This window comes from Narcine bancroftii, chromosome 3 (assembly GCF_036971445.1).
Source record: "Narcine bancroftii isolate sNarBan1 chromosome 3, sNarBan1.hap1, whole genome shotgun sequence".
In the NCBI taxonomy this organism is placed as follows: Eukaryota; Metazoa; Chordata; class Chondrichthyes; order Torpediniformes; family Narcinidae; genus Narcine; species Narcine bancroftii.
Genome location: NC_091471.1, coordinates 369,794,166 through 370,082,523, shown reverse-complemented (window position 1 = coordinate 370,082,523; position 288,358 = coordinate 369,794,166). Strand labels below are relative to the sequence as shown.

At 40.3% G+C, this 288,358-nt stretch overlaps 1 protein-coding gene and 2 long non-coding RNA genes across 12 annotated transcripts in view; 1 reads left to right on the top strand and 2 right to left on the bottom strand.

The window, feature by feature from the left end:
• The first annotated feature begins 112,589 nt into the window (after positions 1–112,589).
• Positions 112,590–254,783, top strand: tnrc6c1 (trinucleotide repeat containing adaptor 6C1). 8 transcript variants are annotated; one of them, XM_069930290.1, is made up of 23 exons: positions 112,590–112,849; positions 144,177–144,276; positions 144,382–144,403; positions 165,564–165,911; positions 180,133–182,772; positions 195,958–196,164; positions 197,809–197,987; positions 198,107–198,187; positions 199,116–199,173; positions 200,291–200,436; positions 203,824–203,973; positions 208,916–209,047; positions 211,805–211,924; positions 215,866–215,949; positions 219,158–219,380; positions 228,535–228,696; positions 229,366–229,557; positions 234,298–234,447; positions 237,283–237,396; positions 242,757–242,957; positions 247,876–247,946; positions 249,123–249,262; positions 251,308–254,783. In XM_069930290.1, exons 2-23 carry the CDS (start codon positions 144,214–144,216, stop codon positions 251,666–251,668), a joined length of 5,844 nt encoding a protein of 1,947 aa, XP_069786391.1. In that variant the 5' UTR covers positions 112,590–112,849; positions 144,177–144,213; the 3' UTR covers positions 251,669–254,783. The 8 variants fall into 8 exon arrangements, with proteins under 8 accessions (XP_069786391.1, XP_069786390.1, XP_069786387.1 ...); XM_069930289.1 differs by having other exon boundaries at positions 200,270–200,436; XM_069930286.1 differs by lacking the exon at positions 237,283–237,396 and having other exon boundaries at positions 112,766–112,849.
• Positions 254,784–255,939: 1,156 nt separating this feature from the next.
• On the bottom strand, positions 255,940–271,930 carry LOC138759599 (uncharacterized). Its single transcript, XR_011354989.1, has 2 exons — positions 271,548–271,930; positions 255,940–256,110 (listed from the first exon to the last, which is right to left on the bottom strand). It is a non-coding gene; the product is annotated as an uncharacterized lncRNA (long non-coding RNA).
• Positions 271,931–282,047: 10,117 nt separating this feature from the next.
• The window catches only part of LOC138759597 (uncharacterized), a 114,090-nt gene continuing 107,779 nt past the window's right edge, over positions 282,048–288,358 (bottom strand). For all 3 annotated transcript variants that reach the window (XR_011354987.1, XR_011354985.1, XR_011354986.1), the window contains one exon: positions 282,048–282,357. This is a non-coding gene — a long non-coding RNA (uncharacterized lncRNA). The remainder of the gene's footprint in view (positions 282,358–288,358) is intronic.

Below are 288,358 nucleotides of genomic sequence, written 5' to 3'. Positions count from 1 at the left end.
CCATAACCCTTGATGACCTGACAAATCAAATAGCTGTAAATCTCTCCTTTAAATACACCCAACAACCTGGCTTCCACAGCTGCCTGTGGCAACAAGTTCCACAGACTCACGACCCTCTGACTAAAGAAGTATCTCCTCATCTATGTTTTAAATTGATGCCCTTTTATCATGAAGTTTGTGCCTTCTTGTCCTAGACCCCCCCCCCCCGACCCCGCCATGGGAAAAGCATTGTCACATCTATTCAGTCCAGGCTTTTCAGCATTCAAAATATCTCTGAGGTTTGCCCCTCAACCTTCTGAACTCCAACGAGAAAGGACCAAGAGCCTAGAGAGTGGTCACCTATGGATACAAATGTTGATGTTGGATGTTGAGCCTTTAGTATCTTTTTCTCATCTGCAGCTTGTTTCCTTCTGAAATCCTGGCTATCAGTTCAAGAATGCTCTCATGGAATACGTTCTATCAGATTTCCATCATCTCTCCAGTGCAGAAACAAATCCAATCCAAAACACAAAAATAAATCCTATCTGATGGACAAATATAGACTACCTCCACTGGAACCAGATGGAACCTTTGCTTCACCTTCTCTAATGCATTCCCAGCAGTTCATTCTTATCTTGCAATTGTTTGGTAATAAATTCACCTACAATGGCTTCCCTTCTTATCGCTGGACCATTAGGTCATCCATCCAACTATGTAACATTGCCTTTCTCTAGGTTTTCATTTTAATGCTGCTCCTTAGCAGTATAACCCAGGAGTGTAGCACCATGTCCCTGTAGCAGCTCTGTCTTCCCACCGCTTTCTCTCAACCCCTCCACAGGTCAGGCTACTTCTCCAACATCAAGAATTGGGTGAGTGGAAGTTTCTTAATATCCTTCTATTAATGGGAAGCTCAAGTCATTTGCTATGATTCTGTTTCTTGATGCCTGACCATCTCTCACCCCAGCAACTTTATGAACCAGAATAAGACTCTCTAAATCAGGGCTTCCCAAAGTTTTAGCTCATGGAACCTTTTTTGGGAGAATTTGGAAATCACAGAACCTCATAGTTACAAACCGGAAGTCGACCGGAGTGGTGTCAACTTCCAGTTCGAGTGTGGTTGAATTAAATCATTATCTGAGGCAGTGTTTGCAAAATCGCATTTCTTCAAAATTTGATTATTTTGTTTCAACTGAATATTGACCAAATTGCAAATACGAATATCTCTGACCTCTCAGACCCCAAATTCTCACCATCCCTGCCAGGTTTCCAACCCATCCCCAGCTGCCTACAGGCCAGCTCTCCCAATGACTCCGATGAAGGTATCCACCTTGGCCTCGGATGTCCGCAGGTGGAGGTCCTAATGCCTCTAATGTGGGTTTGCTGCTCAGACCCTGCTGTCCACAGGACCGAACTTCCACCACCTCCATCACTAACCCCCGTCCCCACTGACTAGGTGCTGAAGTCACTGTCGCCTCCACCGGTGACCCCGACTGCAAACATAACGTAGCCCCCAATGTCCTCTATCGATGCAGGTCCTGGTCCGACCAACACCATTCCGGCATCCACACCAATTCCATCACCAGTTCCTACACCAACCTCAATTGGAGTGAGCGAGGTGGAGGGAGGGAGTAGGACGGAACCCAAAAACCATGGAGAATCAGCAAAAGCCATTCCTGCCTGCACTGCACATGTGGAACCTCTTTCAGTTTAAATGTTAACAATGTGGCCAGCCTTGCACGAAAAGAAATCCAAGTCCCATTGGTTGAAAATGGCGTCTTGAGGCCTGATGTCTGTGCTGATGACATCAAGTCTTGACACCATCTTGTTTTGTTAGGGTCAAGACAACTGTTTGCTCCCGTCGCAGAAACACTGAGATTTAAAGATACAGGTAAAAAATAATTTAAAGAAAAAGAGTTATTGCTAGTTAGAGAGTTCTTCTGCAAAATCGCTACGCCTTTCCATGAAACCCTTGCTCTACATGCTTGATGCTTTTCCTGACCTCATTCCAGACCTCTTCTATTTAAAAAATTACATCTAATTCCACCTCCAGAAACACAGCCCAACCCTGCCCCTGCATCAGCTCATCCCGTCCTTTTCTATGTCTCCTCTAGGCTTGGGCTATTCCAATAGCTTTACTCTGTTACCCTGATGTTATTCAAAGCTTGGCTAATCCTGTCATCATTTAAGCCAAGTCACTGGCTCCCAGTTAAATAATTTCTTGATTTTTGTTTTCAAATCTCAGTGACCTTATCCCTCCAGGTCCCTGTCATCTCCATTGGCCAAATAAGATTCTGGTTTCTCCTATAAATCTATCCTTTAGATCATCTCTGAACTCCACTGGTGGCTGTGTCTTTAACTGCCAAAGCCTTGAACTCGAGAATTCGATCTCACTCCCTCTGTTTTTTCAAGTCCTTGAAACCATCTGTTGTAATATTTGTTGTCTAGCCTGCTATCAAATTTGTTTGATCACATCCCTGTGAACTGTCAGGGGATATTTTGCTATTCTGTGTTGGTTTCCAGTCATTTTAACCATTTTTCTTTGTATTCCGCCCACCACACTAATATACTCAGCAATCAATACTTGATGTGATAACCAAAATTTCCAATGTCCCCATGAGGAGGGTTGTTTATGCATGTTAATTTGTTTGATTCATCTTACCATGTATAATGAAAGAATTACACAGACATAATAGCAGGATGTCTTAAAGCAGCTTACGGCCAACATTGTTGCGATGTAGAAAATGCTGTTGTCAGTTTGCACAACATGTTCCCACAAACAGGAAAGTCATACAGACCAGATACTCTCATTTTGGTGACAATGAACAGTATGGCTCACTATAATCCCGTACTGCTCTTCACTGCATACTAGTAGATGGTTATTATCCACTTGTGAGAGGAGATAATGGGGTGGCATAGTCAGCGTAGCGGTTAGCACAACGCTGTTAATGCACCTGGAGTTCGATCAGGGTTTTAATCCCTCACTGTCTGTAAGGAGTTTGTAAGTTCTCCCCATGTCTGTATGGATTTCCTCCCACCATTCGAAACATACCGGGGCAGTCGGTTAATTGGAGGGCACAACAACTGGCAAAAAAAAATTGCAGAAATAAATAGATGAAAAATAAAAAAGTTTAAAACGGGTGCCCCTTAGCGGTCAGTTCGCCATCATGCAACACGCAATCTCAAGCATCCAGAAAATTCACTTATCCGTCATATACTGATTCCAGAAGTGCCGAATACCAAGGGTTTTACTATAATTGGTCATTCCAAATATAATTGCTGCAGAAGACATAATCCAATATGTAAACTTAAAAAAAAACAGAGATACTGGAAAAAGATGCAATTCCAGAACTCAACAATGAAGAATTTAAATCATGAATCCACAGCCAAAGTCAGAGGGCAGAGAAGATTTACTAGGATGTTGCCCAGTTTTCAGGAACGGAGTTACAGGGAAAGGTTAAACAGATTAGGTTTTTTTCATGGAACGTAGAATAATGATGGGAGATTTGATAGAGGCATTTAAAATTATGAGGAGCATGGATAGAGTAAATGTAGATAGGCTTTTTCCACTGAGGGTGGGTAAGGAACAAACCAGAGGATATGGGTTAAGAGTGAAAGGGGAAACGTTTAGGGGAACATGAGAGGGAGCTTCTTCACTTAGAGAGTGGTGGGAGTGTGGAACGAGCTGCCAGCTGAAGTGGTGAATGTGGGCTCAATTTTAACATTTAAGAAGAATTTGGACAGTTACATGGATGGGAAAGGTATAGAGGGCTATGCACTGGGTGTAGGACAGGGGATCTAGGCAAAAAAAAATGGTTTGGCACAGACTAGAAGGGCCGAAGGGGCCCATTTCTGTGCTGTATTGTTCTGATGGTTCATGGCCATCTCCAAGAATGGGGATGGATCTGATTTTGGTAATTACAAAGAGGGGTCTCCCAGATCTCTGCCACATGGGAAGTCGTCACCAGCGTCCTCCAGGGCTGAACCGCTGTTCCTTGAATCACAATGTGAATTCTGCCCATCTAGAGGCACAATGTGGATTATTTTTACAGTGCAACAATGTTAAGGATAAATGCAGATAACAGCTCCAACCCTTGTGCAGGGTCACTTTCAATCTAATCATAGCCTCAATTTCAACAAACAACCATCAACTTCAGTTGGCAAGTTATGATCCTAACTAGTGGGTTTACAACAGAGCCAATCTCAACGAAGACATTGCCCTGACATTTACTTCAATCTTTCTCACTGTGTTGTATTTCACTACTAAACTTTCCCATTGGGTGGACCTTGCGATCAACATCCACAAGACAAAGATCTGCGACCATCTACCCTGCTGAATAACATTCCCCTACAATGAGATAGATTCATAGTAAAACTCTGGAAAACATAACCCACTTTGCAATTCATCGTAGTCAATATCAACGATGAAATTCATCACGATCCTCAAAGTTCTAGACGAGCATTTAATGGATTGAAAGATCAAGTCCTCAGAGCTGATTTAAAAAATCATAAGTTGCTGGGCAGCAGTGATCCCTTCTCTCCTACATACTGCTACAACTTGGATTACTTATTGCAGTCACCAAAGGCATTGGGAACACACAAGTAAACCATTCTCTACAAAATTCTACAAATCCATTAGAATGATTAGCAAATCTATGTCAGTGCCCTCTCCCAGGCCAATATAGGTCCACGATTTTTGGGCTACATATCTGACACCTCCTAAAACAGGCACTCTATTCCAGGCCCTGTCCTGGGAAGAAATTATAGGTGGACTAATTAAAAGATTCAAGGATGTTCTCAAAGCATGCTTGAAAAAAATTGCAACTACCCCACAGGGAATACCTTACTTATGGAGAAACATTCAAGATGAGAGTCTGTGCATCAGAATTGCAGAAGCCCAGGTTAAGTGGCAAAAATGGTCAGCCATCCGTGGCAGAACCGAAGACCCACATTGGCCTCATCTATCCCTTCCAAAGCAACAAAACCAGAGTGGGAGCAGGTTATACCCGAGGGACTACCTCAAAAAAAGAGAACCGCCATCCCATTTTATTTTGTATCTTGGGGCTTTCTATATATTTATCACTAATTGACCCTCAGAAGTTGAAAAGTTACTGTTCAGCGAATGCTGCAAAGAAAAACTGTTTTGCCATCTGTGTCTTTTCAGCACAGCACAAGCTTACTTTCAGTTACTCCCAGTTAAGATTATTTTGCATTTATCCATTCCAAAAATTGCTTCACCAGCTTTAATTCAATTTTCAATTTATTGTCATGCACAGAAGATACATCCTTCACTTGCCCTGCAGCCAAAGAGTCACCAAGTAATATGGTGCCATTATTAAAACAAGTAAGAGAACCAATGATATTGCTGCCGCCCGGGGGGCCCGAGGACCTGTTGCTGCCGCCGCCGGAGGCCCGAGGTCCTGCTGCTGCCCGGGGGGCCCGAGGACCCGCTGCCGTCCGGGGGGGCCCGAGGTCCTGCCTGAGTCCTCCTGAGGTAACGGCCGCATCATGGGGAGAGACAGCCAGCCGAGACCGGGCCTGCCCGCACCGCTGCCCGAGCACCGAACACGGGCCGCCGTCGCCAGGCAAACCCCAGCAGCCCGCACAGCCCGACCGTTGGCAGCCGAGCCCCGGGCTGGGAGCGGTCAATGAGAACTATTTAGTATATTTCAGAGTTTAATACACACCTCAAAAACCAATAGTCTAAACGCTAACAACTGTTTGCAGAGATCTCCCCAGTCTTTAAAAAAAAATTTCTCCTAGAACTTTGTCTCTCCCTATACTCTAGAGCACTGTTCACCAAAGGAAAATTAAACCTTGGAGAGGTTTCACTTGCGCATGCAGCTGCAGGGAGGGAGCTTTGATACTTTTTTAACGGACTTGAAATTAAAAGCAAGAACATGCAATTTTGGATCGCTCCAAAATTCAGTGATCTCTGATCAAATTGGTGATTAGATCACCAGTAAAACCCCATCTGCATGGGTTTGAAAACAGAGTTTTTCCTTCTTTTAGGCTGCCTGCTAACTATGGCTAACAAGCCCAGCCCACCCGTCCAGTATTATCCCTTATTAATCACAGAGCACTGATGGCATAGGGATTACTTCAAATGGTATGTGAGTGGAAAGAAAAAGTTTGAAAACAACTGTGCACAATCGTATCAGGTAATAAATTGTCAAATTGCCCAAAGGGTACATTTCAAAATTATGTTATGCTCTTTAAATACATGAAAAGACAGGGCGAATGGGTCCAATTTCTTAGCACAGCTACAGGGATTTTTGACCATAAAAACTGCAAATTTATTTTTAGAAAAGTGTTGCAGTTATGTTATCAACATATCTGCATTTCTTTTGAAATCAAGTGCTCCAAAAATAATTATGGGCCAATTGAAAATATCTAAAAATCACAGATACAATGCTGACTGTGGAGCAGACAATGTTGTGGTGAAAAGTTTAATAGAATGGATGGAACTGTCTCCTGATGTGGCTCTAGGTTTGTTATTGTTCCTTTTGAACAATACATTTTTAAAAAATCTTACAGGATAAAATTTCAAATTGTGCATCTGACACAAAACTCAGAAGTGGACAACACGGTGTATGGGAAAGTGAGTGTAACAGACTTCAGGAAGGCACAGGGCAGATGTGATTTAACCATGGACGATGTGATGTGATACATTTCAAATGATTTGAAGAAGATGGAAATAGCACAGTATTAGAGTGAGCGAATTAGCACTGAGACCTGAGGGTATATTTATCCAAATCTTTTTTTTAAAATGGGCAGCACGCTTGGAGAAGGCTGTTGATAAGTTTGAGATTTTTGTTCTGTGCAAAAGAAAAGCCGGCATGTTAAAATTCTCCAATATTCTTGACAATCCTTGTTTTTGAGAGTAGTAGGTACAGTGTGGGGAGGGAGCAGAGGTCAAGGTTAATGGTGGGTTTCACTGATACTCCTCTATGGAGTACGCTTCAATGGGAAAAGTCACACAGGATTGCTACCAAAGCTGACAGCATGGTTTAAGGTTCCTTCATTGTCATGTCCATAAATACACAAACTTTGATCACTTAGTTTGCCTGTAAAGGCACATGAAGAGATGCCACTAATTTAGTGCCCCCACCAAGATGAGAAAGAGAAGTAAAAGTGAATCTCTCCAGAGATATCGAGTGTCTGTGGATCCCACCACCTACTCTACTGCCTCCTACACTCCCATAACCTCTGTAGCCGCACAGGCTCCTGCCTGGTCCAGCAGTGATCTTGAGCTCCAGACCTCCAAAAATGTGAAAAGAAACAGTACCCATCTCAATGAGAGTTAAACTCATTCCCACGGTATTAAAGATGAGCCTAATAATTGGCTCCATGTTACTCCATTTTTCACAGTTAAGTAGTTTCCAAGTGACCACAGTCACTGGTTCAGGGTCATAAACTAAGTAAACAAATAGAAATTAAAATAGAGTGATAATTAAATTGATGCACTTCATTAATTTAATGTGAGTTCTGTGTAATGAAAATAACCAAGCAACATAGTTTTTAAAATTCACTATTTGTTCATGAGTGAACAATTAGTTCAATCTGATGTTAAATTGATGTGTTTCTAATTTACATCTATGAATGAAAGGAGTCATTAGGTACTGATTCTTCATTTTTCATATTATTTTCCTGAATAATTTATTGCATAGGAAGATTTATTATCAGTAAATTATAGCAAAATATTGCAGGATAATTTACAAGTTGCTATGATAAGACTCTATTTTACAAGTTTCAATTTACACGCTGACGGTAAAGATAAGCTTGTTCTCCATCTCCATCCAGGAGATCAATGAATGGCAAACACTATTCATAGGCTTGCAAGCAAAGGAATAACTTCATTACTTGTTCTGCTTTCTTCTGGTTTTACAGTGGGTTCCATCTGTAAACCATCAGCAGACTTAATTTTTATGAACTCCTCATTTTTTGGTATGAGGATTAACGTAAGTTTCTTTGATTCACTGGACAACACATTTTTTTCAAAAGGCTTTCTTCCTGAAAAATAAATTGAGTAAGCTGGACACAAAGATAATTTCAGATGTGCTGTACATATAGGAAGTTGGAGAAACATTAAATTAACTTTTATTGAATTTAGCGTGTTTAGTCACATAATGATCTTCAACTGACCTAAAAATGATTTGTCGCTGATTTTCATTTGTACTCAGCATCTGATGTCTCTCGTGTCAGTGTCCAACAATAGTCTGGCCAACATTCATGGACTCCAGTTACCCTAAAATCGATTTTCTGTGGTCACAATGTCCTGGTGAAACCTTTCACTGTGTTCATCGTTGACTGCACCAAGATCAGCAGGGAAGATGATGATGTGCAAATGCAGAAAATGAATTTTCAATGACATCTTTTAGCTTATGAAATAGTTCAAATTTCCAATAGCTTTTACATCTGGTTAATAGTGGTCTTAAATCCAACTTCCTTCAAATGTCCATCTGAGGAATGTCCATGGTGCTGGATGTCCCCTGAAGCCATTCCATGTACTTTTATTTGACAAAAGATGTCCATTACATGAGGCCTCTCCTCAAATAATTGTTCAGGTTTCAATGAGTAATCAGGCTCTATTGGGCCTTCTGCTCATATCCTGATGAAGGGCTCAGGTCTAACATGTTGGGTACCCTTTACTTCCTATAGATGCTCCATGACCTGCTAAGTTTCTCCAGCACTTGTGTGTATTGCACTACAAATCTCATAGTCTTCAAACTTTCCTGTTTAACTCTATTGTCCTGAAGCTGCAGTCACTTTGAATATTCAACACTGCCCATAATCTTCATAAATTTGGAAATGATGCATTATACTTCAAATGTCATCTGTTGTGCCAGCCAGCAGTCTTTTAAGATGATGTTCCAAGCTTAAGTCCATGCATCTATTTATAGTGTCATGGAGCCATACACCACAGACAGGCTCGTTGGCTCAAGTTGTCCTTGCCAGCCAAATCGTCTGTCTGAACTGGTCCCATTTGCCTGTACTTATTCCACATCCCTCTAACCCATTCTTATCCATGAACCTGCCCAGATGTATTTTAAATGCTGTAATTATATCTCCCTCAACCACTTCCTGAAGCAGATTGAACCACATGCATCCCCCACACTTTGTGAAAACTTTTCCCCTCAGGTACCTTTTACATCTTAAGCCTGTTCTCTAATTTTTCATTCACCTACCCTGATGAGAAGACTGTGACCTCCTCTCTGGCCATCGTGATTTTACATACTTCCCCAAAGTCACACTTCGGCCTTTTCAAATCCATGGAAAAATGTCCTAGTTTATTCAATCTGTCCTTGTAACATCCTTGTGAATCTTTTGGCACTTGGCACTTTTTTCTGTTTTATGAGGTCCTTCCTCAAGCAAGCCGACCAGAACTGTGCACAGTATTCCAAATGGACCTTACCAATACCCTGTACAGCTGTGACATGATGTTCCAACTCCCTGTACCCACTTTTTCCATTCAATTTATTGGTTGTCAGTATTGGATGATCAGTGTATAATTGAGATTGTGAGTTAAAATTAAGTCAGGTCAGTTGAAGAACAGAGCACAAACCAATTGAAAGAAACAAAATAAATCATGTTGGGTATCAGGGAGTGAAAAATTACATTGGTTTATTGTTGTTCATGTAACTGATGTTTGCAGAACATCACTTTTTTCTCCCATCTCCTCCTCACATTTTACACGTGTCGCATGTTCAATTCCCAAGTTCTGTAAGCTCCATGAGTAGCCCCCAAACTAGAAACGCTTTCCACAGATGCTACCTGGCATCTGCCAACAATTTCTTCAGTGTCCGATTCCTCACACTTGTATTAACTCGCTGTTGCATGAATATTCTCCAAAAAGTGTTGTTATTTTTCTAAGCAAGGCTAAGGGAAATTATGAATTATGATATAATATTTGAAATACATGGAGAAATGTGAGAATTCATTGCAGACTGGATGTGAGAATAAAACGATTTGGCCCAAAAATACAAGAGGATTGTTGTACATTTTAGCCATTTTGATAAATTGCTATCATTTACTAACTTTCTAATTCAACAAAGCAACTCATCCAAAACAGGCCAAAGTTATCCTGGCATTTAACGACGGTTAACACTTCTGCAAAACAGCATACAGGAGAGCAGCATTCAAGTATTCATCTGCTAAACCATGACTTTTTAACCTCGTGTGCTTTAGGGTTTAAAAAGACAAACCCTTTGAAATACGCAGTAGCTTAATCACTTGAAAGAAGTTCACATATGGATGATACTTTATTTCTCATTTGACGTTCATTGTATTATTGGTATAATGGTGCTCCTTCAATAGAGAGATCAGAAAATAAGCCAATTTCATAAGTACGACTCACGACCATTTGAAACCCAAATATAAATATCTTCTAAAAGTGTTTTTTTTTTCAAAAATTAACATTGAAAAACAAAAGCAAAATGCAAATAGTGGAGCTCTAAAATAAAACCATATTTCTGGAAATACTTGGCAAGTTAATAACTTCTTTTGGGAGAGCAGCAGAGTTAATGTTTCATCTTTCTTTCATCTGTTTTTCCCTCCATGGATGCTGTCTGACCTGCTCAGTATTTACAACTTTCTGTTTTTATTTTACAAATTAACAATATATGTAAATACAGTGAAAGGAGATGAATATGCTCCAGGCAACCTGTCTGCTCAATTAACCCTGACTAGGATATTCTGACTTTTTTTTATGGAATCATGGAATTGTGCTTTGTTGGACATTTCCTGAAGAATATTGAATTGTTCTGTTTTTATGTGGTATCTACAGTCCTTTCCACATCCAGTAAATGATCCTTCGACACATAAAATCCAGATCTCTTGACTGAAGTTAAGGTTTTGCAATCTGCTTTCTTTAAAATAGATGCTTTTCGTTGGTTAACAAATTCAATAAGTTGATATTATTTTAAAAAATACTACATTTACAGCATTATGATGAGAGAAATCCATTTAACTATTGTCCAGTGAGTCATGTCTCATTTTCTTCTAGCTGGCTAGCTAGTGGTTGGAAATTGGGAAATGTACAATGGAACAGACACTTAATAATTTCACATCTGTTAATAGTCTTCACGGTTTGTTCACATTTCATTCTTTGAATGTTTAGCTCGTGGAAACATCAGATAAGTTACCGATCCCAAGGGTTTCAGATAAATAGTTCCACGACCACAAAAGCAAAATACTGTAAATGGTGGAAATATAAAATGAAGGCAAAACAGGGGAGAATTATCAGTTTAGGCAGCAACTTTGAAGAGAGGAAGAGAGTTGAACACGAAACTCTGTGATCTTTGATAGAACTTGAAAATATTAAAAATATATAATATGACATTTTACAATGCAGAGAAAAGAAGGATGAAGGTGCTGGCAATGTTTGGAGAAGATACAAGGAAAGGTCTATGATAGACAATAGACAATAGACAATAGGAGCTGGAGTAGGCCCTTCGGCCCGTCGAGCCAGCACCGCCATTTTACAGATCATGGCTGATCACTACCATCAGTACCCCTTTCCAGCCTTATCCCCATAACCCTAGAGGTAAAATGTAAGATATGCAGGACAAGTCAAGACTGGAGGTAGTGGGACAAACACACAAACAAAATGAATGCGGAGGAGATATTATTGGATGGAGTAGAACTCATCTATAAAATAATTGAGCTTGAGTCCAAAGGCAAAATGTGCCTTATCAGAGCCTAGGGTTGTTCTTCAAGCTTGTATTGAGCTTCATTGCAACATCTGAAAGGCTGAGGATACAAAGGTCAGAGTGGGAATGGATCAAAGAATTAGCGCAATGACTGGCAGAGCTGTGGAGAGCATAGAGGGCTATCAAACAGTACAAAATTAGCCCAATGACTGGCAGAGCAGTGGGCAGCATAGAGGGCTATCAAAGTGTACAAAATTAGCCCAATGACTGGCAGAGCGGTGGACAGCATAGAGGGCTACCAAAGTGTACAAAATTAGCCCAATGACTGGCAGAGCGGTGGACAGCATAGAGGGCTATCAAAGTGTACAAAATTAGCCCAATGACTGGCAGAGCGGTGGACAGCATAGAGGTCTATCAAAGTGTACAAAATTAGCCCAATGACTGGCAGAGCGGTGGACAGCATAGAGGGCTATCAAAGTGTACAAAATTAACCCAATGACTGGCAGAGCGGTGGACAGCATAGAGGGCTATCAAAGTGTACAAAATTAGCCCAATGACATCCATATGGAGAAAAAGGCAGTTGCTAATTTGTAAGAGGTGTAGCACATTGGGAGGTCATGTTTAAAGAGAAACTATGCAGTTAATAGACAAGACTCTTAAAAACATTCATATGCAGAAATATCTGGGAGTGGTGGAGGAGGTGTCTGGGTGCATAGCTCTTTGAAAGTGGCCACACCAATAGAATGGGAGAATGCTTGCCCTCATTGGTTGAGGTATTATGTATAATAGTAAGGAAGCGATGTTGGAGCTACATGAAACCTTGGTTGCACCACATTTGGAGGATTGTGTTCAATTCTGGTTGCCCCATTATGGGAAGGACGTGGAAGCTTTAGAAAAGGTGCAGAAGAGATTGACCAGGATAAAACTTCACATACTAGAGGGCATGTTCAAGTTAGTGGGGTGGGGGAAGATTAAAGAAAATTTAACGTGGCAAGATTTTCACACAAAGAATGGTCGATGCTGCAAACAGGCTGCCAGGGGTCATGGTGCAAGCAGATATGATAGGAGTGTTTAAGAGGCTTCTAGATAGAATCTCGGCTGCACCATTTCATCGGATGCAAGGATTGACAACGAGATAGACAACAGACTCGCCAAGGCAAATAGCGCCTTTGGAAGACTACACAAAAGTATCTGGAAAAACAACCAACTGAAAAACCTCACAAAGATTAGCGTATACAGAGCCGTTGTCATACCCACACTCCTATTCGGCTCCGAATCATGGGTCCTACCGGCATCACCTACGGCTCCTAGAACGCTTCCACCAGCGTTGTCTCTGCTCCATCCTCAACATTCATTGGAGCGACTTAATCCCTAACATCGAAGTACTCGAGATGGCAGAGGCCGACAGCATCGAATCCACGCTGCTGAAGATCCAACTGCGCTGGGTAGGTCACATCTCCAGAATGGAGGACCATCGCCTTCCCAAGATCGTGTTATATGGCGAGCTCTCCACTGGCCACCGTGACAGAGGTGCACCAAAGAAGAGGTACAAGGACTGCCTAAAGAAATCTCTTGGTGCCTGCCCCATTGACCACCGCCAGTGGGCTGATATCACCTCCAACCGTGCATCTTGGCGCCTCACAGTTCGGCGGGCAGCAACCTCCTTTGAAGAAGACCGCAGAGCCCACCTCACTGACAAAAGACAAAGGAGGAAAAACCCAACACCCAACCCCAACCCACCAATTTTCCCCTGCAACCGTGTCCTGCATCGGACTTGTCAGCCACAAACGAGCCTGCAGCTGACGTGGACATTTTAACCCTCCATAAATCTTCGTCCACGAAGCCAAGCCAAAGAAGAAGAGATAGAATCAGAATTTATTGTCATGAACACATCATGAAATTCGTTGTTTTGAGGCAGTATTACTGGTGCAAATATTGCTATCAATTACATTAAAAAATAAATAAATTAGTGCAAAAAGAAGAGAAAGTGACGTGATGTCTGTGGTTCATGGTCCATTCAGAAATCTGATGGCGGAGGGGAAGAAGCAGTTTTTGTACCATTGGGTGATCGTCTTCAAGCTCCTGTATCTCCTTCCTGATGGTAGCAGTGTGAAGAAAGCATGGTTAGGATCCTTGAGGACAAAAGCTGCTTTCTTAAGATACCACCACTTGTAGATGCCCTCTGGGTGAAGACTGAAAGCCAAGAATAATGCTGGCTAAGTTCACAACTCTGTCATCTTTTCCTGTCCTTTGCATTGGCCCCTCCATACCAGACAGTGATGTAACCAGACAGGATGCTCTCCACGGTCAACCCGGAGAAATTTGCAAAAGCCTTTGGTGAGAGACCAAATCTCCTGAAACTCCTCAGTATGGAGGCTCCAGGATATATCCAGAAACTTGAAGTTCTTAATCCTGTCGGGAGGAGTCACGTGATGGAGTAGTGGCCGGACGGTGAACTCCAGCCCTCTCCAGAAAAGTCGGGAAAAACAAGAGAAAACACAAAGGCACAGAAATAAAAGTTACAGAAAAGTGAGTATAAAGGTGGAAAGAAGATGGCGACAAAAAAAGAAAAATCGAAAGCAACGGCAAGAAGAGAGGAAGAGAAGACAAAGGAGGAAAAAGGTGAAGGCCTTACCTGTCCGAAGAGGCCCGCTGCGGAGAGAGAAACCCGCTCCCTCAGGTCGGTAAATAATGGACTACAAAAATGGCTCGCAGAGCCGAGTAAAAGTGCGCAACCGCGCATGCGCGATACTTCGCGCATGCGCGATGCGAATGAAAAAAAACACACCGACGGGAGGGGGGACCAGCTGGGGAGTCGATCTCCACAGCCGGCAACGACAGCTGCAGAACACCTGCAGCAAGAAGAGACCACAGAAGACAATAGAAACAAGAAAGAAGAGGAGGAAAGGGCAACAAAGAAACAACAGATGGTCAACCCAGAGGAAGAAGAAGAGGAAGAGTATGGTGAAATAGAAGAAGAAAAGATAGGCAAGGTAAAGGATATACTTGCTCTTATTAAAGGATACATGGAGTCATTTAAAGAATGGCAAACACAGGAATTTAAGGATTTAAGAAAAAGAATAAACAACACAGAGGAGAAAATAATTAAAATGGAGATGACCTTAACAGAAATGGGAAAAAAAATGGACAAGATGGAAGAGCGGGCAGTAGCAGCAGAAATGGAGGTAGAAGACTTAAAAAAGAAATTGGAGAAATCTAATAAAAAAACTAAAGAGACACAAGAACTACTAGCTCAAAAAATAGATACAATGGAAAACCATAACAGAAGAAATAACATAAAGATAGTGGGCCTTAAGGAAGATGAAGAAGGCAAGAATATGAGGGAGTTTATAAAAGAGTGGATCCCTAAGACCCTAGGATGTCCAGAACTACAGCAAGAAATGGAAATAGAAAGGGCACATAGAGTATTGGCCTCTAAACCACAACCACAACAAAAACCAAGATCTATTGTAGTAAAATTCCTAAGATATACTACAAGAGAAAAGGTACTGGAGAAGACAATGGAAAAAGTAAGAGAGGGCAACAAACCACTGGAGTATAAAGGGCAAAAAATCTTCATTTATCCAGATATAAGTTTTGAACTCCTAAAGAAGAGAAAAGAGTTCAATACAGCAAAGGCGATTTTATGGAAGAAAGGGTATAAATTTATACTAAAGCATCCAGCGGTATTGAAAATATTTATTCCAGGACAACAAAACAGACTATTCTCGGATCCAGAAGAAGCACGAAAATTTGCAGAACAATTACAAAAATAGACTGAGGGAGGAAGACGGGTAATGAGAGTTAAAATGATCACGACTGATATGTATGTGGGTAAAGACAAAAATAGACTGAGGGATGAAGACGGGTAATGAGAGTAAAAATGATCACGATTGATATGTATGCGGGTAAAGAGGTATAAGAGTGAATAGAGACAATGAGCATACATGAATGTATCTGTACTTAGAGGAAAATATAGATAGTATAGACAAGAATTAATAAGGGAAGGTAAAGGAATAGAGAGAATAAGGAGGGAATTAAAAGAGGGACCTTTGTGACATATGAAAAGTGAAATCTTTTCTGGGGGAGGCGGGGTGGGGGGAAATAGCGGTCACTGCAAAATCAGTTGACGCTTGCGAGTGGATTCGCAAATCCAAATGGAGAGGGGAGATGTGGTTGTCCGACAAGGGATAAAGGACAACTCAGGAGGTGAAGGGGAGATTGGGGATAAATAAGATAGAAATAGGAGAATAAGGAAAATGTTAGATGTTGTAGGAATGTTGTCTTATAAAGAGTTGAAAATAAGAAAACAGAAATGGAAAAGGAGGAAAGGTAATGATGGAAAAACGGAAAGAGAAGATAAACAAAATATAAAAGGGCTACGCTGAACTATATGTCTTTAAATATTAATGGAATACATAACCAAATTAAAAGGAAGAAACTACCAAATTTAAATGAATAAATGTATTCCATTAGAAAAAATAACATATTGGTTAAGAAATAATATTGAAATATTCGAACAAGTATAGGAGCCTTACATTAAATACAATAGCGAAAACCTACCGGGGACAAACATTACCTAAGTTGATGGAAGGAGAAGGAAAGAAAAGAATGGACTCAGTAGAATTTCTGGTGTAATTTTGTTGAATGACAACATTGTCTGACTGGCTTAATGCAACCTAGATTGTATACCTAAAATGGATGAGAGGGGGGGGTGGGGGGGTGGTTTGGGAGGAAAGGGGGGGGGGAGAAAAAGTCACTGTATATGTGTGAAAAGAAATAGTGTATATCATGGCTAATGTGATTTATGGTGTGAAAAATAAAAAAATCTTAAAAAAAAAAAAAAAAGTTCTTAATCCTGTCCACTCCTGAGCCCTCAATGAAGACTGTTTCATGTTCTCCTGATTTCCCCCTCCAGAAGTCTATATTCATGTCCTTAGTTTTGTGAATGTTCAGTGTAAGGTTGTTGTTGTGACACCACTCAACCAGCTAATCTATCTCTTTCCTGTACGCTTCCTCATTACCACCTGTGATTCTACTGATGAACATAGTGTCAACGGCAAATTTGTAGATGACATTTGAATTATGCCTGGCCAACAGTCATGAGTATAAATAGGGAAGAGCAGTGGGCTAAGCACACATCCTTGGGGTGTGCCTGTGATTGCCAGTGAGGAGAAGATATTGTTTCCATCTCTTACTGACTGTGGTTTTCAGATGAGAGAGTACCAGAGGGAGGTGCATAGGCACAGGTTTTGGAGATTGTTGACCAGTACTGAGGGTATGATGATGTTGAAAGCTGATCAAATCAGGCTGTTGCATTTGTAACTGTGGTCTAGGTAATTCAGAGCTGGCTGGAGAGATAGTGAGATTGCATCTGCTGTGGAGTATTGAGACGATAGACAAATTGCAGTGGATCCAGATGTTTACTTGGGTACAAATTCATTCTGGTCATGATGAACCTCTCAAAGCATTTCATCACAGTAGATGTAGGTGCTACTGGGCGATAGGCAGCTGACTCCACTCTTCTTGGGCACCGGGATGATCAATGCAGCAGTCAAAGATTGAAAAGGTCGTGAACACTCCAGCTAGTTGGTTGGCACAGATTTCAGTATCCTGCCAGGTACCCTCTTCAGGGCCTGACGCCTTGCGAAGGTTCACTCTCTTGAACGTTGTTCTGATATTGGCCTCAGAGATAGATATCACAGGGTCTGCAGGGGTTCTCATTCATACCATTGGATTCTCCGTTTCAAAGTGAGCCTAAAAGTGTTCATCTCATCGAGTAGTGAAGCATTACAGCCATTTATAATCTTCAGCTTCACCTTGTAGGATGGAATGGCCTGCAATCCCTGCCATACCTGGCGAGTATCTGACTGTTTCTAGCTTTCCTGGGAATTGTCTCTGCTGCTAAGATACCCTTCCGTAGGTCGTACCTGGACTTTCTGTAGAGATCTGCATCACTGGCCTTATACAGCATCAACCTCGCTCACAGCAAGTTGCAAATCTTTTCATTCATCCACAGCTTCTGGTTGTGGGACTCGTGGTATGAATGAGCCAACTATCATTAATGCACGTCTTGGTGAAGGTGAAGACAGCCACGGCATTTTTTTTGAAATACTTTATTTTTAATTTTCAAAGACACATAAATTCAGACAACAATACACTTTCTTACAACACATATACAACATATAGAATCTGTTTTCCCCTCCCCTCTCTTCCCCCCACCCACTCCCATGCTTCAATACAACCGAGAATAAAGGTATATAAATTATACAAATACCAAAAGCAGCAAAAAACTGAGAAAACCCCGGGTACTTAAATAAAAAGGGGTAAGGGACAAAAAAAAAGAGCCTGTTGTCTGCACCACGTCCTACCTCTTGATCCCAATCATTTCCCTGTTGGGACAGATTGTTTCATTTCCTTTATTCTGAAAGTGTGAAATTATATCTGTTTCAAATAGGGTTTCCACACTCTAATGAATGCGTCCTTAAATCGTACGTGATTTTCTCCAGGAGAACACAAGTCTGCATTTCCATATTGCATTGTGTAATATTTAGTTGGGAATCAGACTTCCATGTGACCGCTATACATTTCCTGGCTACCGATCAGGCGTCATTCACAAACTGAATTTGGTATCTGGATAGTTTAAAACATACATCCATAATGTTTCCCAGAAGGTACAACTTCACATCCTGTGGAAAATCCACTTTTGTAATTTTTTTCAGAATGTCCCTCAGGTCCTCCCAGAAGGTTCTTACCTTTGTACACAGGTTGAGTGGATAAAGATTCCAATCTCCACACCACACCGAAAGCACATTTCCAAAATTTCTGGTTTGGATTTATGTAATTTTTGTGGAGTGAGGTACAGTTAATGCAGGAAATTGTATTGAACCAACCTGTACCTGGCATTAATAACAGCTGTCATGCTGTCCCAACACAGGTGTGACCAGCACCACTCGTGGATTGTTGTGCCCAAGACCGTCTCCCACTTTGCCCTTGACCTGTGTAAGCCTGGCCACAGGCCTCACTTTGGAATATGAAATACATCATAGAAATAAACTTACGCATGTTCCCTCTTCAAATTAGATTCTCCATGTCACTACACATGGGCAGGGTCATAGTTGCAGATAGCAGAAGAATATTCTATTAGACAAATCATATTTATTCCTTATCTGCTTGAATGAATGAATGACCTGCCCTCTCTTGTAACAATCCTCGATCCACCTGATCCCCTTCTGGCACCAGGTGTCCATAGTCTTATTGTCCAGTCCATCGATTCATAGAAGTCCTGCAGGTGCTCCTGTGCCTCCCTTGAGGAAACAGGGAGACTGAACCAGGACCTAGACAGATGAGGAGAATGGGCAGAGAAGTGGTAAATGCAATACAGTGTCAAAAAGTATATGGTCATGCACTTTGGTAGAAAAAAATAAATGGGCAGACAATTTTTTAAATGGGGAGAAAACTGAAAATCCCCAGAAGCAAAGGGACCTGGGAGTCCTCGTGCAGGACAGCCTAAAGGTCAATGCAGGTTGAGTCAGTGGTGAAGAAGACAAATGCAATACATTCTAAAAAATTCCCTTCAATTGTACTTTGGGAACCTAAACCTTGATGACCACTGAATGCCAATCCTTGTTTTCCCAAATAGAGAACCAAATGTATAATACAAGTTAGAATCATCCTATTTTTCTCTATCTCTTTCCTTTCTGCCATTATAGGGCCAGCAAAGGCCATCCTGTCACTGAACAAATTTTGTAAGGAAAATATTTTTCTCCACTTTTTTGTGACTTACACTTTTTTTAATGTTTTAAAATTTTGGGTGTAACTTTAAAAAAACATCTTACAACCAGTTCTTGGATCATTCCAACCATCCAATCAGTTTGTAAAAAGCCAACAAGAGAAACAAAGCATAGTGTTTGCTCTTGCTGAGTGAACCAGCCAGTGCCCATCCACTTCTAACTTGTTCCTTCTACCAAGTTGCACTAAAATGACATCCAGCTTCATCTTTTGTAAAACTGTCAAAATTATCTTTGAGACCTGGCTGACAAGGGGGCTTAACGCAAGAAGAGTGCGTCCAGCATCAGATATAATGGATTTGGATTCATCTTGAAAGTTAAAATCTTTAGTTATAAAATAGACATTTCTTAATCAAGTAAGTTATAGAGTTAAAATATTGTATATGTATTCTTAGTAAGTTAGTTGTGGGCTGGTACAGGGTCACACTCGGAGAAAGAAAGAGAGTTTATTTTCAGTCAATGCAACTGGAAAAACAAAGGTATAAAGTTGAAGAAGTATTCAAGTACTGAAGAACAGCTGAAAGAGGCCATCTGTTTAAACAAGAACAAGTTTTTGCTTGTGGTCATCAGACTTTTTGGCATCATAAACCACTTAAACCTCTTGGAACAGAGATGAGGTCAGAGGATATTATGGATATAGAGTGGTTTGGAAGAAAGGCAGGAGATTTTGCAGAAAGGAAACTAAAACCGTGGTTATGTCATATCACATGATGTCAGAGAACGATAAAATAAAGGCAGAGAGATATTTTGAATCCGGTTGGAAAAAACTATACTTCCTGGGAAAAGACAGGATTGAAACAGTCGTCTCTGGAAAGAGAGAGAGATGCTGTTCTGTATTGTATCATCCTTATCATAGGAGATGCACAACATAGGTGGCTTTTAAATAAGTAAGACTACTTCCGACTGCTCTTTTAAGAAAAGGGAGGCAGCCTCATTTGTGTTCAGAAGATGGTCACTCCTGTTTGAAAAGGAAATCATCGGGAAGATTATACTTCTGCAACCCTAACAAGGTAATGTGAAAAAAACACATAAGAAGAAATATCTCTCTAAAAGACAGTGCATTAAGAAACTTGTGAGTTTAAAGAGATCTGAAGACATAATGTTTGTTTAAAAGTATTTCATAAATATTTGTGAACTGTGATTTAAAAAGATCCTCAAGTTCAATAAGATGTTTGAAACTGGACTTTAGAATTGACTTTTCAGACACAAACTTAAACAGTAATGGTTTGAATTTAATCACATACACATACATTTGCACATAATAGGATTTAAGATAGAGTTAAGTTGAGAGATAAGTAAGAAATGTTATGTTATTAATAGTTTAATTAAAAACTATTATTTTGAATTTACCATTGTTTGGTGAATTTTCCATTGCTATTCTCTTGTTAGTACTAATAGGGCTTGATAGTTGGTAACACAGGTTTTTCACCAAACAGGTGTGGATCTGTTGGGTGTTCGGTATGTGTGTTAATGATTGCACATAGTCTTACTGTGCATCTTCATTCTTTGGATGATAGTCTGCTCAAGTGATCCCATGTTCTAAGGGCTCCACTTCCACCACCCGTGCACTCGCAGCAGCCGGGGTGCTGACACCAGCCCCTAGGTTGAAAGTAGGTACTAGCAAGTCTCCACAATGGTCTGGGCACAGTCTCCATCTCCTCGGCTAAAGGTAGGTAGCAAGTTTTCAGAGGGTTCCACCTCTGGCGCAGCAGCTGTCGTGTACTTGCTGAATGAAAAGTAGGCATCTAATCTCTGGAATTTTGATGATTCTTTCTCGACTTGCAACTTTTTAATTTTCTTTCTGTCCCACCCAGATAGATTCTTAGTGTTTTATTCCATGACATTCCTTATCAGAAAAAAAAATCTATGACTACAGAACCAAAAGTCAAGGGAATGCTCCTATGTCTTAGGGTCTTTACCAACCTCACCATTGGTGCTGTAGTCCTTAGTGTCTGCTTGTATGCCAGGAGTAGAAGTACAGGCAGGTGATCAGACTTGCTGAAGGGTGGTCATGGGATAGCTCAGTTGGCGTACTTCACGATGGTGTAGCAGTGTCAAGTGAAATGTGTGGTGATAGTTTGCAGTCTTCTACATTGATTGGGAAAGCTTTGTCTCATGCTGATCGGAGCCCTCCGGTGCTAGCCTGGTGTTAGCCTGGGACAGAATGTATACAGTGACCCTGGAAAACAGAATGGATAATGCTTGATCACCTGATGTTGCAGGTTGGGGGAGCAGGACTGGGGCATAACCATCACATTTGAGCACCACGATGAACTGATGATGATCCAAACACTCCCTCCTCTGGTTTTTCCTGACGCCGCATCCAGTCCAGAGCAGTGGAGTGAGTGTAAAATCCTCGGGCTGTAGCACTGGGTCCTAAATGCCCTCGTTCAGCCATGTCTCAGTGAAGCACATCACACAGCAATTCTGATGTTCTGCTGCTGTGAATCTGAGTTCATCCAGTTTATTTCCAAAGACTGTACGTTGCCCAGCAGGATGGCAAAGAAAAGGAGGCATCAGGGCCTGGGTCTTATTTTGACCTGTAGTTGCCTTCTGCATCTAAGTGGTAGGGTATTCGTTAAATGGCTCTGAATTAAATTGCCCATGGTCCAAGGAGTTTGTCGTTCCTGACAATCACTAGATCTCCCAACTTCCTTAGTACAGCATCACTTACTGTTGAGTTGGATTCTGTGGCTTAGTTCTGAACAGGAATATCGCCATTGGAGCTGCAAGCAAAGAGTTGCCGCTGTAAGGCGCCTTCTCTCTTTTGGACATGAACATGCAGGGAATAGAGGCCTTAGTATGATGTGCAGGCAGCAGAATTTTAGTTTAATTTGGTTTTATCCGATGTGGAGCAGGTTTACCAGCAAAGAGTCTGTTCCTGTGTTGTTCTATGTTCGAATTAAAGTGGCCAAAATCTAGAAGCTCAGGAACACACACATGGAATGAATTAAAAATTTTCAAAATTCACATTATGTCGTCAAGAAGAAGAGTTTCATTGTAAGGAGTGAATGCAATATACTCAGCTGACAGAAACTTAATTTGTGATTTCAGTTGTAGTGTTTATGGTTTTGGTTGGTGGGAAGGAAGGAGGTAAAAGGGCAGATGTTACTTACCTATAGTTGTTTGGGAGGATTCCATGATAAAAGTGGAAGATGTCATGACCCAGAGGGCCCAAAAATAAATAGTCCCTTCAGAATACTAAAAATAAATGGGTCAGCTACGGAACTGAGGAAAGGGGAGCATCTCGCATAAAGTGTGCGACAAATCCATGTTCCCCTCCCTTCATAATTCTATTGCTTCCCATTATTCTAATTCATCCTCAGTCATCACCAAACACTTATTCCCCAGTGCACCATCTAACTCCTTTTACCTTCTCCTTTCCTTCCATCCAGAGGCTCCAAACATACTTTCTCACTGAAGGTGAATTCCTTCCTTTTTTTCAATATTAATTGTTCATTAATATGGTACTTTATATATCAGGAAGCTCCAATGCAGATGACTTTGGACACCACATTGAGTCCACAAGCATGACCCCAAGTTTCTCTGTCCCACTCCCAATGAAACCTTTCTGTCTTGCTCTCTTTTAATGAAGCACCACAAAATGTGAAGAACACAACCCCATCTTCTAGCTTCAATAATGAGTTCAAAAACTGATTCTCTTTATTTTATGGTCTATATTTTTGTTTTTCAACATGTTCTATTACAACCCTCTTTTGCATTGTACCTTAACATTTTTGTAACTTTCTCTCTCCTCCATTCAACCTTCTCCTTCTCCTTTGTTCTTCTCTGCTTCCCAAATCTAGTTTATTTCTAACTTCACCAGGTTTCTTTCCCCACAGATGCAGTCTGACTTGCTGAGTATCTCAGGGACTTACTGATTTAATTTTAATAACATTATTTAGTTGTGGTCTGACTACATTATATATGCAAGTGAGGTCCTGCGTTTGATAGATGCATGACTGACACAGTGAACTTTGAAAACTAATGAGAGTAGCTTTATTGAGTAAGGCATAATTACCATCAGATTTCATTCCTGGTTGAAGTCGAATTGTCAATTTTGGGAAAAAATTGATGTAATTTGAATTTGGTGACACCTGATATCGAAGAACACATGGATTTTAATTGGATGAGTTCCAGTTATTTACCTCTGTTAATAATTTTAAACTCACAAACTGATGAGTTTCAATATAACAAATAGCAACCATGGACTGTGGCTCATATGCAAATCCACCTGATTACTTACGTTGTGTTATTTGTGAGACTTGACATAGTTTCAAGGAAATATAGCCCAGAATCACAAATCAATTTTTCAAGGACCAAATGAATTAAAATGTCAACAATTTTCTGTCAACTTTTCATTGTGTAACAGTAAAGAAAAAGGAATAAATGATGCTGGATCTCACAGTCATGGCAGAACTCCCATCGTCTCACAAGGTGTGAAAATTCCTTATAATAATTCACAGTCTTTTCCAGATTCTCAGGAAAATATTAATCAATCTCTAGATGTAATTAGTTGATGGAGATTTCAAGAAAAGGCTTTGAAGCATTATTGTACGTTGTCTCTGCATTATCTTTGATTTTCAAAGAGGTGTGAGTGGGCTTGCAAGATAATGTTGATAAAAATGTCATCGGCTTGAAAATGACATTGCATTCAATCTGGCATCTCCTGCTTGGTATTCAGCATTAGATACTAATGTTATTTGTCAGTCAGTCTGAACAGCAGAGCCATTTTATAGCTGATCTCTCCTGCAGTATCTGCACAACTGTTGTAATTGACATCTTCCATTTAACAGGTCTGTATTCCTGCCTGCTGTTGCCTAGGAGATGAGCGCGGGGCCTCAGCCAGGGAGTTCTGTTGGCCTTTTGCATTGGTTTGCTCCATAATCTTTGTCCTTCAACATGTGCCAGAAAGCTGAGTAAATAAAATAGCACTCCCCTTTTTTTCCACCATTCGGGACATTAGAACAATGGCTCTCTGCCAGCACAGTGTGAAGTGGCAGACCAAACAGTAAAAAAATAGATGGCAATTCAAATTCAATTATTGAAGACAAATTAAGAGCTATTTCTGAGGCACTGATGAGGTAAAGCTTGGAGGGATGCCCATTTCACTCAGCCCATTTCAAACATATGTTTTTTTTTACTTCCCTCAGGGCGCTGTGGGATTAAGAAAAAAATAAGACACATTCCTCTCTGCAGCATCAGCTTCAGTTTGCTGCTCACATTTCTGTATGTTGGCAGATTACAAGCTGAGCCGCCCCATGGGAAGTGAGCATGCATTGTGGGTTGACTGCAGTGCTGAGGGGGCTGGTGCTTTGGAATTGCCATCTCTCAGATGAAATGTTTCACCAAGGCCCCTTCTTGCTTGATGCAGCTATCTGTCTCCTTCATCCCTGACCCAAACAAAGTTTGTACTGTCAATAAAGGACCAATGGCAATTAGGTATAGATTCTTACCCCATGAGGCTTTAAATGCAATGGAAAGAAAATACTGGATTGGAATGCAGTTGGATGGGAGATGGGCATTGGAGGAGGAAAACCATCGAATGAGTCCATTATGTTTCCCCGCTGACTGGTGTGGACCCGCAGGGAGTGGGGGAGCAGAGATGCAACGCTCACGCGGGGTCCGACCGCCCAGTTACTGCCATCAGCTCCGCATGGGCTTGGAACGGCCATTCAAGCTGGATGACTGGAGCTGTCAGGGAGAAACTCAATCAGCTGCAGCAGTGCCATCTTGTGACTGGGAGGTCCGGTGCAAGTGATTCAGGTGCAAGGAGAAAGAGCAGAGCTTCCGAAGGGAAGCCAAGGCCTCTCGGTGGGATATGAAGCTCCACATAGTGAGAAGGTTCTGGAGACAAAGGTCAGCATGATTGACAGTCTTTTCCTCCAACTGGTGAGGTGGATTTTGAAGCATCCCACAGAAGGCAGTCTGATCTAACTCAGAAATAGTAGGCTTGGTAGAGGATGAGAATGAGGGATCAGGAAATGTCAAAGTCCTTATTCTGGGGGCTTTAGAGGATCTTTTGGATTCTTCTGTAGGTTGAGGGAGAATCTATTTATTTCTCACTAAAGTCACCTCTCTCTTCTTCAGCTGTTGGCTTTCTAAGGCCAGGGAAGCCCAAGCAGAGGGACTTCAGCCTAAAATGCAGATTAAATCAGGATGTGCCCACTTCATCCAGAACACAAGTTACCAATATCAGGATGAGGTTATCTCTTGACTCTTCTTTCAGCTCTGAAGTGGATGGAGTGGGAGTTGGGTTTGACTAGGTTTCAAAGTTAGCCTCTAATCTGACTCAAAACCATCTGTTTTTGGGTCTAAAACTCAGCACACTGTGGAACCTGCTGGTATCCACCTCATCACAGAAAAGTACCTGGCATTTCCTTTCCATCAAGATTGTGGAATTGGGAATATGGAATGAGCCTCTTCTCTGTGGATACAGAGCCCTCCAGAATGTTGGTGACAAAAGCACTTTTTTCTTTTATTTGCCCCTCTGCTCTACAGTTTCAAATTTGTAATTAAACAATTCACATGTGATTAAAGTCCACATTCCAGATTTTATTAAAGGTTATTTGTGTACATTTTGGTTTGACCATGTAGAAATTACAACACTTTTTATACATAGTTCCCCCATTTCAAGGCACCATAATTTTGGGACATTTGGCTTCACAGGTGTTTCTGAGTACTCAGGGGGTATGTTTAATTGCTTCCTAGGTGCAGGTATAAGACCTGGGCTTGTTTCTAAGCTTTTGATCACCTTTGGAGTCTAGTAGCCATATTTCACCAGGATTGTGCCCAATGAAAGTCAAAGAAGTCATTATGAGGCTGAAAAACAAGAATAAAACAGTAGGAGACATCGCCCAAACCTTAGGATGACCAAAATCAACTGTTTTAAATATCATTAAGAAGAAAGAGTGTGAGCTCAGGAATCGCAAGGAAGACTCCACTGCTGATTTCAAGAATTCTCATCATAATGAAGAAAAATCCCCAAATGCCTGTTTGACAAATGAGAAACACACTTCAGGAGGCTGGTGTGGACCTATCAATGACCACTGTCCACAGCAGACTTCTTAAACAGAAGTACAGAGGCTCCACTGCAAGCTGAAAACCACTAATCAGCCACAGAAAAAGGTGGCCAAATTCCAGTTTGCCAAGAAGTATTTAAAGAAAGCCTGCAGAATTCTGGAGAAAGGTCCTCTGGACAGATGAGACCAAAATTAACCTGTGTCAGAGTAATGGCAAGAGCAAAGTGTGGAGGTGTGATCCAAAGCATATCATCTCATCTGTGAAACATAGTGGTGGGGGCATTATGGCCTGGGCATGTTTGGCTGCTACGGGTACTGGCACACTTCATTGATGATGTAACTGCTGACGGCAACAAAATTAATTCTGCTCATGTTCTAGCAAATGCCTCCAAACTCACTGGGCAGCGCTTCATCCTCCAGCAAGACAATAATCCCAAACATACAGCTAAAGCAACAAAGGAATTTTTCAAAGCCAAAAACTCAAAAATTCTTGAATGGCCAAGTCAGCCACCCGATCTAAATCTAAATGAACATGGCTTTCCACATGCTGAAGAAAAAACATAAGGGGAAAAGCCCCCAAAATAAGCAGGAGCTGAAGATAGCTGCAGTAGAGGCCTGGCAGAGTGTCATCAGAGAAGGTAAGCAGCACCTGGTGATGTCTCTGATCACAGACTTCAAGCAGTCATTACGTGCACGGGATATACAACAAAGTAATAAACATGACTTCTTTAATATACGGTACATACCACTGCTATGTCCCAAATATTATGATGCCTTAAAAAGAGGAGGCCTTAAAAAAAAGTTCTGTAATTTCTAGACAGTCAAATCAAAATGTATACAAATAACCTTGAATAAAATCTGGAATATGCATTTTCATTCCATGTGATTTAAAAATGGAGTAGATGGGCATGGTCTTTGCCCTCAGACAGCTCCAAGAAAAGTGCAGAGAACAAAACAAAGGACTCTACTTCACCTTTGTTGACCTCACCAAAGCCTTTTGACACCGTGAGCAGGAAAGGGCTTTGGCAAATACTAGAGCGCCTCGGATGCCCCCCATGTTCCTCAACATCGTTATCCTACTGCACGAAAACCAACAAGGTCGGGTCAGATACAGCAATGAGCTCTCCGAACCCTTCTCCATTGACAACGACGTGAAGCAAGGCTGTGTCCTCGCATCAACCCTCTTTACTATCTTCTTCAGCATGATGCTGAAACAAGCCATGAAAGACTTCAACAATGAAGAAGAAACTGTTTACATCCGGTACCGCAGTACCGGATGGCAGTCTCTTCAATCTGAGGGGTCTGCAAGCTCACACCAAGACACAAGAGCAACATGTCCATGAACTACTCTTTGCAGACGATGCAGCTTTAGTTGCCCATTCAGAGCCAGCTCTCCGGCGCATGACGTCTTGTTTTGCGGAAACTGCCAAAATGTTTGGCCTGGAAGTCAGCCTGAAGAAAACTGAGGTCCTCCATCAGCCAGCTCCCCACCATGACTACCAGCCTCCCTCCACATCTCCATCGGGCACACAGAACTCAAAACGGTCAACCAGTTTACCTACCTCGGCTGCACCATTTCATCTGATGCAAGGATCGACAAAGAGATAGACAACAGACTCGCCAAGGCAAATAGCTCCTTTGGAAGACTACACAAAAGAGTCTGGAAAAACAACCACCTGAAGAAACACACAAAGATCAGTGTGTACAGATCCGTTGTCAACCCCACACTCCTGTTCGGCTCTGAATCATGGATCCTCACCTATGGCTCCTAGAACGCTTCCATCAGCGCTGTCTCCGCTCCATCCTCAACATTCATTGGAATGACTTAATCACCAACATCGAAGTACTCAAGCTGGCAGAGTCCGCAAGCATCGAATCCATGCTGCTGAAGACCCAACTGCGCTGGGTGGGTCACGTCTCCAGAATGGAGGACCATCGCCTTCCCAAGATCGTGTTATATGGCGAGCTCTCCACTGGCCACCGAGACAGAGGTCCACCAAAGAAGAGGTACAAGGACTGCTTGAAGAAATATCTTGGTGCCTGCCACATTGACCACCGCCAGTGGGCTGATATCACCTCCAACCGTGCATTTTGGCGCCTCACAGTTCGGCGGACAGCAACCTCCTTTGAAGAAGACCGCAGAGCCCACCTCACCGACAAAAGACAAAGGAGGAAAAACCCAACACCCAACCCCATCTCACCAATTTTCCCTTGCTACCGCTGCAACCGTGCCTGCCTGTCCCGCATCACACTTGTCAGCCACCAACGAACTTGCAGCAGACGTGGACATACCCCTCCATAAATCTTCGTCCGCGAAGCCAAGCCAAAGAAAGAAAAAGATGGGCAAATAAACGAACAGAAATAAAAACAATTCTTTGTGACATGAGTCTGCAGGGTGTCTTGGGTACATTCTAAGAAAATCCTCTTCTTGGATGGAATTTAATTGTATTGATTCATAGAATCAGAAAGTGTTGAAACCACTTAATCCACTCGAGCTGCATTAGTGTTTTCATCTTTTCACATGGGCTACATTCTCAGCTCAGTCTCCTTTTCTCTGCCCTTTGAGTCAGAATACATTGACTGTCCGACCTTCCCTAAAAATCCAGATAAAAATTAAAAACTATTCATTCTCCTGTTCTGTGCTTAACTTTTTTAGAAACTGGCAAATATAAATCCTATTTTGGAAAACTATTTGCAGTCATCTTTGGAAATTCTAACTGATAATTCCAATCTATAGCTGCTTTCAGGTTCATTCTCCTCCAATAATGCGCCTGCAGAAGCAGATTCAGACATGTAGAATGGTCATTCAGATGGCAGCGCTGAAAGGGGCAGCTGCATGGGAGCACACTCTGGCTCCTGTCCCTTCAGGATGTCAGCGCTAGGACGGCCAGTGCGGGCTGTCAGTGCCCCACACTGATCCCGCTGCCCCGTGCTCTCCCCATTGCCCTGTTGTCGATCCCCACACTGATCCCACTGCCCCGCTCTCTCCCCACAGCCTTGAATCAATCCCCACATTGATCCCACTGCTCTGCTCTCTCCCCTTACCCCTGTGTAAGTCCTCACACAGTTCCCACTGCCCCGTTCTCTCCCCACAGCCTTGTATCAGTCACCACACTGATCCCACTGCTCTGCTCTCTCCCCATTGCCCCATGTCGATCCCCATACTGATCCCACTGCTCTGCTCTCTCCCCATAGCCCCATGTTGGTCCTCATACTGATCCCACTGCTCTGTCCGCAGGGGGCAGGTGCAGCTGGAGGGGGGGGGGGGCTGTCAGGCACTCGCCAGCTGATTTGTCATCCCCTTAGCTGCCACTTTAGGTGGCATTCAGGTGCCGGGGGGGACCTCAGTGCTCTGGCGATTATCCCTCCTGGAGGAGGGTTACAAAGTGTGCCTCGCAGGCACCTCCTGCGCTTTCAGGTGGCCTCCTGACAGCTACATGAGGTAGAATATCCGGCTTTACATCGGAGTATTTTGGCCACCTGAAAGTGCCTTATAACTAGCTACAGAACAGCAGCAGATGAAAAGAGATTTATAAAATCTTTTCTTTACTCGTAAGCAGATTGGTCTTTCCACAAGTTGTTTACAAAATTCCTCATTCACTACTTTTATTGTCAGATGTGGTGACGAATTTTCATTAAAGACTTTTATAGAATGGTATGTACATTTTGACACAGTCTCTCCCTTTACATCCCTTCCTCCAGCTCTACGTTCCAAAACCACCACCTCCCCCGATCAATACTCGTCTCTTTCCCTATCCAATTATCACCTTGTTTGTCTGTATTCCTCCCCCTGCCCTTTCTCTCCTTCTCCCCAGCCTTTTAATTCCGGTGCCTGACTGCTCTTTAATCATACCTTTTTAAAAAAAATTTTTATTTTTCACACTATGAACCATATCAATCAAAATACATATAATCATTTCCCTCTTAAATATCTTCTCTTTGGCTTGGCTTCGCGGACGAAGATTTATGGAGGGGGTAAAAAGTCCACGTCAGCTGCAGGCTCGTTTGTGGCTGACCAGTCCGATGCGGGACAGGCAGACACGATTGCAGCGGTTGCAAGGGAAAATTGGTTGGTTGGGGTTGGGTGTTGGGTTTTTCCTCCTTTGCCTTTTGTCAGTGAGGTGGGCTCTGCGGTCTTCTTCAAAGGAGGCTGCTGCCCGCCAAACTGTGAGGCGCCAAGATGCACGGTTTGAGGCGTTATCAGCCCACTGGCGGTGGTCAATGTGGCAGGCACCAAGAGATTTCTTTAGGCAGTCCTTGTACCTTTTCTTTGGTGCACCTCTGTCACGGTGGCCAGTGGAGAGCTCGCCATATAATACGATCTTGGGAAGGCGATGGTCCTCCATTCTGGAGACGTGACCCATCCAGCGCAGCTGGATCTTCAGCAGCGTGGACTCGATGCTGTCGACCTCTGCCATCTCGAGTACCTCGACGTTAGGGGTGTGAGCGCTCCAATGGATGTTGAGGATGGAGCGGAGACAACGCTGGTGGAAGCGTTCTAGGAGCCGTAGGTGGTGCAGGTAGAGGACCCATGATTCGGAGCCGAACAGGAGTGTGGGTATGACAACGGCTCTGTATACGCTTATCTTTGTGAGGTTTTTCAGTTGGTTGTTTTCCCAGACTCTTTTGTGTAGTCTTCCAAAGGCGCTATTTGCCTTGGCGAGTCTGTTGTCTATCTCATTGTCGATCCTTGCATCTGATGAAATGGTGCAGCCGAGATAGGTAAACTGGTTGACCGTTTTGAGTTTTGTGTGCCCGATGGAGATGTGGGGGGGCTGGTAGTCATGGTGGGGAGCTGGCTGATGGAGGACCTCAGTTTTCTTCAGGCTGACTTCCAGGCCAAACATTTTGGCAGTTTCCGCAAAGCAGGACGTCAAGCGCTGAAGAGCTGGCTCTGAATGGGCAACTAAAGCGGCATCATCTGCAAAGAGTAGTTCACGGACAAGTTTCTCTTGTGTCTTGGTGTGAGCTTGCAGGCGCCTCAGATTGAAGAGACTGCCATCCGTGCGGTACCGGATGTAAACAGCTTCTTCATTGTTGGGGTCTTTCATGGCTTGGTTCAGCATCATGCTGAAGAAGATTGAAAAGAGGGTTGGTGCGAGAACACAGCCTTGCTTCACGCCATTGTTAATGGAGAAGGGTTCAGAGAGCTCATTGCTGTATCTGACCCCTGGATGAGACATATAAGGCAATCGAACAACTGAAAAGTGGCAAAGCAGCAGGTATGGATGGAATCCCCCCAGAAGTCTGGAAGGCTGGCGGCAAAACTCTGCATGCCAAACTGCATGAGTTTTTCAAGCTTTGTTGGGACCAAGGTAAACTGCCTCAGGATCTTCGTGATGCCACCATCATCACCCTGTACAAAAACAAAGGCGAGAAATCAGACTGCTCAAACTACAGGGGAATCACGTTGCTCTCCATTGCAGGCAAAATCTTCGCTAGGATTCTACTAAATAGAATAATACCTAGTGTCGCCGAGAATATTCTCCCAGAATCACAGTGCGGCTTTCGCGCAAACAGAGGAACCACTGACATGGTCTTTGCTCTCAGACAGCTCCAAGAAAAGTGCAGAGAACAAAACAAAGGACTCTACATCACCTTTGTTGACCTCACCAAAGCCTTCGACACCGTGAGCAGGAAAGGGCTTTGGCAAATACTAGAGCGCATCGGATGTCCCCCAAAGTTCCTCAACATGATTATCCAACTCTTAAATATACATAGTGGCATTTTCTCCCCTTTTTATCCCCCTCCCTTCCTTCCCCTCTTCCCACCCCCCTCCAAACCCATTAAACGTTCAACAGATACAATACAATAAAACCATTAAACAATGTCATCACACAATGAAAATAAACCAGAAAAATGTGTCATCTACTTTTACACACTGGGTCAGTTCATTTCGTCTTCTTATCATTTTAGGTGCTGGAGGTCCGAGGCAACGCCTCTCTGTTATGTTCCATGTACGGTTCCCAAATTTGTTCAAATAATGTGACTATTTTTTAAATTATATGTTATTTTTTTTTCCAGTGGAATACATTTATTCATTTCTGATTTCCAAGTTGACATTATACATTTTTTTGCTCCTGCTAAGGCAATCATAATAAATCTTTTTTGCGCTTCATCCAGTTTGAGGCCTAATTCTTTACTTCTTATATTACTAAGAAGAAAGATCTCTGGATTTTTTGGGATGTTGGTTTTTGTGATTTTATTTAATATCTGATTTAGATCTTCCCAAAACTTTTTCACTTTCTCACATGCCCAAATTGCATGTACTGTTGTTCCTGTTTCCTTCTTACAGCGAAAACATCTGTCTGATACTGTTGGGTCCCATTTATTTAACTTTTGGTGCGTAATATATAACCTGTGTAACCAATTATACTGCATAACTTTGTGTTTATTATATTCTTCATAGTTCTAGAACATAACTTTTCCCATGTTTCATTTTTTATCTTTATGTTCCCACTTTTGTTTGGGTTTTATAGCTTATTTCATCATTTTCTTTCTCTTGCAGCTTGATGTACATGTTTGTTATAAATCTTTTTATTATCGTTGTTTCTGTAATCACATATTCAAAGCTGCTTCCTTCTGGTAATCTCAGTCTTTTTCCCAATTTATCCTTTAAGTAGGCTTTGAGTTGATGGTATGCAAACATTGTACCATGAGTTATTCCATATTTGTACTTCATTTGTTCAAATGTCAATAAATTATTTCCTAAAAAAACAATTTTCTATTCTTTTAATTCCTTTTCTCTCCCATTCTCTAAAGGAAAGGTTATCTATTGTAAAAGGGATTAGCTGATTTTGCATCAATAATAATTTTGCTATTTGGTAATTTGTTTTTTTTTTCCTTTCTAAGTGAATCTTCTTCCATATATTGAGTAAATGATGCAATACTGGTGAGCTTTTATATCATATCAGCTTTTCATCCCACATATAAAGTATATGTTCCTGTAATTTCTCCCCTATTTTATCTAGTTCTATCTTAGTCCAATCTGGTTTTTTCCTTGTCTGATAAAAATTTGATAAATACCTTAATTGTGCTGCTCTATAATAATTTTTAAAGTTTGGTAACAGCAAACCACCTTGATTGTACCTCTCTGTAATTTATCTAACGCTATCCTCTGTTTCCCCCCTTTCCATATGAATTTCCTTATTATTCTCTTTAGTTCATTAAAGAATTTCTCTGTTAAGGGAATTGGTAACGATTGAAATAAGTATTGTATCCTTGGGAAGACATTTATTTTAATGCAATTTACCCTCCCTATCAACGTTAGTGGTAATTCTTTCCAATGTTCTAAGTCTTCCTGCAATTTCCTTTTTAGTGGCTAATAATTTAATTTGTACAGGTGTCTTAAATTATTATCTAATCTAATACCTAGGTATCGGATTGCTTGTGTTTGCCATTTAAATGGTGATCCTTTTTTAAATTCTGTATAATCCGTGTTACTCATTGGTATCACTTCACTTTAATTTGTGTTGATCTTATACCCCGATATTTCTCCATACTCCTTCAATTTCTTATGTAGTTCTTTTATTGATATTTCTGGTTCTCTTAAGTATACTATGATGTCATCTGCAAATAAACTGATTTTATACTCCTTCTCCTTTATTTTTATCCCTTTTATTTTATTTTCTGTTCTTATCAGTTCTGCCAATGGTTCTATTGCTAAAGCAAACAGTGAGGAAGATGGTGGACATCCCTGCCTAGTTGACCTACTTAATTTAAATTGGTTCGATACATATCTGTTTACTGTTACTTTCGCCAATGGTCCATTATATGATGCTTTAATCCAATTAATATATTTTTCTGGTAGATTGAACCTCTGTAGTACTTTGAATAAATAATTCTATTCCACCCTGTCAAAGGCTTTTTCTACATCTAAAGCTACAGCCACTGTTGGCTTCTTATTTCCTTGAACTGCATGAATTAGATTAATAAATTTACAGACATTATCCACTGTTCGTCTTTTCTTAATAAATCCAGTTTGATCTTGTTTTACAATTTTTGATACACAGTCGGCCAATCTATTTGCTAATAATTTTGCTATTATCATATAATCTGAATTAAGTAGAGATATTGGTCCACATGATGCTGGTGTTAGTGGATCCTTCCCCGTCTTTGGTATTACTGTAATTATTGCTGTCTTACGTGAATCTGGCAAGTTTTGTGTTTGTTCTATCTGGTTTATTACTTCCAGGAGACGAGGAATTAATAACTCTTTAAATGTTTTATAGAATTCTATTGGGAATCCATCCTCTCCAGGCATTTTATTGTTCAGCAGCTTTTTTTAATATATCCTGTACTTCCTCTATTTCAAATGGTTTTATCAGTTTGTTTTGCTCCACTTCTTGCAATTTTGGTAGTTCAATTTTAGCTAAAAACTCTTCTATTTTATCATCTTTTCCCTCGTTCTCAGTTTGGTGTAATTGTTCATAAAATTCCTTAAAGTTCTCATTAATCTCCATTGGATTATATGTAATTTGTTTGTCCTTTTTCCTTGATGCCAATACAGTTCTTTTAGCTTGTTCTGTTATGTTGCCATAATACTAGCTCATAATACTTTTGCTTTATTTTCATTATGTTCTTCTTCACCTTATATGTTTGTAGTGTTTCGTATTTTTTTTTGTCCGCCAATTCTCTTCTTTTTGTTATCTCGTCCCTTGTTACTAGTTCCTTTTCTGTACTTACTATCTCCCTTTCCAACTGCTCTATTTCCCGATTGTAGTCCTTTTTCATCTTAGATACTTAACTTATTATCTGCCCTCTAATGAAGGTTTTCATTGCATCCCATAATATAAATTTGTCTTTCACTGATTCCGTATTTATTTCAAAGTGAATTTTAATTTGGTGCTCAATAAATTCTCTAAATTCCTGCCTTTTAAGTAGCATGAAGTTTAATCTCCATCTATATGTTCTTGGTGGGATGTCCTCCAGTTCTATTGCTAATAACAGGGGTGAATGATCAAATAGTAGTCTAGCTTTATATTCAGTTTTTCTAACTCTCCCTTGAATATAGGCTGACAACAAAAACATATCAATTCTTGAGTATGTTTTATGCCTACTTGAATAATATGAGTATTCCTTCTCTCTTGGGTGCTGTCTCCTCCATATATCCATAAGTTTCATTTCCTGCATTGATTTAACCATAAATTTGGTCACTTTATTCTTTTTGCTAGTCTTTTGTTCAGTTTTATCCAACATTGGATCCAAATTAAGGTTAAAATCCCCTCCTATCAATATATTCCCCATGATATCTACCATCTTCAAAAAAATATCTTGCATAAATTTTTGATCCTCTTCATTAGGTGCATATATATTGATCAAATTCCAAAATTCTGAATATATCTGACACTTTATCATTACATACCTCCCTGCTGGATCTATTATTTCCTCCTCTATTTTGATTGGTACATTTTTATTAATTAATATATCTACACCTCTGGCTTTTGAATTATACGATGCTGCCATTACGCGCCCTACCCAGTCTCTCTTTAATTTATTATGTTCCACTTCAGTTATCTTTACTCATACCTTGAAGGTGGGCTCAGGCCCGAAACTTCCGTTCTATATCTTTACCTCCTATATACGCTGGGAGATCTGCTGAGTTCCTCCAGCATTTCTGTGTTTTCACGACAATCACAGCATCTGCAGACATTCATGTTTCACTTCAGTCTTCTGATGTTTTGATAAAATGACAAAGTAATGAGCCTGCATTATGAGACAAGGAGTGGAGAAAAATAGACATTGCAGGTCTAATGTAGAGGGTCCAGCATAAAGTTTGATCTCAGGGCCTATTTAAAGGTACAAGTTATGCATTAACTGAACAGCAATGTGTCTGAAGAGATCCATAAATTTATTGAAGAATAAAGACTGTTCTCATGTAATCAAGAAAACAGTGGAGTGACTGATTGTTACTTAAGAATTAAAATCCCATTAACCTAAAAAATAGTTTTGTCAAGACTTCGCTTTGAATTTTGGGGGAAACAATGTTGGGTTATCCAGCCTTCCAGGAAAAGTAGATAGTCTATGTTGACAAATCTTTGTATATAAATAGCTTTTATTTGGATGTAAATTAGAGGAATTAATAAGATTATTCTCTGCCCTGTGCATGTGACATTTCTGCTGTGTGTGTGCACCAGAAGAACGATCAGATGTGTGCAGTTTGGTGCACTGCTGGGTTCAATAAACTTTAGTGAGTTCATAGACTTAATCGTCAAATTATATTGCAATAGCATTGTACATTACTGTTATTTACACATTCTCAGCTCATCATCCAAGTGTTCAGACATTAACCTTTTGAGATGGAAGGTAACATTGCCTGTTGCATTATCACAAAGCCATGCATTGCAAAATATATTCATGAAAACAGAAAGGAAAGAAAATATCTTAAAGTAATGAAATCTTGGCTGCAAATGTTCACCTTACCCACCTCAGCATATTAAGCTTCTCAATCCTAAATTACTACTTTAAAGCTTGATAGGTTTAAAGTGATTTATCTTTTTGGAACAATACCTGAATTAAAGTGATAACGCACACATACATGTAATCTAACCTGTGTAGCACATGATTAATCATTTCTGACATTCCGATTACACACATCCTCATCATAAGAGCTTAATAGTCACTCTACAAATGTTCTGTGCTGAACTGAGCAGGCCAATCTGCAGAGGTGTAATTTGGAAGGATAAAGGTACAATAATATCATGGTAAAATTAATCTGTGTAAATTGTTGCACATTAATTTAAGAATAGATTTATTCAGATTACATTGACAATAACAACTTACTGTCAGGAAAAACATTTATTCTATTTGTAAATTAGCATTCAAAGCATTGTTAATGGTATAAATAATATGAGTGAAATTATTTTAGATGTTTTCTGCCTTTCTGTCTTCAAACTATTGATTCATGCAAGTTTTTTTTTTAACCATAATCCCAGATAACCCTATAACCTGGAACATGTCAGGCAGTTGGTTTCAAGACTGCTGGGCTTGAAGAGAAAGTTGACGTGGGAGGGATCAGCATAGAATTTGACAGTGAGCGATAAATGAATTCGGAAGCAACGTGGTTGAGCAATGCAAGATGCATGGCCGTTGTTGCATTGTTACTGTTCAGCCTGTGGGAGAGTCAGGATGGAGGCTGGGCAACCTACTACTTGTTTCTAAAAGATTCTTTGCTTTTGAATTGTGAATATAAATGTCAAGTGTCAAGGATGAATTTGTCCTTTCCAAGTAAATCATAAACTTTTCTTTTAGGATTCAATCCTCACATTGACGAAGAAACAAGCTGATTGTTGAAGAGAAACCAATAAATGATTCCAATAATTTGACTGGTGCGCTAATTCGAATGAAAGGTCAATGACCCAGAATGAGTTCCCTCTCATTTCCTGCTGCCAAATCAACTGAGAATTTTCACCACTTAATATATTTCAGAGTTCCAGCATCCTCAATATTTTGCTTTTATAAAGTAGAGCGCGTCGAAAGAACCAAAGACTTGTTGATCCAAACCAAGGCTTTTATTAACTAGAAGTCTGGAGCATATCACAAGTAGGTCGACCAATCCAGAATGACCTGGTCTGGCTAGGAGCAATCCTTTAAAACCAGCCAGTAGTTGTGGCTACACTCTCAGCCAATCACAGTCATCCTACACTACCATCTGTACATAGACACATTGGTGATAGAATCTGTACCATCACACAAAGCATAGGAAAATGACTGTGGGCAGGGTGAATAACTGATCATTAGGCATTGCATGATCATTCCCAATCCTGTCCTTCTACACTCAATTATTTTTTTCCTCAACTATATTTATTTCTGAAGGTTGTTGAGGCACTTTAACTGGAGTATGGTAAACATTAGTTCAACCTTCACAATACTACCCATTGTTGGCTTTGATGCTTTGCAAGTTAGAATCATTTTATTTCCAGTAATACTAAAGATTTTATAAGTGTGGAATTACAACCTTCAATAAAGATTTTGTCCTCATTATGTGGGCGAGGTTCATGAAATTAGATCAGATGGGTATTGTACATGCTAAAGTCACTGGAAGTGAGTGTTGTGAGAGTTTAATACACTAGTATCTACCATCTTATGTGGATGACACGTGCAACCAACGACAGATTTCTACCTGACAAACTCCAGTGCATTGCAGGTATTGAACACAAACCCATAAACAGGACTGAGGGAATATTCTGTTTTAAAGATGAAATCTAATCTTATTATCTGTTCTGAAATGTCCTATGATCTCTTTGAAATTGAGTTATTTCATTCTCCTGGTCAATAATTATAAATGAGTCCAAAGAAGTCGAGCAATTTAATGAGTGATAATATCATTGGCTGTTTGAGAACAATCTCTTACATAAATCGGGTGCTGAGGTTCCCAACAAAAGTAATTAACTGGTTATGAAATACAACATCTTGTAGTCTGAAAGGTGATAGGCAAATGTAAATTCTTTTTACAAACTGTTATTTCTAATTTTATCAGAATTATAATTTCAGTTTGATAGAGAAGGAAACTGACAGCTGAAGAGAATATTAAAATGTATTTTTAGTACCTTCTTTGATTTATTTTTGACCAACCAGTGTTGCAAAACAAGGAGTTTTCTTTAAAAATCGTCTTACATTTTAATATCTTACTCAGCCTATCATATGCCTCATTAGCTGTGATATGTTAAATTTTATGAATCTTGTGTGAATTAGTGAAAGTGGGACGGAAATGTTTCAGTCTGATGCTGAAGTTTAACAAGCAAGATTATGCTGATGGAAGATCTGATGGAAGATGACACCTCTCCCCACCCCCACCTTTGGAATCCTTCCAGAAAAGCAATAACTTCTAGACATTGGTATCATGTTGTGATCCAACATAGTTGCCATGCGTTTCACAGGATTTGGGGACCTGCAGACTGAAAAGTCAGAGATTTTTGCCATATGTGCCTTAAGCGATTTTGATAGCCTAGCTTTCTTGTTTTCAGATTTTTGGAATTTTCTCATTTGTTCCTTTGAAGACAGTTTCTTACTCTTCATTTTGCCAATTTGTTCGATTTCAACACACCTTGATCCTGCCTTGGTAGTTAGATTTAATAGCTGTAAAATGTGAATATGAAGGACCAAAACGATTATATTATATTCCTTGTTGATCTCCTGTGGGCTGATCAGAATCAGGTTTAGTGGCATGAACATGTGTCATGAAATTTGTTATTTTGCAGCTGCAACCCTTGTGCAGAACAGGGTTAATAATTACTGTAAGTTGTAATTTTGTATCAACAAGATTTTTTTTAAAACTAGTATGATAAAAAGAAAAAGTGACCATATGTTGACTGTCAGTTCAGAAATCGGATGGCAGATGAGAAGAGGCTGTTTGTGTAACATTAAGTGTGTGACTTCAGGCTCCTGGACCGAGAAACGAGCATGGCCTGGGTGGTGAGGGTCCTTGATGATAAAAATCCTTTTTTTGTCACTACCTATTAAAGATGTCCTTAATGGAATGAAGATCATTGATCATGATGGTGCTGAGTTTAGAGCTCTTTGTTTCTGTCCTGCGCATTGGCACCTCCATACTAGACAGTGATGCAACCAGTCAGAATGCTCTCCATGGTAAACGTAGAAATTTGCATGAGTCTTTGGTGACATACCAAATCTTCTCAAACTCCTAATGAAGTATATATAGCCACTGGCACACCTTCTTCATTTGTCCTGGCGAGCTGCCCCCTCTGAACCTTTTTATTTCCAACTGCCACAGAGACCTCAACTTTACCACCCCCCTCTCATATTCCATCCTCACCTCCTCAGAACATTCTTCCCTCCACAACAATCCCAACCTTACAACGAGGGTGATGTAGCTGTGGTCTGGGCCACTGACCTCTATCTTGTTGATAGCTCTCAGAAGTCCTCCTATTGACCCCTCCCACAGGACCTTTTGTCTCCAAAACCATCTCCAACCCTCATCACCTCTGGTCATCTCCCTTCCACTGCTGCCAACCTCATTCTCTCCCACCCCCGCACTGCCCATTTCTACCTCCTACCCAAGATATACAAACCCAACCATCCGACCCATTATTTCTGCCTGCTCCAGCCCCACTGAACTAGTTTAAACTTACCTTGACTCTATCCTTTCTCCCTGGTCCAATCCCTCCCCATCTTTCTTTCTTTGGCTTGGCTTCGCGGACGAAGATTTATGGAGGGGGTAAATGTCCACGTCAGCTGCAGGCTCGTTTGTGGCTGACAAGTCCAATGCGGGACAGGCAGACACGGTTGCAGCGGTTGCAGGGGAAAATTGGTTGGTTGGGGTTGGGTGTTGGGTTTTTCCTCCTTTGCCTTTTGTCAGTGAGGTGGGCTCTGCGGTCTTCTTCAAAGGAGGTTGCTGCCCGCCAAACTGTGAGGCGCCAAGATGCACGGTTTGAGGCGATATCAGCCCACTGGCGGTGGTCAATGTGGCAGGCACCAAGAGATTTCTTTAGGCAGTCCTTGTACCTTTTCTTTGGTGCACCTCTGTCACGGTGGCCAGTGGAGAGCTCGCCATATAACACGATGCAACCAGTCTACATCTACATCCGCAATAACTCACATGCCCTCCATCTCCTCAGTGACTTCAGATTCCCTGAACCGGACTGCCTCATCTTCATGATGGATGTCCAATCCTTTATACCTCTATCCCCCACATAGAAGGTCTGAAAGCACTTCACTTTTTTCTGGGTCAAAGACCCGACCAGTAATCCTCTACCACCATCCTCCTCTGCCTGGCAGAATTTGTCCTCACTCTAAATAATTTCTCCTTCAACTCATCTCACATCCTCCAAATCAAAGGAGTATCTGTGGGTACCCGTATGGATCCTAACTGGGCCTGCCTGTTGTGGGCATTGTGGCACAATCCATACTGCAAGCCTACACAGGCAAGAGCTCCCCCCCAAAAAAAACACTTCCTCCGGTATATCGATGACTACATAAGGGCTGGCTCATCCACCCATGATGAGCTTGTGAACTTCCACCACGCCCAACTTCCACCCTGATCTCAAACTCATTTGGTTCATCTCCAATAACACTCTCCCCTTCCTGGATCTCTCTGTCTCCATCTCGTGAGACAAGCTTTCCATCGACATATATTACAAACCCTCCAACTCCCACAACTACCTGGACTACACTTCCTCACACCCTGCTCCCTGCAAGGATTTCATCCCTTTCTCTCAATTTCTCCATCTCCACCACATTTATTTCCAAGATGAGGTCTTCCAGTCCAGATCTTCTGAAATGTCCACCTTCTTCCACAAATGTGGCTTCCCCTCCATCACTATCAACTCACCCTTCACCCACATCACCTCCATTTCCTGCTCATCTGTCCTGTCACCCTCTGCCCTAGATGCAACAAAACATAGGATCCCCCCTCATCCTCACCTACAACCCCATCAGCCTCTGCATCCAAAACAACATCCATTGGAATTTCCGGCACTTACTACAGGAACCCACCACCCTCCCCCCCCCCTCTTTTGTTAGGATACCTGCCAGCATTTTATCATACCTCGATGAAGGGCTCAAACCCAAAATGTTGGTTCTGTATCTTTGCCTTTGCTACATAAAGGACACTGGTTGACCTGCTGAGCTTCTCCAGCATTTTGTGTTTTTACTTTTTCATGATTGCATCAGCCTGATGGTCCCAGGATAGGTCTTCAGAGAGGTGGACACCAGGAATCTGAAGTTTCTTACCTTCTCCACTGCTGACAACAAATCAACAAATTCACTGCTTCACCTGATGCACTACTCAGCTGTTAAACTAGAACCATGCATGGGACTGTTCTGTCCCATAAGACTCAGAACATCTAATTTCTCTAAATAAACACAGAGTGAGACCTCTATTATTTAATCATTTTATGAATTATAAAGTGACCGCTTTGACTCAGGTCAACACATCACTGTGTAACACACTTGTCTTTGTTTTGTGTCATTGCTCATTTTGATGGGTTGGACCGGATGGAGTCATTTTGAAGTTGCATAATTTATCCACCATTTAGCTGGAGTATAATGTGCTTATGGAGGTGAATGGAAATAATTCAATTAAATGCTTTGCACCAGAATCTTTTCCCTGGACTTATTTTTCCAGTTGAGCAACCAAAAAGTTTATGACAGATGTCATTTTCTTGCACAGGTCCATGATGTTAGGATAGGGATTTCCTGAAAGGAAGCTCTTTTAAGAACATAAGAACTAGGAGCAGGAGTTGGCCATCTGGCCCATCGAGCCTGCTCTACCATTCAATAAAATCATGGCTGATTTGATCATTGGGCTCAACTCCACCAACCTGCCTTCATAAGAACTTAATCAAATAAAAAATTAGTAAGGACTAATATTGACAGGTAAAGATTGAGGATGAGAGTTATTACAATCGGGGAAAAATGTACCTGTGTGAAAATAGTTCAAACAAACCAACGTACACGTTTGTGACAATGGATAAAACAGAGTTGGACGTGCAGCTTGTAGTCAAGGAGCCGTGCTGTTGTAGACGTTGCATTTACTGGAAAGACTCGGACTAATAATCTCCAAGGATCTAGCACTGTCAGCGATGGTAGTAATCAGCCTGACCACTTCAATGGAGATGGAAACAGGAACATTCCCCTCCTTACCGATTTATTCAAAACCACTTACCATTCCCTGACATTGACAATGAACTTTCTTTTTATTTTGTGCAATCCATGGATTTTGTCACCTTTTTAGTTTAATATTTTTCATCCAGATTCTTTAAATCCCAAAATGTACTTTAAAAATATTGTTGTTTGTTATATCCCCTACTCATACACTGTGTTTATAAGACATAGTGTCCTTTTAAGTTTAAAGAAAATAAGATATAATATTAAAGATAGAAAGTTTCAATTTATGTAGTTGTGGGGCCCATTCTTAGAATTTTTTTATAATTGGAAGAATTAACAATTATTGTATGTTCCAGTCATTTATTGCCTCTTCTCCAGGGATCAACAGTGGTTCCACGATATTGATTTATTAAAATTAATTTATAAGGTAACCTTGATTAGAGGGAGGATTTTTTTTTATTTTAAAGAGAAAAACATTGTTATTTTTTAATAAAATCAACAATGAGCATTTCTCTTTTAAAATTGCACCCACATCAATAATTAAGTTCTCATTTATTGAGGCCAACATAAGCTGAGAATTCAGCCACTTTCTCTAAAATATTCAGTCCGTGTTACTACAACAAGGATAAGCCAAGTGCTTTGGTCACATCTCAGACCAATTGGTTTGTGCAAAATTAGCCAAGTTTCAGTGCCTATTGAGTGGAGCCTAAGGTAGAAAGGTTTCTGATAGGGCAAAGTAAATATAAACATTTGCTTCACACATTAAAACAGACAAAATTGGAGCTTCATAAGGAAAAAGAAAAGTAGACAATCTAACAAGACTTTGACAAGTTTTATGAAGTTTCATTTATTTAAGTCAGTTGTTAAAATGATTCCTGAATGGCCCCATTTCTGGGATTGTTTGTTTTGCAAGTAAATCTGAAGATTTTCTGCAGTGGTGTTCCAGCTTTCTATTTAATTTATCTCCTATTTGCCTGAACTCTTCTCTGGAGAATGAAACTCTGAAATTCTATACGTGCTTTTGTTCACACAAAATAAATAAAAAACTTCTGTGGCCCTGGAAGTTAATACTGTGCTAAGACTGCCTTCTAAAATAATTCCATTCCTCAGTGGTGCAGTAAAAGGTTTGTAGTTTAGGCTATTTCAGCTTGTTCAGGTTTCTTGGTAATATAACTCGGGATCAACCTCATTGCCATTGTATGTGACTAATGCAAGCTGTAAGCAATAAAAGGTTTTGGAAAAAAGGCATCAGAATCTTAGCATAACTGAAACTAGAGATTCATATATGATTTTAAAATCAGACAGGATATATTGATTATTAAAATTCCAGGAGACTAGCATGAAAGAGTGTGGCATTGGTTTTAAAGGGAGAATAGCCACTGAAATATGCAGAGCACCCAGGACAGCAAGTTTACATTTGAGAATGTTGGTGAATGGGGATCTTCAAAAAAGGTTTCAATCTAAGGTCTGTACCCTCACACACAGCAAGCACGAGTGTTAGATCTTCACTCAGCCTTGCACCATCCAATGGAGTTTACAACTGAATGAAGTAAGACAGAGAATGATGGAAATACTCCGCACTTCAGGAAAAACCTCTGCTACCAGCTCCTTTAATTCACATTTCCAGCATTTGCAGTGGTTTAGTTTCTGTGACCCAACACATCAATGATTTCCTCATAATTACAAAATCAGAGAAGCTGAGAAACATCAATTCTAACACTGACAAAAACATAAAATTAACCCAGATATGGATATGGGCTTTAGTTCCAAATAAACTATCAATTTCCTCAATTGCAATGTCTAACATCCTCTTGAACGATGCCCAAATTAAACTCTCCATTTTTCTTCCATGCAAGGTTGCCCTTTCTCAATGTCAAGGTATTTAAGGGTTAAATCCAAGCTCCATCCAAAGATATTCCTGGATGGGATCAGCTTTGTGAAGGTCTTGATGCCCCCTTGACATCTTGGCTGTTTCCTTTGTATTGCAGTAACAAAAAGTGAATGAGAAGTTTTGTCAAAGATAATATGATCTGTTCTGCCCTCACTCACCCGCAAGCCAGAGGTTGCCCATGACCTCAGCTTCCAAATACCAGCCTCCACCTTCTTCTGATTCATCCACTAGAAACATCTTCCCTTCCTCTCATCTTTCAGCAATCCAAAGGGATCATCCAGTTTTGGACTACCTGACCCACTCATTCATCTGTCCTAAAATATGCTCCCATTTCCCATGAAACATCAGAGATGCAGCACCTGCCCTTTAATCCTTTCCCAACATACAGAGAGCAAAACAGTTCTTTGACTTAAAGTAGCAACTGCTCTTCTTGTAATTAGTTTACTACATTCAGTGGTCACAATATGGTCTTCCCTGTCCAAAAGGAAACGAAACACAGATAGTGTGATTATCTTCCAGAAAGCATCCACTCAGTGTGTAAAATGTCCCAAAACTCTTGTTTCATTCCCTTACTGACCTTTGACCATACATCATTCGGATGAAAGTCGATGCAAGTTTGAGAAGCTGCATCTCATCTTCTGACTCAACACTTTACTGTGAATTCAATCAGCCTTTCCAATTTGTGTTAGAAATGGCCGTCAACCTGTAATGATAATTCACTTTTTATTCTCTCCAAAATAATGTCACGCAACCTGCAGACATTTTCCAGTATCCTGTTTTACTTTAAATTCCCAGCAACTGTGGTGTTCTATATCTCACGGTTCCAGCATTCCTGTTAGAATTAAGTTAAGGACCATTTTCGGTTGTGTGATTATTCTTTGTTCGTGGTAGTGTCCAAACTTAGATTAGGTGGTTAATCCTCCAGTTGCAGTTAATGGTGTCTTTCTGTGTGCACCATCAGCTGCTGCATCAATTTCCAAAACAGCTATCCTGAATTCAAATGTCTTCAAGGACTCCTCAGCTGAATATGGACGTATGAAATGAACATGTCTTTCTTTTACTCTTTGTTTGTCTCCTGAAGACTTTGGAATATTTTGCCTCAGAGGATTGAAGATACTCAGAATGGAGCTTATGCAGTGCGGAGATTGAATCATTTCCTGAACACTGAAATGATCAGAGGACATGGGAATAAGGTGGGAGGATGGACTTGAAGGTCAGGATACTCTCTAACCCCTTTTCCACTGACCTCCCAGTTAATTGGCTGTGCAGTGTCCCGGGATAGGAAGCTCTTTGTGCCGTTTCCACTAGGCCCCCCTTAACTGGGACACTAATTGCTTTTCCACTGAACACACTCATCCCCGGGGATCAGAGTGTTCCACCTTCAACTGGAAAACGGATGACCTTCTGCTGTCCCTTTTCCACTGATTTTATCAGCACGCCGGCGTCAGCAAATGCCAAGAATACGAGTAGGAGCAGAGGCGGTCATTTGACACTGGCGTTTGGATAGTAAATTCCCAGTTAATTCCTGGGACAGGTTGCTGGTGTAAAAGGGGCTTATGATTGGCAGAGCAGGCTTATGGCCCATTACTGCTTTTATTTCTTTCATTCTCATTTGATCTGAGACCTGTGCATTTGTCTTTTTGTTCTGTTCTAATCAACAATTTCACCATTTGATTTTCTAGGTTTCAAACTGTAGGTTGTCTGGCCCACTAGCAAATGGGAATACACCATGTGATATTTAGAACATATAACTAAAATAACCTTTGTCTCAAGTGATAGTACATTATGAGAAATACCATTTGTATTAGTCATCATTATGTTACTGGACTTGTGATTCAGGAACTTGGTATATTCTGAGGGAACAAGCATAAAAATATAGCCCAATACGTGAGTGGAGAACTGATGGAATTCTCTGATTTGCACAAGGTGCCATCCTTCTTCTTCCTTGAGAGAAATAACTTGATGGCTCCATTTGGTGGCCTGAAAAATACTTCTCCTTCAATCAACATATCAGAATCTGACTGTCACTTCCTTAAAATATTGCTGTTAGGGATCAACTTCAAAAGTGTGAAAAAGACTTTGGGATATCTTGAAACATTTGTGAAAATGAAAATGTTTTTTTTGAACTTAGCCTTCACCAAGACAGGTTGAGGATTTCAATTTGTTTAAGTAAATTTAGGGGAAAATGGCATCAATAAAACACAGTAAAACTACCGGGTTTTTAAAACTGAAATCTTGTCTAATTTCAATTAAATGTGATTCCATTTCCAAGGCAACATGCATATTCTGATACTTTTTCAGAACAATCTGGGGTTAGCAAATAAATTCTGGACTTGCCTGAAATAATACATACATTCCAGAAATTATTTCACTCTATGAATTGTCAGGACACTGTTCACATTTTGTAAGGGTAAAGAGTTAAGTTGATACCTGGCAGTTACTGTATTTCACGCCACACATCAATCTATTAAACTGTTTTGGGGGGGGGGGGTGGTTACTGAAGTGAAGGTTTGCACTGGCCCAAAGCCTCAGAAAGTCTTCTGTTGGAATAGAATTTAAGCTTTTATTGTCTGCTGCTCATGTTGTTCGTAGTGATAATGTTCACTGCATCTGTGAAATTTGAAGGAATTGGATATAATCTTCTGCAAAGAAAGACTTTTGCATTTGGATTATTTTGCCTCACTATATGTTATTACAATAGTTTGACAAATGCAGTTGCTTTTGAAGTCACTATTGAAGCAAAATGGGGCAGATGCTGAAAATCTGAAACAAAACAGAGGATGCTGGAAGGTCATTGGGCATCGGAGAAGAATGAATGAAGGGTTAACGTTTCAGGTCAAGGACCCTTCGTCAGAACTAGAAAAGTATGAAGCATGTTAGAAGTCACCAAGTGGCAAGGTGGAGAGAATTGACAGAATGTCTATGGAAAAAGTGGAGATCAAATGGGCAAAATAATGCAGAAATTTAAAATGTAACAAGCTGAAATGGGAGTGAGGAAAAACAGTAATTTTACCTGATTTTAACTTCACATTAGTTGCAATGGTGGAATAAGAAAATGAGCCGTAGTTCTTTGCAGTTATGCATGTATCACTGGAGTTAAATAGAAGATCAAAGTCAGAGAATTGGAGTGGGCTGGAGAATAAAAGTTACACATGACTAGAAAGTCAGGATCTCAGATCAAATGATTTGGCTCCAGTTCCAAATATTAAATGGAGCTACAATTTACTTACTGTGTACTGAGGGAGCCAAAAAGTCCAGAAAGAAAGTAATAGGAAGAATAGGGTGATAGTTATAGGGGACTTGCAGGTGAGGCGGACGGACAGAGGATTTTGTGGACGAGATGAAGAAAACCGGATGGTGGTTTGCCTCCCTGGTGCCAGGGTCCGGGATGTGGCCACACGAGTCCAGAACATCCTAAAGGGGGAAGGGAAAGTGCCTGAGGTCGTGGTTCACGTCAGTACCAACGACATTGTTAGGAAGAAAGAAGTGGTCCTGCAAAATGAATGAGGTGTTAGGCAAGGAGCTCAGAAGAAGGACCACTAAGGGTGTAACATCTGGATTACTTCCTGTACCACGTGATAGTGAGGGCAAAAATAGAGTCAGGTGGAGACTGAATGTGTGGCTGAAGGGGTGGAGTAAAAGACAGGGTTTTAAATTCTTGGAGCACTGGGACTGTTTCTGGGGGAGATAGGACCTCTACTGTAAGGATGAATTCCATCTAAATCTCCTGGCAGGGGCGTTTGCTAGGGCTTTAAACTAGTAAAGTTGGGGACAAGGGTTCGTGTCAGGGAGGATAGCAAGACAGAGTCTTTAGGCAAAGAAAAAAAGCTATTTCACACAATCTGGAGGTGGAACAGCAGCAGGTAATAAATAGTGGCCGTAGTAACAATTGTAGAGAGGGTGAGAGGCAGAAAATGAAATGGGGAAGATCTCTGAGATGCATTTATTTCAATGAAAGGAGTGTGGTAAACAAAGTGGATGAACTAATGGTGTGGATTGACACGTGGCCTTATGATGTGATAGCAATTTGTGAGACATGGTTGAAGGAAGGTTGTGACTGGCAGTTAAATATTCCGGGATTTTGTTGCTTTCTTTGGCTTGGCTTCGCGGACGAAGATTAATGGAGGGGTAAATGTCCACGTCAGCTGCAGGCTCGTTTGTGGCTGACAAGTCTGATGCGGGTCAGGCAGACACGATTTGGACTCTGCGGTCTTCTTCAAAGGAGGTTGTTGCCCACCAAACTGTGAGGCGCCAAGATGCACGGTTTGAGGCGCTATCAGCCCACTGGCGGTAAATGTGGCAGGCACCAAGAGATTTCTTTAGGCAGTCCTTGTACCTCTTCTTTGGTGCATCTCTGTCTCGGTGGCCAGTGGAGAGCTCACCATATAATATGATCTTGGGAAGGCGATGGTCCTCCATTCTGGAGATGTGACCTACCCAGCACAGTTGAATCTTCAGCAGCGTGGATTCGATGCTGTCGGCCTCTGCCATCTCGAGTACTTCGATGTTGGTGATTAAGTCGCTCCAATGAATGTTGAGGATGGAGCGGAGACAACGCTGGTGGAAGCATTCTCGGAGCCGTAGGTGATGCCGGTAGAGGACCCATGATTCAGAGCCGAACAGGAGTGTGGGTATGACAACGGCTCTGTATACACTAATCTTTGTGAGGTTTTTCAGTTGGTTGTTTTTCCAGACTCTTTTGTGTAGTCTTCCAAAGGCGTTATTTGTCTTGGCGAGTCTGTTGTCTATCTTGCATCCGATGAAATGGTGCAGCCGAGATAGGTTACCTGGTTGACCGTTTTGACTTTTGTGTGCCCGATGGAGATGTGGGGGGGGCTGGTAGTCATGGTGGGGAGCTGGCTGATGGAGGACCTCAGTTTTCTTCAGGCCAAACATTTTGGCAGTTTCCGCAAAACAGGACGTCAAGCGCTAAAGAGTTGCCTCTGAATGGGCAACTAAAGCAGCATCGTCTGCAAAGAGTAGTTCACGGACAAGTTGCTCTTGTGTCTTGGTGTGAGCTTGCAGGCGCCTCAGATTGAAGAGACTGCCATCCGTGCGGTACCGGATGAAAACAGCGTCTTCATTGTTGAGGTCTTTCATGGCTTGTTTCAGCATCATGCTGAAGAAGATTGAAAAGAGGGTTGGTGCGAGAACGCAGCCTTGCTTCACGCCATTGTTAATGGAGAAGGGTTCAGAGAGTTCATTGCTGTATCTGACCCGACCTTGTTGGTTTTCATGCAGTTGGATAACCATGTTGAGGAACTTTGGGGGGCATCCGAGGCGCTCTTGTATTTGCCAAAGCCCTTTCCTACTCACGGTTTTGAAGGCTTTGGTGAGGTCAACAAAGGTGATGTAGAGTCCTTTGTTTTGTTCTCTGCACTGCGGGAAGAGACATATAAGGCAATTGAACAACTGAAAAGTGGCAAAGCAGCAGGTATGGATGGAATCCCCCCAGAGGTCTGGAAGGCTAGCGGCAAAACTCTGGGGCAGGAGACGGAAGTGTGAGAACTTTGGATCCAGTGATCATGGGTCCATTAGCTTCAACTTAAATATGGAAAGGGATATGTCAGGTCCGAGGTTGAAGGTCTTTGAGTGGGGGAAGGCCAGATTTGAAGAAATGAGAAGGGATTTGCAGAAAATTGTATGGGCTGATCTTTTTTTCTGGAAAGGATGTAGAGGAGATTTGGAGGGTATTTAAAGAAGAGATATTGAGAGTATAGGGTCTTCATGTGCCAGTGAGATCAAAAGGCAAGGCCAAAGGTTCAAGGGAACCGTGGTTTTCTGGAAAAATTAGGAAGTTGGTTCGGAATAAGAGTACTAAATCATAGTTCTAAGAATACATAAATCATAGCATAGAGTATAGGAGCTGGGAAATGATGCTATGACATGTACTAACTTTAAGAAGCAAAAAATGGATAAGATTTATGGTTATTACATAGATTGCAGAAAAAAACCTGAAGAAGGAAATTAGAAAGGCAAAAAGAAGGTATGAGGTGTCAATAGCTGATAAGGAAAAAGTGAATCCAAAGGGTTTTTACAGATATGTGAATACTAAAAGGAGGGTTAAGGATAGAATAGGACCGCTGGAAAATGAGAGCGGTGAACTGTGCAAGGAACCGTATCAGATGGGAGAGATATTAAACGATATTTTCTCATCTGTGTTCATGAAGGAAAAGGACATTGGACTATGTGAGATAAGTGAGGTAAATGGCTTAGTTATGGAGAAAAGATAGGGATTAGTAAAGAGAGGGTTTTGGAGCTTCTAGGGTCAGTAAAAGTGGATAAGACTCAGGTCCTGATGGGATTTTCCCCAGGACATTAAGGGAGGTCAGGGAGCAAATAGCGGAGGCAGTGTCAGTGATTTTTCAACAATCACTGGAGGAGGGTGTGGTTCCGCAGCATTGGAGGGTTGCTAATGTAGTTCCATTGTTTAAAAAAAGCACGAGGTGCTGGCCAAATAATTATTGGTCTGTAAGCTTGACTTCAGTGGTAGTGAAAGTTATGGAGGGTATTCCTTGTCTGGATAGACAAGGGTTGATCAGGAGCACCTAGCATGGGTTTGTGAAGGGGAAGTCATGTTTGACGAACCTTGTTGAGTTTTTCAAAGAAGTGACAAGAAAGGAGGATGAAGGTAGGGCAGTTGATGTAGTCTGATAAGGTTCCACATGAAAGGTTAGTAAGGAAGGTTCAGTCACTAGGGATTAATAGAGAAATAGTAAGATGGGTTCAGAGCTGGCTGGAGGAGAGACACCAGAGGGTCATGGTGGACAACTGTCTGTCAGGATGGAAGAATGTGATGAGCAGAGAACCTCAAGGATCGGTGCTTGGTCCCCTGTTGTTCATAATTTATATTAATGATGTGGATGATGGGGTGGTTAACTGGGTAAGTAAATACACAGACGATACGAAAATAGGGGGAGTGGTGGATAGGAAAGAAGGTTTTCGGGGATTACAGAGGGATTTGGTTTGTCTGGAGAGTTGGGCTGAAAGATGGCAGATGGAATTTAATGTAGAGAAGTGTGAGGTGCTTCATTTCGGTAAAAATAATCAAAATAGGACATATGTAGTAAAGGGGAGGACATTGGGGAATGCACAAGAACAAAGAAATCTTGGAGTTATGGCGCAGCATTCTTTGAAGGTGGATTCCCATGTTGACAGGGTGGTTAAGAAGGCATTTGGTACGCTAGTCTTCATAAATCATAGCATGGAGTATAGGAACTGGGAAGTGATGCTGCGACTGTTTAAGGCGTTGGTGAGGCCAGGTTTGGAGTATTGTGTTCAGTTCTGGTCTCCAAATTATAGGAAGGATATAGATAAGTTGGGAAGGGTGCAGAGAAGATTTACCAAGATGTTGCCTGGTTTAAAATATCTAGAGTACAGAGAAAGAATGAAGAGGTTAGGACTTTATTCCTTGGAACATAGATGGTTGAGAGGGGATTTGATAGAGGTGTTTAAAATTATGAAGGGAATAGGTAGACTAGATGCAAGTAGACTCTTCCCCCTGAGAGCAGGGGAGGTTGAAACAAGAGGTCACAAGTTGAGGGTAAGAGGGCAAAATTTTAGGAGAAACATTAGAGGATGTTTCTTCACTCAGAGAGTGGTGGCTGAATGGAAGAATCTTCCGGAAGAAATAGTTGAGGCAGAATCAGTTCTTTCATTTAAAAGAAGGCTGGATATATACATGGATAGGAGGGGGTTGGAGGGTTATGGGCGGAGAATAGGTGGGGGGGATCTAGTGCAGTTGTTTGAGTGAACCGGCGTGGACTTGAAGGGCCGAGATGGCCTGTTTCCATCCCATAAACTGTTATATGGTTATATAAAATATTTGTTCTCCTCCAATGCCTGATCAAGCTGCAGTGGAATCATAAATGGGGATAAAGTTGCACTGAGAGGAGAGGAGGAAGGAGGAGACTGCTTACCTTATCCATCTTCCACTTGTAAATCAGAAATGATGTGGGATGAGATACAGTGTGAAATGGAGAAGTAGCTTCCAGGGTACCGTAATATTCTCATTTCAACTCCATTGTTGGCATTGGCTTCAGTAATGGTCACTCCAATGAGAGCGAGTTTGTATTCTCCACAGGTGTAATGGGCTCTTGCCCCATTAGTTACCGCTGCCTTTGAACATGAGAGAGAGAACACGAACAAGAATGTCGTGTCTCACTGAGTGTTGTGCAATGTGTTTGAGTGACAAGGCTATGAGGTGTGATGTGAGGGTTCCAGCAGCAATCAACATGTAAGCATGAGGTGAACTCCCAAGTCCTTCCAAGCACTGTCATTAACTCTCACCTGACTCCTTAGCATGTTCTGCTCACATAATTTGTACTATAAAAGTTGGTGCATCCAACGTACCTGAGAGGTTGCAGCAGGTAAGAATTTGAGTACATCTGTACATTATCTCATCCTCGTGGTTAGCAGAAGAAAATTAGGCCAAGGTAACAAACCAGTCATGGTCATCTTGAATGCTGAACCAATGCAAGAGGCTAAATGGCCCACTTGTGAGTATTGTTCTTGCATTCATATGACTGCCACCTCTGCATCGTTTTAAATATTACCAGAATTCTACATAAATAACATATTAATGTTGATCCTATTCCATCAAGTTAGCAATAAAAAATTACTTATCCATCATCAGATTAAGAAACTACATATTTATATCCTTATATATTATAAGGATACATTTAATGTTAAATAAATATTTACTGAGATGAATTCAGATAATTCTTTCCTCATTATATCACCAACAGCACCATATAATTCTGCTACAGGTGTGAAGTAGGTGAACTTGTGTAACAGAATCAGGTGCCACAAAATGATCTCATTGGCATATTTTCTCAGTCAAACATGAGGCAAATGAAAACAATGCATCTCACAACGAATCTGTAATCAAAACGTTAAATCATCAAAATTTAGAGTATAATTGTAGGATTTTCTCTCCCATGAGTTTGTGCAATTAGAAAAAGAATAGATAGTAAAACCCCTGGTATTGGGGAGGTAGATGTCAGATATGTGAATTTTCTGGTTGCTTGAGATTGCATGTTGCATGATTGGTGAACTAATGTCGAGGCACGCCAATTTTGAACGTCCGTATTTTTTACCCACTTATTTTTTGCCAGTTGCTTGAAGCTGCAGGTTGCTTGAATTCCAGATAACAGGGGTTTTACTGTATCCACTTTGTTTAATCCCATTTCCCAGCAGTTTGTCCTTCATCCTGCAAATACTTTTAAAATGTGATTGGGTTTCTACTTTGACTACCTCTTCAGACAATGAGTTCAAGAGTGAGAAGTTGAATTCACCGTCTAGTTTTAATGCCTGTGCTGAAGGAAGATAATGTACCTTGATCACCCATTGCTTCTAATTGTATACATTTTGAAATTATTCTATCTGGATTCCAACCTTCCAACAGCTGATTTTGTCCGAATAAAAACCAAGTCTCCTCAGAACTAAAATTTTACAGACCTGGCAACATTCTTAAAAATCTTCTTTCCATCCTCTCTAGTCAAGTTTATTGTCATCAGATTTCAAAAGTACAACCTGACGAAACACCATTCTCTGGTCGTCAGTGCAAAACATGCAGACACACACAACCAGACATAACACACACATACAGACAAACAATATATATGCAGAACAAGTATTCTTATACACAAACAAAAATAAATAAGTGTTTCATGAATATGAGAGTTTCAGATGGTTAGTGCGAGCTGTTCCTTTGGTCGTTCAGCATTCTCACTCCCCGTGGGAAGAGGCTGTTCCTCAGCCTGGTGGTGCCGACTCTGATACTCCTGTATCTCTCCGATGGGAGCAGCTGAAAGATGCTGTGTGTGGGGTGGAAGGGGTCCTCAATGATTTTGTGCACCCTCTTCAGACAACGATCCCAGTAGATCACATCCTGTGGATTGACCTCTGATCCATTTCTAGGACCAATGCATCCTTCCCGTCGTGTGGACCAAAAACTGAACACAATACTCTAATGGTGAGAGGGTATATCCACCTCTGACCTCTTACTTATTAGCCTGTGCTCCATCCCTTGCCCCTTCCTCCCTTTTCTCCTCCCCCATTTCCCCCATCTTTTTATTCAGGTACCTGCCTGCATTTTGCTCGTACCTTGATGAAAGACTCAGGCCCAATATATTGGTCAGACTTTGCGTGACCAAAACTTTGGTGCATTCCACCACAATCCCATTTTTCAAACTTCCCTGTTTAACTGTCATTAGGCTGGAAAAAGTGCCAAAAAAAAGATTGGAAGGTTTGAGTTTGTGACAGTACAGATTCTATCACCAACGTGTATATGTACAGATTGTAGTGCAGGATGACTGTGATTGGTTGAGAGCGTAGCCACACCTACTGGCAGGTCTTAAAGGATTGCTCCTAGCCAGACCAGGTCATTCTGGACTGGTCGACCTACTTGTGATATGCTCCAGTCTTCTAGTTAATAAAAGCCTTGGTTTGGATCAACAAGTCTTTGGTTCTTTTGACGCGCACTACAGAGTTCAAAGGATATACTGGACAGGCTGGGATGTTTTTTTTTTCCTGGAGTGAAGGAGACAAACCCGATAGTTGGTTATTTTCCCCTGAGTAGGGGAGACTAAAAATGGAGAGCATTAAGTTTAAGGTAAGCAACAAAAGATTTAAAAGAGTTCTGAGGGGCACCTTTATCTCACAGAGGGTGGTGGGTACATGGAGTGACCTGCCAGAGAAAATGATAGAGGCAGCTCAGAAAATATTCAGGAAGGGATATGGATAGGAAATGTTCAGAAGCATTCGAGCCAAACACAGGCAAAGGGCTTATGTGCAATGCTCACAAGGCCTCATTCCTTGTCCATTCTGAAATGTCCTGCATCAAATGAGCCACCTCCTGATCTGGTGCAATTGGGGGTGAAAATGCTCCTTCAAAGATGTTTTGTGGGAATTTCAGAATTTTGATCATGTAATGGTAAATTAAAGCTGTTTCAAAACCACAGTTGTGGATGATTTGTAAGGAAAGTTGCCTGGTACCCATGTGTTTACAAGTACTATCTTCCAGAGGATAGAAGATACAGGTTTGAGGGGTGTTGTCAGAGAACCCTCGGTAAGCTGCTGTTGGTAATTTTGTAGATGGTGCACACTGGTCATGGAGGAAGTAAATGTGCTGATTTGTCCTGGATGGTGTTGAGCTCTCTGAGTGCTATTGGATCTAAGAAGATTCGCACTACTGACTATCTTGTACCTTTTTTTAATGGAGGAAGTGCTTTGGAAAGCTTGGAGATGAAATGTCACAAGCAAATAACCAGAATTTGTCCATGTCATATGGTTGGCCCATTTGGCGTTTTGAAGAGTTGTGCCATACAAGGTGCTGGTGCAGACAACGTTTTGAACTTAATGGCTCATTCACATTGGCTATATTCATTACCTGATTTATGTAGAGGAATTGCGTAAATCTTCGTAGCATCTGTTAGCCCAAGTCTAAATGCTGTTGGCTGTCTTTCTGTACACAGACATTATCTGAGGCAATGCACATAGAAGTGAATGATGTGCAATCATCAGTGAAAATCCCTATTTCAGACTTGACCATAGAGCGATGGTCATTGATGATCAAGCCGAAGATATCTGCCACAGTACTGCTTTCGAACATCAGCCTGAATTTCATTTATACCTGCCCAGAATAAGATTTGTACACACAACCTTTTGACTTCGAGATGACAGTGATACCAGCTGACTGATGCTTGAATATTGCAGACCAGTGTTCCGGTTTTCTATTGTTTACATCTCAGCAGTCATTGATATCGTAAATGCGTGGAAAGGAACCGCGGCAAATTCAGAAGATGCAGCCTTAACAAATGGGTCAAAATGTGATTCGTACTGTTTCAAGGGAACTTGTCTACCTCAGGTGGATGCCATGGTTATCTTAGAATATTCTGCAGCTGAGAAAGTGGTGGGAAGCTTCATATCAAGAACTGCCATTAATGTAATCATCAGATGAGAAGGAACAGATCTTTAATTTTGCTATGAAAGCAGTGTTATTTTAATTTTTTTACTTAATGGGATAAAATAACATTTCATATCAGCTGTATATTATTCCAATGTTAGTGGATGACTAAATTTTATATTTGGCATTTAACATATGTCCCATGAGTCAAATGTCTTATTATTTGGTAAAGGAATCAGTAAACACATATTAGAATAGATAATGCCACAACATTGAATATACTCCCAGCAGTAGACAAGTGAGATTTATATTTTAATATTTTATATTATCACTACACTAACAGCTATATAATAATTATAAAGTGTACAAAATAAAAATCAATTAGAGTCGTACAAAGAGCTTAAAAACACAGGAAAGAAATTTTAAAAGATTAACATTTCTTCCTACTTTTTGCTAAGATTTGTTATAAGGATTTCTTTGGAAATTTCCAATGAACTTTGTTGCAAAATCCAATGGTATTTGCTTTTATAAACCAGTCAACTTGAACCTGGCTCCAAAACATCCCTGTTCACATTGGAGAAGAAACAGTTCCTTATTACAATAAAAAGTATTCAATTCCTGACCTTCATCTATTCAGATTAGATTCTCACCACTACACTTTTGTAGAGATATACATGGAAGAATCTTTGCTGCTCTGGTTATCAATAATAAACTGTTCATAAATTACAGATTACATCCTCCATCAAAATGTCAAAACTCATATTTTAACAGAGGATGCAATTGGAAGTCTAGGAGATAATGCAGGATTTCAGGCATATTGAGTAGAGAAACTACAGCAGCAAAATATTGTGGCAGACCCCTGAGCTTGACCACCATAATGGTTTATCTTGTCAGGAGTGAATTTTTTCTTGTGCAAATAGTCCTTGGTGCTTTCTGCAAAAGCATTTTGAATTTATTGTCACACATTGAATCCATTTGCTTTGCCAGCTATCCAGGTAAGTCAACAGATAGCACAAGAATAAAAACGTAGTGTTACAATAAAATAAAAGTGCATAGTGTCATGTAAGACAAAAGACTTGTGTTAAAGAGAAAAGAAGTTAAATAGTGTATAATTTTATGCCAATGAGGGGTCCATTCAAGAGTCTGTTAAGAACAGACAAGAAAATCCTTGAATCTAGAGTTATGAGCTTTCAAACTTACGTATCTTCTCCCCAAAGAGTTGGTGGAGAAGAAAGTGTGACCAGCGTGGGTTGGTCTTTTAATATGTTGGCTTCTTTCACCAAGCAGGAGGTGAAGGTAAAGTTGATAGCAGTGAGGCTGGTTTGTATGATGGCTTGATGTACGTTCCCAGTTCCTGCAGGTTCCAGCAGCCTTGAGTGAAAATTCCATGAACATAACAATATCTTGTCACCTGAGTCTTTTGTAAAATAGTTTAGGTAAATCGGTGTACCATGCTAATAAAATACGCCAGAGGGAATAGTTCTCATATAGCTGAGCCTTGCTTCTGTGCCTTGGAAAAAAAGGAGATACAAGATAGATGAGTAGGGAAAATGGTATAATTTTTTGGATTTGACATGATTATCTTTGGATTAATTAATTGTTTATGTGGAACATTGCCTCTGGCTACTAATATGAGAGAATTTATGATTGGTTCAATTTACATGATACAAACCAAAAGGCCTTTCTCATTCAATGCTGGTAATTTTGACTTTGGCCAAGTGTGTATGGTGATTGCAATTGGATATCTGTCTAGTTCATGCTTTCCCTGAATTTCATTTCAATTGAAATCAGACTAAGCTTCAGGTATGAACATTTCAAGTCAGTCATTAAGGGTGGCTCAGTTGGGGTAGCACACATTTACAGCACTAGCAATTGGGACTTGGGTTTGAATCCCGCACCGTTCTCCTCATGTCTGCGTGGGCTTTCCCCCCAAGGGCTCTGGTTTTCTCCCATCATTTGAAACATACTGGGGGTGTAGGTTAATTGGATGTAAATTGGGTGGCACAGACTCGTGGGTTGAAATAGCCTGTTACCATCCTCTAGGTTTAAAAAAATTATATGCCATTATTTCTTTTCCCGTTTAGAATAATAGTAGGGTAAAGTTCAAAGAGAGAAAGTAGACCAGCATGCATTTGTTTGTCCCTGATTTTGCTCTTTGTCCTTGTTCTTGAGATTTGTTTCAAAGGTGACCCAAATGAAATGAGCCTATCTTATGCACTTTTTATTAAATAGACCTCTCTTACAGTCAGGCCAAAGAAAAACCAGTTTGCATCCATTATTAACCGGGATCAAAAGATTGGGAACAGGACCTTTTTCTGTCTGCGGTCAATTATAATGAATCAGAATCAGAACCAGGTTTATGGTCATGAACAGGTGTCATGAAATGTGTTGTTTTCCAGCTGCAATATTGTGCAGAACAAGGGGCCAAATTATTGTAAATTACAATTTCATAAAAACGTTAAAAAATATATAGTTCAAAAAAAAAAGAGAAATGGCGAGGTAGTGTCCATAGGTTCATTGTCTGTTCAGGAATCTGATTCTGGAGGGGAAGAAGCTGTTTTTGTAATGTTGAGTGTGTCTGACTTCAGGCTCCTGTACCTCCTCTCTAATGGTAGCAATGAAATGGGAACATGGCCTGGGTGGTGAGGGTTCTTGATAATTGATGATTCTTTCTTGAGGCATCGCCTCTTAAAGATGTCTTTAATGGAGGGAAGACTAATGCTATTATTCCTGTCTGGCATTGCCATACCAAATAGTGATGAGACCAGACAGAATGCTCTCCATCTGCAGAAATTTGTAAGGATCTTTGGTGACACACTAATTCTCCTGTAATTCCTAATAAAATATAGCTGCTAGCAAGCTGTTTTCAGAATTTCAATGACACAATGGTGCCAGGATAGGTCTTCAGAAATAGTAACACCTAGGTATCTGAAAGTTTCTTACCTTCTCCACTGTTAACCCATTAATGAGGACTAGTTTATGTTTTTCTGGCTTCCCCTTCCAGAATCCACAATCAAGTCCTTAATTTTACTGATGTTAAGTGCTACTTTGTTGTAGTGATACCATTCAACTGTCTGATCTCACTCCTGTAAGCTTCCTCATTGCCATCTATGATTCTGCCGACAACCATGGTGTCACTGGCAAATGTGTCGATAGCATTTGAATTGTGCCTCACCACACAGTCTTGGGTATAGAGAGTAGATCAGTGGGCTCAGCACGCATCCTTGAGGCGTGCCTGCGTTGATTGTCAGTGAGGAAGAGACGTTATTACCAATCCGCACTGACTATGGTCCTACCAATGATGAAGTCAAGGATCCATTTGCAGAGGGAGGTGCAGATCGCCCCATTTCATCAACTATAAATGGTTTTTGATAGGCAGAACAGTAGAAAGACCATGTAAATGTTGCGGGTTGAACATTTCTATTTAATACTTTGAAACTTCAAAACCTGCCATCATGCAGGTCATCGTGGATTTTATCTAAATGCATTTTAAATCTGGGCAAGGGGTGAAAAAGGAGGAGCCTGAAAAAATGATGACACATGAAGTTCCTTAAAAGAGCCACAAGAGAAAACAGTGCAGAAAAGTTGTGATTTGATATTTCTGTTTGCTTCCCTCCAAGGGCAGCGTTCCCTGTGATGTACTCAATAGTAGGGAGGGTTTTACCCATGATGTCCTGGGCTGAGTCCACTACCTTTTGGGAGGCTTTATGCTCCGGGGTATTGGTGTCCCCATAGCAGACCGTCAAGCAGCTGGTCAGCACACTTTTCACCACACATCTGTAGAAATCTGCCATGGTTTCTGATGTGATACCCAACCTCCACAAACTCCTGAGGAAGTAGAGGTGCTGACATGCTTTCTTCACAATGCCATTGGTGTGTTGGGTCCAGGGAAGATCCTCCGAGATAGTGACTCCCAAGAATCTAAATTTGCTCACCCTCTCCACCTCGGATTCCCCAATGATCACTGGATTGTAAACTTCTGGCTTTCCTTTCCTGAAATCAACAATCAGCTCCTTGGTTTTGGTGATAGTGAGTGGAAGGTTGTTGTTGGTGCACCATTCAGCCAAGTTTTCAGTCTCCATCCTGTATGCTGATTCATCTCCTTCCTTTATACACCCACTACTGTGGCATGGTTGGCAAATTTGTAGATGGTCTTACAGTTGTACTGAGCTACACAGTCGTAGAGTAGAGTAGGGGGCTAAGAATACACCTGTGTGGTGCTCCAGTTTTGATGGAGATTGTGGAGAAGTTCTTACCAATCTTCACTGATTGTGGTCCAGAGGTGAGGAAATCCATGATCCAATGACATAGTGGGGTGTTAACTCACAGGTCTTGGAGTCTGCTGATCAGTTTTGAGAGAATGATGGTGTTAAATGCCAAATTGTAGTCAATTAAAAAGCATCCTGAAGTATACATCTTTGCTGTCCAGGTGTTCCAGGGCTTTGTGTAGAGCCAGTTGGCCTGTTGCTACGATAGGCGAACTGGTCAGGAGCTGATCTGCTTCATCACAAGCCTTTCAAAACATTTCATCACTGTTGATGTCAGAGCTACTGGTCGATAATCAATGATTTTTTTTAGAGGCAAGTTGGTGACTGGGAAATCTACCACTGAAAATCCCAAAATAAATCTCCTCCTTCAAAGTATCTGCCCTTTGCCATAGGTTCTATCATCTATAAAATCAGTGCTGTGATATTGGCATCCTGCTTGAATTCATTGAAAATAACTACCTATCGCCTGATTTGACACAAATTGCTGTATGGCGATGTCTATTTGAACCAGATGTTCACTCTAAAATGTGAAGAAATTTTGGGATTGCCTTAGCTTATACCGGCTTCAATATAACACCAAAGAAGCAGCTTTTTTAAATTTTATATTTCCACATATAAGAGATTATATTTGTTCATTTGCCCAAATTAAATCTGTCATAAATATTTTGACTTTTCATACACCAAAACCACAATCTGGGAAAGTTCAATGTATTATTTCTAACCCTGAACATAAATTTGATAGATATTTGGCATTTGCTAATGGAAAGGTGTTCTTTAATTAAAATATGCTTCATTCCTAATAAAGGCATAATTAGTCCACCAGAGATTCAGCTTGAATCAATATTGCAATGAATAAAAGCCACTTATGTACCATGTACTATAATTATTTAATCAAAAGTGCAATATTTCAATCTAAAAACAACGGCAGAAGGAAACAATATAACAGAAAACAATTGCATGCTATTTTCTGCATCATGCCCGAGGACTTCTTTTTCTGATTGACTGCACTGTACCTACAGAAATCATTAAATATCAATGTGGTCTCATTTATGTCAAAATAAGAAGAGTTTTAAAAGACAATCAAAAACAAAACTCAAAAAACTTTGAAGCAATATACTCTATTGTTGTATTGTGATTTGTAAAAACAAATTATGAGGTTATATCAGGACCTAAAGATACAATTGAGGTCATCTGATCATCCACAGATAACAATGAAGGTCCTACTGTTCCAGAAATAAGTTTGGAAACAATTATTGCTTTACCTTTTCAAGGAAAGGACAAGATTTTTATGGCTTGATTTTTTAATATTAAGAAGTACTGTACTAATATTCACAAACAAAAAGATAATGCTTGTAAATTATTCTCTGATTAATTCAAAAACTCAATTGTTTCCAAAAGTGCCTGCCACTGTATGCTCACTATTTGAGCCCAAGGGTTGATCTGGTTGAGCATTTAACAGTTCCTCACTGGTCCTCCACTCTGCTCTAGATTATCTGGACCATAAGATTGATGGTCATTGACTTAGGTTAACATTAAACATCAACAAAGGGGTTTAATTACCAAAAACCTGATACACAACTTGGTCGGGTTCCAGGTACAGGAGCAAGAGGAAGCAATTCCAGGCACGCCAGCCTTTATTGGGAAATCTGGGGAGGAGCCAAGGGAGAAGTTAGGGAAGGTCAGGGAGGTTCCGAGTGGCCAGTCACCACAATCAGCAAACTTATGATTAAACAAAGGGATCTGGGAGTCTGTTCATCCTTCTGTAACTTCCATATTGGCAGTTGTGAATTGGGGTGTCACAGCTGACCTGGCGGCTAGCACACGCCTTTACAGCGCCAGTGATTGGGACCGGGGTTCGAATACCATGCTGAGTGTAAGGAGTTTGTATGTTCTGCCTGTGTATGTGTGGGTTTTTCCCAGGGGCTCCGGTTTCCTCCCACCATTCAAAATATACTGGGGTTGTAGGTTAATTTGGTGTAAATTGGGCAGGACAGACTCAGAAACATAAGAACATCAGAAATCTGAGTTGGATAATGTCATTCAGCTACTCTGACATCATTAAGATTGTGACTGATTTTTTACTTCAGCACAGAGACTGTGCATTAGTCCCACACCCAGTGATATATTTGGTTTCCAAACATAACAATATTTCTCTTGAATTTAGTCCTTGAAAAAAATCTCTCAATTTGTTTACATGTGCTTTCAAAACCTAAGTTTAACATTGGGTTATTTGTCTCTCAATTTACCCCATTTCTGCAGTTACAGATCTCCTCATTCATTTATTTGCCCTCACCAGTGAGAGTGCAGTCCTCATTATACATATTATTCTTCTAGTCCTTAGTATTGCCTCAGATCAAGACTTTGTCTCCCTTTCTCTAAGTCCAGAGACATTGGGTAGCACCAATGGAAAGGAGCATGGATCACAACTGCAAAAACAAGTGAGATGTTAAGTTCTCCAACCAACCATCCCAAAGACTGACAGCAGATAGCCCTTGTAGTCCTTTTGGAAGATGCTATGCTTTGATTTGTGAGGTTACTTCCAAAAGTTTCATTTGTAGTTAAGATGTTACAATTTGTTCTTATTCAATCTCACTTGTTCTAAAATAATCCCAACATATTCTAAGATTCTTCAAATAAATTAAACAGAATTTATGAGGGAACAATTGGTTGAGCTCTTCTCTATCAGAACAAGAAAATTAAGACACTGCAGAAGCTAGATATCTGAAATAAAAACAGAAGTACTGGGAAGTTCTCTTCCCTTGATTAATTATTTCAGCCCAAAATGTCTACTGTCGAGTGCTTTGCATGGATGCTGCCTGATCTGCTGAGTTCATAGAACATTACAGAACAGTACAGGCCCTTCAGCCCACGATGTTGGGCTGATCTATAAATACCTACCCCCAAAAAACCAAACCTCCCATATATCATAATCCTCTATTTTTCTTTCATCCATGTGTCTGTCTAAATGTCTCTTAAATGCCCCTATCATAGAAAGAAAGTTATCTGATGTCTCCCCTAACTTTTCCTTTCTTCCTCTGGTGTTTGCTACTCCCACTCTGGGAAAGGCGCTGGTTGTTTATCTCATCTATGCCTCTCAGAATCTTGTTGACCTCTATTAAGTCTCCTCTCATTCTTCTTCATTCAAAGTTCCCCCAACACTTTCATTGAGATGCTTCAGTTTCCAGCATCTGCAACTTCTTGAAAATACTCATCGTCAGATAGCATTTGCGAAAAGAGAAATACAGATGACCTTTCTGACCAAAGTCTCTGTCAGAAATCATTCTTCACCCTTCTCTTTTGACTCCTCTTCAATAGTGTAGCCATGGGCACTTGCAGAGTTGCCACCAATGCCTGCCTTTTTGTCAACCCTGTGGAACAGTCTTTGTTCTGAACCACCCCACATCTCTTTCTCCATTACATTGATAATGTATTGGAGCTGCTTCCTCCCACCCATGCAGAATTAATCAATTTCATCTATTAACAACAGTAGGGGAAAGGCCACAGTATCTGAAAGAGAAGGGCATTTCTGATGTCCTGGAATGGAAGGCCTCATCTTAAGAGAAGATCCGGTGATGACAGCGAAACCGGGAAAAAAGGATGGCATCCTTACCGGAGACTGAGTGGGAGGAGGTGCAGTCATGGTAGCTGTGGGAGTCGGTGGGTTTGGAGTGAATGTTAGTTTATAGCTTGTCTCCTGAGATGGAGACAGAGAAATGTAGAAATGTAGAAAATGGTCCAAGTCAATGTCAGAGCTGGGTGGCGACACGTTGAACGTAGTGCTTAGTCCAATGCCGTTACAGCACGAGCAACTGGGACTGGGGTTCGAATCCCACGCTGTCTGTCAGGAGTTTGTGCATTCTCTCTATGTCTACATGGGTTCCCTCTGGGTTCTCTGATTTCTTCCCACCCTTCAAAATATACCAATTGGATGTAATTGGGTAGCATGGGCACATGGGCTGTAAGGGGTTGTTACTGTGCTGTTCGTCTAAATTTAAAAAATAAAATAAATACATTTAAAACAAATCTCTGACCCTGCATCAACTAATTTGCTACTGAAACATTCCAATACATCTGTATTACTTTTGGTGTTGACTTCAATATATATCCTACTGTCCATCCTTGACAAACTTAGAAAACTCATCACTCTGATTTCACGTGCCAACTCAAATTAATTCCAGTTCACATATTTTCCCTGATGAAGCAATGCTTCCATTTAAAGTTATCATTCCTGGTTTCAAAATCTCTCTTGGTCTTGCCTCTACCTATCTCATTAAGGTTGTCTAACTCTCAGGCCTCTCCACCTCTTGGCCTCTTCATCATCCATGGTTGTCGAGCTTTTAGTTAGTTGAAAGGTCCAAACCTTGGAATTGCACCTCTGAATCTCTCTGCCTCTCATTCTTCTTTTCAAAAGTTATTTCATTCCTACCTCTTTGACTAATCTTTTAATCATCTGCCTTAATAGCTCTTATGTGGCTCAGTGTTCAATATTGTTCCATAAGGCTTGCTAAGTTAAACTGGTGTTGCTTGCTTTCTGAATGGAGTTCCTTTCCATTATGTAATAAATTCAGAAAATATAGAACAATGCCACAGTTTAACTCTTGCTGATGGTCGTAATAGTACAATTGGAAGCAGTGCTCTTTCCCCCAAAATATCATATTCCACCAAATGTAACTCAATCCAATTAATTAACCTTCTATTTCAACAATGGCTTGTTTTATTATGGACGAGTATTTTATGGTTAAATTTTATTCAGCTGAATAAACAGGAATCCTATCTAGTTCAAAAGAAACAATCTATTTTTGGTCCTTTTAGAGGCAGATGTAAGCCCAGCGTTATTTTAAACAGAAAAGCTCATTCTTTCAATGTTCAAATGCATCAAAATTACTGAGCAGTTTGTTTTCTTTTACCCATTTGCCTTCTATTGTTTTAAATTGGTCTATTTGTTCAATTAAAAAAAATGCATATCATCATCTTAGCTTCTTAACAGTGCTTTCATTTATTATTTCCTTTACTTGGACACAAAGAGACAAGAAATCACTATTAATAGATGGTAGGGGAACCGCAGAACAGCACCTGCCATGTGAAGGTTGAAATAATGGCATCTCAGCATTGCTTCTTTCCCCCAGGGGAACACCATACAATGAAGAAAATCCTGTGAAATAGGCACTGCTGCCATATGAGCTCCATGACTACAAAGAGCTAGCTTGGTTTTGTAGTGTATATTTTAAATATAGCATTTTGCAAAGATACAGATCTTGACCTGGAAACATTGTCTTGCTCAAGCGACCTTGAAATGAAATCACATTTATGTGCTACTTTCTTTTTCCTTAGTGTCGAGGTGAAGCAGCAATAAAAGATAACTCAGCCTGTGTCACTTAGTATACAAGACAGCCAGTAACAGATGCTAATTGTGTTTCACTGCACACACTCCAAGGCACAAGATAAATGGAAGCTGAGTGAAACTGTGATATGTTTATGTAGTCCAGGGAGAGAAAGACTACAGATCTCGTCATATCACATTAAACTATAATGATTAGTGACAATCTGTAAGCGTGCAAATATACCAAGTGCACAAAGAGACCAAGAGCTGTAAGTGTGCAAATATACCAAGTTGCAGCAAGAGGCTTGAAATTCTTGCCCTAAATACTTCGCTAAAAATTTATCTTTTTTGAGACAACCAAATGTTTTTTATTGAGGAATTTCCTATAGTTTATTCATGAAATGTACAGGAGTAGCATTGTTGATTCAATGGTATATATTTTACTGTATAGAATATGTAATAATTAGAAATCTTTTGAGATTTGTGAATGTTTATTGGGATTTAGTTTTGAATTGGATCTTAGAAGGACACATGTGGTATGCCACATTGTATTGACTAGTAGACATTAAGAGAATGTGCCCTAATTAATAACCTCTCACAGCTTTTGGACCTGGCAGTCACTGTAAAGGTTGCTGCCTTTCTATTTTATCAGCCCATTGGTGATAGTGACAGCCAGCAATAGCCCTGTGGTGCATGCATGAATGATCATCTGATTTTCTTTTAAAAATTCATGAGGCCGAATTGTTAGCATGTGTAATTACTGTGTAATAACCAAGGCTTAGTCTGCTGTTTGTCCAAATAGGGGAGGGATAGCTGCATTTAAAAGGAGTCTGGGGGGAAGCTAGGTGTTGCAAGTGCGGTTATTGGTGGTCAGTTAGTCATGCTCAGACCTTTCGCAAATATCTCTAACCATCCTTTAAATCAAACAGATTGCAGCTGTTGGGAAACAAAGAATCATATCGCGATGGCTTTGTGAATTTTTTTGATCGTCCAAGCAGGACCTTAAATTTGTGATCTTAAGAATGTGCTCAAGTACAAATATTTAATGTGGGTAAAACATTCATCCACATTTTATTTTTTTATGTCCAGCCACATGGGGTTAAGGAGGGGTGGGGTAGGACTATCTCTGCTTGAGCGCCTGTTTGTACATTAACAAGGTATGCTTTGTTAATATCTTGAAACTACCACGAGGAACTGGAGTTGCTAAGAATTTTAAATAAACAGAATGCAAGAATGTCATTTTCACTGCCTTGTTTAAAAGGGAGATCAGGGCAATAATTGGACCATACTGCTTTTAAAAAAAGCATTAATAGGAGCCATTTAAACATTTTGATACTCAGAGGCAGTTACCTATACTTCCTGATAAAAATCAGGCCAGATTGGCAGAATCCATTTTCAGAGAGAAAGGGGAGATTGTGCCTGTCAGTTTCTGGTAAAGTTTAATAAATTTCATGTCATTCTAAAGACCAGCTCGTGACGAATGGCCCGAGGCAAATAAAACATGATGAACATATGATACTGTAGTTTAACACACTCACTCATATGCTTGGTCCAATACCATTATGAATACTAGCTTATTTGCTGTCAATGGCTATCATATGTGGCACATTTAGCTAACCACTCAAAAAACATGTAAGCACCCCAGGCAAACAAATCATTAAAACGTACGATTATCAGTCATTGCACTTTTGGGCAATTATTTTTTTCATTTAAATATTCATTTTCAGCTTGCCAGCTTTCATTCAATGACTGCTCTCAGAAGAAGTAATTCATCATTCAAGTGAATCAAATCTCATTGCATCAAATATGTGGTCAGATATCTTCCACTCTGGAATATTGGTCTGCATGTGCTTATATTGTGATATTTCACTATTTCCCAAACGATATCATTTAGAGGAAGATTAAACTGCTTTGGGTTATGTTTAATTCCTGAACAATCTCGACTAATTATTCATTACAATGTTTGAAGAATGGATATTTCAGGATATTTGCTAATTAATGGATATTGTTTTTTTAATTAATCAATCAAAACTCATTGTATCATGTGCAAGTGTGCTGAATGCAAAGCTTAACCCCCTTGTGTCTCCAATTAGTTCAGGTTGTTAAGAGTCTCTTTGAATTTTAATCAGGTACTTTAAAAAGCAGCCACATTAAAGGAAGGAAGGAAGAGAACTGATGTCTTTGCGAGTAACAAAATCACATTTAATATAAGAATAGCTGGTAAGATAAGGGACATTAAACATCTTTAGGCTAATTTGTAATTAAATCATTTTCTTCTTAAATCGTCTCCAGGGGTCAAGGATGACCTGCTGCCACTTCAGTTCTGGAGGTTCTGAGGTAGCTGATAAGGCCAGAATTGGACATGCAGATTCAGCTGCAGATGAGCTGTTGATACTGGATGGGGCAAGAGGATGGAATGTTATATTTGTAATTTTACATGTTTATCTTCAAAACATTTATGCACTCGGGGTTTGAAGTTGCAAGGAAAATTAGAGATACTGTATGTGTTCTTAAAAGGTGAAGGTCAATGTTGCCAGATAGTTTCACTAAAAGATTGATTTAAAATGAAGACAACCCTACCATCGTTGCATAATATAGAACCACCATGGAAACAATGAAGGAAATGTTGATTAATTTAGTCAGGATTGGAAATATGTTTCTCTAGAACTATACTGGTTATTGGGATGGTTTATTTCCCAGCTTTTTTTGGCTGGAAAGTGGGAGGTGGGAAAATTAAAGCAAGTATATCCCAGAGTGGAAAGGTAATATCTCAAAATGCTGGAGTTTTCCTGCAGGATAATAAACAGATTGGCTGGAATCCACGACAATGTGGTTTGGATGATCAACTGAGTGGTCATTTCATAATCCGTGTTTTTTTGTGCAAGCCATGATAAGCAAAGATCAGCATAATGCAGTATTCCAGCCCTGAAAAAAATGTAGAATCATTGCTCCAACATCACTGAGAGCAAAACAGCTTTGCAATAACTAACTCATTTCAGGTGGGCAATTAAGACAAATTGCTGATTGGCATGCCAGTCAAGAGAAAAAAAAATGGTCCTCCTCTTGAAGAGGTACGTTCAGAAACCGTGCAAAATGTGATCAATTTCCTTCTACAGATGGAGCTCCTATGGTGTGATTCTGTATCTGCATTATGACTGACAGTGACTGGAATAAAATACAAAGCTTGGCCTGCTGCAGTGCACAGCCAGGATATGAATAGAATGACTATTTTTCAACCATCCAACCAAAGCTTTATTAATGCTTTTGGTGTCACTCTCTCTGTATTCTGTATTCCATTGATATAGTGAATATTTTAAACAAATATTGCTGAAGAATTACATTTACGAGCGATATGAAAATATTACTATTCAAATTAATTAGAAATAATCACATTCTAAATTAGTGGTACATTACAGAGTTCTTCTCTGGCCAAGAAAAGACCACATTTAGAATGTGTAATAATTAATCAAGCATTAGCTTTAAATAAGAATTCCAAATTGGTTATTGCACCAAGTCCAACCAAATAATGTTTCTTGTTTAGACTGTGATAGATAGATTAATGATAGACTATTGATGATAACAGTACCACAGTATTGCAAAATATCCAGTTATATTAACTGCCTGATGTGATATTTATATCTGCCAAAACATGAAAAGGCATACAAAATAGTGGCTAATTGTAAAAGCTGCCACTTACAAAATATTCAACCTTGTTATTTTGAAGGCAGATGCACTAGTTAAAAGGATCGTGATTTAAAATGTTACCTTTTTTTTCATTTTCCTTTATTATTGACTGTATTCTATATTGATGTTGTATCTAATTTAACAAATCTCATTTCAGTCCTAAAATGTTCAGCAAATCCATTGTATATAGCAGAGAAACCTTATTTAAAAAAAATCTTTTCTCTATTTACCTTGGATCATATGCCATTTTGATTAAATGTCTAACCAATAGACCCAAACGCAATTTTCACTAGTTTTTTTTTTAACAAAGTAAATTAGAGAATGATTCTCACGTTAGCACGATGAGTGAGATTGGCTTTTCAGTATTTATGTGACCTCAAGGTCACCTGAAGGAAAGCAGCATTAATCAAAGTGACACACAGGCAAAAAATCTAAACTGTCCTTGTATTTTGACTGTATCCCAAAACTGAAGCTCAGCATTGTCTCGCCAAGTGTTTATTTCAGACCTTCTGAAAAGCTGCAGGCAGCTAATTTTGACAATTATTTGATAAATTCATGTAAATCAATTTTTAAAAAATTTTGACTGTAGAAACAGAGGAGTAACTAGTCAAATCATCATCTTTTATTTGGTCTTAATAAAAGAAGGAAGTAAAATATGGTGTTTTAGAATGATAATTTCTTCTCCCCACAGCAGGAAACAATGTTTTATTTTTAATCTGTAACCCTGTAAGCACATAGTCAAATACTGCAGTGCTCCTCTGTGTGATGTCATTCTCTTCCGGGGTATAACTGAAAAGAAAGGTCAGAGTAAAACATGCAAAATTTTACATTGGTGATGAATTAAGACACATCAGCTTGCAAAGTTTTTCTTTAGAAGGTCAAACATTGCCTTCTCTTCTGGCCAGACTTGCCAGTTTAGTATTTTAATCTGATAGAAGAGGATCTCCCTTTTTTTAGATTAACTAGAACAGAGTAAATGAACTGACACTTACCTCTTGAAAATTAAATGATATTACAGTAATTTAATCTTCACGATGGAGTATTCTAAATAGTCACATAACTAAATATTCAATCTTCATAAAGACAATAAAGTAAAAATATTAAATATATTTATACCATCATGAGCCTGCATTACATTTTTTAATTAGTTTCAGGTTATTTGTGACAATGTCCTGAAATGAGTAGGTTTACTATAAGATGGAATTGCAATTCTCCAAGGGCTGCAGTCACTCCAACCGCTTTATTTCACATCAAGTTTAATAGCCCTGCAACCTATAGCAAGCAGTCTTTGTCAAATTCACCTCAGGCTCAAACAATGTGCTCTGCACCTCATCTCTCAACTCGCCCAAGACAATCGTGCATACGGAATGGGTTTTTTTTGTCTATTGTATTTTGAACAGCCCTGTTTTCTCTCCCACTCCAGTTCAGCAGTAACCCAGTTAAAGCAATAAATGTGGTTTACAAAATTCAGAGGGAAAAATTGTAGATATTGGATATTTACATTAAAACAAACAAATAGGCTGCAGGTCAGGGAGAATTTTGTGGGGAGTGAACAGAGTTAAAATTTCAGACCAATGACATTTCATCAGAACTGTTCATGATAAATATTCTGTTGAAATATAATCAAAGTAAAACATTAACTGTTTTTCCTTCCACTGTTGCCTAATGAGCATTGCTGTTAATCTACGCAACATTTACAGATTTTCACACTGTACATTAATTCAAACATTTCCCTCCGCTGGCTGTTCAACATAGAACTACCAGTACACTCCTTACACCTAATTGTATTATTATTTATTTTGCTGAAGTTACGAAGGATCATTTTAAAAGTCTCCAAATTAAAATCATCGGATAAAATTTTATTTTATTCAATTGTAATTCTTTTTGTCCTTGTTCTTCATGCAAGAATATCACTACCCCACATTGCTGATCAAGGGGTTATTTTTACTGTATTTGATGGCATATAAGGCCCACTTTGTTCTCCAAAATATTGGCTCAAAAATATCCCATATATATGTGAAGTTGAAAGTAGCGTGATCCCCACTGCCCACCCAGGATGGCCACTGATCAGGTCGCCCAGCTTCAAGAAGACTGCGGAGGTGCCGCGGCTGTCCAGGAACCTGGCCCACAGCTTCGCGATCCACTTTCCCTCGGGTGGCCCATGCTCTCCGGAGCCACCTCTGCTGCTCACTTCCTCCAGTGTTAAGGCCGACCATGGCGGCCCCCAGCACCAGCACAAGAGGTGCAGGAGGAACCCATTCGCCAACATCGCCAACACCTGTGGGATGCTGGTGGGGACCCCGGGTCCTGGGGCTGGGTAGCCTACTGAGAAGAAGCTGCATGGCAAAGAGAGTGAGAACTGAATAAAAAATATTCTGCTTACCTGTAAATACACTAAAAAAAATCTCAATATTCCCTCCTGAAATGTGGGTTCTTACATGCCATCAACTACAGTAATTTGCCTTTCATTAACTGCCTATAGGAGTGGATACCACGCTACTTGGAACTGCTTTTGATAAATCAATACCTGTATATTGAGTTAGATTGAATCTTCTAGTAAAGAAGTTTTGTAGATTAAAACCAGTTTCAGCCACCCCGTCATCACTGTAATTTGAGTGACTGCAAAGAAAATAGGCCAGTAGACTTAAATGTAAAAATAAAGTCCAATACTTTGAATTTCTCCCACTCATAATCCCATAATATAATTTCATATTTCTGGAAACTTGGTCCTGCTGACTCGGCTGCAAAATGTCCTTTGAAAATAATAACATTGGTGAGAAATAATGAAGGCCAGTGTATTTTATCTTGGCCCCTGGTTTTCAAAGATACATTTAGGGGAAGGCCGTCAACCAACCGATTCCAACATGAGATAATGAAGTCACACGTGTGTTCAATTTGTACAACTGAACTTGGGAATCATCTGAAGAGAGTTTACAATTGGGATAAGTATTTTCAGGAGTTTTGTCAGAGGGATTATTCATGTTACAGTCTATTTTAATTGTAAGTTTTTGTTCCAGTTATGATTGTGAATTCATATTAGTGTGTTTGCAACATTGGCATTCGTTCTAATGAAAGAGAGTGGAGGACATAAATTATAAAAGAGAGGAAATATATTTATTTTGAAAAAGAACTGTGGAACTCTTTGATTCCTCCATCAAGGGGATTTACTACATATGATGCTACCTTTGTGTCCTTCTCTACATTGGAGAGATTCGTTGCAGACTTGGAGTTTGCTTCGTTCAGCACCTCGACTCCATCCACCACAAGACCTTCCAGTAGCCAGCTATCTCAATTCCACACTCACATGTCTGTCCATGGCCTTGTGTACTGCCCCACCCTGACCACCGCAGATTGGGTACAACACCTTATCTCCCATCTGGGCACTCCAGTCAGATGGCCTTGACATTGACTTCTCTGCTAAACTTGCTCACCTTTTCTTTCCTCTCCCCTTTCTTATCTTTCCAGTTCTTCTCTCCTTCCCCCTTTCCTACCCAGCCATCCCTCCTCCTCTCATTGCTGCTGTCCCCTCCCTCCTTTCTCCATTTATCATCTCCTGCCTTTGCTACCCCACTCTCTTACCCTACCCCCCCCACCTTTTGTTAGGACGCCTGCCAACATTCTCTCATACCGGATGAAAGGCTCAAGCCCGAAACATCGGTTCTGTATCTTTGCCTTTGCTACATAAAGGACATTGTTTGACCTGCTGAGCTTCTCCAGCATTTTGTGTTTTTAACTGAGAAAAAGAAATGAGTTCATGCTGCTTTTCTCTAAAATCAATACCAAGAGCAGTATCACTTCCTCCTTATTTTCTTTTGTCTTCCTTAAACTGATTTATTGACCATAGTGTTTGTATTAGCTTTACCTGTTGACCATTGAAAAGCTTTCATACATTGACAATAGATGTCAAATAACCTTTTGGAGACCTTGAAGGAATTCAAGAGAATCAGTGAAAAACACAGAAGCTGCAGATGCTGGATTCTCAGAATCAGAACTCCTGGAATTTGGGGTTTTGTGGCAGCGTCATAGTGGAAATGTTCATACTATAATGTCTTACAATATCACTATAAAAAAGTAAAAATACTAGTGCACAAAAAGTGAGGCAGAGTCTTTGATTCAATGATTATTCAGGAATCTGATGGCAGCTGGGAAGAAGCTGTCTTTGTGCCGTTGAGGGCTTGTCTTTAGGTTCCTGTATCTTTTTCCTGATGGCAGCAGAGTGAAGAGGGCATGGCCTGGATGGTGGGGTCTTTGAGGATAGAGGTTGCTAAAGTCGCCACCTCATGTAGAGGTCCTTGATGTAGTGGAGTCTGGTGCCTGTGATGGCGCAGGCCGAGTTAACCACCCTCTGGAGTTTATTCTTGTCCTAAGAGTTGGCACATCCATACCAGGCAGAGATGCAACCAGCTAGTATGCTCTCCTGTAGAGGTTTATGAGAGTTTTCAATGACATACCTAATCTTCTCAGACACCTCACAAAGTATAGCTGCTGGCAAGCCTTCTTTGTGATTGCATCAACGTGGAAGCTCCAGGACAGATCCTCAGAGATGTTGACACTCAAGAATTGAAGTTCTTGTCCCCCTCCACTACTGAGCCCTCGACAAGGATTGGATTATGTTCCCCTGACTTTCTCTGAAGTCCACAATCTTCTCCTTGGTTTTGCTGACCTTGAGCACAAGGTTGTTGTTGTCATTACACCACTCAACGAGCTGATCTCTCTCCCTCCTGCACGCTTCCTCATTGCCATTTGTGATTCTGCCGACAACTGGGATGTCATTGGCCAACTTGTAGATGGCCTTGGATTTGTGCCTTGAGTTTCCTTAAACCTCATGACATGAGCATTGATATTTCTAATTTAGGTAACCCCACCCCCATCTGCTCCCTTGATTTCTCTTTCTTTCTCCACCCCTTCCTATCAGTTTCTCCCTTTGCCTGTCTTACCATCTCTCACACCCACTATCATATCCTCTATTATCTCTGTCCCCTTCCACAGCTTTGCCCCTCTTTATATATGTAATCTCACCTATTCTATCTTAGTCTTGATAAAAGGTAACAGGTTCCTCCAGCAATTCTTTGTCTGCTCAAGGGGATAATTGCTTGCATCCACTATACATTGAAATAATTTGTTCTTTTATTACAAACTAAACTTAAGTCAATGTGAGTTGCATGGTACCTTAAGTGGCCAGCAATGCTGGATGGATTAAGCTGTGAAAAGATTTGCTAACAATTTACTGAAATCTAGCAAACCTTTTCTTGCATTTTGCGATTGGTGGAGAAGAGAGCTATTGCCAGAATAACAATGAGAAATATTCACCATGTGACACTTACAACTGCCATCTATTGAATTGCCATTCCATTTCAGAAATGTTCCTAAGAGATGTTGAATACCATGGATTTTGAATATTCAATAGAGAAAGATCAATAATTCAAAAAATGTATTTCAAGACATGTTGAAAGTGTTGATGATACTTGATACGATATTTTTCCACTGTTTATGGATGCCATTTATGGCACTGCAGGCTGTATAGATTTGAGATTGTAAAAAAAACCACATTTCTTAAAGCTATTTATCTTTCTCGTATTTCTCAGGGATAAGTAAATGTTACAACCATAATACACAATAAGTAGGGCAGATGACTATATTTGAGAAGATAGCTTGATATATATGGCCGATTAAAGTGCCCCCTAATAGCAGTCAAATTTAAATTAAATGTCACTTCCAGCTTTGCCAATTGCAAGGTATATCAAAATTTGTCTCTGATTTGATGTTTTATGAACATGTGTTTGAGATATAAGATGGTATGTTTTAAAATATTAAACTAATTTCCTCAATGAACAGTAAATTTATGGTGTAAAGAGTCGTTCTGATTTTGTAGGGAAGTAGCAAACGCTTGGTCAGCGAATTGTGACATGATCAGATGTCCAGATTGTTTTCATGGGTTTTCTGAAAATTACTGTAATTAAAATACTATTTTGGTGTGGTGTGCTCTTCACAGCATTTAGGATACCTCTGAAGAGAGCTTGCATCTATTTCCACTTAACCAATCAGAATGAGGAATTTTTAATGAAAGTCTAAAGCAAGAAATTTAAGTTATACTATTTAATTCATTTCATCCATTAAAAATGAATGATGGAAAGAAAGAACTATAAATTAAAATAAAGAAGTGGGAAACAAGAAATAAACATCTATTTAATTATTTTTAAAATCTACAAAAATGAGTCTACAATTATGAAAGAAAATATTAAATGCCACAGAATTTGTTTAGCAGAAATCTTAATTTCTTATCATATGAAAAAAAAAATCAGTAGCAACGATTGCAACTATTTCTGGTCAGTGCACATGAATTTTCCAAATTTTATAGTCTGATTTACTTTTTATGAATAGTGAACATGGATATCATCATTTTTCTACAAGATCACAGCATAAGTTTTGGCTCCTTAATTGACAATGCAAATTTTAAGAATAAGCTATATAGTTCTGCTGTCAGATTCATTTATTACTTTAGTACCCAGTCTGGTGACCAAGCAAAAAGATACAAAAGCCAATGGATAATACATTCTACGACCATTTTGAGACCACCTTCCACTTTCCTTCATGATATATAATCTTTTCTTCTTTGGCTTGGCTTCGCGGACGAAGATTAATGGAGGGGTAATGTCCACGTCAGCTGCAGGCTCGTTTGTGGCTGACAAGTCCGATGCGGGACAACAGACATGGTTGCAGCGGTTGCAAGGGAAAATTGGTTGGATATTTATTATTATTAAAAAGGTTATTTCTCAAAATTGTTTGACAAGGAATCTTTTGAAATGTGACTCACCGTATCCTAAGAAGCTACCTGTAAGTAGTAAAACATTAACCCACCTTTACTTTAGTGAAGTGCAATATTAGCGGAGATTTAATTAAATGAAGATTTAGTTTAGCTTCATTGATAAAAATAAATTGAAATTAGTTTCTGAGGAATAAATCAGATAAAGCAAACGCAAAGAATTTCTGATCAAGAAATATTAAACTAAAATTAAATCCCTAAAGGAAAAAAGATTCAAGCATTAAGCCAATAATTTTAAGTATGTTTGTTAATGCAATCAAATATCACTCAAAATACTTTTCATCCACATCTGGACTGCACGTCGCTAGGTTGCTAGGAGATGTGCAATATGGGGGATTTCCATTCTAGCAAAGGAATTGCAATAAAACAAAGATTGTTTTATTATGTCATATTAGATGTAATTATACATTAAAATTAATCATGAAGGAAGAAAAGATACACAATGTATTATAGCTTATTAGGCTGTGATTTGGGATCGATTGTAATCTATTATTACTTGCAGCGACCATAATTACTATTTGCATTAAATAGTATTTTTTCAGTTTTCCAGCATTTATTTTAAATGTAAAGTGTATGTTGCAAAGTTTTGTTATTTTCTATAACTTTGCTTCACCTCTGCAGGAAATGATTGTAAAATGAATAGGGATGTAATGCATCAACCAGAAAACAATATGGGGTGTTGAACTGTAATCAAGTGAACTATTAGTTCAGCTATGATCTAGCTGATGGAAAAAAATGTCCAAGGAGAGGGATATTTACTGCACAAAGTCAGTTCTCAAAAGCATTCTGAGGGAGCATTTAAATTCTATCCAGACAGTTAATAACTTTACTTCACAGAATCTGCAACCTGGATGCAACATTGATAAAATAGTTCAGATATTGGCATGTCAAATTAACAAGACACACTATATTCACTCCAAGAAGAACCCGATTAAACTAGTAGCGCCATTTAGAGCTCTCTGACTTTCCAGCATATAACATTTTACTCACTTGAGTAAGGTCACCAAAAAAATAAAATGAAAATGCATTAAAACACATATCAATAAAACCAATAAACTAAAGAAAATGAGTAACTCTCATCAACTCTTTACACAACCCAACAGGTATGTTGAATGTAAAAACACAAAATGCTGGATAAGCTCAGCAGGTCAGTGTCCTTTATGGAGCAAAGTAAAAATACCTAACTGACGTTTCGGGCTTGAGTCCTTCATCAGGTATGAGAGAATGTTAGCAGGCATCTGAACCAAGGATAAGGGGTGAGGGGGAAGAAGGCAGGAGATGATAGGTGGAGAAGGGAGGGAAGGGTCAGCAGCGATCGTGGGAGGAGGGATGGCTGGGTGGGTAAGGGGGGAGGCAGGAGAGAACTGGAAAGGGGGAGGGGAAAGAAAAAGCAAGCAACTTTAGTAGAAAGCAGAGAAGTCAATATTAATGCTATCTGCCTGGAGAGTGCCCAGACAGAAAGGAAGGTGCAATCTGCAGGGAAAAGTTAAATAGGTTAGGTCTTTATTTTTCATGAAGCGAAGAAGAATCAGGGGAGATTTGATAAAGATATTTAAAATTATGAGGGAGACAGACAGATTAAATATAGGCAGGTTTTTTCCACTGAGGGTAGGTGAGATACAAACCAGAAGGCATGGATTAAGGATGAAAGGGTAAAATTTTAAGGGGAACAAAGGGGTGGGGGGGGAATCTTCTTCTTCACACAGAGAGTGGTGGGAGTGTGGAACGAGCTGCCAGCTGAAGTGATGAGTGTGGGCTTAATTTTAACATTTAAGAAGAATTTGGACAGGTACATGGATGGGAAAGGTATAGAGGGCTATGGACTGGGATCATGTAAGTGGGACTAAGGAGAAAAATGGTTCAGCAAAGACGAGAAGGGCCGAAGGGGACTGTTTCTATGCTGTAATGTTCTATAGTTCTCATTCCCCCTTACTGAAGGAGTGCTGGCCAACACTAAAGATGACTCTCTCTGCCTTACGGCAGGCAGAGGCAATTTTGCATAATATTACGCTCTGTACTATTACGCGACAATAAAAGAATCTTGAATCATCATTGCAGCTTGCTTAACGTGTGTTTGTAAGCTGACTGCATGGTGGTTATTTATTTCTACCTTGCTGTTTGACCTGCTGAGCTTCTCCAGTATTTTGTGTCTACAGATTTTCATGATTTACTGCATGGTGGTGTGGTAGAGCAGCAGTTTTGCTGCTCTCTCATGGTTCCAATCACTGTGCTTTGATTTTTACCTTGGATGCTGAGTGTGGGAGGTTTGTATATTCAAATTTGTTCCCAATCGCAAGGACATGTGGTAGGTTAACTGCTGAATGTAAATGATCCCTGAGTGGAAGAGCCAGTTAAATCTAGGAGAGTAAGAATGTGACTAAATAAGTTGCCACTCTTGGTAAAGTAAGGAGGGGTGAAAGGTTCTGACAGAATTTTGGCTCCTACTCTGGACTGTTCTTTGATGGTGTTCTTCAGGATGCCACATCAGACCTGAAGTTAGGGGTTTTCCTACAAATGAGGCTCCTCAACCTCACAAGACTGAGAGCAAAAACAAAAGTCAGGGACATTGTGTGAACAAGCTCCACTTTTGCTGATGACTGTGCCCTGGTTGCCCACTCTCTCAAAGACTTGAAGGAGATCACCAGTCTATCTTGCCAGTCCTGCCAAGAGCTTTGGAATGACAATCAGCCTGAAAAAGATGCAAGTTTTTTACCAACCGGGCCCTGGCTCAAGCTATGAAGAACCAACTGTCCTCATTGATGATACTTGTCTCAATGCTGCCAGCAAGGTTTGCTCCCTGGGCAACACAATAACATCCTCAGCTTCTTTAGATGTAGAGATTGAGTCAAGAACCAGAAAGGCCTGCTTTTCCTTTTGCCAACTGAAAGATCAGGTTGGGTCACAGAACATCAGGTTGGCCACCAAGTGCAAGGTTGACAGAGATGTTGTCATATCAACCTTGCTCTATGGATGTGAGACGTGGTGCCCATATCAGACTCACTTACATCAGTTTAACCAACTGCAGTAGCATCACCTACCTTCCAAGATGAAGTTCATCTGGTGAGACCAGGTCTCCAATTTCGAGGTCCTTTCTCGAACCAGAAGGCCAGCAGTTTCAAACTTGGTGATGTCAGCCCAACTGCACTGGGCAGGACATGTCATCAGATGCCTGATGGAAGACCGCCAAAGACATCTTGTACGGCCAACTGTCCAGAGTTACCCAGTGACTATGGTACAAGGATCTTCTACCCAGGAGCCTTAAGAAAGCTGACATTTCCCTATCAAAATGGCTCAAGATCACTGCTGAGAAAAAGTTCAGAGGCGACAGAGGAAAGGAACAGGAAGTGTCACAACAGAGCTTCTGCCCCAGATGCCTCTCTAGGCCTCGCCTGCCGAGGATGAGACAAGCGGAGTCTGTCAAGGATCGACCTGTACATCCCCTCCAGGACACCCTTCTCAAACCCCACAAACTGACTGGAAGGAACCATCATCAACCTATGGGATGGAGAGCTAGATATATCCCTGAGTGGAAGTAAATGGCAGTTCAATCATAGGGGAGTTGGTAGGAATGTGACAAAATAAGAGGGGTGAAAGGGACTGACAGGATTTGGGGATCGACTTAATTGGCTGAATGGCCTCCTGATCATAGTCAGGTACTCGTGACGCTTTGGGCGATAAGTTTAATCAATGTTGTGGCATTTTTTTCTATTCTCTTTGTTGCATTTTCAGCTTGACATTGTCAGAGATGTACAAGATGATAAGTCTAGTTTTTATTATCATTTCCTCAGAGGTTGAAGAATAGCAATAGAATATTACAGAAATGGTTTTCACATCCTCCTCCGTATTTACATTAAATGCACTGGAAACCAGCTTTCCCCATTATTGAATTAGTTGGGTAATTTATTTTGAGTCAGTTAATTTATGGACATTTAATGCACACAATGATGGTTTATTTATAAATTAACCAACTAAGTCTTAAATTACCTGACATAACGTGATAGCTCATAAAATTATAAAAATAGATTTCAGAAAACTGAAATTAAAATGTTGTCACTGAATGATTCCCATGTCTAATTATCTGGTTGGAGTGAGACAACAATACACCAAAATGCATACATGCACATGATTCCTTATTACTGGGGTGATTATCCAACATGTCAAATTAAATCAATTTAATTTGACAGAAGATCATTCAATTGTAAATGCAACATATGGGGAAGATGCACGTTAGCAGGGTGGTCACATCCTGCTACAAGTAACATTATTTAACTGGATACTGTTAAATGGAAATGTTGACATATTTGGGTAAATAGAGGCAATAAGTATTCCTCTATTCATTTAAATTATATTTGATAGAGTAAAAAATCTTGCTTTATATTCAAGCTGGCTTTTTCACCTTTATTGATAGAGCTGGCATCACTCAATGGGAGTTGGTACAATTGCCTTTGACGGCTATGTTGGTTGGAGATGTATGTTCTCCTGAATCAAACATATACACATATACACTTGAGATGTATTTGATTTTTGTACTTTCATCATTTTGTTTTTTTAATTCAAAGTAAAACTTCCTTATTATTTAGCTTTAATAAAATAAACTTGCAGGATTAATTTTGTGTGGTTGGGGTTCATCGACCTAATGTTAATAATGCATCACATGAATGGGATGGAGAGAATAATTTGATCCATCTATGAATAACTAAATATAGACAGACATATTATTTTAAATATATCTTTTACTCTTCATCAAAAATTCAAGCTAAATGTGACCTATCATTTAGCTTCTTTTATTTAAGTATTTGGTTATTGTATTTCACTCAGTTCCAAATTTTGTGATACTGTTTTTTTCTGTTTCAAAAAGGGTCTAAATTGTTCCATATTCACTTCTCTGTCTTCCATTTCCTGTGTACACTCCTCACATGCCCTCTTTTTTGCAGAGTATTTAGGGTCAGGTGTTGGATGTGGTGATGTGATTTGACAGGAAGAAGTGGAGATAAATCGGAAAAAGATATGTTGAGGGCAACTTCAGTTTGAATGGACTGTGGCATACACCAGCAAATTAGTGTATTATCAAGTAAACTGATAGTGACTGTGGGGCAATGTAATGCCTTCAATGCATTAATTATGACATTATTTCAGTTGAGAAGAAATATTAAACATTACTAAAGTTATCAAACTCTCATTTTACATTGAAAGCTTCTTACAAGGGTTAAACGATGATTCTGTGATGTGTCTAGGTTAATCAAACTGCAAGTATGAATTATCAAGGACTAAAGCCAATATGCATTATATTGTACACTTATTGTTTTATCTACAAAGGGAATGACTTCTAACTTGAATATGAAGTATGATTTACTGATTACATTTCATAATGAAAGCCTACTCTGCGTAAGACTTAACGCAATCAGTTTCATTAGTAGTCACCTCCCATCCATTGAAGACATCTATGTGAGGCACTGGTTCAAGAAGGCCAGTTCATCCTGTTCACAACCTCGTTCTGTGGCTACCTTCGGGGAGAAGCCTGAAGATCAGAACCAGTAGAGTCAGGAATAGCTTCTTTCCAACACCGACCAGGCTCTTGAACTTTTCTGGGTTTCGTTAATCGTGGATTGCTCCCACGACACAGAAAAGACTGTAATGTCACTTTTTTTCCCACTATGGTAATTGTGAATATTAATCATCTATATTTTATATTGATTATCTCTTTTTAATTAAGGTATACTATTGAAGTCTTTTTCCTTTACGAAGTACCTGCTTGGCTGCAGCAAGTAAGAATATCAATATATATGTATATTGTATCATGACCAACCAACATCATTAAAACTTGGTCATTTCTCTAAAACATTCTGCTATTGTATTTAATTCAAGAAGCAAGCAGACAAATTATTATTATTTTTGTCAACTACCACTAAAAATATTTATTACTTTTCATTCACTTGGAGTTTCTAAAATAGTTTATTGTCCTATTTGTCTAGTAGTGAATATAATCAGACTGGTTCTGTATGACTCTATTACTAGTGTGAAGCATTCCATTTACTGGTTGAAGATACTGTGTGAAATTAAATTTAAATCCTCGCCATAAAACATATTCACACTTACTCTTTGTACAAAGACATTTACCCCAGTCATTTTGTGTAGCTTTATTTTAGCCAAACCTTCAGTGCCCTAAGATCATTCTTTTGAGAAGTAGTATAATAAGTTGCTTGAATAAATTCATGGAGAATTGCTGCTTATCTGCTCTACAATTAAGTTATTTAAAAGCTCACATTTAAGTACTGTATAATGTAATGAAAACTAGGAAAGAAATCTTCCTCTCCATATATGTATTTATGATTATGATATGAACTTCTAATAGCCACTTCATAATAAATAAGTCCTGTGATTACAAAGAATGCACCGTGAATGACAGGTGAAAAACACAAGTAATTGCACAGCTTTATGAATGATTGTCATTCTTTCATACAGTGACAGCTCAAGATTATTGACATTTACTGTCATGGCAGTATTTCCAAGAATTAATAGTTTTTTCCCTTTCTGTGTTTCATTTGCAAATTGCTTTATTTTTGCTAATGTACTTATATCGGTTCAGTTTAAATTTGAGCAATCAAGAACTGTTGATGATAAAATTATGAGTTCCATATACTAATTTGAGCTAAATTTTACTTTGTATATCTTGCAGTCCCTCAAGGCACTGTTAGGTTTGTTATATTTGGCAGCATGAAATACAACTTCATGCCTCTAAATAATTATTAATGAGCTAATTGTGAAGCCAGTTCTGAAAGTAGGACCATTTTATGTATATAATATATGAAGATAAATTGATTTTATATACACTGGCAGTTGCTAAGAGAGCATAAAAAGTTCTTCAGACATCTATCAATAGTCCAATGCTCTGTGGAATACTGTCTACTGGTGACAGCAAGAATATAATTACTGTTTATTGTGGAGAGACATACAAGGATGAAAGTGTGTTTCCATCCACCACCTTGCCTTTTGCCCCATCTCCTCACTCTTCCTTTTGCAATGCTTAGACATAAACATTTTTAACTAAATAAAATTGCTGTAATCTCCCAGAAAGATAACTTACAATGAATGCAAATCTAGCAGCATCCTGTGAGGCATAAAGAAATAACTGTTGGAAAATGTCTGGTCAAGATCTCATCTACGAAGTGACCTAAATTGACCACATAACTTGATCATGAGGAGTCTGACAACAGTTCCAGAACAGATGCATAGAAAGAAATACACACAATTTAAACTTTGAGGAAACTAAACATTCTTCATTAATATTTGTAAACACTACTTAATAATTTAAGTTATTTAAATATCAAATGGTGCTTGATCTTCAGATCACAACAAATCTTTGATCAACACATTATTTATAATTTACATCTCATGTATTCTAAGATTCTACAATAACTGTATATCAGTCAGGAATAGTATTTTTAATGGCAGGAAGCAGGTGACCAAAGCAAGATCAGCAGTTATTGTTCATCCTGAATTGCCCTTCAGGAGGTGGCAGTGATCACCATTTTTATTTGCCAGAATCTGTGTGGTGAAGCTCCTCCCATTGTGTTGTTACGGAGGAAATGTAATGATTTTAAACTTTGATGAAAAATGCCAATGTATTTCAAGACACCATTGTTAGCAACATCGGAGGCAGTCGTTTTCCTAGTCTGTGGCCCATGTGGAGGTGTGAGCTAAAAAGGATGCTTCAGTGCCAAGCCTCTTAGTTCTCTTTGCAGCTACACTCACCCAGTCAAATGGTGAATATTCATCAGATGGTGGGGGAGGGGGGAGAAGCAAAAGTTTAATTATCCATCTTAGAATTATTGAGCATTTGACTTCATTATGTAGCCATAATATATTTGTAGTTGTTGAACTGAAATCTCTCGTGAACAGTGATATTCAGAATGTTGATAGTGAGAGACTCATTGAGACAAAGTGAAGGTATTTGGACTCTAGAGTTTTAGTCTGAACAAGGGGCATGATAGTTATCAGCCCCTGCCAAAATATTGCCATGCCCTGCTGCACATGAGCTTAGATAGCTTCATTACCTGAAGAGATACAAAAGGTGTTGCCCATAGTAAAATGGTTAATGATTGTTTGTAATCGATGTTTGAAACTCCCACGAATAGCTCAGTCCTGGGGCTGAGCTGACCAATAACCCTGTTCCTTTGTCAGAATCCACCTGGATCAGTCTAGATACCTCAATGTTCCTCTTGCATCATCTCTGGAATTCAGTTCTTTTGTCGCCCAATTTTTAAATCAGATCTTAAAATGAACAAACCCTATAGAGCCCTATATTGATCATTGATAAATATTATTTATTGATCAGTAAATGTCTTTTAATTCCACAGTCTATGACACCTTTACTTTTTTTGGTGATCATTGTGAATAGACTGGTTGATTTGATTGTTGAACTGAATTTAGCCCTCTTTTTGAACAGAGAACATATTTTGAAACAATGTTTTGAAGATCCTCACATTTTATTAAAAAAACTTGGCTGCAGAACAGAAAACTTTGGAAAACAAATTGAAAACACTGTAATTGGGATATTGTTCAGATTCATAGGCTTTAATACACTCAAACATTTTTTTTATAAATATATAGCCAAACTCAACTGACAACTGAAAACTGGCATCTCAGTTGGTGTGAAGCTCAGGAGAATGCAGAGATGGATCATTCACTTAGAACTTCTGACTGAAGATGGTTGGAAATTGAAGGTGGTTAACGTTAACATTTATGTACTGGGTTCTGCCATCCATGGGGGATAGAGATGTTAATGGAGCCTTACTTGTGCCCCACACTTCACCAATGGAATTACCAGAAGAGCATAGACCTGACTCATTAGCTGTGGGATAGCTTCTCTTTGTCTCTTACATGCTGCTTTCAGTATCGGAATGAATAGATGTATGGAGCTTCACCAGGTTAACTGTTGTTATGCTGTTGTTCCTGACATTTTCAACCAGCTATTAATCAGAATCAGAACCATGTTTATTGTCATGAACATGTGCCATGAAATTTGTTGTTCTGTGGCAGCAATATTGTGCAGAACAAGGTGCAAACATTTCTTTACAATTTCATAAATACAAGATTTAAAAACTAAATAACTAGTGCAAATCAAGAGAAAAGGTGAGGTAGTTTTCATAGGTTCATTATTCCTTCAGAAATTTGATGGTAGAGGAGAAGTAGCTGTTTTTGTAAAGTTGAGTGTGTATCTTCAGGCTCCTGTACCTCCTTCCTGATGGTAGCAGAGAGAATTGGGCATGGCCAGGGCGGGTAAGTGTGCTTGATGATGGAGCCACTTTCTTGAGGCACCGACCGCCTCTTAGAGACATCCTTAACAGAATGAAGACAAATGCCCATGATGGCGCTGGCCATGTTTTCAACCCTCTGTTTTTCAGTTCCGTCCATGGCATTAGCACCTCCATACCAGACAGTGATGTAACCAGTCAGAATGCTCTCTATGAGACACTGCCAGAAATTTTTAAGAGTGTTTGGTGAGATAATAAATCTCCTCAAAATCCAAATGAAATATAGTCACTGGTGTGCTTCCTTCATGATGACATCGACATGATGATCCCAGGATAGGTCTTTCAAGGTGTTGGCACCCACCCTCCCTACTGCTGACCTCTCAATGAGGATTGGTTTGTGTTCCCCTGGATTCCCTTTCCCGAAGTCTGCAATCAATTCCTTAGTGGTAATGACATTGAGTGCAAGATTGTTGTTGTGACACCACTCAACTAGCTAATCTATTTCACTCCAGCACACTTCTTCATTGCCATCTGTGATTCTGCCAATAATGCAATGGACGGAACAGAAAAACAGAGGGTTGAAAACAGGGTCAGCGCCATCATGGGCATTTGTCTTCACTCTGTTAAGGATATCTTTAAGATCAACAAATTTGTAGATGACATTTGAATTGCGCCTCGCAACACAGTCGTGGATGGAGAGAGAGTAGAACATCCTTGAGGTGTTCCTGTGTTGATTGTCTGTGAAGACTACAATTTGACTTCTCGTTTAATGATAAGAATGGAGTTAGATCACACTAAGCCATGAATTTCAGATTACGACTGAATATACATCTGCTGAATTTAATGGCATCATTGAGGCCAGCTCTATTTGGGCGAGACATATTGCTAAATTCCCACACCAGAATGCCAGATACAGTACCCTGAGCCTTATCATAGCAGTAAACTGAATAAACAATTTAACAAGATTATTAAAACCTTGTAGAAATAGTACAATCCCAGGGACTTGCCCTTGACTTTGGGATGGCATTGAGAACCTTGAGTTTCTTGGAGAAATTCACAGATGGCCAAAATAAATGGTGAAAGGAATACAAAAGTAACCAAAGGAATCCCAAATTAACCAACCACCCATCTCTGTTATTCAACTCCTAATGCACCAGTTACACAGCCTGTGGGTCCTCATTGGCTTCTTTGGGCACCTTAGAACCCACATAACTGGACTGAAAGCAAGTTATCCTCAACCCCAAGGGACTGCCAAAGAAGAAAATAGATCACCACCCATATTGTTTTGTTAAATTCTTTTGTGTCATTGAAGAATAAAATTCTTTCTTTGAACAGCAGTGACTCAAATGAGGTTAGTATTTTATTTCAGTCAACATTATTTGTGAGCAGTAATGTTTCTTGAATTATGTACACTATTTACGGTTGAATTTCTGTCATAAAAGCAGCACTGTAGTGGAAGTAATTTGTCTTAATTCTACTGCATAATATTGCAGATTAAATTAGAACATAGAACATTACAGCACAGTACAGATACTTCAGCCCATGATGTTGTGCTGACCTATATAAGCCTACTCAAAAATCTAAATCAGTGGTTTTCAAACTCCCCCCCCCCCCCCCCCCCCCACCAGCTCACATTCCACCTTAGGTATTGCCTATGCCATCGGTGCTCTGTGATTAGTAAGGGATTGCTTAAGGTGGTATGTGAGTGGGAAGGGAAGGTTGAGAACCTCTGCTCTAGACCCACACAACTATTCTATTTGTACATTTATCACAGGTCTATTTTTATTCTGCATAGGAAACACACTATAAGGTGGCTCCAAGTTGATCCAACCTGCTGCATTCACACTCCCCATGCTAGCCCTGTGGTTTTGCAATGGCTACCTGAGCAGAGATGGCCTGTGCCTTCTCCTAAATGCCTTCAAAAATTAAAAATAATGGGGGAAAAATGAACAAAAACCTTTGCTAAATTTTATTTTTTTCAATGATTGGTAACGTTATTCAAATCTATGAGGTGATACAAGGTGCTCTTGCTGGAGAATGTGAATTTCAATCCTTGGCTCAGTAACATGAAAGTTCTTTGATTTAATGGGGATTCCAACATCAGAGCTGGAGGTCCAGCATGTTCTGCACTTCTGTGTTCCACCCAGTGAGTAGGAACGGATGTCTGAAATGTCTGCAGCGACTTGGTGGTTCTCTCAGGAATCATCAGTTTGCCATTAGTGTTCTCTGAACTATTATTAAGTCCTGGCAAGTATGTGGCTTATCATCTAAAAATAAATGGACTGTGACTTACTGTTTTGGCTCTTAATAAATAATTAAAAACAAGGCTCTGGGAAAAAAAATAACAAGACATAACATGCTTAGTGAGTGAAACTTCATATCGCGTGAATGACAAGTTGAATTTGATTCTTTAAAAAAACACCAGACTGTTTTGATTGTGTGTACTGAGTGTGTGATGACTTCATAGTTGCATGAAGAATGAGAAGAACCAATGACAAGGTGAAGGAATTCTGCAAATTCAAATCTATATGCATATTTTTGTTGAAAACCCACATAATGAAGTGGAGATCAGATACATCCTTTTGTGAATGGAGAAGAATTAGATTTTTTTTAAAAAGTGGGGAAAAAAGTAGTGACAAGATGTTTGAAAAATTGAGCTCACGTCACAACCAGATCGGAGTGAAAACAGCTATGGCAGGAACCAGGTCAGCTACTTGACGATTTCCTTAGTAGGTTTAGAATAGCGGACAGTCACGCAAATTAAAGGAAATAGGGAAAGAGTTGAGTAGCCAACACATTTGGCGAGATTTGATCAGGAAGAAGGAGCTCATTACAATACCCAAAAGATTTAGTCATTGTGACAGGAACACAGATAGACAACACAAGAACATATGCACAGGCAAGCCAACAATTTGGAGGCAGTACTAGACCACAACTCTCAAAGATGTTCTGCTATTTAAGATAATCATAGCTGCTCAGTCTGTAACTTCAATTCTGCAATCCAATCTAGCTCTGGAAATCTTTCACCCCCTTGCTATCAAGTATTGAGCTACAACTATATAACAAACATTTAAGTAGGAAGAAAGTTAGAAAAATTGATGGATTTCTGAGACAAAATCCAATCTATCAAGATCACATCAAGATTGTTTCAATCATGCTTGTCCCTGACAGTTAGTCCTCCAACATCATAAACATTTCTACGACTGATTCCACCTGCATTGAATTCGCCCATCGTTATTGAATGAAGATCTACCGGGACCAATGCCTGAAGAGGGCGCACAAAATCAGTGAACTGGTGCGGACTTGAAAGGCCAACATGGCCTGTTTCCGCTCCGTAAATGGTTATATGTCCCTTCTCATTCTTTTAATATCCAGCAAATGCAGCCCTGGCCTGTCCAACCTGGCCATTCAAGTTGTTGGTTAAGTATCAGGACTATTTTTTTTACAACTAACATCTTTCCTTAAATACGAAAAGCATCACGATACACAATGCTCCAGATTTGGTCTCACCAACACAAACTAGAGGAGCCATATCTCATATTCTATCTGAGCAGTCCACAGTCCTAATGGTATGAACCAAGAATTTTCTATTTTTAGGTATTAAGACCCTTCTCTTCTCCTATCCTCTTTAGTTCTATCCCCCTCCACTCCTATGTATCCACTGGGTTCTTCAGCTCTCTCCTCTTCCAAACTCCTCCCTTATTTTCTCTTTATACCACCATTCTCAACACCTTTGCTTATCAGATTCCCGAACTTTGTCTTCTAATCACCAGCTCGAGCTGCATGACTCAACTTCCTCCACCAAACCCATTTATTGTTCTTGCCTCTTCCTCCGTTTGCCTGGCATATGCTAGTCCACTCCCTCTGTCTGTCATGCTTCACTCTGCCTGGATCACAAACCTGTGAGGGGCCCCTATTTCAGACCTCCCACCCTATCCTCTTTAGACTCCATCTCTAACAACTTTCCTCAGTCCTGACGAAGAGTTTTGGCTCCAAATATTGACCATTCTTTTTTTTCCACTGATGCTGCTTGACCCATTGAATGCCTCCTGATATTTTTCCTAATTATGTAGTTTATTCAACTTTGAAAATCATGCACCAGGATACGCAAGTTCCTCTGTATTTCAGTCTTGTAATCTTTCACCATTAAGATTTTTTTTCCTGCAAAAATAGACGTTAATTTTTCCCCACATATATTCCATTTGGCAGACTGTTGACAGTTCACTTAGCCTATCTATATCTCGTAGAGTCATGAAGTTGTACAGAATGAAAACAGGCCCTTCAGATTAACTCATCCATTGGCAACTTGGTCAGCATAGATGAGGCTTTGCAGCCTCATATTGTCTTGAAAAATTAATTTCTTATTTTTTTTCTGATCAGGAAATTTGGTAATCATACATTTAGTGCCTTCATTACTCTCCACATCTTGCCAACCAGTACAAGAATGCCATCATGCCAAACATTGAGGACTCAGATAACTGAGTCTTGATCAACCTTGGAAAAGAAACAGAATTGATGACATTGGTAAACAGAAACAAGAGATTTAGACAGTGAGAGTGAGGTAGGAACTCTGAATAACATGATTTCATAGTAAAGAAATATCCTGCAATTGAACAGACTGCAAATAATGTGAGAAACATAACCAGTGTGAATGTCAAAGGAAGAGTAAAAACACCAGTGTAAAATGGACAAAGTATAAAATAGCCAAACCATGGATGATGACAAAGAATGTGAAGACGCCCAAAATTGGAACCATAGATTTTTATAATACAAATATAAAAATTGCTGGAAACATTCAGGAGTTAGCTGTAGAATGAGAAACAGATTTAACATTTAGACCAAGAGCCGATGTCAGAACCAGGAAAGAAAGAAAAAAGTTTTATGTTGCAGATAAAGTGGAGGAGGGAAGAACAGGACAAAGTGAATATCTATTATAGGGTGAGGCCAGAATTGCAATAGGAATGAGTTGAATAGGTCACCAGGTTAATGAGGACAGTTAAAGAAAGATAAAAGGAGGAAAAAAGTTATGAAATAAGAGTCGTTTGTAAGTGTCAAATACAGTCAATAGAATTTTTAAATGGTAAAAAACACAGAGCTCTAGGACATACTTAGCAAATCAGGCCGTGCTAACAGGGAGAATAAAATTGAGCCAAAATATCAGGAGTGAAAGACTTTCAGCAGAAATGGCCAGTTCTGAAACAAACAGAGAAATTAGTATCTTGAAATTGGGTCCAGAAGTGAGCTCTGATCTCAATTGCACTTATGCTTCCAATCGAGTGTACAGTATTTGGATTTCATAGTCTCCTCACTGTTAACATGGCAGTTAGCACAATGCCTTTACAGCGCCAGTGATCGGGACTGGGGTTCGAATCCCTTGCTGTCTGTAAGGACTTTGTACAGTTTCCCTGTGTCTGCATGGGTCTTCCCTAGGGGCTCTGGTTTCCTCCCACTGTTCAAAATGTACAGGGGGTGTAAATTGGGCGGCACAGACTCTTGGGCTGAAGTGGCCTTTTACTGTGCTGTTAGGTCTAAATTTAAATGTTGGAGAAAGTAAACACAGATAGGGTTACTGTTAGGTGAAGCATTCTATTCTATCTGCGAAGTGACTCAGCTCCCAGTTGCCTGCCACCTTACTTCTCTACCCATCTCTCGTTCTGAACTATCTGTCTGTGACCTCCTGCAACATGATAACAGTGTCCAAATAAGCGTGAGGAACAGGACCTTCCATGTGGACATCTGTCTGCCTTTTGGATCCTAAAATTCTAAAACCAGGTAACTTGCTTTTTCTTTTTGTATCGGAAATGGGCATTTCATCTTGAGTCATCCATCTGTGATATTGGCTCAGAATTTCTCTCTCCACAATCAAAACAAGTCTGATGCATACAGATGTAAATCACCACTTTTCTCACTCTTTCACATACATAGTCTGTGTTTTAACTCTAACTGTCCTCTTGTCATATTTCTGTATCAATCTCTCACACACACACACACACACACACACACACACACACACACACACACACACACACACACACACACACACACACACACACACACACACACACACACACACACACTGAAAATAAGATCTTCAATCTGAAACATTGACTCTGACTCTCGTTCCACAGTTGACATCTGACCTGGAAGAAATCATTCCAGCATTAACAAACTTTTCAACAAATTTGATTGCAGATATAGGTTGACAAGCAATTGTTACATTTAACAAATTTTTTATTTGTCACATACAAGTTACAATATCAGATGACTATCTGTATGGTGTGAATTACTAAGTATATGCACTAGGCTTTGGAATGTACCAAAAAGTTTGGACTTAAACTAAATACTGATAAATTCTTTTTAAAATGAAAGAATGCCATTTCTTAAGAATAGTGTACATAGCAGACAGAATTAAATTAAGTCAGAAAAAAATCACCTTTACCACTGAATTGAAATCACAAAAGGAAAAAGACATGTTTTCTCACATGAATATATATGATTTTTTTCACTTTACACATCAAAACAAATAGCAAACTTGAAATACATAATGAAAGAAGATGACAAATACCAGTACAAATAATCCCATTAAACCAGTTAGTTTAATAAATTGATAAGTGAAAATAATAACATTTTAGTTTGTGGTACATTTCCTGAGATCAACTCCTATGAGCAGAAACAAAATATGCCAACATTTACATCAATGAAATTCCACTCTATCTCTATGAAAGAAAAACATGAGTGATCACCAATCCCTCACGTAAATGTATCAGCAGAAACCACAAGAATTATATTAATGGCGTTAGAGTTATCATTTCATTCTGAGATACAATCCAGGAAAGGAAATGATGCCAGAAGGTGCATTATTTCAGGAGTCACTTTAGCGTAAGATGACAGATCTACAGGTGATAATAGACTATCTAGCAAAGGTAATGCCAACAACAACTGAAGAAGAGAAAGTTGCACATATTCTTGCAACAAGAGCTTCCGGGATGGCCCTAAAAGATTCAATAAGTACAGGCAGAATAAGAGGTCATGGACTGAAGATGTAGCTTCCTAGAAGATGCTGCTGCACCTTGAATGAATCTATTGTCATCAGAACTCAAATGTTCTAAGAATCATTGCCAAATAAAAAAATGGAATCCCAGAGAAAAGCAAGCTAAGAGTTTGATCAGATACTTAGGAAAAAAGTCAATATGCCAGCTTTACAGAAGTGTAGAAATACACAACAAAATTAAAAATGGCATCTTGGCTGTGGCACCACATGGGAAATGAGTAATTTACACACAGCTAAGATGTGTGTCTCATCATGGTTATAGATTACTATTCCGATTCCCATCTCATATTGCCAGAATGATTATCACTGCAATTGGAGTCTTGTTTATCGTACAAAGGATTCTTGAGAAAATAAATGTGATAACAGAATTAGGCTCATTCTAGAAAAGTTGGAAAGTATACAGACCAACATCAGTTCCCAAATGTGAACTCATCTCTGCATGACCAGAGAAGATACCTTTTCAGAGAGAGAGAGAGAGAGAGAGAGAGAGAGAGAGAGAGAGAGACGTTCAACCAGTCAAGAAGAGCATTATCATATGGAAAGAGACCATAAAAGACCCAAACATTTGAAGACAAACATGAAATTGCTAAAAGATATTCTCCAAAATGTAAGACAACTGACTGATACTCAAGTGAAAAGAGGCAACATATTCCCTGAGTTTTTGATAGGATAATCAGTGTATCCGCGAAATCTAGCTATGATCACCTTGATGTCAGATAACCAAGGTTATTCAATGTGAAGACTGAGATAACCAAACAGATGAGATTGCTTCGTCTAGAACTAATAAAACAGGCATTGATAACACCAGCAAGATCAAAAATAGCAGCCACATTCAGTGCAAGTTCTAAAACTGAAAAGCAAGCACCCATCACCAACATAACTCATCATCTCATTGTAGCGAGACTGTACAAAATTGAAACACGTCTTACTATTTGAGCAATACCAAGAATCATGCTTTTGGAAGCATAACGAGTAATTACATTCAAGTTTAAAAATCGATCATATAGCGTCATCCAAATGTTTGAAGAAAACAGATATCACGACAGGAATGAATTAGCTTGTATATCATTATTGGCTAAAAACAAATGACTCATTGGACTTCATAATTCAATATTAAATGAATCTGTGATGAAATCACACATTCTATCTCAATAGCCTGTGATCTGAAAGTACACCCAATAGATTTGAGTCTAAACAAATAAGAGATCTGGGAACAACAAAACATTATACCTTCACTCATTCTTCCTCTTCTCCATTTGTGTGACCTTCCATCTCATCTCCCTTCTAGGTTGCTCTTAGATTTATGGAAACATAGAGAACTTGGAGAATGTGAAGGCCAGTCAGTGTATTGAGCCTGCTCTGACTGTGGCTGATCCAATACCAATATTAACATCTTGTTCTCTATTTGTTATTCCTTGATGTATTTTATGTCCCTGAATCCATCTCCTTATAAATATATTTCATTATTTGGCCTCCTCAGTCCATGTCAGTGAATTATCAAATTTCACTACCCTTCTCATTCCCAGTCTTAAAAGACCTCCCAGTAACTGAGACTATGACCCCTGGTTCTTGACATTCCAGCCAGGAGAAACAGCATTTCTGTACACAGCTTGTCAAGTCCTGTTGAACAAGTACATTTCAATTCAATTTCCTTTCATTCTTCTGAACTCTGGTGCATACAACCCTCATCATCAGCTCAATCTCTCCTTTTATGATGTCCAACCCTTCGAAAAATCGGCCTGGTGAGCCTCCATTACACTCCTTTTATGGAAAGTATATCCATTTGTAGGTAAGGAGAGCAAAACTGCACACAATGCTCCAGATACTCCCTCACCAAGACCTTGTTAACTATTTTCCTCAACCCTCAATGTGACAGAAAATTCAATATTCACATTCATATCAATTGAATTGTACTTTAAATGCCTCAGACCTCACCCTCAACCTGTTCAGTGCAAGCCTGTCGGGTAAAGAGGGGAAGGAACAGGGACACTGTATTTCCTTGATCTCACCACTTTCTTATCTGTATCCTGTTCTTCAGCAATATCAGAAGGGATACATGAAAAGAGAAACAAAAGGTTGACTTTCAGGTCGATAAAGAATTAACTCTGGTTGCTTCTCCACAGATACAGTTTGACTTGCAATAGTTTTATTTCAGATTTCTACCATCTACAGTGTATTGCTTCACCCAGCTTTACCTTATCTCCACCTTTCTTGGTTCCTCCATTGCCATTAAAATCTCATTTCCATTGTCCTGCAATGAGAAATTGACACAGGTAAAGTTCCCAGCAATGTACCAAAGAAAAGTTGTACTGGATATGTTATCATCCTATTGCAATGGTGAAACATGAACTGAAGCAATAGTTTTTGTGGTTTACCCTGGAGAAAGCAATGTTCAATTGCACAATACAGAAGCACTCACCATTATGTAATTCCCAGGCAGTTTTTTAATGTGAATAGTTAGGCAGAGTTTGCATTTCCAATTTCAAATGGAACATATGCATTGTAGAGTACAAATTTATTTTTATTATTTGGAAGTGGGGATTTTAGAGTAACTGGAGCTAATGTGTGAGAAGAAACATCAGTAAAATGAATATATTTTTCACAATCCATTTATCTAAAGATCATACGTAAGGATTCAGATTCACTTGCCACTGAAGGTTTGATTATGATATTTGTTCCAGATGAACCTCCAATCAGACTTAAAGAAAAACATGGCATTGCCAGTGAAGGCCACAGCAGCCACAACCATTTTTGCCTCAGGGATTTTCCAGGCTGACAGAAAGAACATCAGCAACAACAGGCAAACTGTAGCGCGCAGGTGCAGCAAGATGAAGGCGTTTTTGGATGAGTTGGCAATCATGTTCTTTTCCCCTGAGTAACATAGAAAAACAGGAAAGAGCTGTGTGATTTTTTTTCCAAATGCCAAATTTTCTTGCTCCTGCAAGCAGGAATGGCCTGTGAATGACCTGCAGGGGGTCCGACTTGATTAGTGCTAATCTTGAGCACGACTACCTATATCAAGTAACGACTGTGAATACAGAAACAACAATGCATTTATTTTCCAGCAGCCTATGATTGCCCACGCTAGTTGCCAAAAAAAAAATCAATGGTTGAATCATGGAATAAAAAACATACTTGCAAGAGAAAGGGCTCATGATCCTACAGGGATCCTACATGGATAAATGACAGTAAAACTCTGATATACACCCTCCGGCTCTCGGAACTTTAACAGTTCAACATCCGATCCACACTGATCTTCCCTGTGCTGACTGAAACATACCGGGAACCTCATTCTCGCTGTCCATCCAACTCACTGGGGTCCCAGTACCCACACTCCCTCTAAGTCACTGCGGTTCCCACTATAGCTTCACATCCTTCCATCGCAGGGAACAGGGTACCTGGTCTTATAAGCCCTTTTCACACTATCGACCTGTCTAAGGAATGAGAAATATTACAGGGCAAGCTGAACCCGGCAGCACTTCATACCGCACCATTATTTGCAGGTAATCTGGCTACTTGGGATTTTGAGGGGGGAGGGTCCCGCCTCCAGCGGTGACGTTGCGAGTGATGTTTGACGTACAGCGCTCTGACAGCCAGCTGACTGCACAGTGATATTTCACAGCTGTCAGAGCTTTAGATAACATAATCAGATTAATTTGTCAAATGCTTATTGTTGAAATATTAACGACATCTGTACACTTAAATACTTGTGTTGTTTTTTGATGGAAAGTTTTCTAAATACTGATCAATAGTTCACCCTGGGCCGACTCACTCAGAATGGTCAGTGAGTGAATAGCCAGTATTGCCTACTCAGAGACGGTGCCCAGGTGGGGCAGAAGGCCAGAATCAGAGTCAGGTGGGTTCCGGGATGAGAGGCCACCCCTTCATTGCTGGTGCTTGGGGTCCATCATGGTGGAACAGCCCTCCACTTCCTGCAAGTGAGATGCCACCGCCGCCAGTTCCCAGGAATGCCTCAGCCAAGCAGCTCCTCACACCGGGTCCACTCCCCTCATGCCAGGCCTGCTCCCTCATGCGGTCCACTCTCTCACACCACCTTCTCCCTCATGCCACTCCCCTGGGTAACATAACCGTTATTTGGTGGCTTCTTTCGGTGGGGGAGGGGGAAGGGGAAACAAACCACAAAGGAGAGCTCAGTTTGTACTTGGGTAGCTTGGGAAGGGGCTCAGGCAGCTGGGCTCAGACAGCGGGATGAGGGGCCGTCAGAGTTTGTGGTGTCAGAGTGGGGCTCAGGCATTGGGGTAGATGTCTGTCAGACAGCAGGGCAGGCCATGCTGTGAAATTTACCTGCCAGACTCACGCAAGCATGCAGGCACTAACGTCACTAATCATACCTGATAGGACTGGTTGTCGTTTCACACTGCCAGAAGGCGATTGGTGTACTTGATTAGTGTTAATCTTGCGTCTCTCCATTGCCTGTATCCTTTCACGCAGACGCGATATAGTCCGAGACCCTTATCACATCCAATTATCACATCCTTTATCACACCTTTTGTTGGTTTGGATTTCTTCCCCCACTGTTTGAATTCTGAGACTTTCTGATATTTCCTTGAAGAAGGGCTCAGGCCCAAAATGTCACAATATATCTTTGTCTCCCATAGATACTGAATAGACCATCTGAGTTCCTCCAGCATTTTGTTCTTACTACAATCACAGCATCTGCAGCCTATCATGTTTCTCACAGGGAAGGGGCTCCATAAACTTTGAGGGGGGGTGGTGAGCATAGCTGGAAAAAAAAATTTGAGAATGGCTGGTTTAAATAATTAATTTAGGAGGCATAGTGGAAGACATCTTGGCAAAATGAATAACTGCTTTTTGATGGTGCAATTTACAGCTGTGGTACTCAAGGTTGTTAATGGAGAATTCTGCAAATGTGAAACCATGGCCATGGATAGTCATTGCCTTGGTCTTGCCACATGGGAGTATTCACTCTATTCTCTGAGGAGTTGAAATTGACCAAAAGATAATCTCATTTTGCCTTCTACCCCCTTATTCCTGCTAATTCTCCATTCACCATTTCTTCCTCATCTCATTTTATTTCCATTTCTTGCCTTTTCTTAATTATTCTCTCCTCCTTAAATTCTCCCTTCTTGTTTCTTTTTCTTCTCGTGTTCTTCTCTTTTCTACTTCCTGTTCCATCATCACCTGTTTTGCTTCACCTCTTAACCACTGAATCTGCACAATTGCCAGGATCTGAAGCGCACAATGGGCAATGATGAACTATGATATTTACCCAGCTGGAATATTTCTCATTATATAAGCAACCTTTTTTTGTGGATATACTCCAGACTGATGCAAGAATCTGGGGCTGGGTTTCACTAGTCCTGAAATTGCCATGCCCTTGATTGAGGCATTAGGGGAAAACAGTTGTCAAAGTTGTGTAATGAAAAAAATAATTGGGTACTTTATGACATTGGTCACTATATTTTGAGCAGAGATCTAAAACAGCTGGTTATATCAGCAATAATTGTCCCCACAATTCCTATACAATTCAGAATATTGTCAATGACACCCCAAAGATGATGTGGGAGATGGGTCTTTACATTGCTGGGAAGCCCATAATCATGGACTTTTACAACTACTATATGGACTCCTCAATTTACAAAGGAATTACATTCTGAGAGAATGTTTTGTCAAATGAAAATTCGTAATTTGGAAATGTCCCATTTGTTCCAATATAAAATCCTGGTTAAGCATAATCTTGTTCCTAAAACCTAAAGTACACTAACACAACTATTAGAAACAATAAAATATTGCTTTTATAATAATTAATTTTGAAGATGGTATACATACCAATTAAAATACAATATACCTTCCCTGGTTTTATCATGGCCTTCTCTCCCCTGTCACACACATTCTCTCTCTCTCCTCCCCCCCCCCCCCCCCCTCAATATATCTATCTATCCTAGCACTTGTGACCCTTTTTCTTTCCCAAATTGCATTGACTTTATCTTACCTGGGCTCCCTGACTCTCCCCTACTACTCTGGCTTGACACATCCTTTTGCTTTGTCAACCCTGCCACCACATCTGTTCTGCCACTGCTCTGTCTTCCCTAGCTTTACAACCTACTCCTTCTTTCCCACTTCCACCCTCTCAACTGTCCAGTCCCATCTTCCCCAATCCGTCCTCCCCTCCGATCTTCTTTGGCGTAGGTGGGTTGAATAGATTGCAGCTGTGTCAACAAAAAGTGACTCTCCACTGAGATTTCAGTTCCTTTTTATTGCAAACATTAAGCATTATTCATTATAACACAAAGAAGCCTCATAAATTGAGGGAACATACCTTCAAGCGTTAATTGCATTACAGAGAAAACCTGTGAATAGAAAATCATGAAGCTCCCATATCTATCAAGTGTTCTCATCTAAAATATAACAACATCTTCATTTACTTTCTGTTGGGCACTACCAGTTTCCCCAATAATCACAGAGACAAAGACTGAGGGGAACTATAGGCTTTATTACACACAAGACTTGCTGGCCTGGGTCCAAGCTAGGGACATGCAGGGAAGGAAGAGGTGACTCGATCTTTATGGCCTGGGTCACGGGAGGAGTCCAGGGAGGAGTCTAGGAGAGGATGTTATCAGGAGGGCGAGCCAGCCCGTGCCGGTACTGGCCAGTACATACAATAAACCATATCATTACATTCACCCCCCTCTTTTTAAATAGAGACCACAGGGAACGATAACGAGAAAGAGAGAGAAAGAATAGGAACAAAAATGGGAAAAGGAAAACTCACTCTGACTAGATCTTCAGTTGCCCCGGCGACTTCCTCCTTCTGCCGGACCGATGGGGGGCCGACGTATCCATGCGCTGCCCCTTGGTGGGGAGGCTGTCACGGGAAAATCCGGGGTAGGAACAGTTTGGGTTGGGATGATGATGGGGGGGCTCCCGGGCATTTGAGTGGTCCGATGTCTCCCGGGGGGCTGTCTCCTGGGTGGAGGAGCCAGGTGGCTTGGACTCCAGGATTGTGCTTCTATGTCATGTGATCAGATCCGTAGGCTGGGGGTTGTGAATGATGAGCGGCAGTTGTGGGCCCCTGAATGCCATTGTCACACTCCTGAACTGACTCTGATAGTCGAGGCCCAGGAGGATTGGCGCACAGAGCTGGGGCATGATCAACAATACAAAATCATTGCAACATTCCCCCCCACCATCAGAGACACTACACAGAACCCCCGGATACGAGTTTGTTGGTCCTTCGCCGTTCATCATCCAGACGGGAAGGGAGAGTCTGTGGACCACCTCGGGGTGGATAAAACTTTTGGTGCTGCCGCTGTCAAAGAGGCAGTTCATCTTGCGCCCATTCACCTCGATCTACATCATGGAGTTCGTGATTGGGTGAGGGCTGGCTTGATTCAGGGTACCACGTCGTCGTCGGTGGGGAGGCCCAATGCCCAAGATGGCGGCCTCCATGTTGACCATGCTGCCATCGTCAAGAAAGAAGGCATAAGTGGTGTTGTCGAGGGCAGAAATGACGTCATCGGTGAGGTAGGTCACGGCATAGAGGATGGGGGCGGTAGCAAGTAAGATGCTGTCCCCCTTACTGCACACGTGGTTGGTACCAGATGTTCTTTGGCCGCACATGCCGCGCTGCTCCTGGACAGGGTTCTGGACCTACGTACTTTCTGGTAGTGGCCCTTCTTCCCGCAGCTCGAGCAGTTAGCTCCTTTTACGGGGCAGAGGCATCGCAAGTGTCTAGCCTGCCCGCAGAAGTTGCATCTCGATGATGCCGGCGTCACCGCAGCTGTGGTCGGTCAGTTGCTCCCGATGCTGATTCCAAGGATGGCGGCCCTCACAGCGGTGCGAACGTGGTAGGTCCGCTTCTGCCCATGATCGACTCCGTGTGGCACTGGGCCGAATCTAAAGTTCTGGCCAGTTGGATTGCCCTTTTTAGAGAGAGTTGATCCTCCTCGAGGAGACGTTGTTGGATATAATCCGACTTCAACCCCAACACACAAGTGTCCCGGACCAGGTCTTTTTCGTTAACCTTGGCCTTGTATAGCACCCGAAGTTCAGCCATCGCCTCAGTGTAGGTCGTGCTGCTTCTGATGGCCTGGAAAGCCCTCTGGGAGACTCTTGCCTATAAGACCTTCAGCCTCTTCTCATCCAAATCGACCACTCCAGCGGTGGCCTGGAGGAAGTTGTTGAAGCAGTTCCCCCACTGTTCAAAGAGTTCTGATGGACCCAGGACTTGGGGATCTACCTCTAGCCGATCGGGGCACAGCAACTTCTCCATTACCGGAGACGTTAAAAAATTGTGTGTAATAAATTGTTGGGCACTACCAGTTGCCCCAATAATCACAAAGACGAAGACTGAGGGGAACGATAGGCTTTATTACACACAAGACTTGCTGGCCCGGGTCCAAGCTAGGGACGTGCAGGGAAGGAAGATGTGACTCGACCTTTATGGCCTGAGTAACAGGGGAGGTGTCCAGGGAGGAGTCTAGGAGGGAATGTCATCAAGAGGGCGGGCCAGTCCGTGCCTATACTGGCTAGTCCATACAATAAACCATATCAAAACAGTAATCAAATCAAACTTCATCAAATCTACTTATCTCTCCTTTCAGTTAATTGATGATTAACCTGCATTGATCCTGGTAGTGGAGTTGGAGAAAGGAAGAGTCATACAGGGATTCCTGCTGTTAAATATCAATTTTCCCATTAATGTTCAACGTAAGGTGTTAACCTGGATCATTGCAATCCAAGTTAGCAGTAATGAGATCACATTATCAATAACATCATGAACAGCGCACTTGCAGCGTGCACAAATGTGCACCATCTCCCCGAAACATTTTGCATCAAAATATATCCATTAAATTTAACCCAAATTAGCACTTTCTCCCCAACAATACTACAAGCATACCTTAATCAGAAGCATCACAGCAGTTCAAGGAAAGAGCTGAAAAGGAATTAGCAAAAAGTGATAAATGCTGGCCATATTTTATGAATACATTTTTAAAAAGTCAATGACTAAGGACTCAATTTTAACCATCTTGACAAAAAAAAATGAGTATAAGTGATCTTAAAATGCTGGAAATAAGCATCCCTGCATACTTTCCCTGTGATTCATCTTATTTATTAATGAGGCCCCAATTACAGCAAGTGAGGGGTAAGAAGGGCTGCCTTCAACTCCTTCTAGAGAAGTTATGGGTTAATAATGTCATTGGTCCTGTTACCTAAATGTGATAAATTAATGGGGGAAAAGGTGGCAGGACCTGGACATTGTGGGGGTTGAATGTGCTATAGAATTCTACTAGCAAACTTGGGCATTGCAGACTGGGCCTAGTATATTCTGCAGATCAGGCACTGTTGGAATTGCTCGTAACAAAAATGATTACGAATGTTTATTCTGATCTTCCAAGCAAAATTTTGCTTTTTCCAGCCTAGGTGGCAACTTAAAACGGTGTACTTCCCTCTCCTCTTGCAGATGGGTATATTGCGTTGCTCTAAATGCACAATTTGGGTTGTGATGACCTGCTTGTGAAATAATAGACTCATTCCAAGATAAATGTATTTGACCAGGATATAATGAGGTCTTTGTATGTCACTGCAATGCCTTAAAAATCAATATTTTAAAGCATTACAGAATTGAGAGTTCATTGTTGGAGGTGTTTGAGCCCCTTGCTTAATTGCATAGTTGCATATGCACTTTCCAATTGGAATATCAGGAATTTAGGCACAATGTTCATTCTGAACCTTTAGGCAGTAGAATAATGAAACTCTCAAAATGTGATGATTTCTGAGACAAAAGGTAATACAGTGAGTTGGTTTGGGTGTACTTTATTTTGGAGAAAAATACTGTACTCTAATTGTAGTGTAAATACATCATGCTTGCATAGGAGACAAATACAATGTAACCAATGGTCAATGCTCCCTTTTCATTAGACCCTAGTAACAGCGAATACTAAATGTGCTTGTATAACATTCCTCTGGTGGTTATTTTAATACATGAGTTAATCTATTTGGTTTAAATGGGCAATGTGCTGAATGCAACTTGTAAAATTCATTTTATAGCTGAGAGCAATAAAGGAGAATAATTTAACTAAACCATCGCTACAGAGGTGAGGACTCTAACTTGATTCTGGAAAGTCCCACATGATAATGATATTAAGTGGGAGACAATTGCTTCTGGGATGGGAATGGAGCATAAATTTGTCCTGAAGCACTCTTGAGTAGATTCAAGTGGCCTAATGTCAAAAGCACTGAAAACTCAATTGACTGAAGCATGAGAGCAGAGTACCCACCCAACATTTCAGCCCAGGAAGTGAAGACTATAGAGAGAATTATGCAATTTCATTAAAATATTTTGATGACCACAGTATCTCTTAGGACTGTTTGGGTACCATCCCCTTTCATACTTCAGTAAAAATTGGTAATTGGTCAGAATCAGGGTTGAGATTTTTTTTCCATATGCTTTAACATCCATCTTAAGGTTAAAACAATTCCTTGGGTATATAAATTGGTTCTTTTTCTGGAGGGACAAAAATTAAAACTCATGTTAAATTTATATAGATGCTTAGTTCATTGGAGTAATACACAGTTCTTGCTCAGGCCACTGGAAGGATATTAGTGGGGATAAATTCAAAAGTATTGATCAGAATTACACCAGAAGATGGAGGGTTATGGGCTTTGTGCAGGGAGGTGGGACTGGAGAGGGGTGTTTGGTTCGGTGCGGACTAGAAGGGCCTAATGGCCTGTTTCCGTGCTGTAATTGTTATGTTATGTTAACCAAGTGGTTACACCTGTAAGGAAGAGTTGAATAGGGGCTGGTATATTTCCTCTGGAAAAGAATAGATTGATTACCTAGTAAAGATCTTCAAAATGATGAAAGGGCATTTATGGATGTCCTGGTATTAAAGTCTATCAATTGTAAGATTGTCTCTAATAGTTTCCAAGAAAACGAGTTCACCCTGAATACAGAGTGTGATGCCACTAAGCACAATTCAGCTGAATAGAATGGATGCACTGAAGAAAAAAAATGGATTAAGAGAGAAATGAATAGGACAAATGGCTGGAATTGATGAAGAAGGGTGGAGGAGTGTAGCATTTAAACATTGCTGGACCAAATAACCTGTCTCTGCTGTAAAAACTTTGCAATACCATGTAATCTCAGTGGAACTACTTTTGCTCAATAACTGTAGAGAATTTTGGAGTGGTGGGAGCTGGCATTGTGGTTGTAGCTGAAGGCAAGGCTCGGAAATAGTTACAGTACCATAGAGCTTTGATTAGCAGGAAGTTGAAATCTTACTTTAGTTAGTTGCGCTGAAGACTAAAATTCTTCAGTAAAGTGAAAAGGGGAAGTCAGTGACTTATCATGCATAATATTTTTTCATCTTAAGTGTTAGCATAAGCTTTAAGTACTTATCACCCGCGGAAACCAAACTAAGTAGAGACATAATATTTCTGAAACAATATAGTGTTTAGATACAATAAGAAATAAAATCTTAATGTACTTTGCCTTGTACCTGCTAGTTCCATTTTTCAACATTCAATAAGGTGTTATTGATTTATTAAATATCTTTCTCTTAGTTCTTCAACTCAGTATTATTCTTGTATTTATAAATTTTCTTTATTGCCTGTGGAAATGAATATCATTTCTAAATTTATAGCTCAGATGGATAATGTGTTATAAATCATGTTATACATCACTGCAATACTTGCGTCGCATCCAGTGCAGATGATAAAGTTTTACATGTTTCAGAGGGTCTTTTCAGACTAAAAGTAATACCTTGTTATTGTAACATTAGTCTCAAAATTACATTAATAATTAGACATATTGCTTATTATTTTAAATTTTGCCCTATTTTATTTGATACATGTAGGTTTTTGCATTGAAAAAAATGGTAGTCTTAGTTTTATATTAAAGATTAAATGGAATACATCTCTACACAGAAAATGCAGCAGGGATTCTTAGAAAGTACCTTGCACATTTTACTGTATATACTCATGTAAAAGTAATCTTTTCTAGACTATTTTTTCATGTTAAATTTATGGGGTCAACTATGACATGGATTCCATTTTTGAGGGATTGAAATTCATACCAGAATCCAAAATACTGTATCAGTAGCAGACGTCCAAATGATCTCTAAACACAATGAATTAATGCAATTAAAAAATGAGAGATCACTTATCCCTCAAGCAGATATTGTTGATCTGAGGTGCATCGAGGTGGGTGCGTGGTGACATTAGTAATCAGTTGCGAATTTCAACGTTATGCAACAATTACGTGAGGTCAATGATGTGACCACTGTAGCATTTGCATTCTCTCAGCTGATTCTGCACATCCAAGCTGTGAAATTGCACCCCCCCCTTGCACGCCCACAGCCGAAAAACATTCCCCTCTCATTACAAGGGTGAACTCCCTCATTGGTTTTACCATCAGCATTAAAGATACTGATGAGATCCTGTGAGGATGCCCATTAGGAGGAAGAAGCAATTTTAAAGGGCTAGAAAATATAACTTATTGACATCAAACAGAACTACAAACATGAAGCAGAAATATTCTTGTGTTTCTGCACAATTTTTAGATCGACCCTAAAACTCAGAACACTTGAGAGGAAGAAATGTAATGGTAAAAATTGGTAAGAGTTCTTGAGGACTCACATCTACAAATCGTTCAGTTAATCTAAACCATTCATTTCCTCGTTGTAACATTTATGTACAGGTACTGTTAATCTGTTAACTGTGAAGAACTAGGATTGACTTTTACATGAAATGTATGGAAAACTCCAGAATTTTTTGTCCAAAAATAGGGGATTGACTTTTACATGAGACCAACTTTTACACGAGTCCATATGGTACTCACTTCATAGAGGGATACTGAGGATGGTGAGTTCTGAATATTTGGATGTAAGAGGATATTGTACAATTAGGGGAGTAATAAAGGTAGATAAAATATAAGGTCAAACTACATGATGCACTCAAGCATTGGAAGGAAAATGGAGAAATAAATCCATTGTAAAGTTTATGGTGGTAATTTAGTTACTGCAGTTAAAAGTAAAAATAAAAAATAATTAGAGGAGACTAGAGATTTCAAAAGGAAAGACTGGTGTATATATTTTTTGATAAGATAATGGATTAGTCGATTGTGAATAGCTAATGAATGGAGCATCCTTGGATTTTCAAATGTGTTTAAAGCAAGTGGTGATAAGTGTTCAGCATATTTTAAACGATTTCCTTCAACATCCAACTATTTCTAAATTCTGACAGCTCAGGTAATGGCTGTGTTCAGGGAACCAAATATTACAGATGATAAATATTGGACTCACTATGCTTCTGACTCCAAATGAATATCTAATTCATATTTGTTTCAGTGGAGGCTTCGGCCTGAGAAACAACGAGGCATTCATTTCAGGGCTCGTTCTTCCAAATTTCAACTCAATCTTTCGTTGAGTCCTGAAGGAATAATACCTTTGAGATGCTAAAGAATTGTAAAGAGGGCTTTAAAATCAGAATTTAAACACCTTCAGTCATTCTTGAACCTGTCTTTGCAGCTTATTATAGAAAAAAGTTAATGGGAGCAAACTGTTTTGCACTTTGACCAGGGAATCATGAAAGAAAAGGACGTAAAACATTCAATTCTTAAACTGTTGCATGAATTCTGCAACTAAATTATTGAAATGACACAATATTGTACTATAATTTTCTTCACAGGTAAATTAGATTTTATTAAAAAAACAAATTAATTTAATGCCAGTTATTTCTAAACAAAGTTTCTTTGATATGTTATTAGATAGACATATCATGTCTTGCTATTGTTTTTTTATTGCAGTTTCCTTACTTTGAAGTAATCAAATGCATGGTCTCAAACTGACTGATGTAAGAAATCAATTTCCAATTATGTACGCCAAGTGCTGGCTTTGTATATACTATGGCAAACACTTGTGTGACAACAGGATAGGCAATCCACTGTGCTGGTGCGAGACTTAAAATAAAACCTGTACAATTTTAGTAAATAGAGTTAATGCATCAGTTTTCAGAAAAACTGAATTGTTTCCACAAAAGAATCTCTTCTGCAAAGTTAAATCAGGGCGTTCTTCAACAGCATATTTGCCTATGATATTCAAAGAAGATTTTCATGCAGCTTACTGATCAATTGTTTCACAAATAAAATCAAAGGCTGTACAATATTGTAGAAATATTGTCACCAAATAGGTTAAGGATGAAGGAAGATAAATGATTTTTTAAATTTAATGTTAAGATATGGCTACTACTTTGTTAAAATATTATGACGAGAAATTTTTTCTCAGAAACACAATTTATAATTTTATTTCAATTGAAATTAATGATATTTAAAATAAAAGCTTAATTAATTGTACATTTTCTGAATATTTTTACTTTATAATAGAAATGCATGTGCTACTTTTATTGCATAAAAACATGTTTAGCTAACATAATTTGAATCACAAATGTTGGTGATCATTTTGATCTCCTGATCGAGTTAGATTGGAAGAAAAAAAGACTGGTTATAATAAGCTATAAGTAGGCAAAGACTGTCTTGGAAGAATGTAGTAGACCTATTGAAAGTTGAAGCATTAAAATGGCTACATTCCTAAATGATGTTTTGTTGTAGAGATGTTTCATTTTTAATAGGATACAATATTTGGCATATCTACCAGTGTTTACAAATAGTACCGTCATCATAAATCATATCAGAATCGGAATCAGTATTGTGGTGAACAAGTCATGAAATTCTGCTTTGCAGCAGTATCATAATGCAAATATTTATATTTTAACCATCTTAACATGACTACAAAATAAAATAGGGCACGAAAAGTCAGGCCGTGTCTTTGGTTCATTGATTATTCAGGAATCTGATGGCAGCGGGGAAGAAGCTGTCCTTGTGCTATTGAGTGCTTGTCTTTAAGCTCCTGCACCTTTTTCCTGATGATAGCAGAGTGAAGAGGACATGGTGTAGCGCTATCAATTAGATCTGACAGGTGAGATTAATAAGCTTTAATCACTATAAACTTACAGTTATAGCTTGCATGCTGTTGGCCCGATTCCAAGGCAGTACTGGGGGATTGGGCGATACCTCCTTTATTAGGGATCCTGGAGGGGGAGGAGTTACAGTATCAGGCTGGGCCAACCAGTACAATGACTACAATGCAGTGTTCCAACACACATGGCCTGGGTGGTGGGGCTACTTGAGGATTGAGGCTGCTTTTTTAAGACACTGCCTCTTGTACATGTCCTTGATGGAGTGAAGTCTGGTGTCTGTAATGTCACAGGCCAAGTTAACAACCCTCTTGAGTTTATTCTTGTCCTGAAAGTTAGCATCTCCATACTAGGCAGTGATGCAACCAACCAGAAGGCTCTCCACGGAACACCTGTGGAAGTTTACGTGAGTCTTCGGTGACGAACTGAACCTCCTCACAAAATATAGCTGCTGGCGAGTCTTCTTTGTGATTGTATCAACGTGGAGGCTCCAGGACAGATCCTCAAAGATGTTGACACCCAGGAATTATACCAATATAATTTATGAGATGTCAAGTGACGAAACACAGGAACCGACGTCGCAATGTTGACATTACCATATTAGGTTGAGCTGCTGTGCTGTTAGTAGACAAAACGATCGACTATAAAATGCTGAGATCTGATAGAAAAATCATGATTAGAGCTTATTAATGAACTCTAAATCTGAACGACTTAATGATCTAGTATTTCTACTTTAAATGAAATGCCTTCTTTATGCTCCCTTCCCTCGCACGCTTAATGTACTGAAAATTATTTCATCTTCCATGTCAAATACAATTTGTGCTAACATGGAATACTGAAATGCTTTTGTTTGGAACATCCTTAAGCCAGTAGTGAAAATATAAACTGAAAAATTTTATTGAATTTGAAGACATTTAAAACTGGGATATTACCATATATTAAATTAAAACAGTTCTGAAACTCACTAAAATTATGAACTCAAGAAGTACTTTCAATATGATTATTTTATTGGTGAATTCTTTAGTATCATTGCACGCAGCCTGTTCAGAGTCTGACATGTACAGTTCATTATTTATTCATTTCTCGAGCTCTAAATAGATGGAGCAAGAATTGTGTTCCTTTTCGAGAAAGCTTTGATGGATGTCTGCTCTACATCTATCTTGGTTTACCAAATGACAAATACAGTGGCCGTTGGGGGTTCATGTAGCCCACCCCCATCTGAGCATTCTATTGCCTGCATGCCATTTACTGCAAAGCCATCATACAAATCCACATTTTCCAGGTATTGATTTTAGTGCTTGTTCATTAGTTGAAGAGGGAACAGAATCTGCATTGGTCATCTATAATAGAGAGGGATAGCCATGTGAGAAGCTCAGGTTAACATATGAACATTGGAGGGCTTTAACTGATCAAGTAGGCAGTAAATAGGTTTGTCTACATGGCTTTGGCATTGCTGTGTGCCATCTCTTATTTCTGCTCGACAGTTGTTTTCTATTTATGACTCTGACAGTCTCAGTGGAATCCTTGCAGTGCCCTTAGAAGAATTCAGAAATCAGTTCAGTTCATGCAACCAGCCAGTATAATTGAACAAAATGTCTGCAAGACAGACATTTGTCTAATTTAAAATTATTCTCTAGATCCAGATAGCTGGCTAACTTATTCTGATGGAGAACTCCTCAAGGTTCCTTTGCTTTACTTTGTTGAAATTGAATGGTAACGGTGTAATTGTTTACGAACTGCTGAAATGTCTATATTAATTATAAATCAAAACATTTTTCTCCAGCTTTATCTATTCATTAAAGAGATACTGTTGAGCAGATCCTGACATGTCAGTAAAGTCTGCTATTAGGTTACATTATTTATATTAAAAGTCCAGAGCTTTCAATTGTATATAAAAAATTATACTTTTGAAATCTGCTTCATCTTATAAATTGAGTTTGGCTCTTCCATAGAGTGAGTTTATGCAGGTTTTTATTTATTAATTTTGTCTTTATTCATTTCTTCATGCTACTTTTTAAGTCTGAATGAGTCTGCTTTGTCCATGAATGAGTGAGACAAACACCAGACTGAGTCGAAATCAGGGTTCTTTGTTCTTTATTACCGGATTGTAACACTTGCGACTAACAATTGTTAGTCGGAGAATGCATTCTGCCGTTATCAGCAAAATGGTGATTTTTTATACCCTTGGATACGTGCTTAGAACATCATCATATCATTACTTGTCCAATGACTAAAACTGTTGCTATCCTTTCCCTGCTAGCTTCCTGCCTCTCAATCCATCAATGTCTCTCTTATCTTGTAAGTACAAGGATGCATTCACATCTTGTTACAGCCCTGCACAGGGTAACTCCTTACACATTCCCATCTCATGATGTTTTACCTAACAGGAGTACAAGGACACCTCCCCTTCTTGTTACAGCCCTGCACAGGGTAACTCCTTACACATTCCCATCTCATGATGTTTTACCTTACAGTCTGCCTCTCACTATTCTGATGAGGAAAATAGCCATGAGCTGATTCTCAGTGCTACCCTCTCTGGCATGCAATATTAATCTAATTTTTCTTTCTTCAATGTGAAGTTGTGAGTTTGCCATTGAATTTGCAACTCAACATGGTGCATTCAAAGCTCTGCTCAATGTAAAGTAGAAACCTGAACTCTTGGTCAAAGAAACAGTTAATTAAGTAGGTGAAACACACGTTCACAGAGAAGATCATCTTGATTCAAAACTTCATATTCTTAGCCTCTTCATGAATGGTGGCACGTTATGATAGGCCATCACAGTGGTTCCACAGGCATCTAATTGTATTTGTAATTAAATGTCTTTTCCCTTTCATACTAATATCTTGTGATTTTCAATGGAAATGAAATGAAACAATTACTGTTGCTGCATGGTTTTGTATGTATTTTAATACTGTTGTTAAAGTTGAAAGTTAGAGGGGATTTATTATTAAACAGCAATTGTTTATTTTCCAGAGCTGGAAAATGAAGTTAGCAAATTCCATTTCACAATAGCTAAATAGTGCGATTGAAGTGCTTTGAACTATTTAAATACACAACTCTACAATTACTTTAGAAAGTATTTTGGGTATAAAAGTAATAGGAAACACCTCCCCAATTCTTTTGAACCCGTTGATGCTGCTCGATCTGTGCTGAGGTCCTCCAGCAGATTGTCTTGAGCAAGGACTAAGAGTTTGGTTTCACCACAGTGCTATTGCAATTAAATAGATTGTTATGGGTGACTGCCAAAGTTCACCGTGACTGGGGGAACTGCACCCTGAAAATGATTCCGTCCCTTCCAGGGAAGAAATGGAGCAGGAGTCGACATCGCTGAAGAAAAGTTCAATTTCCCCCCCCAAAAGATCAATCCAATCATCTTAATTATTTTGAACTCCAAGAAATGGCTGTGCAGGATGACCAATGTTTTGCTGTGAATATTGCGAGAGGTTTTTGAATGAAACAAGGCCAATTATAGTAGAAATGCAAAGTCCTTTGGAAGTGAAGAATGTGACTTCCGGATGCAGGAGTGGTTGAGCAGAGATTTGCTGCGAGAATGAGATGGGAACTGATCTTTGCTGCCAGTAGCGTCTATTCAGCTCGAATCGATGTGATTTTGATTGGGTTATTTCACCAGGTCAAATTAGATAAGCTTTGTATCTATTAAGCAGATGAAGTCGAGCTGTATCAGATCATGTCCAATTGACAATTACTAGGTCATTTGTCTAGGTTGAGGACAGGCTTGTTTCTGCCTGCCTTTCAGAGATGATTGGGCAGCTCGGTTGCCGCAGCAACAGGCCATGTGACCCCCAGCGCCTCTCAGGATTGGCTGGATTGTGACCCCCAGAGCGGCATTTCAGGCGGGTCCTTTCTCAAAGTTTCTCTGCGCTATTTTTAAAGCCAAGTTCCAGCTCCCCTCCCGTCCCGTCCCGTCCCCTCCGCAGCTGTTTACCTGTGGCCCTGCGGATCCTTTCCCCCTCCCCCACTCTGTGGAGGCGGCGGGCCAACCGCCCGAAGCCACGCGCTCGCGCACGTCTCGGGAAAAAAAAACTCGGGGGGGGGGGGGGCGGTCACGTGACGCGGCGGCCTCCCAAGCGATAGGTCGGAACGGTCGCCGCGGCAACCGGGAGAGGCGGGGCCGCTGGGCGCAGGGAAGGAGGGGCGACGTGGGGCTCTGATCACATGTCCGCCAGACAGGGTCAGGGGTCGTTTCCTCGGCGAGATGAGCCCGTTCTTGTCAGTGACAACAAAATGGCTGCTGGAGCACCGTTATCAAGCGTTGAGTGAGCGGGGAGGGGAGTGAAAGTGTCCCAACTTTTCCTACCCTCCCTCCACGCTCCTTGGACGTCGTGTGTGTGTTTACCCGCTTGGATCCCCCTCCCCCCCCCTTCTATGTGCACTTTAAATTGATGAGGTTTGTCGTGGCCGGGGCTGAGTGCGCGCTGTGGGGCTGGCTCCGGACTGGGCTGCTCCTGCTCCTGCTCCTGGTGCTGGCGCCGCCGCCGCCGAATCCCGGCGCCTTCATTGCTCGGCGCCGCAGCTGACAGCCGCGCTGCCGCCCCTGGCCCATGAGCGGCTTCTCAGACTGAAGGCTCCGTGGGGGAAGCGGTGCTTCGCTGCGGCCGTCTCGTCCCCCCGATCCTGCAGAGGACCCGAGAGCGAAGCTGCCAAACAGCCTCAGGAAGCAATCGGAAGGTAAGGCCGGTGCTGATCGCGGCGGCGGGGTCGTCCCGTCCCCCCCCCACCCCCCCCCCACCCCAGGCACAGTCGTCCTGCGACGCGTGGACGGGCTGAAGGGCGCGGGGCTTTGACTTGACGGCGGCCCAGAGGCTGCAGTCGCCTCCAGGTCAGCGCATCCCGGCACGGGACCCCCCCCCCCCCCCCCCCAACTCCCCTCCCCCCCCCCCCCAACTCCCCTCCCCCCCCCCAACTCCCCTCCCCCCCCCCCCAACTCCCCTCCCCCCCCCCCCAACTCCCCTCCCCCCCCCCCAACTCCCCTCCCCCCCCCCAACTCCCCTCCCCCCCCCCCAACTCCCCTCCCTCCCCCCCCCAACTCCCCTCCCTCCCTCCCGCTGCGCGCCCGTGGACCTGGGGCAAGACAGACCCGCAGCGCCCGGGATCCAACGCAGGAGATGCCGCAGCGGCGCGCACTTTCCCCCGCTGCGGAGCCCATTCTGATCGCGGGGGGCGGGGGGATATAAAATGGGCTTTGGGGGTTTAAATTGTGCTTTCGCGGCAAATGACATCTTTTGCCTGGTGACGAGCCTGGGTCGTGGAGCCAAAGCGCTGGCTGGCATTTCTGGATCGCTGCCCACGTTGTCTCTCTCTCCTCTCGACTTTATCCCCTTTATGGGTTCTGAGGCGGAATGCGCCCCTGCTATCACCCCCTTCTTTGGGCGTTCAACCTGCGCCAACTCGACTGAACACAACCCGTCTCGACGAGGCTCTGCATCAGAATGTCTTCTCCAGAAACACATTGCTGGGCTTTCTGCAGTTATTGACTGGCTTCCAACGTTGGTGGCGGAAACTCTCTCCAAATTTCATTAGACAGTCAACTAACGTGTCGGAAAGCGAGCAGAAAATAAATGGATTTCTCATGCCCCTTATTGGCTAATTTAGCTTTTGTGTCACTGGGTTTCAATTATTCGTCCTGTACCTCGAATTTGGTCTCGTATTGTGGGAGGTGCGTTTTGTGAAAAACGTTATCCTGCGTAAATTTTGTAAAAGGTTAAAGAAAGTTTTGGGCTATTTCTTGTTCAATATTTTATTTACTAATGATGTTAAAGAATATATAGGATCAATCAGGAACAAAAACTATCGTGCCACTTCTCAAATCTTTTTTTTCAGAATTTGAACTCGAACACTGGGAGTTTTAAAAAATGTATATATTTATAATGTATTTTCCGATTAATCCAAGAACTCGTGGATCAGTCAGTATACTCTGCTTTCGATTAACTGATTTTTTTTCCCTCCGGTTGATTTGTTTCTCCCTGAACTGTTGGATTGAGAAAGGAAGTGCAAAATGATCAATTCTGATCACTATCTGTTGGTGTGGAGTCGGGTATTGGGCTGAGCTGCATGATCTCAGTAACTCACCATCGAGGCTTGCATGGAAATAATGACCCTGTCATTTGTTGCAATGCAAGCTTGCCTTGTGGCCAAGTCGCAGCATTCCAGTCAGGAGTCAGTGCAAGATGACAGAAGAAAAATAACATCAACTTAGGGCACATTTGCAGACCTAACTTTGTGCTAGAGTATCGACCAAAAAAAATAGAGAATGCTCATCAGTTTTTATACATTTTGTAAATCATGAGCTCTTAGTTCCCTTCCCCCCCCCAAGAGAGGTCCTTAATTGAAGCCCTTTCTTTGGATAGAGATAGAAGAAGGATTACTTTGAAGCTCAAAATTTATTTATTGAATTTCATTGCTATCATTTAGATTGAAGGGATTTGCATGATGCTTTGGTTTTTGTTTAATGTGTATCATGAAGAAATATTTATTGGATTTGGTCTTAGTGTTGATTAATTACATGTCTGCTCATGGTGTTGACTCATTACTAGTAATACAGGTGTACCCCACTTTAGGAAACGAGAGTGCTCCTATGAAACCTTATCCAAGCTGAAATGATGTAAAGCAAAGATTCATTCACTACTATTTTCATAAAAGGGAAAATCCATTCAAATCCTTTTGTTAAAACAAACACAAGTTTCTTGATAAAAGCGAATTTTCGTAAAGCGAGTACTCGTAAAATGAGGTATATCTGTAATTTAAATAGACTCACATTTCAGTCATAGGCAGAAAATGATTTTCAAATTCCTATTTGCTCTGCAATTTTGCCAGAATAAATGTACTCTGAATCAAACGGAAAAAGTGTAAAATATCATTACATCTATGGATGGAGCAATACAAACAAATAAAACTGGCTGGCTATGTTTGAAGTGTCATTGGTCTAACATGAATGGTAAATGAACTGGATACTGGGCAGGGGGAGAAACTCGTGGAAGAAGTCGGGTATGATGATATTGGCATTAACATAATGGCATTGAAAGTACAACCTTGAGTTTTACAGATATTTCACTGTTAAAGTTTTGCAACTGGTGTATTACAGGAAAAAGAGGTGAAAACTATGTGGTGGGAGTGGCATCTAATGGGAGGAGTTTTATGATGGAACTTCTAAAGTCTTTAACACAATCTTTGAATAAAATTCAAGATTCAAAAGTCCATTTTCTGTCATATACACAATATATAAAATCTTTGCCCTGTGAGGGTGCCACCATCAAGATGAGAAAGAGAAGAATGGAGTCCTTCCAGAGATAGTTTTCAGCATCCTGCTGCTGCCACCTCCTGTGCCTTGTAACCTCCATAGCTGCACTTCCTCCTGTCCGGTCCAGTAATGAACCCAAGTTCAAAACATCTAAGTCATCATCCTTAGATCCTGGTTCCAAACCATAATGATTGGGAGGATGTCATTGCTCAAAGCTCAGCTTGCCACTGGAATCCTCACAAATCCCGGTCCAGATCTCCAGTTCCCAGAAGCTGGTTGTCAGCGTTCTGTGGCTTGGTGTGAGGCTTTTCCCTGCCAAGCTCTACACTGGTCTACTGCTGTGCTCTCCCACCCTGCAAGGTCCTTTTTCCTTGGCAGGGGCAGGTGTGTTTCTGGAGCCTTGTGCTTGTCTGCTTCTAGTGCTCACAACCTTTGGGGTAAGGACTACTGAACGTGGGTGCTGCCACCTTGGGTGCCAGACTCTGAATCTTCAGTAACCATAGAACCATTTACGGAGCGGAAACAGGCCATGTTGGCCTTTCGAGTCCGCACCGGTTCACTGATTTTGTTGTCCCAATTAATTTTATAACCAGATACTTCTCCATAATCTTGTAATTTCTTATTTAATTAACATAATGAATTTTCAGAAGCTGTTATATGAATTAAAACATAATCAGCAAACATACTAACCTTAAATTCCTCCTTCTTAACTTTAATTCCTCTAATATTAACATCGTCTTATTGATGGTGCCAATGGTTCAATTACCAAACCAAATAATGCCAGAGACAAAGGACAACCTTGTATGACAGATATAGTTAACGAAAAAGAAGAAATTTGTCTATTTGCCAAAGGATTTTTATATTAAGTCTTAATCCAATTAATAAATGTTGGTCCATATTGAAATTTTTCTAAGACTTTAAATAAATAATTCCATTCTAATCTATCAAAAGCCTTTTCAGCAACTTATGATAAAATTAAGGCTAAATCTGACTTCTTCTGAGATGCAGGAATTAAACTAATTAATTTAGCCATATAATTTAGCAGAATATGTCTTCTTAACGAATTCAAATTGATCTAAATGAACTATCTCTGGTAAATACTCATTTAATCTATTCGCCAAAAATGATGGTGGTGGCTATTATCAATTAATTGCAATTTAATGCATCGGTGATGAACTTTCTTTTGCTCAAAGGAAATCTAGTTTCCTTTAATAATCTCTTGCTATATACAATTAATAACCTACAACCAAAAGTTGGGATTGTGCTGGTAGTAAAGAGTACCCTTTGCTCCAGATTGATAGAAACAAATGTTGAAAGTTGAAGTACCATTTCAATCAACCATGCTCAGTCTAACACTTTTGAATCCGCATTTGTCCAAGAACTGTTCCAGAGTTTGGATTACCATTACTAATAGAATACAGAAAACCTGCTCTGCTCTTGTAACTGATGATGCAAGATTCTATTTTTCACCTTGGATATTGAAAAGATTCAATTGCAGTATTGTGAGGAATAGCAGTATTTATTTCTCTATCAACATCAATGGAATTGTTAATAATTAGATACTCATTGTAGCTGTTTAGGAGAACTTCATACATACAAATTATCTATTATGCTTTACAGGGTACCAGAGTTATTGCACTTCAAAAGTACTTATTTGGCTGTAAAAGGGCTTTTATGTTCTTAAGTGTGAATTCTGTAAATGATGATCTTTTTATTTTGGATGCTCTAGCTGTTCCTAGCATCTGCCTGTTATTTTGTTCCCTACATTTTGTCAGTACTGTAGTTTAAGACCATTGCTTTGTTGTGAAGTGTACCTGTTTCAAGTTCAGCCTAAACCAAACTATGTCGCACTGACCAAGATTATTGCCAATTAAATTTGTATTAAAAATAAGTGGTTTGATAAGGGTGAGGGTTGTTAACCAACAATTTTTAATGAGACAGAACATTGTGAATTTTAAGAAGATGGGAGAAATTACTTGATGGAATTTGTTTAAATCTGATCTTTATTTTCAAAATATTGACTTTTTTAAATGGGCAATTCTATGATAAAATCTTCATTATAGTTATGGCATAGTATCATTGCAAGATTGCATATTTACCCTCTAGGTCTTTTTTTAATATATTTTTGTATATAGAATACACAGTGGGATGCCAAGTTTATTACTCTCCAGAAGCCCTATGTTCAGTAACCTGCAGGTTAACAGGTTTGTCACGCATGTAATTGATGTTTTACTTTTCCTTTTTCTCAGTATTTAAGCATTAATGGTGCCAAATTAAATCTATACCAAGGAGGGCTTACTGATGTAATTAGTTTTCATTTCTAGATGGTAGTGTGTATTGAGATAACAAAGTCCTTTTTTTGCCCAAATTAAAATCAAATTCTTCAGAATTTGTTACTGTGGGGCGGCTCACCACAAGGCAGACGTGACAGTAAACCACGCAGCGGGGCGGCCAAAATGGTGCCATCGGGGGTTTCCCTTCCTTCCAGCTCAGGGCTCAGAAACACGCGCTTGGGGACCACGTGACGCCTGAGTGACGTCAGCGCCCTCCAGCACTGTTTTCAGCCAGGTCCGGGCTGGGAGTATAAGTGCAGCCCAGCAACCTGCAATAAACTAGTCTGCTCACTGAGCTCAACCCGTCTGGTTGCGTGTGTTATTGCAGGAGCAGTGTAGCCGTCGCTACAATTGGTGACCCCCGACTGGTTCAAACGTCTTTGAACCCATCATGAGCGAGCCTGGGATCAGCGATATAACCATGAAACTGCCTGAATTCTGGGTTCAGGAGCCGGAGACCTGGTTCGGCCACGCGGAGGCCCAGTTTCACCTCCGCCAGATTTTGTCCGACACGACCAAATTCTACCATATGGCCACCGCCAGACACATGCTGCACCTTGTTCAGTACCCACCCGCAAAGGACAAGTACGAGACCATCAAGCGAGTGCTTACCGGGTCCCTCGGACTATCCAGACACCAGCGTGCTGCTCGGGTGTTGCACCTCGACGCCTTGGGGGACAGGTCCCCGATGGAACTGATGGACGAGATCCTCACGCTCATGGGTGAGCACACCAACTTCCCACTTTTCGAGCGCATCTTCCTTGAACATATGCCCGGGGACTTCTGCCCACTGCTGGTTCAAAAGAGCTTCACTGACCCGAGGAAGGTCGCCCAGAAGGCCCAAGAGCTATGGCTCGCACAATTCTCGGAAGGCTCAGTGGTCAGGCAGGTCACGAGGCACAGGCACGACCATGCCAAACCTGCCCCTAGCGCTGTGGTAGAGCACCCGACCCCTGCAGGGGCCCCCAGGAGCATTCTAAGGCCACAGCATCCACTGACTGCCATCCTGGGTGCAGAGTTCCTCCTCGCACATGGGCTTCTGGTGGACATTCGAGGTAGGCGTCTGGTGGATGCCCGTACCTTCCAGGCCGTTCGCCTTGTCGCCTCCCGCTCGGAGCAACCACAGATGGCTACGATCAGCATGCCCAGAGACGAATTCCAGCAGATCCTGGACAAGTTCCTGACACTCCTCAAGCCACAGTTCTCCACTGCCTCGCTGCACCACAGGGTGTTCCACCACATCCCCACCCAGGGCCCGCCGGTTCATGCCAAGGCACACCAGCTCCCGCCTGACAAGCTCCAGGTAGTGAAGGTGGAGATTTCGCACCTGTTGGAGCTGGGGATCATTCGGCGGTCTGACAGGCTGTGGGCCTCGCCACTCCACCTGGTCCCGAAAGCCTCCGGCGGCTGGCGTCTCTGCGGAGACTATCGACGGTTCAACGAGGCAACAGTTCCTGACCGTTACCCCATCCCTCACATCCAGAACTTTACGGCCAACCTGCACAGCGTGAGGGTCTTCTCCAAGGTTGACCTGATGCGTGGATATCACGAGATCCTGGTGCACCCTGAGGACATACCCAAAATGGCCATCATCACCCCCCTTTAGCCTGTTCGAATTCCTGCGCATGCCGTTCAGGCTCAAGAATGCCGCTCAGACCTTCCACCGCCTCATGGACTCTGTAGGCAGGAACTTGGATTTCGTCTTTATTTATTTGGATGACATCCTTGTTGCCAGCAAGAACCGGGCGCAACACAAGGCCCACCTACGTGCCCTTTCCTCCCTCAGCCTTAACATCAACCCAGCCACGTGCCAGTTCGGGAAAGAGTCCATACAGTTCCTGGGCCATACCATCATGGCCGAAGGAGCCACGCCCACCGCTGCGAAGGTTCCCGAACAGCCTCGAGGGGCTGCAGGAGTTCGCAGATATGGTCAGCTTTTACAACTGCTTCATCCTGGGAGCTGCGCTCATCATGCAGCTGCTGTTCGCTCTCATCGCAGCCAAGCACAAGACGCTCGCTTGGAACCCAGAAGCCTGCACCGCATTCGAGGCCACCAAGGACGCCCTCGCGAAGGCCGCCATGCTCGCCCACCTGCACACCGACCTGCATATGCCACTCTGTCGATGCCTCTGCCACAGCCATTGGTGCCGTCCTGGAACAGCAGGTGAATGGGCATTGGAAGCCGCTGGCATTCTTCAGCCGCCTGCTCCGCCCTCCGTAATGCAAGTATAGTACCTTCGACCGCGAGTTACTGGGCATGTACCTGGCAGTGCGGCATTTCCATTATTTTTTTGGAGGTGAGGAATTTTACCATCTTCACCAACCACAAACCACTCACCCAGGCGCTCGCGATGGCAAAGGATCCCTGGTCGGCCCGCCAGCATTGTCACCTCTCCTTCGTGTCGGAGTTTACCACCGACATTTGGCACAAGGCAGGGAAGGACATTGTGGTTGCCGATGCACTCTCGCGACCGGCCATCTGCATGCTGATGCCTGACCTCGACTTCGACCAGCTCGCCCGGGCCAGGAAGCTGATGAGGAGACGATGACCTTCAAGACCGCCTGCGGTTCTGAGGCCTCCCGACTCCAAGCACCGAAGGCACCATCCTGTGCGATATCTCCTTGGGCATCCCGCGGCCAGTGGTTCCGCAGCAGTGGCGCAGGCAGGTCTTCTGTCACATCCACGACCTTTCACATCCGTCCATCAGGTCCACGGTCCGGATTGTGGCAGAACAGTTCGTATGGCATGGGCTGCGGGCTGGGCCAGAACATGCACCCATTGCCAGACATCCAAGGTGCACAGGCACACCAGGGCACCCGTTCAGGAGTTCGAGCACGTCCAGGAACGGTTCAGCCACATTCACGTGGACATCGTCGGGCCCTTACCCATTTCCCGGGGCAACCGTTACCTGTTTGCGGTGGTGGACCGCACCACTCGCTGGCCCGAGGCGATCCCGATGCCAGATGCCTCCACCGACTCCTGCTCCCGAGCTCCGTTGCATGGTTGGGTCACCCGGTTTGGCGTCCCGGCTCACCTCACCAGCGATCAGGGTGCCCAGTTCACATCTGTGCTCTGGGCACAGCTCGCCAACAGGTTGGGGTTACAGCTACACTGCACCACGGCCTACCACCTGCAGGCCAATGGTCTGGTCGAACGTCTGCACCGCCATCTTAAGTGGCGCTCATGGCCTGCCTCACCGATCCCGACTGGATGGACGAACTGCCTTGGGTGCTCCTGGGCATCCACTCCACTCCCAAGGAAGATCTGCAGACGTCATCAACTGAGCTGGTCTATAGTGCTCTGCTGGCACTACCCAGTGAGTTTGTCAACGCACCTCACAATCCCCAGCGGTTGCCGCACAAACTACTTCCTCACCTCAGGGCACGCTTGGACTCCTTCGAACCCACCGCCGCCCAGGTATTGCACCTGCCCATTTCACGTTCCTAGCGTGCTGCTTTCCACAGAGTTTGTTTTTGTTCGGCAGGGGCCGTACAGGGTTATACAGCGTTCCGGCTCGATGTTCATGCTGGACTTGGGAGGCAGGCATGAGCTGTTTACCATGGACAGGCTGAAGCCAGCGCACCTCGATCCCACCGAGCTCGTGGTCATTGCCCAGCCCAAGAAGCAAGGCCGCCTGGCAAAAAAGGACATTAGCGCTGGTTCTGTGGGGTGGGGGGGGGGCTGTTTGGCGACTCACCACAAGGCAGGCGAACCAGCCCCGCTTGTAAGCCACGCGGCAGGGCAGCTGGCCAAAATGGTGCCATCGGGGGTTTCCCTTCCTTCCAGCTTGGGGCTCAGAAACCCGTGCTTGGGGACCATGTGACACCCAGGTGACGTCAGTGCCCTCCAGCGCGGTTTTCAGCCAGGTCCGGGCTGGGAGTACAGGCCCAGCCAGCAGCCTGCAATAAACTAGTCTGCTCACTGAGCTCACCCCGTCTGGTTGCGTGTGTTATTGCATGAGCTGTGTAGACACCGCTCAACTTAATAGTTTTAAGTACACATATTAAATTGAAAGTAGCAAATTTGTTATATTAGCCAGGCTGTTTACCAGATGATGGGCCCATTCACACTTAAAGCTGAAGCAATTCAAATGAAAAAGTGTTTAGTTAATTTAGACTGCAGCCGCTCCGTGAAAATAAAAGTGTAATGGTCTTGGAGGAAAAATGTTGGGATGGAATTTAGGAAATAAATTCCTTTGTGACATTTTTTTAACATTGCCACTGGAGCAGAAAATTTTCTGGATTACTGAATTTAGATTGTGGTGGAATTTGGGATCTCATTGTGTTACTTTTTTTTTCCCCTGAGATGTCTATTGGTTTGCAAAGAATTTTTTTTTTGTTCGAGAATTATATTGCAATTTCAGGGTCCTTTATTTTCTCCATTTGGCTTTCCATTGCTGCCTCTTCCCCTCAGATGTTTGCAGGTTAAAAATGTGTTACCTTTAGAGTTATTTATACTTTTGAGGAAAAACTTCCATTTTAGTGAACTTTTCATCATGTGAACAGTGGATAGGTTATGTTTCATGTTCGCATTTTGTTCTAAAGCAAGGGTTTTGTTTATTATTTTTAGTTTTTATTTGATAATTAGGATACAGCATGAAATGTGTTCTGTACATCTTACTTTGCCATTCTGATTTTGGTATTTTGAGATGCTACAGTTTGGGAATAAATATTCAACGATTGCTTTAGTATCTCTAATTTTCTTCCAATGATTTAAGTTCTGTTATATTTGGGAAATATTACTTGTATGAACATTTTGAATGGCCCAAAGCCATAATTTTCAGGTGAGACATTGAGAGTAACATCCCAAATGATTTGGCTGTTGCTCAGAATTAGGTTCTATGTTAAAGTCTTGCGAGTTTGGAGCCAGTACACTTCTGACTGTTAGTGAAGCTTGATGAATGGTGACAAGTACATTGAGAACAATGAGTCAGTGTTGCAGGCCACAAGGTCTTCTAAAGACAATTTGCACACTGACGCCAGTTTGCACACGCAAATAAAGGAATTTTAGTCTTTCTCCATCTGCTGACATTGTGCATTCTTTGACCTATCTGTGACTTTCTAATTTTGTGATTAAAATATTGTAGTGATTTGTTGAGCATCTGGGGAGAAAGAGGGGAAAATTTAAAGTTGAAAAGGCAGGTTTTTAATTTTTTTTCTTTTCATTCGATATTTAGATAAGAATACATACAGAAAAAGTGATGCCTAACAATGATAAATTGTAACAAGGTCAGCAAACACACTATAAAGTTTTTTTTACATTATGTAACACTATTAATTCAAAGATAAAGTAGAAAAGAGAAAAAACCCAATATTATAAAAATAATTTTACAATCCAAACCCCAAACCATTTTGAAGTTTCATGACTAATAAAAAGAGAGAAAGTACTACTAGTAAAACTAAAAAGAAACTGAAATCCAGGGGAATCATAATTCAAAAAGGAGGCCCAAAGATTTGAAAAATTTAAAACACTTGTTGAACATCTAATTTTCTCCAAACTTAAATATGGCATCAAATCATGTTAATCACTGATTGAGTGAGCAGGGCAGCGTCTTTCCATCTGATCAAAATTACACATCTTACAATAAGAGAGGCAAAGGTGTTGAGAAGACGACAATTTCACAACCTTCTGTTCAACCATCCCAAACGAATCTATTAACGGATCTGGTGTTATTTACATTAATAATTATTGATAAAGTAAGGAAGACCTCTTCCCAATATTTGACAAGGGTCAAACAAGACCAGGATATATGAATTAGTGAACCATCCTCATTCCTGCCTCTGTCACAATAAGAGCTAATATTAGGATAAATACGAGCTCATTTAACTCTTGATATACAAGCTCAATGCACAACTTTAAATTGTAGTAAATAAGTGACAGGCACATAGAGATGATGTGTTAACCAATTTAAGAATGGAGTTCCAAGAATCTTCAGATTCTTTTTAATTTTATCCAATGAAGTTTGCCTTGATTTCAGCAAAGCGCCGCATTCAAAACATATTAACCTTTTCTGAGATAGTTGTAGATTGTAAATGGTTTCTGTCAAATTCATAGACGGACCTTGAAAAAGGTTTGATAGTTGAGAATGGGGAAAGTCCCTAATCTGCAAGTAACAAAAAAAAGAGAATTTTGTAAATTAAATTTGATAGTTGCACAAATGTAGCAAGATTATTATCAATAAAAACATTTTAAAAATGTTTACTACCTCATCTGAACCATTCCTGAAAAGTTGATTCCACCAAAGAAGGTTGAAAAATGCATTTCAACAGAATAGGATTAAAAAAAGAAGAAATCTTTGGAGTCCAAAACATTTTATAAACTGGAACAAAATCTTAATGGTGTGTTTGACCACAAGATTATCAATCTATTTACCAATAGGAAAAGACAAAAGCGCTCCAAGTATTGAAACACGAGAAAAATTCTGAGTTGATCCAAGTCAACCCAAGCTGGGCACCCATTTTATTATTATAATATAACCAAAATGTAATGAATATTAACAGCCCAATAATAGAATCTAAGATGAGGTAGAGCCAAACCTCCATTCTATTTGAGATTTTGGAGATGAAGTTTATTTAAACGAGGAGATTATTTTTCCAAATATGTGATGAAATAGTAGAATCAAATTAGTAAAAAAAAAAAGATTTAGGAACAAAATTTGGAATAGCTTGAAAAGTATATTTTAAAAATTTTGGGTAAAAATTCATCTTAATGACATTAATTCATCTGATTAAGGACAATGAAAGAGGAGACCACTGAGATAAAGATTTCTTCACCTGATTTAACAAGAGAAAAAGAATCCTTAAACAAATGTTTGTGATTCTTAGTAATTGTTACACAAATGCAAATTGGGAGGTTTTAAGGAGTTTTAGAAGGAAGCAAAAAAATCCAGGATAACCTCAATATCAGGAATGAGAGAGAGTTCTGAGTACTCGATGACTGGGTGTTTTCAGGTTAGTTGTCTTGACTTTGAGGAAAACTTGGGTTAAGTATCAAGTCTCATTTCATATTAATCATGTCAATAAAAATGGAAGCTGTTGACTTGATTTTCAGCTTACAGCTGCTTTTGTTAGCTCAGCAAATGTGAGGTTGCTGAGGCAGTGTTGTTGCCCTTTTCAAACTGCATTTGAGAAAATTACACTGGACTTCTGCCCTTAACTGAAGTTATTGGTTTGATATTCCCATGTTTCAAAGGAAATGTGCTTTTTTTGGGTTTTGCCCTCCTTAAATCTGCATGGTCAGTGGTTCAATGCCAGAATTGTGATGTGGCAGCCTTCAGAAGATTGAATTCTTGTCAAAGTGGAATTGAATATGATGTATTTGATTTATTGAATTTACTCTGTCTTACCTATACTTTCATCCTGGAATTGTTTTTGAATTGGTTGAGTATTCTTTAAGACTTAACTTTCCATGATTAATTTCTAAATAAGCAGATATCTTCTCTGAACAAATATAAATTACATATGCCGAAAGAGTTAGGTTCCAACATAGGGTTTTCTTTTCTACCTTTCTCTGTGGGTTTTCTTCACTGGCTTGGGTGAAGGAGGAACTGGTGGTTCTTGCAGAAATAAAAATTGCTACAGAAAAGGTTGCCATTATTGTTTAATTTTATAAAACCATGAAATGTGTAGGAGAAGAATTTGGCCATTTCAGCCCATTGAGTCTGCTTCACTATTTGAATCATGGCTGATATACACTTCCTCTCAGTCCCATTCTCCTGCTTTCTCCTCATAACCATTGACACCTTTAATCAAAAATCTATCAACCTCTTCTTTAAATATATCCAATAATGGCCTCCACAGCTATCTGTGGCAACAGATTCACCACCCTCTGGCTGAAGACGTTTCTGCTCGTATCTGTTTTAAAGTGATGTCCTTGTATTCTGAGGCAGTGCCCTCTTAACCTAAACTTTTCCACTACTGGAAACCTCTATGTTCACTCTTCCAGCCCTTTTAATCTTCAGCAGGATTTAATGATTTTCCCTCCCCCCCCCCCCCCATCATCTTTCTGAACTCCAGAAAGTACAGGCAAGATCATGCTTGTGTCTTTTGCTCTCTCTCCAACACCAGCATATCCTTCTCAGATGAAGGCCTCATGCACTTGCCTTTGCTGCATTCAGTCTGCCACTTCTTTCGGTCCTTTGTTGTAGAGCAGGGGTGTCAAACTCAAATTCACGGAGGGCCAAAATTAAAAACTTGGACTACGTCGAGGGCCGAACTAAATATTTATTGAAAATTTTCAACAACATCTGCATGTTTTCTCTTCTTTCAACATATGGAATGTTAAACTTTTTCTTATTAAAATAAATGTTTAATAATAGTTTTGGATAAACTCTTTCCAGAAGCATTAACAAATGAGAAATAAAATATTCAATAAATAATATTTCTCTCTAGAGGATTTGTCAAATGTTGCTAGTGTGCTGCCGAATAGTAAAATCTGAGGGCTATTGAGAATGTGGGAGAATAACATGATTCCTGAAACAATCAAATGGGTGACTGATTGTGGGCATGAACTCTAACAGGGTTATTTGCCATGCCCTTTTTCCATTGGTACAGATATCCTTTGATTTACACACTTTTCAAGTTTTATGCCTAATGAGCTTGTATCCAGGTGCAGGACCATTTTTAACCAGGAATATATTGATCACTGTGACGTGAAACTATTGGAAGATCGTTTTATCCTGAGATTAAAGTTCATAATCCTTACTCAGGCCTGTGTGCGGGAGGGCGGGGTTTGCGGGCGATCGGGTTCGACAACGACAGTGTGGGAGCATCGGCTCTCGCTGCAGGGCGGCATCTCGGCGGATCAGCGGCCCCGTCACCGTGAGTTGCGGGTCGGCCTGCGGCAGGGAGGGGGAGTGGGCAACGGTCCTGGCGAGGTCAGGCCCGAGGCCTCCGGTTCCGGGCGCTGGGAAGCGGCCTTGGCTTCCCCTGACACCGGCCAGGCCCCAAAACCAGAGTCCACGGTGAGACCCTGCAACGTAAACAGAGGAGGTGGGGGCGATTAGCGGGCTGACGCCAATGCATTCTGGGATTTATAGTATTAGCTGTGCATGCGCTATGCTGGCGCGGCGGCCAGCGGGCCACCTCTAATACATTTTTGAAATGATCTTGCGGGCCAAATATAATTGGCCCGCGGGCCAGAGTTTGACATGTGTGTTGTAGAGGATCCTGTAAGATGGTTACACAAGCAAACAGTGAAGATCACTTGGCAGGCTGGCTAATCACGAGAACTTGTAGGCAAGCCTAACGATTTTGCTTCAGGTGATCGTGTGAAAGGCCCTTTTAGAACCTTTTGCTCAGCTGTAACCTCATTACCAGGACATGTTGCACTGACTGTGGCTGGATGTAAATGAGACAGCTGTTATGGATTGCAGATTTGCAGATTTGTCGAGAAGGTTGGGAAAGAGAGGCAATGTTTTATTGCTGCAGTTCATCTTGAATAGCATTGTTGCATAGGACTTTGTACAATATGGCCTTCTTCTAGGAGAAAGCATCGAGGAAAAGCAATAATAGCTATTGGAAGATTTATAATGGTGAAAGATGTCCTCTTCCACAAACTTGCTAATCTTCCAGTGCAAGGAGCTGCCTGTTATTGGCACATCAGGACCACATTCTGAAGGTCTTGTTGAAGCTCATTTCAGTTGCTTGTTGGGGCTCGGCAATAGTTTTAAATATTCCTGTTATCTTGAGTACTGGAATATCTTTTAAGTGTATGCTGAGAAAAGTTGATAATATCTTGCAATATTTTTGAAATTTATTTGAGACCTGTTCCTTTTTTTTTGTGTTAGGAGTAATGATTTATAAATTTGTTTTGAAGGGTTGCTGAGAAGGTTCATTTGAAAATGTCCTGAATCTGTTCTGCAGATATCCATGTGACCTGGTGTTCAGTTTTTGAATTGAATACTAGCATATGACACAGTAGACTTGGTCAAACATGGAACGGTGTGGGGATCATAGAAGTAAACTTGGAAAAAGGAGGAGATTAGAAGCTAAATTATGGTTGTATGTCACAATAACGGATAGGGCTGAAAGTTCTCATTTAATTGTGAGGGACATGTTAGTGAATGAAGAAAAAAGTCTTCCCAAAAGTGTTTGAGGTTCATTCAAATTATTTGGAAAAAAAAGATTATTGACTCAGCAGTTCAAAAGTTAATGGCTACAAGCCTAAGGAATGTTTTTTTTACCAAAAATAGATTTTATTCATAATAAATTATTTACAAAAGGAAAACCATTCAAAGTCTTTTCCCACCCTTAGTTTTGTCTCCATACATTTCCATCACTGTATCATTAATTTTATTTCTATTATACCATTACCACTGTTGTGGCTCTTGATAGTTCACCTCTCATTCTCCCCACCCCCCCCCCCCCCCCCAATGTACTCCATTCTGCAATTTGCCAGTCGGTAGCATTCCTGCACCAACATCTCTTGTGTGCTGAAACACCAACAGGTTTTGGGCAGACCAAAATGTGTCTTTCATTGAGTTGATGTGCTTCTGACTCTGCGTGTTCCCACGAACCGCCCAGAAATCCAGAGAGTAAATCGTAAAAATATTGGTTGAAGTTAAAAACTCAAAATGCTGGAGAAATTCAGCTGGTCAAATAGTGTCCTTTCGTTAAAAATGCATAATCGACATTTCAGGCTTGAGCCCTTCATCAAGGTATGGAAGAATGTCGGCAGGCATCTGAACAAAAGGTTGGGGGAGGGGGTGGCAAAGGCCGGAGGTGAGGTAGGGAGGGAGGGGACAACAGTGACTGGGGGAGGAATGGCTGGGTGAGTGGAGGGGGAAGGAGGGAGGAGAACTCCAACGCATTATCCTCTGGAATTTCCAGCACTTACTACTGGATCCCACCCCCAGAGGATAATGCATTGGATGCGGAGGCTGATGAGGTGGTAGGTGAGGATGAGGGGGATTCTATATTTGTTGCATTTGGGAGCAGGGGGCCAGGGCAGATGAGCAGGAAATGGAGGTGATGCAGGTGAAGGCTGAGTTGATAGTGGTAGAGGGGAAGCTACGTTTGTGGAAGAAGACGGACATTTCAGAAGATCTGGACTGGAAGGCTCACCTTGGGAACCAATGTGGTGAAGATAGAGAAATTGAGAGAAGGGGATGGAATCCTTGCAAGAGACAGGGTGTGAGGAAGTGTAGTCAAGGTAGTTGTGTAAGTTAGAGGTTTTGTAATATATGTTGGTGGAAAGCATGTCTCCCAAGATGGAGACAGAGATCCAGGAAGGGGGAGAGTGTTGGAGATGTACCAGGTGAGTTTGAGATCCAGATGGAAGTTGGCTGTAAAGTGGATGAAGTTGACAAGCTCATCGCTGGTGTTAGTGGCAGTGCCAATGTAGTCAGTGGAGGAAAGGTTGAGGGGTTTTGACTGTGTAGACTTGCAGCATGGATTGCTCCAGAAAGCCAACAGGCAGGCATAGCTGGTACCCATGCGGGTACCCATGATTACTCCTTAATTTGGAGAAAGTGAGATGAGATAAAGGAGAAGTTATTTAAAGTGAGGACAAGTTCTTCCAGGTGGAGGAGTGTGGTGGTAGAGGGTGATTTGTCGGCTCCTCTGTCATGTTGCTGCTGGGGATGAATAGTGACAAGGACCCTTGTGTCCTTCACACACTCTGACCAAATCTGCAAAGTGGTGGGCGACTGTCTTTACTTCATCGCAGTCATCTCAGGGACAACGTATGTTGTGGTTGATCCAGTTGAACAGGGAAGATCTGACTGAGGGTTTCTCTCACTGCTATCCAGGCCAAGTCCTGGTGTTTGTTTGTGAGCACTGATGATGAGGCATTCCACCAGATGACCTGAGTAGTCACCTCCGGGAACCATCCCATGGTGTCTATTAAGTTTTCACCTCTCAGTGACTGTAGGACATTCTTTGCTGACCACTGCGTGATGGCCTTGTGATCCAAAGTGTTTGTCTGGAAAAACTTTTCCACAAAGGATGAGTGGTGTGGCAAAGTCCAGCTGACTGGGACATTGCTTGGCAACTAGGCCCGGTCCATCCTTCACAACACCTGGGACAGGTAGAACCTCTGCTCATTGTGGCACTTGGTGCTCTCGTACTTTGGTTCCATGCACAGCTTGATGTAGATGCACAATAAGGTGGCCATCAGGATGGGGGGGGGGGGGGGGGCAAGTTGGGTACACCCTTGCCCCCATTGTTTAGTGACGTACGTGGAGACCTGTAGGACCCTTTCTATCTTGGATCCCCAAATGAACCAGAAGATTGTTCTGTTGATCTCCAGGGCAGGGGTGAGGGGGATGGGCCACACTTGCACAGCGTTCAACAGTACTGAAAGCATGTCTCACTTGATGACCAGGTTCTTCCCTGTTATTGAGGGGGAGGGTCATGCTCACCCAATTTCTAGTGGACCTATGTGATCCGCTTCAACCAATTTTTGTTGCATGCCTTGGTCCCACCAAACCAGATCCCCAACACCTTCAAGTAGTCAAATTATGCTCTGAAGAGGGTCTGGCAGATCAGTTACTGAAGAGCATTGCCTAGCTCTTCCGGTTTACTCTGGCCGTGGATGCTGGTCAGTCTGCAGACCAGTGTGTGTGTGTGAATGGAAGATGATGACATCGTCCGGGTGCAGGGAGATCTTGACCTGAGTGCCTCCACTGCCTGGCACTATCACTCCTCATGCTCCCATCCTTCCTGATGGATTCAGCTAAAGTGTGTATGCAGCACACAAATAAGACTCGAGAGAACGGGCATCCGTGCCTGACTCCAGACTTGATGGGGAAGTTATCTTTTTCCCACCCATTGATTTGGACTGTGCTATGGATGTCATGTAGAGCAGTTTAATCCAATTTTGGATTCCCTCCCCATAGCCCATTTTGGCGAGCACATCTATCGTGTATGTGTACGATATCTGCTCGAAAGCCTTCTCCAGATAAAGCTGACCAGATAGGTGCCCACTCCCCCGGTCCTGCATGTAGGTGATGGTATCTCTGAGCAGTGTGAGGCTGTCAGAGAATTTTGTGCCCAGAATCATGCAGGTTTGCTCTGTGTGGATCACATGCCCTATGGTAGACATGCCCAGCATTGTTCTGTTTAACTCTAGCAATTCTAACCTCTTCATGTCACCTTCAGGGAATAGATTTGAACTAAAGTTGGTAAGATTGGGTTCTGCTCTTTGCTATAGTTGGTATTTGGTAACCTTAAGTACAAACTCGCAGTGATGGACTGAATTCTCGGTTCATTTTGTAATGTCACTATTAATATTTGCATTTATGTTATTAAATAATAATTAGGGTTCCCTGATGAAGTATTTTTGTAGCCAGCTTTAGTTGGAGGTCATACACTTTAACCAGTTTTGGTGTTGGCTTTTTTTGAAGATTCAGGAAGGGAGGGTTAATTTACTCAACAATTTTGGTCAACTGTCTTAAATGGACAGTTTGGATCAATGAACCATGATTTAAAAAATTTGGTAAATTGACTCAAACTTGTTCACTTCATACAGTTGGCCAAATCAACTCTGGTGTCTATATGTTCTGAATATACAGAGAAATAAAACTCCACGTTTGGGGGGAAAAGAACTGTATTTTCTCAACATACTTGTCAGCATATCTCACCTAATTTTCTAATGGTGCTTTTTGTTATCTGAAACATGAATATATTCTTCTAAAAACTTTAATGTTCTTTCCAGATGTCTTGTTGAAAAACGGTGAAAGCTTAGCAACTTAACAGCTGTTTAAACAAATCCACGTGCAAAGCCTCAGTCACTGATTCTTTGTATTACAATTGGCTTAAATCTGGTCCGATTTGATGAGCATTGATAATTAGCTGGCGTAGCATAATTTGGATTTTCAGTGTTTCATGGCATGAATTACACCATGTCAAAGGAAATTAAAGTGACATTTTTGGTCTTAAGATGCATTGTTTTCTGATCTACTACCTGATAGCATTAGAGTTGGTTGTAATTATTGAAACCTGCCATCTCCAATTTTGTGTAAATGTGGGGGAATGTTTTGTGGCCTCATGGAAGAGCATATAATATTTTAAAATGGATTTTGCATGATTTATTATTGCCAAGACTAAAATTTATTGCTGATCCTTAAGGCCCTTTTGAAAGGTGGTGAACTGCTGTATTCCATATAGTCAAGTCACTATTCACAATATGAACTTGCTGGCAATGAAGAGATGTTGATGGATTTCTAGATTGGTGTAGTGTATGACTTGGAAACCAGCAGGTGTAATGTTGCCATTTGGCTTCAGCCCATGTATTGGGTGTGAGTGGTCAATGGTTTGGGAGATGCAGGCAAATAACATTTTGTGGGTGGCATATTGTAATCAGGGTGTATTGGTTGAGTCAAAAATTATTTTTATTATGGTGATGAATAGAATGCCCAATAAGCATGTGGTTTGGTCTTCAGTGGCCTAGAGCACATTGACTATTGAAGATGCAGTCACACGGGTAAATGGAGAATATTCTACAGTATCCTGACTTGTGCATTGTTTTCTGCGGGAAAAGCTTTGGATGAATTAGAAGTTCCGAGAACCTAATCTTCAGTTAGTTTGAGTAGCTGGAGTACTTGAGGACTAATTACTGATGTTTATGGTTGATATGCCTCCCCAAAATTTTAATAGTAAGGAATTTGATAAATGTCAGGGTGGTTGATTAGACATTGTTTTGTTAGTGGTGGCCAATACCTGGCACGAATGGTTTGCTTGCAAGTAACATGGATTGCACCATTTTCTGAGGAATGATTAATGGAAATTAATATTTAATCCTTTGAAGGACCCTATTTTTGATCCAGCACATTGCTCCATGGAGCTCCTGAAGTTGGCAAGCCTTGATCTTCCACATTATGAACCCGAGATTTTTGAATCATTTTAATTTATAAGTCATGGCTCTCAGCCACTAATCTTTACTTTTTTAAAATTTAGACTTGCAGCTCGATAGCAGGCCATTTTGGCCCATGAGTCTGTGCTGCCCAATTTACACCCCATTAATCTACACCCCCAGTACATTTTGAATGGTGGGAGGAAACCTGAGCCCCTGGAGAAAACTCATGCCGACACTGGGAGAATGTAGTAACTCCTTACAGACAGTCTGGGATTCGAACCTCGGTCCGGTCCCAATTGCTGATGCTGTAAAGGTGTTGTGGTAACTGCTATGCCAACAATGCCACCCTAACTTTTCCTGTTTACCCCCCTCCCACATCTTATTGACCATATCTTTGTTGGACATTGAAATAAATGTGTAGCAAAGAAAATCTGCAGTTTTTGTTTTCGCTTGTACTTAAATTTCTATTGCAGGGTAGCCCAGCCTTTCCATTTAATGTGATTTGCAGTGTAAGGATCAATTTTTTAAATTTGCATAGTCTTAACCACAAATCCCAGATGCATCTACAATTAACCATAATTGTTCCATTATACACGTGACATTATTACAAGACTTGAATATTACAAACTTGTTACTGTTGATGTCCATTATTCAAATGGTTAGTGTTTCCTTATTTAAAGTTTTTTGTTACCATGGTAAGAATGTTATGTTTATTTTCGAGACTACTGGATGCATAACAATTTTGCAGGATTTGCAAATTTTGCAAAATTACATGTGGCCTATCTCACAGTTAGTGTAGCAGTTGACGGAATACTGTTACAGGGCCAGTGACCCATGTTTAGATCCGGCACTGTCTGTAAAAAGTTTTTATGTTCTTCTCCCTTGTCTGCGTGAGTTTTCTCCGGGTACTCCAGTTTCCTCCCATCTTTCCAAATGTTCTGGCGGCATAGCCTGTTATTGTGCTGTATGTCTACATTTAATGTGATAAGTGTAAATTGGTGGAAATCATTGTGCTACATGGAATTCTCATGTTGTACTCCTGAGATTATAGCAATTACTTTGCACTTCGAATCAATTTATTTTCATGAACATGTCACAAAATTCATTGGTTGAAGCAGCATCACAGAGCAAACATTCATATAAAATGCTCAAAAAGTAAGACAGTGTCTTCGGTTCATTATTCAGGAATCTGATGGCAGCGGGGAAGAAGCTGTCCTTGTGCCACTGGGTGCTCATCTTTAGGCTCCTGTCCCCTTTTCCTGATGGTAGCAAAGTGAAGAGGGGATGGCCTGGTGAGGGCCCTTGAGGATAGAGGCTTTTTTTTTTTAAAGATGCCACCTTTCGAAGATATCCTCATTGGAGTGAAGGCTGGTGCCTGTGAGGTTGCAGGCCAAGTTAACAACCTTCTGGAGTTTTTCTTGTCCTGAGCATTGGCACCTCCATACCAGACCGTGATACAACCAACCAGAATACTCTCCATGGTATACCTGTAGAAGTTATCGAGAGGCTTCAGTGGTACTGAATCTCCTCAAACACCTCACAAGTATAGCCACTGCTGAGGCGCCTTCATGATTGCATTGACATAAGGGGCTCCAGGTCAGTTCCTCGGAGATGTTGACGCCCAGGAAATTGAAATTCTTGACTCTCTCCACTACGAAGCCCTCATGAGGACTGGGTCGTGTTCCCCGAATTCCTCCTGAAGTCCACAGTCATCTCCTTGGTTTTGCTAACATTGAGCACAAGCTTGTTGGCATGTCGCCAACATGTCAACAAGTTGATCCATCTTCCTCCTGTGCACTTCTTGATCGCCATTTGTGATTCTGCCGACACTTATGGTGTCATCAGCAAATTTGTAGATGGCATTGGAATTGTGTCTGGCCATAGAGTCATGGGTGTATAGTGAGTAGAGCAGCGAGCTAAGCACACATTCTTGAGGTGCACCTGTGTGGATAATTAGTGAGAAGGAGATATTGTTTTCAATTAGATATTGACTGTGGTCTTCCGATGAGGAAGTCAAGGATCCAGTTGCTGGGGGCAGAAGGGTGCAGAGACTCAGACCAACACTAAGGGAATAATGGTGATGAAAACTGATGTATAGTGGACTATGATGAATTTATGATGACACAAACGGCACCTAATGCTGGTGTCCGGTCAGCCGTTGGAGGGTGTAGCCCACAGGCTATAGAGCTGTGTCTGGAATGTCCCCAATTAACCATGTTTCTGTAAAGCACATCACACAGCATTTCCTGATGTCGCGCTGATATTGGAAGTGTGGCTTGGAGTTTGAATTTGTTCTTCAAGGATTGAAGATTGGCCACGAGGATGGTAGGGAGCAGAAGTCTCAGGGCCGAACGTCTCAGCTTAACCTGTAGTCCCCCCCACTCTGCGTCGCTGTGGTCGGATATTCTTTACGAGGCCCAAGGGTCTACTGTAGCTAATTTCTGTGGTGTTTAAATGGTCCGTGTGATGTCCCTTTAAATCTCCCTCAATATTTAAATGGGCAACATTTGTCCACAGTTACAAAATTCATCTTGTTACAGTATTCCAAGGTTGAATTTTAATCCTGTCGCCTTAAGTGAATGAGTGGAATTTAAATTGCAGTTGAATCCTTGAATTGCTATCACGAAGGAGTTATTCCCATAGTTTGAACGAATACTGTAAAACCCCTGGTATCCAGCACCTATGTGATTGGTAGATGCAGGTTGTGTGATTGATTAATCAACTGCGAGGGGCTCAAATTTTACTTTCATTTTTTTTTACCTATTTACTTTTTAATTTTGCCCGTTGCTTGAATTCCAGATAATAAGGATTTTACTGTATTTAGAATTGTTAGAGATACCACTTCAGAATGCCAGAGATTTTTGTGATACTATATTTGAAAGCTAAGGCCTTGTAATTCAGTTTGAACACTGATTTTTTTTTGTATATGTCAATTGCATGAGCTGAATAGGCCATGGAAATAAGGTAGCCAATTAGAGTGTGACTGGAGATCTGAATCTTTCTCATGTCCCAAATTATTTCTTTAGTGCTGCAAGATATTCACTTCTGTCTCCGCCTATGGCTTCCAATTATAATATGTAGTGCTTGCTCCTGTTTTTGTGTTGGAGCAATGCTTATTTATCCAATGCATGTCAAAGTTTGCGTCTTGAAGGTTTCATTGTTATTAGGAATTTCCAAGTGGGGGAGATTGCACCCAGATCAGGTCTCATCATATACTTTCTTGGAAAGTGCATCTTTCCAACCTCAGAGAAGTAGTGTCATTGTGTCTTCTATTCCATAAAACAACATCAAAGTAAGATTTACTCCCAGTGAGTGCTGATTCGGGTGGTTTTATGCTTTGGATCCTTGTGGTACAAAAATGTGCAAACATTCTGCAACCAGCAAAGGATGCATGTCATCCATCCCCTGTGGTCAGAATTCACTGTCTTATTCACTGTACCACTTGCATGTTCTTTAATAAAAGTGCTTGGCCTAAATTTTATTATTCTGGAGTGAAGGTTAAATTACAGTGCCTTGAGTTACTAATTAACCTATCCAGTGGGTCAAAATGTTACTTTGATCTGATTAAATATTCATTAGGGTATTGTATTTGGTAGAATTATAAGCCTTTTTCAGGTGCATTCTACGCTAAGAATGCGCCTGAAGAAGCAGAAGCGCCCCTTTAAATTGCCATTCAGGTGCCAACGTTTAAAGTGCAACGCTGACCACCTGAAGGACACAGCTGCACAGGATGCAGCTCTGAGAACACTCCGGCTCCTGCCCAGTGTCAGCTGTGATCAGCAGCCTGACTCTTTAACATCTGCTTTCAGCCAGCTGCATTCAGGTGGCTGGGGGAGCCACTGAGCTGAGCTGATTATCCTTTTCCCTCTCGGAGGAGGGTTACGTAGCTCGCCTCAAGAGCGCCTCCTGCACATTCAGGCGGCTTCAAAACGGCCACATATTGCCTAAACATGCGGCTTTACATGCGGGGCAATTGGCCACCTGAAAGTGCCTATATAGGTGTACTGATTTGAGGTAGATGTCTGTTGAAAAACACTTGGAAATGCCATGAAAGTAAAGTATTCCCTGTGATGGGTTGTGGCAGGTGTATGAAATCATAAATGTCATTTGGCTGAATTTCTTCTGCTCCACTGTTTTAATATGCTTTGCAACATCTCAATTTTATCTTTTTTTTTAAAAAAAAAAAAAATTTTGCTCTGTGTTATATCCTTAATTATATTTGATTCCATTGCCCTTTGTGCTGCTTGGACAAAATTGTAGAATCTACCATCAATTTGATCCTTGCATTTGTCAGACCTTCTCCACTCTCCCCACTTGTTTGCTCGTAGTAGATCTATCGGGGTCCAAGGAGAGTCGTATTGATTTTGTAGAACCCTTCCTGGAGCCATGCACTATTTTAACTCCTTTAAACATAAGTCGCCTATATTTGATGCAAATTCCATCAATCTCTTTTTTTAAGGTAAATGTGCTTCCTCCAAAGTAAGTGTGTATTCCATATCAAGTGTTGTAAAGATTTTGCAGGAGTGGATAAACAATAGTTTGAGATGCCATCATTGTGACTAAGTCTGTTATATTGGCTGACAAAAATAAACATTTCAGCCTTTCTGCATTTTCCATATCTCTTTTGCCCAACCAATGATGAACACTGATATTTGCTGGAAAATTGCAACTTCAGTGTAGATTTTTAAATCTCTATCAGCCATGTAACTGTGCACACCTCAAATTTAGCCACACAGAAGGCGATGAGCATAAAAAGGAAGAATCACCAAGCGCAAGAGTCCTACTTCACATGAAGGAACATAGTTGTTTATCTGAGGTCTGACATCTTGGCTCCAGATTGCATTACATGAATCGCTCAGTAATATCTGAGCTCCAGCATTTAATACTAGGCCAAGGACCTTTCTTGGTCAGATGCTGAGATGTTTCCAGAAAAATGCACAATGGTCAAAACCAACTCAACAAATGGAGCAGTCCATGCTTGCTTGCAGCAAGATTCAGACAACTGATGCATGGTGGCGAATAATATTTTCTTTATGAAATTGCTGGAAAATGACCATCTCCAACAAGAGAGAATCTAACTCTTTATCCTTTACATTCAATGCACCTGTGCCTCAGAGGCAACCAGGTAAAAACTTATTTCTTGTGATCAACAAATTTTGTCATGTGTTTTCTAAGTATGACTGCCCATAAAGAGTGGTCTTGCTAATGTAGCATGCTATCCAGGGTACCAGCCACCTTAGAAGAGACTGAGAACTACCATGGCACAGGTGGTGACCTGGAAAATGAGGGAGATGTTGCAATCAATGGACCATGATGATGTGGAGAGGGAACCTATTTGGCAGGAGGTGCAGAGAGCCCATGAGAAGAGAAGCACAGGCGGCAGAGATGGCAGCACGCGAGGTGGACAGATGTACCCAGTCAGAGGAGTTGAAAGGGTTTGGACAAATGTTCAAAGATTTCCAAAAGGAAATGCAGAACCAGGCCTCACTCATGAGGGACATGATTATGTTGTCATCCTCTGCTCGACAGCAAAGTGATAGTATGAATGATAGTACAAAGCCAGTATTTCTCTCGTGCACCACTGCAAATGTATCCTCATTTCAAGAAAGGAGGGAAACAAAGGAAACTTGGTGTGATATGAGTCTTTTCAATCACCCTCATCCTCCTCCTTCCTTCAGCTGCTGGAGTTATGTGACTTTTGCAAATGGTTATTAATGTTTGGTTTTATTGCAAAACGATTTATAAATTGTTAAATGCAGTTGAATTAAAAGTTTTTAATTTTCATTTACATATCTCCTGTTTGCTACTATTCTTTGACAAGTGCATTATATACATTTACTAAAGCTGTCATTTACTTAAATTGCTTACAGAAGGGAAATAATTGTCTCATGGATTACCTGGTGACTGTGTGCTTGTGCACCCTGATAAGCAACCCGATCAGGGTTGTGTAGATTAGTGTTCCACTCAGGCAAGAAATGTTTCTTGTTGATCTCACATATATTGTGTAGAACACAACAGGCAACAACATCTGATACAAAAGTGGTAGAAATATCAAGTCGCTTGGGCAGCCATCTCCAGGGACCTTTGAGATGTGCGATAGGATTTTCCATCATTATCCTTGCTGAGCTCAAATGGAAGTTAAAGCTACGTAGCCATTGATCGAGTGCATGGTTCTTGGTGAACCCCTTCATTAACCATTTCTTGATGGAGTCAGCTAGTCTCTGATTAGATGCACTGGGACCTCCAATCTGTTAACAGTTTAGGATTTCTGTAGGCAGAGCAATGTTGATGTATCTGCCTTATGCAACCTCTGAGATCAACACATAAATCACTGTACATTGGAGTATATTAACTTCATGTGGGAAGAGGTACCCCCCACCCCGATCCTATGCCTTTCTATAGATGGGTGAGTTGGCTAAAACTCAAATCATGGATGCAACCAGGTTAACCCACATACATGTCTATGATGATGGAATAACAAAATGTCTGTGTTTAGATAGACGTATGAAACATATTAATTGATAGCAATAATTGTAACTTAGGGCATGATCCTTACCAGTAGTTGTGGTCTACAGCAGCCTGAAGAACGGTCCCTTTCCGATTGTACTCGGCTAGTGGGTCCTCATGGTGGGGGGTGGGGGGGGTGGAATTCTGATGGGAATATGTGTGCCATCAATGGCACCAGTGCACATTGGATACTGTTCTGCAAATCTGTCCATTGTCTCCTGGAAATGTGCACCACTCGGCAGGCCTACAAAATGTTTAAATAGGCTTCAATGCACCAGTAACTTGACATACCAACACAGTTGCCACACCGACACTAAAAATACAACTTGGGGTAGGGTTAGGGTTAGTCTAAGTCGAGGTTCCAGAGGCTGTCGCTAGTTTGTCTTGCACCTCAAGTGTGGCTCATTGAGTTTTAATGCAAAGTCAAAAGTGTCCCGAGACCTACAGAAATGACCCTTTCACTCATCAAAATTGTTCAGTTCATTAGACCAGAATGTGGGCCAGTGTGGTGTCTCTCACCTCCACATTTTTCTATTCAACAGCAATTCAAATTGACTCACAAGAAGGAAACTTCTCCAACGACCGTGCAAGTTTCTGCCTCGAACTGCTCCCTGCTTCTCTTCAAATTCACCAATGTAGTTCTGATCACACGAATATGTTGCTCACATGGATTCTGCATCTATCTGCACATCATGTTGTGTATGAAGCGCAGGAAATTGGCCTGCGCACGAAGAGTGCTACGTGTTCATGGCTATTACAATAAGCTCATCAAGATTAACTGCCGGTTTGTTTTGAAGGATACGCCTGACACGACATGTATGTTATGCATTACAGCAGGTTTCGATGCAGTGGAGTTACATGTCCCACCTCTTTTGCTCCAGCAATGCCGGCTTGCTGTGTAAAAGGCCACTCTGACCCGGAAAATTGCAGCTCATTTCCGTGTGAATGACCAAAGTCCATATATTGGCAGGTCTTCATTACAGAAATATTGTGAGATTTCAATGTATAAATAAATAAATAGCAGCAGCAGATCTGGCAACATGTAACAATTCACAACTTTTATTTTGCCACATCGCTGGATGTTTCATGCACTAACAAGAGCAGCCACAGTAAATCTGCATTTGTTTTCCTAGCAATTTCCACCCTGAAATAACATGTTTATAAATAATTTCATTGCTTGTTTTACAAGTCAACGACTAATCTCAGCCCACAATTTTTTTTGGACTATTTTAAATGAAACAGAAAAGTGCAATAAAAGTACAGTACTTAACTTGATGTAAATTATTTTCAAAATTCATGTCACAAATTTAAAGTAAATGATATTACTGAAAGCTGGGAATTTCAAAGGTGAAGACCTACATTCTCGCAATTACAACTATCCCTCGATACTAGAAATATTACAAGTGATTGGAAAGCTACAAATGTAACCATTTCAAGAAAGGAGGGAAACAAAGGAAACTTGGTGCGATATTTGGCCTTTTAGCTTTCATTGGAAGAAATACTAGAAGGTATTTTAAGGGTGTTGAAGATTTAGATCATACATTGCAATCAAGTGAAGTCAGGGTGCCTCGACGAAAAGGACAAATTCAAATTATTTAGTGTAATCTTATATCCTCCTAGTAAAGCACACAGGACGTGAAAGTAGAACAAGTAATGAGGGAGGCCAATTAAAACTTTGCATTCTTTACAAGATGGTTGGATAAAGAAACATTACAATAATTATACAGAGTGTGAGACAACACACAGTATGGATCTGCCAAAGATAGGCAGAAGAAAGTAGAACAACCTGAGTACTGCCGCACCTCAAGGCTTTGAGCTCAGCCTGCTCTTGTTCATGCTACTGACCCACATTGCAACTCCAGCTCCAATAGTCAAGTTTGCAGATGACATGACAGCAATTTGGCCTCATCAGCCACAGCAACGAGTCACAATGCAGAGAAGAGGTGGAAAATCTTGTGAAATAATGTGAGAATAACAACCGGAGTCTCAACGTGGACAAGATGATTGTGGACTCGAGGGGGAACCAGTGATGACCACCCTCCACAACACATTAATAGCTCTGTAGTTGAGAGAGTAGAGAGCACCAAATTCCTCAGAGTTCACTTAAGAAGTGACCTATCCTGAGAAATTAGGACTGTCTATGACCCTGCCTAGGTCTAGTCATTTGGAGATTCTAATTCAACAAGGGAATGTGTGTAAATTTATTTCTCTAATGTGTTACATATTCCAAAATGAGGGCCCGAAGCCAGTCTTGCACAGGTTGAGGGAGTGATGGGAGTGGGACTTGGGCACAACAATTAATGAAGAGTGGAGCCAAGACTTGTGTCTGGACAGTGTGACGGGAGTCATTAACGCCAGATACAGGTTGTTGCAATAAAACTTCTTGCACCAGCTGTGCCTCGTCACAAAATGACATAAATCAAAGCAGGAAATTTCAGAAATGTGCTTTAGGTTTGGTGTGGAGATTGGAACCCTTGTCCATTCCACCTGACTATGTACAAAGGTGAGACCATTCTGGGAAGAACTGGGGGACATTGCAGGGGAAAAAAATAAATTACAGAAGTGGATTTTCCAAAAGATCTAGAGTTGTACCTTTTGGGAGATATTGGAAATGTGTAGCCAGGAAGTTTATGATAGTCATATGGAAGTTAAACTCCCAATTAAATACCACCTGATGGAATATAGAAATGCAAAATTACATTCCCTTAGAGAAAAACCCATAGGATCTAAGGGGGAAACATGATACATTTGTTGAAGTGTGGCAGCCCTATCTGAAATACATGGGCATGTAGATTGACTAGCTCCCCCTCCTTGTGAAATGTGGATATTATTTTAAAAAACCTCTCTTAGTAGGGAAAGGATTGGAATTAAGGAAATGGAAGATGGCATAGGTGACATGTGTGTTTTCTTTTTTAGCCTTTTTTAAATCTGTTTTAGTTTGGGTTTTTCTTTTTTTTTCTTTTATTTCTTGGGTTATTTCGTTAATTCAGTTGTTCCTTTTAGGTATTTTGGTGGGGGCTCTGAACCCCACTTGTATTTGCTTGTATTTGTATAATTGGTATGGTTATGTTTGAGGGCAAGGGAGGGGGAGGGAAAACAAAACTCAGACTCTGTACATTCTATGAATGTTGAAAAAGATTGTATTGATTGTTGAAATTACTTTGAACCTATAAAAAGTCAAAATAAAATATTTTTTTAAAAAGTGACCTATCCTGGATATATAAAACCTCCTCACTAGTCAGGAAGGCACAACGGCGATTGCACTTCGTTGGAAGGCTGAGGTGAGCAAGGCTACTGCTCACCATTCAGTCAACTTTTTACGGGAGTTCTATCAAGAGCTAGCTAGCTGCATCACCGTGTGGTACAGTTGCCACAATCGAATCAGAGGTCAATCCACAGGAGCATACAAGTGGCAGAGAGGATCACAACTCTCTTCCCCCCCCCACCCCCCCCCCCCTCACACATACACACACCACCAATCAATGTAATTTTCTAGGATCATTGTTTAGAGGGCTTGCAAAATAGGGGAGGGCCCATACCACCCTGCGCATAGCATCTTCTAGCTACTCCTGCTGTGAAAGAGTGTAAGAGCCAGAACTACCAGGCTAAGAAACAACTTCTTCCCATGGGCAGTGAGACTGCAGAACGACCGATGAACTGCTCATACAAACCCTCCATGACTTAACTATTTTTTAATAATATTTATCTTAATATTTGTGTACCGATACTGTGTTTATGCATAATTTGTATGTTTGCAGAGTGTTACACTGAAGACTGGAGAATGCTGTTTCAGCGGGTTGCGCATGTACAATTGGATAATAAATTTGAACTCTTCAGAACTGTATCTGAAAGGCCCCCTTTCCACACACCCTTACTCGTTCTCATTCACCCCCTCCTTTGGATTCTATCTAGTTTGCTTTGTCCTTCGCCTCTCCCCATTTGCTCCCATTGTGATCTTTTCCACTTCTACAAATTGTAGCACCAGTAGCATTTGCCTCCATTTATTCACCTGAGCCTGTTTTTTTTCCTCTTTTTTTCCTTCATCTGGCACAAGCTAATCATGTGTCTGCATTTCTCCATCATCCTTCTGGCCTGTGCCTAACCTCTTGTGTCATTTGCTCATTATACTGGGCATCTTGTCTCTGTTCTCTCAGTCTTGATTAGGGTTCTGATATTGTTTTTTTTTCTCACTCATGCTGCTCAACCTGCTGAGTTCCTCTAGCAGATTTGTTTTTTACTAATTTTTATGCTGAGATGGTGAAGTGAGTGTAGCATTAATAAAAACGTGCTTTAAAATTGCCTCTGAATCTGTTATTACTTTTTTGTCCATAAATTGTTGCTTATTTTTAAAAATAACTATGTTCTTGATGTAGTGCCAAGTATTCACGTATGTCAGCTACTACCTGAATTTGGTGTTTTGGTTCCTTCATTTACATCATGAGTTTATTGGTAAATATTTGTATAAATGTTCAGTGAATTGATTATACTTTCTGTTTGAAAGTCCTCCAAATAGATTTAATGAAAAATTATCTTGGTGTACATTATGAAGTTGCTGTATATTCTGACTGATGGAATGCATTGTCACAAATCTTGGTCTGAATGATTATCAAACTTTTCAAATTACTTTGATACACCAAATAATATGATCATCAAACAAAGGGAAGTTTTATTTGAAGAAATGTTGATAACACTTTGTAGCTTTAATATTGTTAAACGTGTTTGTCAATTATCTTAAAAAGTAAATAAGACAAGATATGTATGTGAGAGTTTAGACTTTTGGTGGGAAACACCATTGGCTTAACTCTACTGAAGAGTGTAATTCTCTGAAACACAGTAATCATTCAAAAAGGGCGGCAGGGTTAGCGTAGCTGTTACAGAGCCAGCGAATGTGACCAGGGTTTGAATCTCACGCTTTCTGTGAGGAGTTTGTATGTTCTCCCCGTGTTTATGTAGGTTTTCTCCAGGGCTCCAGTTTCCTCCCACTGTTTGAAATGTACCAGGGGCTGTAGTTTAATTGGGTGGCACAGGTTAGTGGGCTGAAAAGGCCTGTTACTGTGCTTTTATGTCTAAATTTAATCAAACTTAAAATAAATTTAAAATATTGTTTGTTCAATAAAATAGTGAGAAAGAACAAGAAACTAAAGAAGAGGACCGTTTGATGGAAGAAAAGAGAAAGAAAAAACAAGAAGAGAAGAAGAAGAAGGAAGCTGCTCAGAAAAAGGTATTTAATTTGATTTTGGTCATCCTTCTACTTGATTTATTTTATTGGGAATCATGTTGATAAATGAACCAAGTTTTTTATGTAAGCTTTTTGTTTTTCTTTCAGGCCACTGAACATAAAACCAAAGGTTAGTTATAATTTGCTCTCTGATTTGTTTGTTTTTCTTTTATTAACTTGTCTCTCTACATTTCCATAAGACTAATCATGGCATATAACCTTAGATCTTTTGAAAGTGGTATCTGCATTAACTGTCCATTTAATCAATGATGGTACTTGAATTAAAGAGTAATGCAGTTGGTTCTTTAATTCTTTAAATGAAGGATAATTATATTACTATAAAATTTTCATCAATTTGGTTTTGCATCTTGCCAATTTTATGGAATAGTATACCTTGATGATCTGATAACTTTTGTAAGATATCTCCCACATTTGCAGTCAGTGTATAGCTCCAGTATCTAAGGTACATTGACTTGTTTAGGTGAGTTAAATTCAAAATGCTATAGCCTGATTTTTTTTCTTCTCTCCCTCACCAATCAATCTTCCTCAAATAGCAAGACTTGTGGTGTCCTGAAATTGCTGCTTAGATGGCCATATGGATGCAAGAAAAATAGAGGGTTTTAGGCTGTAAGATTTGGACAGGTTAGATTGGAAGAGTAGGTCTATGTAGATGGGCACAACATTGTGGTTTATATTTGCTTTGGTTTGCATGTTGTGTTGTATAGTAATTGGATCTCCTTTCAGTGAATGGTTTTAAATCCACAGCACTGGCACACTGATTACAAGGGTTGCATTCAACAGCTGAAAAATACATATTGTAGTTTGTGATGTCTGCTTTACCACACTTGATGTAATCTGAGAAGAACTTGCTTGAATAAATAAGGCATGAAATCATTTTACTTGATGCCTTTCTGGCAGGAAAAAAATTATAACTACCGTATTTGACAGCATATAGGACCCATTGGCACAAGATTTATCTCCTTCTTCCCCCCCCCCCCACCACCACCTCCTCTCCCCAATTTTAGCAGGAGATTTTAGGAAGTGAGAACTGGGGTAAGTGAGCAGTGGGTTCCGGAAAGCACAGGTACATAGATCAGATACTATTTATTGATTATCTAATAAAATAGAATGTAATATTAATGAAATTGCCTTTAATTTGCTATAAAGCAGATAAAGATTCTCCATTAGTATTTCCCAGTACCCCTTACTGTCAGAGATAGAGAAGCAAAAGAGAATTCCCTTGGTCACTGTACTTCCGTGGATTCGCCTCCAGCACTCTGCAGCCGCACGTGACTAGTTCAGTTCAAACCAACGGGAAGCAGAGCCTAGATCCAATCCACCGACTTGATGAGGAAGCCTCCACAGCCCTTTGGGAGCCTTCCTTAAGCTCGGCATCCTCTCAATCCCAGGTCAGGTACCTGGTTCTCCTGCACCCTGGAGTGGGTTCCTCGCCCTCACTTCCTGTGGGTGTTCTTCAGCTGCAGAGTCTCTCGCTGGCCTGCAACAGTGGTCCCATCCTTGGGTAAAACACAGTAGGTTGCAGATGCTGTGATTGTGGTAAAAAATGCTGGAAGAACTCAGCTGGTCTTTTCAGCATCTATAGGAGACTGATATATTACTTATGTTTTTGGCCTGAGCCCTTCTTCAAGGAAAAATTCGAAAAGGCAGAAGCAGGATGTATCAGAAAGTCTCAGAATTCAAACAATGGGGAAGGAATCTAGACCAACAAAAGATGTGATAAGGGACTAGGTATAATTTATTATGTCTGTGCAAAAGGAGATGGGGGAAATAAAGGGTGGGGGGGGAGACAGAGAAGTCAATATTAATACCATCTGATTGGAAGGTGCCCAGTTGGAAGATGAGGTGTTGTTGTTTCATTTTACAGGTGGTCTCAGTCTGGCAGTACATCAGACCATGGACAGACATGTCAGCAAGGGAATGGGATGGAGAATTGAAATGGTTGGCTACTGGGAGATCCACGGTATTGTGTTGGACAGAACTGAGATGCTCAACAAAGTGGCATCCCAGTCTGCATCCAGTCTCTCCAATAAAGAGCAGACCACAGCAGGAGCACCAGATGCAGATTCACAAGTGAAATGTTGTTTCACTTGGAAGGGCTGTTTGGGGCCCTGAATGGTGCTGAGGGAAGTGGTGTTGGTGTAAGTGGAGCATCTCCTGTGGTCATCAGGAGTAGGTCCCAAGGGGACGATTGGTGGGGAGGGAGTAGTGGACAAAGGAGTCACGGATGGAGCAGTCCCTGCAGAATGCAGAGAGGGGAATGTGTGTCTAGTGGTGGGATCGTGGAGTAAGTGATGGAATGGCAGAGGATGAGTTGGATCGGGAGGCTGGTAGGTGAGGACGAGGAATCCTTGGGGTAATCTCCTCTACTCCCTGTTACTGGTGTCCTGTGCCAATCCTGTGCTCCCCTGGAGTCTGCAACCCCAGAGGGCTCCTGCCACGTTGAGGTGCTACCATCTTAGGCCCAGACCCTGAAGTTGCAGTATTTTAAATAAAGCACTATTGTCTCCTTTGATCCTGAATGTAGCCTTTTAAAGTCGACCCCTGCCGTATCTCTGCTGGATAAAATAACAGCAGACAAATCAATGGCACAAACCACCTTTATTGCATATCTCTAGCTGGAGTGGGGTGCATAAAGGAGGAGTAGCTGTCGCTACTCATTTCTGTCTTCAATGCCCACTCAATTACTACAGAGTCTAGTTCGCTTTAAATTGTGTTTTCATGGACAATATCAGAATGTGTGCAGTGGTCTTGGCTCAGATCCCCAGGTTTCTTCCCCTTAGTTTTTCTTTACAGTATCTCTTCGTGGTCGATTAAGCAAGTGCGATTACATATCTTTGTAGCTGAGGACATAGTTTCAGTTATGCTATATCTTCCAGTTTTGATTACAAACAAAAGAAATGGCCAGACATCATGTTAATGTTAATAAACTAATGTCAATTTATTTTCCACAATGGAAACCCTCGAGCACCCTTACATTTTCCTGCTCTCCTCTTCTACATTCCCTCCTTTTATCATTTCATCATTATACCTGCAATCTGGTAGGATTGGTACAACTGATACAACAAGCTTATGATGTACATCAACAAATAAGAATTAAAACTATAACAACTACAGTAATAAGATGATGCATTAACATGGCCACCCAACCAGTCCTCCAAAATTCAACCATCCAGGAGACCTTCAGATGAAGTCATGCAGATCTGAACCTTTGAGGTTTAAGATTAAGCTGTATGTGCTCAGATTGAGAAGTAATATTTTCCAACTCATCTGGGATATAAGTGCAATGTTCCTGTCCTATTATGGTACATGTACCACCCTTCTTGGCCAAAAGGAAATCCAAAGCTATTCAACTTTGTAATACAGTTAGTCACAAAGCCATCATCTCAATGCTGGCTGCCTGCATCTGATCCTTAACTGAATCAAAAGCTGTAGCTGTTGTATTAGCTACCGGTAATTATTCCAGGGAGGCAGCCAGATTAACTAACAGCACTTGGAATGGTCCCTTCCAGCGAAGTGATAATTTTTTCAATCCTAATTTCGGATTAGCACATAGTCTCCTGGCTACATCCAGGGCACCTTCTTTTCTTTGCATTTCTCATGCGTGCATATCTTGACATATATTAGTTTGTTCATTTGCTTCCCATGGCATGCAGAGAGGGCAAATAAATAAAATATCAGCCAGTGTTAGTCCAGTACCAACGTGTGGGGTTGTACACATTTCAAATAGGGCCAGGGGTAGTACCTTCAACCATCCTAATCCCATTTCTTCTGCTAATTTGGCCAATTTATTCTTTAAAGTACCGTTCCAGTAGCCTGGGAATGATGAGTGCAGTGGAACTGTTGCTTTATTTTGAAATGCTGGCATTAATTCATTGTTTACTTTGGCCTTGAAGTGCGGCCCATTTGTCAGAGCTAATTACAGCAGGTAATCCAAACCTAAATATTATTTCACGTAATAAAGCTTCAACAGCTGTTTCTGCCATTGCTCCAACCATTGGTATTGCCTCTATCCACCTACTAAACACATCTATCTTAACCAAACTATCCCTGTAACCATGTTTTCTGGGTAATTTTATAAAATCTATCTGTATGCATTCAAATGGCTCTTTGGGTATCAGCTAGTGTCCTGGAGGACATTTGATTGGTTTTCCTGGATTACTCTTTTGATGGATAACACAATTCTGGGCTTTTCATTGTGCTTCCTTTCTCAATCGTGGGTATCACCAAGTTTGTAATGCCACTCCCACCAATCCCTCCTTAACTAACCGTGTCATCGTATATACAGTGGAACCCAGATATAGTGCAATAGTTCGGGTAAAAAAAAAAACGCATCGCGAAAAAGATGCTGGCTGTGTGTGCGTAGGGGCACAGCAAAAAAGCATGCCTAGATCAATGATCGTAAATACAGTGAATGTTGCAGGTATAAGGCTGAAGATCGTGGTTGGCGGATGTTGGCTCCCTTCTTTATTCAATGGATGGGAGGTTTATTTTCACTTGTGATTTAAAAAAAGATTGATTAAATAGGTTTCCTTAGTTTCAATCCACTGGCAATGCTGGGCTGTGTTGAAAAAAAATTAATACAGTTCCTTTATTTATTTAAATTACATATAACTTTAATTATTCCAATAATGCCATTCACCTGGTCATCTTTTTCTGGCTAGTTTTCTGAATTATGTGAATGTTATTCCTAGAATTTCTGTCACCTTTCTGCCAACATTAATCTCACTGTGATACTGGTTTTAAAAAAAGCTAATGGCTGTAGAGAAAAGCCAAGTATGTATTGCTGAGACTAACATTGAAATATGGGTTTTCCCAAAGATTTTGGTTTATTATTGTTCAGTAAGGAGATTGAAAGAAATGTTGGTGATTTGTATGATGCATTGTTTTTTTAATTACCAGTAAGTACTCTGGTTTATTTGAATGGCGACGACAATTTTAGGATGACAGAGTGCTTCAGTTAAGTACTTCTCAGTGTTGTAATCCAGAGTGCATATGCCACAATGTGCCAGTGCTGATAAGTGGATATTCACTTGGCTATCGTGGGTTAGTAGGCTGGTTAACCCCTGTAAATTGCTTGTAGTGTGTAGATGACTGGTAAAACATGGGGGAAATTGAGAATCTGGAGCAAATCAAATGGGATTAGTGTAATTGTGTACTTCACTCGACACCAATTCACAAGGCAAGGGGCCTGTTTCTGTGCTTTGTCTGACTCTATAATAATCAGTTATGTTCTGAATATGTGGAACTTACTGCTGTGTCCAAAATGATAAGCAGTTCGTATCCCCAACTTGATCCTATTTCTTGAGAGAAAAAGTAATGAAAATCTGGTCATTATAATAGTAACTTAACAGGCAAAGACCTTATTAACATTGAAATAGTGAAATATCAATAATTGAATTGGGAACCAGCAAACGAGTAAAATATCAGTTTACTGATTTTAGCCAAGAATTGTGCAGTATATGGGAGCAGGCCTTTTTGGGCTCGTAATGTATGCTGACTATCTTGCCTTATCTAGACTACCCTGACTTGCCTGCAATTCTATATCCCTTAATGCCTTGCTCATTCAATTACCTGTTCAGATGCCCCTTTAACTGTTGTTACTGTTCCTGCCTTCAATAACGCTAATAGCTGCTCTGCATTTTTTAAGACACCCATACCACGGGAAATACACTTGATATCTACCTTCTATCATAATTCTATACATAAATTGATCAACACTTTCAAATTTCTACTTGTAACTCTAACCCTCCAATCTCGAAAATTTTTGACAATTGCCATGTTAATCACCTTTACTGTAGCACAGTAACCAGAACTACATTCAATACACCCAAGGGTAGGCTATCCAACCTTTTTGTATACAGTACAACTTCAATTATCCAAAATCCTCACTTATCCAGAATTTTTTTGGATCTGGAAGTGACGTCTGTTCGGCTCTGAAATTTTTTTCGGATAATTGAAGATTTCAGAAAAATCAGAAATCCTCATTTATCCAAAAAATTTTGAAGCTGAAATGATATCATTTCACCTCCAAAAAATTTTTGGATAACTGAAGATCTCAGTTTTGGTGGCAAACTGACCCCGCAATTTAGAAAAAATCTCAGTAGAATTTTGAATTTTTTGGTGTTGGATTTATCTTATTTTGTTCAGGTTGTTTTTTAGTGAGAATTAAACACTATTTCATCATTAAAAACCTTCCTTTGTTGTTTAAAACACTGTCACAAGTTGTTACTGAGCTGTTTTTAAAAAAAAAAATGACCAGTTATCTGAAAATATTGTTTATCCAAAATAGGCCCAGTCCCAACCATTTTGGATAATCAAAGTTGTACTGTATATGTAACATGGTGTTTCAACTTGGTGGATGTTGAGAAACGTGCCTTAATTCCTTCACCATCCTGAGTTGCTGCTTTCAGGGAAGTATTTACTTGCTCTTCAACGTCAGTCTGTTCACTTCTCAGGCCCTACCATTCTGTCTTTTCCTGGTTTAATTTCTCAAAATGCATCACTTTACTTCAATGAGTTAAATTCCATCTGCCTTTTTTCTTTTTGTGTACTTTCTCAATTGATCTGGATCCTGTTGTAGCCATTGTCCACTATAACATTAGCTTACGAGTCATACCACCTACATTCTCATCCAAATCCACAAAAATGTGACAAACAACAGAGGATGCAGCACTGACTGATCTGAAAAGCAGCCCTCCACTACCACCCTCTGCCTCCAATCACCAAGTAGATTTCTGAATGCAATGGCCATGTATTCAATGCATTCTAAACCTTTTTGACCAACCTACCAATTAGGACCTTATCGAAGACCTTGCTAAAATCTGTCTATTGTGGATTATGACTACTGCCTTAATCTCATCAATCCTCTTGTCATTTAAAAAAAAAGTTTTCAGACAGATTCTGTCATGCATATGTCTATAATGCCAATCCCTAATCATTCCTTACCTTTCCAAATCCAAATACAGCAAGTCCTGACTCAGAATACCTTCCAATAATTTTTCCATCACTGCTGTTCCCTGGCTTATTGCGACTGCCTTTTTTTACAAGTACAATATTAACTATCCTAAAGTCTTCTGTTACCTTACTGTTCTACTTTCTGACATAAATATTACATGATCCCCCTTTGATCTTCTAATTTCCTCCTTAAATACATGTATGTATATCCCTTGTAGTCTTCAAGAGACTTGCTTGATTTCTTCTGCCTATATCAGAATCAGGATTTATTGTCATGAACAAGTTATGAAATCTGGTGTTTTTGTAGCAGCCCCTCACAGAGCGAACATCCCTATTATGAGCATCTTACAACATTACTATGAAAAGTCAGGCAATGTCTTTGATTCATTGATTATTCAGGAATCTGATGGCAGTGGGGAAGAAGATGTCCTTGTCCCATTTAGTGCTCATCTTTAGACTCCTGTACCTTTTTCCCCATGGTAGCAGAGGCCTAGGTGGTGGGGTCTTTAAGAATAGAGGCTGCTTTTTTAAGACACTGTCTCATGTAGAGGTCCTTGATGGAGTGAAATCTGGTGTCTGTGATGTCGCAGGCCAAGTTAACAATCCTCTGGAGTGTATTCTTGGCACCTCCATACCAGGCAGTGATGCAACCAGCCAGAATACTCTCCATGGTACAGCTGTAGAAGTTTCAGAGTCTTCTGTGTCATGCTGAATCTCCTCGGACACCTCACAAAGTCTAGCTGCTGGCAAGCCTTCTTTGTGGTTGCATCAGCGTGGAGGCTCCAGGACAGATCCTCAGAAATGTTGACACCCAGAAATTTGAAGTTCTTCACTCTCTCAACTACGTTTTTAATAAATTGCTTAATTTATTCAAATGTGCTTCATGAAAAAATGTAAAGCTTTGGGGTGGTTTAAAAATGGAAGTTTTTAATGTGTTTTTCTGCATGTTCAAAGGTGGGTATTCAGTTTCATTTTCAATTTCATGATTCTTGAAGTTTTCAATAACTTCCATCCACATCTCCCTTCATTATGTTTTGAACTCCCTCGGTGCAGAAATTGCTGATATTTCAAAGTTAATTTAGCTGACTAAACACCATTTGGACAATGTGGACTCTGGCACCTTGAGAAGTGACTGTACATGTTTCTTACAAAGTAGTACATGCTGAAATTGTTTTGTTGTCAAATTGTTGTTATAGTAGTTTGTTTTGATGGAAGTTTTTTCATGACGTTTTGGGTGCTGTGCGGTACAGTACAGTACTTGTGTGCAACAACTGATTTTGCCTGGAAATGTGCACCAAATGATTTGCATTCTTTTAATAGGTCTTTGGCTGACTGTTATTTTTTGTAAGTGTCTTAACCTAGAAATATCGCAGGCTTGGCTGGAAGTCAAACTTAATAGTCCCATAATTTAAACTCTTCTGATATAATTAGAAAAGTGGTACATGTACAAGCATCAGATCTGTCCTTTTCATTTGTTTTAATAAAGCAATTTTTTAGCAACAGAATCAGGATTTATTATCAGAAACTAATCATGAAATTCGTTGTTTTGCAGAAGCGTCATACAGTAAACACTCATAACCATCTTATAACATTACTATAAAAACGTAAAATAATAAAAATTATAGTGGATGAAAAATAAGACAGTGTCTTTGGTTCATTGATTATTCAGGAATCTGTTAGCAGCGGGGAAGAAGCTGTCCTTGTGCTGCTAAGTTCTCCTCTTTAGGTTCCTGTACTTTTTCCTGATGGTAGCAGAGTTAAGGTGATGCCGGTAGAGGACCCATGATTCGGAGCCGAACAGGAGTGTGGGTATGACAACGGCTCTGTATACGCTAATCTTTGTGAGGTTTTTCAGTTGGTTGTTTTTCCAGACTCTTTTGTGTAGTCTTCCAAAGGCGCTATTTGCCTTGGCGAGTCTGTTGTCTATCTCATTGTCGATCCTTGCATCCGATGAAATGGTGCAGCCGAGATAGGTAAACTGGTTGACCGTTTTGAGTTTTGTGTGCCCGATGGAGATGTGGGGGGGCTGGTAGTCATGGTGGGGAGCTGGCTGATGGAGGACCTCCGTTTTCTTCAGGCTGACTTCCAGGCCAAACATTTTGGCAGTTTCCGCAAAACAGGATGTCAAGAGCTGAAGAGCTGGCTCTGAATGGGCAACTAAAGCAGCATCATCTGCAAAGAGTAGTTCATGGACAAGTTGCTCTTGTGTCTTGGTGTGGCATCACCTACGGCTCCTAGAACGCTTCCACCAGCGTTGTCTCCGCTCCATCCTCAATATTCATTGGAGCGACTTCATCCCTAACATCGAAGTACTCGAGATGGCAGAGGCCGACAGCATTGAATCCACGCTGCTGAAGATCCAACTGCGGTGGGTAGGTCACGTCTCCAGAATGGAGGACCATCGCCTTCCCAAGATCGTGTTCTATGGCGAGCTCTCCACTGGCCACCGTTTCAGAGGTGCACCAAAGAAGAGGTACAAGGACTGCCTAAAGAAATCTCTTGGTGCCTGCCCCATTGACCACTGCCAGTGGGCTGATCTCGCCTCAAACCGTGCATCTTGGTGCCTCACAGTTCGGCGGGCAGCAACCTCCTTTGAAGAAGACCGCAGAGCCCACCTCACTGACAAAAGACAAAGGAGGAAAAACCCAACACCCAACCCCAACCAACCAATTTTCCCCTGCAACCGTGTCTGCCTGTCCCGCATCGGACTTGTCAGCCACAAACGAGCCTGCAACTGACGTGGACATTTACCCCTCCATAAATCTTCGTCTGCGAAGCCAAGCCAAAGAGAGAGAGAGAGAAGAGCAGAGTTAAGAGAGTGTGGCCTGGGTAGTGGGGTCTTTGAGGATAGAAGCTGCTTTTTTAAGACCGCCTCATGTTGAGGTCCTTGATGGAGTGAAGTCTGGTGCCTATGATGTTGCAGGCCGAGTTAACCACCCTCTGGAGTTTTTTCTTGTCCTGAGAGTTGGCACCTCCATACCAGGCAGTGATGCAACCAGCCAGAATGCTCGTCATGGTACACCTGTAGAAGTTTACGAGACCTCGGTGACGTACTGAATCTCCTTAGACACCTCACAAAATATTGCTGCTGGCCAGCCTTCTTTGTGATTGCATCAACATGGAGGCTGCAGGTCAGATCCTCGGAGATATTGACACTCAGGAATTTGAAGTTCTTAACCCTTTTCACTACTGAGCCCTGGATGAGGACTGGGTCATATTCCCCTGACTTCCTGCTGAAATCCACAATCATCTCCTTGGTTTTGCTGACGTGGAGCTGATCGATCTCCCTCCTGTAGCTTCCTCATTACTGTTTGTGATTCTGCCGACAACTGAAAAAACGATGAAAAGTGGGCAACAGACAGCTAATGGAGATCTGCCATGCTTGAAAATGGAATGATAAAGTGCACGTACTTATTTGCCATTTTCTAATGAGACCTGAAGGAAAGAATGAGAATACAGTTTCCTCTGTTTTAGTCTCTTTTTGCTGAACAGCCATCTTCTAACAAGCTACCAAAACAGCAGATGAAGATCATAAAAAATATATCGCGTATGCTTTCAACTTGTTTATAAGAGAGGAGGAGTCACGTGATGGAGTAGTGGCCGGACGGTGAACTCCAGCCCTCTCCAGAAAAGTCGGGAAAAACAAAGGAAAACACAAAGGCACAGAAATAAAAGTTACAGAAAAGTGAGTATAAAGGTGGAAAGAAGATGGCGACAAAAAAAGAAAAATCGAAAGCAACGGCAAGAAGAGAGGAAGAGAAGACAAAGGAGGAAAAAGGTGAAGGCCTTACCCGTCCGAAGAGGCCCGCTGCGGAGAGAGAAACCCGCTCCCTCAGGTCGGTAAATAATGGACTACAAAAATGGCTCGCAGAGCCGAGTAAAAGTGCGCAACCGCGCATGCGCGATACTTCGCGCATGCGTGATGCGAATGAAAAAAAACACACCGACGGGAGGGGGGACCAGCTGGGGAGTCGATCTCCACAGCCGGCAACGACAGCTGCAGAACACCTGCAGCAAGAAGAGACCACAGAAGACAATAGAAACAAGAAAGAAGAGGAGGAAAGGGCAACAAAGAAACAACAGATGGTCAACCCAGAGGAGGAAGAGGAAGAGTACAGTGAAATAGAAGAAGAAAAGAAAGGCAAGATAAAGGATATACTTGCTCTTATTAAAGGATACATGGAGTCATTTAAAGAATGGCAAACACAGGAATTTAAGGATTTAAGAAAAAGAATAAACAACACAGAAGAGAAAATAAATAAAATGGAGATGACCTTAACAGAAATGGGAAAGAAAATGGACAAGATGGAAGAGCGGGCAGTAGCAGCAGAAATGGAGGTAGAAGACTTAAAAAAGAAATTGGAGAAATCTAATAAAAAAACTAAAGAGACACAAGAACTACTAGCTCAAAAAATAGATACAATGGAAAACCATAACAGAAGAAATAACATAAAGATAGTGGGCCTTAAGGAAGATGAAGAAGGCAAGAATATGAGGGAGTTTATAAAAGAGTGGATCCCTAAGACCCTAGGATGTACAGAACTACAGCAAGAAATGGAAATAGAAAGGGCACATAGAGTATTGGCCTCTAAACCACAACCACAACAAAAACCAAGATCTATTGTAGTAAAATTCCTAAGATATACTACAAGAGAAAAGGTACTGGAGAAGACAATGGAAAAAGTAAGAGAGGGCAACAAACCACTGGAGTATAAAGGGCAAAAAATCTTCATTTATCCAGATATAAGTTTTGAACTCCTAAAGAAGAGAAAAGAGTTCAATACAGCAAAGGCGATTTTATGGAAGAAAGGGTATAAATTTATACTAAAGCATCCAGCGGCATTGAAAATATTTATTCCAGGACAACAAAACAGACTATTCTCGGATCCAGAAGAAGCACGAAAATTTGCAGAACAATTACAAAAATAGACTGAGGGAGGAAGACGGGTAATGAGAGTTAAAATGATCACGATTGATATGTATGTGGGTAAAGACAAAAATAGACTGAGGGATGAAGACGGGTAATGAGAGTAAAAATGATCACGATTGATATGTATGCGGGTAAAGAGGTATAAGAGTGAATAGAGACAATGAGCATATGTGAATGTATCTGTACTTAGAGGAAAATATAGATAGTATAGACAAGAATTAATAAGGGAAGGTAATGGAATAGAGAGAATAAGGAGGGAATTAAAAGGGTGACCTTTGTGACATATGAAAAGTGAAATCTTTTCTGGGGGGGCGGGGTGGGGGGAAATAGCGGTCACTGCAAAATCAGTTGACGCTTGCGAGTGGATTCGCAAATCCAAATGGAGAGGGGAGATGTGGTTGTCCGACAAGGGATAAAGGACAACTCAGGAGGTGAAGGGGAGATTGGGGATAAATAAGATAGAAATAGGAGAATAAGGAAAATGTTGGATGTTGTAGGAATGTTGTCTTATAAAGAGTTGAAAATAAGAAAACAGAAATGGAAAAGGAGGAAAGGTAATGATGGAAAAACAGAAAGAGAAGATAAACAAAATATAAAAGGGCTACGCTGAACTATATGACTTTAAATATTAATGGAATACATAACCAAATTAAAAGGAAGAAACTACTAAATTTAAATGAATAAATGTATTCCATTAGAAAAAATAACATATAGGTTAAGAAATAATATTGAAATATTCGAACAAGTATAGGAGCCTTACATTAAATACAATAGCGAAAACCTACCGGGGACAAACATTACCTAAGTTGATGGAAGGAGAAGGAAAGAAAAGAATGGACTCAGTAGAATTTCTGGTGTAATTTTGTTGAATGACAACATTGTCTGACTGGCTTAATGCAACCTAGATTGTATACCTAAAATGAATGGGGGGGGGGGATGGGGGGGTGGCTTGGGAGGAAGGGGGGGGGGGAGAAAAAGTCACTGTATATGTGTGAAAAAGAAATAGTGTATATCATGGATAATGTGATTTATGGTGTGAAAAATAAAAAATTTAATAAAAAAAAACTTGTTTATAAGACAAGTTCACATGATTTAATATAATCGAGTGAAGACTATACATCTCACCAGCCACGACCCAATTCTGTATGAGATTTTTTTTTAAAGATGTGGCATTGGTGTCTGTTCTACATTGAAGCTGATCCAAGTAGCTGAGATATTTCAAGATATCTGAAAGTCCATACAGCTTAGATTGAGCAAGGATGGCAGATTTGCTGCTTTGTAATGCATGTTGTGGCAGTATGGTATTTATTTTCTTATTACTAGTACATGGAATTCAAACTTCCTCTAAGATCATAAATGTCAATCTTTTAGATACAAATTCAATAACCTAACTACTATGAAGTCTTGCCCTAGTTGATAGAATTGCTATCAGTAAAAAAAAAGTGTTTGAGTATTCTTTTCTGGCCAGGTTTATAGTTCATTTGAACAGATACATGGATGAAAAGGGTTTAAACAGTGGTACTCAACCTTTTTTTCCTACTTGCATGTCATTTTGGAATCCCTTACTTCAGAGTACTTATGGCATAGGATCCCATAGGTGCTCTGTGGTTATAAAGGGATTACTTATGTTGGTATGTGAGTGGGGAGAAAAATAAAGAACCACTGTTTTAAAAGGATGTATCCCTAATGCAGCAAATAGTACTAGCCCAGGATGCCAACTTGGTCAGCATGGATGAGTTGTGCCAAAGGTATTATTCTGTGCTGTATGACTATAACACCCTTATACTTCAAGGGGTTTAAGAAAAAAAATTCAGTTCCATTTTTAAATATCAACACAGTTGAAAACTGCCTTTTACTTGGAATGCCACATCCTTTTACTCAAGCCAGCCAGCGGTATCCCTTCACCCTCCCCCCCCCCCCCCCCCCAACCCCATAATGTGCCTGTAAAACAATGACTTTCGAAGAGCTTCTTTAAAATAATGTGGTTTTACATGACAGAGCCTCCGATCAAAGCACATAAATAATTTTTAAAAAAGGTAACTGACAGAATTGCATCTGAAAGAAAACAATGATTTTTATTTATTTTGATGTGAAAAAAATAAATTGAAGGTATGGTGGTAGATATGGTATACTAGTATATGGATTTTAGAAAGGCATATTGACAAGGTCCCCCATGGTAGACTTACTCAGAAGTTGTGAGGAATGGGATCCATAGAAATTTGTCTGTATGGATTCAGAATTGCTTGCTAAAAGCAATAGGTAATAATAGATGGAACCTATTCTACTTGGAGTTCAGTGCCTCGTGGAGTTCCACTGGGATCTCTTGTGGGACCCCTGCTCTTTTATGATTTTTGTTATAAATGACCTGGATGAAGAAGTGAAAAAATGGGTCAGTAAGTTTGATGACATGAAAATTGGAGATGTTCTGGATAGTGTAGAAGGTTGTTGTGGGTTACAACAGAATTCAGAGCTGGATGGAGAATTGGCAGATGGAGTATTATTGGATAAGTGGAAACAGAAGCATTTTCAAAGGTCATGCTTAAAGGTGATGAACATGGTTAATGGCAGGATTCTTAGCAATGTGGAAGAACCTTGGGGTCCAAATCCATAGATCTCTCAAGTTTGCTGCGTTAGTCAGGGGATTGAATTCAAGAGCCATGAGGTAATCTTGCTGCTCAATAAAACTCTTGTTAGTCTAGAATATAACCATATAACCATTTACAGAGTGGAAGCAGGCCATGTCGGCCTTTCGCCTCCACACCAGTTCACTAGAACAACTCCACTAGCTTAAACCTCCCACTCACCGCCAGTAACCCTCCAATTCCCTCACCTCCAGGTATGATGTTCAATTCTGGTTGCCTCATTCCAGGAAGCTTTGGAGAGGATGCAGATGAGATTTACCAGGATGTTTCCTGGATTGGAGATTGTCTTATAAGGAAGATTAGCAGAGCAAGGGTTTTTCTCTTTCGAGCAAAGAAGGATGAGAGATGACTTGGAGGCTACAAAATTATGAGAGGCATAGATAGGGTGGACAGCCAGTGACAGTTGTGAATACCCAAGCTTGTATAAGGTGAAGGGCAGAAAGTTTAGGGGAGATATCAGGAATAAATATTTTAAGAATAAATTTTAAAGTGTAGTGGGTTTCTGGAATGCATTGGCAGGTATGGTGGTGGAGACCAATATAGGCATTTAAAAGGCTCAGATGGGCACATGGATGCAATAAGAATAGAGGGTTATGGGTGTGATGTACAGTGGGTTTGGGTGGTTTGGCACAACATTGTGGGCTGAAGTGCCTGTTCTCTGAGAATGTACGAGAAAATAGAAAATGGTTAAAATAAATAATCAATCACTGACTAATTAAAAATGTAGTACATTGCTTTCAGAAGTTGAATTGGTTTCACATTAAAGTATAGCCTGATCTTTTTTTTTCTTTCTAAAGTGGATGATCTTGCATTTACCAACATTTCAGTTCATTTGCTAGACCCTTGTTCACTAACTTAGCCTTGCACCCTATGGCACTCTGTTTATCGCTCGCTAACAACACAGAAGTGCTCATTTATCTTAACTTTCTTCTATTGGTTGACCAATCCTATATCCATGCTAATACATGACCTGCAACTCCATGTATCCTCATGGTTAAGTCTTTTATACAATATCATGTTGCACAACTTCTGATAATCCCAGTCTGCAGCATCCACCTGTTTCCCCTATCCACTGTGCAAGTTGCATCCTCCAAAATCTCCAGTAAACATATCAAATATGGCCTGCCATTATTACAGAACCTTATTCTCTGTTAAAAGAATGAAGGGAGATCTTGTCTGTAAAATTCTTCTAGGAATTAACAAGCTGCATAAGAACATCAGAAGTAGCAGCAAGAAAAGCCATCTTGCCCCTCAAACCTGCTTTACCATTCAATCAGATTACACTGATCTAACCATAGACTGATCTAATTACCTGCCTGTTCCCTATAACCCTTAATTTCCCTTTTATCCAGATCTACTACTGTCTTAAATGTATTTAATGAGGCATTCTCTGCTGCTTCATCTGACAGAGAACTCCACATTCATTACTCTTTCCTCATCTACTGTCTGAAATCTTAAGGCTATGTCCCTAGTTCTAGTCTCATCTGTCAGTGGGAGCAACCTTCCTACTTCCACCTCATCTATTTCATAATTGTATGTCATATTAGACTGCCCCTCATCCTTCAAAACTCCAATTCGGCCCAGGCAACTAATTCTACATCTTTGATGGAGCAAGAATGTTTCACCTGGGTGAGGAGTCTTCAACTAGGGCTCATCGTCCCCATCCAAGGGGCTGGCTGTTTTACTCTCGGGTTCGAGGGTGGTGACCTTTTGGAATTCTCAGAGGAGTGAGTGGTTCACTTACTGAAATTGAAAGATTTCTAAATCATAAACTGAATTGAAGAATGTGATGATGATGAGGGAAATGCTGCTGAGGTGGAAGAGCAGCACAGTCCTGGGGAATGGCAGAACAGACAAGAAGGTCTGGATGTAGGACTGTAGCTATTTCCTGTCTAGCCTTTGAAAACCATATATTAGATCACAACACACCTTTTCATATAGTTTGCTTACAAAATGCAGGTGTGTATTTTCAAAAAGCATTTGAGAGTCTACCTCAAGGCTATTAAAGAGCTTTGGGATTTGTGTAATGCAAATTGGTTGGATGTCAGAAAGAAATATACCAGTGTCTCCTCAGGTTGACAGATTGTTGCTAGAAGGATGGTGCAAGGATTAACAGGAGGCACTCAGATGTTTATAATTGATATTAATTGAATGAAAGGGCAATGTATAAAACGTAAGTCAGCCACAAAAGAAACTGTGTGAGAAAGTAAGGCTGTGAGGATCCAAAGCTTGCAATTGAATTTAAGTAGGTTAAATGAGTAGGCAGAAAGTACCAGATTAATTATTCTGTGGGGAAACTCGGGTTATTCTCTTTGGAAAGGAGAATGAGAAAATCACATTTTAAAAATTGTACAGAAATTTTAAGTGCTCGACAAAGAACTTGTTGATTCATTAAAAAACCCAGAAAGTGAATGTGCATTTAAAAGAAAGTATTGAAATTCTGTTGTAGTTGTGCAGGGCTTTTGTGAGACAACATCTGGATTGTTGTGCAATTTTGGTGTCTGACAGTTCAAGCAATGCATACTTGGTAGGCTGATTATTTTAATAAGAGGATTAGCTTCAGATTTGGATGAATGGGCATAAAAAATTTAAAAAAAAATATATATATATTAACAGTGTTGATGGACAGTTTTTCCAGCAGAGAAATCTGGAATTATCAGGAGCTTTGAGTAAAGAAATTGCAAATCCCCATTAATTGTGACTTTATTCCTCATCAATCTTTCTATTCTTGGGTTAGTCATTTCCTGTTGTTACAAGTTATATTAGTATGGTTATGGATAAATATGTCTTTAAAAGAGATTGTGGGGTTTAGTGGAGGTCACCACAAACAGAATAACACTTCATAAAAGACATCTCATTTAAAATGAAAGAGCTTTGCTGAAGCGAGGCATTGAGGCTCCAGTTGGCTTTGCAGAACCAATGAAGAATGCTGATCTATTGTGTGTGTGCAATAAAGTCCAGGCTCAGAAGGACTTATAATATCTTTCAAAGATTGGGTTTGGAGCCTTGGGAGAGGTTTTGAAGACTGGTTGTGAGTTCTGAATTCAGCCTGTTCAAAACCTTTGTCGTCCTTTCAAGAGGAAATGGCTGGCTCGAGTGTTTCTCCTGAAGTGAGGGAAACAAGAGGAACTCTGGTGACCTGGAAGAAGTTATCTTTTGGAAAACCCATGATGAGGCAAGTTTCTTCAGCAAGACACTGAAGTGACTGATTGGAGGAAATCAGTTTATATGTGTCCAATGAGCAACAAATTTCTCTTTAAAACCAACAAGAACTTTCCTGAGTGGTAACCATTTAACTTTAAGCACCAGAGCCTGATGAAGATTCATCAATGTTAAATTCTGTGCACAGTATGAGAATTGCCTGAAACAGGTGAACTTGGAGAAGTGAATGATTGGACTGTGAAACAAAGAACTTTCTTGAAGATAAATATATTACATGCACATGCACTTAGAATTAGAAGAGGGTTAAGTTAATAGTAATAAGTTTAAGATTGATCTTGTTATTATGTTTAAAGAAAATTAAAAGCAATTTTTGTTTAAGTAACCATCGTCTTGGTATCTTTCTTTTGCTGCTGGATTTTGGAGTCCTCTGGGGTTGTAACACTGTGGAAGCAGAATATGCAATTGCAACATGATTTTTTTTAAAAATCTTCGTAGAACATTACAACACATTTCATGTCCTTCACATGATGTTATGCCAACTGATGTAAACCTACTCCACAACTATCTTTCTTGTCAACCTACCTCACACCCAGAGACCTCTTTCTCTTACTTTCCTTTCCCTAAGAATCTTTTGAATGTCCCGATGGTACTACCCTCCACCACCACCACCCCTGGCAGTTTTCTAGTACCCACCTGGATAAATAAAAAAAAACCTGCCTTTGATGTCTCGCATGAACTTCTACTACCCTAAAATAGCTGTCCTTAGTATTTGCTATTGTTGCCCTAGGAAAAAGATGCTGGTGTTCACCCCACCTAAACCCCTCATAATTTTATATGCCTCTATTGTCACCCCTTGTCCTTATTTAGTATTTTTTAAATACTTTGCTAGTCTATGCACAAATTTATTTTCACTCAAATTATTCTACAGTAAAACCCATGATATCTGCACCTATGGGAATTGGTAGATGCCAGTTAAGTGAATTTTCAGGTTACTTGAGATTGTGTGTTTCATGACTGGCGAACTAACAACAAGGTGCACCAATTTTAAACTTCTGCATTTTTTACCTATTTATTTTCTGGGATTGATCAATTATTTGCTGGTTGCTTCAGGCTGCCGGTTGCTTGAATTCTGGATAACAAGGATTTTGCTGTATTTTAGTTTTCATGGTTCAAGTACTATTTACTTAAAACTGATTTACACTAATTTTGCTCTTTTACTGTTTCTTCTGTTATTTTTACCACTTTCTATAATTCATTGGCCTTGTGATCTCGTGGCTTGGACTTTTGATGAAAAGTTCATTGGAATCCATCAATATAGCTCTTTTTCTAACTATCTCTATATCACTGGTTGTATTCCCCATATCTTTTAGTTGTTCTCTATAAATATGGTGATCATTTTCACTTCCATTTGTTGAGTGCAATGTAGTGGTCTTTGTTTGAACTGCTGCGTCTTATAACTTCAAAATATGATCACAATTTATGAGCATCACCTGTTCAAAGTTGGTTTATTAAAATTCATAAATTTAAATGTATACTTTCTGAAATCTCTCTGCTCCCTAACAATGATTTTTCTCAATCAGTTGTACTCTTGAAATTCAATTCAGATTCAAGATTCTTTTATTGTCATGTACTAACACCCAAAATGTAATTACACAAAATTAAACAATTTTTGCCTGCTATAAAACCACACAAAAAGGCACCACTAGCATTGCCCGGCACCCACAACAATAAGAGCAAGAGAAACAAAAAAGTCCCTCCAGAGACAATGATTGTGGATTCTCCTGCAGCTCTTCTGAAGCCTTGGTAACTGCACAGCTTCCTGTTCGATCCATTAGCAAACCTGAGCTACCAGACTGAACCTTCAATACATTCAGAAAGCTTTTGGCACTGGAGGCCCCTTCAGGAGATATTCTTGCCCTCAAATCCTGATACCTGGTTCCCACGAGTCTCCAGCAGCCCATGTCATGGTTTGAGTCCTTTGGTCACTAGTCTCAGTGGCCTGTGTGTGTGTCCTTCAGCCACTGAGCCCCTCTTTGACCTGTTGATGTGGTCACTTTCCTTCTGGGGTCCTTTCATGGGCTTCTCCTTAGTGGGAGAGTGTTCTCCTGCTTTGATGCCCTATGGCAGTCCACTGAGTTTGTAACCCCTCCTGGTTTTGCTGCCTTAACCTTGGGCACAGACTCTTATGATTTTAAGATGTTTTTTCAAACAACTCACCAGATCCTTTAACAGGCTGTTTAAAGCCTATATGGGACTATTGACATTATGACCAGGCAGTAGGACCCTACAGAGAAGCAATGTATCACTGTGCCCCACTCTCCTGGATCTTCAACAGTCACAGTATTGTTATTACAACAGCTCCATTTTGTTACTGCCATTTTGTACAGAGTACTTGGTAATTTTCAGTATTATACAGTTGAAAATGTTTCAAGATGCAAGATTCTTTTATTGTGTAATTAAAAAGAAAATGCAATATTACACAAAATTTCCTTTATTCTACCATAAGACAAACAAAGGTTTGTTATCAGCAGAAATTGCACAGTGCCTCTTCTAGTCATGGAAAGTGAAGCGAGAGAGAAACTCTACAATCACATAGTCAAGATTGAGATCAAATGATTTCAGGATATTTCCAAGAATTTAGCTTTTTTTGGTTGTTAAATATAATTTAGAAAATTCAGCCAGACTACTTTTTGGGGTCACTTTTGTCATCTCAACATTTCCAGGGAGTGGTATATAGAGTGAGGCCATTCATGTAGTTTCACCTACTAGATTTACAAGCTAATACATTTATTTGTGCTCTCATTTAAAATTTCTAATCTGCACCATCTCTCCATTCATCGCCGTCGCAGGAGATCACCAAACTTCTCTTGTCCTGATTTCCTGCACTACCGTCATTTCTTTTGTATCTGACCTATTGGCTTAGGCCATTTATAACTAGCACATCTTGCAGCATTATTGATTTTAATTCAGTTCCTGCTTTTTATTGAAAATTTTTTTTAATTTTAAGCCAGTTGAAATAAAAGTGACTATTTCAACTAACTTCATAATTCATTTTTTAAATTGCCTCTCAATGTCTCTCTTGATCAGAGACATTTAAAAACTGTGATGGATCCTGATAGATTGAGCTGTCAGAAGACCATTTTGGCAGTCCAGAGATTGCCCTTGGTATCTGCTGGTTATGTCCTTGCCCCATAACCAGTCTGCCTTGCAGAACAGCTGAGGCAGCAACCATAGGAGAACACTGAAAGTCACAAAAGCTTGGTGCAGTTATGGAATTGGCACGCTTGTAATATTTTTCAATATCTAATTAAGTACATTGTCCAGAGTAGTAGTCTTTATAGTTGGGGTTTCTGCAAATCTATTTCATTGTTTGACCTGTTTTTAATGATTAAAAATGGATGGATCTTCCTTTGCGCTTAAATGTCACACATTTCATATTAAAATCTGATGTGACAAACTCCAACCATGTACAGGCTACAATTTAACGCTGAAGCATTCATTTGAAAATACACAAAATGGTAGAAACATCTATTTTACTCTGTAAATTCTCAACAAATGCATTTTATTTGTTTTCCTGACAGTGCCAGAAACTACCAAGACCAGTCAAAGCCAGCCACAGCCCGCCAACTCCTCCAACAGTACTTCCACAACCACTCTCCTCAATAGCAATGGCAATGGCAAGCGAGCTTCTACCAGTTGTCAGCAACAGGCCTTGTCTCGTTACCCGCCCCGTGAAGTGCCACCTCGCTTCCGGCATCAAGAACAGAAGCAGCTATTGAAAAGAGGGCAGCCATTGCCACCTGCAACTGCCATCAGCAATAGTTTAGCACAAGGTACAGGGCAAGTGGCAGCAAACTCGACACAGCACAGCATTCAACAGACGTCCGGTGGACCACAGCAACTCCAACATCTTGGTAAAGGACAGACTGGTAAGACGACTCTTCAAACCCTAAATTAGTAAATAGTTAGTTCAATAATAGATTATAATTCAAATTCCAAGCTTTTGAAGATCAACAATGGACCAAATCCTACAGGGAAACATCAGTGGTTTTGCACCAAACCATGACCTAATATTGAACTCTGCCAGGATTTGGATTGAAGTGGTGAAGTAAAAGTTTGTCACAATCTCCCAGAACTTTCACTGGAGAATTTGCCTGTGATTCCATTCACATAAATATACAAGATAGGGTGAAGAACAGTAAATAAAAAGACATTTCCATAGGTTTAACTTAAAAGACGTAAGAAAAATAAGTTATTTGAGCTTTATTTGAGACTCCAACCTTGACCCACCCCTCCCTAAACACCACGATCATGCCAGATCTAGCCCCTTGCCTCTTTTCAGCTGGACATCTGAAGTAAAACAAAATACAAGGAACATTCAGGTGAAGGAGGGAGGTTTCATGTAAACTTATTTTTTTGAAGACTGTTTGTCTTTTAAATTAACTACCTCCTACCCATAGTCCATAATTTATATTTGAATTTCTCTGACTTTAATAATTTTTTTTTTAAAAAAGGAGAATTTACATAAAGCCAGGTTTTGACAAGTCAGGTCTTCCATAACCTGGGAAAAAAATATAAGAGCAGGACTTGGTCACTCAGTGTCTCAAGCCTAAACCATCATTCAATTTGACCATCGTGTATCTGCTCCAGGCCATATTTCTTCTGTAGCAGTTCTCCATAGCTCTTTAGATATGTCTGACTTTAGATGATTTCAGTGATATGCATGACTTCACACTCTCCCATATTAAATTATCCAGTTGCAAAGTTTGAATATCCTCATTACAGCATGCCCTTTCATCTTTTTTCACATCATCAGCACGTTATCCTCTCCTCCAGGTTAGCAATATAAATTATAAATAAAGGGTCAAGAAATAGGGTAAGGGTTTGACCTAAAAAAAAGTGTTTTTCCCTGTGATGACTAATCTTCTATCAGTGTTGAGACAGTTCCTCCAATCTTTTTTTGTGCATCTGACTTCAGTCTTTACAGGATACCTCTTGTGGAAGCCTTCTGAATGAATTAAATCTACAACATTACCATTATCATCTCTCTCACTTGTACAATCTCAAAAAAATGATCAGACCTCTTGATAGCAGAAGAATTCACAAAAAGTATCAACGAAGTTGAAATCGCTCCAAATAAGAGGCTGTAACTTAAAAAATGGGATGGTAGCTTAAAGCATTCATAAATCTTAATCCAGGTTCCCATTTTGTATATATCCTAAACATTTGGATGCTGGTGTAATTTTGTTGATTGTGAATGGTACACAAAGTGATTGTATAATTAACAGTCTAACATGCACAGCTGTCAGCAGTGGAAAAATGATCCACACACATGGGCGTAAATGTCTTCATTTTTTATTTCACATCACTTTGGCTTAAAGAACAATTCGAGCCAAAGCTAACATCAAATCTGTAGAAGTTGCAATGAAGTGCTAAAGTATGAAAAATTGGCTTTTCCAAGGTATTATTCATTCCAAGCCCTGTAGTCGTGTCGGCGGGTATTAAACTGTTAAGATAGTTGATGTAGGAGCTGCAGGTCCTGGCAGGTCATAGAAAACAAATAACACTCTTCAAAAGATGAAGAGAAAAATCCTTTTCAATGCAAGGAAAACCCCACGTTTAGACCAAAATAGCTCATAATTGACATTTTCTTGTCAGAATTCTGCAAATGACTCTTAATTAGTGGAACAGGTTCAGGGGTTTGAAGGAATATCTACAACTCCAAGATCTCGTAAATTGTTTGTGACCTTCATAAATAACGCAGACAATGTTATGATAATTCAAATCAAACACTGTAAGAGTTTGTATCTTCTCCCCGTATCTGCATGGGTTGCCTCCAGGTTTCCCAGTTTTCTCCTACCTTTCAAAATGTACAAGGTTTGTAGTTTAATTGGGGTATTTGGATGGCATAGGCTCATGGGGCGGAAGGCCTGTTACCATCCGGTATGTCTAAATTTAACTTTTTTAAAAACCCATTGAAATTTTAGATTGTCAGTGAATGAAAAGACAAAGAATTTATAACTGGTCACCAAAATATCCACAACAATCAACATGCTTATCAACAGTTGTTGTCTAACAGGTGCTTTGCTGAATGAAGAAACTGATCTTAAGCAATATCTAATACAGAACTGCTGTGCTAAAATAACCTTTCAGAAAGTGACCCCCCCAATCCATCTTTATCAGTTGCAATGAGACGACATTCTCACCTTTTAGATTTAAAATATGTAAGTTGCATCCAGAGAAGAGATTGAACTATTCTAGTATCTGGCAACCAGGCATTATTTACACATCATCCCCAAAAAATGTGAATATCCAGTTTATCATTCTTTGCTATTTCTGGAATAATGCGATGCACAAAGAGGTATAGAGGCACAAGTGAAAATAATTAAAGGAAACTGTTCAATAAACATCTGTTCCAGGTTTGTACTCTAGCAAATGAGAACAAATTCCATTCACCTCTCCCCAAAACTTAGCAGTTTTTTTTTATTTTACATAAATTTTATTCAAGGCTTCACTGTCATAACATTGGGGGAATTAATCATAAAGGTCACATAAACAACAATTTACGAGAACTTGAAGTTGAAGACATTCCTTCAAACACCTGAAACTTCAACTAGGTAGGAGGCATTTGAAAATTTCTGACAAGAGAATGTCAGTTATGAAATGTTTGGCCTAAACATAGATGATTTTTTTTTCAGAAATAACTTGACCATTTTTTTCATTATTCATAAGAAGTTACCAACTTTTTCATTGTTTATGGGACAAGAATTTAAAGCATTTTTTAAATGATTTCTCAAACCTTATTGAGAGCAATATCTGACTGATACAAATTAAGATATATAATATGCCAATCTAGTTTTATCTGTTATGATGAGTTGACTACCGAGCAGGGAATTGCATCACAAATTTAAAGCTGATTATTATCATGGCTAAGTAACCATCTGCTCATCCTCAGAAACCAAAATGTCAGCCTGCAGAGGTGTTCTATCACTTTTGTTTTGTATTTGAGACACAGGTTATAGATTAAGTCTTCTTTAAAAAAGTGCTTTGCTGTGTGTAACTGTAAAGTTTTTCTGGTATTATTTATTCTTTTCCATGTCTGTAATTGTATTTCATTTCTATATTGAAGTCTGTAGTCCGGATACCTTGCAAATACAGTAAACCCAGCCATACAAGCATAGAGCTTTAACAATAAGTGGCCACATGGCTTGGCAAGGGCAGATTTTGCTGTGGGGGTGGCGAAGAAGAGCCTCAATGAACTCTCTAGATGTTTTAAATGTATTTTCAACAGAAATTGCTGGATAGCTACCAGATAGTTTTCTTCTGATTGTCTCTGATACCTTGATGGGGTTAATTTACACCAGAAGAGACTAGGAATTGATCCAGGAACATTGTTAAACCTCCAGGTTAAGTGAACATCCTTGTGTAATATGGATTGTGGAGGATCATGTGGACTCTCTGTCTGGAATATGGTGAGATTGTGGAGGGTCATGTGACTTCTTCATCTGGAACCTGGTCTGAAGTCACCTTACATGCCAATCAAGGGGTAGATCTGCCTACCTGTGAAGCTGATGTGTGATTGGCCCTAGCAACTGTCGTGTAATTGATTGACACCTGGACGATCAATGGTTATATCTGCCCACAGGGAGGCTGATGCACAATTGGTCCTCACAGGTCATGTGGATGGGTCTTGCATTGAAAAGGCCAAGCACGTACAGTCTCTCGGATGTGCTCTTTGTTCTTGGTGCTGCATGAAGAGCATCACTTCACTGCAGGCCACTGGCCCCACTGAAGGGCCAAATGCAGTGAGCCTGTCCCGGATCCAAAGTTGTGGGTAATGCTGGAGAGCATTCATTTGATATACTGTTTTGTTGTCATTCATTTACTGTTTGTGTGCTGTGCCTGTTAGGGATAGAGGGTTGGTGGGTTCTATGTGTTTAACCCTTGCATTCCCAATTGGGAGTTGAGAATGCTTAACAGTAATTTATTTGCACCCGATGTGTAGTTATTTATGTATTATTGCTGTATATATGTACATTAGTTGTGACCATTGCTGAACTCTGGCTGTGAGCCATGGGCAGCTCCGGAGGGCCAACTGCAATGGGACCAACCTGGATCCTTAGCAGCAGTGTACCTGGAGATCAAATTCATGTGCTCGTTTAGTAATGCAGTGTACAGTGCCAATGGGTGTTGAAGAAGTTAAACCCTCATTTCTTGGTCTACTGTGTGTAGAGCGCGTCGAAAGAACCAAAGACTTGTTGATCCAAACCAAGGCTTTTATTAACTAGAAGACTGGAGCATATCACAAGTAGGTCGACCAGTCTAGAATGACCTGGTCTGGCTGGGAGCAATCCTTTAAGACCTGGCAGTGGGTGTGGCTACACTCTCAACCAATCACAGTCATCCTACACTACAATCTGTACATAGACACATTGGTGATAGAATCTGTACTATCACACTGTGCTTGTGTGCTGTGTACATTAGTGTGTGTCTGTTTGTTTCAGTTGTATTTTAAATCTCATGATACTTCAAATGCTCTGGAAATAACTTTGTTGAAGCACACAAGTCTTTGAGTGAGAAATATTTAGTGCACTGTAAGATGTTTGTATTTGGTGATCATGCCATATTAGATTCTCTTGAAAGTTAGTCTTGCACCAGAAAAGAGTACTAAAACAGGTCCCCCATCTCACTTCAGCAATTTTCCTATGGTGGCTGGGCAGTAGCAATGTATTATGGAAACAATAAAGGAGATGTAGGCTGTCGGCTTAGTTGGGGTGATTTACACTTTCACGGAAACCAAACATATAAGACGCCTGCTGAGAAGGTGCTGTGCCAGGGAGCCCAACAAACTTGCTGAAAATGGTCTTCTCCAGGAGTGAGAATACTTGAGGAAAGTAATTTTGTCTTCAAAGTAAACTGCATACATTGACAGTATTGCAGAGGAGAATTGTTCATTGAATGATGTACTTCATGCAGATTATGGATCACTATACATTTAGGAAATGGATATGACAGCAATCAATTTGAGAACAAACAGAGCAGAGATCAATTGTGTTTGATATGGATGGATTACAAAGAGGATATACAAAGCTTTGCATATCTCGAGATATACAAGGTCAAGAAATTCTTCTCGCGATCCTCAACAAGCTAAACATTGAAACCTTTTCTGTTACTGAAAAGCTCAAGATTTTTGATGGATGCCCTTTATGGCAACAAGAATGCAGTTAGTAACTGCATGTCCTTGTGGAAGATGCTGATTTGGGCTCAAAATAAGTAATTTCTTCATAATGAGTCCAATATGACTTCTGTACCAAATTGGGGCAGACACTTTTTTTCCTTTGCCCCTGTGCTCCCCAGTTTTAAATTTGAAATCAAAACATTCACATATAATTAAAGTCCACATGGTACCTCAGTTTGGCAGGCAGCAACCTCCTTTGAAGAAGACCGCAGAGCCCACCTCACTGACAAAAGACAAAGGAGGAAAAACCCAACACCCAACCCACCAATTTTCCCTTGCAACCGCTGCAACCGTGCCTGCCTGTCCCGCATCGGACTTGTCAGTCACCAACGAGCCTGCAGCAGACTTGGACATACCCCTCCATAAATCTTCGTCTGCGAAGCCAAGCCAAAGACCCTCAGTTCGGGGTACCATAATGTTTGGGTCATGGGGCTTCACAGGTGTTTGTGAGTACTTCAGTATTTTTAATTGCTTCATTGGTGTAGGTATAAGAGAGCTAGGCTTGCTTCGAAGCTTTTGATCACCTTTGGAGTCTAGTCACCATTTTTCAACATGAGGACCATGTAATACTACATTTAGAATGTAACCTATATGAAATTCTTGAACTTTTGTCTACTGTAAGGCAGACAAAAAGTCACCACTTTGACCAGCACCCCCCACAGAAACCTACCAAATACTGGCCGGTCCTGAGCCTCCTTATAGCTTCCGAGATCTGACCACCTCTGTCGTATTCAGGCTATTAGGGGTGTGGTTGTGCCAATGAAAGTCATGGAAGCCAATATGAGGCTGAAAAACAAGATTAAAACAGGAAGAGACATTGCCCAAACCTTATTATTACTAAAATCAACAGTTTGGAACATCAGTGAAAAGAAAAAAGCTTTCTGGAAAGCTCAGTAATCGCAAAGGGACTGGTACTCCAAGAAAGATCTCCACTGCTGGTGACAGAAGAATTCTCATCATAATGAAGAAAAGTTCCCAAATGTATGTCCGACGGATCAGAAACTCTCTTCAAGAGCCAGGTGTGGATGTGCCAATGACAACTGTCCGCAGAAGACTTCATGAACAGAAATACAGAGGCTATACTGCAAGATGCAAACCAAGGCAAAGATGATTTGCTTTGGATCTTGGGAAGTTCCTTTATGCCTTCACACTTTGCTCTTGCCATCACTTTTATAACAGATTAATTTTGGTCTCGTCTGCAGGCTCTTTTAAATACTTTTTAGCAAACTAATCTGGCCATCCTTTCTATGTACACTATAGCCTATATATTTCAGTTCATGAAGTCTGCGAACAGTAGTTATTGACATATCCACACCAACCTCCTGTAGAGTCTTTCTGATCTGTCGGACATACGTTTGTGATTTTGTTTCTTTATTATGACGAGGATTCTTTGGTCATCAGCAGTGGAGGGTCTTCCTTGGCTTACGGAGGTAACCAGTCTGCTCTTTCTTCTAAATGATGTTCCAAACAGTTGATTTTGGTAATCAGAAGATTTGGATGATGTCTCTTACTGTTTTATTCTTGTTTTTCAACCTCATAATGACTTCTTTGATTTTCATCAGCACGGCTCTGGTCCTCGTGTTGAAAAATGGTGACTACAGACTCCAGAGGTAATCAAATGCTGAGATGTATAAGCTTAGCTCTCATACCTGCACCTTTGAAACAATTAAACATACCTGAGTACTTAAAACACCTGTGAAGCCAAATATCCAAAACATTATGGTGCCCTGAAATGGGAAGACCATGAGTAAAAAGTCCTGTAATTTCTACATGGTGAAACCAAAATGTATAGAAATAATGTTGAATGAAATCAGGAATGTGCACTTTAATTACATGCAAATTTTTTATTACAAATTTAAAACTGGGGAGCACAAGAGCAAATAAAGGAAAAAAAATGTCTTTGTCCCAAACATTATGGAGGTCACTGTACATAGCAAAGATGTACTGGAGTACTTGGAATGGTTCTCTAATGAGGATTTTAAGTGACAATATGGCATTGACTCCACTGAATCTGGTTTCAAGATGATGGATAAGGTCTTGCAGAATGCTACAACTGTGGTGACATGCTTGTGGAAAAATGGATCCTGCAAAAATTTTTTTATTTGGATAAAGTCTAGGTAGGATGTCATGCTTTCAATGGCTGAAGCTTATTTGCAGATGAGCAGGTCTGCTGCTGCTCCTTTGTACTTGGTCACCATTGCCATGCAGGTGGCTCTACTGATAGGGGTATTCAGCAGCCAAATGGGGAAGAAAACTCTTCATTTTAGTTTAAGTCCAGTCTGTAAATTTTGAATAGCAGCTAACTCTGAAGCTGCCCACTCAGATCATCTGATAGGAATACAGTATTCTATCAAATAGCAAGAAAACCATTGTACTCCTGGTTCTTCCCAGCTTGGAGCTTTCCAGCTCAATAGACAAGGCTGGTAATGGAATTTAAAGTAATGGGTCTGTCAATTGATTGTGAATCAAGCAGACCTTATCCCTGATCCCATTTTATGTTGGCTGTAATTTCACGCTACTGAAGATTTATGGGCGATGTCCTATAGGTAAAAATAAAGTGTGCACAATTAGCACTTAAAGGTACTTTGCAATCTGATTTTCAGGTATTCTATCTAATAAATGTTATTTTACTCATTAAACCACATGCTGTCTCCCTGCCTGTTTGCCCACCCGTTTAGGTCAAATAGCTAGCATTGAGGTATGTAGAAAGGCATAGATGTCAAAATCGTCGAGAGTAACTGATCCATCTTCACAATTCCAGAAACATTTTGACTTATCTTCTTGCTAAGTACGGATAAGTCCTGAAATGGACACCTAACTTAAGCTTTTAGTCACCTGTCCTATTGATGGAATTCCTATCATATTTTCCTTTTGAAGTGCCGTGGAATATTTCACTACAATAAAACAATGCTATCCAAATGGAGAATGTTGTGGAATGAAACATTTGTTTGTATAATTGCAAAAATAATGTGATTGTGTAGCTGTTTGTACAGGTAAAATGAATGGATCATAATTCTCAGTACATTAATTCTAAAAAGGGTACTTGCCTACAAATTGCAGAAGGTAGAATTTCTGTTTTCTATACCTTTAAATGTGCTGCATCTGCATGGTTTCATTTTTTTTTCTGTACTACATATTCATGTAACAGTTGGATACACTCCTTATTCCAAAGAAGCTGGTAGTGCTTTAAGCTTGGTTTACAATTCAATCTAGATAACAAGTACTGTGGCCTAGCAACCAAGTTACCTGTTTTTGCTCTTTGATAGGCAGGTTTCCATGTCCTTCAGTTCACCTTGGCAATTGAACAACATGATGAATTCTCCTGCCTTGGTTTGTCTTGCAGATTCTGTTATCATTTACACTTATGCCAGCAAAAAAGGTGTTTTGGTAGTGGAGCTATTGTTCCTACAATCCTGTGCAGAAATTGGCATATGTTGACAAGGTGTAGCTGAACCATAAATTGTGTCTTTCCATCCAAGGATTCCATCAGGCAATGTTCTTGTGGGTATAATTCAGCAAGCATTGAATAAAATGTTTTGGAGTGGAATATGCTTGGTTTTGTTTTTAAAGCTATTTTTTTCCAGTGATAATTTTTAAACCTGCTTCGTTTCAGTGTCAACCAGGTTAGACAGTAAATGTTGAAACTACCTTAAATCCCATGTATATATTTGTTCCATAATAAATGTTCGTGCTGTGATGCTGTGCCAAACAAGGACGGCTGATGTTTTCAAAAGGCATACAGCAGAAGCTTATTTGCATGCAGCCAACCACTGAATGCGGTTGTTTTTTTGGCTGACTTTCAAAAACCAGCTGGTGCTAATTGCATTGCTAGAAGAAAATGTTTCATGACAATCAAAGAATTTAAAGATAGGAAGATGAGTTTAATGTCATCAGTAATTAGATAATAAAGCTGGATTTTTGCCATTGATATTGAATCCCACCTCCAGAAAGACTTATTTCAACCAAGGGCAGGCTAGTTGTCAGCAAATGCAAGTTGTCAACAGCATATACAGCGGCATCTAGCATGCAGACAGGATGAGGTTTACACTGCACTCAGCTGACATGTTGAAACAGCACTGACAAGCATTTAGTAGGTACAAATCTGAAAGCATTTTGCACAAAATGTAGCATAGCCAGGAATGCTTGGGTGTTAACTTCTAGTTATTTTTGATATCAGTCTCTTGTGGATCAGGAAAATGCTCAGTAATTGTTGCTTTGTTGCAATGTATTGCATTACAATAGAAAACTACTGCATACGTTCTGAAATAGTTGGCCGAGAAAATGGCGTCATAAGGTGGCTGTTTGTTAAAGGGATACTGCAACCTTTGTAAACACAGTAAGAAAGCCAATTAACAAATACGTCATTGGACGAGATACCTTTTTAAACTGAAGTTCAAAATGACATTAGTTTGATCTCATGGAGTTGTGCTTTTTGACCAGACAGTGTGGTAAAAAGATTCTACAGATGTGTGATTGGCTTTCAGTTTTGTTCTGCCTCTTAATGGTTAAGTTTTATTATTCATAAAATGGTAAGTTTTAATGATACCTTTTGAATAACATTCAAGTTTTAAAATATTTTTTGATTTTCATAAAATGATGAGTAATATAATTGACATCTAAACACTGATTCCCTGTGATGTGAAATTAGAGAACAATTTCTTTTTTAATGTTTTGGAATTTGAGCATTTTAATGCTCTTATATAAATTGAAAGCTTTGAAAGCATTCCTGCTAAAGCAGGAGGTCATGAATTTAATCCCTACATAAATTATGAACTGATACTGCAGGATTGCTATTTGACATCAGTGTTCCAGAGCGAAGAACAAAGAAAAGTAATGATTCCCATTGATTATTGTGTAGTAGCTTAAGCCTTGTTTAAATAAATGCATCTATGCATTTTTGTAGGGAACACAATGTAATCTCCATAATAATAAAGAGCCTTCAAATGAGTCTTGCTTGTATTTGATAAATGGCCAAAAGTTTTGTGCTTGAAAGTTATCCACATTTCTTTTTGCTGGGAGAGGGGAAAATGTCATAAAGAAAATGAAGAAATGCAAGGAAGAGTAGAAGAGCAGACTCAGCCTGAATGTAAAGAAAAACTATTCTATAACCAATGCCTCTGCCAAGAACCAAGGGCACCGGCAATTTTACAAGGTAAGGGCCTGTCCAGGTAAAAGATCAGTCATAATCAGAAAAGAGCCACAATAAGCAAGGAGATCAAAAGTTGAAATTTACAATATTTTGAAGTAAGATTCTGATTCCTGGAGTTACTGTGTTTGTTTTTGGGATGGATTCAAATGATCATCTAATTTGGGACCCCCATTCATCCAGCTATGCAGTCTTCCATTATTTGAATTCAGTCAGTGAAGGAAACAAAAAAAACGATGGAAAGCTCTCTCCTCCTTATCCTCTACCTGACCCAGATGTCTTCAATTCCTCTTAAACTGTTTCTGTTCAACAGGGTACTTGCATTGGTGGTAATTGAGGGTTAGTTGTCTCATTTTTATGATACGATAACTATAATGAAAGGAGTTATTTCTGATATTTCTGCTTTCCTACCAAGCCATTATTTACCTAGTTGTTGTAGTAACTGCCCCATTCTTGAAATGTTCCATCTTGCTTCAGGAGAACAATTTTAACCCTTGTTGAAATAACCATCATGAGAACATGATTTCATTTGGGCTGCTTCAATGAAAATTCTTTTTGATAGCTTGAATTTTCTGAGTACACAAATCTGTTCAGTTTGATACTGTTATCTGCTCAACAATTAATGTCTTAGAAATAAATATTTATGTAGAATTGTAATATAGATGAAAAATGTGTAAATTGGCCTCTTGATACTGACTGATCTGACATTCAATAAGAATATCACTAATGAAATCTTGGCCTCCACATGCTCTGCATTCTGTTTTGACTTCCAAATGATGTGAAAGCTTGTCATTCTCCCCTTAGAAAATACTTAATGTCTATATAGCTTTCTAGGATGAAAAATTCCAGGAAGTCTGAGAAGAAATTCGACGTTCGTGGTCTTGATGGGTGATCCCTTATTTTGAAATTGTCCCCTCAAGTTTGAGATGATCACACAAAGAGAAATATACAATAATTTCACCATCACAATCTCAATTTTGTTCAGAATTGTGTGTTGTAACTTAGATGTTGAACAGAATGGGCCTAAAACAAAATCAATATTCTGTCAGTGCAGCACCCTTTTTGGTACAGGACTCAACCTGATAAACATTATCTGCTTTATCTCCAATGTGGCATTTTACTCCTTCAGTAAGGGGACTAACATTCGATATAGCTAATGATCCTCTCATCCTAACTCGGGTTTTTGTTATCTAATTCCTGAAACAAATCATTATATGACCTTCAGTGCCTCGAACTATTCGTCTTTCATAAACTTTTAATTATACAGCATCTTAATGATGTCTTCTGGGGTGGGGGGAAACAAAATAAATGACATCTATTGTTTCTTTTTCCACTCTTGTTTTATCTTCAAAGAACTGGAAATAATGCATTAAATGTTCCTTCTCCAAAAACCATAGGGTTTGCTTGATTGCCATAATTTCCTAAATGTTAGAATAATGAGCATTCTGAAGGAAGATCATTCAGTATATTGTCCACACTGACAAGTTTCACTCCTGACCTCTTCTGTAGTCTTTTGAAATGTTTCATGATTGTGTTTATCTGCCTCTCTTGAAGGGCACAATGGAATCTGACTTCACTGTATCTGTAGGCAGTGCATTCCAGGTTCAAACACTATTTTGTACCTGACACCTCTAATCCTTGGACCTTCCAAAGCCCATTCTGTTCAAGACCCTCTGATTTCTCCTCCTCTTCAAAGAAAATAACCCCACTAATCTGTATTTGGATTTATTGCTGTTCAATTCAGGAACTGTTCTCATAAATCTTATAACCATTTACGGCACAGAAACAGGCCAGTTTGGCCCTACTAGTCCATGTCAAACATCTTCTCCCACCTAGTCCCACTGACCCCCATTTGGCCGATAACCCTCCACACCTCTCCCGTTCAGACACCTATCCAACCTTTCCTTGAATATTAACATCGAGCTCGCTTCTACCACCACTGCCAGAAGTTCATTCCATACCCCCACCACTCTCTGCGTGAAGAAATTCCCTTAAACTTTTCCCCTTTTACTCTGAATCCATGCCCTCTTGTTTGAATCTCCCTACTCTCAGTGGAAAAAACCTATCCACATTGACTCTATCTGTCCCCCTTATAATTTTGAATACCTCTTTCAAATCACCCCTCAGCCTTCTATGTTCCAGGGAATAAAGTCCCATCCTGCTCAACCTTTCCCTGTAACTCAAACCCTGAAACCTTGGCAACATTCTTGTAAACCTCCTCTGCTCTCTCTCTATACTGCATACGATATTCCAAATTTGGCCTCACCAATGCCTTGAACAATTTCAACATAACATCCCAACTCCTGTATTCTATGCTCTGATTTATGAAAGCCAACATACTAAATGTCTTCTTCACCACCCTATCAACATGTGATTCAATCTTTCCTGGACCCCTCTCATCCTCATATCCTGCTTCCAATGTGGTAATCAGAAATAAACGGACTCGGAGGACTTTCTTGCTTTTCGTGTATATTTTGTTCACGGCTTTCTCCCCCTTCCCAGCCACTTTCAATGATTAGTACCGGAACCCTTGGGGGACGGTGTGTTCTGAATTTTGGATTTTTCCAGATTTTGGAAAGCCAGAATTGTGCTGCCATATCCACCCCCACCCCCTTCCACTCGCGCTGCCGGTCTCTCGCCCGCCCGACTCGCACTGGATTCGCCTCCAGCGCTACCGCAGCCTTCTCAGCCGCGTAGCCTTCTGTCCAAACTATCGGCACCCCAAGCTCCGGATCCAAACTTATGGCATGATCAGGAAGCCTTTGGTTCCATCTCACATTCTGTTTCCGATAACTGGTACCCCTTCAGCCAGACTCCAGCAGTCAAGTCAGTCTCTTGACTCCTGGTGCCTGCAGTCTGTATGGATTTCTCACTTCGCCTCATCAACTGTCCACTGCCTGTGTGTACTTCAGCCTTCGAGCCCCTCACTACCACTGTGGTCACCGTCCCATGGGGTCATATCCTTTGCAAACATGGGGTGGTCTCCCCGTTTTCTGGTGCCCTGTGCCAGTCCCCTGCCTCCTCGGAATCTGCAACCCCTTGGGCCCAGGCCATACGGTTACAGGATTTTGAAATAAACCACCATCTGGTTCCTTAATGGGCCATTTTAAAGCCTGTACAGAACCAAGAGCAATCGGACTAGGTGGTTGGACCCCACGGGAGAGTGCTGTCTATCTGTTGCAGCAGCTCCCGTAGCGCTGCAGTTTTTCTTTCCCCAAAGGAGATAGAATGAAGCAGTAGGTTTTCAATAGGTTGTAGAGTTTCATCTTGGCAGTTTGATTGGCTTAAATTTTATCTCTCCCTAACATTGTAACGAAAATTGTTGAGAATGAGTTGTGCCTGCAGAACTCAATGAATGTCTGAATTTAACAAGGAGAAAACCGTGTCCAAAAGGGCAGAAAGAATAGCTGCAATTGTTCTTTAAAATTATTCTCTGGCAATGCCTGTTAGACTCTTATAAAGTCTGAAGTAGTTTAACTTAGTTTGAATTTTGAGGATTTCACACTGTGGAGTATCCAAAAAAATTGATTTTTGCCTATTGCTATGTAATATTTCATCAGATCACCAATAGTATGATCTCTAATTGCAGCTCTAGTTAATTTTTATTTTGTTCAGGGATCATAAATTTTAAGTATGTTATTTAAAGTTGTATCAAAACAAGTTGATGGAAATGAATTAGTTTGCAGAATTTTTAAATGACATGGAACTGCATAGTGCCATATTTTAGTTGCTGTAAATGATTACTTCTGCTTTTGTTCTTTTCCAGATCTAAGCCACACTGGTTTGGGAACTCATTATGAAAATTCGCACTGGGGTCAATCCCCCTTTAGAAGTGAACCAAACAGCCTCTGGGATAAAGTGATAATAGACGGAAGTGACAAAGAGGCTTGGCCTTCCATTTCTGGAAACGAGACTGAAACTGCCTCAGAATGCACAGAGACTGACTCTGCCTCAAACTGTGGCTCTGACACTAATAGTATGGCTACAGGGAGTGCACCAGGCAACTTCAATGGACAGAATAAAACTTGCAATAATGGCGGTAATGGGGCACTTGTCCAAAGCAGTTCAAACCAGAGTGCCATTGGAGGTGGAGCAAATGGTGGAAATGGAAATTCGTCCAGGGTGTGGGCTGTTGCCTCGGGGTCTGCACCCGGTATAGGCCACTGCTCTGCTACCAGTGGAACTGGAAAGATGGATAGCATTGTGAGTGTAAATCCAAACTGTTGGGGCACTTCTACATCCACTGCTGGCATTAACCTGAATCTTAATCCTAATGCCAACCCAGCAGCTTGGCCTGTTGTTGGGCAAGATATTCAAGGAACTGTAGGAGGAAATGCTTTGACTGTTTGTAGTCCCAGTAATTCCATTGATCAGAATCTCGGCCACTCCAATAATGGTCCGACAGGTACATTGAATACCTGGGGAAATTTGCTGCAGCAGGAAAGCACAGAAATACAAACATCCACTTCACAGAATGTGTCTTTCAGCATACAACCTCAGAACCTTAACAATGATGGACCAAATAACACTAACCCCACAAACTCCTCACCAAACCCAGTCAATGCAATCCAAGCAAATGGACGGCCTCATGTTTCTGTACCAGGAGGCTGGGCAATGACTGTAAGCATGGGTGCAATAAACCCATCCCATCTTCAAAACCTTCCTGGTGCCAATGGGCAATCTGCAGTTTCTCAGCTCAGTGGAGGTAATGGCGAAGGGATGAACAATTCTTCTTGCAACTCCGTGTGGGGAGTGCCACACACTAATCCTACAGCCGCCAATGGTAACTCTGGATTTAGTCAGGGGAATGGAGACACTGTGAATTCTGCATTAAGTTTAAGTGCTAAGCAAACATTAGCAAACAATTCTAATAGTGCTATAGAAAAGGATGGTGGAAGCAATGCTTGGGACTCTGGTCCCCCTACCAGTCCTGGGGTACTGCCATGGACGAGGGCTGGCACCATTGGGGGCTTGCACTCTGGTCCCAGTAACAATGGAACCTGGGGTAACACATCATCCAACAGGAACACCAGCAATGGTGTGAATGGAGAATGGGGCAAACCCTCAAACCAGCATTCTACTAATGAAGCAGATAGTAATGGAAAAGGATCATGTGCATGGGAGGGCCTTTGTGTTAGTAGCCAAACTCCTGTTTTGCAACAGAATAATGAACAAATTAACTCTTGGGTGAAACCTTCTGAATTGGGTACCACTGGTAGTGAAGGAAGTAATGAAAGTGGTGGTAGCCATCATGAAGGGAGCACTGGAAGGAATGGAGGAAGACATGGTGGCAGCCGGCGAAAGAACGACAAAGGAATAATTGAACAACAAGGGCTGGTCCAGAATGTTGTATTAAAGTCTGATCACGATCCTAGAGTTTTGTGTAATACTGGATGGGGCCAGACGCCAGTAAAGCAGAACATTTCTTGGGAAATTCAAGAATCTCCTAGGTCTGAGAGAAAAAATGACAATGGAACTGAGGCTTGGGGTTCAGCTATTGCCCACTCTTCAAGCTCAGGGGGAAGAAGTGATGGGTCCACTATGAGCAGTACTAATACCTCTACAGTATCTGGGTGGGGAAACCATCCACCAACACTCATGTCCAGTAATACAGGTTGGAATGATAAAGTATCTAATGGCCAAGGGGGATGGGGGGATTCTGCAAATTCTAATGCTGCTGCCACAGCCAAAAGTGGTCATGCCTGGGGTGGAGTTTCGAGCCAGGAGGAGAAGCCACCCATTTGGGCGGATTCTCAGAAGCCAAAGCCTCAGCACTGGGCTGAAGGGCAGAAAACTAATCAAGGCTGGACATCAGGAGGTGGAGTGATAGGGGGGGGTGGTGGTGGTGGTGGTGGAGGAGGGGATTGGACTGATTCTTCCACAGGACCTTTAGCTGAAGGAAAGAAAAATGGGTCTAGTTGGGATAGTGAAAATAACCGATCTATGCCTAATTGGAATGAGACTACCAGATCACAGACCAGTGGATGGAGTAATGGTACTACCAACAAGCCAAACCCAAATACAGGCTGGGGAGAGCCTTCAAAGTCAAATGCATCACAGAACTGGGGAAATAAACCTCAAGATAATAATGCTGGCACCTGGGGAGGGGCTGCTTCTGTTAAACAGACTAATTCAGGTTGGGTTGGTGGACCTTTGTCAACAAAACAGAAGGACAATGAACCTACAGGCTGGGAAGAGCCTTCTCCACCATCAATTCGCCGCAAAATAGAGATAGACGATGGTACCTCAGCTTGGGGAGACCCAACCAATTATAAAAAGGCAGTAAACATGTGGGATAGAAATAATCCTGTGAATCAAAGCAGTAACAATACTGTGACCGAACAGCAACCACCTCCGCCTCATCAATCATCTGCCACACAAAACCGCTCTCCACTACTTGCTCCCGGTAAGACTAGTTTAAAATGATGCGTTTATAAACGTGGGAATTGAGTGAATATCTGCAAAAGAAAATAGTATCTGAAAATTTGTAATTTTCTTTTCTAATACAAGAAAGAAATGCACTGTTATTTGATGATCTATAAGCTTACTCATGCAATACTGAAGTAATTTTTGACACTTCTTTTCAAACACTGATCACAGTTCTTTTCAAAACTTTTGTCTGAAAATGAAGAAGGCAAATGACTTGTTCTGAATGTTTGTTTCAGAATTAAAGGTCATGTGGACCCAGATAAAGAGTTAAAATGCTGGAAATGCCATACAAGTCATTAATATTGGGGTGGGGAGGTTGGGGTGGAGGGAGGTGTTGACAACAGATACTGAAACAGGAAAAAGCCATTCAGTAAGTTTGTGGTTGATCTTCTTCCTCTTCGACAACTTCCTGCACTAATTGATAGTCCTTGATTCTTGTAATATCTTAAAATCTATCTTGCTCTGCCTTGAATATACCGTGACTGCTCCGGCATCATCCTTTGTGGTAGAGAATGCCAAAGATTCACAATATTTAAGTGAAGATTTTTTTTGGAGACTGACAACCATTTTTCTCTTCTCCCTCCCTGTAATGTCTCAGATTGCTTCATCTCCTGTTGGGTACTGTAATTCTTCCCCCTTTATTTTCCTTCTCTTTTCCCCCCCGCCCCCCCCCCCCTCACTTTCCCCCATGCAAGTCCTTCCATGCACTCCTCTTCGAAAAACCTCCTCCCTTGAGGAGGAAAATCTGATGTACATGGTGTTTCAGAAGTGGTCTCACCTGCCCCTATATAACTGCCAAAACGGATGTTGTTAGTCCTGCAGAAAATGTGAAAATTTGCATGCATTATTTTCTATTTTCAATACTTTTTGCTCAACTGCTGTGGCTTCCAGGGAAAATGGACAGGCTGCATCCTCCCAACTCTTTGCAGCTCAACTTTGTTGTCAATTAGTATAATTTGCTGATTTAACATTAATAGCATTTGTCTTCCTTCACATGCTCCTCCTGAGTATTTGTAGCATTTTGTTTCTAATTTCAACGCCTGAAGTATTTTGTTATTGCGTTATTTTGTTATTGTGCTGGATGTTGGCATTAAGTATCACGAGTCAAATGCCGCCCCTTATTTTACCTTTTTTGAATCTCTGAAACAGCAGGAATATTTGAGAGATTCTGACAATAGGTATACAAAATGAGATTACAAATCAGAAAATAATGCTCAATAGTATTTCAGCCCTAAATATATCAAAAATATCTGCAGCATCTGGGTTGATACCAAAACATTCATGTTGGCATGTATGAAAAATTTAATTTTGTCAGAAATAATTCTTGCAAAATTATATTTTTCATGTATTTTCTCTGCTCATTTGTCAAATGTGTAACTGTGGCTGTTTAATGTGCTCTTTGTACTTTGTAATTCAAGATTCAAATTTGTAAATGGAAATCAAATAGAAAATAGTTAATCCCAATACCATTAAATTGTGCTGCCATTCCATATAGCAGTAGTATTCTAAATATTTCTACCCTTACATTTTTGTGTACTCTTGGCTAATTAATTTTTAAAATATTTTTGCCTCATTGCATTTAATTCCACAAACTTTTGGAATCAAGTATTTGTAAAAATAAAAATTTAGACCTTGTTCATTAGGTTATTTAACAAATTCTATGCGAAAGAATGGTTGTCAATTCCAAAATATTGCTGTCCCCTAACTTTTTTGAAGTGAGAGGATTGGTCTTAAGGGGAAAAGTCAAAAATTTGCATCCCATGTAATTTGTTGTTAAAATAGAATTTGAATAACAACATTCAATTGCTATAATTAATGGTTTTCATGACTAATTTCTCATGCTTACTGTCTATGATTACAAGTATCTTGTTTAATAATAACTATTTGCATGTCAGTTGCTCAATTACTGCTCAATACTTAACACATGGATTTTCATGCACTTAACATCAATTAAATTTGTACATTTATTACCAATTCCAAAAAGAGCACCATCAATGAGCATGTGTCTGAAATAGATCATCTCTCCTTTCCTATAAATGTACAGTTTTAAAAATTGTTTACCTTTCAATTTGTGTTTGGTTATAAAGGAACTGGCTAGAACAGAACACTACAGCACAGTACAGGCCCTTCAGCCCTCAATGTTGTGCAAACCCATATATTCCTTTTTTAAAAAAAAAAGTATTAAACCCTCTCCTTCCCGTAACCCATATTTCAGCCTCCACCACCATCCCTGGCAAGGCATTCCAGGCACCTACAACTCTGTGTTTATATATTTTAAAAAAAAACTTACTCTGATGTCTCCCCTCAAGTTCCCTCCCTTAACTTTATACTCGTGTCCTCTGGTATTTGCTATTCCTGCCCTAGGAAACAGGCACTGGCTGTCCACCCTATCTAAGCCTCTCATTATCTTGTAGACTGCTATTAAGTCTTCTCTCATCCTTCTACACTCCAAAGAAAAAAAAATCCCAGCTCTGCTCATAAGACTAATTTTCCAATCCAGGAAAGATTCTGGTAAATCTCCTCTATACCATCTCCATAGCTTCCACATCCTTCCTATAATGAGGTGACCAGAACTGATTGTGGTCTCACCAGAGATTTTGTAGAGTTGCAACATGACCTCACTACTCTTGAATTCAACCCCCCTATTAATGAAGTCCAGCATCTCATGGGCCTTTTAAACAATCCTATCAACCTGTGTGGCAATCTTGAGAGATGTGTGGATTTGGACCCAAAAGTCCCTCTGTTCATCCACACTCTTAAGTAACAGAACATTAACCCTGTACTCAGCCTTCTGATTTGTCCTTCCAAAATGCATCACTTCACACTTATCCAGATTGACACCCATCTGCCACTTTTCAGCCCAACTCTGCATCCTGTCTATATCCTTTTGTAACTTTCAACAACCTTCAATCAATCAACAACTCCTCCAGCCTCCGTATCATCTGCAAACTTACTGACTCATCCTTCCGCCTCTTCATTCTGGACATTTATAAAAATCACAGAGTAGGGAGTTCCAGAACAGATCCTTAGCGGTACTCTACTAGTCACTGATCTTCAAAAAGAATACTTTCCTTCCACTACTACTCTCTGCAAGCCATTTTTTTTATCCATACAGCCAAGGTTCCATGGATCCCATGGAAGCTACTTGACAATAAGTTATTTTTGTATCATTGGGCAATATTGGGAGTGTATTATGTAATGGAATTGCAATTCATCAAGAATTACCAGCATACAGCAAAATTTAGCCATATTTACTGCAGAACAAAATAGTGACAACTCTGTCAAAACAACCTGGATAATGGTGTGGTGATTGTTGCTTTATTAAGTCACTTAATTGTAATCATTCACTGTCGAGATGAGCTATGTTCATTGCTATTTCTGCCTCCTTTAAAACCTTCGCTGCAGATGAGAACAATATTCTGTTCTTTTCTAGTTTAACACGTGGCTATGATTTAAGTACTATGGTTTTATTTTCCAAAAAATGGATCTTGATGACTGTATTGTGCAAATGTTGCATGAATTTGTGGATATCAATGAAATTATTTGCACAGGTGTCCTTGAGAAGGTTCAAGCAATCCAATTTCTTTAGGGCTAACTTAGGTCTCATTATTATTCAAAATCAAATAGCGGAGTAGACATGATTGACCTAATGGTCTAATTCTGCTCCTATGTCTTTTGGTCAATTAACACCTTTCAATTTTTGGGGTTTTTTTTTAATGGCAGCATGCTCATTATATAACAGAGATACAGTGATATCGTATTGCATTCTGTTCCTTGACCTTGGTTGAATTGACAGTCAAATATATAGGCAAAGTAAATAGTGACCTGTGTCTGACTAATTTCCAAGAATGTGTATTCCTGCTGCATATTATGTTAGTGTGTGTAAATCTGCCTTGAACTACAATTTATACAATGGCAAATAGAAGTTCTTTGAAATAAATTGCATGGAAATTTGCAATTGTCTTTTGAAAGACACAGCAGGTTGATATAAAATGGTAACAAGAAAATTACAGAAAGGATCAACTTTTTTGGAATAGAATATAAACTATAATATTCAAATCAAATGAGTATTTTTGATAATTAGGAGGCAAAATATCAGTTGAAGTAAAGTTGCCGACATGGATGCAGTTTGAGATTGATCTTTTTGCCCCCTTGTGGCTACCTACTTCAATGTGCTAAGGTTAAGTATTCTGTGTTCAGCTTGATTTAAATAGCTTTAGCATATTATAAGAAATTAAAATCTAAAATTTGAATTGAAAAGCTGAAAGGAGATTTGATCTTAAAATCTTTTGTACTTGTTGAATCAGAAAGTAGACTATATTTGGAGCAAGCTGCCAGAGGTACCTTTAGAAGCAGGTTCATTTACAATTTTCACAAGACATTTGGACAGATAGATGAATGGGAAATGCTTGAAAGGATCGGAGACAAATGCAGGTAAATGGGACTAGCCCAGAATGCCAACTTTGTCGGCGTGGATGAGATGGGCTAGAGGGACTGTTCTGAACTGTATGATTCTAATCTTAATGTTTTACGTGTTCAGTATATTGTAATTTTTCCTTCCACTAAAATTGAAAATGAAGCCGAGCTGCAGAATCTATTGGACTGGATCATGTGGTCCCTTTTCTTGGAATCAATCTCCACACTCACCTGTGGTCATTGGTCCTCTGTTTCCTGAAGTTCATCTTACTGGTCTGAACAGTGACTGGGTCTTTGGCTCAGTACAATTCTTCAAGTGTCTTGAATAGGCCAGATAACTGATAAAGTTAAAGCTGATCTGCCAATTATGTAACCTGCAAATATTTTAATGTGCTTTTAGGTATTCCTAGTATTTGGATATTTTATAAATGATCAAAATTGAAATAAACAATTTAAAATTTAAATATGCAGCAAAATATAATTCAGGATTTGTAAAATTATTTTGTTCAAGTTTATATACAATTCCTAATTGGGTCTGAGGAAGGTCTAACACAGCACAGGGTTTGAGATTATTTTCAGGAAGAGTGGACTGTATATCGGAGTATCTTGAACACTCCAGTGGTAAAGGAAACTTGCAAAAGGGCATCCATCATCATGGTACCCAAGAGGAGTGTGAGCTGCCTCAATGACTTTTGCCCAGTAGCACTAATTTCTGCGATAAAATACTTTGAGAGGCTGATCCTGGCCAGAATTAACATGTACCTAGGCAAAGATCTAGCCTCGCAGCAATTTGTTTATCCTCACAATCGCTCCACAGCAGATGCAATATCGCTGGCTCTGGATCACCTCAAACAGCAATTCAAGAGGAGTCACGTGATGAAGTAGTGGCCGGTAGGAGAATACCAGCCCTCTCCAGAAAAGAAGAAAAAAAGTGAAGGAAACTCAAAGCTCAAGAAACATAAAACACAACAAATAAAAGATAAAGGTGTGGAGAAAAGAAAAAAAATGGCACCTAAGAAAGAAAAGCCAAAAGCAATGTGAAAAAAGAAGGAAAGACACCAGAAGAGAAAGGAGAAGGCTTTACCTGCATGAAGAAGCAGGGATCCGCCGTGGACAGAGGAACCCACTCCCTGAGGTTAGTGGAGACCCCACAGGGTCGTGACCGCGGGACTGCAAAAATGGCTCACTGAGCCAAACAGAGGTGCACAATGCACACAACAAGGAAAAGGAGAACTCCGATGGGAGGGGGGCCCAGCTGTGGAGTGAACCTACACAGCACGACCAGCCGAGAGATGCCCGACAGCAGGGCTCTCAGCTGGAAGAAGAGGAAAGCAATGGAAAAGGGAGTGATGAGAAAGAAAAACAGCAGCAGGAGGCCCAACAGATAACTAGCCCAGAAGAAGAGGACCAACATCAAGAAGCCATGAAAAATAACACCCAACAAACTGAGGCAAGCAGCTCAACAAGAAAGTCAGAAGAGACACAGATACAAGGAAGAGAAGTAGAAGACACAAACCCAAGAGCAGGCACAGAAGAAGAAGAAGAAAAAGAACACTTATCTCTGCACAGAGGAATAGAAGGTAAAATGAATGGACAGGACATAGATTTTTAAAAAAATTCAAGAGCAAATGAAAGCATTAAAAGAATGGTTGACACTAGAATTTAGTGAAATGAAAAGAAAAATGAAAAGTACAGAAGAAAAAGTGAGTAGAATAGAGCTAGTCATAACAGATGTAGGGAAAGGATTAGAAAATGTGGAAGAACGAGTAATGGCTGTAGAAATGGAACTGAACGACTTAAAAAGAAAATTGGAAGAAAGTGACAAAAAATTTAAAGAAACACAAGAGTTGTTAGCTCAGAAGATGGATATAGTGGGAAAACTATAGTAGGTGAAACAATATAAAGATAGTGGGCCTAAAGGAAGATGAAGAAGGCAAAGATGTGAAATAATTTATAAAAGAATGGATCCCGAAGGTCCTGGGAACGACAGAAATGCAGGAAGAAATGGAAATAGAAAGGCACTAGCCCCAAAACCACAGTCACAACAAAAACCAAGATCCGTTTTAGTAAAATTTTTGAGATACACGACAAGAGGCAATGAATAAAATTAGAGAAGACAAAATACCATTGGAGTACAAAGGTCAAAAAAAATTCTACCCAGACATAAGTTTTGAACTCATAAAGAAGAGGAAGGAGTTTAACACAGCAAAATCAATCCTATGGAAAAAACGGCTATAAATTTATGTTAAGATATCCAACAGCTTAAAAGAGTTATCCCAGGGGAGCAAAACAGACTGTTCTCGGATCCGGAGAAAGCACGAGAATATGCAAAACGCCTGCAGGACAGAAAGAGAGATGAAGAGATGTAACAAGAACGAAGAACGGTGACAAACTACACATAAAGATGTAAAAATAATGTATAAGTAAAAACTAAAGAAGGGAAGTAAGGAAGAAGGGGGGAAAAAGAAGAAAAGATAGGGAGCTTTGTTTTAATGTGAAGATAAGTCTTTTCTGGGGGGGGTTGGGTGGGAGAGAATAACAGTCACTGCGAAATCAGTTAACACTTGCGAACAGGTTCTCAGTCCGAATGGAAAGGGGAGTTGTGGTTGCCCGGCAAGGGACAAGGGGTGACTCAGAGGGGGTGGGGGGAAACACTTGGGGTTGAAGGAATTTTAGATGTGGAAGTGGTTGAAGTATTTTATGTTTTAGAAGTGTTGTCATACATTGAGTTCAAAAAAGGAAAACAGAGATGAAAATGGGGGAAAGGTGGTGGTGAGGAAGCGGAAATTAGATGTAAACAGAGTATGAGATGGCCATGTTGAACTATATGGCTATAAATATTAATGGAATACATAACCAAATCAAAAGGAAGAGGCTATTTACTGAAAAAAGAAAAAATAGATATAGCATTCATGCAGTAAACGCATCTAACTGAAGTGGAACATAATAAACTAACGAGAGACTGGGTAGGGCACGTAATGGCAGCATCATATAATTCAAAAGCCAGAGGTGTAGCTATATCAATCAATAAAAATGTACCAATTAAAATAGAGGAGGAAATAATAGATCCAGCAGGGAGATATGTAATGAAGTGTCAGATATATTCAGAATTCTGGAATTTGGTCAATATATATGCACCTAATGAAGAGGATCACAAGTTTATGCAAGATATTTTTTTGAAGATTGTACATACGAAGGGGAATATATTGATAGGAGGGGACATTAACCTTTGGATTCAAAGATGGATAAAACTGGACAAAAGATTAGAAAAAAAGAACAAAGTGGCCAAATTTATAGTTAAATCAATGCAGGAAATCCAACTTTTGGATATATGGAGGAGACAACACCCAAAAGAGAAGGAATACTTATATTGTTCGAGTAGACATAAAACATACTCAAGGATTGACCTGTTCCGGTTGTCAGCCCATATCCAAGGGAGAGTTAGGAAAACGGAATATAAAGCTAGATTGTTATCGGATCATTCACCCCTGTTATTAGCAATAGAACTGGAGGACATCCCACCAAAAACATATAGATGGAGATTAAACTCCATGCTACTTAAAAGACAGGAATTTAGAGAATTTATTGAGCGCCAAATTAAAATGTACTTTGAAATAAATAGGGAATCAGTGAAAGATATAGTTATATTATGGGATGCAATGAAAGCCTTCATTAGAGGGCAGATAAGTTGTGTAACTAAGATGAAAAAGGATTACAATCGAGAAATAGAACAGCTGGAAAGGGAAATAGTAAATACAGAAAAAAGAACTAGCAGCAAAAAAACTATACAACAAAAAGAAGAGAATTGGCGGACAAAAAAATAAAATACAAAACATTACAAACGTATAAGGTAGAGAAGAACATAATGAAGATAAAGCAGGAGTATTATGAGCTAGGAGAAAAATGCACAAAATACTAGCCTGACAGCTTAAAACAGAACAAGCTAAAAGAACAGTATTGGCATCAAGGAAAAAGGACAAACAAATTACATATAACCCAACCGAGATCAATGAAAACTTCAAGGAATTCTATGAACAATTATAATGAACTGAAAATGAAGGGAAAGAGGACAAAATAGATGAGTTTTTAGCTAAAATTGAACTACCAAAATTGCAAGAAGAGGAGCAAAACAAATTGATAAAACCATTTGAAATAGTGGAAATATAGGATATATTAAAAAAAGCTACCGAACAATAAAACGCTTGGAGAGGACGGACTCCCAATAGAATATTATGAAACATTTAAAGAGTTATTAATTCCTCTTCTCCTGGAAGTAATGAACCAGATAGAAGAAACACAAATCTTGCCAGATTCATGTAAAACAGCAATAATTACAGTAATACCAAAGACTGGGAAAGATCCACTAACACCACCATCGTATAGACCAATATCTCTACTCAACTCAGATTATAAGATAATAGCTAAACTATTAGCAAACAGATTGGCTGACTGTGTACCAAAAATAGTAAAACTAGATGAAACTGGATTTATTAAGAAAAGACGAACAACGGGCAATATCTGTAAGTTCATTAATCCATGTAGTACAAGGAAATAAGATACCAACAGTAGCTGTTGCTTTAGACGCAGAGAAAACCTTTGACAGGTTAGAATGGAATTATTTATTCAAAGTACTACAGAGGTTCAACCTACCAGAGAAATATATTAATTGGATTAAAGCATTATATGAGGGACCATTGGCAAAGGTGACAGTAAATGGATATGTATCGAACCAATTTAAATTAAGCAGGTCAACTAGGCAGGGATGTCCACTATCTCCCTCACTGTTCGCATTAGCTATAGAACCACTGGCAGAACTGATAAGAACAGAAAATAAAATAAAAGGGATAAAAATAAAAGAAAAGGAATACAAAATCAGTTTATTTGCAGATGACATCATGGTATACTTAACAGAACCAGAAATATCAATATAAGAACTACATAAGAAATTGAAGGAATATGGAGAAAATCGGGGTACAAGATCAACGCAAATAAAAGTGAAGCGATGCCAATGAATAATGCGGATTACACAGAGTTTAGAAAAGAATCACCATTTAAATGGCAAGCACAAGCAATCTGATACCTAGGGATTAGATAAAAATTTAGGCCATCTATACAAATTAAATTATCAGCCATTAATGAAGAAATTACAAGATAACTTAGAACATTGGAAAGAGTTACAACTAACACTGAAAGGAAGTGTAAATTGCATTAAAATGAATATCTTCCCAAGGATACAATACCTATTTCAATCGTTACCAATTCCCTTAACAGAGAAATTCTTCAATGAACTTGAGAATAATAAGGAAATTCTTGTGGAAAATGGGGAAACCGAGGATAGTGCAAGATAAATTAACAGAATGGTACAAACAAGGTGATTTGCAGCTACCAAACTTTAAAAATTATTATAAAGCAGCACAATTAAGATATCTATCAGATTTTTATCAAACAAGGGAAGAACCAGATTGGACCAAGATAGAGTTAGATAAAATAGGGTAGAAGGTACCAGAACATATACTTTATAAGTGGGATGAAAAACTGGTGCAATATTAAAGTTCACCAGTACTGCACCATTTACTCAACATTTGGAAGAAGATTCACGTAGAAAGGAAAAAACAAATTACCAACTACTAAAATTATTATTGACGCAAAATCAACTAATCCCTTTCACAATAGATAATATTTCCTTTAGAGGATGGGAGAGAAAAGGAATTAAAAGAATAGAAAATTGTTTTTTTGGGAAATAATTTATTATCATTTGAACAAATAAAGTACAAATATGGAATAACTCATGGTACAATGTTTTCATACCACCAACTGAAAACCTACTTAAAGGACAAATTGTGAAGCAGACTGAGATTGCCAGAAGGGTGCAGCTTTGAATATGTGATTACAGATACAATGATAATTAAAAGATTTATAACGAACATGTACATCAAGCTGCAAGAGAAAGAAAATGATGAAATAAGCTATAAACCCAAACAAAAGTGGGAACAAGATCTAAACATAAAGATAAAAAATGAAATATGGGAAAAGTTATGCTCCAGAAATATGAGAAATATAAATATGAGGTTACGCATGATGCAATATAATTGGTTACACAGGTTATATCTCACGCCCCAAAAGTTAAATAAATGGGACCCAACAGTATCAGACAGATGTTTTCGCTGTAAGAAGGAAACAGGAACAATGGTACATGCAATTTGGGCATGTGAGAAAGTGAAAAGGTTTTGGGAAAATCTAAATCAGATATTAAATAAAATCACAAAAAACAACATACCAAAGAATCCAGAGATCTTTCTTCTAAGTAATACAAGAAGTAAAGAATTAGGCCTCAAACTGGATGAAACGCAAAAAAGATTTATTATGATAGCCTTAGCTGTAGCAAAAAAATGTATAATGTCAACTTGGAAATCAGAAGAGAGCCTGAGAGTACAGCAATGGTAATTAATAAATCTATTCCATTTGAAAAAATAACATATAATTAAAAAAATAAAGTCACATTATTTGAACAAATTTGGGAACCGTACATGGAACGCAACAGAGAGGGCTTGCCTCGGACCTCCAACCCCTAAAATGATAGAATGAGATGAAGACGAAATGAACTGATCCAGTGTGTAAAAGTAGATGACACATTTTTTTTGTTCATTTTCATTGTGTGATGACATTGTTTAATGGTTTTATTGTATTGTATCTGTTGAACGTTTAATGGGTTTGGAGGGGGTGGGAAGGAGGGAGGGAAAGGAGAGGGGATAAAGGGGAGAAAATGACACTGTATATTCAAGAGGGAAATCTTTGTGTGTATTTTGATTAAAATGGTTCATAGTGTGAAAAATTAAAAATTTAAAAAATTTTAAAAAACAGCAATTCAAACATACAGCTGCTCTTCATCAACTACAGCTTGGCCTTCATTATTCCCTCAGTGCTAGCCCTCTAGGCCTCTATACCTAACTCTGCAACTGAATCCTTGACTTTCTCATTGGAAAGCAACAGTCACTACAAATTGGAAACAATGTCTCCTCCTAACTGATTATCAACACAGGCGCACCCAAGGATACGTGTTTAGCCCACTGCTCTACTAATTATACACCCATGACTGTGTGGCCAGGCACAATTCCAATGCTGTCTACAAGTTTGCCAATGACGCCACAGGTGTCGGCAGAATCACAAACTGCAATGAGGAAGCATACAGGAGGGAGATCGATCAGCTCATTGAATGGTGCAATGACAACAACAACCTTGCATTCGACATCAGCAAAACCAAGAAGACGATTGTGGACTTCAGGAGGAAGTTAGAGGAACGTGACCCAGTCCTCATCGAGGGCTCAGTGGTGGAGAGGTCAAGAACTTCAAATTCATGGGTGTCAACATCTCTGAGGATCTGTCCTGGAGCCTCACTGTTGATGCAATCACAAAGAAGGCTTGTCTGCAACTATGCTTTGTGGGGTATCTGAGGAGATTCGATATGTCATTGAAAACTCTCATAAACTTCTACAGGTGTACTGTGGAGAGCATTCTTGCCTGGTATGAAGGCACAACTCTTAGGGCAAGAGTAAACTCCAGGGGGTTGTTAACTCTGCCTGCGTCATCACAGACACCAGACTTCACTCCATCAAGGACATCTACATGAGGTGCCTTTATATTTTTTAAAAAAAGCAGTCTCTATCCTCAAAGTCCCCCACCACCCAAGTCAAGCCCTCTTCACTCTGCTACCATTGGCGAAAAGCAGGAACCTAAAGGCGAATACTCAAGAGCACAAGGATCCTTCTTCCCCTCTTCCATCAGAACCAAAGACACTGCCTTCCTTTTCGTGTGCAATGATTTTTTTGTTTTTTTTAGTAATGTTGTAAGATTGTAAACACCGAATTTCATGACTCGTTCATGAAAATAAATCCTGATTCTGAAGTTTTGCTTTCCAAATTGATCTATTGTATCCCACATTTTTCAGTACTCGTGTCCAAGTCCAGAACCACAGCCTTGAAAGTGGCTGTTAACAGCAAATTAAGCAATTTCCAAAATTTGGTGAGATTTATCCACTTCAGTTTTTAAATGTTCAATCCATTGCCTTCCAGTTTTAGAATTGTAATATTCATTTTAATGTGTTTCATGGACAACCTTCTACTGTACATAGGTAATTATTTGGCAAAGACATTTTCAGATCCCTATTTGGTTGGGTTCTGGGTCAATGACAGAATGTGAAGTTAAAATCTCTTATTACATCAGCTAGATCAGTTAATAGTTAAGTTTACATGTGGCTAAAATCTCTTGATTTCTAAGAATCTCAATAATTTTCTGGCAATGGAATTTTCATCCTATTATTGTTCCATATCATTTACATATATTACATATAAAATGGATGATTGACAGATTATGCTTAAAATGAGTGAAATGATGGACTTCTAACTAGGCAAGAATTTTTCAGGGTAACAAACTAAAATCAAGATGGTCTGTATATTGTTTTGAGCCACAAGGAACAATAAATAGAAAGGAAACAAAAAAAGAGGAAAAGTCCATGCAGGTACATGGAAGCAAAAATTCTTCTGATGTTGGACCTTCTTTACATTTGTGTTAACAAGACTAATCACCACTTTCATATTCCAAAAAAATCAATTTTATTGGGATTTCTTTTTGAGATGTAGCTAACATTAAAGCTGTAATGAGCTAATTATGATTACAGGGATAAGAAGATTTAAAAAAAACCTTTCAAACAATGCATTAGCTTGTCTTCATTAGTTTAATATTTTTGCAGGTTGGGGAGAAACACTCGGCATTCCAACAAAGACTGAGAATTCTTGGGGCGAGCCACCTTCTCCATCAACTGCAGTCGATAACGGGACTTCAGCATGGGGAAAGCCTCCGAATGGCAGTTCTGGGTGGGGAGATAATACTGTGGAATCAACGGGGAACTTTGGAAGGGGGAATGCTCCCACTGCTGCCCCAGCAATGTGCAAGCCAGGTAATAAAATAAGAGCAAGGATTTTCTGCAAGAACTTCGACCAATCAGTTGCTTAAATGCTCACAGATTAACTTTGAATACTTCACCAGAGTACGGCTTGTATTCAAATTAAATGCAATTTGGTGAGGCTTTGCAATGTTGAAACTCTGTTCAACAAGGGAAAGAGGAATTATTCAGTAAATTCTAGGCCATTGATGCTGACATCGGTGGTAGGGAAAATATTAGAACATTTGGAAATGCACAATCAAAATGGCTTTGTGTGGGGCAGGTGACCGCTTACAAATATGATTGAAGTGACAAAGGTGGTTGACGAGGATAGAGCAGTGGATATTTGTCTACGTGGACTTCAATAAGGCATTTGATAAGTCCCTTATGATACGCTGATCCAGAAGGTACAGGTGTATGGGATCTTTGGTGAATTGATAGTTTGGATTTGGTATTGGCTTACTTGTAGTGGTGAAAGTGTGTTATTCTGGCTGGAGGCCTATTATTAGTAGTTTCTGCAGGGATTGCTGTAGGGTCCCCTGTTGATTTTGATTTATAAAAGTAACAGATGAAAAATGTAGGTGAGTAAGTTTGCAAATGACATTAGATTGATAGCTCTCAACTCAATTCACAGCTCTACCAAAGAATATAGCAATTCCATATGTGGGTTGCCAAATGGCAGATACAGTTGCATCAAGACAATTGTGAGATGTTGCACTTTGGGAGGTCAAGTGTAAGGGGAATATATAAAGTGATTGAGAAGACTCTTTAAAAACTGATGTGAGGAGGGATCTTGGGTTTGGGTTCAAAGATTCTTGATAACGGTTATGAAAGTAGGTGGGGTGATAAAGAAGGTGTGTTTGCCTTCATTGGGTCGAGCATTGAATATAAAAATAAGTCATTTTTCAGTTGAATAAAACTTTGGTTTGGCTACATTTGGACTATTATGTGCAATTCTAGTTGCCATATTACACAAAAGATGTGGAGGCTTTGGAAGGGTACAAAAGAGATTTACCAGGATGTTGCCTTGATTAGAGGGTATGAGCTATAAGGAGAGGTTAGACAAACATGGGTTATTTTCTCTAGAGGCTAAAGGGTGACCTGATTATTATAGAGACATTAATAGGATAGAGAGTTTTTTTTCCCCCCAGGGTAAAATGTTACATCTTGGCGAACTTGTGTTTAAGGTGAGTGAGGGGAAGAAAATTGAAGGAAAATATGCAAGGCCAGAGTTTGTCCACAATGAGTGGAGGATGCCTGGGATGGCTGTGAAGAATAGTGATGCAAGTGGATACAAAGCAGTGTTTAAGAGGCTTTTCAATAGATCTATGGATCTGAAGGGAATCGTGGACTATCTATCATGTGCAAGCAGCGTAGCTTTACTTTAACTTGGGCATCGTGTTTGGTGCAGTATGTGGACCACCGGTCCTGTTTATGTGCTGTATGTTTTATGTTCATCTTGAGGACCAGTGGATATGCAAGTTCTTGTAATGCATGTAGAATAACTTGATTAAATAATGTTAAATTTAACTTTTGTCACCCTGAGTGCAGCAGGGATGTTTCTTTATAAACAGTTGCCAAACTTGACCACCACTTTCTACAAGGATTATCGATGTCCAACTTCAGCATTATTTAAAATTGCCTCTTTATATTGCGCAGCTTCTAAAACTATGCAAGAAAGTTGGGCCAGTGGTGGAGATGACATTTCCCTCAATAGTAGCCATCATTCTAACTGGGAAGAAGATGAGGGAGAGATGGGAATGTGGAATAACGTAGCTTCTCAGGAGAGCAACTCTTCCTGTAATTCTTCAGCCTGGAGCAAGAAAGTGCATCAGAAGGTACTTTTTTTCAGATTTAGGTGGTTTGTCAAAATGGATATTTTGTGGTAGAAGAGGCAGTAGTTTGACTGCCTTTGGTAATGTTTAAAAGCTGCTTAAAAATTGTTTTGCTTTTGAAGGGTATAAAAGCATCCAATAAGCAAGAAGAGACTTGGCTTATGAACCGCCTGATAAAACAATTGACTGATATGGGTTTTCCTGTAAGTACTCTTTTTAAAAAAGAATCTATTGGGCTACACAAGTACATGCACAAATAATCTCTTGTGAAGTGAGTTTGTAATTTGAGTAGAATCCCTTACTTATAGGTGATTAGCTAACTGTCAGTAGTCATCAAATACATTCGATTTTGAATTATTAACTTGGTGAGAATTTCAAAGTTTGAAAAGCTTTGTGTAATAGAGAAATATCAATTATTGTAACTAAATGGGTGAAAAGGCATGGGGACAGTGTTAAAATTAGTCATGATTGAGTAGAAGTCAGTATCAACTTTTTACATAAAAAATTTGTGGAGTTATCAAGATTTACAGTATATCCACAGGAATTTCTTTTGGAAAATTGCAACAAATTATTAGAGGTGCTTGGTAAATAGCCTTTTCCTGTTGCTTTGAATTACCTCCCCAATTTCATTTTAAAAAAAACTTCCTACTCATGTTTTCATTGATTGAGAAAATTATTTCAATAAAGGTAGAAAAAAGTAACTTTTCACACTGCCTTAATTGACTTAAGTTTTTTTGGAATTAGGTGTGTTTGTGTTTAGCTGGATATTCATGCAGATTTTGTAACCGAGCTTGCTTGAAATGTTTTGTGTTCTTGTGAAATAATAGTTGATTACATTTATCAAAAACTTGTGACTTTCAAATTAAAATGACCATCTTGATCAGATAGAATCTTGGTAATCTTTGTCAGTACTAGATTCAGGTGTGTTATTGAAACATTCAGGGCAAATGTATTTTGGAAATTACACTTTTGTGAACAAACTGATCGTAATGCTCATCAATTTTCAGTTATTTGTCAAAGTTTATTTTGTCTTCAGTGTTTTTGAGAATATTGATCTCCATAATGAAGTTAATTTTGTTTTTGACATAATTCATGCAAGTACTTAAATATGGCATTTATGATCATTCACAGAGAGAACCAGCAGAAGAGGCTCTGAAATGTAATAACCTGAATCTTGATCAGGCTATGGGTAAGTCTGAGATGTGACCTTGACATTTGTTCTCAGTGAAATTTCTGAGCAGTACCCGTCATTTGCCTTCCCGCAAATGTTTGGAAATAACAAATCTTGCTTGTTTCAGGCCTTGTTAGATGTATGATTGCCATCCAAGATATCACTGAAGTCCACATGTTGTACAATTTGGCAGTGGATCGATATATGGATGAGAAAGGTGTGGGTCAATGGGACTAGGTGGTCGGCATGGACTAGAAGGGCCAAACTGGCCTGTTTCTGAACTGTAATTGTTATATGGTCATATGGTTGTATCTTACTTTCAATAGATCCTTCTCTCGGTGTTGTTTCCTTACTTGGTGCTTTGATTTTTCTCCTTCACTGAATCTTATCCCCTGCTACATCCCCAACCTACAGTTATATTCATTGTGATTGTTAATGATTTTACTCTCAATTTCTGTTGAGTGTTAGGTTACCCTTTACCTGTTTGGTTGTGTAATGTGTAAAGTATTGAAATGGACAGCTGATTTTGCATCCGAGTTCAGTGTTTCAGATTAATTTTAACCTTCATAGAATCCCTCTTTTTTGGTTATTGATGCCCGTTTTGGACGTGACAGTAGCAGTTGCCTTGTCTGTGTAATCAGTGCTAGTAGTTCTCACGACCCCTCAGCCTTCCCACTTCTATTTTGCTTGATATTTATTCTATTTTGGGTTCTCATTTGTTCTTTTATCTTCAATGTTACAATGTTAATTTGTTAAATTAATGAAATAAAAAGGAATTTAAAAAAATTGAAAAATGCAAAATTATTTGCATATGTGGCAAAATTCTTAAAGGATCAGTTCTGTTTTCATCTTCCTTTATTAATTTTAACATAACAATTGAAATATCAATTATTCCTTTATTCTGTTACCAGATGATTGTAATTTACCTTCCGACTCCCTTTTTAATCTTGAGAAATTTCTGATCTTTAAAGCTCAAGTAAAATGGCTTTAATTGGCATGTGGCTGTATAGTGGATATTTGATACAATTTCAACTTGTTCTTTCCAAGTATTTGTGTCTTTAGTTGAAGTTAATGTTTGTCTTCTGTTTTTTTTTCCTTTTTGTTTTGTGTTAAGATGGATTTTCCCCTTTTCCAGGTGCTCTGTTGGAAAAGAAAGTGGAGATGGACAAACGTGGGATGGGAATGTCAGATTACAATGGAATCGTTTCTAAACCACTGGGCTGCCGACCACCTTCTATCTCCAAAGAGTCTTCCGTGGATCGCCCCACCTTTTTTGACAAGGTTTGTTGCAGCTAACTGGCGATGGAAAGAAGTATTATTTGATTCTGATGATGAATTTTATTTCCTACTGAACAAAAGCTCTTGGGAGAAAATGGGGGAGGGGGTAACTATCTCTGGTGATAGTTGTACTTGAAGAATAAAAGGGGTGCTGCTCTAGAAAACCAATTTGGTAAAATTTGAGGTCTTGCATAAATGTTTGTTGTCATCTATCGGATGTGGAGGGGACAGAAGGATTCTTCATAACTAAAAGAAAAAGTTTTACACTGGAATTATTTTTTAGTGTCAGTTGTCAACCTTTATCCCCAGCTGTATTCTCAGTGTTATTATGTTTTTGCGTTCAAGAGTCAAATTTTATGTGGAAACATAAAATTTAAGCAAAACTTTTGACCAACAAAATCCTGAGATGCAATGTTTTTGTATTTATTTTGAATATCTGAGCAGCTCAATATTAATTGTTTTGCAAGCTTGCCTTTGCTTCCCTTGGGAGTGTTTTTGATTACCATTGAAAAGCAAAAGACCGACTCTGTTACATGCTGGAATTCCAGATTTATGATCCCAATTGCTGGCGCCGTAACAACATTATGCTAAAAGTACCACCCTTGCATTAACTGTGCCGCCCTTTTGAATGTTTTTTTTCCCCATTTCCCCCCCCCCACCTTGAATTTGTTCCCTCTAATCTTAGACTTCCTACTCTTTGTTTGGGGGGTGGGGAGGGGTGTTGGAGGCTGTCTCTATTCACCTATCTGTGATCTTAATGATTTTTATCTACTTCTATTTCCTTTTCTTTGGCTTGGCTTCGCGGACGAAGATTTATGGAGGGGTAATGTCCACGTCAGCTGCAGGCTCGTTTGTAGCTGACAAGTCCAATGCGGGACAGGCAGACACGGTTGCAGCGGTTGCAAGGGAAAATTGGTTGGTTGGGGTTGGGTTTTTCCTCCTTTGTCTTTTGTCAGTGAGGTGGGCTCTGCGGTCTTCTTCAAAGGAGGTTGCTGCCCGCCGAACTGTGAGGCGCCAAGATGCACGGTTGGAGGCGAGATCAGCCCACTGGCGGTGGTCAATGGAGCAGGCACCAAGAGCTTTCTTTAGGCAGTCCTTGTACCTCTTCTTTGGTGCACCTCTGTCTCAGTGGCCAGTGGAGAGCTTGCCATATAACACGATCTTGGGAAGGCGATGGTCCTCCATTCTGGAGACGTGACCTACCCAACGCAGTTGGATCTTCAGCAGCGTGGATTCGATGCTGTCGGCCTCTGCCATCTCGAGTACTTCGATGTTGGTGATTAAGTCGCTTCAATGAATGTTGAGGATGGAGCGGAGACAACGCTGGTGGAAGCGTTCTAGGAGCCGTAGGTGATGCCGGTAGAGGACCCATGATCCGGTCCGAACAGGAGTGTGGGTATGACAACGGCTCTGCATACACTAATCTTTGTGAGGCTTTTCAGTTGGTTGTTTTTCCAGACTCTTTTGTGTAGACTTCCAAAGGCACTATTTGCCTTGGCGAGTCTGTTGTCTATCTCGTTGTCGATCCTTGCATCCGATGAAATGGTGCAGCCAAGATAGGTAAACTGGTTGACTGTTTTGAGTTTTGTGTGCCCGATGGAGATGTAGGGGTCTGGTAGTTATGGTGGCGAGCTGGCTGATGGAGGACCTCAGTTTTCTTCAGGCTGACTTCCAGGCCAAACATTTTGGCAGTTTCCGCAAAACAGGACGTCAAGCGCTGAAGAGCTGGCTCTGAATGAGCAACTAAAGTGGCATCATCTGCAAAGAGTAGTTCACGGACAAGTTGCTCTTGTGTCTTGGTGTGAGCTTGCAGGCACCTCAGATTGAAGAGAATGCCATCCGTGCGGTACCGGATGTAAACAGCATCTTCATTGTTGAGGTCTTTCATGGCTTGTTTCAGCATTATGCTGAAGAAGATTGAAAAGAGGGTTGGTGCGAGAACGCAGCCTTGCTTCATGCCATTGTTAATGGAGAAGGGTTCAGAGAGCTCATTGCTGTATCTGACCCGACCTTGTTGGTTTTCGTGCAGTTGGATAACCATGTTGAGGAACTTTGGGGGGCATCCGAGGCACTCTAGTATTTGCCAAAGCCCTTTCCTACTCATGGTGTTGAAGGCTTTAGTGAGGTCAATAAAGGTGATGTAGAGTCCTTTGTTTTGTTCTCTGCACTTTTCTTGGAGCTGTCTGAGGGCAAAGACCATGTCAGTAGTTCCTCTGTTTGCGTGAAAGCCGCACTATGATTCTGGGAGAACATTTTCGGCGACACTAGGTATTATTCTATTTAGGAGAATCCTAGCGAAGATTTTGCTTGCAATGGAGAGCAGCGTGATTTCCCTGTAGTTTGAGCAGTCTGATTTCTCGCCTTTGTTTTTGTACAGGGTGATGATGATGGCATCATGAAGGTCCTGAGGCAGCTTTCCTTGGTCCCAAGCCTTCCAGTGTAAAATCCTCATGAATCTTTTCTGGACCCTTTTCTTCCGGTAACTGGGCAACCAGACCTGCATAATTCTCCCAGTATGGTCTAACTAATGTCTTGTACATCTATAACATGACATCTGACTCCTGTATTCAATGCCCTGACCAATGATGGCAAGTAATCCAAATGCCTTCGCCACCACCCTGTCAACTTGTGACACCAACTTCAGGAAACTATCGACCTGTACCTCTAGATGTTTGTTCTACAACGCTCTGCAGGACCTCACCATTTATTGTGCAAGTCATGCTCTGGTTTAACTTCCCAGTGAGAGAGTTAAATTCCATCTTCTAGATCATATGACCATAAAAGCAAATTTAGAGTGGTCCATTAATTTTGGTGCAGTTCAAGGCACTGTTGCCTGGGACATTGAATTTGAAGCGGTGTCCTGACCACCCTAAACTTCCTGCATTAAAATCCTTTTCAATGGTGATTCTCTAATTCCAAATCCATTTGACTACTATTCCATGTAAAAACATTTTGTTTACTAACCATGAATTCTTCAAATCAATAGTGTAACAGACTTGTCTAAAAGTGCTGTATTTGTTTATATAATAAAATAATGTTCACTGAAATCAAAGCTGAATGATGTAACATGCAGTGAAACTTAAACTTAAAATTTAAGATAAATAGTTTGAATGTACTGTCCCTGGTGTCTTGTCCTACCTACCGTTTCTTCACTCCTGCAGTGTTTGCTGTTTTTAATATGTTTACATCATAGATAGCATATAAAGTTATTGGTCCTGCACCTAAAACTTTTTTCTTTTTCTTCCGTCTTTTACCTTTTTCAAATCTGCATTTCCTATCTACATTTTGACCCATTCTTGCTTAAACTACTATGGCTACAATTTCACAACCACGTAATCACATTGTGCCTTAGTTGGCACTGTGTAGCTCACCCTGTTTTTCTCCAATCAGGATGGCGGCCTAGTGGAAGAGTCCCCTACTTCACCATTTTTGCCTTCACCAAGCCTGAAGCTTGCCCTTTCAAACAGTGCACACCCTAATCAGGCCCTTGGTGCCATTGCCTCGGGGCTGGGCATGCAAAACTTGAATTCTTCTAGACAGGTAAGAATGGTTGTTCACAAATAATTCTTTCAACAAAGCTGATATTCCTTTGTTATAAAATTGTATTTTCTTATGAATATTAAGATGGCAAATTTGGCATTCTTGATAAAGCGGTCATTCATTGTATTCCTTGTCCAGTGTGATTTACTTTGTATTGTGCATTTTGAATTTGGGTTTATTTAATATTTTTGTCAGATTTAAGATTTATTGTCAGAGTACATACATAACATCACAGACAACCTGAGATTCTTATTTCCTGTAGACATGGCAAAATTATCATAATTGTTAGTGCAATAAAAACTACACAGCTAAACATGTAAACAAAGAACTGTAAACCGATAATGAATGTAAATAAACTGTGCAATACAGAGAGAACAAAAAGATATCAATAAAGTGCACAAGTAAGAGTCCTTAAATGAGTCCCTGATTCAGTTTGTCGTTGAGCCTGATGGTGGAGCAGCTGTTCCTGAAATTGGTGGTGCGAGTCTTATGACACCTAGACCTCTTTCCAGATGGCAGCAGCGAGAACAGAGTATGAGGTGTGTGGTGTGGGTCTTTGATGATTGCTGCTGCTGTTCAATGGCAGCGTTTGCTGTATATATTCTCAATAGTGGGGAGGGCTTTGTCTGTGACGTCCTGGGCTGTGTCCACTACCTTTTAGAGGGCTTTATGCACAGGGCTATTAGTGTTTCCATACCAGACCATGATGCAGCCAGTCAGCATACATTCCACCACTTCTGTAGAAATTTGCCAGGGTTTTCGGTATCATACCAAATCTCCGCAAACTCCTGAGGAAGTAGAGGCGCTGACATGCTTTGTTCATGATGCCATTGGTGTGTTGGGTCCAGGAAAGATCCTCTGAGATAGTGACTCACAAGAACTTAAATTTTCCCTCCCTCTCTACCTCTGAACCCCCCAATGATCACTGGATTGTAAACCTCTGGCTTTTTTTCCTGAAGTCAACGATCAGCTCCTTAGTTTTGACGACATTGAGTACAAGGTTGTTGTTGCTGCACCATTCAGCCAAGTTTTCAATCTCCATCCTATATGCTGACTCATCCATATAACCCATGTAACAAACTGGTCCCAAAGATTTACATTTAATGTATAATCTGCATGAACTCATGGGGAATAAATTGCATTTTTTTTTTAGTTTATTGGTCAAATGCTCTGCCAGATTCATTTTCAAACCCAAAGAAAAACAAATTGTCTGCTTTCTTCTGCTTCTTTGATTGTTTCATTCAATGATCCTCTGTGTTTGGTTTAATAAAATTACCTTTCAAACTCTTACTTGGAAAATGATCCTAAATGTGCAAAGAATAGTGAGTGTGCATAGAATTATGGAACAAATTGTACACTTTATCCCGGGCTGTTCTGAGGGTATTGTTTGAGCTCTGGTGGAGACTTTTAAATCTTCATTAGACAAAAATGATTTGCCAGATCATGTAAAACAGCAAACATGGCCTCTCTTTTCAGAAAAGACACCAGGGTGAAGTATAGAAACTGTGAGCCAAACATCAGTGGGAGGGAAAAAGTTCTAAGAAAGGATTAATGATCACTTGGAAAGTTGGATACTAATCAGAAACATGACCAATGTGATTTTGATCATTTTGATTGAGATCCTTGAAGACGTATTGATGACTTGCATGGAATTTAGTAAGGCTCTTGATAACCCCCATATAACAAACTGGTCCAAAAGATTGAGCCTCATGTAATCCAGTGCAACTTGGAAAACTGGCTCTACTTCTTCGAGCTTGTGGAGGTTTGGTATGACAACAGAAGCCTTGACAAACATCTGTAGCTGTTTAGTGGAAAGTGTGCTTACCGGCTACATCATGGCCTGGTTTGGGGACACCAATTCCTCTAGGTGGAAAGCCCTGCACTAGACACAGCCCAGTACATCAGACACAAAACTCTTCCCACCATGGAATGCTGCTGTCAGAGAGCAGCGCAATCATCAGGGATCGGCACCACCCAGCACAAGCTCTGTTGTCACTGCTGTCCTCGGGAGGTATAGGTGCCACAAAACTCGTAACACCAGGTTCAGGAACAGTAGTTATCCCTCCACCATCAGACTCCTAAACAGACTCAATCTTTTAACAATTCTTTCTTAGTACATTATTAGTCTTTTTTTCTGTATTTCACAGTCAATTTGTTTACATTATTTAATTTGTTTACACTTCTCTGTTTTGCATAGGTATCTTTTCTTGAGGGCAGTTTTTTTGCACTACTGACCCGCAGGACAAAAAGAATCTCCGGGTTGGATGTGCTGTCATGTATGTATTCTGACCAAAAAAAATCTGAACTTTTGGATCTTAAATAGCTTGGCAATAGGAAACAGGGTGATGGTGGAGAGTTGTTTTTGTGATTGGATATCTGTGACTAGTGGTGTTCCACAACAGTTGGTGCTGGGACTCCTTGCTGTTTGTAATATACATTAATGATTTGAATATTGGATCAGTAAGTTTGTGGATAACACCAAGATATTATGCATGGCTCTCTGAGGCTGCAGAATGATGTCAATGCATTGATGAAATGGGCTGGAAAATGACAGATGCCTCACCTTGCATTTCTCTGCTAGGGTCTTAAGGATTATTGAGGAATAGCAAGACCTTAGAGTATGTCCATAGATCTTGAAGCTGGACAAACAAGTAAAAAATGTTGTTAGGGTGGCACATGGAATGCTGGCATTCATTAGTCACAGTATTCAATACTGAAGTAGGGAAGTTATGCTCTGACTTGTGATGCCTTGGTCAGACCTCAGCCGGAATACTGCATGTATTTCTAGTCACCATGCCACAGAAAAGATGTGAAATTGCTCGACCAGGTGTAGAGGGGACTCAGTAGGATGTTGCCTGGGATAAAGCAGTTCAGTAATGAAAAACTGCAAAATCTAAGTCTATTCTCCCCTGAGCAGAGAAGGGATAAGAGGGCATGATTATGGAACACAAAATAGATTTCTCAATATCATGTCAGGCTACAGAACATAAACTAGGTTAAGGTAGAGAAGATTTAGAGGAGACTTGGAACTTCTTCATACATGAATGCACTTGTTGAAACTTTGTGGATGATAGCATTTAACTGTCTGGATCTCTAGATTATTTCCTGACTTGACATGCCATGTACCAGGGAGCTGGCATGATTGCAGAAGGGTGCCCACAAGTCAGCATGGACAAGTTGGGCCCAATGTCCTGTTCCCATACTGTATGATTCTGACTCCTGGTTAGTTCTTTATGATTAAATGTCTTCAGGAAACCCTCTTCTTTCTCTTTTTCTTTGGCTTGGCTTCGCGGACGAAGATTTATGGAGGGGGTAAAAAGTCCACGTCAGCTGCAGGCTCGTTTGTGGCTGACAAGTCCGATGCGGGACAGGCAGACACGATTGCAGCGGTTGCAAGGGAAAATTGGTTGGTTGGGGTTGGGAAACCCTCTAGACCCATTAAAAATAAATAACTATATCCTCCTCATCTCCTCCTCATCATCTGGCTATAAATGCATTATATTTCTAGGCAACAAGAAATTATTTCTTCTGTCCTTCTAAAAATGTTGTAATCACTGTCTTTATATTCCTGTGAGCATTTGGTCCATTTTAAAATAAAATTAATTTCTGACTGAATTCTATAAACAATTATTTTAAAGAACTAGCTATTCCAATATATGACTTCAAAGATGTACTTAATGTTTTCCTCATTATTTCTCCCCTTGCTGAAATCCGTATGGTCATTTTTGCAGCTATAAACTAGAAGAATGGATTGCTATTTGGAAATCATTCTTGAATGATATTTTGAAAAAAAATCTTGACTAGCTTCTGAAAATACTATCCATACAATAGTTTGTAATGTTCCCTGATCATTTTTTTTTTAAAAAGATTTGTTGAAAAGGTTACTGTCATGTGAAAATTAAATTTATTCACATGTACTCATTTAAAAAAAAATTGCATGCTAAATTTTGGAATCAAATTAAGCCACTTCTGGTTTTTCTTTTGTTGAAATTTCAATCTTATTTAGAATAATTGAGGGGTTGCGTATTTGAATATAATCTAACATTATGTTAAGACCTAAGATGCACAGCTTCTTTCGGTAGATGCCCCTGCATAACTCTGGGGGAATTGCAAGAAACGAGAGCACCACCACTAAACCCCATGAACCAGTTCAGCACAGAATCAGTGGCATTCCCAACCAATTCCAAGTCCTTGAGTGACACTGTACACACTCAAGATTATGTGTTTAAGCAAGAAAATAATTCTGCTTAATCACTTGTTAAATATTATCTTGTTACCAAATTAAATTAGCACACTTACATTATTTTTCTTTTGGTTTAGAATAGACCACACTTAGAATATTGTGTATAATTCTGGTTGCCACACTATTGGAAGAATGTGGTAGCAACAAGAAATTCATCAGGATCTTGCCTGGAATTGAGGGCTGTACTTGTGAGGAGAGATCGGATAGACTGGTAATTCTCACTGATGCATAGGAGTTTAAAGGAGAGTCCACACAAGCATGAGGGACATAAATGAGGCAGTCATCTTTTTTCCCGAAAACTAAAGAGCACACTTTCAAGGTGAGAGGAGAAATTTGCGTGAGATAAGAAGGATAGGTCTTTCCTCCACTAGGTGCTGACTTTTTGGTGCAAGTTGAGACATTTGGACAGATGCTTGGATAAGAAAAGAGTACTGGGATGCAGGTCTCGGATAAACAAATAGAATCATTGTTGATGGGCGTGGATGAGGTGGAACACAAGGGCTCATTTCTGATTCTTTATTTGTGACCAGTCCTTTAATTTTAAAAAAAGCCAAATGAGCATAATATATCCTTGTTCTCATTTAATATTGAAGTTTGTAACACTAAAGAAATTGAAGATGTATTCCGCTGTGGTTACCAGTGCTGACTGAATGCATGACGATCAGTTGATATTCATCAAACTGTTATTTTTATTAACAGAGTGGCAATCTAGGTATGTTTGGCAATAGTGGAGCAGCACAAGCCAGGACCATGCAGCAGCCGCCAGTGCAACCTCTTAACTCATCCCAGCCTAGTCTTCGTGCTCAAGTGCCTCAGTTTCTATCCCCTCAGGTTTGTAATGTTACAAGTCATGAAAAAGTAGCTTAAATACTCTGTTAATATCTGGTGTTGTCTCAATATTTATCTTGCCCTTAATCAATGGCCAATTTTCAACACCACAGAAAACTACATTTCATAACATAACATAACAATTACAGCACGGAAACAGGCCATTAGGCCCTTCTAGTCCGCACCGAACCAAACACCCCTTTCTAGTCCCACCTCCCTGCACAATGCCCATAACCCTCCATCTTCTTCTCATCCATCATGGTTTCATGAAACCAATTGTTTATTGGTGTCTCAATACACAATTTTATTAAATTTTTTTAAAAATTTAGACATACAGCATGACCTTCTGGCCTGCAAGCCCATGCTATATACAGTATATTTTGGCATATGTTAACCTTCAGATAAGCCGGGACTCCATTTTCAGCCTCATTTTCATGGCTTTATCATGTATCGGATGTATAAGTCAACCCCACCCCCAAAAATCGCGTTGACTGAGCTGTTGGGCGTTGCCAGAAGGTGGTTGTTATCAAGGAACCTCCACCAAAATGATGAAAGTATGAAGCGAATTTTAAGTCAAAAGTAATAGAAGTGGCCAAGAAATCCAGTAACTTCCGCAAGGTCATTTGTTGTAGGCTGGCGTTTTTTTGGTGCTTGAAGGGTCGTTTATGCTCTGAATCTACGTTGACCTTTTTTTTTTTTTTAGTTGAATTTAAGGTTTCATTTTTGTATCTGGCATATAAGTTGACACCTGATTTTTAAAATTTTTTATTGAGTTTAATGAAAAAGTTTACATAATAATCTAGTGAATGGCCTCAGTCATATCATATACATAATGTACATAAATTTTAAATCAAAAACAGCCTCAAATCATTTGTTAACTTAATCTTAAAACTTAATTTAAAACATTGAATCTAAGGTTGAATTAACAATTGACACTTGCTTCATAATATTATCAAAGATAATATTGAAAAGAAGAAGAATTCCCCAGAAAGGGGGAGAGTTTAAAAAGAATAAATAAACAGTAAAACTTGAGACCAGAAAATACTTTCTTTTAAAATAACGTTATAAATAAAGTTCCCTTATTTTTTAAAATAAAGAGAATTTGTACATCTCAGATAGTAACTTTATCTTCTGTAATATAATTAGTGTTTAGAATTTTCAATTCAACTTAGATTTATTTGATATGACTTTAATTAAAAAATAAAAAAACCCTCCCCTTCCCCATTTAATCAAACCCCTCCCACTAAACAAGGTCAGCTGGTATAAATAAAATATAGACGAATTGAATGACGACAATCAGAAATCAGACGGCGCATCTCAGGAGCATCCAAACATCTAGATTCTTGAAATTATGATAGCATTCCATCATTGGGCCCCACATCTGATGAAAATTAAACTTTACATTTTTAACATTATTATCTGATTTTTTTTTCTAAATTTAGGAAAGACATAATATCATGTAATCATTGAGTATGAATAGGTGGAGTGCTGTCTTTCCATTTCATCAAAATTACTTGTCTAGCTATCAGAGAGGTAAAAGCTAAAATTTGCTTTTGAGATGAAGTCAAGGATATATCCTGTTCTTGTGAATAACCAAATAAAGCAATTAAAGGGCATGGTTCTAATTTGATCGTAAAAATCTCTGATAAAGTTTGAAAAATATTTTTCCAAAATTTTTCTCAACTCGGGCAAGCCCAAAACAGATGGGTCAGTAAAGCCTCAAAGATTTTATACATCACATAATGGATCAATAACAGAATAAAAGCAAGATCATTTAATTCTGTGCATCACTTTGAATTGCAACAAACAATGTCATGCACAGAAAGAGGACTCGTTGATCAAGTTTAAAATAGTGTCCTAGTTCTCCTTTGCAAGTGATAAATTCAGATCAAATTCCCAATCATTCTTGATTTTAACTAGCGAAGCTATTCTTGAGTCCATCAAATTATTATAAATAATTATATTGAGCCTCGCTATGAGACAATTGAAAGTCAAAGAATAAATCAAGAATGTTTGTTTCAAAAATTAATGGAAAATCAGAGAAATTGAACAGAACAAAGTGTCTTGATTTGTAAATATCTGGAAAAAAATGACTATTAAGTAGTTTGAATTTTCAAAAGAATTTTCAATTGTTCAAAAGAAGTAAAATGATCTCGAATAAAAAGATCTTTAAAACTTTAATTCCCAGTCTATACCAATCCATAAAATTTGTATCTAATGAAGAGGGTAGAAAAATATGGTTAGATATAATACGACTGGCAAGAGAAAAACCAAGACACTTGATTTTTGAGTGCTTTTTAAGGGTTTCAAAACTTGACCTATACACCAAAATAGATGGTAAATACCCCAATTAACCTCCAAATCCCATGTGCTTTTGGAAGGTGGGAGAAAGCTGGAGCACCCAGAGTAAACCCACACAGACATGGGCAGAATGTACAAGCTCCTTTCGGACAGTGCTGGATTTTAAACCAGGTTGCTGGCATTGTAATAGTGTTGCACCAACTGCTATGTTAACCTGCCCTGGAAACTACTGCATAATCAAACTCATTTAAATTATATTATTACATTTTGTATTTTATCTGTGTTAATTAAATTATACAAATTTTTTTTTGTCATGGATCTGAAATTTTTAATCAATAGCTCTGTACAAAATATTAAAAGCTACATGTTTTTGAAACCCCTGTCATCATTGGTTTATTTTTGGAGAAAACATGCATAATTCTGGATATATAGTCTTTAGCATCTTTCTGATTTCTTAAGGTTCAAGCACAGCTCTTGCAATTTGCAGCAAAAAACATGGGTCTCAACCCTGCACTATTAGCCTCGCCAATTAATCCTCAGCATATGACTATGTTAAACCAACTTTATCAGCTGCAGCTGGTAAGTAATGGTTTTTATGTATCTATTTAATTTGTGTCATCAAAACCATCTAAATAATAGTGCATTATTATTTTATATTGTTCAGAACTACAAAAGAATTCTGCATATTTCTTTGTCACCTTAAGCATAACTGGTTTATTTCCTTTTCATGTTCATTCCTTGAATCAAAAGAGAGATTCTGCCTGACTTGTGAACTACTTTTTTGTGGTTGCTGCTGTTATGTTTTTTGACAGTAAGTTTTACCATTTGAGATGACTTGGAAGCACCTATCCAATCTAGAAAAGGTCCTAACCCGTTTGTAAGAAGCAAACGTCTGGCTGCGCCAAGACAAAACAAAATGTATTTATGGTACCACCTTCACATATCTGGGCTTTACAATCAACAACGAAGGAGTACGAATGGATACTTACTGCTGAAGGGGTCCGCAGAGCACCTTACCCAACAAACTAAGCCAAATTGCAATCATTCCTAGGATTTGTTAACTGTTATCAGAAGCACATCCCAAATATGTCAACGCTGTGCAGCCCACTAAACCAACTGTTTAAAAGAAGACCAGAAATGGTATTGGAATTACGAGACTACTCATGCAGTGGACCGCTTGAAACAAATACTAATATCAAGTGACAATGTTCTCGTCCACTATGACCCAATCAAAAAAGTTACTCTGGCAGTAGACTATTGCCAATAGGATTAGGAGTGGTGTTGTCACAAGTAACTGTTAAAGGGGAATAATAAGTGACTTATACCTTCCGATATCTGATGAGTTGTGAATGGAATTATGCACACCTGGAAAAAGACGGACTTGCCATTGTGCTTGGTGTCAAACAATGCCACCAAAACTTATATGATAGGAAGTTTACTTTGGTAACCAACAACAAACCGTAAAGTTTGATTCGAGGCCCTAAAAAGGGGATATCAGTGCTCGTGGCAACAAGAATTCAAAGATGGACCATGTTGCTTACCGCGTACGACCATAAACATAAAAACCATGTTGATGCGTTATTGCACCTGGCCTACTGGAAATGAAATAGGAAGACGAGATAATTAAATGGATGGTAGATGGTGGTCAAGAACAACTTCACCATTTACCTATTACAGTGAAAACAATTAGTAAAGAAGTACAAAAAACATCTGCAAAAGGTGCTTCTAGCTGCAGTTCCTGACAAACCGAGAACTGGAGCTGGATGAACTCCGGAACATTTGGGAGGCAGAGAGGGTGATAAGAGAGGAGTTTCAGGGAGAGTGTCACTCCCAAAAGTCAGGAGGCAGATAGCTGGGTGACTTTAGGAGAGGGGGAATGGAATAGTCAGAGAGAGCAGAGCACCCTTGTGGGCATTTTCACAAAGATTAGCGTATACAGAGCCGTTGGCTGGAAAGGGGTACTGATGGTAGTGATCAGCCATGATCTGTAAAATGGCGGTGCTGGCTCGACGGGCCGAAGGGCCTACTCCAGCTCCTATTGTCTATTGTCTATTAAAAAGAAACTCTACTATCAAGGGTCCTCTACTTAACGTCAAATGGGTGGCCCAAGGCCGTGAATTATCAATCGAGGAAGGTTAGTTATTGTGGGGAACCAGAACAATCATCCCTACAAAATGGTAAACAGCTCTATTATCAGAACTCCACAACAACTACCCAGGGATGGTTCAAATGAAGGCGTCGGCACGTATGCACGTCTGGTGGCCCTCAATAGGCATGGACATTGAACAAACTGTAAGAAGATGTGGCATTTGACAAGATGTGTAACCCAGAGTCCCTCAAGCCAAAGCAAATCCATGGAAATGGCCATCATAACCCTGGCACAGGATTCACATTAATTGAGCTAGTTTGTTCATGGGAGAAAACTTCCTCATTGTTGTCGATGGCCAGAGGTAGTACACTTGAGGAAAACAACAAGACAAGACCATTAAAAAATTGCAAAGTATATTTGCATTTTATGGATTGCCGATCATACTGGTTTCCAATAATGGTTCACAGTTCATATCGGAGGCTTTTAAGCTATTCTTATGAAATAACAGTATTCAGCACATTTTGTCAGCACCTAAGCACAAATGGAAAAGCAGAATGTTTTCTACAGACCTTCAAGAAGGCCATGAAAGTCAAAAAAATGCTAAATACATCATGGAATCATAAAAATGCAGATTTCCTATTAGCCTATAGAACTACCACCACTCTCCCACCATACCCACACCAGCTGTATTGATCTTTGGACGTAACTTAAGAATAGTGCTTTTCACAGTCCATCCGAACATTGGCCTTTGAATAGAACAATCTACATCTCCGATAAGTCTACTAGATCTGTATAAGTGGGAGAACCAGTACTGGTACATAAGTACTGGGATAATAGGGGACTGTGGATGAGAAGAGTTGTTCTTAAAAAGGCTAAGTCCTTGTTCTTGTTCTGTACTGATTGGAACTAAAATATGGAAACGACACATCGATCATTTGAGAATGGTGGATGATCCTATGTCTACACCCAAGGCTCAGGATCCTGATGAGATACCAGATGAAATTCCGTGCGCTTATGCTACTCCAGATGAAACTCCAGGGGCCTATCGTACTGTGAATGTTCCAGGATTACCTCCAAGGAATGAAGCTGTGTCTCGACCAAGCCGTCCCGTGTCTCGACCAAGCCGTCCCGTGTCTCGACCAAGCCGTCCCGTGTCTCGACCAAGCCGTCCCGTGTCTCGACCAAGCCGTCCCGTGTCTCGACCAAGCCGTCCCGTGTCTCGACCAAGCCGTCCCGTGTCTCGACCAAGCCGTCCCGTGTCTCGACCAAGCCGTCCCGTGTCTCGACCAAGCCGTCCCGTGTCTCGACCAAGCCGTCCCGTGTCTCGACCAAGCCGTCCCGTGTCTCGACCAAGCCGTCCCGTGTCTCGACCAAGCCGTCCCGTGTCTCGACCAAGCCGTCCCGTGTCTCGACCAAGCCGTCCCGCTCAACAACACAGTCCTCACCACCAACTGTCAGGATGTGGTTCGCCAAAGGCTAACTTCACAGTCCTCACCACCAACTGAGCTACCACCCCCAAAAGAAAAGAGTCCGGAGAAATCGCAAAGTACCTCAACAGATTCTACCCCTCTGACATGATCACAGAGGGAAAATCATACTCCCAAGCAACTGAAGGACGATGTTCAGTGACTTGGCAGTTTAATAGAACATACTTAATAATTTATTCATCCTCACCAATAGTCCAGATGCAACATGTAGTTATTGTAGTTCAGTGATAGTGCTGCCTGTATGTTATTTTCACAAAACATTTATTTTGTGTGTGGGGGGGTGGGGTGGGAAGAGATGAGGTGTTATATGCGTGTGCCTGTGGCGTATGACGACATCACTATGTACGGGGGAACCATTTTACTTCTGTATTAAACCATGAATGAAGCATCATGTCTCCGTGTGCTATGCTTTCTGAACATCAGCTACATGACAGCTGCTTACGTAACCATTAATGCCAGTTTAGTTGCCAAGATGAGTTCTGTGATCTGATTCCTAATTTGTCTTGTATTTACAGTTGCACAGCTGAGGCTTTGGAAAAAGCTTGATTGCTCAAGGAAATTGATTGAAATAAGTGTTAGAATGGAAATGTATTATTCCATTGGAATCACCAAAATCACTGCTACCTGTTGAAACTGAATTTGTCATTGTTAAGTGTAATTTTTTTTAAAAAGATTAAAAGTCGATTCAATTAATGCAAAGATTGTACTGGAACTTTGACAAATTTAAGGTGAAGAAATTGACATGAATCACTCAGCAAAAGTTTAGGAAAGAACAAAAAAGTTCCATTGAAACTTGCTACTCCCATTGAAAGTTGAAAAGATTGATTACAATTTTCCAAATGTGCCAGATGAATTTGAATTGCATTGTTGATGTAGTTCAAGATTTCTGTTGGCATTTTGTTCTAAAAATGGAAATGAAAATTAGTAATACTTTGACTTTGCAGGGCTACCAGCGTTTACTCTTCCAGCAGCAGATGTTACAGGCCCAACGTAATGTTTCTGGAACCATTAGACAACAAGAGCAGCAAGTATGTACAATAAGTGAACAGCCTGTTCTTTTAAGAATATTTCACAGCAAGATATACAGAAATTTTTGTTCAATCATTAGTTTATCTGTGTTAACAGTTTATCTCCCATTTATACAGCAAAAAAAGATGGTGCTTTTCAAGATTACTGGAAGAATACTTTAATATTTTTGTAATGATGGTGATTGAATGTCATAGAATGCAATATCCTACATGGTATGGGAGACATTTAAATTTGTCTGCTTAATTCCAACTTTTTATTGGGTGTTGTGATCAGTGGAGTCACATAGAAAAGAGTGGTGAAATTAAATCATTTTCTGAAAGGCTGAACAGAATTGATTGTGGTGCAATCATTCAGCAAATATTGCTGTCTCTATCAATGAAGGTTATTAATTAAGTAACTTAAATCTAAGCATACAGCTGTGAGGTGTGTTGGCACCAAGTCGCGAGCTTGAGATGATTGGCTTCCAACAGAAAGAGCAATTTCATTCGTCGTAATATGAAGAGTTTTGCCTTTGAATCCCACTGACGTAAATTTGACTGGAGTTCGAGAGGTCACTCACTTCATTGCTGGAATTGTCCAGATTTAAGACCCAGACTGTAATGAGATTTGCAATGATGTTCCTGTGAAGCCTAAACTGGATATTAATGAGTGAGTTATTGGTGAATTAAGCTGCTCAGTTGAACTAAACACAGATTGCAGGATTTACTCAGTAAATCCATCTTTGATGATGGCCACTGTTTCAAATCAATAAACAATGAGTTTTTATCTGATGTAGTTCATTAACCCAAAATATTATTTCTGTTTAATACTCTGCTTTTGTAGTAGAATAACTTCCAGCCCTTTAAAGATTGCATTGGCAGGGGGAATAATTGACCTGCTTCAAGTGGCTAGAATATCCTGGATAATCTTCTTTCTCTAGCAGATGCCAGTGATGTAATTGTTGCACAGATTGTTGTACAGATGAGAAAAGGGATAAAGTAGGTGGGTGAAGCATGTAGGTGGATGCTGTGGAAGCTCAGCAGTAAATGTAGCCAAGCATTTTGATAATGAATCTGAGTTGGAGTGGGGGAGGAGAGAGTCAAATCTACGCAGGGAGGTACACAAGAACAGCAATGGAAGAACACGGAAGCGAATAAAGTTGCTTAAGAAAATGTATGCTGGAGGGAATTGGCTAAACCAAGAGTTTATAATTACATTATTGAAGATTATAGGTAAACTTTTGTCCATTAGAATACTGAAGAATATCAGTATGCTATCGTCTTAGTACAATCCAAACCACATTAGCTTAACAAATGAGTCATGAAATTTGGTGTTTTGTGGCAGAAACATAGTACAAACATATAACTATTTTCTGGTATTACTATAAAAATAATTAATAACAATAATAATGAACAAAAAGTAAGGGATTGTTAATAAGAATGATACAAAAATCACTAGCAAATACCTTCAACCTTCATGAATTGTTTTTAATACTTTCAACGCTCTCATTTTAGTCATTTGTGATGTCAAAAATATTGATAAAGACATTGACAACTCTGAAACTTGTGAAGTTCCATCGAGTTCTAGAAATGTTGTTACGAGCCCAGAGGACCCAGCAGATATTCACCACGAGAAATGGTTACTGAAACAAAAGTCACTTTTAATTCTCTTTAAACATGAAAACAGAATCACACTTTAACTTATCACTATTGACTTAACTAACCAACTTAACCTTCTAATTCGAAGTGCACGTGTATGTAATATGTGTGTAAGTTCTGAAAATTTCTAGGGTTCACAGTCCAATCTCACTTCTCATTCTTCCAAGTTCACTGGTTGCAGGAAATTCTTGTTCTGTGCACAGAATTTAACATTCATAAAGTTCACCAGGCTTTGATGCTTGAAAGGTAAATGGTTACCGCTCAGGAAGGTTCTTGTCAGTTTCAGAGAGAGATTTGTTGTTCCAGGACCTCACAACTGATTTACTTCCATCAGCAACTTCAGCGTCTTGCTGACGAAAATTGCCCCCCTCAGGATTCTCTAGATAATAACCTCTTTCTTTCAGGTCACCACAGAGTGCCTTTTTGTTTCTCTTATTCCAAGTGAAACATTAGACAGCCAGTCCTCTCCTCTTGCATGAACTACAAGGGCTTTGACCAGGCTGAAGTAAGAACCCATCTTCCTAATGGGGTTTTCCACAAGCTTGTCAGCTTGTCCTGTTCCACTCCCAGCTGCTGTTGCTAGCTGTAACACTTCTCTCTCTCTCTCTCTCTCTCTCTTTCGCTCTCTCTTGCTCTCTCTCGCTCTCTCTCGCTCTCTCTCGCTCTCTCTCGCTCTCTCTCGCTCTCTCTCGCTCTCTCGCTCTCTCTCTCGCTCTCTCTCTCTCGCTCTCTCGCTCTCGCTCTCTCGCTCTCGCTCGCTCTCTCGCTCTCTCTCTCGCGCGCTCTCTCGCGCTCTCTCTCTCGCTCTCTCTCTCGCTCTCTCTCTCGCTCTCTCTCTCGCTCTCTCTCTCGCTCTCTCTCTCGCTCACTCTCTCTCGCTCGCTCTCTCGCTCTCTCGCTCGCTCTCTCGCTTTCTCGCTCGCTCTCTCGCTCTCTCTCGCTCTCTCTCTCGCTCGCTCTCTCGCTCGCTCTCTCGCTCGCTCTCTCGCTCTCGCTCTCGTTCTCTCTCTCGCTCTCTCTCTCTCGCTCTCTCTCTCTCGCTCTCTCTCTCTCGCTCTCTCTCTCTCGCTCTCTCTCTCTCGCTCTCTCTCTCGCTCTCTCTCTCGCTCAAGCCTGTTTGATTCTCTCTGCTTGCAAAACCACTTGACCCCCTTAGAACGACAAGTTCTCTTCCAGACAATCTGCGGCTCCAAGAAGATCTTTCATCCGTTGCCTTTTTGTAAACAACAATACATTAGTGAAGTCCCTTGGGCACTCTCCAAAGCCCTTGCAAAGGCCGTGGGGCTGATAGGTCTAGCATTAACAGAGGTCCAGTATTTCAAGTAAGATCTGTTTTAAAGTGTTTGTATGTGACCTACTCTAACAAGCCCTTCCCTCCTACCCTGTCACAGTGTCACAGATTGTGGGACGCACTAAGCCAATTCATTAAAATATAGCCCCACATTTTTGTAGTTTTGTTCCTGCTAAGATCAATGTACCCTTGAATGATGAAACTGATCTTGAAATAAAAATGCATCTTTAAAAATTCAATGCTGGTATAATCACTTGATTACTTTTTCTTTACCCATAGGTTGCCCGTACAATCAACAACATGCAACAGCAGATCCAACAACACCAGCGGCAGCTGACCCAGGCCTTGCTTATGAAACAGCAACCAACACATCCGCCATTGCACCCATCTGCAGGCAAAGTAACCATTGATAATCTGAGTCACCACCCACCTCCCTGTCTTTCAGACCTGCAGACCAAAGAGCAACAAACTTCACCCAGTTCTTTTCCTGCATATTCCTTGGGTAGGTATCTCACGAGTTGGATAGTGTTAAATTTGGGGAGAGGTGCGCATTGCTAACCCGTCAAGTTTACTAAATCTATAATTGTTGGCGAGACAGGATACTGTCCATAGCATCTTGCATAATTTTGTTTCCTGTTGGAAAAAACGACTTTCTTACGATGACTCCTGGACATCCTGAAGCTGTGCTTGCACTTCCAACCATCCAGATGCTCTTATTTAACCACTCATTTTTCAAAATTCGAGCTCAAACTCTTGACACATTTATCCAGCATTTGTTTTTCTATTAATTGCTTTTTCCTAAAACCAATTAAGTTTTTTAATTTTTTGTATTTTTCACACTATGAACCATACGGACCAAAATACACATAAACATTTCCCTCTTGAATAGACACAGCGTCATTTTCTCCCCCTCCCTTCCCTCCCTCCTTCCCACCCCCCTCCCCACCCACTCAACGTTCAACATATACGATACATTAAACAACGTCATCACACAATGAAAAGAAACAAGAAAATTGTGTCCTCTACTTTGACGCACTGGGTCAGTTCATTTCGTCTTCTTCTCATTTTGTCATTTTAGGGGGTGGAGGTCCGCGGTAGGACTTCTCCGTTGTGTTCCATGTACGGTTCCCAAATTTGTTCAAATACTGTGATGTTATTTCTTAAATTATACGTTATTTTTTCCAATGGAATACATTTATTCATTTCTATGTACCATTGCTCTATTCTCAGGCTCTCTTCTGATTTCCAGGTTGACATTATACATTTTTTTGCTCCTGCTAAGGCTACCATAATCAATCTTTTTTGTGCCTCATCCAAATCGAGGCCAAGTTCTTTACTTCTTATATTACTTAGAAGAAAGATCCCTGGGTTTTTTGGGATGTTGTTTTTTGTGATTTTATTTAATATCTGATTGAGATCTTCCCAAAATTTTTTCACTTTCTTACATGCCCAAATTGCATGTACTGTTGTTCTCGTTTCCTTCTTACAGCGAAAACATCTGTCTGATACTGTTGGGTCCCATTTATTTAACTTTTGGGGCGTGGTGTATAGACTGTGTAACCAATTATATTGTATCATGTGTAACCTCGTGTTTATTGTATTTCTCATAGTTCCGGAGCATAACTTTTCCCATGTTTCATTCTTTATCTTTATGTTTAGATCTTGTTCCCACTTTTGTTTGGGTTTACAGCTTATTTCATCATTCTCTTTCTCTTGCAGTCTGATGTACATGTTTGTTATAAATCTTTTAATTATCATTGTATCTGTAATCACATATTCCTTCTGGTAACTTCAACCTGCTTCCCAATTTGTCCTTCAAGTAGGTTTTCAGTTGGTGGTATGCAAACATTGTACCATGAGTTATACCATATTTGTACTTCATTTGTTCAAAAGATAATAATTTATGTCCCGAAAAACAATTTTCTATTCTTTTGATCCCTTTTCTCTCCCATTCTCTAAAGGAAATGTTATCTATTGTGAAAGGGATTAGTTGATTTTGCGTCAATATTAATTTTGGTAGTTGGTAATTTGTTTTTTTTCCTTTCTACGTGAATCTTCTTCCAAATGTTGAGCAGATGGTGCAGTACTGGTGAATTCCTATGTTGCACCAGCTTTTCATCCCACTTATATGTTCAGGTACCTTCTCCCTATTTTATCTAGCTCTAATCTGGTCCAATCTTGTTTTTCCCTTGTTTGATAAAAATCTGATAGATATCTTAATTGTGCTGCTGTATAATAATTTTTAAAGTTTGGTAGCTGTAAGCCCCCTTGTTTGTACCATTCTGTTAATTTATCTAGTGCTATCTTTGGTTTCCCCCCCCCCCCCCCTTTCCATAAGAATTTCCTTATTATTTTCTTTAGCTCATTGAAGAATTTCTCTGTTAAGGGAATTGGTAACGATTGAAATAAGTATTGTATCCTTGGGAAGATATTCATTTTAATGCAATTTACTCTTCCTATCAGTGTTAGTGATAAATCTTTCCAATGTTCTAAGTTATCTTGTAATTTCTTCATGAATGGCTGATAATTTAATTTGTATAGATAGCCTAGATTATTATCTAGTTGAATACCTAAGTATCGGATTGCTTGTGTTTGCCATTTAAATGGTGATTCTTTTCTAAACTCTGTGTAATCCGCATTATTCATTGGCATCACTTCACTTTTATTTGCGTTGATCTTGTACCCCGATACTTCTCCATATTCCTTCAATTTCTTATGTAATTCTTTTATTGATAATTCTGGTTCTGTTAAGTATACTATGATGTCATCTGCAAATAGACTGATTTTATATTCCTTCTCTTTTATTTTTAACCCTCTTATTTTATTTTCTGTTCTTATCAGTTCTGCCAGTGGTTCTATAGCTAATGCAAACAGTGAGGGAGATAGTGGACATCCCTGCCTAGTTGCTTAATTTAAATTGGTTTGATATATATCTATTTACTGTCACCTTCGTCAATGGTCCCTTGTATAATGCTTTAATCCAATTAATATATATCTCTGGTAGGTTGAACCTCTGTAGTACTTTGAATAAATAATTCCATTCTACTCTGTCAAAAGCTTTCTCTGCATCTAAGGCAACCGCCACTGTTGGCATCTTGTTTCCTTGTACTGCATGGACTTACAGATATTGTCCGTTGTTCATCTTTTCTTAATAAATCCAGTTTGATTGAATTTTACTATTTTTGGTACACATTTGGCCAATCTGTTTGCTAATAGTTTAGCTATTATCTTATAATCTGAGTTGAGTAAAGATATTGGTCTATACGATGCTGGTGTTAGTGGATCTTTCCCCGTCTTTGGTACAACTGTAATTATTGCTGTTTTGCATGAATCTGGCATGTTTTGTGTTTCTTCAATCTGGTTCATTAATTCCAAGAGAGGAGGAATTAATAAGTCTTTAAATGTTTCATAGAATTCTATTGGGAGTCCGTCTTCTCCAAGCGTTTTATTGTTCAGTAGTTTTTTTAATATATCCTGTATTTCCTCTATTTCAAATGATTTTATTAATTTGTTTTGCTCCTCTTCTTGCAATTTTGGTAGTTCAATTTTAGCTAAAAACTCATCTATTTTGTCTTCTTTCCCTTCGTTCTCAGTTCGATATAGTTGCTCGTAGCATTCCTTGAAGTTTTCATTGATCTCCGTTGGGTTATATGCAATTTGTTTGTCCTTTTTCCTTGATGCCAATACCATTCTTTTAGATTATTTTAAGCTGCCAAGCTAGTATTTTGTGCTTTTTTTCTCCTAGCTCATAATACTTCTGCTTTATCTTCATTATGTTCTACTCCACCTTGTACGTTTGTAGTGTTTCGTATTTTTTTTTTGTCCGCAATTCTCTTCTTTTTGTTGTATCTTCCCTTGTTGCTAATTCTTTTCCTGTACTTGCTATTTCCCTTTCCAGTTGTTCTATTTCCCGATTGTAGTCCTTTTTTATCTTAGTTACATAACTTATTATCTGCCCTCTAATGAAGGCTTTCATTGCATCCCATAGTATAAATTTATCTTTCACTGATTCTGTATTTATATCAAAGTGCATTTTAATATGGCACTCAATGAAATCTCTAAAATCCTGTCTTTTAAGTAGCATTGAGTTTAATCTCCATCTATATGTTCTTGGTGGGATGTCCTCCAGTTCTATTGCTAATAACAGGGGTGAGAGATCCGATAGCAATCTCGCTTTATATTCCGTTTTTCTAACTCTCCCTTGGATGTGGGCTGACAACAGGAACAGGTCTATCCTTGAGTATGTTTTATGTCTCCCCGAATAATATGAGTATTCCTTCTCCTTTGGGTGTTGTCTCCTCCATATATCCAAAAGTTGCATTTCCTGCATCGATTTAACCATAAATTTGGTTACTTTGTTCATTCTGCTAGTATTTTATCCAGTTTTATTCATCTTTGAGTCCAAATTAAGTTGAAGTCCCCTCCTATCAATATATTCCCCTGCATATCTGCAATCTTCAAAAAGATATCTTGCATAAATTTTTGATCCTCTTCATTAGGTGCATATACATTGAGCAAATTCCAAAATTCTGAATATATCTGACACTTTATCATTGCATACCTCCCTGCTGGATCTATTATTTCCTCCTCTATTTTGATTGGTACATTTTTATTGATTAATATAGCTACTCCTCTGGCTTTTGAATTATATGATGCTGCCATTACGTGCCCTACCCAGTCTCTCCTTAATGTCTTGTGCTCCACTTCCATTAGATCTGTTTCCTGTACGAATGCTATATCAATTTTTTCTTTCTTCAGTAAATTTAACAGCCTCCTCCTTTTGATTTGGTTATGTGTTCCGTTAATATTTAGTCATAGTTCAACATGGCCATTTCATACTTTGTTTACCTCTCATTTTCGCTTCCTCATCACCACCTTTCCTCCTTATCCATTTCTGTTTTCTTTTTTTGAACGCTCTGTAAGACAACACTTCTAAAACATAAAATATTTCCACTATGCCCACATCTAAAATTCTCTTAACCCCAAATGTCTCCCCCCCCCCTCCCTGAGTTGCCCCTTGTCCCTTGCTGGGCAACCACAACTCCCCTCTCCATTTGGATTGCGAACCCGCTCGCAAGTGTCAACTGATTTCGCAGTGACTGTTAATCTCTCCCACCCAACCCCCTCCAGAAAAGACTTTTATCTTCACATATAACAAATCTCCCTGTCTTTATTTCCCCCCCTTACTTCCTTTCTTCCCTTTTCTTCCCCTCCTTAGTTCTTACTTATATATTATTTTTCTTCTTTATATGAAGTTTGTCGTCATTCTTTGTTCTTGTTACATCTCTTCATCTCTCTTTCTGTTTTACAGGCGTTCTGCAAATTCTCGTGCTTCCTCCGTATCCGAGAACAGTCTGCTTTGCTGCCCCAGGATAACTATTTTAAGCACCGTTGGATATCTTAATATAAATTTATAGCCTTTCTTCCATAGGATTGATTTTGCTGCGTTAAACTCCTTCCTCTTCTTCAGGAGCTCAAAACTTATGTCTGGGTAGAAAAAAAATTTTTGACCTTTGTATTCCAGTGGTTTTTTTGTCTTCTCTCATTTTTTTCATTGCCTTCTCCAATATGTTTTCTCTTGTCGTATATCTCAGGAATTTTACTAAAATGGATCTTGGTCTTTGTTGTGGCTGTGGTTTTGGGGCTAATGTTCTGTGTGCCCTTTCTATTTCCATTCCTTCCTGTATTTCTGGCATTCCCAGGACCTTGGGGATCCATTCTTTTATAAATTCTTTCATATCTTTGCCTTCTTCGTCTTCCTTAAGGCCCACTATCTTTATATTATTTCTCCTATTATAGTTTTCCATTATATCCATCTTCTGAGCTAACAACCCCTGTGTTTCTTTAACTTTTTTACCAGTTTCTTCCAATTTTCTTTTTAAGTCGTTCACTTCCATTTCTACGGCTGTTTCTCATTCTTCCTCCTTGTCTAATATTTTCCCTATTTCTGTTATGACCAGCTCTATTTGACTCACTTTTTCTTCTGTACTTTTCATTCTTCTTTCTATTTCACTAAATTCTCGTGTCAGCCATTTTTTAATGCTTCCATATATTCTTGTAAATGTTTTTATCTATGTACTGTCCATTCCCTTTATCTTCTATTTCTCTGTGCAGAGCTTGATGTTCTCCTTCTTCTTCTTCTGTGTCTGCTCTAGGGTTTGTGTCTTCTACTTCTCTTCCTTGTATCTGTTTCCCTTCTGACTTTCTTGTTGGGCTGTTTGTCTCAGTTTGCTGGGTATTTTTTTTATGGTGTCTTGATGTTGGTCCTCTTCTGGGCTGGTTATCTGTTGTGTCTCAGGTTTCCTTTTTTTTTCTCACCCCTCCCATTATTTTCTGTATCTTCCCACTGGGAGCCCTGCTGTCAGGTCTCTCTCAGCTGTTGGTGCTGTAGAGTTCCACTCCACAGCTGGTCCCCCCTCCCGCCGGTGTGGTCTTCGTCATGCGCGTCGCGCATGCGCGAATCCTCGTGCATGAGCAGTTGCGCACCTCTGTTTGGCTCCGTGAGCCATCTTTGCAGTCCTGCGTTCGGTGGATCGCGACCCTGCGGGGTTTCCACTGACTCCTCTTTCCACGGTGGATCCCTGCTTTTTCGTACAGGTAAGGCCTTCGCCTTTCTCTTCCGGTGTCTTTCTTTCTTCTTTTCTTCCCGTTGTTTTTTGGCTTTTCTTTCTTTGGTGCCATTTCCTCCACACCTTTATTTTTTATTTGTTGTGATTTGTGTGTCTGGGGCTTTGTTTTTTCCTCACTTTTTTCCTTCTTTTCTGGAGAGGGCTGGTGTTCTCCTCCCGGCCACTACTCCATCACGTGACTCCTCAAGCCAATTAAGTTTTTTAATGCATTAGCCATTGCTATCAATAATTTGTTTTGACAATAGCAATTTTAATATTTGCATAAAAACCCGCATCATTGTTGTTAATGCTTGCAACTTAGTGATCAGAATCAGGATTCATTGTCTTGAACAAGCTGCGAAAAGCAGGGTTTGCAGCAGAATCATTTGTGGTAAACCCGCATATTATAACCATGGTACAACGTTACTATATGAGGCAGGGGAGGGGGTTGATAAGAATGATTCAAAATCAGCACCAAATACCTTTAAATTTCAGGAAATAGTCCTTTACGTGAGATAACTGTTCATCAATTTTGAGATGACTTGAAAGGTTCAGGTTTACAAATGTCGAGTTATGTTCTTGTCTTTAATGTGAGCCAAAACAGCTGGTACTCATTGGCTCATCGATGAAAGGTAATTATGTCAATAAAATTAAATGATTACATAGAATATATCTTGTTTGCAACTGTGAAATAACTCAATTATTTTTTAAATATTCTAACAACATTGATATTAGATTGTAGAGTAGAATTAGTTAGTCCTCAACATCCACTGGAGTGACTTCATCGCCAACATTAAAGTCCTTGAACAGGCGGAGGTTACCAGCATTGAGACCATGCTGATGAAGACGCAGCTACTCTGGGCAGGACGTCTCCAGGATGGAGGATTATCGCCTGCCTAAGATTGTGTGCTATATGGGGAACTGGGCACTGAAAAAGTAGGACAAGGACTCTGAAGAAATCCCATGGTGCCTGTCACATTGACCATCACCAGTGGTCTGCTTAGCCTCCGATCGCGTTGCCTGGTGACACACCATTCACCAATCTGTCTCCTTTGAGAATGCATGCAGAGCTGGCCTTAAGGACAAAAGGAGAGGGAGGAAGAACCGTGATACAGCAGCACCAAACCTAGATCAGAATTTCCCTCGCAGCTGCTGCGGCCGGTCATGCCTGACCCATGTTGGTCTTGTCAGCCACCATCGAGTTTGCAGCCTTCCTAAATCTTGGTTCGCAAAGTCAAGCCATGATGAGAATTGGTTAGTGTTCAGAATGCATTGCAAAATCATTGCTAAAAGGGCTCTGTATTCCATTCAATATCGAGAAGTGTGTTATTGATAATGCTGATAATCCAGAAACAGCACAAATTCTGAGATGTTGGGCACTGATAATGTCTGTTAGTATCTCAGTAATGGAAGCTTCTGTCTCCTTCTGTTTGGCTGCACAGCTTTCTGGACCCAGCAATTTCTATATGATGCGATGAAAGGCCAGTGACCACTGTGTGTAAACAAAGTAATATCTCTGACTAGTAAATTTCCATCACACTTAAGATGAAGCAATGAATGAAACAGGAGAGTTTGGGGGTTCGTGACTACATGAAGCAGCCAGTGCCAATCTCCGGTAATGACATGCACAACACTTTACCAACAGGATATAACCCTGAGCTCCAGATTTTGCCATTGAGTGGCAACATCAGTAGTCCCAATCCACACAATACTGGGTCTCACCTGAGCCAAAAGATGAGTCAGGTGTCCCAATTAGAGGACAGGAATTTGTGTCAATTCCCAGTATAGCAGTCCACAAAGCACATAAGGTCCTCAACTGAGAATGCATAGCCTTAGCATTTGTCTAGTTTAATGTATAGGTAGGTATATACCTGTGTGTAGTTCGAATGGAGAGCTAAGCCTTCTAAGATCAACTTTATTTTAAAAAAAGTTTTTAAATTTATTTAAATTTAGACCTAAAACATTGTAACAGGATCTTTCGGCCCATGAGACTGTGCTGCCCAATTAACTTTCTATGGGATCATTTACAGATTGCCCAAGTAATATTTCGTCTGGAATAAGCCAGGTGATTTGTAACATGTCAAATGTTTTTGTCAAAAATATTAATAAGGTTGATCTTTGTTGGTATTAAACTTGGAAAAATTCCATGATGGAGATTTAAATCAGCCATGGGATTCAACAAACTTTGTTGCCCAAAGTAAAATATCAAAAGTTGCTGGAGGAACTTAGTGACTGAGCAGCATCAGTTGTTGATAAAGAATTCTTGATAAATAGGACTGGCCCCCTCCAGCATCTGTCGTTTCTTGTGCGTCAAAAGATATTGGAAATTTAGCTGTGACATTCTCAGATTATGAGATCAAGGAATTCATGATGAGATAGTGCGCCTGATGCGTGGAGGTACTGTTTTCATCTTACAAATCCAATGTGGCCTTCTCTACATCAGAGAGACTGTATGCAAACTGAGATCACTTTGCTGAGCACCTTTGCTCTGTCCACATCAGGAACAGGGATCTTCAGTGGCCAATCACTTCAATTCTGCGCCTCACTCCCATGCTGACATGTCTGTCTATGATCTTGTGTACAGTCCCTCCAAGACCACCAGTAAATTGGAGGAGCAACACAATTTTCTGCATGGATACTCTCCAACCAGATGGCATTAACGTCGACTTCTCTGGTTTCTGCCAGCCTACTCTCCATTCTCCCGCTTTCCCTTTGTTCTCTTTCCTCCAGCTCTCCACCCCCTTCTCTCTCTTTTGCTGGTGTGCCCTCCCTCCCTTCTCCACCTATTACATCCTGCCTTTGGGACTGTGCCCCTGCCCCTCCCCCCACCATTTTGTTTGGATCCCTGTCTCCATTTTTCATTTCTTGATGAGGGGCTGAAGCCGGAAACGTTGATTATATATCTTCATCTGTGCTCCATAAAGTACACTGTTTGACCTGCTGACTTTCTCCCGCATTGTTTTTCCTTCAAGCACAATATCTGCAGACTTTTCTGTTTTACTCCTTACAACACCAGTATTGTATTTTTAATGTACTTTTCCCATGCAGCTGGATTGATCCCAAATATGAATGTAAGCAACATGGAATTAAATGCTGGTTTATCCATGAAGGATCCAGCTCAAGCCCAATCTCGGTTGAGACAGTGGACTCACCCAAACACGATTGAAAATTTAAGCAGCAATTCTTTATCGTTGGACCAGAGCCAGCATGGTAAGAACTCTAAAGGGCAGAGTATTTCCAGACCAGAATTCTTCATTGGTCAGTTGGAATTAAAAGTATCTTGGTATTGCAGTAATTTTGTGAGAAATGCAGAATATAACTGTTTATTGCAGACTTGTCAAAATGTTAGAAAATGGGCTCAGTTACAATTTGGCCACTTAGACCATTTATTTCTATGTCTACACATTTAAAATGCTGAAAGCATGCTATGTGGTTAATTAAAAAGTGAAGTAAACAAGCCATCATATTGTCACACTGATTCAATGCTGTCATCAACCCAACTCATTTTCTTGTCTTGCGCATTCAACTCAAATGGCAGACCACTTGAAAGCATGTAATGTATTTTAACCCCTTAAATACTGAATTTTCTTTGCACATTTCAATTCGAACAATAGACCACAGAACAGTTTTCATTTGCAATAGTTTCAGAGTAAACTGTGATAACTTGTTTTACTTTTGCCTATGAAATTTATTTAGTTCTGAAAAGCGTTGATGCTGTAATAAGGGAAGCAATAGATCTTCAAAGACTCGTTCTAAATTACCTCAGCATTTATTTAACTGGGTCTAATTTAGCTACTGTTGAGATTCAGAGTCAGGACCATAGCAAAATGTTTTTATATCCATGACCTTGCCTTTCTGTCCCACTTAACACATATTCAGGTGCTATTCCTGGAGGTCTCAATATTGGTCCAACAAGCAAGCCCTCCCTTGAGGACTCCTACAGTCCATATGATCTGATAACCAGCAGTGAGTCACCAGCCAGTCCACCGGTACCAGTCAGTGATAGCTGGACACGTGCCAAATCCCCTGCCGATAAGATCTCAAATGGCTCCAACATTAACTGGCCACCAGGTAAACCCCAAAGATTGGCAAAAATAAAATAGGTGTTAAGAATGTTGTGTTTAACTGAGACCTGTATATTTATTACACATTGAGAGAAATTAGTAAATTGAGAAGAGCTGCCAAATGTGTCAAATTAGATTTGCTAATTTAGTGCAAATATTGCCAAATAATGTAAGAAATGTCATTCATTTACCCTCTTTTAATATCTTTGGGGTTAATCCAAAGCTAGGACCTTAAATGGACAGTAATTATTGTGTAGAATTCTGAATACATAGCTATATTGTATCAAAGAAATTAGCTTAGTAACAGTCCAACATTTTGGCTTTGGTCTTGACTGATGTTCTCTTCGGAATTCCAGCGCATGCAATCACATCACCAACATGACTGCATTTTTATTTTAAGAAAGAAATTCCTCTACTGACCTGATCTAAATCCAGCCATTTGCTGTGGCATATTTCTAAATCGAGCATGCTGGATATAATTTTACAACTGGACTACATTTCCACATGCATATTTGCTGTTTCATTTTTCTTAGTAAGTTGATATGCCATTACATTTGTTAAGGAACAGCCAATGTGATGTTTGAAATTTGAGAAATTAAACCAAGGTATGCAGTAAGCATCCCCTGGTAAGCTTGTATATTTTGTCTATAGTCCTAATAAACTTAAAAGCCGTTGGATTCAAATTTTGAATAATTCCGTTTATGAAATACACTGTCTGAATCCCCCATTTTATTATATTAATGCAATACAACCTTGATTATTTTCTTATCAACTTTGCCTTTACAAAATAAAACAGGAAGCAGCTCTTTTAGTCTTGCAATGTTGAAGGGAACCTAAAAGGAAATGTGCAATTTTATGAGGATTAAATGCAGTTGTTTTAGGATAACCTTGATATTTGAAATGTATTATGGGCCAATGTCACGGAAACAAATGGTGTGTAAGAAGCACATAAGTGCTTTTTTTATTCAGAATACCACTGTGATTGAACATAGTCTTGAAATCCTGAATCAGAATTTATCATCGTGAACAGGTCAAGAAATTTGTTTTTTTGTGGCAGCATTACAATGCAAAATTGCTATAAATCACATTTTAAAATAAATAAATAAATAAATAGATAGATAGATTTGTGCAAAAGTAGCGAGGGAGGTAGTCTCTGTGGTTCATTGTCCATTCAGAAATCAAATGGCAGAGGGAAAGAAGCTGCTTTTGTACATTTGGGTGTTCATCAGGCTCCTGTGCCTTCTTCCTGATGGAAGCAGTGAGAAGAGGGCATGGCTTGGATGGCGAGTGTCCTTGAGGATAGAGGCTGCTTTCTTGAGATGCTCTATCTTGTAGATGTTCTTAATAGAGTGGAACTGATGCCCATGATGGCACTGGCTGAGTTTACAATTCTCTATAGTCTTTATCTGTATTGTGCATTGGCACCTCCATGCCAGACAGTGATGCAACCTGTCAGAATGGTAGAAATTTCCAAGAGTTTTTGGTGACATACCAAATCTCTTCAAATTTCTTATGAGCTTTCTTTGTGATTGCATTGACATGGAAGTCCCTGGATAGTCTTCAGAGATGTTGACACTGAGGAATTTGAAGTTCTTAACCCTTTCCACTGTTGACCTCACAATGAGGATTGGTTTGTGCTCTCCTAATTTTATTTTGAACTGGTCTTGAAGTCCAGAATCAGTTTCTTAGTTTTGCTAATGTTGAATGCAAGTTAGTTTGCTACTAGCTAATCTATCTCTTCCTCATTGCTGTCATTGATTCTGCTTAGAATGGTGCTGTCATCGGCAAAATTGTAGATGGCATTTGTATTGTGCCTACGCACTCAGTAATGGGTGTAGAGTGAGTATACCAGTGAACTAAGCACACCTCCTTGAAGTGAACCTGTAATGATTGTCAGTTCGAATTCATACTGACTGGTCTTACAATGAGGAAGTCAAGGCTTCAGTTCCAGAGGGAAGGTTTAGAAACTCACTGACCAGTTTGAGGGTATGATGGTGTTGATAGCTGAACAGATGTCGATGAAAACTAGCCTGTACATGATGCTGTTGACTAGGTGAAGCCAGTGAGATTGCTGTGGAGTGATTATGGTGGTAGGTGAATTTCAGTGGGTCCAGATCTTGGGTATGAATTATTCTGGCCATGACCAACCTCTCAAAGCATTTCATCACTGTGGATGCAAGTGCTACTGGGCAATAGTCATTGAAGTCGCTCACTCTGCTCTTGGGCACCAGGATGATTGATGCCCGGAAGGAACTTCTGACTCCAGCAATGAGAGACTGAAAATGTCTGAACACACCAGCTAAATGGTTGGTTTTAGTCCCCTGCCAGGTATGCCATCAGGGCCTGATGCCTTACAAGGGTCCACCTTCTTGAAAGATGTTCTGACGTTGGCCTTGGAGACAGATATCACAGGGTCGTCATCATCTGCAGGGATTCTCATTGGTACAAGTCAATCTTTTAACGTGATAATGAATAACAGCATGTACAATATAACTATTGTAAATGTTGTAATTCATTATCATGTTAAAAGACTAACTTGTATTTTAACTAACATAGCTACTAAAATTGATGATTGCAGGTGTTAACAACATGGGAAGGGCATTATAAAAACCTTAACAATGGAGGTGTGCTTTTCATTCTCAAGGTATAAATTTTCCATGAGTGAATACCTTTCAGTATTTTTATTGTATACAAGATTGCCTGGAACAAATATTGTGGTATGAAACATAAAATTAGTTATGTTCAGAGCATTCTTTTATTTGTCCAAGTAATCATTTCGTAATTTTAATTTTTTTAAATTTAGAGATACAGCACGGTAACAGGCCTTTACGGCCCATGAGCCTGTGCCACCCAAATACACCAATTGACCTGAAAACCCCAAATTTTTTTTGGGAGCATAGGAGGAAACCGCAGCACCCGGAGGAAACTCACATATTCACAGGGAGAACGTTCAAACACCTCGCATATAGCACCAGATTCTAACCTGCGTCGCTGGCGCTGAAATAACATTGCACTAAACCACTATGCTGACTGTACCATTCTGATTTCAGGATTATATATTGTATTGACACCTACAGATAGACCCCGACTTGCAATGTTCCGATTTACGATATTTTGAAGTTACAATGGTCAGAATCTGTACTTTCAATTTTGAGTTCCAAGGTTTCCCCATACTTGCAATACCTGACATAATGATGCTCTCCCCAGCCACCCACTCATCTAAGGTCCCAACCGTGGGTCCCCTCCTCGACTGCCAGCGCAATAGAGCTCCTGACCGCGGCCCCTTGCCCAGGTCGCCCATGAATCCAAGCTCCCAATGCCCAGGTCACCTGAGATCCCAACCATGGATCCTCCCCTCAGCTGCCCACCCTTCCAAGCTCTCAACACTGTGCATTCGAGCGCACGACGCCCCAGTCGCCCGCACATCTGAGCTCCCAACACCCTGGCCTGTCCCTGAGCATCCCCATCCCATTCACCATCCAGCAATTAATTTTAATGCAATGCTTCAAACATTCTTCAAGTCCAGTGTGCTTTCAGCTCCCAACACCCTGGCCTGTTCCTTGAGCATCCCCATCCCACTCACCATCCAGCAATTAATTTTAATGCAATGCTTCAAACATTCTCCAAGCCCAGTGTGCTTTCAGCTCCCAACACCCTGGCCTGTTCCTTGAGCATCCCCATCCCACTCACCATCCAGCAATTAATTTTAATCTAATGCTTCAAACGTTCTCCAAGCCCAGTGTGCTTTCAGCTGTGCATGTTGCAGTAATGTTGTTTTTCAGTGTAAATGGCTTTTAAATAAAGGTTTTCAGCATTGAAATAAAAAATAAATTTTAAAAAAGGATAGTTTCGACTTACGATGCGGATTCCAGAACCGAGCCCCATCATAAGTCGGGGTCTACCTGTATTGGTAATATTATCCAGCAACTATTTGTAAGAATTCATTGTTCTTATCCAACAAGATTTTAAATCAGCATCTTGCAGGGAGATGCGTTGCTTGAGCAGAATCCTTAGTTCCATTCAAACAGAAAAAAGTATTATTTCAGTCAATTTTCTGGGACCTTAAAAGGGGAGGATAAACTCACCTACTTAATCATGATTAAATGCAATGGAATAAAAAAGCCATTAATCTCATTCCATATATTTATTGACAATACTCAGAAAAAAATTACATACTATTTTAAAATACCAGTAATGGAGGGATCTCATTTGTCTTAACTTTACATCAAGATCTTGTTATTATTGCATCGTTGTGGGTTCAGTTCCTGGCCTGTGTTGACTTAGTTGAACTCTGTTAATGTGGCAGTTGGCTTCAGCGCTTCTGTTTAAGGAATGGAGAATCAACAGATTTTTTTTCCTCCTGATTGCTCTGAGGTGACTGCTGGTTGTATTCCTATTTGAATGTTGAGATTCAACAGAGAAAGGATTGTTTTTTTATGCTCCCCGAGATTAAACAGCCTGGCAATTTTCAGCATCGTAGCTCATGTAAGCAAGTCTTGATGAGTTTTTTTAAGGAAGTTTTGAAGAGCGACTGGCAGTTGTTGGACCATACTCCAACAAGGATCTGATGCCTTCAGGTTGGGAGAAAGTAAAATCAGATGTACAGAAAATAAAATTGGTTAACATTGTTTAGTTTCATATTTCTTTTAAAACTTTAAACAAATCTTTCTAATTAAACAACCTTGTATGGCTACAAAACTACTAACAGTGATTTATTGTTCTACTGCCTGTTTTCTAACTGCTGAAGAGTTTCGGCCTGGCGAGCCATGGAAAGGACTTCAGAATATTGACCCTGAGACTGACCCCAATGTTACACCTGGAAGTGTCCCAAGTGGACCTTCCATCAATACTACTATCCGGGATGTGGATCGCTATCTGCTCAGGGACAGGAGTGGAGGTAAGAAAGCAGAATTCCCTGCATCGTATTAAGAAAATGTGGAACACAACTTTCAACAACTATTTGCTGAAGCTATGTGGGATTCTGTTTTGAAACATGTTCATTCACCTTCTCTTTGTGCTAGGCATTCATTAATTCAATTGAAAATAGTCCATCAGACACATTTTTCCAAGGTTCAGTTAGCTAAATGTGATAAATGCAGAACAGGAAAGTACTTTGTATCATATATTTTGGTTATGTCCTTCTCTCTTTAATTTCTGGCAAGGGGTATTTAGCACTTTATCATTAGTTCTTAATATTAACTTAACTCCTATCCCTTTCATTGCTGTTTTTGGAGTGAGTGGGCCAATGGATTTAATTTTGACTGTTTCCACATTCCCATGGAGTGGCTTTTGCGTCCCTCGTTGCGAGAAGGGCCATTTTGCTGAGATGGAAAGATGCTGTCCCTCCCACTCAGACTCGATGGTTGTTGGATGTGATGGCATGTCTGTCTCTAGAAAAAATTAGGTGTTCTATAACTGCAATGGATCTTAACTTTCGTTCTCTTTGGGGTCATTTTCTCATTTACTTTCAAAACTTGTAGATTAGTTATTTTGGTCTTTTTTTTCATTGCCCCTTAGTTATTAGTAGTGAACTCCTCAACTTGGCCAGAAGCTCTCTTGGGGAATAGGGTTTTGAATATATGTTTTTTTCTTTTTCCATTTAATAACATAAATACCTTGTTCATTGTTGTTTAAATTAATTTCCATTATTATTATTATTATCATAATATGTACCATGTGTTTTGCATATGTTAAAACCAATAAAAAGATTGAAAAAGAAAAAAAATTTCATCCGGTTTCAAAACTATTATCTGTAATTGGGTGAATTTGCATTTTGTTAAATTGTTTAATCTGCATATGAATTGTTAATCTAGGTTAATAATACGAATAATATTTGTATATTAAAATCTCAAATTAGCCATAATCTCATTGAATAGCTGAACAGCTTGACCATCTTGAGATACAATAACTACCTACCATTACTGTGCTTCCAAAAGAGTTTATGAACCAATTTGAGATTAGTTTTCTAATGTACTCATGAGAGGCTTAAGTTTTCTTGTCAGAAAAACATGGTCATCAGTGTCTTTGGATATAAGATAAGGTTTCAGATCTATTTCTACATGACAGGAAAGTATATTAAGGTGGAAAATGAACTGTACTTATCTAATGTTGCAAATTTAAAGGGTGAATGCCCTATTTCATCTCCAATATCATTTTATTCTTTGAGATGTATGTGAAATTGTATGTTGCAGGAATGCATTAATGCTTGATCTCCAAGGACAATGCTACTCTTGATGCACTGGTACCCTAATTTACACTGCCCAGCAGAGTACTGATTTGATATGGAGCTCTGCTTTTGGAGTTTGAATATTGATAGGAAAAAACTTGAGAATATTGACTTGGGGGCCAACCCCAATGTACACCTGGATGGGTCCCAGGCAGATCTTCCATCAATATTACTTTGGAATGTGAAAAGTACCTCAATTTAATGTAAAAACCCATCTGCTCAGGTTGAGCATTTTACTGCTGTGGCAGGTACCTGGCATGAAACCTTGCCCTCTGCAGGCACTCCCCTAGAAATAAATCACCCTCAACATTGGGATGAGGAGCTGCTTTGAGGACTCTGTTTGGAACTGGACAAGCTATGAAGATGTTCCATCCTAAGGTGTGAGGTTAGATTGCCTCTGGAAAAAAGAGTGAAGGCCATTACTGGGGACTGTCAGCAGTTACACCGTGTGCTGATAGATAACTCAGATTTTACATTCCATATCATCGCTTCTTGTTGGATGAAATGGAAGTTGCTGCCTCCCCATTCTTTGGTTGCCCAGCCCAGATCTTTCTCTGCAGTAACAAATTCAATTGTCTGCCACCACCGTTTGAGTATTAGTGCAGCTGAGAGAATCATGACTTCGAGCAGTTACAGAGTCAGTCCTCACATCCAGTCTCTCCACCTCAAATCACCTTTATTGTCATTCTTACCATGCTCGCATGGTAAAGACGTGATAGTCCACAGAGCGTATTTACATAAATATAGGTTAGAATAGTTCAAAACATTTAAACTATTAAGACTTAGACTGTAATGTATACGGAACCCCATCCCCAAATGTTCTGGGAGTTCAGGAGTCTGATAGCTTGGCGGGAAAAAATCCTCTCACCTGAACTGTGAGAGAATTAATTTCAAGATTTCCTGCCTGGTTCCTGGTACAGCAGTGGAGAAGGAGTTGTGCCATTATTGTCAGTGTACGTATAATTATCTCTTCAGCAATGAAACAATTCATTTGATCAGTTCTGGCAGAAAGCATCCATCGCACCAAGGTACCAGTGGACTCTGACTGTGCTTTACTTTATTCCTTGCTCACTTTCTTAATTTGACAATAATATAAAAATGTTTGGCGAGTCTCTCTGCCTCTTTTCCTTTTACCTCAATCTTAATCTTCAAACAGCAATAACATCAGCAATTCTGAATAGTTAAGTGGAACATAGTGAGTGGATCCAAAAAGCAAATATTTTTCCTTTTAAGGATTTAGTTTTAGGATCTTTCGCTTGTGCCGAGAGCAGCAAGTTCCATGGTGAGTTTGCAGGGCCAATGGATTTGACCAAGTATTTTTATCATTATTCAGCATTTTCACAAACATAATAATGTTGCCTCCGAACATCATCTCCTTCCTCCCCAATTCATTCTTTTACTTTTCTCATACTTTTCACTGCAAAGGACAACTGATGGGACAATCATCTTGAGATTTAATTTCAATCATTTTCCATTTCTTTAGTTGCTTTTTTGCTGTTTATGCAGGGTCATCCCCAACATCTCAGAACGCCACGCTGCCTTCATCTAGTGCCTGGTCCTTCAGTGCCTCTGGCTACACTAGCTCTTACAGCAGCTCTACATCTGCACCTAATCCTGCAGGTAGGGGTCCTTCTGCTTCAGTTGCTGATCAGTCCAAAAATTCTCCATTTTAAAAAGTGACAGTCGAAAAATTAGGTAAAAATGCACCACCTATGCGTTGATTTGTGCAGCAATTAGACCTATAAAATGGCTGGTGTAACTCAGTACATGAGTAATGTTCCTTTCTATGTGATTTTTAATTGATTGTTTAAAAATTCCTTTCCAGTGCCAACTGGGAGCTATGTAATAAACCCTTTTTTTTCCTTTGCTATATTATGAAAATAGTCTTTGGGTAGAAACCAGTAGAGAACATAAACATTTTAATTTATTGAAAGTCTTCTATATTCTTCCTTTGAATTTAATTTGACATTGTTTGACTTGCATTACCCAAACACATTATGAATTGTTCCCTCATTTTGAATGTGTGCTTGTTTTTCTTCATCCTCCAAAACTGCAGTGGTTAATGCCCAAATAAAATTCAAGATGAATTGAACAAGAAATTCATCTTATTTCAATTGAGGACCCTAGTTTGTTTTTGTAAATCTTTTGGTTCTATATGCTGATTTACAAAATTGTAAAGTATTTGTCGAGCAAACATCAATTCGCAATTCATTGATTACAGGTATATTAAATTTACACTTTTATTTGCAAATAGATAAAGAACAGTGAAATATTTTTCATCCCAAGCTTAGAAAAAGGTTTTTGATTCTGACCATCCCTCTGTTGGAGGATTTTTAGCCCATTGAAAACCTGTGGTTAAAAATAAATCAAGAATTTCTTAGCAGGAGGTCGAATACAGGTATTTAATCAAAGATTAAGAAGGTTGAAATGCTTCTCCGGGATGGAGAATATAAAGCCATGTTTATACCTCTTGTAATCATAACAGGTGGATTTAGCGATTGTTTTCATGTGTTAAGACCAGAACTAGGCAGCTTAATTGGAAGACTTTTTTTAATAAAAGAAATTTTCTTAATACATGTTGATAACGATCGCTACTTGCCTGATTTTTTAAAATACTGGAAATGCTCACATGTTGGGCAGTATCTATGGAAAGAGAAACCATTAATTTTTCAGGTTGGAAACCCTTTATCAGAACAGGGAAAGAAGTTTTAATAAAAAAAAGCTAAGTAGCCCAAGGAATATCTGTGATGAAGTAAAACCAGGTCACATTGGTTAAAGGAACAGTGGGAGAGTGATTGTCCATGTTAATAGCCAATGGAAAATCTGTGGGAAATCCCCTGTAGCCTGGCTCCACTTTTGGCAATCAATTGACCCAAAATCACACAGATAAATTTCACCATAAATGCCCAGTTCTGATACAGACAAATAAGATGAGTGACCAAGAATTGGATGTGGAGCACAGAACTATGTAATATGTCAGAAAGAAGCTGAGATGTGGTTCCTCAAGCTTGTATTAACCTTCATTGTAACAGTTCAGGAAACCACGGACAGAAATGTCAGAGTGTGATGACAAAATGAAGTGCCATGCAGCCAAAAGCTCTTGTGGACTGAATGCAGACACACTGCAAAGCATTCACCCAATCTGTGTTTAGTTTCTCAAAAATAGAAGAGACCATGTTGTGAACACTGAATGCAGTAGATGAGATTTTAAGAGCAAGTTAATTGATGATTGTAGAAAGGGAGGGACTGAAATGATGGGTGTATATTTCCTGGGAAAGTGTCTTCAGATGAGTGATGCGTAGGAGTAGAAGAATGGGCCAGGGAATCACAAAGAGTGGGGGGGGGGGGGGTGTGGAATATATATCTGATGTTCGAATTAGTTTGGAGCTGACGTATGTGGAAAGCAAGGACCAACTCACTCTATCCTTTATCCATGAAGACTGGGTGAGAGCACAGGTATGGTCAAGGGAACCCATGGTTCAGAAAGAAGGAAGGCATTTTAGAGGGATCTAATCCTTATCTAATGCATCAGATTGTCAATTAAAACCATTCAAATGCTTTTGACCGTGATCAGCTGTCAGTGGTCAAAGGTCAGCTCTGTGCAATAAAGGTTAATTAAATCAAGCAGGCATCAGAGTCGGTGAGTCCAAGCAGAAGGCAGAGTTCATTACTACCTGGAGTGGACAGCATTGATGCTTTAAAAAATTATTTAGATGTGAGGAATAAAATAATGTGAAAGCGGATACTGTGTCCAATAAGGTAAATACTGATGGTAAAGAACTTTTTCTGAGTAAATATCCTGTTCTGTACCGTTGGTTTGATTTGAGGCCAATCAACACAAAAATTGTAAATAACGATTAAAATCATTTGATTTCTTTTTAAAAAGTAAAGCCTAGGTAAATAAAGAGATGAAATAAAACTACAGCACTGGGACAGTGAATGTTCTTCCCTTTTTCCCCATTCTATACATGCAAAATCTGTTTTTAAACAGACTCCTCATTAGTTTTGCGCACACAAATTGGAGACAAATGTCAGTGTCATTATTTTTCATGGTCACTTTACAGTTGCATTGCAGGAATGGCCAGGAAATGTTTTCTTGAAAAAAAGAAATTAGAGTTTCTTTCTCCGTATTTATTCCGAAGGTAGAATGGGTGGACATCTCAGCTGACATGACTACTTGTTTGCTACAGAGGTTTCTTTGGCTTGGCTTCGCGGACGAAGATTTATGGAGGGGTAATGTCCACGTCAGCTGCAGGCTCGCTTGTGACTGACAAGTCCGATGCGGGACAGGCAGACACGGTTGCAGCGGTTGCAGGGGAAAATTGGTGGGTTGGGTTGGGTGTTGGGTTTTTCCTCCTTTGTCTTTTGTCAGTGAGGTGGGCTCTGCGGTCTTCTTCAAAGGAGGTTGCTGCCCGCCGAACTGTGAGGCGCCAAGATGCACGGTTGGAGGCGAGATCAGCCCACTGGCGGGGGTCAATGGGGCAGGCACCAAGAGATTTCTTTAGGCAGTCCTTGTACCTCTTCTTTGGTACACCTCTGTCACGGTGGCCAGTGGAGAGCTCGCCATAGAACACGATCTTGGGAAGGCGATGGTCCTCCATTCTGGAGACGTGACCTACCCAGCGCAGTTGGATCTTCAGCAGCGTGGATTCGATGCTGTCGGCCTCTGCCATCTCGAGTACTTCGATGTTAGGGATGAAGTCGCTCCAGTGAATGTTGAGGATGGAGCGGAGACAACGCTGGTGGAACCTACGGCTACAGAGGTTTATTGCAATATTAAATTACCTCATGCATTGAAATAAGTGCATGTAAAGGTGTAATATTCAAGTTTGAGAATGAATACCATTTTCTGATCACTTTGGTGCTTTTCACCTCCACCCATATACATCCTTTACTCGTCAACCATGCTCCTCATGCAGATTTGTCCTTTTGCATTTTCTTGATGCATATTGCCTTTCAATGTTCTGACAAACTAGCTGTACCACCTTTTTGTCTGCTCTTGTGTAGGTGTTTCATTGTTTTGCTTTCTTTTAATTGCAGGCTGCCATTACTTTTCCATCATTCTGTCATGTTCTCTCAAGATTTAAAACCAATTTGATATTACACAAAATTGCCTTTAGTCTGCCAGAAGGCAGAGGAGCCATCTGCAGTCACCCTTGCAGTCAGAAAAAGGGAAGCAAAAGAGAATTCCTTCAGAGTTGCTGAGGGTCAGTAGATTCACCTTCAGTGATCCCATAGCCTCTGCAGCTGCACAGACTTCAGTCCAAACCATCGGGGACTCGAGCTCCAGATCCAAACCTCTGACATAATCAGAAAGCCTTCAGTGCTCAAGGCTCGACAGGAGCCCTTTCCTCCTTGGCACCCTCTCGCACCCCAGTTTCAATACTTGTTACTCTTTCTGCCAGTCTCAAGCCATTCACCAACTGCCCACAGCCTACGTCACATTTGATGCTTTGACTGCAATTCACCAGCATCTCGCGTCCTTTGTGGGTTTCTTGCCTGCACGTTGCCAACAGCTCACCACCTGTATGTGTCTTTCAGCTGCTGTGCCTCTCACTGGTCTGCTGCCATGGTCAGTGTCCTTGGAGTTGTCTCCACTGCTTCTCCTTCTCACAAGTCAAATATGCCTCATGCAAGAGCATTATAATATTTTCATTTCCTCAGCTTCAATGCTTTTTGTTTTAAACCTTGTTTTTCTGAGTACCCAGATAATGAATGCATCCATGCATAGTTGATGAGGGTCCCTGCTGAGTGCCTGTATATGTTTAAACAAAAATAGGTCCTGTTGTGGCAGCCCTTCACAGCTCCCCCACGGGTCCTCTCAAACTGAAGGACAAACGCAACGATCCAACACAAGGCCCGCAGCACTGCCCTCCAATTAGCCACAACCAAAAGAGCTTAACTGGCCTATTGGGGAAAGCGGATCACAAACTCACCAATCAGTGCGGAGAGGGTTTTGACCATGCCTCTCATCTTGAGATTAAAAGCAGGGCTGTAAGCCCAATAAAGCTCAGTGTTAACTCCACTCAACTGGTGGCATTCTTTCTGGGAACCATGTTCTTTCTGAGCTAACCTGCATGCAGCTATAACATTTCCTGTGCTATAGGCTCTGCATAGTCATAGCTTGTAGGTGCTAGCAACTCATGATTTCAGCTGGGTTGAAAATTATTATCAGTGAGTACTTCTGAACCTTTTTGTTCAATCCTCACCCCTCACTGTTTTGCGCTATTTTCAAAATGCCGCATGTCATTTAAATATAGTATATTTAAGTGGCATTGAAGTCTTGAGTGCATGCATGTTTAATTGGAGAAATGGATGCAGCAAAATAATGCATACTTGTCTGTGAATAAACCAAAAAGTGTAAGTTGTCAATTTAAGACTTTATTTTCACTTTTGAACTTTGGAGTGACAGAGTTAATTGCTTAATGGCCAAACAAGTTTGAGTAATGTGGGAATATGAAAATGCATCATTTCCCAAGGACAGGCTAAGATCAGCATTGATTCACAATATTGGTGGAAATTTTACGTGTATTACTCTTTATGAGAATTTTAATTCTGATCATTCTTAGAAATAGAAAGTTGAATCAGTCTGAAAACTTTAACTTGGCTTGTGCCTAAAATATTTCCAGATGAATGCAAGAGTATGGTAAATGTAAGCATTCCCATGTCAAATTACTTCTCCCAATCATACTGTCAATTAAAAAGAATTTGATCTTTTGTGTTGATTCACTGGTCATACGAGATCACGAGAGATGTGTTATGGGATTTTCTAATATGATATACAGTGACATTCAGACACTTGGATATAAATATCTTGTGTGGTTATACAAGTGTTCATTCTGCAACAGAAATCTGTGGTTGAAGCTTGTTTATAATCCAGAGAAGTTTTATTTTGGCCATTTTCAATTTTGAAGTGTAATACACCTGAAATGAAAATATTAATTCAGTTTTGATCAGGATATGTTTTGTCTATTTTTCAGCTAAACTGACAGATAAATCTACATGGTCTCCTGGACCCATTGCTCAGACTCAAGCACCATTGTCGCATGAATTGTGGAAAGTGCCGCTAGGATCCAAAAACACTAGGCCTCCACCAGGCCTGACTAACACCAAGCCATCACCATCCTGGGGTGTTAGTTCACTAGGACTTGTCTCAAGCTGGCCAAGCTCCTACTCCTCCAGTAAGATGTTTCTATCTTGCTATGTTACTGCCTTGTATGTCCGCTTCTTTCAGATTAATTCAAATAATGCTGTAATTTAATCATACACAAAGTATAGATATCGGATGTTTTCATTTTCAAAAAATAGAAATCCACTACCAGAGAACTGCCTCAACTTTGCATTTATTATCAGTAAATGCTGATAACAATCCACCTATCTGCTTTCCAGTGTGTATGTTTGGTTAATTATATGTACCTCCATAAAAATGAAATTTAATGAACAAAACTGTCAATTAATTTTATATTTTTGTATATGTACTTCAATTCCATTTGGTCAGCAATGTTAGCGTAGCAGTTAGCGCAATGCTGGACAACATTAGTGACCAAGGTTTGAATCCAGCACTGCCTAAAAATTTTCTTTGTTCTCTCCATGTCTGCATGGGTTCCTTTGGGTGCTCCAGTTTCTTGACACTGTTCAAAAACATACCAGGGCTGTAGGTCAATTGGATATAATTGGTTGGTGTAGACTCATGGGCCAAAAGGGCCTGTTACTGTGCTGTATGTCAAAATCAAAAATGAAAATTAATGCCATTTCCTTCATTAGCCTTTTAACATTTTTCTATAAAAACACCGAAATGCTGGAGGAACTCAGCCGGTCTTTGCAGCATCTAAAGGAGATAAAGATGTATTGTCGAGGTTTCAGGCCTTCAAGGAATAAGAGAATAAGCCAGAAGCAAGAAATCTCAGTCTCAGAATTCAAACAAGGGGGAGGAGGAATCCAGACCAACAAAAGCTGTTCATTGGATATAGTAAGGGACCTACAGGATCGAGCCTCCGTGTTTTTTTTTAGATGTGAACTTCCACCCTGAATCTGCTGGCCTACAGGACACACGAGTCTCCACCTCAGCCCTGGAGACCTCAGGATCAAACATCTAATGTGAACTTTCATTCTGAACTCAGGGACCTACAGAAGCGAGCTTCCGATGTGGGTTTTCACCTTGTCCCCTGCATCACGTACTCTCCTGGCTCCAGAAGTGCACAGGTCTCTCCCTCTCCCTCTGAATTCAACTTCTCTCTCTCTGACACCCTTCACCACTCTCGGAGACTGAATGCTCTGTCCTCACCTTTGTCTCCCTTCGCCCACACCTTAATGACTTCCGCACATGCTATGATGCTGAACACTTCTGTCGGCTCCGTCTCCATGCCTACTTCCACAACCACCATTCTCCATTTCCTCTTCTCCCCCTTTAAATCTTCCTCCTCTGGACACCTCATTTCAGTCTTCTGCCTGCTCTGGACCAACTATATTTCCAACTGTCGCTCTGTCATTAACCATTTCAATCAATTTCACTGCTCCCCTCACTCATTCCAATCTCACCCCCTTGAAATGCCTGGCCCGCCACTCTCTCTGCAACAATCCAAACCTTATCATCAAACCTGCAGACAAAGGTGGTGCATTGACCTCTATCTGGCTGAAGCCAGATGACTACGCTCAGACACCTCCTCTTAACTTAGCCCTCCAACAGGACCCCACCAAAACTCATCAAACCACTATATCACATGCCATCTCTGAATTCATTACTTCCAGTCTCCTCCCTGGCATTGCCTCCAATCTTATTGCTTCCCAACCCCTCAGCACCCATTTCTACCTCCTACCCAAGATCCACAAACCCATTTGTCCCAGCAGACCCATCACATCTGCATGCTCCTGCCGCATCGACTTGGTCTCTGCTTACCTTGACTCTCTTTTGACCCTCCCGCTCCAGTCCCTCCCCACCTACATCCAGGACCCTCGATCACTTCAACAACTTCCAGTTCCATGAACTCATCGCCTCATATTTACCATGGCTATGCAATCCCTATACATCCTCATCTCCCATACTGAAGGCCTCAAGCCCTTTATTTGAGAATCAGAATTTGTCGTGAACAAATCATGAAATTCAGTGTTTGGCGGCAGCCTCAAAGTACAAACATTACAAACTATAACCATCTTACAACTATAAACATCTTACAACTAGAAAGATAATCGTGCACGAAAAGTCAGGCAGTATCTTTGGTTCCTTGATTATTCAGGAATCTGATGGCAGCGGGTAAGAAGCTGTCCTTGTGCCGTTGAGTGTTCGTCTTTAGGTTCCTGTTTTTTTCTCCCGATGGTAGCAGAGTGAAGATGACCTGGATGGTGGGGGTCTTTGAGTATAGAGGCTGCTTTTTTAAGACACTGCCTCATGTAGATGTCCTCAATGGAGTTAAATTTGGTGCCTGCAATGTGGCAGGCCAAGTTAACAACCCTCTGGAGTTTATTCTTGTCCTGAGCATTGGTGCCTCCATACCAGGTAGTATTGCAACCAACCAGAATGCTCTCCATGGTACACCTGTAGATGTTTACAAGAGTCTTTGTGATAACATCAACATGGAGGTGCAGGACAGATCCTTGGAAATGTTGACACCCAGGAATTTGAAGTTCTTGACCTCTCCACCACTGAGCCCTCGATGAGGACTGGGTCACGTTCCCCTAACTTCCTCCTGAAGTCCATAATCGTCTCCTTGGTTTTGCTGCTGTTGAATGCAAGGTTGTTGTTGTCATTACACCATTCAACGAGCTGATCAATCGCCCTCCTGTACACTTCCTCATTGCAGTTTGTGATTCTGCCGACACCTTTGGTGTCATCGGCAAACTTGTAGACAGCATTGGAATTGTGCCTGGCCATGCAGTCATGGGTGTATAATGAATAGAGCAGTGAGCTAAGCACGCATCCTTGGGTGCGCCTGTGTTGATAATCTGTGAGGAGACGTTGTTTCCAATTTGTACTGACTGGTCTTCCGATGAGAAAGTTAAGAATCCAGTTGCAGAGGAGGGTACAGAGGCCCAGAGTTTGTAGCTTCTTGACCAGTACTGAGGGAATGATGGTATTGAAGGGAGCTTTAGTTGTGAACCAGAGCTGAGTGGAGAACCAGCACCATTGCATCTGCTGTGGAGCAATTGTGACGATAGGTGAATTTCAGCAGGTTCTGATCTTTGCTTAGGTCCATGTTAATTCTGGCCATGACAGCCTTTCATAGTATTTCATCACAGTAGGTTAGTGCTACTGGGCGATAGTCACACTACTCTTCTTGGGTACCAGGGTGATTGATGCTCTTTTGAACCAGGTAGGAACCTCTGACTGCAGCAATGAGAGGTTTAAAATATTTGTGAAGACTCTGGCTAGTTGGTTGGCGCAGATTTTCAGTAAACTGCCAGGTACATCGTTAGGGCCTGACACCTTGCGCGTGTTCACCCTCTTGAATGATGAACAATAGAATCAACTATCCCCCTCTCCAGCTGACAGAATTTGTCCTCACTCTCACTAATTTCTCCTTTGAGCTACCCCACTTTCTCCAGGTTAAAGGGGTAGCCATGCGTATGGCTACCATACCATAGTATGGTCCCCAGCTATGCCTGCCTTTTTGTTGGCTATGTGGAGCAATCCATACTACAAGCCTACACAGGCAAGGCCCCTCAACTCGTCTGCTGCTACATCAATGACTACTTTGGTGCTGCCTTGTGTACCCATGATGAGCTCAGTGACTTCACTCTTGACAATGAACAACACTCTCCCTCGCCCTCAATCTCTCTGTCTCCATCTCAGGAGATGAACTCTGGACAGACTTCTTCTAGAAACCCACCAACTCTCACACTACCTTGACTACACCTCTTCCAACTTTGTCCCCTGTAAGGATTCCATTCCATTCTCTCAATTCCTCCATCTCCTTCACATTTGCACCCAGGATGAGGAGTTTCATGTCAGATCATCAAACAACATGGCTTTCCCTCTACCACCATCAATTTGGTGCTCACCCGCATATCCCCCTTTACCTGCACATCTGCCCTGGCCCCCTCCGCCCCCACGCACAACAAGGACAGGATTCCTCTTGTCCTCACCTACAACCCCATCAGCCTCCGCATCCAACATGTCCTCCTTCCTATTTCCACCACCTATTACACAAACCTACCACTAGCATCATATTCCCCTCTCCACCTTCCCCAGGGACAGCTCCCTCTGTGACTCCCTTGGCCACTCCCCACCAATCGTCCCCTTGGGTCCTAACCGTTGTTACTGCAGGAGATGCTCCACTTGCGGCCACACTTCCTCCATCACCACCATTCTGGACCCCAGACAGTCTTTCTAAGTGAAACAGCATTTCATTTGTGAATCTGCAGGGGTTAGCTACTGCTCCCGTTGACATCTCCTCTACGTCAGTGAGTCTGGATGCAGACTGGGAGATCACTTTGTTGAGCACCTCAGCTCTGTCCACTGCAATAGTATGGATCGATCAATGGCCACCCATTTCAGTTTTTCATCCTATTCCCTTTCTGACATGTTTGTCCATGGACTCGTGCACTGCCAGACTGAGACCACCCGTAAATTGAAAGAACAACACCTCGCCTTCCAGCTGGCCTCACTTCAACTAGATGGCATTAATAGCTCTGGCTTTCATTAACTTCGCCCCCTACCCAATATTTTTCCCTCGCTGTCTCTCCATTTGCACAAACATGATAAATTCTTACCTGTCCCTTAACATATCCAATTAACATCTTTTATTGGTCTGAATTCCTCCCCAACTTTTTGTTTAAATTACAAGACTTTCTGAGGTTTCCTGCTTCTTGCTTATTCCTTGAAGAAGGGCTCAAGCCTGAAATGTCAACAATACATCTTTGTCTCCTAAAGACACTGAAAAGACTGGCTGGATTGTAGTTTTTACTACAATCAGAGCACCTGCAGACTTTTGTGTTTCAAGCACATTTCTGTTCTTAAAATGAAATGCCTATTTGCTTGATGGCACGATTAGATACAAGCAAAATCTAAATGTCCTTGGGTCTTATAAAAGAATGGTATAGCCTTTCCATTTTGATATGAGTTTAGTTTCAGAACATAAAGAAGGTAACATTTATCTATTTCAGATTCTGCGTGGAGCACTGATAGCACTGGAAGGAATAATAGCTGGCTGGTTCTACGAAATCTAACACCCCAGGCAAGAGGCATTCATTTCATGTCACGTGAAAGAAAACTCAGCTTGCTGATTTGATTCATCGCAAATAAGTTTGAACATTGATGCAACTGAAGTTTCCAAATTCAAGTTCTGTTTGGAAAATATGGACCTTTATACACTGTTTTCCAAAATACATATTTGATTTCATTTGATTTTTAAAAATGTAGTCATAGACTGCAGAATTTTAATTGACATCCAATTACCTTTATGTAAAAGTGCAAAATTTGAAAACCTTCTGTCAATGGATTCTCAAAATGTAGCAAATCCCTACTTCAAATTGTGTCTTAAGGGGAGGCTTGGGTTACAGATAATAGTGGTCATAATCTGATGACTCCTCCAATTCACATCATCTGTATTATCTATATGTATATCTAACATGCAGTTTTAAAGGTTAAAAGCTTTTTTTAAAAATTGTATTACCTCTTAAGAAGAACACACACTTGTAGCACTCAAGTTAGAAAGCTGTATTTTTAATTTCTATCACAGAGGCAAGTTACAAAATTCAGGCTGATACTCCAGAATAGTTTAGAGTAAGTGCTCTCCTGCAGGTAGCATATTTGTCAAAGTTTTGTCCAAGTTCATAGGTGGATTTATGGAATGATGGTGAAACAGAATGTCAATTCCTCCCTCCCCCAGATCTACATCACTGCACCAGTTTGTTTTCTTCCTATCTCCAATTACCTATTTAATTTTTGATTACAATTTCCCCTGCCCCGCTTCTAAACTGGTATAGGATTGAGAAAATCTCTTCAGTTTACTTCATGGAATTATATTGCGTGAGAAAGATTTTCACTTTTTTTCCAAAATGTTATTTGTTTTCGATGAGCTAGAAATATAGGTGGCTTATCTACAATCTGCTTAGATTTTGTCAGGTTTAAGAGTTCTGCAGTTTAACAGTTAGTCAGTTTCACTTTCGTGGGATTAAAATGACTCTGGATAGTGATACACATCTTGCATGATTGTATGAGGCTGAATGGTGTAAAGGTAGAAAACTGCAACATAGTACTCTGGATAAAGTATCTTGATTAAAGAGTCCCAACCCAAAATGTTAACTGACCATTTCTAGCCATGGATGTTGTTTGACCCATTGAGTTCTTCATCAGAATTTTGAGTCAGCTTTAAGACTTGTCAATAACAACGGTTCACTCTTTTGTGCAGATTGATGGCTCAACTTTGCGGACTTTATGCATGCAGCATGGTCCATTGATAACATTCCACCTGAACTTGACCCAAGGAAATGCTGTGGTTCGCTACAGCTCTAAGGAAGAAGCAGCTAAGGCCCAGAAGTCTCTCCACATGTAAGCTATGTGTGATTCTGGAGATTTTCCATAATTTAGTATTTTTTGGATTTTGAACTTGTTTATTTTTGTGTTTCACAGGGCAAAGACAGGCCTTTCAGACAAATTCTCCATGCTTACCAAATTGTTTACCCAAGCCAAGTCTTATTTTCTTAAGTTTAACCTATTATCCCTCTAAATCTTTCCTATCCGTACACCTGTCCAATTGCAATTGTACCTGCCTCTACCACTTCCCCTGAGAACTCATCCACAGAGATGCCTCACAGATCCCTTTTTAAACCTTTCCTCTCTATTATGCCCTCTTGTTTTAGATTTCCCAACATAGTGTTGAAGACTAGGGTATTTATCTTATCTTTGCCCCTCATAATTTTATAAACCTTAAGAATGTCACCCTCAGCCTCTTATGCTTCAAGTAGAAAAATCACAGCCTCCTCTTGTAAATCAAGCCCTCCCTTTCTGGAAACATCCTCGTGAATCTTTTCTGCACTCCTTCCTGCTTCATGACATCCTTCTGATAATTGGTTAACCAGGAATGCACATAGCACTCCCAAGTTGGATCTCACCATTGTCCTGTACTGTTGTAACTTGAGTCCTGTACTCCGTGTAACCAAAAGATGAAGGCAAGTGAGGCAAGCACAATGTTATCACTTGAGCATTTACAAATTAAATTCTATTCCATGATCCCAGTTGATATAGATACTGTTGTAAATTTAGACAACCTTCTTGGCTGTCCACGATCCCACCAGATTTTTTGGTGTCATCTGCAAACTTACTAACCTTGGTCCCTGGACTACTATATTACATACAAATCTTTAGCATCAATAACGAATAACAGCAGACCCAGCACAGGTCAAAGAGAAAAACAAAACTCCACTACTCTCCCTTGACCCTCTCTTCAAGCCACTTTTGATGAAAATGATTGATACAAGCACATTTCTGTTTGTCTTGAGTAAAATTAAATGTTCTCAATTTATTCCCCCCCCCCCCAATTATTCCTCAGAATAGAATGACATCCACTTTATGTCAAATTTACATTTCATAATCCTCCTGGTTCCTCCGTGTCTGCCAATATAATGGATACATTGGTTTCAAATGTACAACCCCACCGGACTCATGGATTGGCATCTACTCTGGTCAACTCTAAACAAACTTTCAGTCGACTTCTTCTAACAAGAAATCTTATTCCCTATTGTGAAATAAAACACAAAAGCCTGCAAACAATGGGATAAAAGTAAAAGCCCGATGGTGGAGAAACTCTGCAGGTCAAACAGCTCCTCCTCCCCCACCTTTTCATTCGGGTGCCTGTCTACATTTTGCCCATACACTGATGGAGGGCTCAGGCCCAGAACGTTGGTTCTGTATCTTTATCTTTGTTCTAAAAAGTACGCTGTTTGACTTGCTGAGTTTTTCCAGCGTCGTGATTTTGCATCATTCCCTATTATCACACTTTAGCTTCCTTCATTAATTCCTTCATGAATCATGTCACAAAATGCTGAGAAATGCATATCATTGGAATTTCTTTGCTCAAACTGCACTCCCACTCGAGCGCCTTCATTTGAAGTCCTTTTCGGCAGGTCTAGAGAGATCTGTAATCGTGAGATGTCCCCAATCTACATCATCCCGCTCTTTGATCATAAATGCAATTGTCAAATCTGGGACTGACAAAGAAAATGGCTCTGAACTCACCTTGATAGTGAGTCATAAAAAATGATTTGATCCACTTTGTGCAAGTAGATAAGGCGTACTTTTTTTTAAAAGAAGCACATTTTAAAAAGCCTACCAAGGTGCTGAAATTACATTGCAGTTATTTGGTTGGCATTTGGCTAGCAATGGAAGAGCATGAGAACTGAATGATATCTGGCCAATAAACTTGGTTCAAGTTGTAGCCAATGTTTTAGAAAGCATGTTACATATGTGTTGTCTGAACAAACAATGTGCCTAGTGTATGTGTAAAGTTTGCATTTATTTACAGTATTGTAAGCACACAAGCACTTGGTGTGATCTGGCTTTTAGCTTTCTTGACGTATGACTTTTCCTTTGACCAGGTGCGTTCTGGGAAACACTACTATCCTCGCTGAATTTGCCAGTGATGAGGAAGTTAACCGTTTCTTTGCACAAGGTCAATCACTCTCTCAAACATCCAGCTGGCAGTCTAATACCGGAACAAATCAGAGCAGGCTTGGGTCAAGCTCCAACTCTCACGGATTAGTTCGCAATGACCTTGGTCACTGGAATACTACAAGCTTGAGTGGGAAAGGAACCAATGACCTCCTGTGGAGTAGTGTCCCACAATACCCCAGCAGTCTATGGGGTCCTCCTAACAATGATGACACCAGAGTAATTGGAAGCCCTACTCCTATAAACACCTTACTCCCTGGTGACCTTCTCAGTGGAGAATCGATGTAGGGAAAACTGATGATGTTGTGAAGCTAACAATCAGCACTAAATAACCCAGTTCCGGACATTATTTTGGCCCTGGATACACGACCTCTCTTGGTTGGGTGATGGAATGTTGGTAGGAAGCGGGTGTGGGGTTGGGGGTGGGGTTTTGGGGCATGGAAAGTCTACTTTTGCGAGCCTGGGTTTAGTATGCACATTACCCTTGCTTTCATTATTTTGTTTGATCCCAAAAACATATCAACACAAATACTTGAATCAAGCAGGCCAATAATGAAATGTGAAAACCGTCTAATTTACACTTCTGAGGTGTTGTCATCACAAATAGGCTCAAACAAAACCGTTTATCGTGTGTGTATGTGTGACGGTGCAGATGTATGCATCTCAATGTGTGGGTGTGTATGAAATCAGTGTGGTTTTGTTTCTTTATACAGTATATACTTTTATTTGCTTGTTGGTCAAATTATTAGCTTCTAACTTTGCACTGAGTGTCTGCAGCCCCTCCAGCTAATCTTACAAAGGGGGCCAGCAGCAATTCATGTGTAAATGTTTACTCAAGGACGCTCTTAACAGTGTGTGCTCTGGAGATGATGTGTATACCTACCTTTAGTGGCTTTTTTGTGGACTAATGCAAGAGAATTATTACAGGAGTATTGCACCAGTTTTCTTTCAGAGTATAAAAATTTAAAAAAAAAATTGCTCTAGTTGAACTGTGGCCATAGCTACACAATAGAGTGGACCCGTCCTGCAAGCAGGCATGGGAAGCACTTGGACTGGATATTTTTGTGACTGATTTAGAGGTGCCAATGTTTGGTGACCTCCTGTTTACAAACTTTGCAGAACTTTAAAAAAATAAAAGGAAAAAAATGAAAAAAGGACAATTACTCTTCCATCAAAACCTATTTTCAGAATGAAGATGTGCTACTTCAGAACTCTGGGAATGAACAGTGTTGTATTTTTTGGCCATTGTTGTGTATTTTTTCCTTTGTAATTTTTTGCTCACTTTCTTGCACACAGTGGATCATGTCTCAGGAAGGCCTGAATTTTCTGGGGAGCTACTCCACGCCATTTCATGTATTTTAACCCAACTTCTAGCACTGAAGAAAAAGAAAATACCTGTTTATTCTGTAGCAGTTACTTATTTACCAAATAATGGACACAACAATGTTTGAAGAGTGCTTTATGAAATGCTTTATGTTTTAAAAAGAAATCAATGCTTTTGATTCTGTTAAAGACAATTAACCAACATACTGTTAAGTATGTTGCTGTATAAACTCTCCTTGTCCCAGCCTGCTTGGATCAGGTAACTTGTGCATTATTTTTGAATAGGTTTTTATTGGTTTTATCAAGCTGTTTTTGGCAAGAAAAACGCTGGTTTTAAAGTGGATCATGAACTATGCACAAATGGGTTCAAGACTTTTGTTTTTTTTCCCTGAGTTGTAGTAGTGTATTTACCTGTTTCTTCTCAAAGGTATTTTGCATCTCATTGCCATTATGTATATTCCAAGCCGAAAATAGTCTTGAGTTGTAGAAAAGCCTGACTTTAAAAGACTTGGGGAGGGTGGGTGGGGAAAAGGGAGTGAAAGTCTGTGTTTGTTTCATTTTGCCTTTGAATTACAAATGTTGGTAATCAAGTTTTTTTTTAAAAGAAAGTTGGTGGCTTTTTATTTTTTTCCACATAGAATGTAATTGTAAAAAAAAATATGCACAGAAAAATGTTTTCTTGAGCTATTGGACTTCTTGAAGACTAATTGCAGTTTTCCCCTGGGAGTTGAGCAAGATCATTAAAACATTCATTCGAAATGAAGGATATTTTTATTCGCTTACACTGAATCTTAAAGGCTCAGTGCATTGTGGTGAAGCTGCATTCTTTCTCCATTCATTGTTTACTTTGAAATTAGCAGATTACCATGGTGGATTGCACTAAGTGGATATACTTGGTTAAAAGATGAGGTAACCCATCAAACTTGCAAAGTGGTTGCTACTGCCAAAATGGCTCTGAAACATTAAATGTTAGAATCGTAATAATCCATGTCAGAAACCTCAAGCAAATCTGTGAAAGCATGTAAGATTTTTTTTTGCAAAATATATAATGCTGTATTGTGCATCTTTTTGTGAAATCCCCAAACTAACCAGTGAACCATTCCATGAGTTGAATAACCTGGTCTGGAACCAGTGAAAATGTGTGTATATTTTGTTGGGAATTTAAGACCACCCACTGGTTTGTCAAGTACTGCCTACACAAGAGCCTGTGAGTACACAGAATTAATTTGTAATTGCAAACTGACACCAGCATTCCAAATTGGTGCAATCAGATTTGAAATGTAACTGTACTCTCTAATCCTGACTTGTTGGAAGTCTTATTGAAGAGATTTTTTTCTGCACCTCCTTTTTGGACAAAAATGTGGTGGCAGTTTATTTCCGATTTCAGTACACATTGTGGAATTTGCCTATACTGAACTGACTATTGAATCTTGGAGGTTTTCTCATATTCAACTTGTATTGAATAAATTGAACTGTACAATCTGTTCTGTATATAATCTAGTAGAGTTCAAATTCAGTTGCAGAAACGTTATGTCAAAGCACTGTTGTAAACAAACACAAAACTAGTTTTGGAGCTTAATTAAAATGTTCAGCGCGAGGTTGAGAGAACACATGGCATAGCCCCTTCTCACACCGAGGTTTGTTTTTGTTTCTTTTGAAAGGAACTAGTTTTGAAAGAATAACTCTCTAAGCTTTACTTTGTTAAAATAGCAAAGCACAACTAGCCACATTAAATGCAAAACAAAAAGATTTTTAAAAACGCAAGGGTTTTTCAGGTGAAATGTTTAAATGTGATGCATTTGAAATTAAAGCTTGATTTGGATTAACCATCATGGGTAAAGATGTTTGGCCATTCGTTTTCTGGACTATTTTCCCTTTCCCAAGATCCTTTGTAGCGAAATGAAGGACAGAACTGACAAGCCCAAACATTGAAATAATTGTGGCAAGCATTGTGCACGTGTGTTGTTCATCAAATATTCATCCAAATCAAGTTTTCACCTTGTAATGTGTAAAACACATTTTTTTTTGCTGTTACAGTATGTATTATTGAGTCAACAATGAATAAAAGATTATGCCTCCATGTGGTGTTCCTCTTTGACCTATATGTCATTACTTGAGACTTTGGAGAAACAGGACTGGAAATGGAGATCCATTCTATTCCAAGTTCAACTTGACAATAAACTCTCACCATTTCTCCAGTGTAGAGATGGAAATATTTGTGAAAACCTGAAATGTTGACTTATTGACCAAATATGATTCTAATGTCCTGGATATAAATTCATATTGTATCTCATTTAAACATTCAAATAAGAATAAAGTGGGTGTTTGCAGATTAATGCAGGTTTTGAATGAAAAGTTACACCTATGGGAAATCTTGTTACATCTCATTGTTTTACAATGGAAGTGATGCCCTAATGATGTTAAATATACTTGATTGGCTTATTGATATTAATGTGAAAATCTGTAATTGATGGTATTAGTGTGGAAATCTAATTGAGAAGATTTTGTATTGCTTTATCAAATTAGAAGTTGATCTGTAAAATTTTTGGTGGGAAGGATCTGGGCATGGGTGGCAAGACTGGCCTTTGTTGCACTTGTCTAATTTGGAGGATGGTGGTGAACCTCCTTCATGCACTGCTGCAGTTCCCACAGTGTGTTGAGGAGTAGCTCCAGGATTTGGATTCCGGAATGATACATTTCCAGATCCTGTCCTTGTTGTCAGTGGCATGTGTTACAGTTTGACGGGAACCGTCAAGCAAAGGTAGATAACTGCAGTTCACTGGTAGAAGGAATGAGAGTGGTGTGAAAACAAAAGATTTAAGGAAAGAGTGGAATGGGATAAAAGTGTCCTTTTTAAGATTGCTTCATCAGCCTATTTCAAAACAGTTTTGCAATGAACCATTTCAATATGTATTTGGGTATGTTTCCAAAAACCTTGATCAAAAAAAAATTAACAATTTAAAATGGAGTGAATTGTAGATCCTAAGGGCCTTGTCAACTGACGGTAATGGTAGTGATTTTGGGGGGGGGGGGGGGGGAGGGTGTGAAAGAGTCATAATGACATTGGGAGGCCTTAGTGGAGGCGTATCACCTGCTGAGTATTTCCACATTTTTTTTTCCAACAACTTCCGCATTTTGCATCTCGTGTTTCTATGACGGTAATATTGTTATTTTTATTCAACTCCAACTCTACTTTCAGGGCGTTTTGCTAAAATAAACAAGATTTTGACATCATCTCTCAACCATTTGTATTCTTTAGTTTATTTTGGTCTCTGGCAGATACTTCCTTTGTTCTCGAAAATCAATACATTTGAGATGGAGTCCTAGAAGGAGAGTGGTGCTGAGGTCTAGATTAGCTGTGATCTTAAAAGTGCAAGTGGTCTCCTCCTTTCCCTGTTTCTTGTATTCTAAAGAACAAGAAGAGAGTTCAAAACAAAACTGAGAATTTGAAAATGGTGCTTAACCATCCGCGAGCATACATTAGCTTTGCAGTAAGTTCCACAGGTGAGTCACCAATTACATCAAATGTCTGCAAAGATGAAGTTTTTAATTTTGGATGAGATTTTTTTTAATGGAAAAGAATATAAAATACTGAACCATATGTATACAGAAACTGCATTTAGTATATTTTTAAATAAGAACCATGTCAAATGAAAACACTAATGTACACTTTAATGAAAGCAAGGATTTTTGTGGGGGGGAGGGGGATGAAACTGCTCGAGTTGAAGGAGGATTGTGGCGTATAAAACTACATTCAAATGATTAAAATATACCACATGAAATGGGTGACCAACGTGGTCACTCAAAACTGGGTTGATTCTTGATGAAATTAACATTCATAATGCATAGATGATTTTACTGTTTTGTTGTCTTCTTTGGACTGAATCATGAACTTTAATTTTTCACTCGGTGTGCAGATGTGTTGGAGTAGAGGATGGCAGGAGTGTATCAGATTTGTTTTGGGCAGGAGGAATAGTAAACAGTAAATGATGTAGTTATTGTAATTTTGGCGACACTAAATTATAACTTTTACATAAGTTTCAGATGTAGTATAGCTGCAGAAAGGCCAAGAACGACAACAAAGGGGAGGGATCAATAGGAATTACTCAGGTAGGAGAAACTATTAGAATTGATATGGTGTAGTGCCTGTTTATATTAGTTCTGGATGCAAATATTTGGGATCATCCAATTGGGTGTTTTGGGAAGTTAGTAAAATACATCTCCCATCTTAATGTTCTGGTGTGCGCCTTGGCTGCGGTGTTCAAAATAATATTCCTCAAATTTAACTAAAAGAAATGCACTCGGGTTAGTTGATATAACCTGTTAACATTTGTTTTCTCAACATATATAACATTTTAATCTTGAAATATCAAAGCATTGAAAAGCACTTCCATGTAAGGTATGGTAAATATTTGAAAATTTGAGGAAATACATATTTCATCAGCTTTGTGTAAAGATGTATTTTTGTGAGGGGATTGTTTGTGTGTATGAATAATAAATGCAATGCATGGCCCTGATGGTAAACAATGATATAAATCACGAGAAAGAAGGGACATTGGATCAGAAAGGGTAGAATCCTTGTGGGTTGAGTTAAGAAATGACAAGGGTGAAAGGACCCTAATAGCAGTTATATACAGGCCCCAAAACAGCAGCAGGAAAGTGAACTACAAGTTACACCATAGAAAAAGCGCATCAAAAGGAAAATGTCAAAATAATTATAGGGGATTGGGAAAGTCAGGAAGGTGCTGTACCTCTGGAGAGAAAGTTTGTCAAATGCCTACAGGATGGCTTTTTAGGAGCTGCTTGTCAATAAACCCACCAGGGGATTGGCTGTTTTGGGTTGGGTTATGTATCATAAACCGGAGGTGATGGGGGAACTAAAGGTAATGGACCCCTTAGGACGTAGTGATCATATGATTGAGTTTAGTTTCAAATTTGAAAAGGAAAAGCTGATATCAGGTGTGTCAAATTTCAGTGGAACAAAGGAAATTACAGTGGGATGAAAGAGGAACTGGCCCAAGTTGACTAGAAAAGTAAGCTAAATGGAGGGACGGCAAAGCAGAATTGGATAATATTTCTATAAGAAATAAGGAAAGTGCAGGATAGATTATTCCAAGAGAAAATAAAATTAAGAATGGGAAAAATGCCACAAATGTGGCTAACAAAAGAGGTTAGGGCTAAAGTGAAGGCAAAAGGGAGGGCATACAAGGAAGCAAAAATTAGGGGGGAAAGTGGACTGGAAAACTTTTTAAAAACGTCACAGAAAGAAACTAAGAAAGTCATTAGGAAAGAAAAGATGAATTATGAATGGAAGTTGGCAATGATACTGAGTTTTTAATATATGAAGAGTAAAAGAGACATGGGTAGATTATAGGACTGAAAATTATGCTGGAGAAATCGGTGGGTAACGGAGATGACAAGAACTAAATGTGTATTTTTCATCAGGGTTCACTGTGGAAGACACTAGCAATATACCTGATAGTCAGGTCTCAGGGAATAGAACTAGGTACAGTCAAGATTACTGAAGAGATGGTGCTAGTGAAGCTAAATGGACTGTGGATAGACTCCCAGACCAGATGATATGTAACCATGGGTTTTGAAAGAGATGGCTTCAGCGATTGTGTAGGCATTGGAAATGATTTTCCAGAAATCAAGAGACTCTGGCATGGTTCTAGAGGACTGGTAGATCACACATAGGGTTCTGCTGCTTAAGAAAGGAGGGAGCCAGAAAAAAGAAAATTACAGGTCTATTAGTCTGATGTCAGTCGTTGAAAGTTATTGGAGTCGATTCTCAAGAATGAGGTTATGAAACAACTCGAGGTGCATGATGGGTCAAAGCCAGTATGGTTTCATGAAGGGAAGATCCAGCCTGACCAACCAATTGGAATTTTTTGCAATAATCTCAAGTAAGATGGACAAGGGAGAGGCTGTGGACATTGTGTATTTAGATTTTCAAAAGACCTTTGATAAGGTACCGCATAAGAGGCTGCTTTAATAAGATGAGAGCCCATGGAATTACTGGCAAGATATTAGATTGGTTGGATTAGATATTAGATTGGCAGAAAGGAAAGCGTGAGAATAAAGGAATCCTGTTCTGGTTGGTTGCTGGTTACTAGTGGTGTTCTGCAGGGGTCGGTGTTGGGGCCGCTTCTTTTTGCAATGTACGTCGATGATTTAGATTATGGATTGGATGGTTTTGTGGTCAAGTTTGCAGATGACACCAAGTTAGGTGGAGGCACAGGAAGAAACCAAAAGGTTACAGAGAGACTTGGAGAGTTTAAGTAAGGGGGCAGAGAAACAGCAGGTTGAGAAATATACAGTTGTACATTTTGGAAGAAAAAATAAACGGAGCAGATTATTATTTAGATGGGCAGAAAATTCAAAATTTGGAAGTGCAAAGGGACTTGGGGGTCCTTGAGCAGGATACCCTAAAGGTTAACCACCAGGCTGGATCAGTAGTAAGGAAAGTGAATACTATTTTGGAAGTAAATCACAAAATTCTGCAGATACCGTGGTTAAACTAAAAACACAAAATGCTGGAGAAGCTCAGCAGGCCAGTGTGTACCAAAGGCAAAGACACATAACCATTGTTTCAGGGTTGAGCCCTTCATCAAAGTATGAGAAAATGCTGCCAAGCATCTAGACAAAAGAGTAAGAAGGGGAAGTGGCAAAGACAGGAGATGATAGGTGGAGAAAAGGGGGGGGGGGGGGGATGGCATCAGTGAGGGGGGAATGGTAGGGCTGTGTGGGTGAAAAAGCTGGAAGTTCAGGAAAAGGGGGAAGAGGAAAGAAAAGCGAGCATGTTTAGTCGAAAGCAGTAATGTCAATGTTCATGCTATATGGCTGGAGACATAAAATAGGGGGGTGTTCTTCCAATCTGCAGGAGGTCAGGGTGGGACATAAGGACATGGACAGACAAATGAGTGTGGTAGTGTGACCCGGAAATAAAATGGTTGGCCACTGGGAGGTCACTGTGGTTGTGAGGAAGCAATCTCCCAGTCTGTGAATGGTCTCTCCAATGAAAGAATCCCACAAAGGGAGCATTGGATGCAGTAAATAAGTCCTCTGGATGTACAGGTGAAGTGTTGCTTCACATGAAAGGCCTGTTTGGGCCCCCAGTCTGTGGTGAGGGAGGTGGTTTAGGCGTAAATGTTGCACCTCGTGGGCACAGGGGAAGGTGCTCGGGGGAGGAGGTGGGCGATAGGCCGGGAGGGATGAGTGCATGAGGGAATCACAGAGGAAATGGTCCCTGCAGAGGGCTGAGAGAGGAGGAGATGGAAAAATGTATCTGGGGGTGGAATCCTATAGTAAGTACTGGAAATTCTAGTGGATAATGTGTTGGATGCAGAGGCTGGTGTGGTGGTAGGTGAGGATGAGGGGGATTCTGTGTCTGGGGCCAGGGCAGATGAGCGGGAAATGGAGGAGATGTGGGTGAGGGCTGAGTTGATAGTAGTAGAGGGGAAGCCACGTTTGTGGCAGACATTTCAGAAACTCTGGACTGGAAGACCTCATCTTGGGAGCAGGTGAGACTGAGAAATTGAGAGAAGGGGATGGAATCCTTGCAGGGGGCAGGGTGTGAGGAAGTGTAGTCAAGGTAGTTGTGGGAGTTGGAGGGTTTATAGCATATGTCGGTGGAAAGCTGGTCTCCCAAGATGGAGACAGAGAGATCCAGGAAGGGGAGAGTGTTATCGGAGATGGACCAGGTGAGTTTGAGATCAGGATGGAAGTTGGACGTGGATGAAGTTGACAGGTTAATGAGGCAGGCCCGATGTAGTTGTCTATATAACGGAAGAAGAGTTGGCGAATGCCAACTGGCATTCTTTTCACCAGGAATAGTATATAAGAGTAAAGAATGTTGATGGGGCATTTGGAGTACTGTTTGCAGTTTTTAGGTCCCTTATCTTAGGAGGGATGTACTGATGTTGGAGAGAGTTCAGAGAAAATTTACGAGGATGATTCCTGGAATGCAGGGGCTAACATATTAGGAGGCATTTATCTGCTCTTGGACTGGATTCATTGGCATGTAGAAGAATGAGAGGATCTCATAAAAACATTTCAAATGCTGAAAGGATTGGACTGAGTAGCTGTGAGTAAGATGTTTCCCTTGGTGGGTGAGTCCAGGACAAGAGGGTACAGTCGTACCCATTTAAAACACAGCCGAGGAGAAATATCTTTTGCCAGTGGGTTGTGGATTTGTGGAAGCCATGTACAGCTGTGGGGCCTGATCACTGGGGGAGTTTAAGGAGGAGATTGATAGATATCTAATTAGTCAGGGATATGGGGAAAAGACTGGAAAATGGTGTAGCTCATGGTAGAGTGGCAGAGCAGACTCAATGGGCCAAATGGCCTATTTCTATTCCTTTATCTTGTGAAGTCGGTGCTTGTATTATACAAATATCAAAGGCATTTTTAACCCAGAGAATAGTGCACAAGAGAGTTTGCCCATAATTCATCACCATTTGAACTAAAATAAATCTGTTTAGCAAGTTAAAGATGAATGTCAATAGAAAATAATTACAGATAAATTATGGAAGAAAGCCAGTTGGGTATGACTTTCAATTTTTATTTTAAATTTTGAAAGACTACTGTTTCTGCCTTAAATGATGTACTCTCCAATTTAATACATTTAATGCCTCATGAGGTGTTAATGCCACATAATAGGCAAATTATTAAGAATAAATGTGCAAATTGTTCTCGATGGTTTTGAACATTTTTAAAAACATTTTATCTGTAATGTATGTTAATTTCATGAAATTTAATTTGGTGTTAACATAAGAAAATTAAAACTGTACACTACAGATTGTTTTACAAACAAAATAGTATTTCTGAATATCTTACAAAGCTAATAAGCTAATGTAAAGTAGCAATGTATTAAGTACAACTGACAAAATGACAAATGGTTGAATTCTGAAAGGAACATTTTAAATCGAGCTGGTTCACAAACAGTTTCTTTTTCCAGTGAGTCAAGTCTTTTCCCTCAATATCAAGGGGATTAGGGAATTAATATATTAACAGGATTATTCAGCAATAAATGCTGAACTTCTGAAAAGTTAAATAATTGAGATGCAGAACTTTTTGAGATCCAATTTAACGAGACTTAGTCACTTGACTACCAAGGGATTTTTAAAAAATGTTACTTACAAAATTGGATGAAATTACATAGTGATTATTTTTTTTAAAATTAGGAGTAGAAGCTGCAAAATACATAAACAAGAAATGATCGTAAACCCCAACCGGGAGATGCTTATTGGAGGAATAACTGTAGCAAATTAAACTTTTTTAAAAATGTTCATTCAATTAAACAACCATTCCATTGAAAAACAACTAATTGAATCAATTTATTAACAGGTTACAAAGCTCTTCACTGACATGATTCCCTCTAAGCTGTGCGTTTTGCAACCAGTGCACAAAGGACATGAATATGCACACGAAAGGTTAGTTACCTAAAATAATGTAGTTCAAAGTATAGAATAAAATCTTAACTAAAGTCGTTACTTGGTAGAATGCAACCATACATGTATTATATAAAAACGTGCCTGTACAGTTTTATTAGCCATGAGAGCGAGGCTGTGCCAAAAAATAGCTTGAAACAAATTCAAGTTTACATTTGCACAAGCATTCAGGGCGCACATACTTTTGTCACAGATAAAAAGTTTGCACAACCTAAGATTTGAGCACACACTGACGACTAAAAATTAGAGGAAACATTGTTAACTGTTGTATTGAAATTTTAACACAACTAAGGGGGTGATTTTGGACTTGAGACTGCTCGGTAATTTTCCACATCCTTCAAATATTGTATTTGTTTCCATAGAATAGCTCATCATTAAACGACTTAATGCTGAAACCATATCACCATGAAACAATTAGAGCATAGAAACAGGGCAACTTTGTCCTTCTAGTCCATGCCACACATTTTCTCTCTACATTTCCAACTTCTTAAATTCTGCCTCCATGACTTCATCTGGAAGCTCGTTTCACACCCACCACTCTCTGAGTAAAGTCCCCCCCTCATGTTTCCTCTCAACTTTTCCCCCACAGCACTCAACTCGTGTCTTCTCACTTGTATCTCCCCTTAAAGGAAACAAAACTCTCCACATCAACTCGATCTATACCCCTAATAATAAATGATAATTAGTTGCTCACGTGCGTCGAAACCTTGGTACAATTATTTCAAAAGCCACTGATGGAAAGTACAAAAGAATCATAGAGAACACTTTATCAATAATATTATTTTCAGATACGATCCTTGGCTCCATGAATAACTAGTTCTTAAGTCATTCAAATTTATTCAAGGTAACAATAAAAGAAATACAATTGTGGCTAAAAGCATTTAGAACTATCACTGGGTGGTAGTTTTGTTGAACTGCATGTCAAATATTGTATACAAGCTATTTTCCAAAACACTATCAAGTGGAATTTTGAATTATTTCCAATTTATCAGTTTAATACTAGAGATAAATCCCTTACTTCACAAATAAATGCATCCTGCAATTAAATTCTTCTTTTCCAGCTACACAACCATCCTGTGTCATCAGAGCCGCTCTAGGTTCAGGCACGGGTCATGCAACATGAAAATGCAACTGACTTTGAAAGCTGATGGATCCAAAATATAATTATTTCATACTATTATAAATTTTCCCAAGGACATTTTTCACTATTTCCATTCTGCAACTGTAGAAAAAGAGTAGCCAATATTCATTGTTAATAAGCATTATGGCAGCTTGGCCTGAGGAGAATGCAGAGAATTTGCATGATTAGTGACAAGCCAAGAAAAAGAAATATAATATTGAAAAATTAGAATATCCACTTCAGTGTAAAACAAAAAGTGAGTTCTATTTCAATTGATGAGATATTGGAAAATTGTTCTTCAGATAGATGGAATCATTTTCATTGAAAATTAACAAGAATGCAGAGCCCACCTCACTGACAAAAGGCAAAGGAGGAAAAGCCCAACCCCAACCAACCAATTTTCCCCTGCAACTGCTGCAACTGTGTCGGCCTGTCCCGCATCGGACTTGTCAGCCACAAACGAGCCTGCAGCTGACGTGGACATTTACCCCCTCCATAAATCTTCGTCCGCGAAGCCAAGCCAAAGAAGAGTGGAAAATTAGGAAAACAAATAATATGTTGTACAATACAGAAAAATGCAGAAGGAATTCAACAGGTCACAGAGTATCCACGGAAAACAATAGGCAGTCAATAATTCTGGCCCAACCCATTTTTCAAGTCGTATGTTAGTCTTTTCCTGCAAGGACATTGAGTACAAGAATGTAGTATGAGTGAGACTACATCAGCCTTTCGTCGCTGCCTAATGAAGAATATACTTACAGTAGAGAGTGAATTAATAGTTCACTACATTCTTTCCTGGGGTGGTGGATTTGTCCCATAAGATTAGGCAGACTGGGACTCGATGGAATTTAGAAAAATGAGATGCTTCATTGAAATGTACAAAATACCTCTAGAGCTGATGGTAGATGGTGGAGTTGAAATTTTCCCTATTTCAGATATTAGAATCAGTGACCATTTGGGACTGAATGTAAAGTCACTTACCTGAAAATGACAATCTGAGATTTTCCATTCAAGACAGTTGTGGAAACTTGGTCATGACCATATTCAAGACTTATCAATAGACTTTTAGATCTTATTTAGATCAAGGGGCCGCATGGTTAGCGTACCAGTTAGTGTAACACTGTTACAGCGCCAGTGACTGGAGTTCAAATCCCACGGTTGTCTTTGTACATTCTCTCCGCCTGAGTGGGTTTCCACCGGGTGCTCTGGTTTCCTCCCACTCTTCAAAATGTACCAAGGTTGAAGGTCATTTAGGTGTAATGGGCTCGTGGACCAAAAGGGCCTGTTGCTTATATTAAATTAAAATTAAAGATATTAAAGGAGTGGATAATATTCAGCATGGGAACGTGGTACTAAAATGAAAGATCAACTTTGATTTATTTGAATGGCTTTGCAAAGTCCTGTTTATGTTCTCTTGAATAAATGCATAACATTGTATTGGTGTTTAATTTAAAATCTTAATCTACCATCCTCCACTTCCTTGCAGTCAGTTATATTGTTTCATGGTCCAAATCATTCCCTCAACGTGATTAAATAGCTCCAAACTTAGTGGTGTCACGGACGATGCAGAAGATGATCAAGTTACCATGGGATCCACGTGAACTTGGAAATTGGGCAGATGGAATTTAACTTGGACAAGTGAAAGATGTTGCACTTTAGTAAGTTAAACCTGAGCAGAACTTGCACAATGAATCCTAGGGCCCTGGTGAGGGTTGTGGAACAGAGAAATTTCTGGATACAAATACATAGTTCCATGAAAATGCTGACATAGGTAGACAAGATGGTGAAGGGGGCACTTGGCATGATTGTACAGGAGCAGAGGACCTTTTACAACAGGGCAAAATGTTAGTGTTGTGCAGCTATGGGAATGATATTAACTGGAAAGATTCACAAGAATGCAACTGGCTTGAATTAAGCAGAGACAGGATAAGCTAGGACTTTTCTTCCTGGAGCATAGGAGGTTGAGAGGTGACGAGGCTCAGAAAATAGAGGGACTTAGATAAGGTAAATTGCCAATCTTTTTCCCCAGGACACAGGAATCTACAACTAGAGGACCTGCATTTCAAGATGAGGTAAGAAAATTTAAAAGGGGACCTAAAGGGCACAGAGCATGATGGGTGTACGGAGCAAGCTGCACTTGTACCTTGTTGTCCTGTGTTCTTCCCCTTTCCCCACCCCCTACCTTTTTATTCAGGCATCTCCTGAAGAAATGCTCAACCTGAAATGCTGACTGCCTTTTGCTTTCCGTGGATACTTCATGACCTACTGAGTTTCTTCAGAATTCTATGTGCTGCACTAGATCCAAGGAGCTACAGATTTTTTTTATCTCTGTTAAAATCTTCTATATTTTTTTCTTGGTTTTCCCAACTGTTAGTCTTTCAATGCTTTAAGGGAAAGTACTTGTCCATATTCCTCACGAATATTTAATACCTTCATTTGCGACCAGAGAATCTGATCTACCGCGAACACGGTGTAGCTGCAAAAGCAGGTCAAGAGGCCAGTTATTCTGTTAAGAGTATGAATTGATGTTCTTTAATTAGCTGCATGCATGTAGATGAAGGAACAATCAAGGTTTGACACCATTCAGGACAAAATAGTTAACCTGATTGGCAATCTGTCCTGTGCTTTTACTGTCCTGTCACGGGTACACCCTGTTATTCACCTTGACTTCTTCATTCTGCATTTTGAATTTGGAAATTTCTGCAGTAAAAAGGCCAAAGACAGCAGGCACGTGGAAATAAGGCAACATGCACTATTCTGACCTATCATTGAATCGATGGGTGAATAATTTAGTGAATTATATTTCTTCTTCTTTGGCTTGGCTTCGCGGACGAAGATTTATGGAGGGGGTAAAAAGTCCACGTCAGCTGCAGGCTCGTTTGTGGCTGACCAGTCCGATGCGGGACAGGCAGACACGATTGCAGCGGTTGCAAGGGAAAATTGGTTGGTTGGGGTTGGGTGTTGGGTTTTTCCTCCTTTGCCTTTTGTCAGTGAGGTGGGCTCTGCGGTCTTCTTCAAAGGAGGCTGCTGCCCGCCAAACTGTGAGGCGCCAAGATGCACGGTTTGAGGCGTTATCAGCCCACTGGCGGTGGTCAATGTGGCAGGCACCAAGAGATTTCTTTAGGCAGTCCTTGTACCTCTTCTTTGGTGCACCTCTGTCACGGTGGCCAGTGGAGAGCTCGCCATATAATACGATCTTGGGAAGGCGATGGTCCTCCATTCTGGAGACGTGACCCATCCAGCGCAGCTGGATCTTCAGCAGCGTGGACTCGACAGCATCGACAGCAGTGAATTATATACATGACTATAAAATAGGTGGTCAAACTTGCTCAACGTCAGAGCCGCATATGATAAACTTCAGATGTTTGAGAGCCGCAAGACATGAAAGTATATTACATGCACGTTGTTACAAAAATTGTATATAAATATTAAAAAATACATGGACAGAATAATTACTCATGAATGTAGTTTTTAAATTGCTGCTTTGTATTAGTTTCAAGAATCAAAAAGTACAAATACCATATATACGCGTGTGATAGTCTAATTTTGTGGATTATTTTTAGGGTAAAATATTGGGGGTCCACTATCGTACAAGTTTCTCTTTTGTCTTGGTGTGAGCTTGCAGGCGCCTCAGATTGAAGAGACTGCCATCCGTGCGGTACCGGATGTAAACAGCGTCTTCATTGTTGGGGTCTTTCATGGCTTGGTTCAGCATCATGCTGAAGAAGATTGAAAAGAGGGTTGGTGCGAGAACACAGCCTTGCTTCACGCCATTGTTAATGGAGAAGGGTTCAGAGAGCTCATTGCTGTATCTGACCCGACCTTGTCCGTGAACTACTCTTTGCAGATGATGCCGCTTTAGTTGCCCATTCAGAGCCAGCTCTTCAGCGCTTGACGTCCTGCTTTGCGGAAACTGCCAAAATGTTTGGCCTGGAAGTCAGCCTGAAGAAAACTGAGGTCCTCCATCAGCCAGCTCCCCACCATGACTACCAGCCCCCCCACATCTCCATCGGGCACACAAAACTCAAAACGGTCAACCAGTTTACCTATCTCGGCTGCACCATTTCATCAGATGCAAGGATCGACAATGAGATAGACAACAGACTCGCCAAGGCAAATAGCGCCTTTGGAAGACGACACAAAAGAGTCTGGAAAAACAACCAACTGAAAAACCTCACAAAGATAAGCGTATACAGAGCCGTTGACATACCCACACTCCTGTTCGGCTCCGAATCATGGGTCCTCTACCGGCACCACCTACGGCTCCTAGAACGCTTCCACCAGCGTTGTCTCCGCTCCATCCTCAACATCCATTGGAGCGCTCACACCCCTAACGTCGAAGTACTCGAGATGGCAGAGGTCGACAGCGTCGAGTCCACGCTGCTGAAGGTCCAGCTGCGCTGGATGGGTCACGTCTCTAGAATGGAGGACCATCGCCTTCCCAAGATCGTATTATATGGCGAGCTCTCCACTGGCCACCGTGACAGAGGTGCACCAAAGAAAAGGTACAAGGACTGCCTAAAGAAATCTCTTGGTGCCTGCCACATTGACCACCGCCAGTGGGCTGATAACGCCTCAAACCGTGCATCTTGGCGCCTCACAGTTTGGCGGGCAGCAACCTCCTTTGAAGAAGACCGCAGAGCCCACCTCACTGACAAAAGGCAAAGGAGGAAAAACCCAACACCCAACCCCAACCAACCAATTTTCCCTTGCAACCGCTGCATCGGACTTGTGAGCCACAAACGAGCCTGCAGCTGACGTGGACTTTTTACCCCCTCCATAAATCTTCGTCCGCGAAGCCAAGCCAAAGACTATCGTACACACTATTTTTGACCGCAGTAAGAACCAGCATAGGTCAGGGCGTCAAGAGCCCGGATGGGCAAGCAGCTGGGCCGAGGCGAGTCTGCAGTTGGGGCGTTAGGAGCTAGGCAGCCGGGGCCTAGATGAGAGTCCACAGTCACATGCAGCTCTTTGACTTCATGTGTGGCTCATATGATTCCTCTCAACCAACATATTCCCACAAGCCACAGTTTGGCCACCCCTGCTATAAAGGAACTGGAATCCAAGTCCTGGAATTGTTCTGCCCAATGATAAATGTGGCGGTCGTTTCAGCTGTGGTTCCCCAAAGTGGCTCAAGATTTCCAATGATGTTGTTTGTCTTCCCAGACTATGTCTTTTGAAAGTACAGTAAAAAAAAGCCCCCAGTATCTGACACCTATGAGAAATGGTAAATGGCAGATAAATAGATTTGCTGATTGCTTGAGATTGGGTGCTGCCTGATTGTGTTACACTGGGAGAGGGCACATACTTTTAACTTTGGTTTTTTTTTTACTCATTTATTTTCCACCATTATTTTTTGCCAGTGGCTTGAGGCTGCCCAGATGCATGAATTCAGGACAACAGGGATTTCATTGTATGTGATGAGAGGAGCCAGAAGGTGAAAGGTAAGACTTGCCATGGACTATTTGACATCATTCCTGAAGTACGGGCTTGCAGTGGCTTGTTAGTGAACGATTAGACCAAGTGAAAATGGCTTAGCAAACAGACAAAATGATGGAGAAGTGGAATTGCTACACCAAAGCCAACACGTGGAGTCATAGTTTGTGTTCTGGAAAATATAAGTTTGATTAAAAACAGCGTGGAAAGATTTTGAAGATGAGATACCGGACGTAACCTATTTGCCTCCACAGAGAACCAATGAGAAACTTCAGCGGGGTTTGGGGTGCATTTTCTGGGCTCGAGTGTCAGTATTCAACTAATGTCCTCACGTCGAGTGTAGAACAAAAACAAGTGACTTGGAAGTGGAGGCCAAACTCGGACTGCCTATTGTCATCTTGGTTTTTAATTTCATGGTTCAGTACTCCCTGAGCACTGAAGGGGAAGTTTGAAAAAATAGATATGCGTGTGACCAGTGGGTGAAGATTGAGAATTAGATTACGGAAGTCTGAAAAATGTTAAATACTGAAGGTTTAAATGACAGAAATTGACCTTGTTAGTTTTGCAATCTGTAACTTTGAATGTTTACATTGCAATCGTACCACAGAGAAACAGATGGAAATGATGTTGAAAGCACATTCATGCCTTAAATATTTTTCTTCACATCTTGGCCCATTGACTGGGGAGAAAAATTCTTTGGCTCAGCCTCGAGTTGCTGCAGCAAAATGAAGTAAGGATTCGTCAAAGTGAGTCTGCAAGCGAAATGATTTTTGTTGCTCTATTGCTCAAGTTACTCTTGATCGAATTGTGAAGTCATTTTAAGAAGCTAAGAACCGATGTAATGATAACCCATGCCAGTATGGAACATTCTCATACAAAGTAACTTTTAGCTGAAGCCAAATTAAAAAAAAAGCCACCACGAATGTGCATGTGATTCTGGAGTGTGTCTTATTGGCTGCAGGACCGGTCAAGTGGTCTGGGAAGCAGGAGATGCACCCTGTGATTTCAGGGAGTTGGAAACTGGTGTTGTCAACGTTGATTTATTTGCATCCATATCGTGGAACTGGGATTTGTTTTTGGGATTCGAATTGAAGTCAGTTGATCAATTTCTGCTTTGGAGGCATGGTTATTATGATGCATGCACAGTTGGGTGCTTTTCTCCTGGTAGATTAGGTACAGTACGGATGGATTAGGATTTTGGTTGCAAAGAATCATCTGTTCATTTCTAGCTGCCTTTAACCCAAGGAGGCTGGAAAGAGTCACCGAACAGTTGGTTTACGAGTCGCTTGGAAACCAGACGAAATAAGAGTAGACGGTTGCTGTGCTGGTGTGATATTAAAATCGGTCTATTTCACTTTTGAATCTGTTCCTGCGCTTGCAGTCTCCGACTCTCTCACATTCGCACTGGCCAAGTGAATTCCGGCCAGCTTGTTGGCTTGGAAGTACGAGTGGTTTGTGAAGCGGGACGTTTTGAGCCCAGTCGCTGCCTGTCTCGGAGAACTTGTCCTGCATCCTGTGAGATCTGTCTGTGTGTTTTCCAGAGGACCGAAAAATGCTGCTTTATCCAACCAGATGAAAATCCACTTGAGCAGGTTTTGTGCTGTGAAAAGGGCTGCACAGCCTCCCCTTTCATTCCAGTGGCCCTTGTGATGCAGAGGCTGAGCTCCGAGACCGTTTGCCCGATGATCAGTAGGTGAGTCTTGCTCTCAACCACCAGCCCCTCTGCCAACCTGTTGCAGTTTAGCAGAGCCAAAGTGGAGAAGATGCCAGGGCTCTTTCTGGCGAAAGGTGCTGGAGGATTTCATTCTTCATTGAAAAGGGCTTCCAAGACTGGCCAGTTTTTCTGCTCCTTTCCATCAGCCCCGAGGGGGGGGGGGGGGGGGGGGATCCCATCGCCAAAGGAGGACGCTGCGAGCTGCAGCTCCAAGCCCCGGTGTGGGTGGCGACCAGCTGGAGGTCCCTGGGGGAAGGGCCGGGGAGAGGAGAACAGGGCGCTGCAGGGAGACCTTTCGCCTCTGAAGGGAAGAGGAGATCCAGGGCCAGATGCAGCACCTGGGTCCCCGACTTGATCTCTGGTCTCGGGCAGCGGCGGGTGGGGGCTCCCGGACTCGGTTCCCTCCGACTGGCCCTCGCTGCGGCTCCGCCTCGCCCTGTCCTTCGTGGCGCTGCACGAGGTCGGTGTTGCTCCAGCCTTCGAGGACGGTTCCCCCTCTCCTCCAAGCCGATGCAATGAAACGCCGGCACCGAGGAAGAGCCCAGTCCAAGTCAGCCCCGGCCCCATCCACTGGGTTCCTCTGGATGAAAGGAGGAGGTGAAAGGGCCGAACGACGTGGAGGGAAACCACCAGTCCGCGAGGTGGGGACTCGGCCACCGCAGCTCCAGAGACGTTGGCAGCGCAACTGGACCTTCCACACCCGCACCGTCGGTCGGAGACCCCCTTCCCTCTGCACCACCCATCAAGTCGCCCCCCTCCCCCCAGGCCGAGCAACTCAGGGTCCAGGAGAGGCGGCAGCTCTTGGTTTGGGGGGGGGGGACCTGGTGGACGGGGGGGGGGGACCTGGTGGACGGGGGGGGGGGGGTGGACGGGGGGGGGGGACCTGGTGGACGGGGGGGGTCTTCTCCGCAAGGCGGGACTCGGGCGTCTCGGCAGGTCGAGCTGCTGCGGGAGTTGGCGGAAAAGCTGTTCCGCTCCAGCCCCACCAGCCACATCGTCTCTTCGCTGGACCCCTGGCGACCGCCCGCCTGCTCCGCCTTGTTGCCGACCACCACCATCGGGGGGGGGGGGGGGGTCCCGGTCTCCCCAGGCGTCCAGCACCTCGTCGCGGAGGCTTCTCACCGCTTGCAACGAGTCGGCGTGAACCAGGGCGAAGGCGTCGCTGGTCTGGAGGGAGTTTCCTCGGGGCCGGGAAAGTCCCCGCGTCCATGACCGTGAAGCTCGTCCACGGGCTTCGCCTCGAACGGGTCCGGCTCCGCATCACTGGCTCTTGCCCCCCACCCGCCCGGGGCCCCGTCGCCCCACCCGCAAACATCTAACAACTTGACCAGCTCAGAAGTACAGTCGAGCCCCCAGTGCTGCAGGGATCTCCCAAGACACCAATCCCCTCCCCAGCCCAGCCCAGCCACCTTGTCCCAGGCGGGACCTGCTGATGCCTCTTGACGATACTGAACAGAGCCCCTCCACAGGCTCTGGCGACGCCCCCAACTCCACGCCCTCCATATCTTCACTGCTTCCAATCCCCATCGCGCTCCCTCCCTCCCTCCCTCCCTCCTCAGCCGCACAATCACACTCCAAGGCCGGGCTGCCAGTTTTGCAGGGCCGAGTGGCAGCTCCACTCGAAGATCTGACAGGACCCGAGGACACACTCCCCCCCCCCCCCCCCCCCCCACTGCTCTGCCCTGGCCATGCCATGCGGCATCACCTGACCATCAACCAGGCAGCAAGCCAATGGGAAGCGAGCTTGGCGCCACCCGGCCAATGGGAAGCGAGCTTGGCGCCACCCGGCCAATGGGAAGCGAGCTTGGCGCCACCCGGCCAATGGGAAGCGAGCTTGGCGCCACCCGGCCAATGGGAAGCGAGCTTGGCGCCACCCGGCCAATGGGAAGCGAGCTTGGCGCCACCCGGCCAATGGGAAGCGCAGAAGAGGCCGCGGTCATTTGCAGGGTCTGAGTCCTTGGCTGTGGATGGAGTGGATTGTACCTTCTATTCCTTTCAAAGAAACGAGACCCTTCCCCAAAGTGCATGGGTTCTTTCGACTTCCCTGTGTTATCATGACATTTGGCATCAAAGACCATTGAGGACGTCGTTATGGATAGAAGGCAGGGGACGACAGACGCACATGCTTCCCAGACAGAGCGGTTCCAGCGGCGTGGGGGATTAGAGGTAATGAAGGCGGCCATTGAGCCGCTGCCGCCTGTTGCTTTTTGAGTTCAGTGAACAGATGAAAGATGAATTGCTGCCATTTCAAAAATACTTTTTTTAAAAAAACTTAGTCGTTCAAAAAACAAATAATGCATGACACATACAACAATTAACCATAAACATGATTTTTTTTTATATACATAAAAAAGAAAAGAACCCCCCCCCCCCTCAGCCATCTCTCCTAAGGAGAGCCATAAAGAAAGAAAAAGGAAAATATATTAAAGAAAAATTAAACATACATATTAAGATCTAATCAATGTAAATTGAAATGTAAATATTCTGAATATAACGACCACTTACTAATAAAAAAATTATAATGATCATGCAAAACATACATAACTTTTTCCATCATTAATATCTCATCTCATGATCCCATCTATTAATATCAATCATATTTGTATCTTTCCACGTACTAGCAATACATTTTTTCCCTACGGATAAAGCTAAATATACAAAAGCAAGCTGAAACTTATCTAATCCCAAGCCTTTCAGAGGTTGCAAACGACCCAATAAAAATACTGTTGCATCTAAAACTATTTTAATCTTATACAGATATTCTAAAAACGATTGAATTTTCTTCCAAAAAGATGGTAGATGTTTATCATGACCAAACGACATGAAAAAACATTCCAACAGAATTACCACATCTAAAACACAAATCTGATTCATGAAAACCATACTTTTTAAATTTTTCAGGTGTTAAATATAATTGATGTAAAAAATTATAATTAATCATTGCATAACGGGCATTTATCAATCGAGTTACACTATCATAACAGAGATCTAACCAATCCTCTTCAGAAAAAATTATACCAGTATCCACTTCCCATTTACTTTTAGATCTATCCCAACCCTTTTTATCCAAACCATCCTGTAATATTTGATACATAGATGAAATATAACCCTTCTCTGGTACCTTCATAAGAAAAGTCTCAAATTTAGTCATTTCAGGTAAAATCATATCTCTACCAAACACACATTTTACCAAAGATCAAATTTGATCATAAAGAAATAAAGAATTCTTATCAATCCCAAAATCTTCCCTCATCTGATTAAAAGATAAAAACTTACCCTCTTTAAAACAATCTCCCAAATTGTTCACACCTTTCAATCTCCTATGCAATAAACTTTGATTATGTATTGAAAAAGGAATAAGTTGATTATTATACGATGGAGGCAAAGCCGATCATTTACCCCGAGAGCCTGTCATTTTATTTTTCTTTATCCATAACTTCATTAAATGTTTTAGTATAGGCACATTATATAGTATAGGCAAATTTATATTCCACCGAAACAAAAATTGATGTATTTCAAATTCAGAAATATTTGCCATCTCAATTTTGGCCCAACTCGGAGGCTGTACCAAATCCATCAATGAACTAATAAATTTAAGTTGGGCTGCCTCATAATAATTTTGGAAATGTGGTAAACGTCATCCCCCTAACTCATATTTCCAAGTTAATTTATTCAAAGCCACTCTCAAAAATTTACCCCTCCATAAAAACTCCATAACCATTTTATTCAAGTCTCAAAAAAAATTATCAAGTAAATACAGAATAGATTGAAATAAATATTGTATACGCAGAAAGATATTCATCTTGATTGTATTTATCCTACCCATTAAATTAATAGGTAAATGTTTCCATTTGATCAAACCAGTTTTAATTTTTTTCATTAACGGAACATAATTTAATTTATATAAAGATTGATAATTAACATTCAAAATTATACCCAAATATTTAATTCGATCAGTCCACTTCAAATTAATAATATTCTTATAAACTGAATAATCTCCTTCACTTACCGGTAATATTTCACTTTTTTCCCAATTAACTTTATATCCAGAAAGACATCCATATTGTATTAACCACTCCTTCAAGTGTAAAAGTGACTGAGCTGGGTTTATTAAATACACCAATACGTCATCAGCAAATAAATTAATTTTATACTCCTCATCTAAAACTTTCGTACCTGGTATCTGTGTATTTTGTCGTATCAACTGTGCTAAAGGTTCAATCACTAACGCAAACAAAGCTGGTGATAAAGGGTAACCTTGACGAGTTGATCGAGTTAACTTAAAGGGTTCCAAAATCAAACCATTCGTCAATACTCTAGCTCCGGTTTACTATAAAGAGCCGTAATCCAACCAATAAAAGAAGGACCAACTTGAATTCATATGGAATAAACAGGTTTTATAAAGAATAGATATGCTTCAGATAACATTTTGCGCGTGATTAGTTTGATTAATAGATTTCTACAATCTTCAGATCATCCGATGGTGATATCTCTAGATGCAGAAAAGGCATTTGATAGAGTTGAATGGAAATTTTTGTTTAAAGTTTAGGAGAAAAAATTACTTCTAATATTGTGGCTTCATTCCCTTTGGGATCGTTAAAGTAGCAGTTCTATTGTTGCATCTCATTTCGATTGTTTGAGTGGAACCATCCCATGGTTGATAGAGGACAATCATTCCAGCCTCCAGACATCATTGGATGAGTTCCTCAGTGAAAGGAGTTTGGAATGACGTTGGGGAGATTCAGTTGCTGAGTACGTTGAAGACAGTGGTCAACAGAGTAAATAGAGGAATTGAAGGGTGGTGCAGGAACGTTGCACTCCTCGAATGATGGATCAGATACAAGAGGCCAAATGGTCCATCCTACTTTTATTTCGTTTTTTTTAAATTGCTCTGGAACCATACTCCTCTTGTGACTGTGACTAAACCATATTCCTCCTGGGCAGCCTCCAACCAGATGGCATTAGTATCGACTTCTCTGGTTTCCATTAGCCCCTTCCCTTTTCATTGGTCCCCTTTCCTCGCTCTCCCTCTCTTCCCTTTTCCCTTTGTCTCCTTTCTCCCAGCTCTGCCTGCACAGAGCCAAAAACAGCTCCCTCCCTCCCTCCCCCAGTCAATCCTCACCATTCCTCTCTCTTGTGCCCCCTCCATATTCAATAAACAACTTTGGTCTGTATTCCTCCCCCTGCCCCTTCTTCCCGTTGTGGTAAGATGTAATTATACCACTATGTCACTAAGGGTCATCCCGGTGACCTTGTCTATAAAACAGTCCAGAGCTACAGTCTAGCCTTCCAGGTTTGTCTTGCAGAGAAGACAAGCCCTCTTAGAGTACATATTAGTTTATTAAAGTTGTCTTATACTCGCACTGCAGGTGTGGTTATTGTCAGTACAATTTAATAAACAAATATGTACACTAACAGGTCTTGTCTCTCTGCAAGATGAACCTGGAAGGCTAGACAGTAGCCCTGGACTGCTTCATAGACAAGGTCACCAGGATGACCCCTGGTGACCTAGTGGTGTAATTACATATCACCACACCCGTCTCCCCAGATTTTTAATTCAGGTGCCTGCCTGCTTTTTTTTCACACCCCGGAGGAGGGCTGAGGCCTGAAAAGTTGGTTATATAATCTTTACCCGCTGCGAGAGTTACTGACTTCCTCCAGCATTTGTGTGTTTTGACTGCAATCCCAGCGTCTGCAGACATTCATGTTTCACTTCATTTCTAAGGCAACACATTCTCACAGCTCGAGGAGCCTGCTGCCTCATTAGCTCCACTGACTCACTACAGTCCTGCTTAGACTTTGTGCATTCTCTCTGTGAATACATAGTTTCTTCTGGATGCTCCAGTTTTTCCCCACATCACAGATACATGAAGGTTGAAAGGTTGAGTGGCCACTGTAAATTGCTGCCATGGTGCAAGTGAGCTGAGAATCTGGGGTCTGAGAGGGGGAGTTGATGGGAATAATAACTTGGAATTAGCATAGGGTTAGTGTCAATGGATGGTCACCGTCAGTGGGTCAAATCCCCATTTTGGTGCTGTAATTTCTTGTTCCCTGTCACACAATTTATAGTGCTCTGTAATTTAAATTCATCTCCTAACTTGGATGTATAATTCCCTCCTTATTCATCTGAAGCTTGAAAATTTGATGCCTTGTTTGGATCCTGGAAAGAACCACGTGGCACTCCACCATTCAGAATATTTTCTCAATAATCTACTCAGCATCCACATTGTGAAATGACTCGAGCTCTATTCGCTCCTGATTTTGGTTGAAATCTTTTATGCAAAGAAATTCCACCTTGTTAGTTATCTCCTCAATATTTTAACTAGATTAGGAGGAAACTTCAACATCACACAGGGTTCTCTAAATAGAAATTGTATGTTAAAGTTTCCTCTTGTAATTTCCTCCAGTTTGAACATGGCTGCAAAGCATTTATTTATAAAATCACTATTTACTCTTTTCATTCTAAAGAAATTGAAATTGTTCTATTTTGAAGAAAGAAGGTAAAGCAGTTTCACTGACTTGATAGAAATAGAGTGGGAGAATTGGGAGAAGGATATGCAACTTGAGGTAAGACAGAAGGGAATTTTTTTTTTAAACAGTGAACTGTTTTCAGGAATGTACCTTGTGAAATGATCGTGGAAACATTTTCAGTAACAAAGTTGCATGAGGAACTGGATATGAATTTGAAATGACAAGAGGGTGGGATACAGAGATAGATCAGGGAATCAGATTAACTCTTTCAAAAGGATATTTGAGCAATTTCTGTATTACGTTTGAATGCATTTTCCCATTTAATTTGACAATAACTGAACCCAATTATGTTACTTCACAAGTTTCTCACCATGAGGAAGTATTCACATTAAGAATTTCTAGTTCAACAAAAAGGAGATATAGAGAAGAAGGGGACATTTCCTTGTTGACACATTCTGAAATGTTATCTCAAAATCAGGACCAAAGGTATTTCAGACTTTCTGGTTGGGGTTTGTCACTCTTCCTGTTTTAAATATATTTTAAGAACTTGGCCCTTGACCTTCTGCTGGAGCAGGTAAAATAGTAGATTGCAATGCAGTGGGGCCTCATCTTTCAATGTAGTTTGGTTCCTTTGTAAATCTCATTTTCAACCCTATTGCTAAGATTTTTTCCACCAAGTCCTGTGTTCAATTAAGTCGTAAAACACATTTGCATCATAATTAACATGGACCAACAATGGAAAACATGACCACCCCTAACCCTCATGCCAGAAATACCCTTCAAACTATCGGAGGAGAGTGAATTATGCTTTTTTTAAGAAAAGTGACCTATTGCACTTTATTGTGGCTGAAGAAAAAAAAGTTTTATTTTATCATAGTTCTGCATGTGCCATAGTTGTTGCTTTTATCACATAATATAAGCATTTTTTTTTTATTTAAAAAGTTTAACTTTAGATATACGGCAGGGTCACATGCCCTTTCAGCCCATGAGTCCGTGCTGCCCAATTACACCCAAATGGCCTATACCTCCAGTGCATTTTGAAGGGTGGGAGGTAACTGGAGCCCCTGGGAAAAACCCACACAGACACGGGGAGAACGTACAAACTCCCTACAGACAGCGTGGGATTCGAACCTTGGTTGCCAGCACTGTATCAATGTTGCGCTAACCCCTACACTAGCCATGCTGCCCTTCCTCCAATGTTTCTCCAAAGATCCTGAAGAGTCACCTGAAACTTAACAGGACCCTGCATATAATTACTTTTCTTTCAATATCTTGTCAGAGATTTTGCATTGTACAGTGCGTCACCTAATTTTGTGCTTCCTACATCTTAACCATCATCCACCAGGCATGTCAGATATAATACCCTCCACTTGTGTTGATAAATGGGATTTCAGTAAAACCCAAGAAGGTTGGACAAACAAACTATTTCCTCACCTTAAACATCTACTTCCTCTCCAAGGGTCCAGTAGGGATGCACTGTGCACTTTTTATCAGATGTGATTTGCAGCAAAACCATGGTGAATAGCAATGGGCAAAAAAAACTGTTGGCTTTGCCAACTCTATTCCATGAATAAAAATGTCAAACATGCTGTGTACAATTCTGTGAGGATGGCGTGCTGAACCGAGTGGAGAGTGATAATTATGTTATCTGGTGGGAAGATTCTACGTCAGACAAGGGCAGTTTCAAGTTGAGTTCGGGCTGATCTGAGTTGTGCTCAGGGGCCTCTCTAATGTGATTCAGTGAAGAGCACATGTACAGCCTTTGAAATTTGTCACCTGGCCCTTGCAGTCACTCTCCACACTTGAAGAGCAGCCAATAGGCAAGATATTGGAACCTGCCAGCATCCTTGTAACTAAACCAAGGGGGAAAAGGCAACCGGAGAACAAACAGTGAAAGGCCAAGTAAGTAATCATTGATTACTCCCCCAAATCTACTGCGTGCAGTGATCAAGCTCTTTCGTGGTTAAGCCACAACAATAAGATACTTGTGTTGGAAGTTTGGATAGTGCGCAGGTAGACCTGGCCTCCCGTTCATCAGTGTCAGTCAGTCCAGGTCACCAGAAGCAGATTGATCAGTGTTTGGGTTCTTTGCTACTCACTTCTACGACACAAAGCATTCACAGCACATATAAATTATGAATGCTTCACCAGAGGTTTCCAGAATTTGATGAAAAGCCCTGTCTGCTCTCGACTGTTCTCCTTGTCCAGAACATAATGATGTTGTGGCTCTATATCTGTTCATCATCACTGATACATGACAAGCAATGTCCCTGGCCAGGTCTGCTCCACCTAAAAGGTTAGGCAGTTACTCGAAAATTTAAGGACAGGACTTGAATCCACCGAATTTCTGCCATATTCTAGCAGAATGCCTTTAACAACTTACACCTTTTGTTAAGAAACTTGTCAGAAGTAATATCTCAGTTGAGTCTGCCGATCATAATAAACTGAAGCTCCATAGTCAAAATCCCTTGATATCATAACTGATAATGTACGAGTGCCCACTGCTTTTCCCAACCCCTTTTGTCTTGAGATAAAGAAGGGTCAAGTTTTAAACAATAAGGCAGCTGCTCTAATAAAGCATGAGGTACATCCCTTATTGGTGCATCTCATTAAAAACTTGCAGTCCCATTGGCTTAGACAGTAAAGCAGAATTACTCTTATCTGCAGTACAACAGATGTTAGTTTATCAGCATAAAACCTGAAGAATGCATTGGAAATCAATATCAGCGTGACAAACCTTCTTTTAATCTTCTCCAGGGGTGCAGAGCTGCCGGATCTCACCAGAGCACCACTCCAGCACCTCAGAGGGTCGCTCCAGGTACCTCGTGGGGCAGCTTCGGCACCTCCTTCTCGCTGTTTTTGGTGAGCTCCGGCACCTAAAAAATCAGCCCTGTGCCTCAATCTTCTCTCGTCTCCCTCTCTCTCAAAAGCATCTTGAGCCGCTCCTCCCACAATTTGATTCGAACGTTGTGTGGGGAAATACAAGTCAAATGATAGATTTTCATAAATAATTTGAAGTGAACATTTCAATGGCTAGAAGCAATTATGTCTAAAGTAATGTTTCAACCTTTTGAATTTTAAAACAATTTAGTAAAATGTGTAATGACCGTATTATTTTCTCCTCTCTGTTGGGGTATAGAGGTACATCAGTTGCCTACAAGTTCACTCCTTTTAAAATGAAGCAATCTGCCTCTACTTCTAGATTTCACTCATTCTTATGTTCCCTGCCGTGTACTTTCATTATGGCAGAAGCAACAGAGAGAAGAGACTCAGGAATTGCTGCAGGCTTGGGATAGTTAATAATTACTAGTGCTACTGGCTTTCAAAAGCAGCACTAGAAAGCTTCCCATGAGTTCAACACAAAATATTAGGTATTTATCTCGCTCATCTTCTGTGAGCTTGGTGTTTGTCCCCAGTCAGAATTCCGCTGGGTGAGGAGCCTAACACGTCCATCTCATTCTGTCTCTAATGAGTCCCTGGTCACCACAGAGGTAGGCATTAAGATTAAGCATTGTTGTTGGACCTTTCCATCTCAACTGCATGTCCAGTAAAATCCCCATTATCTGGAATTCAAGCAACTGGCAACCTCATGCAAGCAGAACAAATATTGCAGAAAGTAAATTGACAAAAAACACACACACACACACACACACACACACACACACACACACACACACACACACACACACACACACACACACACGCCAGTTCTCCAATCCACTCAACACGCAAACTCAAACAAATTCACTTCTCCGGTATCTACCAATCCCCATAGGTGCTGGATTCCGGGATTTTTACTGGACAGAACTCGCTTGACAGATGTTTCCTGAATTGCAAACCATCCACTTTCTTCTTGGGTATGTCATAAATATTAAGGCAATGCAAAAGGCAAAGATCCCAAGGACATGTAACCCACTTTTCTGCTTTGGTATCAAAGATGTCAATAAGGAAGTTGGGACCATGTGGAATGACTGAGACGTGAGAGGAAACTATGATTGAAATTTAAGATTGATAGGAGACATCTACATTATAAGTTTAATCATTAGGAACAAAATAATGTTAACTGTGGTGATGAAATCCAGGGGTCCTTATAAACTGGCAATGAGTGATACCATTCATTTTATTATAGTGTAAAGAATATCAACAAAACGTTCACCAAAATATCCAAGATGGTTTTTATACCAAAGAAATTCTGTGTTTAAATTTATAATTTGTTGACACAGTGATTTCAAAACTATTCTCAATGTTTGCATGAAAAATCGTGCCAAATTATTTTGCAAAAGAGACCCTGATTAATTTTTCCAATATTGTCCAATTATTTCTTCTTGTATATGGCAGGGGAAACAACCGTGAATAAATAAAACCCATCTTCAGAAAATGGTAAGGAATGGATAAATTTCACTGCCAAACTTTTCATTTTATTATTGGGCAATTAATATATGTAGTTTATTTTTGCTATTAAAATTTGATCCACTAATTAGTCGCCTGATTTAGATAGAAATGGAATTGCATTTTTCAAGGAAAACATCACTGTTGGCACTTTTAGGTTCCACTTTACCATTATATTTTTGAAGGAATGGTATAGATCAGGTATTAAAATAATTTTGCTTCTTTTGAACAATTGTCAGTTAAATTTAAGCTTTCCAATAGACATTTTTAAAAATATTTGCCTTTTAGACATTTTGTCCAGTCTAAGCTACAAGATTTTCCTCAAATCACAGACTCAATTATTCTTGATATATTTTTTTGATTTGCAGCTTCTTCACAGTGGGTTAATATCACGTATTTATAATTTATTGGATTTAAGATGAAACTCAATGGTCAAGATTAAAAATGATTGGAAATGGGATTTTAATATAACTTTTTTGGACAAGGACTGGCATCCATTCTTAGTCTGAGTAATGATTCATCATTTTGTGCCAGACATTGTTTATTACAATTTAAAGGGGACACAGAATACATCTGTCTGAACATAAATTATCTCATTTTTATGCAGCTATTGATCCATGTGTGAAAGGTGTAATATTTTAGAGGCCTCACTAATCCACATGTTTTGGGAATATCCCAAATTAGGAAGATTTGGGGGAAACATTTTTCAATCTTTAAGACTTTTAAGACAAAGATTTTTAAGACTAAAATAGATCCGTACCCTTTAATTGCCTCGTTTAGCTTTATTCATAATCTGACTCTATCTTTGCCAGTATCTTGAGAAGGTTTTAGCATGTTGATAACCAGACAAGGGGTTTTAAAGAAGTTGAAGGATGAACTCTCACCAGCTCATGGGCAGTTTGAAAAGACATGGGCTCCATTCATAGAATATTCTCACGTTGGCGGTTTTAGGTTGTTGGGCTGCTCCGGCAATGTCCGATCTGGCTCCTGGAGGTAGTGACCCAATCCAGTTCCGTCAGTCCTGATCCAGTTTCGTTGCTCTCTTTTTTTCTTTGATTATTCAATAAGTCACCTTGATCAGAGAGAGGGGTTAGATCAGTGTTAGTTTTTCTCTTTTTGTTTCTTTGTTTTGTAATATAAATTCATTATTTGGAGTTTGGTCTTAGGCTACAATATTAATTGATATTTTACCAAGTTATGAGCAGATTGCTTATAAAGTAATTCATGTGATTTTCATTTTTAATCTTAATAACATTAATTAACAAAAATGGGAAACTGTTAATTAGAGCATTTTTGCCAGCTATATATTATGTATACATTTTGATATTTCCTTCTGTTATGTCAATGCAATGAGATTATTATATTGAACTCAATAAAAATATACTTTTAAAAATGTTCAGGGTAGACATTTCCCGACGAAGGGCTCAGGCTGGAAACATTGGTCACTCTTTACTTAGTATGGGTGCTGAGTGACCTGCTGAGTTTCTACAGCACATTCGTGTATTGCATTTGACCCCAGCATCCACAGGTTTTCTTGATTAACTGGCCAGAAATGTTGGTGGTCTTTCCTCCATGAATGCTGCCTGATCTGCTGGGTCTCTCCAACATCTAAACAACTTGCATTTGATTTGCTGGAACTTCTGTGAAAGGGACCAATTGGAATTTGATATTTTATTCCAGCAGAAAATAAATTGTGTTGAGACCAGTCACACTCTATCTTTTTACCCCACTCACAGACCACCTTAAGTATTCCCCTACTAATCACAAAACACCTATGACATACTTAAGGTGGTTTGTGAGTGGGGGAAAACCACTAGTCTAGACCCTTTAAAAACTTAAATTTCAAAGTATTATTTTACTTTTCCTTGTTTAACTTTTCCTCTCTCTTATTCCAGTCTTTCTCATTTAATTCTAAAACATTTTCATCTCCATCAGCCCCCTCTCCTTGAACCTTATTAAGATAGATTCACAATGATCCCAAAAGTCCTGTTGGCTGGGATCACGTCACAGTTTCAGTGGTCTGCATTCAAAGAGACCTGACAAATAGGACATTGAAAATCCTGGTCCATAATAAAAGTTATCTTTTATTATCCCATTTCAGATATTCTACAACTATGCAGGTCAATTATGCTTAGGTCAGTTTAAAGTCATTCCATGTGGATATAATCCTAAAATCTGGAGCTCCAAAACCGTAGTAGTTCAAAATTGTGACTGCAATCTGAGCCGATCGGTGTCATGTCATCTAATCTTAGTTCATAGTATTTATTCCTGTTTCCTTAATATATAGGAGGCCATTGACCATGTCGACAATAATCCAAAGGCACAGAAAAATGGAGACAAGATCACCAATATGGCAGAGCGTGCAAGGTACATGAATAAAACTGAAAGGTTCAAATACAAAATAGGCTGAGAAATATGTTTCTCCATCGTGAGAAACCTCAGTACCTTCAGATAAGGCTGTAACGATATTCATTGGACTATGGGCACATTTTGTTGTTCTCAGAATGTTTGCCTTCTGTGAATTATTTGCAAAAAGTTTATTTATTTATATTTTGTTTTGAGAGTTGTTTTGGACAATGAAGAAGAGGAAATCAGTTCTGTTCTGAGCAGCTCTGCTGGGCACCCAACACATTTCCATCTTCCATCTTAGAACAAAATGCACTGGAGGTCGGATAGAGGTGCTCTTCCATTCTTGCTCTACCACTGGATGCACCACCAGACACGGAATACACTTTGTATATGACCCCTCATGTTTTGTGCCTGCCAGAACAGTCTAGAGCAGTCCCTTTCACTTGAATGAGGGTACCGACCTGCATGGAAAGTGGGAGTGAACAGTGGTTTTCTTTCTTACCATATTTAATTAATGCTTTCAAGAATTTACATATCGAATGTCTTTTTAACATTTTTTCCATTATTCATATGATCATTATAAACAATGGAAATGATCTGACAGCCCAGTTTAGAGAAAAGGCAATCAAATGGGTCTGAAGTTTGTTCTGTTTCAGACCCATTGACGACTTGCTGTCTGAGCAAAGTGCAGCAGGATGGCTGGGAGAATACAGGGAACTGCAAAAGGTAGGTGACTTTAGCATTCCTAGCTGAGGTGAACACAAGGCACCAATCATAGTGTGCCCAGTTTTTATTGCTGTTTAGTCCTGATATTTGCAATCTGACCCTATACCCCATTTCTTAAGACAATCTTGCTTCGACTAAGCAAAAGAAGTGTGTAAAATAGGACTGTTCCTCTTAATGAATAGGGAATGGGGATAGTTTTAATTGCAGCACACGAGAAAATTATTCATCTTGATATATCTGCATGAGCCTTTGTTAAAATAATGCAAAACTGCCATTACTGCCCTTCTCCTATTTACTTCTGCTTTAAATATGCATTTATTTTCTCTTTGAATGGAAATTTCCTTTGCATCAGATTTCTCTTTGTAGAAGGAACGTTCTCCTAAACGTTCTCTCCTAGTAACTATTCCAAATTGGTGATTCATTGCCACTAACTCCCAAACAGAGAAAACAGACTTTAATTATAATATATCAAAATATATTATTCCAAAAACTTCTAAATGAATCATATCAGCTCTTTCTGCTCCAATGAAAATACACCCACCACCTAAATTTGTACAGGCTCATTCTTTGCCCAGGACCTCCATATGGCAGAGCAGATGGCACCTCCTCCACAGATCAGAGAGAGGACTCTGCTGTCTCCTGGAGGACCACAAATAAACAGCGTGACACAAGAGGGACCCTCCGCTTGGCCGTTCAGATCTATGTTATATGCAATTTTTGAACAAGCAGATTCATATATGTTACCGCCAGTAACCATTATTAAATTGTGAAATCTGTACCGAAGCCACCGGTGAATATCAGAGAAGTGAAATTTATCCCCAATCCACAAATTGAAGAGAGAACATATGTGTTCTGTTTGTTGATTCCAAAATTCAGTTTCCTTGACGTCAATTGAACACATTCTTGTTAGCTGAGAATAAGCACATGCTATTCAGTCCCAAGATTATCAGTATCTTGACAAAAAAACAGCAAGTTCCATGTTTACATTGGCAGTGAGATGAGCCAGACATAATGCTCAACAAGAACAAGGGGATCAATGCTTACTGCCCTCCCAACCCCCAGCGCTCGCTGCCATCAGAGTCTAAGGCAGTGATTCCCAAAGTGGGTGCTGCCGCCACCCCCACCCCTACTGGGAGCAGCGGAAAGATCCAAGGGGGTGGTGAATGTTTGTTTCTTGATGACATGCTCTGGACAGGACACACTCCACATTCACATCTGCAAGGGCCAAGGCTTGTAAGAATTTCAAATGATCTACAAGGTGTAATGTACATTTAAATTATGTGTAAATCACCTGACTCCCCTCTTTGGGCCAATCACAGATCCTCGCTCTGGCCACCCACCCATCAAGCTCCCAATGGCTGATCCTTGCTCTGACCAACCCCCCACCACCCATGGAGCACCTGATGGCCCAAAGACAATGTAGTTATAGTTGAGATGCAAATTTACCCTTTCATATCGCTAAATAAATTGGTTTACCAAAAGTTTTATTTGTGAAATGTATATGCTTCTGTATAGAGTTAGATTAGTTGTTGTTCAAAATTTGTGGTAGACCTAATACCAAGAAAGGGGTGTGTGTTCATTGTATGTGTGTGGGGGAGAAGGGGGGCACTAGCAATGTGGCCTGGGAACCAAAGAGCCAACAGCTCAAAAATTTGGGAACGACTGCCTCACCCACAGGAAAAATGAATGTTAGGGTTTTACATGATAATCATGTACATACTTTGACAATAAATCTGAATTTTGAATTTTGTGCTGATAACGTCCACAGACTGGTTATGTCAATGTACCTCCTGAGAAACAAGGACACAGGAATTAATTTACAATTTCTATCTGCAATAGGCATTCATCCATCTGTCTCATCAAAAACACTTGACTGTCATTCCAGAGAGGATTCTTACCAGTGGCGGATTACCCATTAGACTGAGTCGGCTGAAGCTTAGGGGCCCAGAAGGTAAGGGCATTCATTTTTTATTTGATTGATCGCCCAATAGGCCAATGAAGTGCTGGCATCTGCGCGGAGGTCACGACAAGCATCTAATGAAAGAAGACGTGGTGGGGGGTGGGGGCAGTTACATCTCGTAGTCAATGACATGAAAAGAGATCAGTAGCAACTGTTGCCTTGTGAATAAACATCATGGGGATGGTGACACCCACTCATCACCTTGAACTTTGGCCACTCCGTTCTGGCCTGGGGGATGCCATTCGTTGCTTTCATAGACAACATCATGGAGACTGCTACTCATCAACAGCTTGAACCTGGAACAAGGTATCACTGTGCCATTGGAATTGGGTCACAGCTGCATCCCAGAGTGGGGTGCCTCCACTGTGGGCGGGGATGGCACCGTTCTCCGCAGTCCTTAGGGAGCTATGTGCTTCTCCACTTTGTTTACCACCTTTGCTCAGTGTGCGCGTGTGGTTGTAGGCTGAGAGGAGGGTTTGGAGTCGGGCGCCAGGAGCTCTGGTCATTGCAGCTCCTGACTCCAAACCCTCCCCTCCGCTTATACTGGAGTTTCTGACATGCAACTCTGAACTCTCCCCAAGTCAACACAGGAGCTCCCGATGCCTGATTCTGAACCTTCCTCTGTCCCCTGTTGGAGCCAAAGCTGAGGAGGGTGGGCACTGAAGGATGTGTTTGAGCGTGGGCTTCGGCATTTTCCAGCTCCTCTCCCACCGAGCGCTCGGTGCCGAGAGTTGCCTTTCCATCAAAGGTAAGAGGGATCGTGACACCCACTCAACACCTTTAGCTTTGGCCACTCTGCTCTGGCCCAGGGAACACCGCTCGCTGTTTTCATTCGGCAAAAGCCTGTCTTTGACTTAGGCAGAGGGTTCTTTCATTGAAATGACTGTAGTGTTTTTTAGTGTAGATTACTTTCCAAAATCTCAATGTATCCAACACCACGTTGGATATGACTATCTTCGGGTTCTACAGCGGCACAATTTCAGTGCTTGCCATAGGTGCTATTAGGGCCAGGAAGTGGTTAAAATCCACTGCTGATTCTTGAACATCAGGTCATTGAACTAAAACCAGATAAAACTGGAAAACTAGGGACATCCTGGAAATGCGCCAAGGACAGGAAGGAAGGTGTGAGCCTGAGCACACTGCTCAGCTCTTTTGGCCTCTATTTATTCAGGCACCGAAACCTCCTTTGCATTGTGGCCCTGCAATTGGCACACAGTGTTCATTGTGCCCAGTGAGGTTCCACCATGTTGTCTGTGACAGGCACCCTGTGGAGTAGCTGCTAGGCTGCCACCATTCCACATGACACTAAAAACAACTATGAATGCACTTTAAATTATGCCAGCCAATTTTGGAAACATCAGTGGTGTGGTATAATTCATTACCCAGGTGGGCCAAACTGTGGGATGAATTAATTACAAGAAAGAAATCATCACAGATTTAATTGGAGAGGCCCCTCACTTCGATCTCCAGTGAGCAGCCCACAGCAGTAGCCCAAAGGCAATGGAAGACGTGGCCACCTGCTCGACAAGTGGAAAATGTACAAGAATGCAAAGTGCAATTGTTGTTCATTTTCCTCTGGTTCACATTTCAAGAAGTCAGTCAGTTGATTGACGGATTGCAAATCTGAGTATGACATCTGGACATCACATCACATGAAAGAGAGCTTTATCTGAAAAGGACGAGTTTCTTCCTCTCATAATTCCTTTTGAAATAGGTGTATATGCTTGTCCTGTGTGATATTATGTTTGCATTGTGACACAAAAACCCCATCAAGGCACCAGAGTGGAGAAGCATTACTGTTCGATTACTATTACCCTTCGTGCTGACATGGCGTCATTTACTTGTTGGCGTTTTGCAGGTCCAGATGAACTGGGGTCTGGCTGCTGTCCAACAAAAAGCAACTGTTCCCAGGCAGTGGACCTTGACTCATGGCTTTGATCAGTCATTCAAAAGCAGTAGAATTAAATAGTCGGCCAGTATTGATGGATTCCAGTTGCCTTAATACCACTTTGGCCTGGTCACAATGACCTGGTGAAAC

What these genes read in the sequence shown, in the direction of transcription:
- tnrc6c1 (XM_069930289.1), top strand. Translation starts at nt 144,214, where the DNA reads ATGGAAGAAAAGAGAAAGAAAAAACAAGAAGAGAAGAAGAAGAAGGAA. An exon ending in GAATCTTGATCAGGCTATGG is followed by an intron (nt 199,174 to 200,269) that starts GTAAGTCTGAGA and finishes TTTTGTGTTAAG; the next exon opens with ATGGATTTTCCCCTTTTCCA. An exon ending in AACTTTATCAGCTGCAGCTG is followed by an intron (nt 211,925 to 215,865) that starts GTAAGTAATGGT and finishes TTGACTTTGCAG; the next exon opens with GGCTACCAGCGTTTACTCTT.